Raw genomic sequence first — 288,358 nt, 5'->3', positions numbered from 1 at the left:
TTGGATTCATCCTTCTTTGAGGTTGTCTGATTGGTCTACTGTTTTCCTCAATGTAGATGTGATGAATGCAAGTGTTAGGATCAATACCTTTCATATCGGTATACTCCCATGCAAATGCAGTAGAATGTCTTTGCAAGACTTTGGTTAGCTCTTCCCGTTGTGATTTTTCCAAGTTTATATTGATGTTTAATGTTTTTCCTGGAAAGATCTCAATGGCAGAACTACCAAACTCTTCCATAGAGAAAAGAGACATTTGTCTAGATGATAGACACTCTATGTCAGAATCCAACTGAAATTGTGTGGAGTCATATTCTGAAGATGGTTCAAAATTTTCTAATGTATTCAGAATTTGACTATCTTCACTAATCTCAGAAATGGTAAAGACAGGTTGTATAGTATCTTCATCATCAACCCACTCATTATCTCCTATTTCTGTGATTGCTTTTGCTGGAGGATACAGATTGAACTTCTTTGTCGAATTACCATCAGAAATGTACATGTCCCCAGACCTACAACTTATGAAAGCATCAGCTGTGGCTAGCCAAGGTCTTCCTAAAATAAGAGGATGTCCTCCTAGATTACTCTTGGGAGTTAAAATCATGAAATCCACTGGATATTCCCAAGAATCTAAGGAGACTGGAATGTCTTCTAATACACCATCTGGTTTGATAATGGATCGATCTGCAAGTTGTAACAAGGTGGGTGTAAAAAGAAGATTAGGAAGTTTTAGCTGTTCCATAGTCTGTCTACTCATGATGTTGATAGCAGCCCCTAAATCAATCAAAGTATTTGGTATTTCTACCCCATTGATATGTGTTTTCACAATTGGACTACCGGGATCTACATATTTCTGCATAGTAATTTTTCCCATCATGATATCTGCAATTTTCCCTACCAGGTGGATCCTTCTGGTATCTCTTGGTTTCCTTCCTGGTCTTTTAAGACTCAACTCCTTTATTGTTTTTGCTAGAATAGGAATCTCTTTAATGGCTTGTAACAAGGGAATCTTGATACAGACATTCTTCAATTCATCTAGAAAATTATAGTCAGGCAACCAAATTTGTTTTTCCACTCCTTTGTCGATTTGTAATCTTTCAGGAAAAGGAGGTGTGGACAAAGATGTAGGTTGTTCAACTATGGGAGTTGTGGGGGTTGATTCTTTTTCTTTTTCTTTTTGAGTGTTTGGGTTTTGAAGAGATGCTTCAGAACCCTTATTGGCTTTAAGAGACTCTTCCTCAGAAATGCTTGGTTGTTGAACATTTATAGAAGGTTGATCTAGGATTCTACCTGATCTGAGTTGTACTTCATTGAGAGGAACAATCATATAGGTAGGGAATGGTTGACCTTCCATCATGTAAGCATTTTGAGGGTTTTTATTATTGGGGTTTGGCAATGGCTGAGAAGGAAGTTGATTTGACTTAAGCAAGAGTTGAGAACTTTGATTCTGTTGAGAAGGTTGTTGTTGTTGAGGAAATGGCAATGATAGTTGTGGACTTTGATTTGGAAGTTGTGGAACTTGCTGGTTTTGAAAAGATGGAGGATATTGATAGAATTGAGCAAATCTCCCATAAGGATTTTGCATACCTTGTATCCATGATTGAAAAGGATTTTGAGGTTGGGACCAAGGTTGTTGCCAAGGATTCCAATTTGGTTGGGGTTGAAAATTCATAGAGTTGTTAAACCCTTGATTTTGTTGCCCTTGCCAAGGTCTCCTTGCAACAAAACAGAGAGATTCGAGTGTATTTGGATCTTCTTGAAAAACAGCTTTGAGCCCAGGAATTGAAGGGCAATCCTTGGTCTCATGGTTCTCTGAGCAAATTACACATGTTTCTACAACTTTTGCATCCAAGGGACATTCCCTTAGAGCATGTTTCTTTCTGCACTTTGGGCAAAAGATGGCCAAAGCCTCAGCTTCTGCTTTCTGCTTATTATGAATCTTAAGAGTGTCTAATTGTTCACTAAGACTCCCTAAGATGTCAGTTTTGAATTCATCAAGCATATTGCCGATCTCAGCCCTACTTACTGATCCAGTTGCAGATTTATTCGCTCTGATGAGAGAAGGATCTCTAGGCCCTTTTTGAGTTTTTGATTTGCCCCTTGAGAGATGGACACATAGCTCTGCTATATCATTGAGTGAAAGTTGAGATATATCTCCTTTCCCCATCATATTCAGAATATCTATCCATTCATCTCTAATGGCTTTCAATAGGAGGGCTTTCAAGGTCTCCTCATCTAGGTTGTTCATTTTTTCTCTTTTCAAATTGTATTGAAATCTTTCAAGCAAATCCTCCAAATTTTCATCTTCTTTTTGTACCATTTTGAATACCTCATCCTTGTGATTGGTGGGCATACAATAGTCGAAGTACCTACCCAAAAATGTTTGTTTCATATCATTCCAAGACCTAATGGATTGAGTGAGTAATCCCATGAACCATTTCAAAGCTTGTCCTTTCAATGTTGAAGGAAACAATTTGAGTTTTTGAGAGTCATCCAGATAATCATAAGTTCGACATACGACTTCAAACTCAAATAGAAATGTTTCAGGGTCCTCATTCCTTAACCCATGGAAGTTTGGGAGGACAGATGGTGAGATGTTTTTCATGGTGGCTCGGGAGTCCTCATCGACTATAGGAAACCCGAATGAGTTATCTCCATCCCTATTTCCCCCAATGTTACCTCTACCTCCTCCATTGTTTCCTCCTCCTCCTCCTCTACCTCTACCTCTACCACCTCCTTCCTCTGTCATAGTAGTTTCGCTAGAGACTTCAGAGTCTTCTGGTTCTTCTACAAAGGGTGAATGAGAAGGAATTTCTCCCTCTTCTTCAGATGATTCTACTTCTTCAATTACAATTGGTCTTTCTGTAGAAGGAAGGAAAGGATCTCTTTCTGATTCAAATTCAATAGATGGTGTGGGAGAGTCAATTCTTGCCTCTTGAATTCCAGGAATCCTAGGGCTAGGAGTGTCAGTTGGAGATGAGGGAGGTGTCTCTTGTCTATTCCTTGAAGTAGATGGACTTGTAAAAATTGAACTCTTGGCTCTAGCTAAAAACCTTCCCCTAGAATCTCTAGCTCTATGCATGTCATTTTTTTTTATTTTTTCTTCAAGTCAGGCTAATAATTCTCTTTCTGATCTTCCAGGTCACTCTAGGTGCAAGAAGAGAGCATACTTAAGAAACTATTAAACCAATAACTTTCTCTTTTCTGATCCTCCAGATCACCCTAGGTGCAAGAGGAGAGCATACTTTGAGAGGTTATCAATTTCCCTTTCTTGAAATTTTCTTAATTTTTTTTTTTAGAAATTGGCTACCTAATTTCACTTCCCCGGCAACGGCGCCAAAATGTTTGGTCAATTTAGTGATGTCTAAATTGCAACTTTTAAATGTCAACCCGGGGCTCGTAAGCTGATGAAGTGATGGGTACTGTATGTACTTAGGCAACTATTTCTTAAGTTTTTGTCGTTTTTAACTTTTTAAGTTTGTTTTCAAGTCTATTTCTCCTACAGTGATGTGATGGAAATGAAATAAAGTGAGTGAGGTGTGAGTGATTGTGATGAGTTCTTAAAGCTTAAAAGTAATCTACAAGAAAGCTTTGAACAACAACTGAAATGAAATTAACTCTTAAAAGGAAAAAAATGAAAGCATCAAATAAAAGACTAATGACCTTCGCCCAGTGTCTATGTTGCTACAAGAAAATGAAGTTGAAAATGACATCTACATTAACTTAAAAACAAGAGCAGCTACTTTAATTCTTCAATGAAATTTCAAGCAATGTACAATCTAAGTGACAAATCACACTACTTAATTTTCCCTTAACCTCTCTGCCTTTAGATGGATTGATCATATAAGAAAGAGTTATGAGTGAGTTAGCAATGTGAGTCTTAAACAAAATAACCAAGCTGTGTTAGTGTTATTTTGGTCCTCGATAAAGATATTGAATTATAAAGAAGAGACCATCAACAAGTAAACAACTTGATTAGTAAACAATTATGCAACTTAAAGAAATGATAACAAAGAAATAAAGGCTGCAAACAAAGAAGGTCAGCACCATTAGACAAGATGATCACAAGTATCACTAGCTGTGAAAAAGAAAGAAAAGAAACTGTCCCGGGCACCTAAGCAATCTGCAAAAACACACTGATCAGTCATGGAAAAAATGCAGAAATATAAATGGACAAAATTTAAAGTTATATACAGCTATTGTACATGATCAAAACGTAGTAAGCAAAAGCATTCTGTACAACTATTATACAAAAGCTGATAAGAAGAAATGCATGAAATGAAAAGCACTGTACAGGCCTTAAGTAAACAGGGGCCCTCTGCCTACTCCAGCCAGCTCAAAAGATCACTTAAACGCTCAAATGGAGAACAGTCTTCTCATATATTACGTAGCAAAAGTAAAATTTTTAGTGGGGTTCAATATTACATAACAGCAGCTAGCTAATCAGCGTTCAAATACGCTTTATTTATAGCAGAAAAGCCAAACTAACTGAATCACAAACTACGCTATTCTAACAGCTGTGTGAAGAACACGTAATCTAGCACAGTCCACGGATTTAGGTAACGGTCGAGGTGGGTATTAAATCTCTGGTTGGATTCGTGTTCCCCATCATCTGCGTGGTTGAGGAAGAGGCCAGCTGTGCTTCACGTGCTCTAAACCGAACACACAGAGCCGTGCCACCGTCAATTACCTTCGTTTGACCGAAGTTGCCCCCTCGTTGACCATGGGTGTTTATGACTGTTATGGCTGAGCTGGAAGGACACACACCATGTCCTTAGTGAGACGCACTTGCCCATGTGGCCCTTCTGATCGAAGGACACCTGGATCATGCTGTTTAAGAAAACAGCTGCGGAAACTGCAGGTTTTGAACCAAAATTATAATCCAACAACACAGTCATTAGCATAATTAATAAACCATGTAAAAGTCCTATAATACAATGATTTAAGCAAATTGATGAAGGAAATGAGTGATAAAGGAAGGAAATGAATGGAAAAGGAGGTTGAGAGGATGTGAAAAGGAGTGCAGGTATGAGGCTCAACAGTCACATCCTCAAAGTCAACAAAAGCAATAGGCATTCCACCTTTAGTCTGCATCTTCAGCATTTTGAAACCCCGAAACCTTGAAAGCACCTGACGCAATTCATCTTCAGTGCAAGTTGGACCTAAGTTAGCAACAAACAGAGTTGGGCAAGGTGGATTGTCCCCTGGTCCACGAGGTTGTTCCTTAGCTACGCCAGATTTCCCACCTTCACCAGCCAGCGAAGCCCCCATTGCTCCACCACTCTGCATAATGTCGCTTGAACCTGGAATTTTCATAGTCTCACCCAACCCATCGTTATCAAATATCACCGGCACACCAACTGGTCCACTAATTCTTTGATCGTAAAGTCCATTGCCTCCATCATCTGTTCCCGATCTTGTTATTCGAGAATTTGCTCTTGCAAGCTCAATGTGAAGAGTTGCTCCTGTCTCGGGATCAAATCTCACTCCATTAAGAGCATCCTTTGCAGCTAATTCAAGTTGTTGGTGAGAAAATACGGCAAATGCAACGATCTGATGTTATTATCCACATGGACCACTGGTAGCCTTCTTTAGACCTCCACAATCACCCTCTCAGAGCCCGCAAGATCAACAAAGCTTAGCTTTCCCTTGATTTGGACTCGAGCTTGAAGGTTTGTGTGTGATATTCATCTGCGTTCCAGAAGTGTGTCGCCTTTCTATCCCTTTACATACAATAGCTTCCAGCAATCCATTGTCACAATGGCCAACCATAGAGTTCACTGCGGCATGGGTACTGCACGCACTCCTTGCTTGCAATACAGCATTACTGAGATACTGATATCTTTGCTCTAGTGTCAACATTTCACCACCTTCCACTTCTGACAGTCTTAAGAGTACATGTGCTGCAAGCATATGTTGCCTTTTGTATACATAGTAACGAGCAAGAAGTTCCAGGTGTTTGGCTTGCTCAAGATTCAAAGCTTGTCGTGTACGAGTAATGGATGAAGGAGCGGAAGGCATTGTTGATTTGATTATTAAATTGCCAGACTTGATTGCTCTTCTGTAAGAAAGGTACCAGATCTGGTCCCGCAAGCTCCAGCAGTTTATTCTCAAGCCCAAGTTCAATCATTGTTCGATACAAATATTCATGAAAAGCTTGATCAGGCCATCGAACACTAAGCTGAATAATTTGACGTATATATCGCTCTTGAAATGCTTGTTCAAGCAAAGGCCGGCTTGCAGTATGTCGGACATGAGATCCAAACTCTCTATGAAGTCTTTTCTGACCAGGTTCACCTTTGATCGAAGAGCATTCATCACAACCTCATAACACTGTTCTCTCAGGGCAAGTGCAGCCTGTCGACAATTCAGATCAATTTGTTCATTAACCGCATCCTCTGACACAGAAAAATATTCTGCAAACAAGGCAAAAACAGATTCCATGCATCGACTCCACATGTCATCATTACACACCTCACTGAATCTTTCAACCTCTTTCATGCTCTTCATCAGATTCTTATTGTTAGAAGACGCGGGTAAATTGACTATTTCTGCAAAGCCCTGCATTTGTCTATATATTACTGCTGAAAATCGTGTTGTTGCGTCCAAATGTTTGAAAGAAACAAGAGTTGGATCAACTGCAAGTTGTAGGATACGATGAAGGCTCTTAACCAGCATGGTTGCAATCTGAGGAAGACAAGCGCAGCGCTCTAAAGCATCCATTAAGGCTGAACGCTTAGGCAAGTTATCACCATCATAAACACCCGTCTTCAAAGACCAACTTGACAGTGAAACAGACTACTGAGTAGGCCCTGCAAATCATGAATTTCGCCCGGCCTAGTCACGCTTCAAATCCAGCATAACAAATAAATAAACATTAACTTGGACACAAACTCTGATTTCTCGTTTCCTCTGACTTTGGGTCTTGAAATGATGATTTTTTTTAATTTGATTTCCTGCAGGTGTTGGAGCTGATGAAACCGTGAAGACTTATTTTGATTCTCTCTGTTTCTGTTTGATTTCGCTTTGTCCCTGATTGCTGATGATGTTCTTTTTGTGCTTTTGCAGAGATAGGAGCTGGAAGTCGCCGCCATTTGAAGAGCTGGAGAATAAATTTCATATTCTAAAACACCACATTTAATGATTTCTTCTTCAAAACAGGGTTTTGAAGAAGAATCAATCTCACATTTGACATACAAGACGGAGTCTAACATCGGCTCCACTTGGGATGGCAGCTGCCGCTCCGTGGAGGTGCCAAGAACCGCGAAACTTTGGGAGAGCAGACAGTGCCTCCACCCATTGGGCAATGGAGTCATTATTTACACAACTCTTGACTTAATTTTCAAACTGAACTGAACTCAAACAATCTTCAAGCAAACTAAAACAAGATGCTGCCCTTATGGCTGCTTATTTATTTACAAAGCTACCCTACTTTGTTGTACAAACACTAGATCAGGTAATACTAAAATGCCAAATTAACCATTCAAGTAAACCTGAGAATGATGCCGGTTGAGAAAGCTTCCACCAGGTCACAAATGCAATTGCTGGCAGCCCTTCATGCACGTAATGAGCCTGGTCACGGAAAAGACAGCCTGATCTGTCAATCAAACTGAAAAACATGTCCATGTAAGCCGCAATAGGATCACGGAAGCCAGACTCTGTTGGCTGCCCCAACTCTGCAACACATACCTCGAGCTGCACATTGTCAATGTACACATCTATAGGCAAGTCTGTTATTTCTTGTTGCGAAGGAGGAAGGATTTCCAAGAACTTTTTAGGGTCTTGGAAATCATATGACTGAAGCTTCTCATCGAGATACTGAATCTCCTTTTCAATTCTTTCAACAACTAACTCACAGCCACTAGTTTTAAACCAAGGGAACTTTGGAGATTTCAACAAACGAAGGAAGATACTGAAAAATTCTTCATTAATTTCAATATCCACTAACCATTCTCTAAATTCGTTTAGAGCTTCACACAGGGCAGGGTTTGCCACATACCCCACCATTGCATGAGTGAATCAACAAGCACTAGAATGTCTGGATCGAATTGGAGTCGCCAGGTGAATGGTTCAGCCTGCATAAGTGTCTGACTGCTGTCCACCATCAACATCAGATCTGCACCTTGATTGCATGTACTGGGACAAGACAATCAACAAGTTGAATGTTCTCCCCAGTATGGTCGCCAGTATGTTAGCGCTTGAAATTTCACCTCAGGCTGAGAAAGGTAAACCTCAAGGCAACATCAAACCATTTAGCCTCGTAGCTAGCCCTACGGGGCAGGAGAAGGCTCTCTCCGGTCTATCTCGTAAAATCTTCAATAGATGAGATGACCAATAAGGTAACACTGATATTAGGCTAGTAAACTGATCAAAAGGGGTTTTTAATAAAATGACGGGGTTTTTCTGGGCTGCATGGGCAAAGTAACAGCTTGAACAGAGAAATATAATAAAAATCACAGATTATCGACTGAGGCAAGGTAGGCAAGAAATTTAACATCAAATTTAGATTAAATGGAATGGCAAGACTGGTGAGGAGCTGACAAGGGCATAGGAGATGAATCCTTGTCAAACAGAGGAAAACATTAAATATGAACAAACTTATAGGCAGAGCATATAATACTATGAATTCTACCTAAACACTTCATTTGTTCAATTAGAAATGATCATGAAGTGAAATGAAACATAACAGGTTACATATGAAACAAGAGAAAAACTTATGCTAAATTATCATACCACAGGAATCTCAGAAGTCAGAGCTGTATTTTCATTAAACTCTCTGCCAAAAACTGTACATGGAAAGCTCTCTATTCTCCAGCACTCAGAACTCTCTCTCCCCTCTTTCAAATTTTTTTTTTTTTCATTAAATAAAACTAAAAACAAAAAAAACAACAGATCGACCCCCAAAATAGGGGCGATGTTTCAACTAAAGGCATGAAGATAGCACAGAATCCTCCATTTGCTCTTAAAGATAGAAAGCCTTCCATTATTCCAGCGTGAAAACCGAAATAGGCAAACGATCCTTGAATGCCACTTTGCAACTGCTCTCAAATTTCTGGAGATACGCTCTGCTGCTTTACTAAAATACGGGTCAAACTGCCACATAATAAAATGCGCGCATATCGCAATGACTGCCACCTAAGAAATGACCTCTCTATCTGTTGGAGTCTGTTTGCCAACAATAATCCTTGAATAAATAAAATTGATTTATTGGAGACATCGAAGAATGAAAGGTTTCAGTTTACTAGCACCAAAAATGCTTGGGGCTAACAAGAATGGAACATGGGACAGACAGTAGCAATTTGAAAATCTTGCAAGTTGACTATGTACCATCTTCCGTGATTACATGCATATCAGTATTCTTTTGAGTCTCTCATATCTAGAAAATGGTGTTTTCTGCACTTTCCTCGTTGGCATTCATTCTCATGCCTTGTGATCAAATGGTTTGTGTTTTCAATGTTTGTTTTGATACGAGACTTGCACCTTTAACCATTTCATGCTTCATCACAGAAGGAAAAAGGAAAAACCTGTTTCATTTCATTCTCCAATACCTTATCTTATCTTGGATATCTCATCCTTGATTTTGCGTATTCCGAATGCAAGCCACCACGATCAGATGAGGGCAACCAAGTGCCTTGAAGTTGCTTCAAGGCTTCACCTGAAGATGTCACATCCTCAAAGTCAACAAAAGCAACAGGCATTCCACCTTTAGTCTGCATCTTCAGCATTTTGAAACCCCGAAACCTTGAAAGCACCTGACGCAATTCATCTTCAGTGCAAGTTGGACCTAAGTTAGCAACAAACAGAGTTGGGCAAGGTGGATTGTCCCCTGGTCCACGAGGTTGTTCCTTAACTGCGCCAGATTTCCCACCTTCACCAGCCAGCGAAGCCCCCATTGCTCCACCACTCTGCATAATGTCGCTTGAACCTAGCATTTTCATAGTCTCACCCAACCCATCGTTATCAAATATCGCCGGCACACCAACTGGTCCACTAATTCTTTGATCATAAAGTCCATTGCCTCCATCATCTGTTCCCGATCTTGTTATTCGAGAATTTGCTCTTGCAAGCTCAATGTGAAGAGTTGCTCCTGTCTCGGGATCAAATCTCACTCCATTAAGAGCATCCTTTGCAGCTAATGCAAGTTGTTGGTGAGAAAATATGGCAAATGCAACGATCTGATGTTATTATCCACATGGACCACTGGTAGCCTTCTTCAGACCTCCACAATCACCCTCTCAGAGCCCGCAAGATCAACAAAGCTTAGCTTTCCCTTGATTTGGACCCGAGCTTGAAGGTCTGTGTGTGATATTCATCTGCGTTCCAGAAGTGTGTCGCCTTTCTATCCCTTTACATACAATTGCTTCCAGCAATCCATTGTCAAAATGGCCAACCATAAAGTTCACTACGGCATGGGTATTGCATGCACTCCTTGCTTGCAATACAACATTACTGAGATACTGATATCTTTGCTCTAGTGTCAACATTTCACCACCTTCCACTTCTGACAGTCTTAAGAGTACATGTGCTCCAAGCACATGTTGCCTTTTGTATACATAGTAACGAGCAAGAAGTTCCAGGTGTTTGGCTTGCTCAAGATTCAAAGCTTGTCGTGTACGAGTAATGGGTGAAGGAGCGGAAGGCATTGTTGATTTGATTATTAAATTGCCAGACTTGATTGCTCTTCTGTAAGAAAGGTACCAGATCTGGTCCCGCAAGCTCCAGCAGTTTATTCTCAAGCCCAAGTTCAATCATTGTTCGATACAAATATTCATGAAAAGCTTGATCAGGCCATCGAACACTAAGCTGAATAATTTGACATATATATCGCTCTTGAAATGCTTGGTCAAGCAAAGGCCAGCTTGCAGTATGTCGGACAGGAGATCCAAACTCTCTATGAAGTCTTTTCTGACCAGGTTCACCTTTTAATGATCGAAGAGCATTCATCACAACCTCATAACACTGTTCTCTCAGGGCAAGTGCAGCCTGTCGACGATTCAGATCAATTTGTTCATTAACCGCATCCTCTGACACAGAAAAATATTCTGCAAACAAGGCAAAAACAGATTCCATGCATCGACTCCACATGTCATCATTACACACCTCACTGAATCTTTCAACCTCTTTCATGCTCTCCATCAGATTCTTATTGTTAGAAGACGCGGGTAAATTGACTATTTCTGCAAAGCCCTGCATTTGTCTATATGTTACTGCTGAAAATCGTGTTGTTGCGTCCAAATGTTTGAAAGAAACAAGAGTTGGATCAACTGCTAGTTGTAGGATATGATGAAGGCTCTTAACCAGCATGGTTGCAATCTGAGGAAGACAAGCGCAGCGCTCTAAAGCATCCATTAAGGCTGAATGCTTAGGCAAGTTATCACCATCATAAACACCCGTCTTCAAAGACCAACTTGACAGTGAAACAGACTACTAAGTAGGCCCTGCAAATCATGAATTTCGCCCGGCCTAGTCACGCTTCAAATCCAGCATAACAAATAAATAAACATTAACTTGGACACAAACTCTGATTTCTCGTTTCCTCTGACTTTGGGCCTTGAAATGATGATTTTTTTTAATTTGATTTCCTGCAGGTGTTGGAGCTGATGAAACCGTGAAGACTTATTTTGATTCTCTCTGTTTCTGTTTGATTTCGCTTTGTCCCTGATTGCTGATGATGTTCTTTTTGTGCTTTTGCAGAGATAGGAGCTGGAAGTCGCCGCCATTTGAAGAGCTGGAGAATAAATTTCATATTCTAAAACACCACATTTAATGATTTCTTCTTCAAAACAGGGTTTTGAAGAAGAATCAATCTCACATTTGACATACAAGACGGAGTCTAACACCGTCCTCGACGCAATCTGCTAACAGTTGAGATAATCTCTTATGTTACAGGAATGTCCAACCCACGGACTTTGGAATAGTTCCCTTCCAAATTCAATGCAAACTCGATTGTTATGCCTTAATTGAACCCCTGCAACCTCTCAAAGTAGATGTGCCATCTAGCATCCTGGAAAATCTGCTATACATCAAGTGACGCCAAACCTGAACTGTATCTTCTAGCTCATACCTAACAGCCTGACCACCCATTCTGCCAGTTACTCTGTAGCAACACACGGAGTAGCAGCAAACCGTTGAGGGGGTTTTGTTAGTCGATAAATTTTGCGTGACAGGGATAACAAGGAATGCGGTAAGGGAAATCCAGACAAGGATTATGGGAAAATCGATGGTAAATTCATGATAATTATGGTAATTAATCTGACGCATTGGAAAAGACCGCAAATTAATGTCATAGTACATGATTCAAGTTTCAATGTGTGTGGATAAGTGTGCAAGGTATGGTGGGGATTATGGATTGATACGAATTATGGTGGTAATAATTGTGGGATGTACGAGTTGACAAGAGGTTTAATAACAATGATGACATGGCATCATTGCTATTAAATATGATACCTTTTCTATTAAATGTGATACCTCCCCAAACTAAGGTATGACCGCCCTTGGTCATGGTTGGTCATGTCATAAGTGAAAGACCAATCAAATCCACGGAGTTGGTCGAGGACGTACCTGGCGAATTACCTTGGCGGAGTATCAACATGGATGGAGTAACAACACCGGCGGAGTAACAACATCGACGGAGTAACAACACCAGTGAAGTAACAACAACTGCTAGAAAAGGAGTACTGATAGAGTAGAAACAACATTATATATATATATATATATATATATATATATATATATATATATATACTTCGAAGGTGCAAAGGAAGAGTTCTCTACACAAAAAGTTTCAAAAACAAAATTATCAGAGAAATGCTTAATAAAGGAGTCCCTAGAAGCTGGATGGTGATACGATTTGAGGCAATGTCTGTTTACAAACAAAGGAGTATGTGTCTCATTGATTGTTACAAGTTTAACAGCCCCATTATCAAACACTGTGTCAACTTCATATGGTCCCATCCATCTAGAGCAGATATTTCCTTTAAAGTCCTTGAACCGAGAGTCATAGAGTAATGCCCAATCTCCTTTTTGAAACACCTTTTTCTTGATGAATTTGTTGTGCCACTTAGTTTGATGCTGCTGAATTGCAGTAGTATTATGTACAACTATCAAACGAATTTCATCTAACTCATTTAGCTATTCTAGTTGGTGTTTCTGGGCTGCAGAAAGATCTAAGCCTACTTCAAGAGCTATCATGAGCATCTCAATTTCGAATTCCACCGGAAACAAAGGATATTTCCCATACACAAGCTCATATGGTGAAAATCTTGTTGTATTTTTCCATGTCGTTCTATATGCCCAAAGTGCTTCAGGAAGTTTTTCGGCCCAGTTTCAGCGATGGTTCGCTACAGTCTTTGTGAGGATATTCTCTAGTACCTTATTTGTTCTCTTGACTTGACCATTCGCCTGGGGATGATATGGAGAAGTCACCCTATTCTTGATTCCATACTTTTTCATGAGTGCTGCTATTAGATGTGATGTGAATTATGCCCCTCCATCTGAAACTATCTCTCTAGGAGCTCCATACCATGCGAGGATTTATTCAAATAAAAAGTTTGATACAACCTATTCAGTAGCCTTCGCAATAACTTTTGCTTCTACCCATTTTGTCACGTAGTCTGTGCAAACAAGAATATGAACTTTCTGATGTGAAGGAAGATTGAACGGGCCAACGAAATCGATAACCCATTTCTCAAAGGGCTCAAGAATTAATTGAGGTTGTAGCAACATATCATCGAACAGACCAGCCTGACCCATCTGTTGGAAACTATCGCACCCTCGAACATATTTCCTAGTATCACGAAAAATAGAGGGCTAATAGTATCCCATTTGCAACACCTTATGACTTGTCTGCTTGCCCGTGAAATGCCATCCACAAGGGCCATCGTGGGCAGCTTTCAGAATGTCATGTATGTCATCCTCACCTACACATCGCCGAATTTGCTGATTAGGTCTTCTATAGAAGAGGTATCCCTCTATCCATGAGTAACGTGCACGATGATGGATGATTTTTCGTTGTTCCTGGTATGACAAATGATGAGGTACTTTTCTTGTAACAAGATGGTTAGAAATATATGCATACCACAAGTTTTTGAGTAGAAATTGCATAGAGATGTTCATCCAGAAAACTATCCTCTATAGGTGTACCTTCATCATTAGTATTCGGCATGGACAGGAAATTTGCTACCACATTATCTTTTCCTCGTTTATCTACAATGGTAATATCAAATTCTTGCATCAACAATAACCATCTTAAGCAAAGTCTTTAGGTAGAAGTCACATAAGAGAAATTTTTGGCCAAAAAATTCTCTTATGTGATTTCTACTGAAAGACTTTGCTTAAATCATTATGGATCGCATAAGCTTGAATACAAAAAAAAAACCATCTTGTAACTCATCCAGGAGTTATGGGTTTGTTCATCATATACATGATGGTTGAATGATCAGTGTGCACGAAAGTGGGATACCCTGTAATATAATGTCGAAATTTATTAATAGCATAAATAACAGCCAAAAACTCTTTTTCAGTTACCATATAATTAAGTTCAGCAAGAGTTAAGTTCTTGCTGACATAGTAAATCACATACAGTTTATTGTCCTTCTGTTGTCCCAAGACTGCCCCTACTATTGTATGAGAAGCATCTTTAGAATATGAAATGGAGTTTCCAATCAAGACCACTTAATCTCAGAGCTTTAAAAACTAGTTCTTTGATTTTCGAGAAAGTTGTTTCACATGAATTTGTCCACACAAATTCTGCATCTTTAGACAATAATTGAAACATTGGAAATGCTATTTTAGAAAAATTCTCTATAAAACGTCTATAATAGCCAGCATAACCAATAAAACTACATATCGTCATTGGTGTCTTTGGTGTAAGAAAATTTAAGATTACCTCAACTTTGGCAGGATAAACATGTATTCCTGCAGCTGAAAGCCGGTGCACCAAAACTATTCCTTCTTCCATCACCATATGACATTTTATTGTACTAAGAGAACCATGTCTCTATTTGCATCATTTAAGTACTTTCTCCAAGTTTTCCAGACCTTCTTCGAAAGAATCCCTATATGGGGTAAAGTCATCCATGTAGATTTCAATGATATCATTAACTAGATCATAAAAAATATTCCCAATATTGCCCGTTGATGTTGGGAATAATACTGAGAGGGCAAGTGGGGGATGAACCAATATTTACAAATCAATAGCTTTTTCCATTTCATAATCAGATTTATATACGGTACTTCAGAGAAGGGAACTCGCATGTGCACGCAACTATTCTTAAGGCAACCAACGTATATCCAATGAACTTATGATTCAGTTAATTCATCATATGTTGATATTTAATCAGTGCATCAGTACTTTATTAAACATTAAACAATAACCATGTGTAGTAATAACAGAATAAACCATCACACATAAGCAACACACATGAACACCAAGATTTAAGGTGGAAACCCAATGCGGGAGAAAAACCACCTGCTACTGTTGTCTCTGTCTTCTTTTAATATAAAGAATATTTTGTTTACAATCTTGTACTGGTGTAGACTCATACTAGTATGCAGGCACCCACCTGCAGAAGGCTACAACCTTCTCTCGTTCTCCATCTTCTACTGGAAGGGAGCTACAACCCCCTAGCTTTTGTACTGGCTGATATGTTTACTAGTATGTAGGCGCCGACCTACAGAAGGCTACTACCTTTACTCGTTCTCCAGCTGCTACTGGAAGGGAGCTCCAACCCCCTGATCTAATCACCAGCCACTACTGGTAGGAAGCTTCGACTTCCTCACTGAAGGCTCCAACCCTCAACATCCTCCAGGGACCACGTTTCATAAATTTTCAGACTAGATACTCCTAGTACACAACAACACACTATGAAGGCCACGTTTCATCAAATTTTCACACTGGACCCACCGGAAACTTTGAAGCTAAAACTCTATAATAATAACTGCATCAACCAACAACCAGTCAATTTGAACAGTCAGATCACTGTCACCAAAACATTGTATTGAACCCATAAACCTGCATCCTCATTCATAACCAACTACAACCTCAAGAATCATACATCAGAATGCATATGCTACTTTAATGAAGCCAACCTGTGTGTATACACTACTTCCTTTATGCAAACTTGCGTATACCTCCAAAATTACTGAAACATAAAGCTTCTAAATCAAATTTGTACCAACCAGTAATATTATGAACATCTACTATCAAATTACAGAGATCCAGATAGTCAACAATAAAGATCACCCTTCTCACTTAATCAATCAATGACTCAATCTCCTTATGCATTCAATTCTACTTTCAAATCTAAGAAGACATCATGGACAGACAACAGTAAACCAGCATCACTGATTAGATAGATTAGTCATTTCTGAATAACAAGCTTTTCTTTAGTATACACTACTTGGAAGCGCTAAACCACCTTGTATACACACCTTCACCAAGGCTAACTAGTGTAAATATCTGCAGATAAAAACTTATAACTTCGTAGCTATTCCAGTCTTCAGATATACCCATATCATAGCATTTAAAGCACAAAACATTTGTTAGCACTTAGATCTAGCCTATCCATTATCAGATCTCATAATGATAAGTCATTATGATCCTGATCCATCATTAGATCTCATCCATCATCAAACACTCAGGTGCATACTTAGTCCAGATCAAGCAAAGCATCAGAAACCCATAACATGCATAATTGATTTTGATCTAACACTTCATAAGATATTCATTACTTGTGCACTTAGCCCTTTGATCTTCTCCTCCTTATATAGTTTTAGCCTTTCTCAATACCTCGAACCAAAACAACACTTAGAACCTGTGGTATTCTTGGATGGGATCAAATAACTGTTACTCCGCTCAATATTGTGGGCTAATACCATGGTATTGACCCTTGGTATTCTTTCACCTTAATTTCCTTAATTTTTCATCCCATATGTGTTTTTCCTCTTGTGAAAGTGCGTGCATACGTATACGCTCTTTTTGTACAGTGAACCCGCGTGTATATGCTCTTTTTGTACAATGAACCCGCGTATACAACTTAACATACCTGAAAACATCCTTTTTCTTCAACTTCTTGATTCTGATCTGTAGTCCTTTGTTCCATCATCCTATTCTTCTATACCATTAATTTGTTCCCTCTGAATAGACTTGTTATAATGTGAGTTGCCATTGTACATTACTTCTGAACTGATTCCTTTGAACTCCCCTGCATTTTGTCACATTTGTAAACACAACTGCCATGCATTCTGTCACATATGATATCTCTCCTGTGGATTCATATAGTTACCGTATATTGTGACATCTGATATCTCTCCCGTAGATCCATCTAGCTATGTAGATTCATCTAGTTACCATATACAAGTGAGTTGTTCAGATATAAGTGGGTTGCCATCAAGTACAACACATGCATCATAATGGCAACAGTTGAAAGGTATCGAGCGCATTACAGAGGACAAATGGAAGGACTCGGTATGCGAAAGTTCCCCAAGGGCAAGGAAAAGTAGTTTTATCCTGATCCTTAGGAGCTACCTGGATTTGGTTATATCCACTAAATCCATCCAAAAAGGAGAAGAACTTCTTCCTGACTAATGTGTCGAGGACCTGATCAATAAAAGGTAAGGGAAAGTGGTATTTTTTAGTTTCCTTATTCAATTCCCTATAATCAACACAAATCTGCCACTTGCCCTTTTTCTTTGGAATAATGACTAGTGGGGATACCCATTGACTTTCCGAGATCGGATAAACAAACCCAACATCTAGTAGCTTTTTCAGTTCTTCGTTGACAATGTTCTTCAAGGCAGGATTCATCCTTCTTTGTGGTTGTCTAACAGGTCGACATTCATCTTTTATGTATATATGATGGGTACATAGATCAGTAGGGATCCCTTTCATATCAGTATATTCCCAAGCGAAGGCTCCCTTCTGATCCCGAAGGACTTTCAACAATTGTTCAGCTTGGGAAGGTGAGAGATTAGGATTAACATTCAATGTTTTCCCTTGATCGATTTCTACAGGAATACTCTTATGGGGTACGATGACAAGAATGTTTCAACTTCGGTTTCTGGATCAACAGTTTCCTCAGTGGTGCAGCTCATAACAAATTCTAATATCTAGTGGGTTGGATAAGAAACGGAGTTGGGACTACTGATAAATGTGCTAACTGCATCATCTTCTATTTCATCCTTAAAATAGAGAGCTTCACCAATAGTAAGAATTGGTCTAATATCTTCATTTCCAAGTTTAGGCTCATCTGAGTGTGGAAGTTTTTGTGCTAAGGTATACCCTGGTTTTATTGACAGGCTTGGTTCTGCCGATGGGTAAAGAACGAGAATCTTTGTGTTTTCCCCATTAGATATCACCATATTTCCCGATTGACGCTCAATGTAAGCATCTGTGGTAGCAAGCCAAGGCCTACCCACAATCAAAGGATGCCCCCTGGCTGGAGATTGAGTATGCAACATTAGAAGATCAACATGGTATTGCCATGAGTCTACAGAGATAATCACATCTTCCAACTTCCATACTAGTCTTACAATGGATCAGTCTGCCAGTTCTGGGACTGTAGGAGTTGGTTTAAGATTAAGTAGGCCCAAGGTGAGTACAGTTGCGGAAGTTATAACGTTAATTGCAGCTCCTAGGTCTACCAACACATTTGGGATGTCAACTCCATTAATCTGCACTGTATGAATCAGGTTTCCTGGATCACCATATTTGAAGGGTGTAGTTTTTCCCAACATTATATCTGATAATTTTCCCATGACATGGACAATCGGTGGATCTTTCAGTTTTCTTCCACGCTTTTTGGAGCAAAATTCCTTAATCGTTTTAGAATAGATCGATACATCTTTCATTGCTTGTAATAATGGGATTTTAACAAAAATGTTTTGCAATTCCCTCAAAAGATCAAATTCAGATTGGGGAATTTTTTTGCTCAAGGATAACCTCTCAGGGTACAGTGGGCCAGTTTGGCATCCTCGAGTGACGATTGTTTGAGCAGGGGGTTGTTGTTCCATGGGAACTTGGGTTGAATCACCCCTGGTCCTTCTAGAGGAGTTCCTAGGTTCATGTTCAGAGGCTTCATTGTTAGTATGTTAAAAAATTATCAGTGAAGTCTTAGTATTTACTACCCGACTGGACCAAAGGTTCAATCCATTGCATTTAGCGGTGGCAATATTGTATGCAGGAAGGTTGAGTGTCTCAACCTATTGGGCTCCCCTATTATTCGGGTTCGGGTTGGATTGAACAGGAAGTTGTGGACGAAGAGGAGGATTACTGGTGGAGGCGTTAGAGGGAAGTTGTAACTATTGTTGCGGCATAGGCTGGGAGAATTGACCTATAGGAAGAGGAGGTCCAAGCCATCTCTCAGACCATGAAGGGGTTGGACCAGGTTGGTGGGGCCATGATTACTAGGGCATTGGATAATGATAGTATTGCGGCCATGAAGGTGAAAATGGTATAGACTGAGGCCCAAAATTGAAATTATTAAAATACTGAGAAAGGTATTGAGGCATACCTTGATTCATATTATGTGGTCGTGGTTGCCATGGTTTCTTTGATCCCATGAAGTAAAGTTGGTCTACCTCTTCATTTGCTCCCTAAAAAAATGCCTTCAACAGAGGAAGAGTTGGACACGTGCCAATAGAATGAATCTGCTCACATATTGCACAAGTTTCAATAATATTAAGTGGACATTCCTTTAGCAGGTTCTTCTTCTTGCATTGAGGGTAGAAAATGGCCATTGCCTTCTAGGCTTCCATCTGTTTCTGTTTTGCTTGTAGAACATCTAGCTGTGAGGACAATGTGCTTAGAATATCAGTCCTCAAATTATCCAACAAGTTTCCAATTTTTGCTTTTGTAACCCCATTGTTGGATGTCTTGAGAGTTCGTCCTCCTTGCTTACGCCTCGCAGCTCCGCATGAACATTTGATGCACAACTCAAAGATGGTGTTGAATTCTTCCTTTGAGATATTTGCCTTTCGTACCATGTTCACGAGTTCCAAAGATTCCTCCCTTAGCACCCAGAGAAAGGTTATCATTAGGATACCCTTATCCACATCACTATGGCCCGACCTTTGCAGACTGTATTTAAAGCATTCCACAAAATCTTCCATATTCTCATCCTCTTTCTGCACAATCTTAAAGAACTCCTATTTAATATCTTGAGATTTGCAGTAGTCCTGATATTTTTCAAGGAAAATTGTCTTCATGTCATCCCATGTTGTAATAGATTTCCCCCCTAAACCCATAAACCATCTCAGAGATGTTCCTTTCAAAGTAGCAGGGAATATCTTCAATTTCTTAGCATCAGAAATATAATCATATCCCCGACAAACAACGTTGAATTCAAAGAGGAATGTGTCCGAATCTTCATAATATAGACCATGGAAATTAGGTAATGTTTTCAAAGGAATAGGCTTCATAGGCGCATCACCTCTAATATCTCCAATTGGGAATTCGATCGTGGAAGTTGGATGAGCCATGAATATCTTCCAATATTCACTTGGAATCTCAACGGGTTCTGGCTGTTCTGCAATCCAAGGTTGAGCTTGTCTAACAACACTTCCTTGATCAAATGGTGGAGTGAATTCCCTCAAGTCTTCCTCTTCTTATTCTAAACTTGCAATGCTCAATTCCTTTGATCCTATGCTTCCTATTTCTTCTTCCCTGAATTCTTCTTCTATTATTGGGGAAGGTTCTTGCTGTGAAATTGATTGACCTCCGGATCTCGTATCACATCTCGTATGAGATCTGAACCTAACAACAACTTGCAATGATGCCCTTGACTCAGCTCTTGAAATGATTTCTTAGATATAGGTAACTTTGCCTACATATTTCCTCCTTCTCCATGGGGGTCTTCCTCTTTCGCTTTTATTTAGATCTCTATTCATGTAATCAGGGAGTAAAAGAAAAACATTCAAACAAATCTAAAGCTCAGGACCTGGAATAGGGTGGAGACTTCCCTTCCTAGGACGAGAGAGTGGCCCCTAAAATAAAAAAGACAAAAGAAAGAGAAACAAACCAACCACAAAATCTAAGCTAAGGACTTGAAATAGGGTAAAAACTTCCCTTCCTAGGATGAGAGAGCGGTTCCTATAATCAATCAAAAAACAAGAAATTGAAACAACCAAAGAAATCTAATGCTCAGGACCTGGAATAGGGTAAAAAAAACTTCCATTCCCAGGATGAGAGAGTGGTCCTATGGTCAATATTGGTCGTACTTTCTCGCTTGATAGCCTCTCCAGCAATGATGCCAAAATGTTGGTGTTCATATGTGAATTATAGAATTCACCCTTTTCCACATTAATTGTCAACTCGAGGCTCGTCTGATTGTTTCAAGGATACTATGCAAAATCTATGTAGGCCACAGTTTCCCTACCCAACATCGAGCATTCAATCAAAAATATAACAATGTGTAACAACAAGCAATACAGTAACAACAAACAGAGTAACAACAAATTAAGATTCACAACAACACAAACTTAATGAACCATTACAATGATAAAGAAATAATCATGACAGAAATAAATCTACACACACCACTAATCCAATAACACCTGATCAAGAGAGTGGGCCCAAATCTCTGATTAGGGTTGTGGCAAAGATAGAAGACTAGTTAATACTTCAGAAGATCAAGATTACATTAATCAAAAAGGAAAATACAAAAGTCTATTGTTACATTCAGAACTCTCGTGTCTCCCTCTCTCTAGCTCTCTAGCCCTCTTTTCTGCCTTTGTAACCTTACTTATACATTTCAATATTATGATAATAGTGTCAACGATTGCAAAGATTACCACAGTTGTCTGCCTACAAATACACAAAGATCGTTGAGGCCGAAACAAAATACAAAGATAGCAAATGCATTGGTCCAACAGGCTCTCATCAGTTGAACATCGTTACAGCCAACATCCTGAGATTAGCGCTGCTAACTCATCAATAACCATACATTGAATTGTAGCTTGTTGATCATCATCCTTTCGAATCTACAAAGAAACCTGAGTTAGCAAGTCGCATAAGCAATGCTCCCCTAGGACTACGCTTCATCGATTAATATTTAAAAAACACATGATGAATAGATATACCTCCGTTCCTTAAGATACAAATTAACCTCGTAAACACATGAAATATGTGAAGGAAAGGGATAAAAAGGCAGGTAAAAAGTAGGCAAATTTATCAACCAATAGAAGGCTCAACTTATTCCAAGGATAGGTAGGCTTGTGATATACTAGATGGCACACATGGGGATGATAGGTTCAGAGTGATGGATGGTGTGATATATTATAAGGACATGATATACTTGGTGCCCGACTTTGAGCTTAGGGAGAAGATTATGCAAACATCACATGACTCCCATCTAGCAAGACACCCGTGGTTCCTCAGAACATACCGTGCCATCAGGGAGCGTTTATCATGGAGGGGACTCAAGGGAGATGTATTAAGACACGTACAGGAGTGTGTAGTTTGTCAGAAGAACAAGGGGGATCTATCACACCTAGCAGAGTTACTTCAATTGCTCCCTATTCCAGAGAGGAAATGGGAGAGCGTGTCCATGGACATCATTACAGGGATTCGAGTTGTACAGTGATGAGATTGTATATATATTGTGGTGGACAAACTGAACAACTTTTCTCATTACTTCACCATCCCTTCAAGGTCTTCTACTTCCCAGGTAGCACAATTGTTCTTTATAGAGATGTTCCGGCTACATGGTCTTCCAAAGACCATAGTCAGTGACCGAGATAGAAAATTTACGAGGGCTTTCTGGCAGGAGTTGTTTAGACTAGTGGGGACAGAGCTCACACCCAACACTTGTTATCACCCCCAGACTGACGGGCATACTGATATTGTGAACAAGTGTTTAGAGGGATACCTGTGTAATTATGTGATGGGGTAGTAGAGAGCATGGGTGAAGTGGCTTCACCTGGTGAATTTCTACTACAACACCACCTACCATATTTCAATTGGCAATGTCTCCTTTCCGAGCTCTTTATGGGTATGATGCAATTTATTTTTCTAACATGGTTTTTGGAGATAGCAGGGTCCCTGGGGCAAAGAACTGGTTCCAAGTGAGCCAAGATATTCTCAGGGCTCTCAATGGAAAATTACAGGTAGCACAAAACTAGCAAAAGTTGTACGTTAATAGGCAGAGGGTGGAGAGGTAGTTTGAGGTAGGTGATATGGTATACCTACGTCTTTAGCCCTACCGACAATCATCACTAAAGCATAAGGGGGTCAGGTAGCTCAAGCCCCACTTCTATGTGCCTTACAGGATTGCGAGGAGAGTTGGGGAGGATGAATTGGAGTTGTTGCCCGAGAGTTGGATTCATAGTGTGTTTCATGTCTCTTGCCTGAAAAAGGCCTTGGGACAAAAATTATGATAGTCACTGAACTGCCTCCTTTGGATGATGAGGGACACTTGGTGCTGACACCAGAAGCTATTTTGTAGACACCCAAAAGGAAGCCGAGGAGCAGGGTCATCTGGGAGTACTTGGTTCGTTGGAAGGATTTGCTGGTGGAGGATGCCACTTGGGAGAGTGAACAGATTTTGTAGCATCCAACTTTGTAGTCGCTTTAGGACAAGCAACATTTGGGATGAGAGGACTATAATACCCCTTCTCAATAAATTTTGCCTAATAAGGAAATTACTGATTTTTGTAATCTTGGAGGCTAATACAATTTTTGGACAACAACTAAGGAAAGTGGGTCGAATTATTTTGATAGTGGAATGTTGGGGCCACACCCACATGGAATACACACCACATTAAGAGAAAATCAAATGGCGAAGGGGAAAATCGAATTTTGATGGAGGGACCCACATGGGGAAAGAGGAAGCTAGTATAAATACGAGGAAGGGAGAAACTATTGGAACCTTTTGACATTTTATCATTTACCTATGTTGCTCAAGTTATTTAGTTAGGTTACAAGTGTTGATGAGCACACGAGTTTTTCGGGGAGAAGACTCACCCTTTCATTCGTTGGACCTTGAATGTCGCCCTAAGGAGGTCTCACGAGAATGTCATGGAGGTTGGAGAAGGCAGTAAACAGGTGGTACAAATTGTTTGCATCAGTTCAGACATAGATCAAAGAGCCACGCAGTTGTGCAGGAGAATTTCTGAGGACAGGAGTGTTGGGATCTTGTTGCTCATTTCCTTGGACAATTTGCTGGTGATTTCGGGGTCAACTACAACCTTGAAGAGTGCCCTTCAATAAGGTTAGAGTTTCCTTGCATTGGCTCTGCATAGTAGTGTTCCTGGGCAATGCAGTTTTTTGTGGAGTCATTTGTGTGGGTGGCTTGGTTGAAGGAATTTGCAGTTGGAGTGATTTGTGAAGGCAAGGAGAGTGCTTAAGGGAGATTTTCCAGCATTTTGGATGGTTGCAGAGACAAAATTTCCAACAAGCCTTAATTTTATGGTAATGGAGAAGTGCTAGGAATTTAGGCTTGATTTTGGAGCGTCAAAACTAGAGGAAACCCTTTCTAGGTTTTTGGTGGGGAGCTCAAAATTAATTTGTCAGAATTTTCTGGGAAGATTTTGGGGCTCAAACAGGGGTCCCACTCAGCGAGCAGTGTAGAAATTCCAAGGCCAGCGCAGTACCTTCTGGAGGAAGCCTTTCGTTTGTGTCCGGGAAACAAAGTTTCACCTGGGATTGTCTAGCTTGCTTTGGAAAGCCCGAGTGCACACGTTCTTGCATTGTACTCCTACAAATTTAATAAAATGGTTGATTTTGGAGCAATTTTGGTGTAATTGTTGGGTGTTTCATGGTTTTTTGAAAATTTTTGTTTGATTATGTGATTTTACTCAATATCACTGTAAAATTTTCCTAATAGGAATATTACAATTGTATCAAAGCATGTTCTTGGCCAACATTGGGCTTAAGAGAAGCTGATGATAGGTTCGTTTGGTGGAGGAGTGTATCAACATAGAGGCAAAAGAAGTCGTCGAGGTAGAGAGGGAGAACCAGACCCATCTTCTGATATGGAGGTGGAAAACATCAGGGGCCACAGGACAATGAGGAGGACAACGAGAAGCCCATACAAGGGGGCCAAAACCATATTTTAGAGGAGCTTTTGAGGACAAACCAACAAATGTTGAGGCAAGGGAAGCTCATGATGGACATGATGCAACATGTGATAGGATTGCAAGTGAATGGGGGAATAAAGGGAGAGCACTAGGGTGATGGGGTTTTTGTAGCCGATGGAAGCAGCCATACCTATCAACCCCCACACACCCCACTTCGTGGGCATTCAGGTCATCCCACCATGCCTCATTTCATGGATGATTCAGAGCCCGAGAGGGAGTGAGACGCAATTACGGACTTAGTCCACTGAGTTGCATTGGGCATTGATGAGTATGACGGGTTGGATGCCATGAATAAGAGGGTGATGTCCTTTAGGGAGTACATACAACTCAAGGAGAGGCATACCACTGGGGTTGAAACACATCATAGAGTGGGGCAGTCTAGCCAAGAGGTACAAAATATAGTGGGGAAAGTTCCACTCCCCAAGTTTGCTGGGCCAACTAAGAGTTCAGCTAAGGCATGAGTTTAGAAGCTGGACACATACTTTCACTTGAATCCCATGCGTGAGACAAATGTTATCCAGTTTGCTACTTTACATTTGGAGGGTGATAAATGTACCATGGACTGGTTACATTGGGGCATATCCACATCACCTCTTACACTAAGTTCACTCGGAGGTTAATTGAGAGGTTCGAGAGGAAGGACCCCTATTTACACTGTATGGAGTTGGCCCATCAGAGGTAGACTAAAAGTGCAAAGGCTTATATTTCAAAGTTTTAGATACTAGCCGTGATGGTGACCGACATTTCAGAGGCCCGGTTGACCATGTTGTTTGTGGAGGTCCTTGTTGAGCCACTGTGTGGTTGGGTGAGGGCTGACAAGCCCATATCATTGATGGACGTTATCTCCAGGACCTGAGATATGATTGATGCAATGCCCAAGACAAGGTCCTAGTTCCCACCAAACCTACTGCCCCACAGGGGAACTGGGACACTCAACAACCCCAAAGGGATGTAGGACGTGGACAGTTGGTTGAGGAGACCAGGAGGGACCTCAGGAGGAGGAAGTTATGCTTCACGTTCTAGGAGCCTTAGGCACATGGACACAAATGCACCAAGGGTAAGACCAACTACATTGAGGTTTATTGATATAGTGAGTCAAATGAGGAGGTTGAGCTGGGTGCAGATCAAGGAAATGAGGGCGAAACATCATCATGGGGAGCCCCACCCCATAGAGGAGGGTGAACCATCATCAAGGGGAGCACCACCCCATAGAGGAAGACTGTTTGATCCATCAGGGGTAGTCCTTGCTTTAGTTCGGGGAGTTCTGAAGTACTTGAAAATCAAGATCAAAGGGATTGTGTAGGTGCAACGAGTATCAGTTCTAGTAGACAGTGGGGCCACCCACAATTTTATCGATGCCCAGATGGTGTAGCGAAGGGGCATTCACACAAAGAAATTTTAGGGGTTCTCGGTGCTAGTGCCAGGTGACCAAACGATGTAGTGTACGAAGTATGTTCCCAGTTTGACTGTGACGATGGGGAACTACTCCGACAGTGATCATTTCTTTGGAGTGATTTGTGAAGATAAGGAGAGTGCTTAAGGGAGATTTTCCAACATTTTGGATGGTTGTAGAGAATTTTATTCCAACAATTCGTAATTTTCTGGTAGTGGAAAAGTGCTAGGATTTTGGGGGTGATTTTGGAGCGTCAAAACTAGAGGAAACCCTTTATGGGTTTTCTTGGGTTTTTGGTGGGGAGTTGAAAATTAATTTGGCAGAATTTTCTGGGTAGATTTTGGGGCTCAAACATGGGTCCCACTCAACTAGCGGTGCAAAAATTCGAGGGCCAACACAGACAGTAGTACCTTCTGGAGGAAGCCTTTCCTTTATGTCCGGGCAACAAATTTTCACTTTGGATTGTCTATCTTGCTTTGGCAATCCCAAGTGCACACCTTCTTGCATTGTACTCCTCCTACAAATTTAATAAAATCACTGATTTTGGAGAAATCTCGGTGTAATTTATGGGTGTTTCATTGTTTGCTTAAAATTTATGTTTTCTTATGTGTTTTTTGTTTGATATCACTATAAATTTTTCCTAATAGGAATATTACATTTGTTGAGTGTTGCAGAGTTTACCAACTAGCCAAGTGTAGAATTCAAAATACAAAGTTGTATACTCCATTGTTGGAACTAGAAAAGCCTTAGGAAGATGTAATCATGGACTTTGTCTTAGAACTGCCAAGGACATAGAGGAAGCATGGTTCAATGATGGTTGTTGTAGATAGGTTTTTGAAGATGGCACATTTCATAGCATGCAAGAGGACAAGTGATGCTACTGAAGTGGTTGTTTTATTCTTCAAAGAAGTAGTGAAACTTCACGGGTTATGAAGAACCATTACTTCAGAAAGAGATAGAAGATTTTTGGGTCACTTCTAGAGGACAATGTGGAAGAATATGGGATCTAAGTTGTTATATAGTTCAACCTATCATCCATTGACAGATGGACAAATAGAGGTAGTGAACAAGAGTGTTAGGAACTTGCTAAGAAGCTTGAGTGGTGAAAATCCCAACCAGTGGGATGTTGTTTAGGCATAGGCATAGTTTGCATACAATGAATTGGTGAATAGATCCACTAGTAAGAGTCCATTTTAGAATGTTTATGGCCAGTTGCCAAAAGGTGTTGTGGACGTGATACAATTGCCAGATTTATAGGAAAGGAAGATTGTTGATGCAAGCGTTTTTGAAGACAACATGCAACTGATACATGGACAAGTGAAGAAGCGATTGCAACAGAGTAATAATAGGTACAAGGAGAAGGTTGATTTGAAAAGAAGAGAAAAGATTTTCCCCGAAGGAGAACTGGTAATGGCCATTTGCGGAAAGAGATATTTCCAAAGGGCACCTACAACAAGTTAAAATATAAGAAAATATACCCATGCAAAATTCTTCAATTTTTTCTCTAAATCACTAGAAGTTAGAGTTGCTGAGAGACTTGGAAATCTCTCTGAAATTCATTGTATTTGATCTATCTAAGTTCCGTGAAGGAGAAAGCAGTGAAGAGATAAGTACACCCACTGAGTGGAAGGAACAATTACGAGTCAAACCTGTCGAAGAAGTGGAAGAAATTTTAGCCACCAAGGTTAGAAAGAAGAATCGTCACAGGGAGTATCTTGAGTATTTGGTCAAATGGAAGAACATGGGATCCGAAGATGCGTTTTGGGTGACTGAGAAAGATCTATCACACCTATAAGGGTCTTCGATATTTGAAGGAGATACCATATGAGTTGGTAGCTAATATTTTTCTTACCAAGGGTGTTTGATGTAGGAGCATCCTTGGCCTTGGGTGATCCAAAAATGGATCCTAGATAAACCTCTAAGTCTAAAAGACTTCATATAAGAGGTAAAAGGTGCCAAATGGCACAAATACTTTGTAAATTATAGGAAAGTGAAAATCGCAGGCTGCTATCGGAAATAGTCTCATTGTAGAGGTCTCCTCATTCTGAATCCAACGCAACTTGAATGGGCGAAAACGGACTTTAGATGAAGGAGTTATCATAAAAAGAAGTTCCCCTTTTGTTCTTTGGAAAAGAGACAAAAATATGAAGAAATGGCGGAAATGAGGCCTATCGGAGGCTTGAACCATGAGTGAATAGGAGCCATCGAATCTGGCCGATCAACGGTCCAGATCTGATCGGCGAATCACAATCGGACGCAACCAAAGGCAGATATGCGATGGGATTGGGCTGAGCGATATGCCGATCGCCGATATCGGTGAATCGCAATCGGCGATGCCATGAGGCAAAGACGGGGCCCCGCGACGCGCGATGTGCCAACCACCGACATTGGAGGATCACAATCGGCGTTGGCATCGGTCACACCATATGGCTATATTGAGGGATTTCAAGCGCCGATGACCCATTCCGTTACAGAATAGGTGGCATTCATCCCTGAGGGCGTTTAGCAATGATTGCTAATGCTCAGAGAAGGGATTTGAGCGGACTGTGGCTGGAAGATAAAGAGCCCAAGAGGGGAAATGAATCAATAGCGCCAATTTGGCTTAAAAGCCATGAATGTCAAAGACAGAGGGGCGGAGTTGTTGTTGGTTGATGTTGTTGATTATTGGGGTATTGTTACTGAAAGTGAAGCCAGGGCGAAAGAGGCGGCGCAGAAGCAAAAACACAGCCAAGGGAGTCACTTGGAAGCCAAGTGAAAAGCCAAGAGAGCTATAATTGATAGAGAGCCAAAGAATCCAGAGCTAGAGCCAGAGCCGAAGAGCCAGAGTCAAAGCCAAAGAGCCAGAACCAAGAGCCAAGAGCTAGAGCTTCAAGAGCTAGGGAATAACATGGTGTTTGAATCCATTGTTTCTGTGTAAAACAGCGGGAGTTAAGCCAAGAGCTTGTAAAAAAAATACTTATACCATAATCCTAGAGAGACTAGTTGAGTTGACTAGAGCTCATGAAGATGTAGCCCAAGAGTCGTGGGTGAACTCCTAATTAAATTGTTGTTTGTGTGTGATTGTTTATTGCTGCTTTATTTTCTGTTACATGTATTTATACATTAGTTTCAGCACATTAACTTACAACACAACAACAAAATTTAAAAGCATATAATCAATTAAAAACAAATACTAGCATACACCATTGTTTTCAAGCATTTCTTAATTTTGCATTGGTTAATCAATAAGACTTGGGAAAATTTAAAGCTTTGGAAGTGGGAGAGGTTCTTGTAAGTTACACAAGAAGCCTAAGTGCCCCATTTTTAGATCATTGGGCAATCCTTATCAACCAAAAACAAGTTTATGTTGAGTTCGTAATATAATTGTTACTCCCATGTATTTTACGTTGTTGATACACCTATTATGTTAGCTGTGGATACACCCATCTGGTAATTGTTGCTACTATTGTAGCTGCATTTGATCAAAACAATGATTGCTCTCGAGTTGTTGACATTCGTAGGAGCAAGTGTTGATACTCATGTTGCTTGGAGTTGCTAACACATCCAAAATTAACATTTTTTCGGTTGTAATGCTTTAGGACAACCATTATTGGATGTGCTATGAAGATAAGATGGAGGTTACAAATTTGGTTTGTTCGCACATTGAGAAGAAGCGAATCGATTCAGTTTTGGAAGGCGAAGAAGTTAGTGACATGGGAAGCGATTTGTTTCAATGGAATACGAAGAGGTCAACAACGTGAGGATAAATTGCAGGAACACAAAAGAAAAAGGGCTTTTGACCTATTATTTTTTTGCGGGTTCGCTTAGGGCTCTTGGACTTCTGGTGTTGGTTTAGTTACAACACGATTTTGAGAGAGCGTAATTGGTTGTTGTACGAGTTAGCGAGGGTGTTTGGTTGTTGTGCATGGTATTGTTGTGTAACAATGTGGGAATTTCAAGTACTCTAAGGACTCCACTCTCAAAATTGTATTTTTATTTGTAACAACATATTTTGAATGAATAAAAAGTTATTTGAATCCCTTTTTATGTTCCTCGAATTACTCTTTGTTTATGCTCTGATTTAGTCCTTGAATTAATTATAATAGCCAAATTCCAATGGGCTAGGCTATGCGCTCTGTAAAAATGATCTAGATTATGTAGGTGTTGTAATTTAGAATAAATTAAAAGTAATTATTAAAATATAAATAGCGAGGTTTTGACCATATTTAAAATAGATTAAATTATCTCTCTCTCTCTCTCTCTCTCTCTCTCTCTCTCTCTCTATATATATATATATAAGGTTTTGATCACAATTCAAATCGCACTAGCACAACCTGTTGAGGATGGGCCTCGTTAGCAAGGCGACCAAGGATCAAACCTCATGGACGGTGTTGCACCCATGCAATGGGGAGGAGACATGCTAAAATCCAATCAACTTAGGGTTTTTGTGGCCCATGCCGGGTGTGGTCCCCGAGTGACTTTGACTGCTTAGATGTCCCTGGGTCATGGTTTTTGAAGCCACAAGTCAAGCGTAGAGGAACACACACAACTTGAGAAACAAAAAAAAAAAGAGGTTTTTATCAGAAAATAAAATAAAATAAAGAAAAATGAATTACTATATTAATTAAGAAAAAATATTTTTATTAAAAGGTTTTGAATATAATTTTCAGAAACTAATAAAATGGGAAAGAAGTTGAGAATGTGAAAAAACTAATTTGACTAGGAACTTCATATTCACTTAATATACACTCCAACCAATCTAGAAAAGAAAAAGGCTTCATTCTAAAGCTGGACTTAGCCAATGCCTTCGACAGAGTTAGACACTCATTCCTCCTTGCTGTTCTAAAGAAAATGGGATTTGTTGTGCCCTTCCTTGACCTCGTCAAAGCTTGCATTTCAGGTCCTTGGATCTCTCCTCTCATTAATGGTAGACTAGGGCCTTCCTTTCAATCCTCTCGAGGGCTAAGACAAGGCTGTCCCCTTTCTCCTTACCTGTTCATCTTGATGGCTGAGTCCTTCAGTAAGGCCTTGGACTATAATCGACGAGTCAGTCTTATCACAGGTATTAAATTTGGGAATGGAGTCAAAAACATAAATCACTCCCAATTTGCTGACGATACACTGTTAATGGGAGGAGCCTCCAATATAATAGCTCGTCGTTTCAAAGCTCTCTTAGACAAATACATGAGCTACTCAGGAGGTATGGTCAACCATCTCAAGAGTTGCATCTATGGTTGGAACACTTCTGCTCAAGTCCTTCATAACATCGCCAGCACATTTGGGGTCCCTTGCAAGTTAGACTGGGGGCATTTCACTTATCTGGGCATGCCAGTGAGTGCTGGTCCTCTGAAAGCTGAAGTATGGGATACTATCATAGATAAAATGAAAAGGAAAGTGCAACAATGGGGCTCCTCTTGGCTCAATCCAGCAGGCCGCCTAGTTCTCCTAAAAACAGGTCTTTCTTCTTTGCCCTTATACCAATTCACGCTTCTGCAAGCTCCTGCCAATTTTCATCACAAAATGGAAGCCATCCTCCGTCATTTTCTTTGGCAAGGGGGGAAATGAAAAGAAGAAGTACAATCTTATAAATTGGAAGCAGGTCATTCAAACCCAAGAACGTGGAGGTTTAGGAATCAAATCACCCAAGCTCTTAAATCTGGCATTTGGTGGCAAGATTGTTTGGAGACTCATTAGTGGCCAATCTGCTTGGTGGAAAAATGTGTTGGAAGCCAAATATCTAAAATCTCCAAGGCAACACCTCTTGGACTATGATATCCCTAACAGAGCTTGCTCCAAAATCTGGAGGTTGTGCAAGAAAGCAATCCCCTTTCTTGCCCAAAACATTTCCAAAGTCCCCAAGGGTGGCACCAATATCAGAATCGGAGCAGACAGAATAATGGGACAGCAGCCTATCAGCAGCAAACCTGGAACTGAGCAGATTTTATCCTTCTTTGACAACATAGGGCTTCATTACTTGGACCAGATATCTCAGTGGGACACTCAATCTCAGACTTGGACTGGATGGATCTTTCCAGCCATACCCATTGATCTCGAAGCAAGTTTTTCTCATCTCCAAACCCATCTCCATAGCATTGCTCCTATTAAAAAAAACGGTAACGATGGCTTCCGTTGGGATCCTTTAGGCTCCAATTACACAATCAAAGCTGCCCACCAGCATATCTGTAACAATGAATATCCCATGCCCATTTGGGCGCATTGGAAAATTGCTTGGAAATCAGAGACCATTCCAAAAATAAAATTCTTCATTTGGGTCCTCCTAAAAGGGAAAGTTCTCACATCTGATAATTTGCAAAAACGAGGCATAATTGGTCCTTCCCACTGCCCAAACTGCCAAGCAGCTGAAGAAACCATCCAACATCTTTTCATTGCTTGCCCCTTTGCTACTGCCTGTTGGAAAGAAATCTTTCTAAACACCCATCTCCCCTGGAGCCCCCATAACTCCATTGTTGAAGTTTTGCATCTTTGGAAGAGGAACTATCCGTGGCAACAAAAGAAGAGCAATATTGCTAGAAGAGTTTGGGATGCTCTTCCCTACTCTCTTCTGTGGAACATATGGTTGGCAAGAAACCGCATGGTCTTCAAAGACCAAGAAACCAACATCAGGAAATTATGTAGCAAGGCAAGGAGCCTTACATTGGAAACCATCTCAGTCAAAAGTCAAAAGAAAATTGACATCGCTGATCTCTGTGTTGAAGAAAGGAATTTCATAGGGTACTTGTTGGATAAAAGTAGTAGTGGCCAAAGTGGGAGTGACATTTGCAGCCAACGGAACAATTCTAATCACAGTTGGAAAATAAGATTGAAAGATGAGGAGTTTTCCATCTGGCTCAAAAACTGTAACACTCACTATCTCTTCTTCGATGGGGCCTCCAAATCTAATCCAGGAATGGCAGGGGCTGGTGGAATCATCTGCAATGCCAATGGAGATATCAAAATGGCTTATGAATGGGGATTAGGCCCCCTCTCCAATAACAGGGCTGAAGCTCTCGCACTATACCAAGGGCTCATTCAGCTTCAAAAACTTGGCATAAGCACTGCAATGGTCCTTGGAGACTCGGCCACCATCATAAGTCTAATGGTTTACAACCGGAGCGCCTCCAATGTGCTCCTGCAACAAACTATCAATCGGTGTCAAGTTCTAACCCAGAAAATGATAGATGTCCGTTTCTACCATGTTCTTCGCTCCCTCAACAAGGAGGCCGATACTTGTGCAAATAGAGCCTGCACCAGATCCATAGGCAGTCTCCTATGCAACTCCATCGAATCTCAAAACTATCTTCCATGATCAGAAGCAAATCAATACTCAGACCGGTTGCTAAATTTATTAATAGCATTGGGTACCTTTTCGCTGTCACTCGCAGCGTCCTCAAGCGGAATCAGATCCTGGTCGCTGCAAAAATCTTCATTGAAATCCATCATGATGATGACTCTACCACCATATCTCTGAATTCGATCCGCCAATCTCTCTTCTGTCCCATCACCCAAGGTACTCTGTTTCTCTCATTCTTTTCCCATGATCCTTCTCTCAATTTTCTCGTGACTCCCTCCCCGTTCTTCCTTATCCCCTTGTCGGAGCCTGCCTATTTATTCGTGCTCTTCTTCACTCAGAATCACAACTCTCCCTTTCCTTGGCTGCATCCGCTCCATCCCTCGTTTGCTCTCGGCCGATCTTATATTGCACTGAGCCTTCGTTCCCATTCCCTCATTTTCATTTATGTTAAACCTCCTCCAAGTTTTTTCTTCCCAGGCTCTTTGGAACAACATTCTTGCAACACACTGCCTTTACTGCGCACAGAGAATTCAGTTTGGCCATACGCAATGGCGAGAAACGAGGACTGCTTACACTGTGCCGATCTGCAGGCAGAACTGGAGCAAATCCGAGCTCACCAGAAGATTTTGGACACCAAAATCGACACCCAAGCCCAGATCACTAAGGAGAAGCATGAGGCCGACCTCAATCTCTTTCTCCACAGAGTTTCTTCCCTTCAGGAGCAGTTCAATGACCTTTCAAATAGATGCAGTCATGTCCAAGAGTCCATTGACATCCTGAAGTTCATCATGGAAAAAAGTAACGCTCCCAGCACCAGCTCTTCAAATTTAAGGAATGCAGGTGTTGAAGGCAATCCTGAAGAATCTACAGCCCACCAAATCAGTCATATAAACATTGACTAAGCATGACTTGCAAATTCTGTTTCTTACTGTTTCAGTTTATTAGAATCTATACTAGTTCAGGTTTTCCTAAAGTCAAGAATGACAGAAGCAAAAGGGAATTTTGTCCTCCCTGTAATATTTCCTTACTTTGCTTCTCGGGCATAATGCCTTGTAACAATGGAGCTTAGCCTCTCCAATATTTTTTTGGAATACAAACAACAACCGATTATGTAAAAAAAAAAAAAAAAATGAGGAAAGAGAGATAAACAAAAAAAAAATAGAGGAAAAAATGAAAGGGAAGGAAGGGGAGGAAAAACCTAAAGAAAAAAAGTAACACGGGGGTGGTTAAGAAAATAGAAATATAAAATAAGGAGAGAGGAAAAGGGGAAGAGTGTTGGGGAGGGGGGGAGGGGGAGGAAGCATGCAGGAGGATGGGGAGGGGAGCCAAAAAGGGGTAATGTAGGGAAAGGAAGGTTAGGTTAGTGGTTGAGGTGGTAGATAAGAGCTTTCCATGAGTCACTGAGCTTGTACCCATCTTTCCTATTGAAATTACTTCTCTAAGACTTCACAAATGAGGTGCGTAGATTCAAAGGGGCATGGGCAAGGATTCTAGTTTGGTCAAAGTTGATGAGGTGCTTGGTCTTAAAGGAATGTTCAACTAGAGCTGACTTTAAAACACAGTTGTGGGTAGTATCTATGGTGTGCTCCTTTAATCGGGCTTTAAAGGACCTACTAGTTTGCCCAATGTAGGACATACCATAAGAACATGGAATCTGGTAGACTCCGGTGATAAGCATTGGATCAAGCATATCGTTGGGAGATCTGAACAATTGTTTTAAGGTTTTGTTGAGTTTAAATAAAATTTTAATGTTCCTTTTTGCTAAGAATTTAGAGATGATACTAGTGGTGCCTTTTATGTAAGGAAGATAAAGGAGAACCTTGGGAGGGGGAAGGGGTTATTTGGGTAGGTGATGAGAGCTGGCAAATTTAAAGGCTTTATTGATTAGGGAAGTAGAGTAACCATTCTTAATGAGGACTTTGGTTAGGTGACCTCTCTCTTTGGTTAGAAATTGAGGATCATTTTATTTGATAGCTCTACTGAATGGGGTTTTAAGGATGATTGTCTTCTGCGGCGGTGATAATGAGCATTATCATGGAGGTATCAGTTAGTTTGAGTTTTCTTGCAATACACTTGGAAGGAAAGGGATGCATTAGAGAGATGAGAAACAAGGACATCCAGAAAGGGAAGGGAGGAGCACTCTTCTATTTGCATTGTAAACTGGATGTGCGTGGAAAGGCTGTTGAGGTGATGGAGAAAATCTTGGAGGGAAAGAAGCCCATGAGGCCACACTACGAAAGTGTCATCAACAAACCTATACCAACATTTAGGTTTAATATGTAATGAATCAAGGGCCATAGACTCAAAATGTTCCATAAATATATTTTCAATGACCAGAGAAAAGGAGGATCGCATTGTCGTTCCCTCTGTCAGTTCATAGAAAATTCCATTGTAGGCAAAGAAGGTGGAAGATAGACATATTTTTATAAGGTTAAGGGTTTCGGTGTTGACGACCGACTTGGAGATTAATTATGAGGGTTCGAGGATAGGGATTTTGGTAAAGAGGGAGACGACATCAAAGCTGACCATGATGTCATTGGGGTCAAGATGAATGGTTTTGGGTGATCTGAAAATGACGCACTAAAGGCTTGTTGTCTAACTTATAAGAACCTCTCTAACTTCCAAAGCTTGAATATTCCCAAGTCTATTTGATTAACCAATGAAGAAATAAGAAACACTTAACAATATAGTGTATGCTTGTGTTTGTCTTAAACTGATTATATTCTTTAAAAATCTGTTGTTTGTGCTGATATGTAAATGTGCTTATATATATATATATATATATATATATATATAACACTGAATAATGCAGCAGTAAAAACAAACACATAAGACAACAAATTAATTAGGAGTTCACCCACAACTCTTGGGCTACATCTCCATGAGCTCTAGTCAACTCAACTAGGCTCTCTGGGATTATGGTATAAGTCTTTTTACAAGCTCTTTGGCTCAACTCCTGTTGTTCTACACATAAACAGTGGGTTCAGACACCATGTTATCCCCTGGCTCTGGCTCTTTGGCTCTTGGTTCTGGCTCTTGGCTCTGACTCTGGCTCTTTTGATCTGGTTCTGGCTCTTGTTTCTAACTCTGGCTCTTTGGCTCTGACTCTGGCTCTCTAGCTATTCGCTCTGGCTTCATTCTGCCTTCTGCAACTTTCAGCTCTCTGGCTTTTCACTTGAACTTCAAGTGACCCCAAAGGCTCCCTCAGCTGCTCTACGCAGTAGCTCTTCGGCTCTCTCTCTCTCTCTGCTCTCCCGACTCTCCGCTACTATTACTTTCAGCATCCAGCAACAAACAACAACTTGGCCACCGTCAACAACTCAACAGCCCTCTGTCTTTGACATTCATGGCTTAAAAGCCAAATCGACATTGGTTGTTGGTTTTCCCTTTCAGGCTCTCTGTCTTCCTGCCACAATTTGCTCGAATCCCTTCTTTGAGCATTAGCAATCATTGCTAAACGCCCTCGGGGATGAATGCCACCTATTCCACAACGGAAGGAACCACCGGCGCTTAAAATTCCCCAGAAATAGTCATTATGTGTTAACACAGGAAAACGTTGCAATACACGGAAAAATCCACAGGAAACACTGTTCTCGGACTTCAAATTTTCATAAATGTGCTTTATTTTCCTATCGGGTTTGCTTGTGAGTCGCTATCGCATGTCGCAATGCCTGCTCCATAGGTTTCCCCTTTGTATTTTTAAAATACGTTAAAACATGGAAAATAACACAAATATGGCTTTGGACGGATTTGAAATGTTATATATTTTCATTCCGGAACCCTTTCGGGTCCGGTTTACATCACATCGCGCTTCCCCTTTGTATTTCGCTTAATAAGCGAGATATACGAAAATGCATTAAAAATGCCTTTCGACGGATTTTAAAATATATAAAACCTGGTTCATATCGTCGTCGGGTCCGGCCATCGCATCACATATATACATATATATGTGGCCTCGCTCCATTGTAATGCGCCGATGCGATATTGCAACGCGACTTGTCGCAATCACAAATCGCTCATGCCCCGGGCCTGTGTAGCACTCTGTTATGGTCGTCGATTGCGATATCGCTCTGTTGCAATCGCCAATCACGCTCCGATATCCTCTAATAGCCACTGCCGATTGCGATTGCCAATCGGATCTGGATCGTTGATCGGCCAGATCCGATAGCCCCTATGTAACCAGTGTTCAAGCCTCCGATAGCCTTGTTTTCATGGTTTTCTTCATGTTTTTAAGGCCCAATAGTGTAATCCGATATCCTTAAGACTTCCCCTTTTTTGGTGGTTTTTCCCTTTTGGGAGATTTGGAAGACTTAGAGGGTTTTTAGACCCATTATTCAAGGGATTTTTGCCTCTTTTTCCTTTGAAAAAGGGCAACTTCATTTTATGATAGCTTTCCCCGTTTTCGCCCGTTTAAGTTGCGTTGCATTCAGAATGAAGGGATCTCTGCAATGAGACTATTTCTGAGAGCAGCCTGCGACTTTCATTTTCCTCTGATTTACAAAGGATTTGTGCCATTTGGCACTTTTTACCTCTTGCATGAAGTCTTTTAGACTTAGAGGTTTATCCAGGATCCATTTTTGGATCACGCCTTCCCACTAAAGAACTTTTGGTCTCCAAAAGACTGATATACTGATCTGAACAGTAAATGAGAGTGACTCACCCTCTTCTTTCAGCCTCCCTACACTTGCCTTTGCATAGTGCTTCTGAACCAAGGTTTCTGACCACTTCCCTTCTTGGATGGGTTGGTCTTCCTGAGAAGAACTGTCTTCCCCCTTGCCTTCCTGCAAAACTTCTGTTGAAATGGTCATAGAAGGTGGTTTGAGCTTCTTTGCCTTGATCATTGATCCAAGGTGACTCAAACAAATGTGAAATATATCTGCTCCACAAAAATTTCATTTGTACCTGTTTAACAAGCTGCCAACAACAACTGTTAACAACAATAGGGATACAGACAACAACTGGATGGACTAAACTCCTGCTTCAACAAAAGAAACAGATTTTCACATCTTGTGAACACCTCCATGTCTTACATCTGCATACAAATGATGGACTAGATACAAGCCCACAAAACATGCCTTTAAACAAATGACCCTTAATTCAAGCCTGTAGGAAAAGACCATTAGGACTCTTTTTGCAAAAGATGAACATTTCATCATTATCTCCATTTGGAGACCAAGTTAACTTCTTCCAAGTCAACATGGCATCACATGCATGTCAAAGTAATCAACCCTGTAAGTTAATTACACATGTTCAAAAACAAGGAAATCATTAACAACCCTGTGTTCATGCATCTCAGGCTCATGCATGCATTTCACCTTTCAACTTTCGCTTAAGCACACTGTATTTTCAAAGCTAAAATGAAATATAATGTAGATGCATCAATAGACATGCAATCTCAATCGGATAAGAACTCTAACCGTTTCTTACCAATCCCTTTCAAAGGTACTACCTTTGTCTGCACATCAGCATCATCATGTGAATCATTTTGAGACACATCATTCATGGAATCTTCACTTCCATTTCTGCCATCTTCTCTTTCCACTTTCTTCAGCTTTGGTGGAAGCATTGTTGGATTTAATGTCCAACATTTTGCACCAAGATATCCTTGCTTATGGCAGTAAGTGCACTGCATGTGCATCCTCTTAGCAGCATGATTTGCCTTGTCCAATGGACCTTTGGCTTCTTGCTTCTTTTCTTTCTTCTGCTTCCTGTATGTGGCCATTTTCTTCCAACATCTAGAAACATTATGGTTATCCAAACCACAAAAGGAAAATGCAACTCTTTACCCATACTTATGTAGAAATTTATCATGCTTTGCAAAATCAAATTGAATATGTTTAGAACCAGATTTATACCTGCCTCTTTCACCTTTATTGCCTTCATGAGGGGGTGAAGCAAATGAAGAAGTGGCTCCCGAACACCATCAAACTCTTCAAGGTTGTTAGAGTCTCCCCAACTCTCTGGTTCAAGTGTGTGTTTCTGAACACCTGCATCCCGCAATTAATGTTTCAAGCTATTGTATTCCTCTTGGATACAACCTTCACAGTTCTGAGGTAGAGGACATGAAATGAAACTCCTTCTTGGGACTGTTTCAATGGAATTCATGGCAGCTTTGGAATTCTCTCCATAAGACTGTCCATAGCCAAGACCCAAATACTTAGGCTTTTCCTCAACCATTATTGGTTCAACAATACCTTGTGCATGCTTACCCAAGCCTTTTCCTTCATAGCCCATCTTCGACATTAGCTTGGAACCTATGCCTCTAGTATGTTTTTCAAAAGAACCAATACAAGCATTCTGAGAAGAATTTGAAGACAAACTGGAATGGCTTACCTCTTCTTCAAGGTGGTACTTGACTAAGGCTTCTTGGGCAAAAAAGAGCTATGTTTCCAACTCATGCATCCTTTTCAGGTTCATATTTGCAATATGAAGTTGCCTCTCCATTTCCTGCAATTTGTCAACAAGCAACTGCTTCTCTTCCTTCATGGAATTCAACTGTTCTTTAAGCATGCTGCTCTTCCTTCCATCCTCATACATTTCTCTCACCATATCCATCATGGTGGACAATTCTTGCTTCATGTCTTCATCAAATAATCTTGTGAAGAACGCAAAATTTGAGGACCCACTTGTAGAAGTTGTCATTATGCCAATGAACAAAGAACTTCAATCAAGAACAACAAAGAGCTTTATTCAAGCAACCTTTTGCAACAAACCTCTTATGCTTCAAGGACTGCTTTGAGGTCCTTTGGGATAGAAGAATGCCTTCAGCCCTTCTCCTTCTTGTCCTTCTTGGACTGAGCTATTAATAGCTTTCCCTTCACCTCTGCAAACTCAGAAAATAGTCAGTCTGCAAAACAAGCATACAATCAATCCTTGACTGCCCAAACACCCTTTAGACAAGCAATCTTTGCCCTATCAACCAAGCATTTTGCTATAACCTTCTTAAAGGTGTGGTTAATCAATCTTAAGCTCCGATACCACCTGATCTGAAAATGGGGTACTAAAGGCTTCTTGTCTAACTTACAAGAACCTCTCCCATTTCCAAAGCTTGAATATTCCTAAGTTTATTTGATTAACCAATGCATAAATAAGAAATGCTTAACAATATAGTGTATGCTTGTGTTTGTCTTAAACTGATTATATGCTTTAAAAATCTATTGTTTGTGCGGATATGTAAATGTGCTTACTTATATATATATATCTATACCTATATATATATATATATATATATATATAACAGTGAATAATGCAGCAGTAAAAACAAACACATAAGACAACAAATTAATCAGGAGTTCACCCACAACTCTTGGGCTACATCTTCGTGAGCTCTAGTCAACTCAACTAGGCTCTCTGGGATTATGGTATAAGTCTTTTAACAAACTCTTTGGCTCAACTCCTGTTGTTCTACACATAAACAGTGGGTTCAGACACCATGTTATCCCCTGGCTCTTGGCTCTGGCTTTTGGCTCTGGCTCTTTGGCTCTTGGTTTTGGCTCTTGGCTCTGACTTTGGCTCTTTGGCTCTGGTTCTGGCTCTTGGCTCTGACTCTGGCTCTTTGGCTCTGGCTCTGGCTCTCTAGCTCTTCGCTTTGGCTTCTTTCTGCCTTCTGCAACCTTAAGCTCTCTGGCTTTTCACTTGAACTTCAAGTGACCCCAAAGGCTCCCTTAGCTGCTCTGCGTAGTAGCTCTTCGGCTCTCTCTCTCTCTGCTCTCTCGACTCTCTGCTACTACTACTTTCAGCATCCAGCAACAAACAACAACTCGGCCACCGTCAACAACTCAACAGCCCTCTGTCTTTGACATTCATGGCTTAAAAGCCAAATCGGCGTTGTCTGTTGGTTTTCCCTTTCGGGCTCTCTGTCTTCCTGCCACAGTTTGCTCGAATCCCTTCTTTGAGCATTAGCAATCATTGCTAAATGCCCTCGGGATGAATGCCACCTATTCCACAACGGAAGGAACCACCGGCGCTTAAAATTCCCTAGAAACAGTCGTTCTGTGTTAACACAGGAAAACGCTGCAATACACGGAAAAATCCGCAGGAAACACTATTCCCGGACTTCAAATTTTCATAAATGTGCTTTATTTTCCTATCGGGTCTGCCTGTGAGTCGCTATCGCATGTCGCAATGCCTACTCCATAGGTTTCCCCTTTGTATTTTTAAAATACGTTAAAACATGGAAAATAATGCAAATATGGCTTTGGACAGATTTGAAATGTTATATATTTTCATTTCGGAACCCTTCCGGGTCCGCTTTACATCGCATCGCGCTTCCCCTTTGTATTTCGCTTAATAATCGAGATATACGAAAATGCATTAAAAATGCCTTTCGGTGGATTTTAAAATATATAAAACCTGGTTCATATCACCATCGGGTCCGGCCATCGCATCGCATATATACATATATATGTGGCCCCGCTCCATTGTAATGCGCCGATGCGATATTACGATGCGACTTGTCGCAATCGCAAATCGCTCATGCCCCGGGCTTGTGTAGCGCTCCGTTATGGTCGCTGATTGCGATATCGCTCCGTTGCAATCACAATAACCATAGATTGTGCTCCGATATCCTCTGATAGCCACTGCTGATTGCGATTGCCAATCGGATCTGGACCGTTGATCGGCCAGATCCGACAGCCCCTGTGCAACCACTGTTCAAGCCTCCGATAACCTTGTTTTCATGGTTTTCTTCATGTTTTTAAGGCCCGATAGTGTAATCTGATATCCTTAAGACTTCCCCTTTTTCGGTGGTTTTGCCCTTTTGGGAGATTTGGAAGACTTAGAGGGTTTTTAGACCCATTATTCAAGGGATTTTTGCCTCTTTTTCCTTTGAAAAAGGGCAGCTTCATTTTATGATAGCTTTCCCATTTGAAGTCCGTTTTCACCCATTTAAGTTGCGTTGGATTCATAATGAAGGGATCTCTAAATTGAGACTATTTATGAGAGCAGCCTGCGACTTTAATTTTCCTCTGATTTACAAATGATTTGTGCCATTTGGCACCTTTTACCTCTTGCATGAAGTCTTTTAGACTTAGAGGTTTATCGAGGACCCATTTTTGGATCATTGGGTTTTTGGATGAAGTGGGAGAAGTCTTTAATAAAATAAACATATGTGCTAACGAAGGGTTTAAGCTTGGTGGTTAAGAAGTGAGAGAGTGGATGAGGGGGGGCTCCAATAACACTCACTATGGGTCTTAAGGGAATATCCTTTTTATGGATCTTTGGTTGCCCATAGATTATGGGGGTCACAGGATGCCGAGGGATGAGCCGCTTCTATGTAAGAGGATCAATGGACGAGGTTTCTATAAGTTGGGTGACTAGGTTAGTGACATAATTAATAGTATTTTTAGGGAGCGGTTTGTAAGCAGAGGTCGCCAAGAGCTCACGAAATTTAGCTTCATAATTATATAAATTCATTGTAACATAATGTTCCCTTTATCCACTTTTAGGATCAAGATGTCTGGGTTTTTATTAAGCTCTTTGATAGCAAGGAACTCCTTTTTATACAAGGTCGATTGGGGGGGGGTTTGTTTTCTTTAAATTTCTCCCACATTCTTGTCTAATTTAACCCACTTCATGAGATGACAATCCCTTAGTAATGGGTTCAATGGAACATAAGATGTCCTCAACCGAGATTTTGTGGGGGTCAATAACATAATTGAATCCTTTTCCAAGAAGATTAAGAGTGGAGCGATTAAGGTTAACCGAAGATAAATTAACCACAGTTTAAGAAAGAATAGGAGTAGGAGGGAGGGAATGGGTTTTGGGTTAGGATTAGGGGAAGAGATTGAATTAGCGGAATAAGAAAGATTATAACGAGAAAGGGAAGAAGGGGAAGGGTTTTGCGCATGGAGATCCAAACTTGAGGACGACAGGGAGAGCAAGCAAGGCGACGAAGGAGAGTGCGAGCTAGGCAAACTATAAGACGATTGAGGAAGAGACAAAGTTTGGGGGAAGGCGAAGGGATAGAGGAGGAGACAACCCCAAAGTCATGGGTGGGGGGGGGCTAGGCCATTGTGAGAGAGCGGGTCAACGATGCCATAGGAGAGTGGACCATCATGAGAGAGCAGGCAAGTGTAAGAGGTGATGGGAGTGGATCTGCTTGCAAGGCATAAGGAATTCACATAGTGGAATGGTGGAGGGCCATTTGACAAAGAAGATAGGGTGATATTCGAATGCATGCTAACAAGGGATGAGTGAGGGGGAGAGAAATGACAGGCCGAAGAATTCATTAACGGCGACAGGAAGGAGCTATCTCTAACATTGATTTTTTATTGCAGAGGGAGGGTATTGCTAGAGGATTTGGAGGTCCTATTAAAAGAGATTGACGAATTGCGAGAGGTGTTGCGGGAACTGTTAGATGAGTTTGAAAAAAACTCAATTGGGTTTGCTAGACTAGATGAAGATTCCAGTTATTAAGCAGAAAAAGAAAGAGAAAACAGAGATTCCAATGATTCAAATGAACTTAACATAGAATTTAGAGAGTGCGCAACAGATGAAGAATCCAAAGAAGTTGAAATAATGATAGGAGACAAAGGGGCTCTTAGACAATGAGAGAGATTATGTTGACTTAGGGAATTAAATTTTCGAATTTTCCTAGAAATAGAAGATTCAAAAACTGACAAAGCAAAAACGAAAGATTTATAATCTATTTGATTCCAAATATTAACATGAAAGACAGATGAAAGTTTTAAATAAACATTACAAACTTTGTTAGATAGATAAGAGAGATCAAACCTTATAAATTGGATTTCCACTCGGAAAAATGCAAGACTTGTTTTAGAATATATTCTTTTAATATCCGACCTAGATCGAGATTGACAAATTCAAGTAAAGGAAGAATTTGAGTGTCCCGACAACGCTTTTAAGAATGTAAGATCAACTACTGACCCATGGCATTGTAACAAATCGTATTTACAAGTTAATAATACCCATGGTAAAATGAAAGTAAATATCCATGGTTAAGAATCTTTTTATATTGTAAGTATTATTAAGTTTCGATTTAAAAGACATTATAAAATTAAATTAAAATAAAATATTTTGATTTTGAAACGAGTTATGATTTTTGGGCATGTGGTATTGATAAGCCATGGTATTGTAACAAAGCCTAAATTATCCTAACTATATAAACATTTTTAGATTTTTTTTATTTTTTAATATAATTTTTATGACAACTCACTTTAAAACCACATAAAAACAGTCATCAACCAACTAGAAAAAATAGTTTACATTTAAAAAGAAAAAAAAAATTCAAAATATACAATTTAATATTTTTTTTTTTGAAAACTTTAATAAACTTCTTAGAATTTGTTTAAAATCTTTCAAACTAATTGAAAGTCAAAGTTTTTTTGACTAAAATAAAAACAATAGGAGTCGTCTACGGAGGCGGAGGAATTCCGGGCAATTTTTTAAAAAAAAATCTTGTAGATGCAAAGTTTGAATCATGTTTTTGATGGTGTAAATGGATTCAACACCATCAAAAACATGTAAGACACATAAAATTATGAAGTCTGACAGATTTTACTTGGATTTACAAAAATCCCTGCTGGATTTTTTCAAAATACGGCCGAAATTTCCATAACTTTGAGGGCAAAAGCGTAATCGTTAGACTACGTCAAAACAATATTGCCTTTCAACTTATTTTTATTTTTATATTTGGCGGAGCCAAAATTTTTAATTATTATTACTTTTTTATTTATTAATTTGATTATTATGTAATTTGGCCAAGCAATTCTTTTTTTAATTAATAATTATAATTATAATTTTTTATTATTTATTTTTTATTTGTGAAAAATGTTTCATAATATAACAAGATAGGATAAGACATGACTTTACAACATCTCTTCCATATTAGACTAGAGAGCGCTCAAATTAAATGGTTGATAAATGCCTAATGAGTGATAAAATATTAGAGCACTTACTTCACCACATATCTCAATAGTTAAATTAAAAAAAAACCATTTAAATCATAATTTTATTTAAAACAATAATAACAATAATAGTAATTATTATTATTATCATTGGTAAAAATAATTAATACAAAATTAAAACATAGACCCGCTCCTCTGCTTTGGTGGAGCATGCAGATAAATCTAAGTATCACATCTGCATTGAGGAGGCCCAAGTCGTTGCTAAGGTTAGTCATTTCTATCATCGTAAATTGAAGGAGGCCCTAGAAATTGAAAAAAGACCCAATAATTTGAATAGAGATGATGGTTGGAATATTAGTAGAAGTTGGGTCCCTGTCTTGTCCTCCTAGTTTTTGTTTGTTTTGTTGTTGTTGTTTTGTTGTTGTTTTATTTGTTTGTTTGTTTGTTTTTGTTTTTTGTTTTGTTTTTTTTTTTTTTTTTTAATGTAGGTATTGGCATCATTTTTATAGTATTTGTTGTTGATTAAAGTTTATTTTCTTGATCCTTCGTGTTTTATCATCCTATTCGTTCTTAACTCGTTTTAGTATTTTTGCTATTTGTTTAATGGGCCTGAGCCCCATATTTTATTGTTGACCCCATTCTATTTATTGATTATTTTTCTTTGGATATATATATGTTTATGTTTTTATTTATTTATATATATATATATATATATATATATATTTATTTATTTATTTATTTTGACTTGTGTATATTTTTGTTTTATTTTATTTATTTTTCCATTAATTATTTTTAATTTATTTTATTTTATTTTCATTAGTTATTTTATTTATCAAATGACCTTGTCTCGATTAGGGCCTTCACTCGTTTTTATAATTTTTGACTCCCCTCCTTTAAAGTTTGACTTCGATTATTTATTTATTTTAAAAACTAGCTGTTTAATATAGTGGTTACTTACTAATATTTGTTTTTAATAAATTAATAAACTAATATAATAGTTTAAATATTATTTTTCAAAAACTAGTAATATTTGGTTTTAATAAATTAATTTTGTTAAACGCACACATGGCAGCAACAGAATATTAAAGATAAACATGAGAGTACATCTATTATTTGACAATGATATACATTTATAGTACATTCGTGTGATCGTTGGGTTCCACATCTCAAAGTCTCTTGGACTCTAATGGCTGTTCACATTCTACACCAACCCATAGAGGATTAGGTATCCAACATTCCCCCCCTTAATCCAAAGGGTTATGTATGAGTCCAACAAGAGAGCTGTAATATAAAATGTGCAAAAAACATGGCAGCACTAGGCTGAATATGCTCTCTGAAATGTTAATATAACGGGCAATGGTTTAAGGATGACCACCAACACTAGAACGCTTAGTGCAGTTCCCAGAACTCTTCCAAGTCTGGCATGAAGCTCAGGTCTTCTGCTAGAGGAAGTGCTCTTGATGTTTTGAAGAGGGAAACCTTCAACCATGAAAGGGAGGTCTCACCCCGCATAAAAGGGAGAACCTCAACCTAAAAAGGGAAGTCTCAACCTGTGATGGTTTAAGGATGACCAACAACTCTGGAATGCTTAATGCAATTCCTGGAACTCTTCCAAAACTGGCAAGAAGCTGAAGTCTTCTGCTAGAGGAAGTGTCCCCAATTCTTTGAAGAGGTGTCACAAACTGAAGGCATGCTCAGGGGCATCTTTGTCTCTGGCTACAACTCTGAATCTGGTGTGGCAGGTTGTGGCTCAGGCTTGCTTGATGTGGCTTTGAAGCTTGTAGATGACCATCATTTCCCCCCATGTTAGATACAAGGTGAGATGATGGAGAAAAATCAACTGCAAGACTGTTCAATACTCTAGAACAAGTTCAGACATATGACTGAAATATCTTCTTGGTTGTTGATGCCCATTGCCAAGAAGCGATCCATCCAAGATGAATCTTTGTTCTTGCAGGAGGTTTGTTTCTGAAGCATCTGTTTGAAGAATCACTGGTTTTATGATAGTGCTTACATGGATGAAGATCAAAACAGTGATCTTTCAGATGGCCAACTCGATCACAGTGTTGGCATTTCACAATTTGTTGCTGTGGAGGGGCAGAATTTGGAACAGCTGGAGGTGAGCTGTCATGAAGGAATCCAACATTCTCAAACTGGATGGGCTTTGAGTAATCTGGAATATGAAAGGACACATCCTTCTCATATCCAAGACCTGTTTTGTGCTTGTTATGGACAAGCTCTTCCCAAGGTCTGATGACGGGCTTGGGAAGTGCAAACTGAATTTCTGCATCTGCATGTACAACTGCTGCTTCATTGGGTACTAAATCTGAATGAATTGTAACATTATTGACTTGCTGCTGATGGGTTGCTGTCTCAATGTTCTGAACAGGTTCAAAATGACGACTCCATTGTTGTAATTCTACTTGCTGTAGCTAAGATTCAAGCTGCAAAAAGTCAATTTTCTCTTGTGCATTTTGTAGATAGACCTGAATGTATACGAGAGAAACTTTGCTGACTTTTAATGTATCATGAGTAGTAGACAAGATCAGAGTTTTGAGGAACTCTAATACTTCATTGATTCTGGCCATTTTCTCCAATGTCAAACTTACACTTTAAAATTTGTTCACAACTATGAACCAATGTCACTGCAAGGTATTCTCAAAATTTGTTCTCCCATAAAACTACAACAATCAAGTGGTAGTCTTCCTTGAGGAATGAACCAAAAGCAAGATTTTAACTCTACAATTATTCTCCAAATCCACACACAACGATGGTTGGTGGCATTCATAAAGGAAAAGTATATTGTGCATTCCCAAACGATGAGACTCAAAACAGGAAATAGGTCAATATCAAATGTGGTTACATAGACCTCGGTCTAGCATCATGGTGAGGATAAAAATCTTGTGCAAAAATCATTACAGCCCTACTTTCTCCTCCGGGCATATTGTGGCATTCAAGTAGTTGAATATTATAAAATAAACATTTTCTCGTACCTTTTCAACTTCTCATGGCTTTGACTTGCTCCATATGACTAATGGAATGGCAAGGGTGTAATGCATTCAGGAGTTGAACTCATTGCAGATGAAGTTAGATGCTTTGCCATCAAACATATGAATAGAGCGACCTTGCTGGAATCTTTCAAGCTCTGTTTAGGAATAATCAGTTGTGGCAGCAATCATTGTTAAGCTACAGGTGACCATTCTGTGCAAAAGAAGACTTGGGTTGGCCCGGAAATGAACAAGTGCAGCTATAGTCTGGTTAACCTCTAGTGTGGGCTAGCTCAATCTTGTATTGTGCTCCTTTCAACGAATGTCCAGGAGAGGCTCTCGGTTTTGCCTTACAAGCACAACAAGGAGGATACATATGTGTACGTTTAGCCGACAATTTCCATACAGAACTCGTGCCCAAATGATAAATCTGCCCACAGTTGATATATCTTTTTAGTAGTGAATCTTGGCTTCCTGAAGTGGCCTCTAACAGATGCAACAAGATTCGTCTTTTTCCATAACACTTTCGGCGTTCAACGCTCTCTGATCCAGCCCAACTGGCATTACGGTTAGGAGTTCTAATGGAAAAGCCCCTGGAGATACGGGAATTCTCTGTTTCTGATATCAGTGGAAAGGAAAGATTGATGCTAAGGTTCGATAATTCTAATCCATATTGCCTGGAAATTCAACAGGTTCAGAATTTTTTACTTTGGCACCCAGATGCTTCCTGTTCTGCTTGTCAAGCACAAAAGGTTGCGAGGAAAGAAGATAGTGAGCGAATGCACTGTTGTGTTTGCGGACAACTACCCAGCCATATTACTATGAATTTGAGACACGTTTCACTCAATATATATGCTGACGAGGAGTTCGATGAAAGGTGTTTGAGTGCTATCTCACTGCCCCAGTAGACTCATGGAGATAATAGATACGATTTATTTTTTTTGGAGCAAAGGCAAGTTTGTTCTAGTGATAACAATTCAAGAGGCACTGAGCAAATCAAGGGTAAGCATGTAGACTTACCAACTAATGCAAGTGAAGTTTTGAGTAATATGGGTATCCTACTGCAGAAATACTTGAATGACATTGATTATATGAGTGAATGTACCACCAAGGTTGTTGAAGTCTGCAGTGCAGATCCCCCATGGATGGGAAGGATGTTGGACATCATGGCACAACGTGTTGGTCATCATGGCCTAGAACTTGATCAACTCGAGACTTTGAAAGAGCTCTTGCACCAACGATTGGAGGAATGCATGATAGAGGCAACGTGACAGAGGCAGCGTGGAGTTGAAACGTAAGAGGAGCAGAGGTATGACTATCAAATATCCCCGGATGCGCACCAGCGTTCAGGAGAGGGCGTTGGTGAGCATGGATTTGCGTTGCAGCAATTTCAAAGCTCTTGAATGGAAAACGTGGTATGGCGACGTATTCAAACTAGGAGTCGAGTGTAATTTGCAACAGTAATCGAGTCATAAAGCTCTAGAGAACAGAAAAATTGAGGAGAAACCGAACAATCAACAAATCAACAAGTAACCGTTCATGCAAGATCACAAGTAACGGTTCTAAAAGATAGAGAGTAGATTTTCATTTCCAAACAACACCCTATACGCTGACAAAAACAGGCTCCACCAGTGCAGCGATATTACATAATTGACAATCTCTGGGCAAAGGGGCAACTCAAATTTGGTTGGTAGAGGGGAAACCCATCAAAGCGCATCCGTAAATATAATTGGAGTGTCAAGGCTATTCGGAGAAAGACTACTGGAACAGGACGAATGAGATACCTGCGTCACATGCCTAAGAGGGACTTCTTGCAGCGCATGCAAAGGAATAACATACTAAAAATACAGTTCTGAGGGGTGCCAAGGTTTCCAGGCAGATTTCAGAGCATTCGAGTAGGTGCACAGTGAGGAGGAGTGTTTGGCATGCCAGGCTGAGAATGGCAGCAAAATAGTAGATGGCAGAGCTGAAATGCACACAAATGCCACAAAACTAGTGGCTCACACAAGATTTGAACAGGTTAGGAAGGTACCTGCTCTGATACCATGTTAAACACACACATGGCAACAACAGAATATTAAAGATAAACAAGAGAGTACATCTATTATTTGACAATGATATACATTTATAGTACATTCGTGTGACCATTGGGTTCCATATCCCAAGGTCTCTTGGACTCTCATCGCTGTTCACATTCTACATCAACCCATAGAGGATTAGGTGTCCAACAAATTTAAATATTATTTTTCAAAAACTAGCCGTTTAATATAGCCATTACATATTAATATTTTAATAAATTAATATCATTATTTAAATATTAATTTTCAAGCACTAGTAATATTTGGTTTTAATAAATTAATTTAAATATTATTTTTCAAAAACTAGCCATTTAATATAGCCGTTACATATTAATTTTTAATAAACTAATGAAATAATATCATTATTTAAATGTTTTTTTTTTAAAAATTGGTTGTTTAATATATCCATTACATATTAATATTTTAATAAATTAATAAACTAATATCATTATTTAAATATTATTTTTCAAGAACTAGTAATATTTGGTTTTAATAAATTAATTTAAATATTTTTTTTCAAAAACTAGAAATTACCTATTAATATTTTTAATAAATTAATGAAATAATATCATTATTTAAATAATTTTTTTTCAAAAACTAGCCGTTTAATATAGCCGTTACTTAATAATATTTGTTTTTAATATATTAATAAATTAATATTATAATTTAAACATTATTGTTCAAATATAGCCATTACTTGAAATTATGTCTCTACATTGCTCTCTATTTACGTCTTTGTCATGGTCTGCGTCTTCATCTGGTTCTGACATGAACCACACTTGTTGATTCGAAAAACATTCTCTCATGTGATTTCTATCGAAAGACTTTGTTTATAATACTCTAATTATAATATCATGGGTTGATATTATAAGGTGTCAATTCTACATGCCAAATAATCTATAACTCATTTCATATCACATTTGCTTGTACTACATTGCTTTTAATTATTAAAAAAACCAATTTTACATAACATGGGTTTTAATTATTTAATTTAATTAAAAACACTAACTTAGAAATAATAATGGTTTATATAATTAATAATATAAAAAATAAATAATATAATTATAACTGCTAATTCTAATTTTATAATTAAATATTAATTTAATTTAATATTCAAAAGTAAAAGTAAAAATAAATAAATAAATCAATTTTTTTAGCAATTAAATTTTAACGGTTAATTTTTAACAACAAATTAATAACTGCTAAGATTTGGATGCATCTCTGCTCTATTTAAACATTTGGATAAATTGATTTTTTCACCTTCGTCTCAAAAATAAGCTACATTAGATAGTTAAAGTCCACCAAAATTTAATGATCTAATTAATTAGAAAAACAATCCCACTATTAATATGTATCACAAAAGTCTGAAATCTAACCAAATATAACTAATTTAAAATAATAATAATAAAAAAATATTATTATTAATAATATAAAAAGTATAACTAATTTAAAAATAAATATTAATATTTAATTGTTTATAAATTTTCAGTGATTAATTGTTTTATATTATTAAAAATATTATATATAAATTGAATACTCATAATTCACTTAGTAATAAATAATTATTATTTAATTAAATTAAAATTCTCAATTCGCACTGCCATTTCGAACATTCCATTCAAAACAGGGTGTGAAATCCACACCGGCAACAAATATGTCGAATAGATTTTCCGGGGTTGGTGGGGTTGGTAACACTGGTGGGGTTGGTAACACTGGTTCATATTTAACGAAATGACGAAGAAGAATTCTCGCTCCACGGATTCCAGTCTTTAACAATGGCGGGGCTAAGCGGGACGGCGTGCTGCAACCCTGTTCGATCACCGTTAACTCGGTCTTGCCCGTCAGCCGTGCTGATTTTACGTAATCCATTATGTTCCTTCAGTGCGGATCTCTGTTATCCTCCGCTGTCAGTGGGCGCCGGGAGGATCAATAATTTGGTCTGCTCCGCGATGAATAAGAGAGCCGGTGGTCACATAATACACGCCATGGGAGCTGAAGCCAGCCCGACAATGCCTCATGCTGCTAAAACTTCGGCTTCTGAAGGTAAATCATTTATTTATAGTACTTGTTTTTAATCTACGTTAATTTGCAGATATTTTGTACAGTAAATTTGGTGAATTGGGATGCATTTTATTTGAATTTCACACTGAGGAGGCGAATTCATAGAAAAAGAGTTTGATATTTTCAACATAGTTCCGTTTTTAAACGAGATCCGTGACACAGATCTATTAATCACATGTCAGAAAATCGAGGCAATAATATATATATATATATCCTACGGGGTTAAAATCTTTGAGGGTGCAAACTGACAAATGTCACATTGTCGAACTTGTCACTTGTAAATCTCAAAAGCTTAGGGATCACCCAATACGAAGTCATGGCATTATCCCTTGAAAGTGAGGTTCGCTCATCACTAGTGCATTTTATATTCATAATATATATTGGGATGGTGATGGGTTTATGTTTATTAGCGACTGAAACCCTCAAGCCTTGTTTCTCATTCGGGTCCATTTTTCTGTTTTGTTTCCCGTCTTTGGCAACAGAAACTAACACATTGTCCACAACCAGTTGGAAAGGGGCATACTTGTATTTGGCTAAGAAGCTATAATATGGCGCATATATTTTACCAAAGTAGTCTAAGACTTACTCGTGGCCCCAACTGCATTGCTGGGAGTGGGGCGATCTCCCTTAGATCGTTACTCTAGTGATGGCGTAATATGCCGCAATCCCCACCATTTAACTGATACCCATCGACATTGCACTTGTTTGCAAATTTATAGGTTCACGGGCTGCTGGAGACATGAGTAGTAAAAGAAGTCATCCACTTGTCGACATGGGTAAATGTCCCCTTGTCAACTTTAGAGGTTCACTCAGCAAAAGGGCCAATGTCCCCTTGTCAACTTTAGAGGTTCACTCAGCAAAAGAGCCATTATTTGGGTATGAAAAATGAAATGCAACTAATACAAAATGTATGCAACAGTGCAATATGATATGCAACTAACTAAATGCTCGTTTGGAGTAGTAACCAGAGCTAGCCATACAACTGATAGCAAGGGGAATATTCTACCAATACCATCATAAATGAATCTGAATCAAACCTCTTGATTCCCTGCCAAAGTGGAAAGGCCTAATTGTTGGAAAGGGCCATTATTTGGGTATGAAAAACGAAATGCAACTAATACAAAATGTATGCAACAGTGCAATATGATATGCAACTAACTAAATGCTCGTTTGGAGTAGTAACCAGAGCTCGCCATACAACTGATAGCAAGAGGAATATTCTACCAATACCATCATAAATGAATCTGAATCAAACCTCTTGATTCCCTGCCAAAGTGGAAAGACCTAATTGTTGGGAACACTTCCTTGTCATAAAAGCAACAATCTGAAATGAAACAAGAAAAGCTATATAACATGAGAGGTAATAGCCTACTACTAATGCATATGAATAATTAGAGATTCTAAGAAACCAAGAATAGTCTACAAATTGCCAAGTAGCTCTATTTTCATATCAAGTGTTAGCAAGCATAAGATAAGTAAGTGTTAAAATTGGCAACTAGGGCCAAATTCCACTTTGGACAACTCATTTGATGGAGATGATTATTGCATTGAATTCCTCTTTTCAAGATGACCAAAAGCGACCTAAAGATCATTAAATTTGGATAAGCAGAAATGTGTTTTTGAGTTTATGCCCACACATGTGCAATTGTCAAGGTCGGCCACATCATCATGTAGGCTCATAAAGCCCAAGACACATGTCTCCACCCTCAACGACTTGTATAAATATGAGAGACCTCAAACTTCATTTGGCATCCTCCCATCACACACATTCTTCTCTCTCCTCATCTGATTGGTTTGTACAACTTATTGGGCATCTCTTTTCCTCACACGTGTGGCGGCAAAATGATGAATTGCAGGATGAATTACAGGGCTAAAATTTTAGTCTGTTGTAGGTTTGACCAGCATTGACCAAGGGTGTTTTGACCACATTTGACTGCGATTTTTGGGTTAGAATTTTGTTTTTGGCAGGCCACATTTATTGGCATAGGAACCAAGGCATTTTGTTGACTATGACCGCAGACTGATCGTAGGGTTTGTTAAATTATGCAACTAGGGTGAAATTCCACTTTGGAAAGATCAATTGATGGAGATAATGGTTGCATTAAATTCCTCTTTTCGAGAGGACCAAAATCGACCTAAAGATCACTCAATTCAGATAAGGAAAAGTGGATTTTTGAGGACAAGCCCACAAATTCAAAATTGTCAAAGGTCGACCTTGGGTCAAAAGACACATCTCAAGGATAAGATGGCACCCCTCAAGTTGCATATAAATATAAGTGCCTTCATGCCTCATTTGGACATCACACAACACACATTCTTCTCTCTCTTCATTTGTTTGGTTCGTACAGGTTAAAGGGCAGCTCTCTTCTCTTCACATGTGCGAGGATCTTGGAGGCAATCTTGACTTTTCAATTGGACAGTGTGACTGTAGTTTGACCAAGTTTGACTTCACATCTTGATCTCCTTTGACTTGCAAAAGTTTGATTTCTTGAGGCTGAGTTGACTGGCACTAAAACCGAGGCAATTTGGGCAGTTTGACTGGAGTTGACTTTCTGGTTTGACTGCAAAAAATTGCAGACAGGGACAACAGACTATCTCTCTCCTTTGACCGAGTTTGACTGCATTTTGAAGACTGTTTTGGGCTGACTGTGATCAACATTTGAGGCCGAGTTTGACTAAAGTTGATCGAGCTCCTAAAAGGTTGTGTTGACCGTTGACTGCTGACTAGTTAGGGCTGACTGCACTGCTGTTGACTTGGGCAGATTACAGGAGGTTCAGATTTGACCATTGTTGACCACTTTGAATAATAGTTTGATATTGAATATTGACATTGGATGTTGGCTAAGTCAAAGTTTGACTTTGACTCTTGGATGATGTACTCTTTTTGCTGAACATTTGAAGACAATCTAATAAGAAGAAGATTTGCAAGGGTTTTCCCCACAGTGGGTTTTGCCCTGGTCTTTGACCAAATTTGTGTCTCTTGTCTCTTGGTTGTCTTTCTATGTGCATTTGTTTATTTGTTCTATCTACTATTGCTCTATTGTCATTGGAAAATTGAAGAAGTGAAATTGAGAAATTGAATGCTATTAAATATTGTTGAAGTAATAGTTGCAACATAGAACAAGTGATGAAAAATTAACATGGTATCAGAGCTGAGGTGAAGACAAGCCCAAGAGACATAGAGCAAGAGCATCCATCTCTCAAGAAGCTGATTGAAAAGGGAAAATCTTTTGGTAAAAATGTCTTCCTCTTTCTTCAAGGAGCATGAAAAGCTGGGTGATTCATCCAATTTTGCTGCATGGAAAGTCAGGTTGGAGATCATAGCTGACAACAATGATGTGTTGGACTTCATTCAAGGAAGAATACTTGAGCCTCCAGAAAATGCTTTCGCTACTATAAAAAACAAGCATAAGAAAGGGGAGTTAAAGGCAAATAAAATTATATCTGATGGTTTACAAGATAATCTACTTGCTTATGTTGGAAATTTGAGAAGGTCCAAGGACATGTATGACAAGATTGCTGGCATGTATGAAGTCAACAATTTGAATGAAATCATCTCTTTGAAAGATCAACTCAAAGACACGAAGATGAACAAAGGAGAATTCATGCAATCATACATAATGAGGATATCTCGTATTAGAGATCAATTGCTAAGAGTTGGGGAAATCACACCTAATAGAGAAATGGTGATTGTAACTCTTAGAGGCCTCCCTTTCATTTGGGAAACTTTCATTACTACTATAAGCAACAACAACAGGGCATTTGAAAGAAGCGATGATAGAAGGAATGAAAGAAGAAGAGGCTCCCTCGATGATCGTGATGATAACTTTCGTCCTCCAAAAAGGCCAAGAAACTCTAGGTAGGAAAGCAATGTTACTAAACAATTTGAATATATTCTTATTTCCACATTAGCTAGTTCATCTCCTCCACACTCCTGGGATAGTTGGCTGGTTGATACCGGGGCTTCTCATCACTTTTCTGGATACAAGGAGGTTCTCTCTAATTTGGTAGAGAGGGAGACAAATCTGAACATTATCCTTGGTGACAATACCACTCATCCCGTAAAGGGCTTTGGTTCTGTCAAATTTCAATTGAACTTTGGGGAATCTATTTTGCTTCATGATGTATTATATGTGTTGGGATTGAAGAAGAATTTGGTTTCGATATCTGCCTTGGAGGATAAAGGAATGAGGGTTGCATTTATTAAAGGAAAAGTACTTACTTGGCCTATTGAATCCTACATGAGAAATGCCTTCACATTGGGAACTAGGTTTGAAGGACTCTATAGAGTCACCGGAAGACCCCTTCTAGCCATGGTCCATAATACAAATCTTCAAAGCGAGTTGTGGCACCGAAGGCTAGCCCATCTACACTATGATGCACTTCCTAAGTTGAAGAAGTTGGTCTTTGGGATCCCCGATGTTCAAGCTCAACATGATGGAGTATGCCCTGGGTGTGCAAGTGGAAAGAAGACAAGGGGACCATTCCCCTCTAGCAAAAACAAGACGGAAGAAATCCTTCATCTCATTCATTCTGATATATGTGGTCCAATGCCTGTGCATTCACTTGGGGGTCATCTTTATTACATCACCTTCATTGACGATTTCTCAAGGAAGACATGGATCTACTATTTGAAGCACAAGGATGAGGCATTCAAAATATTCAAGGAATTCAAGGCTTTGGTGGAAAATCATACAGGGAAGAAAATAAAGATCTTTAGGTTTGACAACGATGGGGAATACATCTCAAATGAATTCATAGACTTTTGCAAGAAGGAAGGAATCAAGAAGGAGACCATTGTGCCTTACACTCCCGAACAAAATGGAGTGGCTGAGAGAAAGAACAAGTCCATTGTGGAAGTTGCCCGAGCTATGCTCCATGATCAAAAGCTGCCAAAGTTCCTCTGGGCTAAAGCAACAAACACAGTGGTATATGTTCAAAACAAGTTGCCTCATCAAGCTTTGGACAACAAGACTCCCGAGGAAGTATTCACAGGTGTCAAGCCCAATATTGGTCATCTCCGAATTTTTGGCTGCCCCATGTACTTCCATGTGCTGAAGGACAAAAGAAACAAGCTAGAAGCTACATGAAGGAAAGGTACATTTATTGGATATAGTGAAGATTCTAAAGCATTTAGAATATATATTTCTGGTCAAAGGAAGGTTGAAGTTAGTAGGGATGTGACATTCGATGAAGATGCTTCCCTTAGAAAAGCAAGGGACCTCCCTCCACCTACTCCTCCTGAAGACAATAGTGATGAGATGGATATCCTAGAAGGTCCTTCTGTGCCTGAATCTGAGAAGGAGATCGTTGATGATCCCATGGAGCCTATGGACCCTTTGGATCCTCCTCCATGCGATCCCCCTACAAGGAAAAGACCATTGTGGCTCAAGGACACATTACAAGATGCTGAGAAACATGTTGCTGCTCGGGGAACTTTCAAGGAAAGCAAGAAGCCATGCAGGTACCAAGCCTATGTTGTAGCCATGAGCAAGATAATTCAAGCTGAACCTAGTACCTTTGAAGAAGCTGTGAAGGAACAAGTCTGGAAGGATGCAATGGCCAAAGAATATGAGTCCATTATGAAAAATGATGTATGGGATATTGTGCCAAGACGAAAGGGAAAATTTGTGGTAACCTCCAAATGGCTCTACAAGATCAAGCATGGGGCTGATGGAAGCATTGAAAAATACAAGGCAAGATTTGCAGCGTGGAGTTTCACTCTAAAAGTGTGTAGCCCGCGATTTTGATTAGTTATTGGCTAGATGCACTCAAGAGGAGACAAGGATGATGGAGAGAGATAAGACCTCCAATGGAAACGAGCCTACTGCATTCTCCGCTCATGCAAAGGGGAAGAATAATGTTGGTCCAAGGAGACAGGGTCAAGGATTCAAGAAGGGATTCAAAGAAAGAAGAAAAGGAAGGTGCTACAATTTTAACGGGCTCGGCCACTGGCTAGAGAGTGTCCTCAGAAGAAGAATTCTCCAAGGGATGACGTCAACATCAACCACAACAATTTCAAAGGCAATGACAATCAAAGGCACAACAGGTTGAACAACAAAGGAAAGACGAATGCTCCCGTTTCTCGTGTTGACACCTAATCTTCATGATTGGGTGAATTTTATGTAAATAATTAAATTAGGAATGTGAACAGTCATCGGGAGATGAACTGAACATTCACTCCCTATTGTATATAACAATGACCTACCTATGGAATAATAGGAATCAATTTTACTGCCTATTGGAGTTACTACCTGGCCTGACATGGTATCAGAACCAGCTCCTTGTTTTAGCTATTATGCTCCTGTAACTCCTCTGTCTTGGCCTCTGCCTCTGCCTCTGCCTTATTCCAGCGCTGCTCTGCCTCTGCCTTATTCCCCTCAGTCCTGAAATAACCTAACTCTGCCATATTCCTTTCCAGCGCTGCCTCATAACGCATCTGTCCATTCTGTCCAGACAGAAGCGCTGTACGTTAAATCTTTTTGTGAATAGCGCTGTCATGACTGCTGATGTTATTATGAATAATACGTACTAGAATATGGCGAGAAGGCTTCCAATTATGTTCGAAGGTGAGGACAGGACGTTTAAGCATTTGTTGTTGCGTCAAGTTATCGCCATACCAAAGATATCTATCGCCCAGCTTTGCAGATTGAATGAATAAGAGGGGCTCACTCGTTAACGAACGCGAGAGTTCATTTTCCTCTCTACAGTCAGCCTTCCCATTATTGTTTAAAACGCTGATACGCTGTTTGATGATACGCTGTTCAGTGATACGCTGTTTATTTAAATCGTTGTCCCATTAGTGTTTAAATCGCTGTCCCATATTTTTTGTTTAAAACACTGTTGGTGCCGCCGCCATTCTGATGCTGCTGCTGCTGCTCATTCAAAGCCTTGTGTCTGTAGCCAAACAAATAATAGCACATAACATCTGTCTGTCTCTTACGCTGGTAAATGCCGAAATTCTTTCCAATTGCTATTTTCGACCACAATTGGCTTGGTTTCTTCTAAATCAATAGCTGTGCCCTAAAAAATGGTAGAGCATTGCGGCTGGAATGTCGAGTAGGAGCTAGAGGCACATTGGGCTCTCATTCGATCCTCGCTGCTATCTTATCTTGCGAAGCATGCAAACAGTTAATTGTGATTGAAGATCTCGGAGCTTCGGTGCTCTGTCTGAATTCGCTTGGCCGGTTCTCAATAGAATCCACAGCGGATTTGAATGCAAAAGGGGCTCACGTATGCATTGAAAGTAATTTGCGTTGAACAAACATTGTTTCAAGTATTGGATGCTCGGAGGCTAGTTCTCTGAAACATTTTTTAAAATCAATTGTGCATGAAAAGTTACACTGACATTCTACATGTGCTGAAGTTTTTAATGTTGTGCTGAAGTTTTTTTTTTAAACGCTGGATGCCACTGAAGTATTTTTATAGCTCTTGGATTTTACAATGCATTCAATCATATCTATGGTGGGAATAGTTCTCACAGGCAAGGAGAACTATCCTGAATGGTCCCGGATGATAAAACACACCCTCATCTTCAATGAGTTGTGGAAGGGAGTGTGTGTCGGAGAAGGAGACTATGACCCAGTACAACCTACCTCAGACAAAGAGCTCGTCATTTGGGAAAACAAGAACAACAGAGCTTATGCATTAATCGCAACATCTGTAAATGAAGAGGTGAGTCGCCATATTTCGTCATATTCAACTGCCTTTGAAGCCCTACAAAAGCTGAAAGAGCTCTATGACTCACATCCTGCACTTGAAGTTGTCCAACTCATGATTAAACTCTTCACTCTTGAACTGCAAAATAATGATCCTCTTGCTCTTGCATCTGAAGTAAAATCTATAATGCATGATATCAAATCCACTAAGGTTGAATTGGATATTCCTCTTATTGCTTTTCTCAAGGCACTTTATCCTACTTACTCCAATTATCTTGAGTCTTTGCAAGCAAATGGAAATCTCAAAGATATAAAACCTTTGACTCTCTTGTGAAAAAGTTTGCTAAAAGAGAGAAAGCTTTTGGAAAGAAGAGAAAGAGAGAAAGCTTTCTTCAATAAGCGGAGACTGTCACATGACTTATAGAAAAGATTTTTTTGAAGATTTCACTGACAATGTTGATGGAGCAGTATACTTTGCAGATCAGTCAAAAATCAAGCCATCAGGGCTTGGCACAATCAGTCTTCAAAAAAATCTTTTCTATAAGTCATGTGACAGTCTCCGCTTATTGAAGAAAAATGGTGTTGCTGGTTTGCCCACAATTCCTAGGAAACATAAGCAATGTGATGCTTGCATTCTAGGAAAGCATAGCAAACAGTCTTTTCATGATTCACATTCAAGAGCACATAGGAAGCTTGAACTCATTCATTCAGATTTATGTGGTCCAATGCCTGTTCCTTCTGCAAATGGAAATAAATATATCATGACATTTATTGATGATTACACCAGAATGTGTTGGGTTTATTTATTGAAGAACAAATCTGATGCTTTTCAAACATTCAAGAATTTTCATAAATGGATTGAAAATGATGCAGAATCTCATATTGGGTCTATTCGCACTGATAATGGAAAAGAATATACCTCAAATGAATTTGAAAACTATCTTCGCCAACATGGGATCAAACATCAAACAACTGTGCCTTATAATCCCCAACAGAATGGTGTAGCTGAAAGAATGAATAGAACAATCTTGAATATGGTACGATCTATGCTTTTCTTCAAAAATGTAAAGATAATGTTTTGGGCTGATGCTGTTCTATGTGCTGCATATATAAAGAATAGATGTCCATCTAATGCTATAAGAAACAAGACTCCTTATGAATTGTGGTATGGACATGTTCCTTCGGTAAAACATCTCAGGATCTTTGGTTCCACCTGTTATGCTTTGATACCAAAGGTACATAGAAACAAACTTGGTGCTAGAAGTCGTAAGTGTATCTTCCTGGGGTATTCAAACACCTCCAAAGCATACCGCCTCTATGATGAAGTAAATAAAAAGTTTGTTGTATCTAGAGATGTAATTTTTCTTGAATCATCCAAATCTGACAATGTTGTTGAGCGGCAACTTGATCGCTTGGATAGCTTCGCAAAAACGAAATCATTTCAAGAATTTGATAATCAGATTCCACATCTTGAAGGGGGGATTCCTATTCTAGATCAACATGTGGAATCTTCTTCTGAAGAACACTCTCCCCTGAATGAAACTCCAACAACGGATGATGCTTTAAGTGATGTAATTGATAGAATTGGGAGACTCAATCTTGATTCAGTCCCAACTCAATCAACAGAATAGTCTAGACCATCTCAGAAAGGTCCCCCAAAGTGGCTGACAAAGACACTTGAAAGTGTTCATCCTGATGAAATTGGAAAAACAGGGACCAGAAATTCAAACCGGCAAAATGGAGGTGATGTAGATGACTCTAATTCACCTGTTGATATGGATGTTTCTTATGATTGTGAATTGAACTTGTCTACAGATTTTGAACCAACTTCCTTCAAAGAAGCTGCTTCTCATGATGAATGGAAAGAAGCGATGCAAAAGGAGTATGATGCCCTCATAAAGAACGGCACTTGGACGCTGGTTGATCCTCCATTTGGAACCAAACCAATTGGCTGCAAGTGGGTCTACAAGAACAAGTACAAAGCTGATGGCTCACTTGACAAGCACAAAGCTAGGCTTGTTGAAAAAGGTTTTGCACAGAAGGAAGGGGTCGATTATGAGGAAACTTTTGCCCCACAGCAAAATGGGCCACCATCCGAACACTCTTTGCACTAGCAGCTTAGAACGGTTGGAAAGTCCATCAAATGGATGTAAAAACTGCCTTCTTGAATGGAGATCTAAAAGAGAATGTTTTTATGTCCCAGCCTGAAGGATTTGTTGTGAAAGGACATGAACATAAAGTATGCAAACTTGTGAAGTCCTTCTATGGCCTCAAACAAGCACCGTGAGCCTGGTATGAAAAACTAACTGAGCATTTTCTGAAACTCAACTTCAATCATTTTTGATCTTGATGATGCAACTTTATGTGTCAAGAAAGTTGGCAAAACAGTTGTATATCTTGTGGTATATGTAGATGATCTTTTAATGACAGGGAACAATGAAAGCTACATTGCATCCATAAAGAAGGAATTAGGGAAAAGTTTTGAAATGACTGATTTGGGCTATGTTCATTACTATCTTGTCATTGAAGTAACCCAACATCCAAAGTCCATATTTCTTTCTCAAAAGAAATACATTGGAGATTTGTTAAACAGATTTGGCATGACAGAGTGCAATCCTCTTACTACTCCAATGGAACAAAACTTAAAGCTCACATCTATTGAAGGAAAGGAATTTGAGGATGCAACAAAGTATAGACAGCTTGTAGGAAGTCTCATCTACCTCACTACTACCAGACCAGACATTTCATTTGCTGTTGGAATCCTCTCCAAGTTTATGCAAAAGCCTTGTGAGGGACATTGATCTGCTGCAAAAAGAGTTCTAAGGTACTTGAAGGGAACTCAAGACCTTGGGATCAAGTATACACAGGTGGACGACTTCAGCTTGATTGGATACTTTGATTCAGACTTTGATGGAGATAAAGAAACTGGGGTATCTACTTCAGGATATGCTATGAGTCTTGGATCAGGAGCTGTCTCCTGGAGAAGGATATGCTATGAGTCTTGGATCAGGAGCTGTCTCCTGGAGATCACGCAAACAATCAGTTCCAGCAGATTCCACAACAGAAGTAGAATACGTGGCAGCAGCTGAAGCAACGAAAGAAATTGTGTGGCTCAGGAAAATTCTTGAAGATTTGCAGGTAAAACAAGTACAATCAACCCCACTCATGATTGACAATACCTCTGCAATAAAGTTGGCCAAGAACCCAAAGTTCCATGATCGAACGAAGCACATCAATACTAAATATCATCTGATTCGACATCATGTTGAGGCCAAAACAATTCATCTCCGTCATTGTTCCACAAATGAGCAAATTGCAGACATCTTCACCAAAGCACTTGGAAAGGAAAAGCTTGAACGATTCAGAATGATGCTTGGACTCACCAACATACCTTCAGATTAAGGGGGGGAATGTTGACACCTAATCTTCATGACTGGGTGAATTTTATGTAAATAATTAAATTAGGAATGTGAACGGTCATCGGGGGATGAACTGAACAGTCACTCCCTATTGTATATAACAATGACCTACCTATGGAATAATAGGAAATAGTTTTACTGCCTATTGGAGTTACTACCTGGCCTGACATCTTGAAATGGAAATGGTCGACCTCCCAAGAGAATAAGAAATGCTAGGTATGATGAAAGTAATGTTGGAGAAAAACAAGATGAGTTTTATCTTATTTCCGCTCTATCTACTGCCTCTACTATGTATATGTTGGATCATTGGTTGATTGATGGTGGAGCCTCAAGGCACTTCATTTGGTGCAAGGAGGCCCTCTCAAATTTGGTTGAAAAGAAGACTAATTTGAAGGTCATACTTGGAGATAATGCTACCTACCTCATGAAAGGGATAGGTTTTGTCACCCTTCACTTGAATAACGGTCAAACAATTCATCTTCAAGAAGTATTGTATGTGCCCGATTTGAAGAAGAACTTGGTGTCTATTCCTACGATGGAAGATAAAGGCTTTAAGGTAGCATTCGTTGATGGAAAGGTACGTATTTGAAAAAGAAACCCTAAAGCATTTACTCTTGGATTTAGGGTTGACGGTCTCTATCAAGTTGGAGGAAGTCCTTTGGGAGCTTTGGCAAGTGATGCTTTTCTTCAATCTGACTATGGCACCGAAGATTTGCCCACTTACATTACAAAGCCTTACCTAGGGTAAGGAAGATGGTCACATGTATGCTTGAGTTCAACATGAATCAGGAAGGTGTTTGTCAGGGTTGTGTCGCTGGGAAACACACTAAGGGACCATTCCTTTCTAGTGAAAAAAAGACAACCGATATTTTTCAATTGGTTCATTTTGACCTGTCTGGTATGTTGCCCGTAACATCATTAGGAGGATACTCATATTATGCAATCTTTGTGGATGATTACTCTCGCAAAACATGGATCTATTTCTTGAAAAAGAATGATGGAGTGTTCAAATGGTTCTGTTATTTCAAAGCATTGGTGGAAAATTAAACAGGGAAGAAGATCAAGATGCTAAGGACCGACAATGGAACCTGTTATCCCCTAAGACGTACACCTAAGTGCGGGAAAAGTTTCTAACTCCGCAAGGTATAATCTTTAAGGCACAACCCTCAGAGTGGGGGCTGTCGCCTATTCCCTACTCACTCTGTTTAAGCTCTCTTCTAGATAAGCTAAGGGCGGTAGTCCCTAAGGATAGTTAGAAAGGGAAAACTTGTTGCAACAACAAGTCCAGGAGACTAAGGGCAATGCAACTCTTTATGTAAGCAACATGATTAAAATTATTTAGCAAGCTTGATTATTAAAAGAGCAATGTAAATATTTAACAGGATAATCCCAATAAGATAAATAAGACAATGACTAGATTAACAATGATAAACCAGTGCCTTATAACAATGCTTAGAAGAGATTCAACACTTGCAAGATATTTTAAGTCACAAGATAAATAATGCTGCAAGACAAGTCTTAGGAAATGGCACAATATTAAAAGATGAGCAGAAAATCTACCTTGCAATAATAAAAGAAACCTGTACTTTGTTTTTTAAAGAGATGCTCCAATAAATGTAACAATATCAATGGACAATGAGCAAGGAAATTAAATGACAATACAAGAGCAGTAATACAAAATTGCAAGTAAAGATAGAGTGCTCACAAAATAACAATATGCCAAATTAGACAAAACCAAATAGGTAGATGCAAACTAAGCTAGGTGAAATGCAAAATCTAACTCTAGAATGCAAAAATTGATGCAAGATTTTCAATGGACTATAATGATAACAATGCTGCTTCAAGGGAAGTAGATATCAATCCAAAGATTACGATAAACACTTAGAACACAAGATTAGCTTATACAATAACCAATGAAGTAACCATAGTTACTCAAAAGCAAAACTGATGATTAAAGTTAAAAGAGTTAGAGCAAAAATTCCACAATGCCTTTATACAATAGAGAATTTAAGGTCTTCTTTGCTTGTTTAGATGGTTGAACAAGTAAATATTATAATCAATTCTCAATCGTGGAAAAGGCAGATGAAATTGCTAACAGTTATTAGAAAAATTACTTTAGATCATAAACAACAATTGAAGCAAGGCTGGAAATACTTCAATGAAATCAGATCAGAAGCAACTAGGAAAGTGCAAGATAGAGAATGCAATTAGAAGATGCAATGCAGTGTGCAAGTTAGTGAGTTACAAAACCAAACACAAGATCTCCCTTTTAAATAAGGAGAAACAGGATGCCTTGGAAACAAATTCCAAGCTCCCTCAAAAAAGAAGAAATTGCTTTATTAGTGAACTTACAAATAGAAAAAAAAGAAAAAAGCCTCTAGGACAGAAAGAAAGGTTCTTCTTTTCAAGGAGCTTTACAACAGAGATATGAGAGTTACAAAGATAAGACAACTCCTTAAGATGAAAGACAGATCCAAAAAAATATCTAGAGATCAGACTTTGAATTCCTTTGTCTTTCCAATAAAATAGTGCACAAATATGATGGATCCTCTGCTTCAATATGAGGCTTAGCACTTTGATGATTGAACTTGCTGCAACAACAAAACCAGTCCTCCAACAAATTGATGCCAGTGAGAGGGGCTCACAGTCTTAGATGAAAACAAGAGGAAAATTCCCAAGCCAACAATTCTAAAGCAAATGATTTTCTGCAGTAAAGAAAGCTCAATATTTCGAAGGTAAACGTCACTTTAAGGAAGAACTAATGACTGTCCCTGCAAGACAAAATTTTAGACCTAAAACCAATGGTCGATTTGCAAAGGATACACCACTCCACAAAATACCACTGTTAATGAAAGATCAGATTACTGTAGTGAAAATATCAATCCTCCAATACCCAAATCAATCATCCGAATTTGCAAAAGATGTAAGTTAAATGCTTATGATTACTCTTGGAATTATCATGTGCGATTTTAGGCTTATTATTACTATTGTTCCAATTGATTTTCTTGTGAGGCCAGGCTGAAAGAAACTCCCTTGGAATTTTTCAGATTTGATGAAGGAAGGCTTTAAAATTTGTCACTTTAACTTTAAGCTCCAAGTAGATGAAAAGACCCCTAAAATGCAAAGACTTGAAACCTCAAAATATTTTGCATCAGGTGATATGAAAGTTCTACGCTCACAGCAAGATACAAAGCTTTTCCAGATATATATAAAAAAAAACAACAGGAGTTAGATCAGCCAATTATATGCCAAGTTTAAAACAAACTTTGTCAATTTTTATATGAATTTTCTGCAAAATAAATCACTGAATATTCAAACAGTGAATGTGCTCTAAATTCCTGTAGCTATATCCAACAAAAGAAAAATTAATCAAAATGAAAGAAAAACACAGTCCCAAAACAAACAACTTCTCTGCTGCAAAGTTTCCTTGATACCAGAGATATGTCTCTTAATGAACAAGTCATTGTTTATAATCCTGCCAATCAACTTTCCGTGAGCACCAGGTATTGGAGGAAATTTTAAGCTCACATCTAGTAGAAAGAGGTTAGTTTGGAGAAGTCTTGAACCTTGCAAAAGAACACAGTTAAGTCAACAAAATTTTAGTGGAGAAACCCTTTTAAAATTTTTGTGATTCCCTGTCAAGTTAGGCAGCAAATGAAATTCAAGCCCTTAATGCATGCAGCCTAGCCCAATTTAACCACAAAAAAATTGAATTAAATATTACTAAGGAAATTCTGGGTAATTTCTTATGGTTTCAAGATTCGACCTCCACAAATTTACTGCAGAAATTGCCCCAAAAAAATTGATTTAATGTCCCTGCAGCCCTGGGAAATTATCAACAGTTCATATCAGAAATTTTGTAGAAAACCCCTTTGCGGCCTGGCTTTAGAAGGCAAAATTTTCTTGAGGTCCTTAAAAGCCAACAACTTCACAAAATAATTTTAAAATCCATAGAAAAATTTCAAATAAATGCTTAGACCAAGCTTCAAATCCTGCAGCTTCCAAGAAAGATAAGTTCTGAAGTCTAACAACCCACAAAAAAGGTATAGCGTAAGGCCTCAAACCCTAGCCGTTTAGACTGGGGTGAGGGTTGAGCCCTTCCTACTCATTTTCTTTCAAACCCTTCAAAGAATATGATGAAATACACCTTCTCCAGAAAACAATAAATAAAACCCTTCTCAAGAATTATTCAGTGACTATAATGCAAGGATTAGATAGATGGCGAAGAAAACAGGCCGCTCAGGACTGTGGCCGTGAAAATAATGATGCTGAGGCTCAGATCTGGGCCTCCCAGGCTTTGCAGCCCCAGGAGAAAAGCTCAGAGACCCTTACACAGACCTACAAAAAAAAAATGTTTTCCAACTCTTCTCTCATTCTCGGACCTACAAGAGTGTTGAAATTTGGTACCGGAGGACAAGTGGTTCCCTTAGGCTTTGATCTTTGGCCTAGGGAAAAGTGTCCAAAAGAATTTAATTTTTCTCCTAAAGTGACTTTATAATTTTATAAAGTTAAATCTAATTTAAAAGTGACTTTAAGTGATAAAGTTACTAAGTCTAATTTTAAAGTGACTTTTATAAAATCAATGAAAAATTAGAAAGGAAAAGTGACTTTGGAAATAAATAACTAAGTGGGTCTTTATTAAGGTGGGGTGAATTAAAAAATAAAAAGTGAGATTTAAATGAGCATTTAATCTCAGCCTTAGATTTCAATCTATTTCAGCCATTGGATTTAGGGATCACCCAAAAGTCACTTGGGGTTAGATTAAAGGAGGAAAAGGAGGAAAAAGTCATTAATTCTTTCATGAGCAGATTGAGAGAAGGAGAGCAAGGGAGATTTCTGGACAGTGAGCTGCAGAGTTTCAGCAGCGGAGTTTTAGCAGAGCGGAGTTTCAGCAGAGCAGAGTTTCAGCAGGGCGGAGTTTCAGCAAGGCGGAGATAAGTTGTAAAAGTTTTCTTGTTGAATTTTGCTGAATATTTCTCTTACTGTAAAAAGGCATTTTCCAGAAATAAAGAAGAGCTCTCAAACTGGTTTTCCCCAAGAGTTGTAGGGGGTTTTTCCAGGGTCACATTGACAAAAAATCTCAGTGTTTAAATGTGTTTTAATGGCTGTTTATTACTGCTGATTTTTATTTCTGCAATTTCCAGCATTCTGTAAAATTTCCAGAATTTGTGTTTTCAACAAATTTATTTTTTCCAGCTTGTTAAATGTATGGTTATGGGAAAGGGCATTTAACTATATGGGAGAAATAAGGACAAACTGAAAACCGGGGTGGGAAATGAGAAATTTCTACATGGTATCGAAACTTGAGTGCTTAAGGACAGTTTGGGACAGCAAAAGGAAAAATTACAGCTGCTGATTTTTCACTTAGAAAATTCCAGCAAGCTGATTTTTTCATAAACAACAGTTTTATCTTTACTACAACAATGCTATTTTTCAGTTTTAGGACAGCAGGATGTCATTGGGATTGAGGGTGGAGGATAGGCTGGATGGGCATACAAATTACAACGTTTGGAAGGAGAGAATGCAGAAGTCTGAGATATCATAGTGCATACCACACAGAACCCTGTTGTTGTGCCGACTGATGCTACTCAGTTGACAGCTTATGATAAAAAGAACAACAAGGGTAAGAGGCTGATTCTAGACGGAATCAAAGACCATTGCATTCCTCATGTGAGAGGAAAGAGCAATGCCCTGAGATGTGGACAACATTGTCCAATCTCTACCAGAGTACCAATGAGAACCAGAAGATGGTCCTGAAGGAGAAGCTGAAGAACATTAAGATGGGTAATGATAGTGCAGCTGGATATCTCACAAAGATTACTTATGTGACAGATGAATTGGCAGCGATTGGAGAGGCCATTCCACCCACTGAGTTGGTGCGGATTGCAGTGAATGGCCTCCCCCGTTCATGGTTGAATTTTGCTGATGGGGTTTGTGCACGTGAGACCCTTCCCACATGGGAGAGGTTTTGGGATGATTGCATTCAGACAGAGATCAGGAAAGGTCAGCTTGGGGCAGCCAAGCCAGTTGAGCAGGATGAGGATGTAGCACTGGTGGCAGGAGGCAAGAAAGGCAGAGGGAAGAAGCAAGCTTCCACAAGCAGTGGTGGGGGCAAAGGCAAAGGCAAAGGTAAATAGGGGAACACACAGAAGGACTATTCCAAGGTGAAGTGTTGGAATTGTCAAAAGATGGGACACTATGCAGTTGTGTGTCCCGAGAAGAAGAAGAAGGGGAAGAACCAGGACGTGGCAGCTTCAGCAGAGATTGAGGACTTTGCAGGTCGTTTTGACCAGGAGTTTGCGTTCACTACGTGTGAGTCCTCTAGTGCAGGATCACCTGCCACACAGGTTCAGAGGGAGCATGCTTTTCCCTCGATTAGCGGAGCATCTTCAGGTATCTGGTATGTGGACAGTGGGGCTTCACGTCACGTGACAGGAGTCCGTGAGTACTTCTCAGAGCTTTCAGAGAGTGGCACTGATATAGAGGTAGTACTCGGTGATGACAGAGTTGTTAGAGCAGTCGGGGTGGGGACACTGACATTTCAGAGGGAGTCCAAACCTCCCTTGAAAGTGTCAGATGTTCTTTATGTGCCAGGGATGAGGAAGAACCTCATATCCGTCTCAGCTTTGGAGGATAGAGGATATGAGGTACTGTTCAGGGGAGGACAGGTGTTGATGTATCCCAGGGGCACTCCAACTGATTCAGCTAGAGTGATAGGTGTACGCCATGCAAAGGTGTACAAGTTTGCATTCCAACCCCTTTTGGCATTGAGCAGTAGTACCGACAGCAGAGCTAGCAGTTCTGAGCTGTGTGAGATTTGGCACCGCAGGATGGGACATATGTATCATGGAGCCTTGAGGACATTGCGGGAGATCACTACAGGTGTGCCAGATTTCAGTACTGATCACTTTGATATTTGCAGAGGTTGTGCGATGGGCAAGTTTGCCAAATCCCCTTTTCCCAGCAGTGACAGCAGAGCGACTGGGATACTTGATTTGATTCATTCCGATGTGAGCGGTCGGATGTCTCATGTTGCCTTGAGTGGATATGAGTACTATGTTTTATTCATTGATGATCACTCCAGGAAGACCTGGATTTATTTTTTGAAGACCAAAAGTGAGGTCTTCAAGCGGTTTCAGGAGTTCAGAGCTCTTGTGGAGACACAGACAGGTCGAAAGATCAAGTCCCTGAGGTCGGACAATGGAGGAGAGTACACCCTTGGAGAGTTTGTTGACTATTGTGCGGAGGCAGGCATTAGGAGGGAGTCCACTGTTCCTTACAACCCCCAGCAGAACGGGGTTGCAGAGAGGAAGAACAGATCCATCATATGGGCTGCCAAAGCCATGTTACATGATCAGGGGTTGCCATTGTTCTTGTGGGCAGAGGCCTGCAACATAGTTGTTTACTTGCAGAACGGGTGTCCGCATCGTGCCTTGGGGCACATGACTCCGGAGGAGGCTTTCTTTGGGAAGAAGCCTGATATTGGTCATCTTCATATCTTTGGATGCATTACATACTCCTATATACCCAAGGAGAAGAGGCCCAAACTAGAGCCCACCGCAGAGAAGGGTATCTTTGTGGGCTATAGTGAGACCTCAAAGGCCTTTCGGATTTACATTCCTGCACAGAGGAGAGTTGTTGTCAGACGGGATGTGAAGTTCGAGGAGGACAGGGCCTTTAGGAGGTCACGGGAGTTAGAGTATCTGGATCAGCCAGACCCTCAGCAGCAGTTGAGTCAGTCGTAGGGATCCAGTGGGCAGGGATCAGGAGGTACATCTATGAGGATGTCAGGTCCGTCAGTGAGCAGTGGCTCACCGAGCCAGAGGGGTGGTGCTCCGGGCAGCATGCAGAGCAGTTCACAGAGCAGTTCACTAGGGAGTCCACTGATGGACAGTTCACACGGTACCTCAGCTTCTACAGGTTCAGGTGTAGGCAGGAGGACAACAGACAGACAGTCAGGAGTTCAGGCTCCTGATGATGATGAGGAGGAGGAGTTTCATTCTCCGGTGGGAGAAGTGCGCTCAGGGAAGAGGAAGTCCAAGTGGCTTCAGGACACCTTGAGAGATGCCTCATCTGTTGCTGAGCCGAAGAGGCTGGTCAGAGAGAGTAGACCACCTGAGAGGTTTTGTAGCTATATGGCGATGGTTACCAGCATCCTTGACTTTGAGCCTTCCAGCTATGAGGAGGCAGCTAGCCAGCAGGTCTGGAGAGAGGCCATGCAGGAGGAGTATTCTTCTATCATGAAGAATGATGTTTGGGAGGTGGTGCCGAGGCTTGAGGGAAAATCCGTGGTTACTTCCAGATGGCTTTACAAGGTAAAGCATGCTGCAGATGGCAGCATTGAAAAATTCAAAGCAAGGTTTGTGGCTAGAGGGTTCTCCCAGGTAGATGGAGTTGATTATGAGGAGACCTTCGCTCTCGTGGCTCGATATACTTCGATCCGCTCCATTATATCATAGCAGCAGAGATGGGTTGGAAGATCCACCAGATGGATGTGAAGACTGCATTTCTCAATGGCTTCATACGGGAGGAGGTGTACATTGAGCAGCCACAGGGCTTTGAGGTGCATGGGAAGGAGTCCCATGTGTGCACTGAAGAAGGCCCTTTATGGCCTGAACCAAGCTCCCAGAGCTTGGTACTCCAGGATAGATACATATTTGCAGGGGATGGGTTTCACAAAGAGTGAGGCAGATCCGAACCTTTACTTTATTGTGATTGGTGAGGAGCCTCTCATTCTGATGCTGTATGTGGATGACTTGGTCATTACAGGTGCAGAGAGACTCATAGAGCACTGCAAGAGAGATCTTGCGACGGAGTTTGAGATGAAGGACATCGGCTTGATGCATTACTTTTTGGGCTTGGAGGTGTGGTAGGAGGAGGGGCATTTCTTCCTGGGGCAGGGGAAGTATATTGTGGACATCCTTAGCAGATTCCACATGGAGGATTGTAGACCCATGTCGACACCGATGATCACCAACTAGAAGAAGCTTCATGCTCCGGATTCCGAGTTGGTGGATCCCACATTGTACAGGCAGCTGATTGGTTCCTTGATGTATTTGGTCAACACTAGACCAGATATTTGTTTTGCAGTCAACACGATGAGTCAATTTATGTGTGAGCCTAGGAAGGTTCACTGGGTGGCTGCAAAACACATTTTGCGGTACTTGCAGGGGACAGTGGATTATGGTCTGGACTACAGGCAGGGAGATGGAGTGAGATTGGCAGGATACACTGATTCTGATTGGGCAGGTTGTGCTTCTGATAGGAAGAGCACTTCAGGGTGCTGTTTTGGGTTGGGTTCAGTAGTAGTGTCATGGTTCAGCCGGATGTAGCAGTCAGTAGCACTGATTTCAGCGGAAGCAGAGTATATGGCAGCCAGTCTAGCTAGTTGTGCGGCTATCTGGCTTCGCAAGATGTTGTTTGGCTTATTTGGTCAGCCGTTGAGACCTTCAGTGATTTACTGTGATAATCAGAGTTGCATTAAACTCACGGAGAATCCAGTATTTCATGACAGGTCAAAGCATATCGGGATCAAATATCATTTCATCAGAGACTATGTTCAGAAGGGAGCTGTGAAGCTTGAGTATATTTCCACTGATGAGCAGGTTGAATATATTCTTACCAAAGCCTTACCACGGGGCAAGCATGTCTACTTCAGAGACAAGATGGGTGTGGTGAGGAACACCTTCCTCGGTAAGAGGGAGTGTTGAAATTTGGTACCCGAGGACAGGTGGTTCCCTTAGGCTTTGATCTTTGGCCTAGGCAAAAGTGTCCAAAAGAATTTAATTTTTCTCGTAAAGTGACTTTATAATTTTATAAAGTTAAATCTAATTTAAAAGTGACTTTAAGTGATAAAGTTACTAAGTCTAATTTTAAAGTGACTTTTATAAGGTCAATGAAAAATTAGAAAGGAAAAGTGATTTTGGAAATAAATGATTAAGTGGGTCTTTATTAAAGTGGGGTGAATTAAAAAATAAAAAGTGAGATTTAAATGAGCATTTAATCTCAGCCTTAGATCTCAATCTATTTCAGCCATTAGATTTAGGGATCACCCAAAAGTCACTTGGATCACCCAAAAGTCATTTGGGGTTAGATTAAAGGAGGAAAATGAGGAAAAGGTCATTAATTCTTTCTTGAGCAGATTGAGAGAAGGAGAGCAAGGGAGATTTCTAGACAGTGAGCTGCGGAGTTTCAGCAGAGCGGAGTTTCAGCAGAGCAGAGTTTTAGCAGGGCGGAGTTTCTGCAGGGCGGAGTTTCAACAAGGCTGAGTTTCAGCAACGCTGAGATAAGTTGTAAAAGTTTGCTTGCTGATTTTTGCTGAATATTTCTCTTACTGTAAAAAGGCATTTTCCAGAAATAAAGAAGAGCTCTCAAACTGGTTTTCCCCAAGAGTTGTAGGGGGGTTTTTCCAGGGCCACATTGACAAAAAATCTTAGTGTTTAAATGTGTTTTAATGGCTGTTTATTACTGCTGATTTTTATTTCTGCAATTTCCAGCATTCTGTAAAATTTCCAGAATTTGTGTTTTCAGTAAATTTATTTTTTCCAGCTTGTTAAATGTATGGTTATGGGAAAGGGCATTTAACTATATGGGAGAAATAAGGAGAAGCTGAAAACCGGGGTGGGAAATGAGAAATTTCTACAAAGAGACAAAAAAACAACAACACAAAAAGACTATGGATGGCTGAGGTTATAAATAAATACATACAAAGTTTTCCATAGTGCTAACTTTTTAAATAATATGCTTTTCAATTAATGCTCAATAAAAATGAAATTTAATAATTTTCCTTTTTTTTCCTTTTTTGTTTTTTGTTTTTGTTTTTTTAGATAAGAAAAAGCCAAAAAAATAAAAATAATTATTTAATAAAGAGTAGAAATTTAAAATTTAAATTCATTTACAAAAGAAAAGTTTATTTACATATATATATAAATACAAGCTCTAAAGAAAAAAGCATATATTTTTCATTAATAGCTCTTTGATTCAAATAAGTAAATAAATGAATGATTTTCTCAAAGCCTAAGCCCAGAAACCCTACAATAAATTTGATAGATAAATCCTTCAAGTAAAATAGAATGAACTCTCCTACTTAATCACTCAAGAGTTGGTTAACTTAAGCAAAAGCATCCCCTTACGCTTGAGATTTGTTTCAACTGAATATTTTCTACACACCTCAAAAATATTTTGTTAGCTTCAGATGAGACATGAAAAATATAATGGAAGAAAATTCTAGCAACTTAAACAAAAGCACACTAGCCACTTCCAATCCTAAAATATTTTCCAGATCTAATTACCAGTGTAAGATAGCTATACACTAGTTAATTCTATGTAAGCAAATGAAGTAACAAATAAAATCACCAGTAGAAAATTAAGCTCAAGAATTCATTACCATATCCATAAGAGAAGAGCCACAATGTTTCACCCCAAAGACTTGTGTATTATTATTTCAAAACAGAGAGAGCTTCAAGACCAAAAAGCTAGAGCACAACATCCAGAGATGATACAATGAGGAGCATATGCTTCCTTATATAGAAAAAATGAGAGCTCTAGAGGCTTCCAAGTGAATAATGGCTAGTTCCATGAAGGTGCACCATTAAATGCTTGATCCATGTCAAAATGATCTCCACCGTTGATTGCTTGAGAAAAAATTCGAATTCCTTGATGCTGCCTTTTTTCTTGGTCCCAAATTTTTTATTTTATTTATTTTTTTTGACATTTTCTCCTCGAAAAACCCCCATTCTCTTAACCAACTTGGACCATAAATTCAATTTTCATTAAAAAATTGATTTTTCTAGGAATTAATTCCTTTTTTCTAGGCCAAAAATATTTTCTTGCTTGATTTGTGGAGATTCCCTTCTTGAAAAGTGCACATTCACTTTTTTAATATTTTTCACTTGGAGAGAATTTATTTTTCTCTCATTTTTATTTTCTGACCAAATTCTGGCTAATTATTTAACCACTTTTTTGCCGGAAAACCAAAAATAAAAATCAATTAATTTTCTGGCTTAGAATTTTAATTTATTTTGGCTAGAAAAATTAATTAATTGATACTAAAGGGTATTCGTAATTTATTCCACCCTTAAATATTTATGCCATGGTGTTTAAATATGAGGGACCATGCACCAAAATATTTTTACATCAATATATTATAATTAACTCAACCCTTGAAAGGGGAAAACACCTTTAGACATAGACCCTTAATAATTTACCCAATTCTGCGACCAATATGATCTAGTAGACCAAGTGACTTGTAACAAAATAATTTAGCCAATTAGCATAAATTATTCCCAAATCACTTTTACAAAAGACTTGACTAGAACACTAGGACTCACCTAAGACCTTGACGATAAATTCCACCCTAGCTTTGGGGTGAGGCTAGAGGGAAAAAATCTGCTGACCATCTGTGTTTAGAAACACAGATGAATCAATGAGACGAAAAACCTCCTAGGATGAAAATCATCGCCAAAATAATAGGCTTACCTAGGTTGTTACATACATATATGGTCTTACTAGAATCATTTACATTACAAACATTGCAGAATGGGTTTATAACTCTGATAGACTGATGACTGATGAATCCTGGATATTTGATTGCTCAAACATGAAGGAATTCCTTTGCAAAAATGTGCATTGCTATAGGGTAGTTGACACGGAGTGGTCAACAAAACTGAATATGAATAAATTGAATTCAATGACTTTTGTAGAGAGGCTGGAATTAAGAGGGAGACAACTGCCCCATACACTCCCGAGCAGAATGGCGTTGCTGAAAGGAAGAATCAAACAATCATGGAAGCCACCCGTGCCATGCTCCATGATCAAGGCCTACCAAAGTTCTTATGGGGAGAAGCTGCCAACACTGCTGTATATGTTCAAAATAGGAGCCCACATCAAGCCTTGGATTTCAAGATACCTGAGGAAGTCTTCGCTGGTAAGAAACTTGATGTTTCTCATTTTAGAATATTTGGGTGTCTTGTATATTTTCACGTGCCTATAGAGAAAAGGAATAAGTTGGAAGCTTCTGGGAAGAAAGGAATATTTGTCGGCTACAGTGAAAATTCAAAGGTATATAGAATCTATGTGTCTGGTCAAAGAGATGTGGAAGTAAGTCACGATGTCACCTTTAATGAAGACATTGTCCTTGGGAAAACCAAAGATCTCCCTATTCCAAGGAGGACGATGATGATGCTGCCGAAAAATAGGATGAACCTCCGACAGATGAGCCTATGCCCGACGTTGAAGGCCCGAGGGATCCTATCGATCCACCTCCTAATGATACCTCTACCTCAAGGAAATGTCCACTATGGCTCAAAGATACTCTCGAAGATGTTGAAAGACATTTTGCTCCTAGAGGGACAATTCGTGAAAGTAAGAAGCCGAACAGGTATCAAGGTTACTTGGCTGCTATGAGTACTATTGTTCAAGCTGAATTATGCATGTTTGAGGAAGCCGTAAAACACCAAGTTTGGAAAGATGTGATGAATGAGGAGTATGAGTCAATCATGAAGAATGATGTTTGGGATGTGGTGCCTAGACCCAAGGGTAAGCTTGTGGAGCTAATGGGAGTGCTGAAAAATATAAGGCCAGGTTCATTGCTCGAGGCTTCTCTCAAAAGGAAGGAGTAGACTATGACGAGATATTTGCACTAGTTGCCTGATATACCACTATCCGATCTATTATTGCTCTCGCTGCCAATCAAGGATGGAGCCTACATCAAATGGGCATTAAGGATGGAGCCTCAGGGGTTCGAAGTACAAGATCGAAGGACACATCTATGTAGGTTGAAGAAAGCTCTCTATGGGTTGAAGCAAGCTCCTAGGGCTTCGTATGGGAGGATTGACAATTATCTCGTGAACCTGGGATTTACAAGGAGCTATGCTGATCCTAACCTATACTTCAAGGTTGAAAAAGACATGCCTCTCATTTTGTTCCTTTATGTTGATGATCTGTTTATGAGTAGTGCAGACCCTCTCATTTATCAATGCAAGAGGGAGTTGACTTCTGAGTTTCGAGATGAAGGACCTCGGACTGATGCACTAATTCCTAGGCCTGAAGGTTTGGCAAAAGCTAAGCGAGATTTTCTTTTCTCAAGGAAAATACATTGTGAAGCTATTAGAGAGATATGGGATGGTAGATTGCAAGTCCGTGTCTACTGCGTTGGAACTCAACTTCAAGGAGCTATGTGGAAGTGTTGCTGGGCCCGTATTGGAAAACCCTTCCTAGTATCGACAACTTATGGGGGCCCTGATGTTTTTGGTAAGCTCCCATCCGGGCATATGCTTTCCTATGAATACTTTGAGTCAATTTATGGTTGATCCTCATCACATACATTGGTTTGTTGCTAAGAATCTCTTGAGGTATCTCAGTGGCACAATCAATTATGGGCCAAGGTACACTATCGGGAATTTGAGGCTTCGTGCATATTATGATGCTGACTGGGCAGGCAGTGTGGTGGATCAAAACAGCACGTCTGGATGCTTCTTCTCATTGGGGTTTCCTTCGATTTCTTGGATGAGAAGGAAGCAAAATTCGGTTGCTCTAAGCACTGCCAAGGCCGAATACATAGCAGCTAGTATGGTCTGTTATGAAGCTATATGGTTGAGGAAGCTCTTCAGTGAGCTATTTGAGCACGTGCTGGATACCACCGTGATCTATTGCGATAACCAGAGTGGGATTCACCTTTCAAAGAATCCCATGTTCCACGACTGCTCCAAGCATGATGATATTAGGTACCATTTTATTTGGGATATGGTACAATGGGGATCAATAAGGCTCCAAAACATCAAGACCGATGAACAAATTGCTGACATTCTCACGAAGCCCTTAGGGAAGGTCAAATTCTTAGCCTTCCGAGAGAGACTTGGAGTCGTGGAAGGACCCTCTCAAGAGGATCCTACTTAAGTTGGACACTGACCTCTGCGAGCTCCTGGGGGTTTGGGGTACTTCTTGGAGCTATGAGTGACCATAGGGTGAGTGGTTCAAACTTCACCTTCCCCTATAGGTGCGCTATGTACAGGGTGAGTGGTTCACCTTCCCCTGTGATACTCTATGATGGTTGACATGTGTGTAGGGTGAGGTGTTCACCTTCCCCTACGATTGATGACACGTGTGTTGAAATTTGGTACCAGAGGACAGGTGGTTCCCTTAGGCTTTGATCTTTGGCCTAGGGAAAAGTGTCCAAAAGAATTTAATTTTTCTCCTAAAGTGACTTTATAATTTATAAAGTTAAATCTAATTTAAAAGTGACTTTAAGTGATAAAGTTACTAAGTCTAATTTAAAGTGACTTTTATAAAGTCAATGAAAAATTAAAAAGGAAAAGTGACTTCGGAAATAAATGATTAAGTGGGTCTTTATTAAAGTGGGGTGAATTAAAAAATAAAAAGTGAGATTTAAATGAGCATTTAATCTCAACTTTAGATCCTAATCTATTTCAGCCATTGGATTTAGGGATCACCCAAATGTCACTTGGGGTTAGATTAAAGGAGGAAAAGGTCATTCATTCTTTCATGAGCAGATTGAGAGAAGGAGAGCAAGAGAGCAAGGGAGATTTCTGGACAGTGAGCTGCGGAGTTTCAACAGCGAAGTTTCAACAGAACGGAGTTTCAGTAGGGCGGAGTTTCAGCAAGTCTGTACAACGAAGTTTTAGCAGGGCGAAGTTTCAGCAAGGCTGAGTTTCAGCAAGTCTGTACAACCGAGTTTCAGCAGGGCGGAGTTTCAGCAAGGCTGAGTTTCAGCAAGGCTGAGATAAGTTGTAAAATATGCTTGTTGATTTTTGCTAAATATTTCTCTTACTGTAAAAAGGCATTTTCCAGAAATAAAGAAGAGCTCTCAAACTAGTTTTCCCCAAGAGTTGTAGGGGGTTTTTCTAGGGTCACATTGACCAAAAATCTCAGTGTTTAAATGTGTTTTAATGGCTGTTTATTACTGCTGATTTTTATTTCTGCAATTTCCAGCGTTCTGTAAAATTTCCAGAATTTGTGTTTTCAGCAAATTTATTTTTTTCAGCTTGTTAAATGTATGGTTATGGGAAAGGACATTTAACTATATGGGAAAAATAAGGAGAAATTGAAAACCGGGGTGAGAAATGAGAAATTTCTACATGGTATCGGAGCTTGAGTGCTGAAGGATAGTTTGGGACAGCAAAAGGAAAAATTACCGCTGCTGATTTTTCACTCAGAAAATTCCAGCACGCTGATTTTTTCATAAACAACAGTTTTATCTTTACTACAGCAGTGTTATTTTTCAGTTTTAGGACAGCAGGATGTCATTGGGATTGAGGGTGGAGGATAGGCTGGATGGGCATACAAATTATAGCGTTTGGAAGGAGAAAATGTAGAGTATCTTTGAGGAGGCAGAAGTCTGGGATATCATGGTGCATACCACACAGAACCCTGTTGTTGTGCCTACTGATGCTACTCAGTTGACAGCTTATAATAAAAAGAACAACAAGGGTAAAAGGCTGATTCTAGACGGAATCAAAGACCATTTCATTCCTCATTGAGAGGAAAGAGCAATGCCCATGAGATGTGGACAACATTGTCCAATCTCTACCAGAGTACCAATGAGAACTGGAAGATGGTCCTGAAGGAGAAGCTGAAGAACATTAAGATGGGTAATGATAGTGCAGCTGGATATCTCACAAAGATTACTAATGTGAGAGATGAGTTGGCAGCGATTGGAGAGGCCATTCCACCCACTGAGTTGGTGCGGATTGCAGTGAATGGCCTCCCCCGTTCATGGTTGAACTTTGCTGATGGGGTTTGTGCACGTGAGACCCTTCCCACATGGGAGAGGTTTTGGGATGATTGCATTCAGACAGAGATCAGGAAAGGTCGGCTTGGGGCAGCCAAGCCAGTTGAGCAGGATGAGGATGTAGCACTGGTGGCAGGAGGCAAGAAAGGCAAAGGGAAGAAGCAGGCTTCCACAAGCAGTGGTGGGGGCAAAGACAAAGGTAAAGGTAAACAGGGGAACACACAGAAGGACTATTCCAAGGTGAAGTGTTGGAATTGTCAAAAGATGGGACACTATGCAGTTGTGTGTCTGGAGAAGAAGAAGAAGAAGGGGAAGAACCAGGACGTGGCAGCTTCAGCAGAGATTGAGGACTTTGCAGGTCGTTTTGACTGGGAGTTTGCGTTCACTACGTGTGAGTCCTCTAGTGCAGGATCACCTGCCACACAGGTTTAGAGGGAGCATGCTTTTCCCTCGATTAGCGGAGCATCTTCAGGTATCTGGTATGTGGACAGTGGGGCTTCACGTCACATGACAGGAGTCCATGAGTACTTCTCAGAGCTTTCAGAGAGTGGCACTGATATAGAGGTAGTACTCGGTGATGACAGAGTTGTTAGAGCAGTCGGGGTGGGGACACTGACATTTCAGAGGGAGTCCAAACCTCCCTTGAAAGTGTCAGATGTTCTTTATGTGCCAGGGATGAGGAAGAACCTCATATCCGTCTCAGCTTTGGAGGACAGAGGATATGAGGTACTGTTCAGGGGAGGACAGGTGTTGATGTATCCCAGGGGCACTCCAGCTGATTCAGCTAGAGTGATAGGTGTACGCCATGCAAAGGTGTACAAGTTTGCATTCCAACCCCTTTTGGCATTGAGCAGTAGTACCGACAGCAGAGCTAGCAGTTCTGAGCTGTGTGAGATTTGGCACCGCAGGATGGGACATATGTATCATGGAGCCTTGAGGACATTGCGGGAGATCACTACAGGTGTGCCAGATTTCAGTACTGATCACTTTGATACTTGCAGAGGTTGTGCGATGGGCAAGTTTGCCAAATCCCCTTTTCCCAGCAGCGACAACAGAGTGACTGGGATACTTGATTTGATTCATTCCGATGTGAGCGGCCGGATGTCTCATGTTTCCTTGAGTGGATATGAGTACTATGTTTTATTCATTGATGATCACTCCAGGAAGACCTGGATTTATTTTTTGAAGACTAAGAGTGAGGTCTTCAAGCGGTTTCAGGAGTTCAGAGCTCTTGTGGAGACACAGACAGGTCGAAAGATCAAGTCCCTGAGGTCGGACAATGGAGGAGAGTACACCCTTGGAGAGTTTGTTGACTATTGTGCGGAGGCAGGCATTAGGAGGGAGTTCATTGTTCCTTACAACCCCCAGCAGAACGGGGTTGCAGAGAGGAAGAACAGATCCATCATAGGGGCTGCCAAAGCCATGTTACATGATCAGGGGTTGCCATTGTTCTTATGGGCAGAGGCTTGCAACACAGCTGTTTACTTGCAGAACAGGAGTCCGCATCGTGCCTTGGGGCACATGACTCCGGAGGAGGCTTTCTCTGGGAAGAAGCCTGATATTGGTCATCTTCATATCTTTGGATGCATTACATACTCCTATATACCCAAGGAGAAGAGGACCAAACTAGAGCCCACCGCAGAGAAGGGTATCTTTGTGGGCTATAGTGAGACCTCAACGGCCTTTCGGATTTACATTCCTGCACAGAGGAGAGTTGTTGTCAGACGGGATGTGAAGTTCGAGGAGGACAGGGCCTTTAGGAGGTCATGGGAGTTAGAGTATCTGGATCAGCCAGACCCTCAGCAGCAGTTGAGTCAGTCGTAGGGATCCAGTGGGCAGGGATCAGGAGGATGGCGATGGTTACCAACATCCTTGACTCTGAGCCTTCTAGCTATGAGGAGGCAGCTAGCCAGCAGGTCTAGGGAGAGGCCATGCAGGAGGAGTATTCTTCTATCATGAAGAATGATGTTTGGGAGGTGGTGCCGAGGCCCGAGGGCAAATCCGTGGTTACTTCCAGATGGCTTTACAAGGTAAAGCATGCTGCAGATGGCAGCATTGAGAAATTCAAAGCAAGGTTTGTGGCTAGAGGGTTCTCCCAGGTAGAGGGAGTTTATTATGAGGAGACCTTCGCTCCCGCGGCTCGATATACGTCGATCCGCTCCATTATATCGATAGCAGCAGAGATGGGTTGGAAGATCCACCAGATGGATGTGAAGACTGCATTTCTTAATGGCTTCATACAGGAGGAGGTGTACATTGAGCAGCCACAGGGCTTTGAGGTGCATGGGCAGGAGTCCCATGTGTGCAGACTGAAGAAGGCCCTTTATGGCCTGAAGCAAGCTCCCAGAGCTTGGTACTCCAGGATAGATACATATTTGCAGGGGATGGGTTTCACAAAGAGTGAGGCAGATCCAAACCTTTACTTTATTGTGATTGGTGAGGAGCCTTTCATTCTGGTGCTGTATGTGGATGACTTGGTCATTACAGGTGCAGAGAGACTCATAAAGCACTGCAAGAGAGATCTTGCGACGGAGTTTGAGATGAAGGACATCGGTTTGATGCATTACTTTTTGGGCTTGTAGGTGTGGCAGGAGGAGGGGCATTTCTTCCTGGGGCAGGGGAAGTATATTGTGGACATCCTTCGCAGATTCCACATGGAGGATTGTAGACGCATGTCGACACCGATGATCACCAACTGGAAGAATCTTCATGCTTCGGATTCCGAGTTGGTGGATCCCACATTGTACAGGCAGCTGATTGGTTCCTTGATGTATTTGGTCAACACTAGACCAGATATCTGTTTTGCAGTCAACACGATGAGTCAGTTTATGTGTGAGCTTAGGAAGGTTCACTGGGTGGCTGCAAAACACATTTTGCGGTACTTGCAGGGGACAGTGGATTATGGTCTGGACTACAGGCAGGGAGATGGAGTGGGATTGGTAGGATACACTGATTCTGATTGGGCAGGTTGTGCTTCTGATAGGAAGAGCACTTCAGGGTGCTGCTTTGGGTTGGGTTCAGCAGTAGTGTCATGGTTCAGTCGGAAGCAGCAGTCAGTAGCATTGAGTTCAGCGGAAGCAGAGTATATGGCAGCCAGTCTAGCTAGTTGTGAGGCTATTTGGCTTCGCAAGATGTTGTTTGGCTTATTTGGTCAACCGTTGAGACCTTCAGTGATTTACTGTGATAATCAGAGTTTCATTAAACTCACGGAGAATCCAGTATTTCATGACAGGTCAAAGCATATCGGGATCAGATACCATTTCATGAGAGACTATGTTCAGAAGGGAGCTGTGAAGCTTGAGTATATTTCCACTGATGAGTAGGTTGCAGATATTCTTACCAAAGCCTTATCACTGGGCAAGCATGTTTACTTCAGAGACAAGATGGGTGTGGTGAGGAACACCTTCCTTGGTAAGAGGGAGTGTTGAAATTTGGTACCAGAGGACAGGTGGTTCCTTTAGGCTTTGATCTTTGGCCTAGGGAAAAGTGTCCAAAAGAATTTAATTTTTCTCCTAAAGTGACTTTATAATTTTATAAAGTTAAATTTAATTTAAAAGTGACTTTAAGTGATAAAGTTACTAAGTCTAATTTTAAAGTGACTTTTATAAAGTCAATGAAAAATTAGAAAGGAAAAGTGACTTTGGAAATAAATGACTATGTGGGTCTTTATTAAAGTGGGGTGAATTAAAAAATAAAAAGTGAGATTTAAATGAGCATTTAATCTCAGCCTTAGATCTCAATCTATTTCAGCCATTGGATTTAGGGATCACCCAAAAGTCACTTGGATCACCCAAAAGTCACTTGGGGTTAGATTAAAGGAGGAAAATGAGGAAAAGGTCATTCATTCTTTCATGAGCAGATTGAGAGGAGAGTAAGAGAGCAAGGGAGATTTCTGGACAGTGAGCTGCGGAGTTTCAGCAGCGGAGTTTCAGCAGAGCGGAGTTTCAGCAGCGGAGTTTCAGCAGGGCGGAGTTTCAGCAGGGCGGAGTTTCAGCAAGTCTGTACAGCGGAGTTTCAGCAGGGCGGAGTTTCAGCAAGGCTGAGATAAGTTGTAAAAGTTTGCTTGCTGATTTTTGCTGAATATTTCTTACTGTAAAAGGCATTTTCCAGAAATAAAGAAGAGCTCTCAAATTGGTTTTTCCCAAGAGTTGTAGGGGGTTTTTCCAGGGTCACATTGACCAAAAATATCAGTGTTTAAATGTGTTTTAATGGCTGTTTATTACTGCTGATTTTTATTTCTGCAATTTCCAGCGTTCTGTAAAATTTCCAGAATTTGTGTTTTCAGCAAATTTATTTTTTCCAGCTTGTTAAATGTATGGTTATGGGAAAGGGCATTTAACTATATGGGAGAAATAAGGAGAAACTGAAAACCGGGGTGGGAAATGAGAAATTTCTACAGGATCCTGCTTGAGTTGGACACTGACGTCTGCGAGCTCCTGGGGGTTTGGGGTACTTCTTGGAGCTATGAGCGACCATAGGGTGAGTGGTTCAAACTTCACCTTCCCCTATAGGTGCGCTATGTACAAGGTGAGTGGTTCACCTTCCCCTGTGATACTCCATAATGGTTGACATGTGTGTAGGGTGAGGTGTTCACCTTCCCCTACGATTGATGACACGCGTGTGTAGGGTGAGTGGTTCACTTTCCTCTACGATTGATGATATTTGCATAGGATGAGTGGTTCACCTTCTCTTATGGCATATGAGCATCATAAGTTGTTCACCTTCTCCTACGGATGCCCCAACATACATCCTACCCATGTAGTTCGAGACTCATGAGAAGTACCTCTTATCTAGCCAATGAGTTGGGAAAAGTTGATAGGGACCATAACACTACAGATGGATGCATCGTGTACTGCTGTACTCCTTATGTCTAGGATGCATGGTGTTCAACAACTTGATTTGGGATCAAGTCTGATTGGGGTTTTACCTCTGCACTGACTTCGACCAGTGGAGAGTGACAAGTTGTTGTGACTCACTCCTTATTGATTCTTTTTCATTATTACATTAGTGTTCAGTAGAGTTGGGATGAGATGCAGAGTTGGTACATGATGACAGGATGGCATGATGATGGATGGATTGGCAGGTGGAATTCTCCCTAGTTGAGAGGGAGTGTTAAAATTGGCAACTAGGGCCAAATTCCACTTTGGACAACTCATTTGATGGAGATGATTATTGCATTGAATTCCTCTTTTTGAGAGGACCAAAATCGACCTAAAGATTATTAAATTTGGATAAGTAGAAATGTGTTTTTGAATTTATGCCCACACATGTGCAAATTGTCAAGGTCGACCACATCATCATGTAGGCTCATAAAGCCCAAGAGACATGTCTCTTCATCCTCAACGACTTGTATAAATATGAGAGACCTCAAACCTCATTTGGCATCATCTCATCACACACATTCTTCTCTCTCCTCATCTGATTGGTTTGTACAACTTATTGGGCATCTCTTTTCCTCACACGTGTGGCAGCAGAAGGACGAATTGTAGGGTCAAATTTTAGTATGTTGTAGGTTTGACCAACGTTGACCAGGGGTGTTTTGACCACATTTGATTGCGATTTTTGGGTCAAAATTTTGTTTTTTGGCAGGACGCATTTTTTGGCACAGGAACTGAGGCATTATGTTGACTTTGACCGCATACCAATCACAGGGTTGACTGCAAAAGTTGACCAAGTTTGAACGTTGTTTTCATGATTGTTTTGGGCCGACTTTGACCACCTTAGAAGGCCAAGTTTGACTGGGTATCCGTATGACCGAGCTGCATAGAGGATGATTTGCTGCTGCGTTGACCTATGTTGACTTTTTTGGTTAGGGTAGAATTTGATCGCTGTTCATTGTAGATTTGAGAGGGTTGTTTTGAATGTGATTTGGTAAGTCAATTTTGGCTGTTGTACTCTCTCTCTCTACTGAACATTTGATATAATAATAAGAAAAATTGATCAAAGGGCTTTCCCCATCTTGGGGTTTTTCCCCGGCATTCGCCAAATCTGGTGTTCTCTTGTCTTAGCTTGTCTTCTACATTTTATTATTCATGTTCTATCTACAGTTACTGTCATTGTGATTTATGGTTAATGTGATTGCTATTGGAAATTGTCATTGGGCTACTTAAAGGACATCGAAGTAATTGTGCTAAGTATAGAACATACCATTATTAACTAAAATTACTAGTAAGCAATAAACATAATAACAAGAGAATAGGTTACATAATAAAGTGTTCACACCCACCAGCACCATGAGAGTTGGGATAGGAAGGAATAGTGCATGATCAAGCCTAGATCTGTAAGAGTATAGTAGCACTGATTAACAAGTGTTTTGACACCTAATCCTCGGGGATTGGGAAAATATGGTGTAAATATGTAAATACAAAATAATAAAACGAAGAGACCTTGGGATGCAAATCCCAAGAGTCTCTCCTCTATGTGTATATATTAATGTTCTTAATAAAAAATCCATTTTTTTTGGATTTACTGTTATGAACAAGGTTCTTAACACTTAGAAGTTAAATACTCCAGAAGACTTGGAATATGTAGATCTCCATTGAAAATACAAGAATATATATTAAAATGTATAAAATGAGAATGATGTTACAAATGAGAGTGAGGGCTTGCTTATATACTCGAGACAGGTGCCTCTTCATGAATGGTCATGTCCTTATTGACATACCTCTTCATTAATTTAATTACTAATTAATCATTATTTAGGATGTGTTAGTATTATTTATTTCTATTTTATTCATAACATTGCCTTCCTCCTCAAAAAGCTTTGTCCTCAAAGCTTGCTGATAAAAACGCTTGATCTCTTTTTCTGTTTTGAATGTCTTCTTGTCTCGGAACTGTCATCTTCATTGATACAAGTTGATATGATCTTTTGAGTGATATATAAAATTGTCACACGGAGGAAGGATCTGACGATTCTAAATTAATTTTCTGTGGAATATTTCGATCACTAGAAACTCGTGATGAATAGTTATCACTGGACTTAGTTGTGCGCACTTTAGTATTCTTCGGAACATGAGTTTGTTGTTTATGTTCTGAGTGATACATATTCGTAGATTGATTGAGATGTCCGTTCTTGTGATTCGGGTGAAGATAAGTAGTTCTTTTGGTTTGTTTTTCCCTTATCATATGTGTGGCAAGATTTTGATTTACTTCAGGTTTTGAAGCTGTCAGGTTGGTTACAAAATCTTCACTTGGGTTTTCCATTGTTTGAACTACAACTTCTGAATTTGTTTTCCTTTTAACTAGGTTGTCATCTTCTTGAGTTTTGATATTGACTAGCTCGATATTTTTTCCTTTTTCTTCAACTTGGATGGTTACATCTGAAGACTTCGATACATCTTTTGTGTTGAGTTCTTCTAGTTTGTTTTTCAAGGATTTTTTGTGATTTTTAAGTTTTTTTAATTTGCATCAGTAATTTCTCGTTGTGGTCCTTGAGACGAGTAACTTCTTCATTTTTGTCACCAACAATTTTGTCAACTTCTCTTTGCATATTTTGTATCACCTTTTTACTTTCTTGAGAAATTATTTTTGAGATATCTTGTATGTCTTCTGGTGTTACTGAATTCCACTTCACTGTAACATCCTGTAGTGTTATTTTTTTCTTTTTGTGTGAAAATGTCAAAAACTTATTTTTCATATTTAGGATAAGGACCCTAGAGTTTCCATCGAGAGTGAGCCCAAAACAATGTCACTATCGTAAAAAAATAAGGTTTTCACAGTGAATTGCGATATAAAAGTATAATCCCCAATACTTAGTTGTAGATTGTTTATGTTGTATTGTTTGTCACTTGTGTGAACAAAATTTGTTTCAATTATATTCGATTCAAGAATCACTAATTGGTTAGCACATTTAGGACTAACATAGTTACTCTCTTTAGTAGGACTGATAGAGATTATAATATCTCTTCCTGCAAGGGATCCTTTGATTTTAAATAGTGTACCATTACATTTAGTAAAGGTTTTAGGAAATCTTTCATTATTGGCATCCATTTTACTAAATTGTTGGAATTTCTAAGCCTAACTGTTAGAAACCATTCATGTACTTTACTGATTTATTCCTGCCTACTTGTTCTGTTAATTAACAAGTTATTTACCATGCAAATACTGGAAATAAATACAAGTACATGCTCAACACATTACAGATCATCAACTGAAGGAAAAAACAAGCACACAAGTGACACCGTTATTTTTGGACCAATGTCCCCGGAAAAACCCAATGCGGGAAAACCGGTGTAGCTATCTGAGGGTTTTAATTATTAAGCAGTTTCATAATACAATCTTGCTGCCAAAATCGGCTCACCCAAAAGAGAATAATCTCGGCAGTAGTACCTCTCAGTTGAAGACAAATGTTCCAGCTAAAACCTCGGATAAACACTCCGACAACTCCCAGCTCCAATCTGCCCCACGAAAACCCTAGTGTTAGCCTCTAGGGAATGCGTCAGCCCTTTCTGGCCCAACATTTGCCCAACGTCACCCTAGCTCGCCCTGTGTCAGCTTCTGGAGGCACTGTGTCAACCCTTAGAGCCTTCGCGTCACCCACGCTGGCTCTCTGAGGCACTACGTAACTCCTGGTTGCCTCGGCGTGAGCCCTAGCTGGCTCTGCGTGAACCTCTGGCTGGCTCTGCGCCCTGTCCCCCGGCTTCTGTGCTGATCCTCTTGCTACTATCTCTGCCTCTCTGCTTTTGTATTCACTGCCCCTCAACTGCAACTCTGATCACTCTTTCGACTTCCTCAGCAAATCGTGCCCCAGAAAATCGAAATCTTGATCAACTCGGTGTGTTCTCCAAGTGACCCTCAAGCCTCCTTTTATACTTTTCTCGTTGAAAAATCAACGGCCGAGATTAAGTCCCTGATCAACGGCTAAGATTAACTCTGACTTGATCCATGACTTTTGGACCCTTCTAACACAGTTTTATATTAATTCACATTAATATTTTATTTTCCCTAAGATTAGACTTAGGGACTCCATTAAAAATATTAATTATTTTAATATATCCCAAACTATTTAGAATATGCCCAAACTATTTCTGGGTATTGGAGATCTCATGTGCTTTAGCCTCTCCACGAATTTTCGTAGCTAGAGCACATCCGATGCTACCCCAAATCAACACTCCCTCTTAGCAAGGACTGTGCTCTAGTAATACTCCTCATTGAGCATCACCGTGATCATTCGACATCGGTCCCTGTGCTGATGCTAGGCCTGCTGCCCAACATCCTCTGCACTGCTGCATCATGTACTGCTACCCATGGGCTTGCCACTGCCACTGCTGCATCTGTACGACAACTCCCTCTGCATTCGTGCTGCTGCCCATGGCCCTGCTACTGCCACTGTTGCATCTGCACTGCAACCCTCTCATCATGCTGCATCGTGTTGCCTATAGCACTGCCACTGCTAACTGCTGCACTGCAACTCAGCTACTGAGAAGTAAGTAAATGATCTCCCAACTTTGACATCTCTGTCAGTCTAGAAACACTCCCGATGCTGAAGCTCCCTCTGTCACTGACAAGTGCTCCCTCTTTGACCTCTGTGCTACTGCCACAACTCTGTGCATCTCGCACTACTACCTCACACTATCTTGGGACTCCTGCACTGTAGCTCCCTCTCTCGCTTTATTCGCATCCGTCTCTACCGACATCGCCAGTCCTGCTACTGCTCTTCGGGGCTCCCGTAGCAAGGTATAATCCAAGAGGTTGGGTACCTCGAGGATCTTGCCCCTCATCGCCTGTAGTTCATTTGAATATAGCTCGATGTCTCCCCACTTTCGCTCAAGTGGTGTGTGAGCACTCATGGCACAGTGATCATCTGTCTCCACTTCCTTCTCTGCCCTTGTTGGTGCAAGCTTGGTCTCAGAAGCCTCTCCTTTGCTCTTCTTCCTCGGAGACGGGCTCGCATAGTGACCCAGTTGCCCACAGTTGAAGCATTTGACCTTGGAGAGGTCCTTCTTCTTCCATTTCTCCTACTTTCCCTCAGATGCTAGGGCAACATCCTCCTTTTCCTCCTTGATTATGATTCCCTTGACGCTGCTTCCCGCCTTGCTTAGTCTTCTGATCTCTTCTTGGCGAAGGGCCACCCACATTTCCTCCCAATCTGGAAGGGTCGCCCTGCCCAGTATGCTCTGGACAAACACCTCCCAATCTTCTGAGACTGCATTCAGGGCTGTTCTCACCATCAATTCTTGATCCGACGTGGCTCCTATGGAAGTCAGCTGATCCCGGATCTCCCTCGATCGACCGAGGAAGGGGTCGATCTGTTCTTCCTTCTGCATTTGGTATGACTGCAACTGATTTTCTAGTAGCATATTCCTCTGCACAGAAGTATGCTGATACAACTTCTTTAGGGCCTCCCACATCTCATTTGCCGTATTCTTCTCGACAATGTGTGGTACTACAAGGTCCTTGACCCCGTCAAGGATGATGCTCTTGGTCCTCGCCATTGCATCCTCGTACTTATCGTTATTAGCCGGGTCAACTGGGACTGCTATTGTCCTCAAGGCGAATTGCTTGAGACGGTTCCTGTCTAGAACGGATAAGATTATGGCCTTCCAGACTACGAAGTTTGAGGCTTCGTCCAGTCTGTCCTGGTCTCTTACCCCGTTCACTGCCATCTCGCTACTCCTCTACTTCCTTTCTGGAAGTTCTTGGTGTGACTCCCTCTGAGCCTCGATTTCCCTCCTGGAAACCCCTTTGCCAATGTCGAGATGCCCCCACTTCGATCCTTAGTGCAACTGCACCACTGATCCAGATTTCTTGGCTAGAAATCCTCGGCAGCAACTCCCTCCTCCTTGGTCTTGCCCTGTTAGGTATTGTTCTGACTACAGTACCCCACCAACTTCACTCTGCAACTTACCCACAACCTCCTAAGCCCTAACAAACTGAAGGTTAGAGCTTCTAGGCTCTGCGCAATCCCGACACCAGCAAAATCTGCACCTCCTGGCCACGGGCGTCAATCCTTCCTGACTGAGAAAGATGACCGGGCACTGTGTAGGTCGAGTCTGCTCCCCTTTGCCACTGCGCTGATCCTCTTCCCGGCTCAAACTTGATGACGCAGGCACTGCATCACCCCTTCCTTGCTGCTTCTCTGTTAGGCACAGCTTCTGTCACTCGGGACAACTATTTTCTGCTGCTGCTGCTCTGCTCGGCCGATGTCCTCAGTTCTCCAGTGATCTGTAACCACACTCTGATACCATGTTGGAATTTCTAAGTCTAACTGTTAGAAACCCTTCATGTACTTTACTGATTTATTCCTGCCTACTTGTTCTGTTAATTAACAAGTTATTTACCATGTAAATACTGAAAATAAATACAAGTACATGCTCAACACATTACAGATCATCAACTGAAGAAAAAAACAAGCACACAAGTGACACCATTGTTTTTGGACCAATGTCCCCGGAAAAACCCAATGCGGGAAAACCGGTGCAACTATCTGAGGGTTTTAATTATTAAGCAGTTTCAGAATACAATCTGGGTGCCAAAACCGGCTCACCCAACAGAGAATAATCTCGGCAGTAGTACCTCTCAGTCGGAGATAGATGTTCTGGCTGAAACCCTGGATAAACACTCCGACAACTCCCAGCTCCAATCTGCCCCACGAAAACCCCAGTGTCAGCCTCTAGGGACTGCGTCAGCCCTTTCTGGCCCAGTGTCTGCCCAACATCACCCTAGCTCGCCCTGCGTCAGCCTCTGGAGGCACTGCGTCAACCCTTAGAGCCTCTGTGTCACCCACGCTGGCTCTTTGAGGCACTGCGCAACTCCTGGCTGCCTTTGCGTCTGCGTCTGCGTGAGCCCTAGCTAGCTTTGTGTCTTTCTCTCCCGGCTTCTGTGCTGATCCTCCTGGTACTATCTCTGCCTCTCTGCTTCTGTATTCACTCCCCCTCAGCTGCAACTCTGATCACTCTTTCGACTTCCTCAGGAAACCCTGCCTCAGAAAATCGAAATCTTGATCAACTCGGTGTGTTCTCCAAGTGACGCTCAAACCTTCTTTTATACTTTTCTCATTGAAAAATCAACGGCCGAGATTAAGTCCCTAGTCAACGGCTAAGATTAACTCTGGCTTGATCTATGACTTTTGGACCCTTCTAACACAGTTTTATATTAATTCACATTAATATGTTATTTTCCTTAAGTTGAGACTTAGGGACTCCATTAAAAATATTAATTATTTTAATATCTCCCAAACTGTTTAGAATATGCCCAAACCATTTCTAGGTATTGGAGATCTCATGTGCTCGACTCCATTAAAAATATTAATTATTTTAATATCTCCCACACTGTTTAGAATATGCCCAAACCATTTCTAGGTATTGGAGATCTCATGTGCTCTAGCCTCTACACCAATTTTCGTGGCTAGAGCACATCTGATGCTACCCCAAATCAACATATATGGCTCTTTTCCAAGGAGATTATAAAATCTTCACTATTAATACTTTGTATTTTTTCCCTTTTTATAATATATCTTCTTACGAATAAAAACCCTTTCTTGTTTTTTTATTACTCTGTAATTTCAAAAAAATGCCCTTTATGAATCTTCTCCCTTTCTTTTTTAATACCTTTATGACTCAGGTATTTTTTTTATAGACTTGGGTTTTTTTTTAAAATCAACTTATCTTGTTATACTTGTAAATACCTTGCATCCAATCTTTTTGTTTTGTTTTTTTTAAAACTTCCTCATACCTTTTAATAAAACTTTTTTCACTTTGTAACAATATCTTGAATAGCAATTAAAATTTTCCTTTTCAACTCTTAACGTTTAAAGGTGTTTGAGTCCTCCTTTGAATCTTAAACCACTTATTTTTTTGTGCTCCTCAAAAGTATTTTAATTTACTTTAATATTATCTATTGTCTCAATCAATAACTTTAATTATTAATTATTGTTGCATGTATATACCCTTTAATTTTTTTATGTGTTTTTGCTATTTGATCTCAATTTTTTGGTCTTAGCATAGAGTGGTAGCTTACATTATTTTACTTTCTTGCTTTATTTAGGAGTCACCTTTTGTATTCCTACTTTATATGGACACTATTATACTTGAGCATCCCATTGACCTACTTTTGTGGTTGTTTGTTTGACATCAATAAAATTACCTTATCTTACCTAATTTGGAATTTCTAAGGCATGAAAACCAATACATCAAATAGTGAAACAAAGAAACAAGGAAGTATTAGATAATGGTTTTTTCAAGGCAAGTTTCAATTAAGGATTTCAAACTTGCAAGGTAAACTGCTCAATTCAGTGCACAACTATGATGCTTTGCAAGATCACCATAATAGATTTCCATCGCATATTCTCCGGCACATCACAAAACATGCTTCTTTCTTTCTGGAATTATTTATAAGCAAATAATCATGGCAATTAGTTTGTTGAAGGTGCAAGGAGAGGGAATTGATCCTGTTCAGAAATTTCCATTCAATGAAAACAGATTCATGCATAAGTAATTTCCCATCAAGCTTTATTTTTTAGGAGTATGCGCTTATATTTAGCAAATGGACAAGCACATGGATCAACTTTCGAACAAAGGTTGAAAACGTCCATATGAATGCAGAAGAACTTAGATTCAATAACCACGCATATACATGAAAGCTTATAAATCCATTCATACTTGCACAACAATACGAGTTAAACAAAGCTTTGGTATATCATCAAAGAAATAATCAGGACTGGTGAATATCTTGTGAATGTAAAATTCTCCTTCCTTGACTTTTTCTCGCAAACTATCATAGAAACCCTCACACACCATCTAAATCGTTCTTGTCAGTCAAGATTTGAAATATCATTGGATGCACAAAGGATCTCAATTCGGCATGAGAAACAGTTACTCCATCCAAGAAATAAAGGTAGAGGTATCAAAAACCCAGAGGTGAATGGATTCAAGCCTTTTCCCCAATCAAAGACTTCAAACCTGCACGGTAAGCTAATCAATCTGGTGTAAGAGATTTGTTATCTCTGTTTCCTCATCATTTAACCTTTGGCAACCAAGCTTTCTTCACAACACTTTGTCAATTCAAGCAGGCAGGTCAAAATAATCAGTCTGCTTATAAGAATAATGGACAAGAAATCAGAGACAGAACTATAACAAGATGAGTAATATAAAGGAATAAACATTGGCCTCTCTGTCGGCATTATTTACAAATGAATAAATCTTTGATGTGTTTACAACTCCATTTCTCTGAAGGTTTGCAAGCTATCGGCATTTTCAACAATTAAAAAACAATTTGCTGTAATATGAGGCTTCCTTAGGCAGGAAGAGGCACTGCATCCTTGCTTCGGGAGTGAAATCCCTCTGTCAAATTGCCAATTCAATGTGCAGATCGATTCCATTTGTTTATAGCCATGAACGTGCTGCTGTGGCTTATCATAGATGTTCAAAACAGAGAGTTGCAAGTTGCAACACAAATTTATGAGAGAAAACACATTGTCAACATAGTAGAATCAGAGGGCATTAATCTGGGGTGATGTTTGGTGGTGCTTGCTGGTTGAAAAAGCTTTGAACAGTTATATATCTGCAAGAAAACAATAGAGAAACTTTGCCTTCAGTGCAACATTGAAGAGAGAGCTCTTCTGGGGTGAAAGTGTGAAAAGAATGAAGGAAGAGGCTTCCTTTTGCCTTTATGGGGTTGTAACTCAAATTTTTAAAGCAGTAATTGAGTGTTACAAAAGGGAAAAATAGCAGGCACACATGGCATTTCGAATGGCTGACTTTGGGAGCTAAGTGGGAAAATAGCTGGATTTGGAGGCTTGTAGGTCTTTGAACCTTAGCTATTTACTCTTTCATTGGTCAAATTGTAATATCCCTCTTGATTATGTGCCCAGTTTTGATTTTTGTTTTGGATATTTTCATAAACACCTTGTATGAAACCTCTTATTAAATATTTGAATATAAAACAGAGAGAGAATTCAGAGAGACATTCCTTCAAACCCTTCAACAATTGAACTGGATAAATTTCAATGAACAGCAAATGAATTCAGTTAGTCTTTATCAATCTGCCGCAGGACATTACGTGGCAATATTCTTACTTCAGAACATGGGAAATGCTTCAGAAAAATGACACTATTTACTGTAGAAAACTTCGGCCCGCCCAAGATGACTCAGCCCCAACAATGAATGCTAACCTAGCTCTGCAATCTGGCTGTAGGGTTTGCTGAGAAGTTGTATGTCTTTTGATTGTCCCAAAGAGACTTGCCCTTCTCAAAATAAAATGGCACAGCCTGTCAAATAACCAGCTTCACACCTGAGTTAGTCTGCCTCCCCAAAACAATTCTATCTGTTCAAGAATTTGGTCTCCAAGGTATATAAATAAGTCCTTCAAGAGCGCTCCCATCTGCACCTTGATTTCAACCTTCCAGAGGGTAAATCGGCCAAATCCTAGTGCTTTCAACTTTTGGCCTGCTACAATATGAGTAACTCGGCCCACAAGATCTGACAAAACTCGGCCTCTTACACAGATCAAATCAGACTTTCAAACTGCAATGGAATTCATCCTCCTCTATCGGTATAGTCAGCCTGCTAAAGGATGATGACTCCAGCCCTCGCTTGCCTTATAAGGATGATCAACTGTCCAAATAGGGTTATTTCCTTAAGATGGGCTGCTGCCTTAAGTGGAGTCATAAAAACCCTCTCTGCCACAAATTAAACCTCAGCAACCCTTCGCTGCCTCAGATTTGGCCTCAGGAACCCTTCGCTGCATGAGATCTAGCCTCAGACAATGTCACAGTGGTATTCTGCTGCCCAAATTGTGCCCTAGAATCCTTGCTGTCACAGTCTCGCTCATTGTTGCAGGATTGCCCCCCTTTCCCCTGCCTCCCCCCTCTCAAAAGATAAAAGGCTGGAACCGCGTCCCATACGGATCCACGGTTCCACCGTTTTGAGGTGATTCCTGGAAATCTGGAACAGTGCGGGCCTGATCTGTGGAGGTTCGGGCACAGATCCAGAGGGAGACGGGCGGTTCTGCAGGGGCTCGATTTCTAATTTTTAATTTTTTTTTCTTTGACTTAAGTTGGGTTGGGGCTTCTCTGACACTCCCAAGATGCTCCCTTGATGCTCCTTAGATGCTTCTTAGATGGCCACTCATGGTAATGTTAAATTCTTAAAGTAAAATGATGAAAATGAAAGACAAATAATCTTATTTTTCATTTTCATCCTTTTACTTAAATTTTTAACATTACCATGAAATGACTCGGGATGTTTGAGAGTGGTTCCAGCCTCATCAGACTTCATATGGAGAAAATAGAATTTCACATCTTATTCAAAATTCAGCAGACTTAACAGTTTTCAAGAATTGAGGATCAATGGGATTGTGACATTTCATTAGTGTAATATTGTTACTTAGGTAATACAATGATAAACAAAGCAAATAAGAACATGCACACACAAAAATTCAAACATATAAGTGAACACCCGGAATTCCACCAAAAATAACACCCAGCTGAGCCATTTTATTATATAGAACAATAGTACAATGGGGGATTGGGATGTGTGCACTTGGGCTTGCCAAAAAGGCAAGCTAGGCAAGCCTCAGGTGGAAAAGTGCAATGTCCAAATGCTGGAATGTGTAGCTTCAACTATGCTCTGTGCTGCCTTGGTGAAACTGCATTGTCTGTTGCAAAGGATCTGCTGTTTGACTCACTTCTGATGCTCAGGAAATTTCCGGGAAATTAACCTTGGACTCCTCTCAAATAACCCACCAAAACCCAGGAAGGGTTTGGCCTACTTCCGACCCCCGAAATTGACCCCAATTTCAGCGTGCTCCTCAACTCGCTGGGTATTTCGGCGCAACTGGAGAACTACTACTCCAGCCCTCTAGAAATGATGCCAAATGCTAGTGGTCCAATCCTCCAGATAACTCCCTAAATCCCCAACTCAAATCAGCTCCCAATGGCCACCTCCCTAGCTCCCACGTGCACCCAGAAACACCTCCTGCGCAGGCCCACGTAGTCTCAAAAAGGGGGTCACGCTGCTACAACAAAGCTCCTCGAAATTTGGCTGATCCTTCCCCCAAAATCTCCAGCAATGTCTGATGCAATGCTTCCCCTGGAATCCTCAACAAGATTGTTGCTCTTTGCTGGCCCCTTCAAGATACAATCCCTAAAACACCTTACAGAATGACAACTCCTAAACTTCAAGAGTTACAAATCTAACTGAAAGAAGTACTGGATATAGGACACATCTGACCTAGTACTTCGCGTTGGGGGTGCACCCATAATTTTTGTCAAGAAGAAGGATGGTTCATTGCGACTATGCATAGACTATCGAGATTTAAATTGAGCTATAATAAAGAATAAGTATCCAATGCCTTGAATTGATGACCCCTTTGACCAAATGAAAGGAGCTTCTGTCTTTTCAAAGATCGATCTACGGTTTGGTTATCATCAACTAAGAATTATGAGTTCATAGTGGTACCCTTTTGGTTGACCAATGCACCAACAGTATTCATGAACCTTATGAATAGTGCTTTCTACAAATATCTCGACCAATTTGTACAAGTCTTCTTAGATGATATTTTCATCTACTCCAAAAATGAGAAAGAACATGAAGAACGTTTGTGTATAGTATAATCTTGCCTTAGGGAACACCAGTTATAGGGAAAGTTATCCAATTGTTCATTCTTTCAGAAGAAGATTCATTACTTGGGTCATATTATATCTGGTGAAGGATCTCAGTAGATCCTGAGAAGGTAAAAGCAATCATGGAATGACTGATACCAAAAAATGCGCATGAAGTACGAAGATTTATGGGTTTAGTTAGCTACTATCGTAGAAGGATTCTCCAAAATTGCAAAACCTATCACAACCCTCCAACGTAAAGGAGTTAGATATGAATGGACTGAGTAATGTCATAGAACATTCTCTGAACTTAAAAGATTGTTGACCAATGCACCAATCTTGCGAGTCCCCGATATGGACAAAGATTTTATTGTATGTACTGATGCATCCAAGCAAGGATTAGGTGCAGTATTAATGCAAGATAGAGGAGTAATAGCGCTTGCCTCAAGAAAATTAAAGCCTCATGAAGAACTCTATGCCACTCATGATTTATAGTTAGCCACTGTTGTATTAGCATTAAAGATATGGATCCACTATCTTGTAGGGAGAAGCTTTATGCTCAAAAGCGACCACCAAAGTTTACAATATTTATTTACTCAAAGAGATTTGAATGTTAGACAAAAACGATGGAGTGAATTCCTAAGCAAGTATGACTTTGGAATTTCATACATTAAAGAAAAAGAAAATGTAGTGGCAGATGCTTTCAGTAGAAGACCTCAGATATTTTCCCTCATACCTATCAAGGTAGACTTGGGGAAGCAAGTACTAGAACATCTCTTGAGAGACAGTTGGTATATAAAAGTGAGATCTGGGCTTGATTGTAAAAATTCAAAAGAACCTAAGTTTGAGGGATATGAACTAGAAGATGATGGAATTTTGCGATTCCATGAAAGGATGTACATTCCTAATAGTGGGGATCTTCAAAACACCATTCTTAAGAAAGCCCATAGAGCATTGTATTGTGCATATCCCGGTGTAAAGAAAATGTATGCAAATACAAATAAACTTTTCTTTTGGGCAAGTATGAAACATGATATTGTCAAATTCGTTGCAAAATGTCTCAATTACTCTCAAATGTCAGCAAGTGAAGGTTGACCGTTGTTACCCAGCAGGTCTCCTACAACGTCACGACATTCCTATGACCATGTTGATCTCTACCGGTCAACTACCCATGCAGTACACCCCCTTTTTCTTTGCAAGAAAGGGGCAGCACCTGATCAGCGTGTCCGTGCCATCCAGCAGTCATCAGCAGCTTGATCAATCTAATTGTAAACCCAGTCTGCATGTATTAATTGTAAATAATCTTAACAGATATGAGTCGTGTATGTGAATTGCCTAGGTGGACCTAACTTTCTAGTGGTAATCTACGTCCCGGAAGGTTTTTCGTCTCACCGATCCATGGATCGGCAGAGTTTTCCTTCAAACCTGACCCCAAAGCCGGGATGGATTTTGTCATTGGAATTTTAGGAGAATCCTAGTGTGTTGATCTGCTAGATTATAGTTGTGTCGCAGAACTGGGTGTTTTGTGAGGGTCTATGTTAAAGGGGTTTTCTCCCTTAAGATGTAAATTGTAAAAGTCATGATGCAATGTGTCCTGAGGGTCGAAAAATGTTTTAAATCCCCTCATGAGTCCTAAGTCCTAGGTCCTAGGTGATGTTTCCGAATGCTTAGTTCGATGATCCATTTTAAAATGAATTAAGAAATTAAAAAATGAATAAAAATAATAAAATAATAAAATAAATAAAAATTAAAAAATGAAAAAAAAAGAAAAAAAAGAAAAAAAAGCAAAAAAGCAAAAACCCTAACTAATAAAATAATAATATTTTAAGTGAATAAATCGACGGATGAGATCAAGAGATGTCTTAATCCTCATCCACGGTCGAGATCATTTCTACATGGATCACTCGAACTAGCCGTTGGGACCATTTCCTTTAAGTAGGGTGCTAGGGGTCAGTTCAGATCAATGGGAATAAGATCTGTGAGTCTGGTACTGAGGAAGCTCTCTTGTAAATCTGTTTCTGGTTAATAAAAGAAGACTTTGGGGTCCATATCTTGCTGGTGTTACTCTCTTGAAATGCTGTGAGATTGTTTAATTTTCTGCATATTTTCTTTTCAGCCATTAATAATAGCTTTTTTGTAGAGTATTGTGGGCACAGGTATCTTGTCCACTTGCTAGGGTTTGAGTGCTGTTAGGGTTTCTGAAGTAATGGCAGGTATCTCCATTACTGTTTGAGATCTAGTAGCATTTTTGCCCTCTTTATTGACGGTTGTTTTGAGCTGTGCAGAAAACATTTTCTGAAGGAATTTTGTGGGTGTTCGGGGAAGTTCTCGGCTGAACCAGCCAACTCCCGCAAGCATTTTTTGCTGAGCCCAGTTGGAATTGATCCTGGGTCTATCATTCAGTTTTATTTTTCTGATCTGCATGAGAGATTTTCTGAAGTTTTTCACAGTGACAATCTGAAATTTCTTTTCTTTAAAATATTTCTGTGCTTACTGCTAAATCTGGCTGTTAAGGGGCTAAATCTGTACATTAAATCAGCGGTCTTAGGGTTTCGAATTTTTCTGATATAGGGTTTCAAATTCTTGCTTTATGCAGTTTTCATTAGGGTTTTGTCTTTTTTGCAATTGCAGGATCGCCATCGAGGTTGACACGCCGACACACTGTGCATAACCAGCAGATTTCAACGTGATGCATTCTTTGGTTGCTGGGTCTTGAGGTTATCCGCCAACTAAAGGAACGATTATTTTCTTTTTTACGCTGGCCTTTCTTTTCATTACGCAGACATTGGATATCAGACGCAAATGATTTCAATCCACCAACAGTGCCAGAGGAAGCGTGCTTTCAAAATTTCGTTCTACGTGTTTGAAAACTTCCCTCCGCCGTTAGAATTCTCGGGTTAGACAACGTGGGCATCAAATTCGTTGCTACGCAGATTTCATTTCACGCAAACAGTTTTTTTTTTTTCTGAGATCCATTTCAAAGAGCAATTTGCTCAAGCTAATCTTCACGCAGTAGATCCCAACATCAAAATGATTTCAAATAGTATTTGCTCATTGTGGTCAACTGTGCTTAAGCCTGGGTTATGAAAATCGCGAGGCAATCTGAAGCGGCGTGAGGCGTATTGTCTTCTGTTGTGGTTCTCTGCCATATTCACCGTTGGCCCAGCTTTGTCTGCTACGAGACCACGTCCTGCCACACCTGCAAACCCTGCAAAAACGATTTTGAACTCTTTCTGCCGCCGACAAACAAAGACAGGTAAATTCCCAAGCAGCGTAAGTCGAAATCGTTTTCCTTTTATGAATGCGTGAGTCGTTTTTTTTTTTTTTTTTTTTTTTTTTCTGAATACGTGAGTCAAATTTTCATTTGCGATTTCGTTTGGATAACCCGTCTGTTCAATACGTTAGCAGGTTTAATTTTGACATTATTTATTTTGCAGATTAGAAAAGGTTCTTTTTTTGGGAATTCGATGTAGGGTTAGTTTATTTTGATTTATATGTAATTTTCATTTTAGGTTATAGTTTTACACGTTTAGGTTTCTTTTAGATTTGTTATTAATCATAAAAGTTTTATATAAAAAATAAAATAAAAATAAAATAAAAATAAATAATGTAAGCTTTTCTTTTGATTTTAGATTTTGATTTAAATTAACGTAGATTTAATTTGATTTTAATTCATATTTAGTTTAGGTTTTGTTTTATTTAGATTTTAATTTAGTCTTTTAGATTTTGCTTTTAAATATGAAAAATAAAAAAGATATTTATTTTAACCTTAGTTTTATTTTTATAGTTAGATTTTAGATTTAGGTTTTAGGATTTATTTTATTTAGAGTTTAATTTTATAAAAAAAAAAGAAAAGAAAAAGATTTATTTGTAAGATTCTAGATTTAAAATAGTTTAGATTAACTTTTAGTTTTCATTCTTTTAGCTTTTGTTTTCAAAAAAAAAAAAAAAAATTTGAAATTTTTTTTTTTTTTTGTGGAATTTTTTTTTTGCCAGATTCAGTTGTTTTCATGTTATATCTTTCACGCTGAGATCTAAAATTTTCAAGTCGAGATACGAAATATGATATCTGGTTAATGGTTTATGACTCGTGGTGGTTTAAAGCATTCATTTTTTTAAAATTCTCAGTTGCCAGATATCGTTTTGGTCATGTGATTAAGCTGATAACAAATGATTGCTGTTCACGGTTTATGTTTCTATATCATTTAACAAGTAATCATTGTAATAACAATCTTTTAAGGCAGTGGTCTGCTAATTTAATCAAATCATTTTAGTGCTTATATCATCGTGTCTCCCAACCAACTGGTCGACAGTTGGCCTCATCATCTCACAGGGACTACCCCCCTTAGCCGCGGGAGACAGGCTTAAACGGAGGGATCGGGGATCAGAGTGACAGCCCCCGGTCTGAGCGTTGTCGTGTCAATTCGCGCGACAACATTTTTTGGCGCCGTTGCCGGGGAAATTGTTTTCTCGGCGTTTCAACGACAATCTTCCTTCTCATTTTTATCTTTTCATCTGGCCCGGCAACGCCAACATTTTTTGGCGCCGTTGCCGGGGACAGAGTTTTTCTGTTCCTGGAGTTTCATCGACATTCATCTTCTCATATTTCTCATCTCTCATTTTGAGCTGGCAAATTCAACCTTTTGGGTTATCATTTGGATCTTTTATTGCCTTATTTTTCGCCATATCAGTAGCATCTCTTCGGTTTGTTTCTTGTTTGGGTGGCGACTCCACTTTCTCATTTTTCCCAGACAAGAAGCTTTCCTCATATCTGCTTGTGGTTACTTTTTGGATCCTAGAATCAGATTCATTGTTCAAGTGGCGACTCCACTTCTTTCATCTCTTAATTTTCTTGAGCAGAAATCTCTTTCTATCATCCATTTGATCCCTTACTGTTCATCATGGATTATTCATGTAAACCATGTCATTTTACTGATAATCTCCATGATCTTCCGAAAGAGGCCATTTCTAAATTATTTAAGTTCTCGGGTGGTGATTCGGTCACTGTTAGACAGCATTTAAACATGTTTACTTGTGTAATGATCTTATATTGTAGATTTCCTCAATATAATCATGAAGATTTCAAGATGCGTCTATTTGTCCATTCTTTAGAGGGTGATGCTTTGAATTGGTTTAATAATTTTCCTAATGATTTTTTCACTTCTTTACAAGACATTCTCAATGCTTTTAAAGATAGATATGATAGTCCAAACAGCTCGCCTTCTCCCTCTAAAATTGTGCAAACGAAAGAAAGTAATCTTATAAAAAATCCAGCTGTTGAAGAAAGTTTTCAAGATCAGAATGTGTCATCAACCAGAAATATTGCAGATCATCATAGTGGAAAATCAGGGACAAATAATAGTGAAAGGGAAGAACAAAAGCAAATTATACAAGATCTAATGATGCTAGTAAGAAATATGGAAAGCAATCAAACTAGTCTTATCAATGATGTTAAAACTTTATGCACCCACCTGGAAAAACGTAATAGGGAGTTGGAGGTCACACAAAATCAGCATGCTGAGGAAATTAAGGCCATGAAAATTAAATATGAAACAGAAATTAGAAGCATGCAAAGCAAGATGTCAGTCTTAGAGGAAAATATGGTGACCATGAAAGCTGATCATGATAGGGAAATTGACTCTATGACATTCAATCATAACAATCAGTTGGCTGACATGCAAGCGAATCATAAAGAAGAAATAAATTTCATGCAGCATTGCTTGATGGACATAAAGGAAAAGAATGATAAAGTAATAAAACACATGCAAGAACACCATGCCATACAAATCAGTGCTATAAGGGATGAATGCTCTAGTCAGATGGATGCCATTAGAATACAAGTTCAAAAGATTCAACAATGGTCAGATGATAAGAGAAACCAGGAGCCTTCTCATTTGCTGCAACAAGTTCCATCTTATTATGAGGAGGTCATTAGGTGGTTAATTGAAGATGATCCAGATAAGCTTAAAAACGATAAAAATCAGATGCAAGACACAAAAAGACTTAGCATGCATATCTTACACACTTCATCTGATAGTTTTGAAACAGAAAGTACCAGATCATCAGTAATTCAACCTGCCAGAAAGAAAAAGCGCAAGAGAAAGAAAATAAGAAGAAGATTTGACGCATCAGACGGCCGTGAGCAGCTTGATTTTCGGATAGGAAAAAGTCCTACCATATGCAAAATTGGACATGGCACATCCAACAAGCAGCCGACAGATTTGCCTGAAAGCAGGCAAATGCTCAGTATGCACTATATTGAACACATCTGATGCCATGGGGCATCTTTTGTATCGTATTTCTAACCCTACCCCTTGTTTTTTCCGCATTTTTATTTCTGTTTTAGGATTAGATTTGCTTTTCTAGATTAGTTAATAAATGAAGAGCTTTTATCTTTCTTGTGCTTAATGTATATGATGATTTTTGGATGGACGCTACTTATTTTTGTGTTGTATGGATGCAGATTCTGGATTCTCACATTCCTGCAAGCAGCAACGTGTCCCCAAGTAGAGCCAGATGTTGACCTCTACCGGTCAACTACCCATGCAGTACACCCCCTTTTTCTTTGCAAGAAAGGGGCAGCACCTGATCATCGTGTCCGTGCCATCCAACAGTCATCAACAGCTTGATCAATCTAATTGTAAACCCAGTTTGCATGTATTAATTGTAAATAATCTTAGCAGATATGAGTCGTGTATGTGAATTGCCTAGGTGGACCTAACTTTCTAGTGGTAATCTACGTCCCGGAAGGTTTTTCGTCTCACCGATCCATGGATCGGCAGAGTTTTCCTTCAAACCTGACCCCAAAGCCGGGATGGATTTTGTCATTGGAATTTTAGGAGAATCCTAGTGTGTTGATCTGCTAGATTATAGTTGTGTCGCAGAACTGGGTGTTTTGTGAGGGTCTATGTTAAAGGGGTTTTCTCCCTTAAGATGTAAATTGTAAAAGTCATGATGCAATGTGTCCTGAGGGTCGAAAAATGTTTTAAATCCCCTCATGAGTCCTAAGTCCTAGGTGATGTTTCCGAAGGCTTAGTTCGATGATCCATTTTAAAATGAATTAAGAAATTAAAAAATGAATAAAAATAATAAAATAATAAGATAAATAAAAATTAAAAAATGAAAAAAAAAAAGCAAAAACCCTAACTAATAAAATAATAATATTTTAAGTGAATAAATCGACGGATGAGATCAAGAGATGTCTTGATCCTCATCAACGGTCGAGATCATTTCTACGTGGATCACTCGAACTAGCCGTTGGGACCATTTCCTTTAAGCAGGGTGCTAGGGGTCAGTTCAGATCAATGGGAATAAGATCTGTGAGTCTGGTACTGAGGAAGCTCTCTTGTAAATCTGTTTCTGGTTAATAAAAGAAGACTTTGGGGTCCATATCTTGCTGGTGTTACTCTCTTGAAATGCTGTGAGATTGTTTAATTTTCTGCATATTTTCTTTTCAGCCATTAATAATAGCTTTTTTGTAGAGTATTGTGGGCACATGTATCTTGTCCACTTGCTAGGGTTTGAGTGCTGTTAGGGTTTCTGAAGTAATGGCAGGTATCTCCATTACTGTTTGAGATCTAGCAGCATTTTTGCCCTCTTTATTGACGGTTGTTTTGAGCTGTGCAGAAAACATTTTCTGAAGGAATTTTGTGGGCGTTCGGGGAAGTTCTCGGCTGAACCAGCCAACTCCCGCAAGCATTTTTTGCTGAGCCCAGTTGGAATTGATCTTGGGTCTATCATTCAGTTTTATTTTTCTGATCTGCATGAGAGATTTTCTGAAGTTTTTCACAGTGACAATCTGAAATTTCTTTTCTTTAAAATATTTCTGTGCTTACTGCTAAATCTGGCTGTTAAGGGGCTAAATCTGTACATTAAATCAGCTGTCTTAGGGTTTCGAATTTTTCTGATCTAGGGTTTCAAATTCTTGCTTTATGCAGTTTTCATTAGGGTTTTGTCTTTTTTGCAATTGCAGGATCGCCATCGAGGTTGACACGCCGACACACTGTGCATAACCAGCAGATTTCAATGTGATGCATTCTTTGGTTGCTGGGTCTTGAGGTTATCCGCCAACTAAAGGAACGATTATTTTCTTTTTTACGCTGGCCTTTCTTTTCATTACGCAGACATTGGATATCAGACGCAAATGATTTCAAGCCACCGACAGTGCCAGAGGAAGCGTGCTTTCAAAATTTCGTTCTACGTGTTTGAAAACTTCCCTCCGCCGTTAGAATTCTCGGGTTAGACAGCGTGGGCATCAAATTCGTTGCTACGCAGATTTCATTTCACGCAAACAGTTTTTTCTAAGATCCATTTCAAGGAGCAATTGCTCAAGCTAATCTTCACGCAGTAGATACCAACATCAAAATGATTTCAAATCGTATTTGCTCATCGTGGTCAACTGTGCTTAAGCCTGGGCTATGAAAATCGTGAGGCAACCTGAAGCGGCGTGAGGCGTATTTTCTTTTGTTGCGGTTCTCTGCCATATTCACCGTTGGCCCAGCTTTGTCTGCTACGAGACCACGTCCTGCCACACCTGCAAACCCTGCAAAAATGATTTTGAACTCTTTCTGCCGCCGACAAACAAAGACAGGTAAATTCCCAAGCAGCGTAAGTCGAAATCGTTTTCCTTTTATGAATGCGTGAGTCGTTTTTTTTTTTTTTTTTTTTTTTTTCTGAATACGTGAGTCGAATTTTCATTTGCGATTTCGTTTTGATAACACGTTCAATACGTTAGCAGGTTTAATTTTGACATTATTTGTTTTGCAGATTAGAAAAGGTTCTTTTTTTGGGAATTCGATGTAGGGTTAGTTTATTTTGATTTATATGTAATTTTCATTTTAGGTTATAGTTTTACACGTTTAGGTTTCTTTTAGATTTGTTATTAATCATAAAAGTTTTATATAAAAAAAAAAAATTAAAAAATAAATAAATAAATAATGTAAGCTTTTCTTTTGATTTTAGATTTTGATTTAAATTAACGTAGATTTAATTTGATTTTAATTCATATTTAGTTTAGGTTTTGTTTTATTTAGATTTTAATTTAGTCTTTTAGATTTTGCTTTTAAATATGAAAAATAAAAAAGATATTTATTTTAACCTTAGTTTTATTTTTATAGTTAGATTTTAGATTTAGGTTTTAGGATTTATTTTATTTAGAGTTTAATTTTATAAAAAAAAAAGAAAAGAAAAAGATTTATTTGTAAGATTCTAGATTTAAAATAGTTTAGATTAACTTTTAGTTTTCAAAAAAAAAAAAAAAAATTTGAAATTTTTTTTTTTTTTTTGTGGAAATTTTTTTTTGCCAGATTCAGTGGTTTTCATGTTATATCTTTCACGCTGAGATCTAAAATTTTCAAGTCGAGATACGAAATATGATATCTGGTTAATGGTTTATGACTCGTGGTGGTTTAAAGCATTCATTTTTTTTAAATTCTCAGTTGCCAGATATCGTTTTGGTCATGTGATTAAGCTGATAACAAATGATTGCTGTTCACGGTTTATGTTTCTATATCATTTAACAAGTAATCATTGTAATAACAATCTTTTAAGGCACTGGTCTGCTAATTTAATCAAATCATTTTAGTGCTTATATCATCGTGTCTCGTGTCTCCCAACCAACTGGTCGACAGTTGGCCTCATCATCTCACAGGGACCCCCCCCCTTAGCCGTGGGAGACAGGCTTAAACGGAGGGCTCGGGGATCAGAGTGACAGCCCCCGGTCTGAGCGTTGTCGTGTCAATTCGCGCGACAACAGACCAAATGGGAAATAATTTCTATGGATTTTATTGTTGGGTTGCCTTTTACGCCACATAAGCATAATGCCATTCTGGTTGTGGTGGATAGATTAACAAAAAACACCCATTTCATTCTCGTAAGAGATTCTTACAGAGTTTTTGACATAGCTCAGGTATTTATAAATGAGATTATAAGATTTCATGGAGTAGCTAAGAAGATCATATCAAATAGAGATTTACGATTTACTTCAAGATTCTGGACTTGTATGCAATCAACCTTGGGAACTCAACTAAATTTAAGCACAACTTATCATCTTGAGCCTGACGGGCAAACAGAAAGGGTGAACCAAGTACTAGAAGATATGCTAAGAATGTACGTTATGGACCAACAATCACACTGGGAAAAGTACTTGCCTTTAGTTCAATTGGGATGCCTCCATTTGAAGCATTATATAGAAGACCTTGCAGAACACCATTGAGTTGGGACAGGTTAGAAGATCGGGTGATAGTGGGGCCAAAATTAATTCAAGAGATGGAGGAATAGGTAAAACAAATTAGACAACGACTGGAAGAGGCACATGATAGACAAAAAGGTTATGTTGATGCTCATAGGACAGATAGAAATTATGAAGTAGGAGATCAAGTATTCATCCGCATCAGGCCCAACAAAAGCACCATCCAGTTTGGAAAAGGAACAATGTTCTCACCCCGATCTATTGGGCCACTCAAAGTTCTGGAAAAAGTTGGACCCGTTGCCTATCGTTTTGCATTGCCACCCCACTTGCATAATGTTCATAATGTATTTCATGTATCTGTATTAAGACATTACATAGCTGACAAATATCCTAACCTTCAATGGAAGGAACTACAGGTATCAGACGAGGGAACCATTTCAGTCGAACCATTACATATACTAGGACGTAAGGTTCGACAACTGAGAAATCCCCTGGTAGACCAAGTTAAGGTTCAGTGGGACAAGTACAACCCTGGATCAACTACCTAGGAAGATATAGAGACCATATGTCGAAAATACCCCAATTTGTGCCAATTTTGAGGAATTTAAAACCTATCTTGTATATAGTTACTTTATTTCTGAATTGATACTTAAGACTATTATTTAGGATTATCACATGTAAAATTAATTTTATTTTGCTGGTACATGGATGCTAATAAGAAATATGTTATTTGCTGAACTTTGCTGGTACATGGATACCAATATGAAGTATGTTATTTAATAAACATTGTTAGAATATGGATACCAATATGCAGTTAGTATTTGATTAACCTTGCTATGAAATCTAAATCATTAATTATGTTATGGATGAAGAATGACTACATATTAATATGAAATTTAATTTATAGATATTTGGGCTGGACATGACCAATTCCATTATATGAACACAAAGATCAATATCTTAAATAGCAATATATGTGAAATAAACAAAAATTGTTGGAAACACTGAGAGGGGGGTGAATCAATATTCCTTTTCAATTGTTACTTTTACTAGCTAAATCAATTATATTTAGAACACAAAATGAACAATAGGAATAAATGCTTTTATTAATATAATCTTTACAATAAATCAGGTATAATATATATAGGGCTCCAACCCTTGATGAAGACACCGATCTTCAATCTCCTAGGCTCCAACCTGTTGCCAAGCACCAACTTGGTCTTTTGTGAGGCTCCAACCTCTAGGGCACCAACCCTATCTTCTCAAGGCACTGACCTTGTGTTTAGAGGCTCCAACCCCTAGGGCACCAACCCTTCTCTGGTACAGGCTCCGACCTGGTTTCTTGAGGACACTGATCCTCTAGGGCTCCAACCCTATCCTTCAAGGCACCTACCTTGTTTGTTCAAGGCTCCAACCTTCAGGGCACCAACCCTCTGGGCTCCAACCCACTGCTATACTTTGTCTAGATATGTTTTATAGTAATTCACGGCTCCCAAAATCTTCTTCACTAAGTTCTTGTCAATCTACAACTTCACTGTAGTCTCCATGCTACTTCATTAATGACAACCTGTCTTCATATGAAGGAGTCTTCACAATTCTTCATATTGCCCAACAAAGTCTGCAAAGTTTACCTCATGATGATTTCAACAATACATCATGACCTTCAAGATCCGTTGATGCTTATCGACAAGATATCTACGCTAGGCCTTAATGTCTTTTCAAAAACAACTCTCTGTTTCGACCCTCTATTCTCACTGTCGCGGTCACTGCTTTAGGAGTGACTGCTTCAGGAGTAGCTGCTTCAAGAGTGACTTCTTCAGAGGAGTGACTGTCGCGGTTTCATATTATGCATTCAATTAAAAAACAACCCTGTTCATACTCAGATAATCTTCTTAGATCCGCAGAGCGTCTTTTTGAACTATTATCTGAATCACTGTCAAACACAGGTCCAAGCCTTTCCATAAATAACCTAGTCAATGGAATGCTCGACCTTCGGCTTCCTTCTTCTTCTGTTGGACCTTTGGCTTGCTCGACCTTCGGCTTCCTCTTTCGCTCGCTCAACCTTCGACTTCCTTTGTTTTGTTCCTTCAAGTTCACGAGTTGTGAACTGTCCTTTTTTTGTGATTGATGATCGAGATCCATGTTTGAGGTGAACCGTTTAACTTGTATGTATAAGAGTCTCACTAATAACTAAAGGACACGTTTATTGGGAGGAGAGGCCGACTTATGAGGTTGCACATTAAAATTATATCGGAGGGGCCTGTATCCAATTAAACTTGTTTATTTACGAAAATCATAAAGGAGAGGCTATACCCACATTATAATAGATGTTTGGCGGTCCCCACATGCCACGTCACTGCTTAAATCCTGCAATTGCAACTTCATGAAAATCCCGCAATCGCAACATTCAATATCACCAATATAACATTGCTGATGCCCCTATTTCCGACGGAGCGGATGCAATATTATATCAAACAGTTTTTGATAACTCCGTCGGGTCCACAACTCTATCGCAATCGGCAGTCCATCGGGTCCACAACTCTATCGCAATCGGCGGTTTGACATCCCTTTGAAACTTTGTGATTCAACGGATGCGATATTATATTAAGTTATGTTATACTAGTGCAGTTGGGTCCGCAGTAATATCGTAATTGCAGTTTTTAATGTGACATCCATTTATGACTTGCGATATGAAAGTTCCGATAGGCGGATGCGATATTACATAAAGGTGTATTATAATGGAGTGATCGGGTCCGCATATTATATCGCAATCAACGGATTTGAATGTGACAAGGCTTTAAAGCTCGTGATACAGCGGATGCGATATTTCAATAGAGCTGTTACCATAAACTGTTTCGGGTCCGTATTACATATCACAATCGGGGGTTTTGAGCGGTGGCATATAATAAAACGATACTGCCGATATGTTAACTCCAATTTTTTTTTATTACATGCATTGTGAACTTTAAAAGGTTTCCATGGCTTATTACTCGGATTGGGTTCTTAGTTCCTTCGATGTGGCTCTTACTCTTGGGCATATGCGATAGGTCAATAAAAGTGAATTGTAACCGCAATGCTCCTCCGCCGCAATGCTCCTCCACTGTTTTCTTCGATTCTTATTCTTGGCTTGGCTTTCCTATGTCTTCCGATAACTCTTCTTTGATGGTTTCCGATGAAATGCTTCTCTCGCTCCTGTTCTGACTTCAATGGTTTCCAATGTCTTTCCGATGGATTTTGATGGCTTTCCTCGACTTTCGATAGCTTTCCTCCTTGGGATGCTCCTTGGGTCCACTACTTCTTCTCTGTCTATATATATATTCAATCCATATGATGTATTCAATTCTTGGGTCTTCCATCTCATTTAGTATCCCAGAATATTGCCATATTGACATCAATGACAATCTAGATCAACAATCTCCCCCTTTGTCATTGATGGCAATGTTCTCCTTCTCTCCTCCTTTGACATCAATGGCAAAGGAGTGCACAAGGACTCCCCCTGTTGAACTGCTCCCCCTGTCATGGTGCCTCAATAATGCTGCTCCAAGAATGTCCTAAACAACCCTTTAAAGTTTGGTTTTAACCATGCTCAAGTCTGGACAACGATGCCTTAAAGATGCTCCACTTCAGTGCTTCCAAACAGACTCCAAATAGCCACACACCAAATGTCCAAGTCCAAGTTTTTATGCTTCTGCAATCCGAATTCTGTTGTCTCCACAGTCAGATTTAAGAGATCTTTATACTCTGAATCAAGAGAAAATGCCACTGAAATTGTTTTTCTCGCTATCTGTCTTCAAATCTGAGTTGCTCTGTATCTCTATGCTTCTCCTTAAGTCATTACCATCCAATATTTCAACATCATTGCATTCGGATGAAATGGTGAGAGGTTGTGCCTTACTGTTGCTATTTTTATAAGTGACCAGCATCAACCTGAGCTATATTCGACTGCACAACATTCTTCTTTATATAGTCCTTTTGATGAGCCATCTTTTCCTTGTGTTCTTTGCAAGTTATCTCCATTTGCAGATTTTGATATCAATCTATGACTGTCTTGTAAATTCTTTCTACTGATTGACAACTTTTTGCAATGCTTCAATTATGTTAAATGCTGCCAACTGCTCTTGCTTGTGTAGTGAACAAAACATTCAAGCTCCATTTCCAGATGTATCTATTTGTTTGAAGGTTGCATCTATTTGTGTCCACAATTTACTTGTTCTCACATCATATCCCTGAGTTGAGACATTCAACTTCTGTAATAACAACAACATAGTTATTTGCCTTATCAGCATTAGATGGCCTTCTCTGCTACTCCAATTTTTGCTTATTTATTAAGTGAAAAAACATCTTCAACAACAATCCATTAGATAGTTAAGAGATCATGTTCTTTTAAAGGAGTGTTCCTGAGAAATGATCCGTCAAAGAATGATTGTCAATATAGCTCATCAAGGATTACATAAGGCCCATTCACAGATGGCTTTTGCAAGAATGTTTAATCATCATAAGCTCCCCCTAACTGTATGCATGATCTTCCTTTTGGCAGAGTCTCCCCATCAAATGCTTAGATTGTCGAAGATCAGGTCAACAACACGTGTTGTTGGTTGGAGAGTTCAGGAGGATCCAATTTGCTTCTTTCTCCATACCTCTGTAACTTTCTTCTCTGGCATGGTTCTAGTTTGTGTAGGAGCCTAAGTCAAGTTACAATCACGTGCCATATGACCAATGTTATGACACTTGAAGCATTCTATGTTGTTCATGAATAAGAATTCATGATTTCTTGCAAAATTGCTTCTCGGAGATTGTTGGGGACCATAATATTTATCTTTGTGATATGCCCTACAATCTTTTGCCATGTGTCCAAAGTTTGTACAAGCATAACAATAACCAAGAAATAAACTTTGGTACCTGGGAGATGGAGACTTCCTAGATGTACTTGGTACCTGGGAGATGGAGACTTCCTAGATGTACTTCTGAAGTCTTTTTGCCTTGGGATCCTTTGATGATAACCATTGCTTCTTACATCCTTGACACCATCTGCATTTCTTCTTGGAACGAGACTTCCTTCATTGTTGCCTTGAATCTTATCCTTGCCTTTGCTGGAACTGGGAGCATCAACATTTCTTTATGGCTTCCTCACATCCTTGTTGTTTGAAGCATTATCATTCTTGCTTGAGGATTCGCCTTCATAGCCAAGACCTGATTTATCAAATGGAGATCTTTGATGGCCGACCCTGTCATCCAAGGCTTGACAACTCTTCAAGATTTTGTCCATTCTTTCAACCTTTTTCTTGTGGGAGACAATTTCTTCTTCCAATCTTTCGCAATCATTATTCTTCTTAGCAAGTTGTTTCTCAATTTCTTCCTTGATACAAGTTGCTTCATTTGCTTCTATTTTAAGGGAGATGATATCTGATTTCATTCTGAAAATTTATTCATTTTACTTAGCTAGACCGCTCTCCATTTCTTCCATGATTCTTGTAGCTTTAAATGTTTCGGCCTTGAGAAGGTTGAGGTCAGATTTTAAATTTTTTCGTCTTTTGCTTTTAGTTGACATATCATGGTGTTTTTCTCCTTTTATGCTTCATCAACCTGTCCTTCTATGATTGCCAATGCTTCCATTGTCTTCTCAGCTCCTTGTACTAGCTTTCTTGCTTCTTCTAGTTGAGATTCAAGAGAGGAGACCTCTTCCTTGTATTGACCAATCTCTGTTTCAAGTTTGTTCAAACTTTTGTGCCTTTGTTCAAGGTGGCTTGACAAGGTATTTTCTCGTTTCTTTGCCTTATCCAATTGATTTGTCATCGATATGACTTCTTCATGATGCTTTCTTTTGTTTTGATGAAATTCTTCGTTAAGCTTGGCGAGCTCTTCATCCCTTTCTTTTTCTTGGAGCTTGACAAGGTCAACTTCCTTCCTTGTTTGGTCTTGGTCTCCAGCTAGTGCTTTCTTCTTAAGTTCCTCGTTTTCCTTTTTCAAATTGATAATCTCTTCCATGGCAGCCATAAGTTTAGTGAGGAGATCTTTTTCAAAATATTTTTCATTCTCTTTATTTGCTAGGTCTTCTTTGTCCTTGATGTCATCATTCTTATTTTCAGCTTCCTTGATGGTTTCTGGATTTCCTTCTTGCTTTCCATCATCTTCTTGACTAGTGGTCATGGTCAATGCTCCTTTTGAGTGAAGGTCATGAAGTTTGTCCCATATACCCTTTGTTGACGAACACTTTTCTAAATTGGCCTTTATAGAATTTGGTAGCCCATTCAAGATTGCCTTCATCGCTTTTCAATTGTACTCCTTGGATTCTCCATTCATCATGCTATCAACAATCACTGATTTCCAGACTTCAATGCCTTGAGTCTTTAAGAAATTCCTCATTCTTTCTTCCCATATATCAAAGTTTCCATTGAACAATGGAGCCTTCACAAATTGATTGATTTCAACTTCAGTGGTTGAGGGAGACACATCTTTAGGAGGATTGGAGACTTTCTTCCTTGGCTTCACCATTTGTGTTCTAATTGATCAACCTTCAAGCTGTTAGGCTTTGTGTGAAGGTATTGGCTCTGATACCAATTGTTTGAAATACTGAGAGGGGGGCGAATCAGTATTCCTTTTCAATTATTACTTTTACCAGTTAAATCAATTATATTTAGAACACAAAATGAACAATAGGAATACATGCTTTTATTAATATAATCTTTACAATAAATCAGGTACAATATATATAGGGCTCCAACCCTTGATGAAGACACCGATCTTCAATCTCCCAGGCTCCAACCTGTTGCCAAGCACCAACTTGGTCTTTTGTGAGGCTCCAACCTCTAGGGCACTGACCCTATCTTCTCAAGGCACCGACCTCGTGTTTAGAGGCTCCAACCCCTAGGGCACCAATCCTTCTCTGGTACAGGCTCTGACCTGGTTTCTTGAGGACACTGATCCTTGAGGGCTCCAACCCTATCATTCAAGGCACCTACCTTGTTTGTTCGAGGCTCCAACCTTTAGGGCACCAACCCTTTAGGCTCTAACCCACTGCTATACTTTGTCTAGATATGTTTTATAGTAATTCATGGCTCCCAAAATCTTCTTCACTAAGTTCTTGTCAATCTACAACTTCACTATAGTCTCCATGCTACTTCATCAATGACAACCTGTCTTCATATGAAGGAGTCTTCACAATTCTTCATATTGCCCAACAGAGTCTGCAAAGTTTACCTCATGATGATTTCAACAATACATCATGATCTTCAAGATCTGTTGATGCTTATCAACAAGATATCTGTGCTAGGCCTCAATGTCTTTTCAAAAACAACTCTCTGTTTCGACCCTCGATTCTCACTGTCGCGGTAACTGCTTCAGGAGTCACTGCTTTAGGAGTGACTTCTTCAGAGGAGTGACTGTCGCGGTTTCATATTGTGCGTTCAATTAAAAAACAACCCTGCTTATACTCAGATAATCTTCTTAGATCCATAGAGTGTCCTTTTTAACTGTTATCTGAATCACTGTCAAACACAGGTCCGAGCCTTTCATTAAATAACCCAGTCAACAAAATGCTCGACCTTCGACTTCCTCTTTCGCTCGCTCAACCTTCGACTTCCTTTCTTTTGTTCCTTCACGTTCACGAGTTGTGAACTGTCATTCTTTTTTTGTGATTGATGATCAAGATCCATGCTTGAGGTGAAGCGTTTAACTTGTATGTATACGAGTCTCACCAATAACCAAAGGACACGTTTATTGGGAGGAGAGGCCAACTTATGAGGTTGCACATTAAAATTATATCGGAGGGGCCTTTATCCAATTAAACTTGTTTATTTACGAAAATCATAAAGGAGAGGCTATACCCACATTATAATAGATGTCTGGCGGTCCCCACATGCCACATCACTGCTTAAATCTCGCAATCGCAACTTCATGAAAATCCCGCAATCGCAACATTCAATATCACCGATATAACATTGCTGATTCCCCTATTTCTGACGGAGCGGATGCGATATAATATTAAACTGTTTTTGATAACTTCGTCGGGTCCACAACTTTATCGCAATTGACGGTCCGTCGGGTCCACAACTCTATCGCAATCGGCATTTTGACATCCCTTTGAAACTTTACGATTCAACGGATGCGATATTATATTAAGTTATGTTATAGTGGTGTAGTTTGGTCCGCAATAATATCGCAATCACAGTTTTTAATGTGACATCCCTTTATGACTTGCGATATGAAAGTTCTGATAGGCGGATGCGATATTACATAAAGGTGTATTATAATGGAGTGATCGGGTCCTCATATTATATCACAATCGGTGGATTTGAACGTGACAAGGCTTTAAAGCTCGCGATGCAGCGGATGCGATATTTCAATAGAGTTGTTACCATAAACTGTTTCGGGTCCGTATTACATATCGCTATCGGGGGTTTTGAGCAGTGGCATATAATAAAACAATACTGCCGATATGTTAACTCCGATTTGTTTTTATTACATGCGTTGTGAACTTTAAAAGGTTTCCATGGCTTCTTACTCGGATTGGGTTCTTAGTTTGTCCGATGTGGCTCTTACTCTTGGGCAAATGTGATACGTCAATAAAAGTGAATTGTAACTGCAATGCTCCTTCGTCGCAATGCTCCTTCGTCGCAATGCTCCTTCGTCGCAATGCTCCTCCACTGTTTTCTTCGATTCTTATTCTTGGCTTGGCTTTCCTATGTCTTTCGATAACTCTTCTTTGATGGCTTCCAATGAAATGCTTCTCTCGCTCCTTTTCTGACTTCAATGGTTTCCAATGTCTTTCCGATGGATTTTGATGGCTTTCCTCGACTTCCGATAGCTTTCCTCCTTGGGACGCTCCTTGGGTCCACTGCTTCTACTCTGTCTGTATATATATTCAATCCATATGATGTATTCAATTTTTGGGTACTCCATCTCATTTAGTATCCCAAAATATTGCCATATTGACATCAATGACAATCTAGATCAACAAAATGTTATTTAAATACAATTTATTTTGAATATATTGATGCGTATGTTATAAAGTATGGACAAGTGTTTACATTGCAGATAACATCGTTACCAAAATGATCACGTGATGACAAAAGCTCCAAGAACAATTAAGGCTCAATGAGGTTACATGATAGCGTGTTGACCTTGGTCCCACTAGGAGGGGTGGAGGTATTATACTATTACCCACCGTTTATCCTCCAAACCCTGGAGTCATGGGAGGATTGTGCGAGTCATGTTCCCCTAAACGTGTGATGATGATTGTCAAATGCCTATTGGAAAATTAGGTCGATGTAGTCGACGCTATCACCCTTGAGGTTTATGAATGGCTAGTTCGGTATAGTTGATGCCATGGCATATTCCAATTTCCAGTAGAGGATGGATAGGATGGGAGCGGAAGAGATTAGGAAAGATAGGGTGATTTTATAATAACTTGGGAATCTGGCTGGGGCTAGGCTTAATTATTAAAATTATAAACCTATCAATGTTCAAAACATGAATTTTAAAATGTCCTCACATTAATAAGTATTTGATCACGGAACATAATCCTTATATAATTATACTAATTACTAAAATAATTACTGAGATACTATATAAACCTTAACTTCGGGATGAAGTTTTCTGATGGAGGGGTGTATGTAATGACCCATCTACTATTACAAATAGAATATGAATATTAGCATGCATGTACTAGTATATATATACTAGCTAATATAAGATAATGAATTGATTTTGAAGTAAATATTTGACGCATCAGAATATAATGATTATATCAAATAAGGTACTTGATAGGCGTACCATCATCATAAAAGATGATTCCATAAATAAAGTTAAGACAATGGGTATACCAAATAAAAGGGAATTTTAGCAACTAAATAAAATAGAACTTATATATATATTCATTAAAAGAAACTAAGTAAGAATAATCAGAAAAGACATAGAATATTACCTTTTTTTTTATTATTTCAAACACCCTCAAAAAAATTAAAAGTAAATTAAATTAATAAATAAATTGTAATAAAATATAAGATCAATAAACATTAAGAAATTAAAAGGCTAAAGAAAAAAAAGATATATATATATATATATATATATATATATATATATATATAACTATGATTCTCATAATCTATATAAGTTAAGTCCATCACTCAAATCGTGACCAAGCAAGGTGGAGGCTGAAATCTGCTCCACCTGTGACCGACAAAGAACCAACACGAATATAAATTATTTAATCAAGACCTTGAGTCGGTGAACAAGAGGGCGGTGGAAGGACTGGGGTATATGAAGAGAGGTGGGGGTTTGTTATAGGGGAGCTGTTAGTATTCTCGGAAGTTGAAGGAACGTTTTCCTTGGTTTTGAAGGACTCTTTTGTGCTTACATAGATAGAGAAGGAGAGAAGGAATTTACCAGAGAGAGACAGAGGAAGAGCCTCATTGTTCTTGAAGCTTTTGGGCACGGGGGCCAAATTACTTCAAATTTTGAAGTACTTTGGAGCTGAGTACCAATATTGTACCCAATTTGGCAGGGAGGTGTTGGTCTTTTGGTAACAGGAGCGAATTTGGAGCGACGACAACTTGGGACCGACTTTAACAGTGAAAGCCAGGTATGTACTGTGTATTAAATTGATAAATTGTGTTTAAAATGCCACTGTATGTGTAATAAATCTTCAATTTGTAAAAATTTTAAATTTCCAAAATTAGTGCCCTACATTATTCTTGTTGCCTCCCTTGGCTTGTGATCTAAATCGTCTTTGATTTTTGTAATGGCTGCCTTTGACCTCTGTACCAACTCCTACTCAAAAATGATTTCAATAGATGTCCAAAGTTTAGTTATGGTTGAATTTATATCAATCCATATTTTTTCTTTTGCTTTAGATAATGTCTGTGCAATCAATGATTCATTTTCATATTTTTCCAGTTGCTTGGTTAATTTGAAGTTTTTCTATACTTCGGCAAGATATGCATTATCTACTTTTATTATCTTGGGTCTTCTCCAATTGAACTTTGAGCTTTTCAATCTCCATATCTTTTAATGACAGGTCTCCCATAGCTTTTGATAGTTGCTCTGCTGGATTCTGACTAGTAGACTCTGTTTCTGTTGTTGACACTGCTGCTGTAGATGTCCCTGCTCTAGTGTTGATTTGAAGTTCTCTTTCTTTGATTAATTTTTCCATCTCTGCCTCCATCTTCTGAATCTGTACATTTTGTTCCACAATCATCCGAAGCATGTTTTCTTTTTCTTTCTCCAGTTGACCTACTTCTTGTGCTTGGGGATGTTCAATTGTTGGTAATCTCAGTTGTTTCCTTAGTGCTTGAATGTTTGCATTTATGCTTTTAATTATTTCCTCAGTTGCCTTTACATCTTTAGGATTCAATCCTAATTTTAAAACTAGATCTTCCAACCCCTTAATTTTGGTATCCTTAGCTAGAGAAGACATCTTTTCTAGCTTCAACTGAGAGTGAATATTGTTCAGAGATGCTTGTAGCTTGGATGCTGCCATGGCAGAACTTGTCAAGGATGTGTATATCATTTCTCCTGCTTGCTTGTGAAGATCAATTTGATCTATAGGATGTATTTGTTTAGTATCAAATGAAACACAGGGATTTTGTAATCTTCAACACTCTTAGACACAAGGACCTTTGGTTCCAAAAATGCTAATTGGAACAACCCTCTTTCACTGTCTAAGGCAGAAAGTAAACTAGTCTGAGTCGTGGAAGACTGTTTTCAGAACTCTGCATATGTAGAAGTTTTTATTGCCTCATTTTTCTTCTTCATCTCTAAGAATCTTGAAAAAATACTCTGCTGCCTTGAAGAAGAAGGAGAATCTATTGTGGTTTCTTCAATCTGCTGTAATGAAAATGCAGATTCTGCTGAAAGTATGACTGTAGTAGGTTCTTCAAAAGTTTTAACTTCTGAGGACTCTTCTTCAACATTTATGGTCTTTCTTCTCTTGAATACTTTGAATGCTGCCTTCTGTAACTTTGATCTTGCTGGAGATAGACTTTCTCTTGGCCTTTTCAATTCTTTTTCTGTCATCCTTAGAGTTTCCAATGCTGTTTGACTGGAAACTATTCCTAATGGATCATATGACCAACTGAAACTCAATCTAAATTTCATCTGACTTAAAAAATTATTGACTTCTTTTTCTGCAACTTTGATGTTGACAATGAATGGGCCAACTTGTGCCTTTAGTTTAAATTGAGCTTTTTGTTTCTTGGAAACAAAATGAACATCATGCATGTTCATCATCTGTCTAATATACTTTAGTGCAAAATCCTCATAGCGAGGAACACTGGTAATGTGTAAAGTGTAAGTTGACAACCATAGATCCTAATCTTTGTAAAATTCTGGTATAAATACCAGTCTCCAACTTTAAACTGCTCACTCAAATGCAAAATCCTTTTGATCTCTGTTGAAACTCTAGGAATTGCATCACTACTTAATACACAGATTGCTATATACAAAAATTGATTGACAAAGTCACTGGAATGAAAATTTTCAGAGGTTTTCCTCACTAATGAGGTCCAATGAATCATTGACTGTGGTTTTCCTTCAACATCCAATTTCTGTAGAGGAAACTTGAACCTTTCTGGCTAATGATATAAGAATAAATAAATCAAAACTAACTGGTACCTGGTATTTGATGTGAAAATTTCTGAATCTTTACAAACATAAATCCTACTATAGTCGCTGGTTTAGCATCTCCTACTTGTTATTTCATTCAACAAGTTATTTAATTTATAAACAGTGATGAAAAACACTACTGTAGACTACACTGACATACAGATCATAAATTGAAACAATAGATGAGACAAACACACAAGGGACACCGTTATTTTTGGACAACATGTCCCCGGAAAAACCCAATGCGGGAAAACCGGTGTAACAGATAGAGGGTTTGTATTATTAAGCAAGCAGAATCTGAGTACAACAGGTTGCCTCTCACATCGGCTAACCTTACAAAGAAATCACGACAACAAGAAATACATTTGAAGTTTTACCTCGTTCCCCAAGTCACAACTGATCCAATGAGTGATTTGACACCCTCCCGACAAACATTGCGAAGTCCTTGCGCAATCACTGCGTGGGCCAACGTCTTGCCTCTAGAAGACTGCATCACCCCTTCTGCTGGATCGATTTGCTGGAGGAAGACTGTTGTTTAGCCCTCCTGACTCAGAACCTCGCTTCTCCGGCAAAATCTCGAACTTCTGACGAATACTCTGCACTGCCATTGCAAGAGACCCTCCTGGGCTGCGTCCGCACCGTGTGAGCCCCTCCTGGGCTGCATAGGCCTCTGTGCTGCCTTTCTGATGCTACTGCTGCCTCTCTGATACTTACTCTTTGGTTCAAAACTTCCTCTCTGATCCAAATCTCTGCTTCTGCCCCTCACTGCAACTCAGATCACTTGTTCAATTTTCTCAGCAAACCTCTCCCCAAAAAAATCGAATTAACTGATCAACTTGGTGTGTCTCCAACTGACCCTCAAGCCTCCTATTATACTTTTCCTGTTGATGAATCAATGACTGAGATTAAGTCCCTAATCAACGACTAAGATTAAATTAGACTTGATCCTCGTCATTTAGAAGCTTCTCACCCATATTTTTATTAATGACCATTAATATTTTTATTTTCCTAAGTTTAGACTTAAGAACCCCATTAAAAATATTAATTATTTTAATAAAACACAAATCGGGTGAAATTTCACCAAACGATTCCTGGGTCTTGGAGATCTCATGTATTCTAGCCCCTCCAAAAAATTTCGGAGCTAGAGCACATCCGATGCTACCCAAAATCAACATTCCCTCTTAGCGAGGAATGTGCTCTATTAATACTCCCCAACAGAAGTACCACACTGATCCACGACATCGATCCTTTGTGCTCCCGATGCTTGGCCTGTTGCCCTTCATCCACTGCACTGCTGCAACCTGTGCTGCTACCCATGACACTGCCACTGTCACTGCTGCATCTGTACTGCAACTCCCTCTCAAAATGTTGCGTCATGTTGCCCATAGCAATGCCACTGCTAATTGTTGCATTGTAACTCAGTTGCTGAGAAGTAAGCAAATGAGAAGCCACCCAAAACTAACATGTTGGTCAGTCTGGATACCTCGTGATGCTGAAGCTACCTCTGCTGCTAATCTATTCTGACCCTTTGATGCTATTGCGTTGCTGCAATCTGCTTTGTGCCTCCCGTACTGCTGCAACCTCTACTACGCTGCTTCAGACTTTGGCACTCTAGCTATGCCACTATTGCTCCATCATTCCTCGCACCGACTAACACCCATCATTCTACTACGGTCATTAAGGGCTCCTGTAGCCGCATGTGATCCAAGAGTTTGGACACCTCAAGGATCGTGGCCCCGTGTGTAGTCCTCTCGACTACAACTCAATATCGCCCCACCTCTTCTCTAGATGTGCATGAGCACTCATGGCGCAATCGTCATCCTCGCCCTCTCTGTTAGCTTTCGCTGGAGCAGCCTTTGTGTCAGACTTCTCTTCTTGCCCTTCTTCCGAGGGCACTGAGTGGCAAAATGTCCCAATTCCCCACATTTGAAGCATCTGACCTTGGATATGTCTTTCTTTTTACTCTTCTGTTGCCCTTACTGTCCCACTGATCCGAGAGTTGCATCCTCCTCTTCTTCCTTGTTGGCTCTGACACCTTTGCCGCTACTTCCCGCCTTGGTTAACCATCTGATCTCTTCCTGTTGAAGAGCTGCCCACATCTCCTCCCAATTGGGGAGAGAAGCCCTGCCTAAGGTTCTCTGGACAAAGGTATCCCAGTCTTCCGTGACTGCATTCAGGGCAGTCCTGACCATGAATTCAGGATCTGGTGTAGACCCCACGGAAGTCAGCTGGTCTCGAATCCCTTGCAATCTGAGCAGGAAGGGATCTATTTCTTCTCCCTTCTGCATTTGGTACTGTCTTAGCTTATTCTCAAGCAACACCTTCTGTTGAATGGAAGTTCCCTCATACAAGGTGGTCGAGGCCTCCCACATTTCCATTGCTGTGTCCAATGTTGCACGAACCGCCCCCCCCCCCCCACGGTTCCAAGCCCCGAAGCGCGTCCCGTACGGAAGCGCCTAGGAAGCTTGGCCGGAAGTGCGCTTCCGAATTTTTTGCCGCTTCCTAGAAATTCGGAAGCATGGTACGGAAGCGTCGAAGCGTGCTTCGAGCGTTGGAAGCGTGGCGCTTCGGAGGAGGAATCGTACGCTTCTGGAAAAGCGTTTAGAAAATCGTTTTTTTTTTTTTTCAATATTTTTTTTTTAAATTTTAGGTGAGTTTGCTTGTTGGGGGTGGGTCCACCTTGGGTTAGGGTGACGAATGAAGGCAAAACAAAATATAAATATAGCAGATGCTCCCTCATGTTAATGTTAAATTCTTAAAGTAAAAGTGACATTCTCCTTTATTTTTCATTTTTATCCTTTTACTTAAATTTTTAACATTACCATGAAATGACTCAGGATGTTTGAGAGTGGTTCCAGCCTCATTGGACTTCATATGGAGAAAATAGAATTTCATATCCTATTCAAAATTCAGCAAACTTAACAGTTTTCAGGAATTTAGGATCAATGGGATTGTGGCATTTCATTAGATTATATCAAGTATGAAGGTATGCGATTAGCATTTAATCAAGAGCACCAAGCCCTATATGTACCCTAGTGTTGGTGGTGTTAATTGTTGAACTCCTTTGTCACATGGCAATGCGGCACACCCTTAGCAAAAAATTACCTTTCAATCAAGTCAAAATCATCGATCAAGCATGTTAAGCTTTTTCTACCATATTTTAAGTCTTGAATTAGGTAGTTTGATCAAAATTGGCAATGTTGACTAATATCTCTAGACAATCGAGGTAGAGGCAAAGGCTAGACAAGAGGAGAAGAATCTAGATTCTAGATGGTTGATGCTCGAATACTTAATCATTAATGTACAATGGATGTTATATCTATCTTGATTTATGCAAAAATATGCATGTTTTCATGTCTTCTACAATTAATTTGCTATTTGGGATGTTTGTTTTGAGTATAAATGCAAAAAAATATAAAAATATATATATATATATATAGCAGACGCTTCCGCGGACGCTTCGCTTCCTAGATTTTTGGAAAATGACGCTTCCGCGTCCCTGCTTCCAAAAAATGCTTCCGCTTCACCCCCGCTTCGTGCAACATTCGCTGTGTCCTTAACAGCAATATGTGGGACCACATGATCCTTGACCCTATTCAAGATCATTCACTTTGCTTTCACCTGAGCCTCCTCATACTTCTTGAGAGGATTAACATTGACTGGAACAATAATCGTTTTTAAGGCATAATCCTTGATGCGATTCTTGTCCAAGATTGCCAGGATCCTGGCCTTTGAGATGACAAAGTTGGATGTTCCATCCAATTTGTCCTGATCCCTCAGTCCATTAATTGCCATCTCTACTCAAATGAGTGTCTAACAGGTTCTCTTCTCCCTCTTTCGCTGCTGCCCCAGCAAGACTCGGATATGGATTTCTTTGGTGCTAGAAATCCTCTAAGGAACAAGTTCCTTCTAAACTCCCTCTGAGTCCTGATTTCCTTCACGGAAATCCTCCCGCCAAATAATGTCGAATCACTCTCTAATCCTCCTTTGCTGCTGCTCAGCAACCTGGACCTAGATTTCTTTGGCATGAAATCTGTTAAGGCAGTGACCCTCTCTACTTTGGTTTCGTCTCTTCAGACACTGTTTTGCAACAACAACAACAACATCCCACCAACACCACAGACCTAATTTGCACTGCTCCTACTACCCTGACAACTGATTGATCTGAGCCCCTCAGGCTCCGTGTTGGTACAAAGAGCTGATGTAGTCACTGCGTGGGCTCCTCTCGACTACTGTGTCACCTCCTCCTAGCTTAGAAAGCTGATGCAGGCACTGCGTGAGCTTCTGCGTCACTCCTCTTGCACTGCGTCACCCCTTTCGTTGCTTCTCTGGCTTTGAAACAATGCTGTCATTCGGGACAACTACCTTTCTGTAGCAGATTTGCTAGATCTTCTCGACTGATGGCTTCAGTGTCCTATGATCTGCAATCGCTCTGATACCATGTGAAAGTTTCTGAATCGTTACAAACATAAATCCTACTGTAGTCACTGGTTTAGTATCTCCTACTTGTTATTTCGTTCAACAAGTTATTTAATTTATAAACAGTGATGAAAAACACTATTGTAGACTACACTGACATACAGATCATAAATTGAAACAATAGATGAGACAAACACACAAGGGACATCGTTATTTTTGGACGACACGTCCCCGGAAAAACCCAATGCGGGAAAACCGATGCAACAGATAGAGGGTTTGTATTATTAAGCAAGCAAAATCTGAGTACAACAGGTTGCCTCTCACACCGGCTAACCTTACAGAGAAATCACGGCAACAAGAAATACATTCGAGGGTTTACCTCGTTCCCCAAGTCACAGCTAATCCAATGAGTGATCTGACACCCTCCCGACAAACACTACGAAGTCCCTGCGCAATCACTGCATGGGCCAGCGTCTTGCCTCTAGAAGACTGCGTCACCCCTTTTGCTGGATCGATTTGCTGGAGGAAGACTATTGTTCAGCCCTCTCGACTCAGAGTCTCGCTTCTCCAACAAAATCTCGGACTTTTGACGAATACTCTGCACTGCCACTGCAAGAGAGCCTCCTGGCCTGCGTCAGCACTGTGTGAGCCCCTCCTGGGTTGCGTAGGCCTTTGCGCTGCCTCTCTGATGCTATTGCTACCTCTTTGATACGTACTCTTTGGCTTAGAACTTCCTCTCCGATCCAAATCTCTGCTTCTGCCCGTCTCACTGCAACTCAGATCACTTGTTTGATTTTCTCAGCAAACCTCGCCCCAGAAAAATCAAACTGACTGTTCAATTCGGTGTGTTTCCAACTGACCCTCAAGCTTCCTCTTATACTTTTCCTGTTGATGAATCAACGACCGAGATTAAGTCCTTAATCAACGACTAAGATTAAATTAGACTTGATTCTCATCGCTTAGAAGCTTCTTACCCATATTTTTATTAATACCCATTAATATTTTTATTTTCCTAAGTTTGGACTTAGGAACCCCATTAAAAATATTAATTCTTTTAATAAAACACAAATTGGGTGGAATTTCACCAAAACATTTTTGGGTCTTGGAGATCTCATGTATTCTAGCCCTTTCAAAAAATTTCGGAGCTAGAGCACATCTGTTGCTACCCAAAGTCAACACTTGAATGATCCTTCAGAACTGAACTTTAAGAACTGATCATGAATTGCATTGGACAAAAATTGACTATAATTGAACATGATTGAAGGTTTTTTACTAGAAGAAAACACTGATAAAAACCTCAAAATAACTTCATCTACTGATCATTAGGATATCCTAATAGACAAGAAACTAAGGAAATAACCTGCCTAGACATCTTAGGGAACATTGCAAAGGGATAAGGTGGGCTTGTTCAGGGTAATTCTGAATTTTCTGGTAGAAAAGACTCAAAGATATGCGCTCTTTCTGAAAAAGAAAGTTTTTGATAAATTTCCATAGGAGCATCAATGGAAAAAGGGTGAAAGGAGTCCTAAGGGTTTAATTGGAGGGCTTGGAAAATTGACTCAGAGGTTATGTAGAAAAGAGTTTCATTATTCTGAGCAATTACCGCTCTCTGACGGGGAAGCTAAGTTGCACGAAATAGGGACGAGTTTCCGAAATGGGCACGGGTACGAAACGCAACCTCCCCAAATTTTGGAAATGGGAAAACGCGAATATATATATATATATATATATATATATATATATTAGAATTTAGGACATTTAAGAAATGTTATGTGCAATCATAAAGCATACATGATACATTATAATTTATTACATTTAAACATTATGATTAAATTTACATCACATTTACTCATGAATGATCACATAATGAAAATAAAAATATCGGAATATCCAAAAGCAACCTTTATTATATATCCAAATCTCAAAATCAACCTTTATTATATATATGAGGTTGCAAGTACAATAAAGACTATAACGCTGCAAGAACTATAGAGACAAAAGACTAATCCTCATAAAAAATAGAAGCAAAACCATGCTCAACAGTGGATGGTGGTGCTGAAGAAGATGATGGGCCAATTCCACTTCCAGGCTGGACCTCAATATTTAGGGCAGCAAGAGAGAGATCCAAATCAGGACTTTCTGCATTCACATCCCATTCTTTAGAAGGACCACTATTGTATTCTGGACCTCTACGAGATGCAAGGCGAAGGTTGGAGTGCACATAAACAAGATCCTCTACCTTCTGTGAGCCCAACCTATTGTGCTTCACATAATGAATAAAACCATAAGTGCTCCAATTCCTTTTTGCTGATGAAGAGCTTGCCACTTGTGAAAGAATACGAATGGCAAGGTTTTACAAATGTACACCATTTGCTCCATGACAAATCCACCACCTAACTGGATTCATGGTGCTTCTGTCCTCCAAAGCTGATATATTTGCATAATCATCTATTCTTGCATCAAAACTGACAAATTCTTTCTTTACCTCCCTATGTAGATGAGAAGGAAACATTCTCATAAGGGTTTTTTTCACCCCATTAGCCATCTCTCTATCCTTATGGGGTGCCTTCCTCTTCCCATTGCTCTGAGCAATAAGCTCCTCATCATAAAATTTGGGGTTCAAGGCATGTGCTAAAGTGTGCAATGGAGTGTTGAAATTGTTCCACCTATCAACAATGGTTTTCTTGACTAAATCAACAAAATGATCATCAACAAACAAAAGTTGTGGAGACTCTTGCGAAATTATTTCCATAGTTTTCTCAACCATGGAATCCATGCCATCATATACCTCTCCTAAGCAAGGTTGGTCAGTGTCAGCGCTCCGAAGAAGCTCAAATGCAGGGGTTGTGAACTTTAGCAAGAAATCTACCTTGCTCCACCAATCCTCATCAATGCACAATCTACGCACCATATATCCCCGCTTTGAATTTGCTTGTCTCCACTCAATCCAAAGTTGACTCACCACCATAGAAACTAATGCATGCTTAACCTCAACAAGGCGGCGCAACATCAGGAAGTTCGAGGCATATCTTGTCTCAGAAACTTTTAACAACTCCAATTTGGAGTACTCTCGAAATATGGCCTGAGATTGGTGGTGGTTGGTGATGAATGTACAATCTCTCTTGCTTCCCCTGTGATTTCCTTTATCCATGAAACTTTGTTGTCGATCTCCTCTAAGATCAGATTCAGATTATGGACAATGCATGGTGTCCAAAAGATGTGGTCATACCTCCCCTCAATAATTAAACCTGCAACTTTGCAAACTGGTGCATTATCCGTGATAACTTGCACCACCTTGTTAGGCCCTATCTGTTTGATAGCTTTTATAATAACATCATCAATGAACTGTGCATCTTTTACCTTTACTGAGCAGTCTTCCGCCTTGATAAACATTGCTCCTTTGGGGAAAGTGGCAATGATATTTATCAATGTTTTGCGCCTTATATCTATCCATCCATCTGAGACTATGGTAACCCCAGAGCCACTCCAGGAAGAACGAATTGGTGATAAAATATCCTCCACAAGCTCCTTCTCATTTTTGAGAAGCTGAGTTCTAATTTTCTCATAGTTGGGCCCCTTGTACCCTTGAGGAGATTTTTTAATTGCCCTTATCATATCTTGCCAGTAAGGAGAGCGAACAACATTGAATGGGATACCACATGCATAAATGCACCTAGCCACTCTGGAATCAGTTTCTTCTCTCGCTTGCACATTCACCAATTTAGAAATTCTGCTATCCTGAACTGAAGGGGATGCCCCTCTGGTATTTTTGGGTGCTGGTTGTTCATGTTGTTGAGTGGCACTGACTCTCCTCTTTCTTGCTTCAACTACATTTCTTGGCTCAATGTTAGATGGAGCTTGAGGAGTAGTTCAAGTAAGTTCATCATGCCTTCTCTTAATAACACCTGCCTCATCTTGCTCTCTTTGATATGCCCTCCTTGCCAATGGGTCTGCTATTTTTGTGCAACCCACAACCCCTTGTCCTCCTCCATGCAAAAGATGTGCCTTCACTCTTGGGTAGGAGCCCTTGTATGAATTATTGCAAATATTACATCGCCATTCCCATGAGCCACCACCTTCACATTTTTGAAGCTTCTGAACATGCCTCCAAAGAGGATAATATTCAACCCTTGGGTTGGCCCTAGCGCTTGAACTTGCAGTTGCACTTTGGTTGGAATCCATTGCTGCAAAAATAAATAAAAAAAACAAATCTGTAAATAAAAAACGTTTTTCATATTTTTGGCAGCATAAACCCTCGAAAAATTGAAGAAATAGTAGGAAAAAACTACGAAAATGAATGTTGCTTACCCAAAATATTTTTTCTATAGCTGAAGCTACCCCAGAATGTCTGAAAAGACGAGAAATATGGCTGTAGCTGAGCCAAAAGCCAAGAATTCCGTAGTCGGAAACTCTGCACTCCAAATCTGCTGCTGAAATCTCTTTCTCTTGCTGCTGAAATCTCCTTTGCTCACTGTTGAAAACGCTCTAGCTGAAACCACTGCTCTCTTCCTTTCTTCTCCTTTGCTAAAATCACCAATCTCTAAGGGAAACGACTTGCTCAATTGTGTGATGAGAGAATGAGGTGAAGGTCACTTTTATAACTTGAGAGAGGCATCTAGAAGCAACTAGAAGCCACTTTAGTCACCCAATAAAAAAATAGAAAACAAAATAATAAAAAAAAAACATAAGAAAAAGTCAATTTGCGTGGGGAAACTCCGCTATACGGCCCGGAAACTCGTTTCTGGCCGTACTGGCCATGTTTCCTCCTCGAGAAACAGGCCAGTATGGCCGGAAACGAGTTTTCGGGCCGTACCGTACGGGTTTCCCCATTTCCGTTTCGTTTCCGTACGGAAACGGACCCTAGACCCACGTTTCCTGCAACTTAGCTGGGAAGGTATTGGGCTTCACACCAGGTGACAAATTCTGGAAAATGGTATGTCTAAGGGAAACAAAACTGAGGAAGTAAGGATTCCCAAAAAGAAAACTCATCACTGGCATCTTCATATTTCTGAAACGCCCAATTGTGAAGTTCGTACAAGTTGAATTCACAATTGGTTTCAACAATTTTGAAATGGGTGTCAATAAGGGGCAGTCCATCTAAATTGATCACAGGGGGTAACAGAGGATTGTCTACAAACACTTTAGATTTTCCTTTATGGCTAGCCATTTGGGCAAAATAAATCACTGAGAACAATTGAATAATTACCCGGAAATAACGATGACTGAACGCTGCTATTCGTTGGAATTCGCTTGCGGTGTCCTGCTAGAAGTTCTTGTTGTAGGTAGAATTGAAAAAGAATTTGGTTTGGCAGGGATAACAACTTTTATTAGGGCATTCGTGACGACTTTTCGTTGGATTAACCGTTAATGGCACGAAAAATTTAATGCATTTGAACGTTGGCGGGAGAATTAAATGTCACAATGGTCACTTGTTAAATTTAGCGGGAGGAATAGTTGTGGCTAAATGTATCGGAATGTTGGCGGAAGGCAAAAATGGTGGGAGTAGTGGCAGAGGCAAAAGCATAGTTAAATGAAATTGCTTTATGGACTCCCCCACACCCCCCCCCCCCCCCCCCAAATTAATTTTCGGGAATGCGGGGGGTCCTACAATGTGTCAGAGGCCGTTGATCTCGGCATGCTCAATCATAACCATCAAAAGTCTTCGGCGGGTGGTCAATCAAATCAAATTTATTACAAATAAAAAAATTTATTTAAATTGTTAAATACAATATAAAAGAGCGGCATTTAAACGTGCTCACTTATTCTAGGGGCGATAATTTCGTTTTGTTTTGTTTTCTTCCCCTTTTATTTTTCATTTCTTTTTATTTTTATTTTTTATTTTTGATTTTATTTTTGATTTCTTTTTATTTTTATTTTTTGGGAATAAAGGAAATTTACAAATTATTATAAGATAAAAATAAGTTACAACACCTTAGACACATAATATCCAAGGAAGGAGTAAAAGTAGATCCTAATAAGATCAAAATGATAAAAGAATGGCCCCGACCAATTAACATCCCCAAATTAAGAGGATTCTTAGGGTTGACTAGATATTATTGAAGGTTTATTCAAAATTATGCTCATGTATCTGCACCCCTAACAAATTTGTTGAAAAAGAACTCCTTTCAATGGGATGATAAGGCAGAAAAATGTTTTGAAGACTTAAAGGAAATCATGTCCAAGGCACCTATATTAGCAACTCCAGATTTTTCAAAGCCCTTTGTAATTGAATGTGGCACTTTAGGTTTTGGCGTAGGAGCAGTATTGATGCAGGACAAATCATGCAATAGCATTTGAAAGCAGGAAGCTCAACAAGAGAGAATGTCTCAAGTCTACATACAATAAGGAAATGCTCACCATTATGCATGCATTAGCGAAGTGGAGGCAATATCTCTTGGGAAGTAAGTTCTTATTACAAACAAACCGTAATAGTCTTCAACACCTCCTCCAACAGGAAACTCCATCTACAAAACAACAAAAGTGGATTGATAAGATTGCCGCCTTAAACATGGATATATCACATAAGAAAGGGAAAGACGACGTAGTAGCATATGCTCTTGTTAAAATTTGGGTACCAGAGGACAAGTGGTTCCCTAAGGCTTTGATCTTTGGCCTAGGGAAAAGTGTCCAAAATTTATTTGTACTTTTCTCCTAAAGTGACTTTATAAATGGCAAAGTCAATTTAATTTAAGAGTGACTTTATAAGTGGTAAAGTCAATTTAATTTAAAAGTGACTTTATAAGTGATAGAGTTACATTCTAATTTAAAGGTGACTTTATTAAAGTCAATGAAGAATTAGAAAGCAAAAAAGTGACTATGGAAATAAAAGGCTAAGTGATTCTTTATTTAAAGTGGGTGAGTTAAAAAAATAGAAAGTGAGAATTAAAGGCACATTTATTTTCATCCCTAGATCTAAATGAATTTTAGCCATTAGATCTTAGGGTAACCCAAAAGGTCATTTAGAGAGTAAAAGGAGAAGAGAAGAGAGAAAGATCAATTCATTCTTTCATGAGAATTTGAGAGAAAGAGAAGAGAGAGCAAGGAGAAAATTTCTGAGAAGTGAAGAAGTGAAGGAGAGCAGCAAGAAGACATTTCAGCAAATCTAGGCAGGAACGTTTATTGGCACGCATCCAAAGGCAAAACCGTATAGCAGGATAAAGACACAAAAATCGAGGAAGAGGGACAACAGCAAGGGCACGATTTTCGAGGCAGTCGTACAGTTAAAATCCGTACAGTCTGTACAGTTCGTACAATAGGTTCCTGGCACATTTTTTGAGGCAGGGCATACAACATTTAACGCTGTTTTATTGCTGGAAAATTTCTGATTTGGCTGTTTGCTGATTGGCACGATTCTCAAGGTGGAGTTCAAGAATAGAAATCGAGATAAGTTGTAATTTGTGGTCGCTGGAATTTTTACTGTGTATTTCAGTTTCTCTGTATAAGCATTTTCAGAAATAAAGAAGAGCTCTCTAACTGGTTTTCCCCACGAGTTGTAGGGGGTTTTTCCAGGGTCACATTGACCAAAATTCATTGTGTTATTTTCTGTGTGTGGCTGTCATAATTTTGCTGTGTTTTATTTCTGCAATTTCAGCAGTTGTGAAATCTCTAAATTCGTGTTTTTCAGAAAATATTGCCATTTCCAGATTTTAGAATTTTTATCATGCTTGGATTTAAAACTAAATGCATGGAGTGATAAGGAAAACTGATAACCGAAGTGGGGGTTGAATTTCTTCATGGTATCAGAGCTTGGTTGGCTGAAAAGTGTAGTTTGGGACAGCAAAGTGAAATTACAGCAAGATGATTTTTACACAGAAAACAGAACCTTTACCATAGATTTGAAAATTTCAGTTTGGTAGGACAGTGAAACATGTCTTTGGGTTTGAGAGTTGAAGACAAGTTGGATGGGCAGAACAACTACATTGCATGGAATGAGAGAATCCAAAGCATCTTTGAGGAAGCAGAAGTCTGGGGCATTATGGTAAATACCACATAGAATCCAGTAGTAGTACCTGCTGACCCTGTACATTTGGCAGAGTTTAACAAAAAGAATGCTAAGGGAAAAAGATTGATTCTCGAAGGAATCAAAGATCATGTCATTCGTCATGTGAGAGGAAAGACTTATGCACATGAGACGTAGACAGCCTTGACTAGTCTTTACCAAAACTTCAAATGAAAACAAAAAAAATGGTCTTAAAGGAGAAACTGAAGGCCATTAAAATGGCTAAGACTGGTAGTGCTACAACATGTCTCACAAAGATCACTTTAGTGAGAGATGAGTTGGCAGTCGTAGGTGAGATCATTGCACCCAACTGGTGAGGATTGCTTTGGATGGTCTTCCCAAGACTTGGGAGAATTTTGTGGATGGCATTGTTGCATGGGAAAACCTTCCCGATTGGGAGAGGTTGTGGGATGATTACATTCAGAATGAGATAAAAAAGAACCAAACAGGTGGCAGGAGGATGACAATGTTGGGGCAGCCAAACAGGGGGAGGAGGATGACAATGTGGCATTGTTAGCAAGAGGCAAGAAGGGCAGAGCAAAGAAGCAAGCTTCCAACAGTGGAGGCAAAGGCAAAGGTAAAGGCAAGCAACAAAACAAGGAGAAAGACTATTCGAAAGTCAAATGTTGGAATTGTCAAAAGTTGGAACACTATGTTGTTGTGTGTCTGGAGAAGAAAAACAAGAAGGGGAAAGACAAACGCATGACAGCTTCTGCAGAGATAGAAAGCTTCTCAGAGAGCTTTGGTCGGGAGTTTGGGTTGATAGCTTGTGAGGCCACTAGTGCAGGATCACCTGCCATACAGGTTCAGAGGGAGTGTGCACTCCTTGCTACTAGCAGAGCATCTTCTAGCATTTGGTATGTTGACAGTGGCGCTTCCCGCCACATGACAGGAGTCAGAGAGTACTTCTCAGAGCTTTTAGAGGATGATACTGATATGGAGGTAGTACTCGGTGTGGGGACATTGACATTTGATAGGGGACCCAAACCTCCCTTGAAAGTGACAAATGTTCTATATGTGCCTGGAATGAAGAAGAACTTGATATCTATCTCAACACTTGAGGATAGAGGGAATGATGTGTTGTTCAGCAGAGGGCAGGTGCTTATATATCCTAGGGGAACTCCATTTTCTTCAGCTAGAGTGATTTGTGTGCGCTATGCCAAGGTGTACGAGTTCTCATTCCAGCCCCTGATGGCATCGAGTAGAAACACCCGAGACATGACCGACAACAGATCTAGCAGTTCAGAGTTGTGTGAGATTTGGCACTACAGGATGGGGCACATGTATCATGGGGCCTTGAGTACATTGCGGGAGATCACCACTAGTGTGCCAGATTTCAGTTTTGATCACCTTGATGTATGGAGAGGACGTGCTACGGGGAAGTTTGCCAGATCCCCTTTTCCCAGCAATGACAACAGAGCAACCGAGATCCTTGACTTGATTCATACTGATGTGAGTGGTTGGATGTCTCATGTATCATTGAGTGGTTGAGTACTATGTTTTATTCATTGATGACCACTCTAGGAAGACCTGGATTTATTTCTTGAAGACCAAGAGTGAGGTCTTCAAGCGGTTTCAAGAGTTCAAAGCTCTTGTGGAGACCCAAAAAGTTAGGAAGATCAAGGTCCTCAGGTTGGACAATGGAGGGGAGGTATACCCTTGGTGAGTTTGTTGATTTTTTTGTTGAGGCAGACATTAGGAGGGAGTTCACAGTTCCTTAGAACCCCCAGCAGAATGGGGTTGCGGAGAGGAAGAACAGATCCATTGTAGGGGTTGCCAAAGCCATGCTTCATGATTAGGGTTTACCTTTATTTTTGTGGGCAGAGCCCTGCAACACTGCTGTGTACTTGCAGAACAGGTGTCCACATCGTTCCTTGGGGAATGTGACTCCGGAGGAGGCTTTTTCTGGGAAGAAGCCTGATGTTGGGCACTTTCGTATCTTTGGGTGCCTTACATATTCCTATGTTCCCAAGGAGAACATGACCAAGCTAGAGCTCAGTACAGACGAGGGCATCTTTGTGGGTTATAGCAAGACCTTGAAAGCTTATTGGATTTATATTCCTGCGCAGAGGAAAGTGGTTGTCAGGCGGGATGTGAAGTTCGAGGAGGAGAGAGCTTTCAGGAGTTCACGAGAGTTAGAGTATCCAGAGTCACCAGACCCTTAGGAGCAACTGAGTCAGTCACAGGGATCCAGTGGTCAAGGATCAGGCGGTACATCAATTACAGTGTTAGGTCCATCAGTGAGTAGTGGCTCTCAGAATCAAGTGGGTGGTTCTTCGGGCAGCATGCAGGGTAGTCCGCAGAGCAATTCATAGGGTAGTCCACTCATGGACAGTTTGCACGGTACTTCAGCATCTACAACCACAGATTCAGGCATGAGGTTAGTTGGCAGGCCTTAAGGAGTTCAGGCTTCTAATGATGATGAGGATTCTTTCACTCCGGTGGGAGAAGTATGCTCAGGGAAGAGGAAGCCCAAGTGGCTTCAAGATACCTTGCGCGAGGCCATATCAGTTGTTGGGCCAAAGAGACAGGTTAGTGAGAGTAAACCACCTGAGCGGTTCTGTAGTTACATGGCATTGGTAACAAGCATTGTTGACTTCGAGCCTTCTAGTTATGAGGAGGTAGCCAGCCAGCAGGTCTGGAGAGAGGCCATGATGGAGGAATATTCTTCTATTATGGAGAACGATGTTTGGGAGGTAGTGCCGAGGCCTGAAGGTAATGCTACAGATGGTAGCGTTGAGAAGTTCAAGGCTCGATTTGTGGCGAGAGGGTTCTCACAGATAGAGGGAGTTGACTATGAGTAGACCTTCGCTCCTGTAGCTCGGTATACATCTATTTGCTCCATTATATCAATTGCAGCAGAGATGGGTTGGAAGATCCACCAGATGGATGTGAATACTGCATTTTTCAATGGCTTCATTCAGTAGGAGGTTTATATTGAGCAACCGCAGGGCTTTGAGGTGCATGGGAAGGAGTCCCATGTATGCAGATTGAAAAAGGCACTCTATGGCCTGAAGCAAGCTCTTAGAGCTTGGTACTCGAGGATTGATACATACTTATAGCAGTTGGGTTTCACAAAGAGTGAGGCTGATTGTTGTAAATCTAACCCGGAAATATTATAGATCAGATATGAAAATCAAAGATAATGCAAATAACCCAGAAATAATATGAAATGATTATTTATTGATATCAAACCCTTAAGGTAGGGCAACACCATACATTCACTCCTTAAGGAAGGAGAACACTCCACAAGCCATATGCCTGTTCATACAAGAATACTTCTCTTCATCTTCATATCTCTCATGTGGAGTCTCTAGCCTTTATATAGGCCTCATACATACAATACCATGCATCATTACGATGGTTCCCTCATACCATCAACTAATACCATGGGCCCATTACATTATTATTAACTACTTGTGGTCCCTTACATGACATGGGTTAACCACCTTATTTATTACTATGGCCCATCCCATTATTACATTATTACCTTGGGTACCACCCTTGGTACCCCATATTATCCCCTCTAGGTATATAACATTCCAGCCCCCTAAGCATGTTTCGTCCCCGAAACATGGGAAGAACACAAATAATAAGATCTACTCAAAAGAATAGTCCACTGATACCATGCACGTGCATCTAGCCATCCAAGAGAAAGGTGAACCCTCGATCTCGCTGGTGCCTCGCTCGCTTGAGATGGAAGTTGACCATGGCAGCTCTTCTGTGTTGATATGTAGTAGGTGGATCTAGGCTCCTTGCTATCCATCATACGGGGGTTGTTGTCCTTGTGGCTAGTTGGTTGCCATCTTGTTGGTTGTTTTCTTGCGGGGTGATGTGGGTGATGATATGTTGAAGTTTTAACCCACGGTGTCTTTTTCTTTAATTCACCCTGCTGTGGTGCCTGTTGTCGTGGCTTCTTTTTTAATATGACTTCAACCACTGAACCCTCATCAGATGTGTCAGCACCTGTAATCTGTTCTACTTCAGCCTCTGTTTGTGTTTGATTGTCGACCATAAACTGCTCATCATCTGATATGTCAGTCCCTTGAACATCTTCTGCTTCAGCCTCCATGTGCTCTACCTGTTTATGGATGGAAATATCCTGTAATGTAATTTTCTTCTTTTTATACCATAGCTTCAGGAATTTCTTCTGCACATTAATATTGATAGTACCCACGGATTCCATCCAAGGGTATCCCAAAACAACATCCATGTTATCCATATCTGAAGCGTAAAAATCACCATGAAACACATACTTATCCATAGAAAGCTTCAAATCCTTGTACACTTGAACATCCTCATGATCAACCTGTGTATGTTAAATTTGTTTCGCTAGGACTTGCAATTTCTTTGCCAAGTTGACATTTATAAGATTTTGTTTGCAACTCGGATTGATAGACACAATGATTTTCTCCTTCTGAATCAATCCATGAACCTGCAATACAGAGATACCAGCCAAAAATAACCCTTTTGGTTCCTTGGTTTCCTTCTTTCCTGTAAAAATAAAAGCTTTGCTAGGCTGTGTGTCTGTCTGTGTGTGCTTATCCACAAAATTTGATTTACGGTCAAAGCGCTCTATAAGAGCTTTTTTGAAGGCATCCCAATTCTGAAAAGGTCCATTGCAACGCTGATGCCATTCCGCCCATTTGCATCTTTCAAGGTCCAAATACATTTCTCCCCCACTCAACTGAGTATAATGATCATAGATGTATTCCGATTTGAAATATTTCTCCATTTGTTCTAGCCATTTAACTGGATGAGAGCCATCAAATTTATACAAGTCCCTCAAACTCCGATCTAGGCCCGCCATCACAAAAATATTGGTGAAAACTTGAAATGGTCACAGATCCGTCAATATTGCTCAGAATCTCTATTATAACCTGTTTTTAGAAACGGAACAACCACTCTGCATCTGCCCATGTGATAGAAATCTTGATCCAGACACTTGAAATTTCAGATCTGCGCTGCTACTCTCCCGCCGTCACCCAAAATTTCTGCAAAAAGAGCTGATTTTAATTCAGCGATATCTCCCTCATCCGGACTCCGATTCGACTGATTTTTTTTTTGAAATTATGTGTTTTTTCACAAAGATTCCAGATCTACAATTAGATCTGGCAGATCTTGCACCAGGACTTCTAGATCTGCGCCGCAAAATCGCTGCCCTGAAAATTGTCTGCAACCCCACTGATTTTTAAATCAGCGATATCTTCTTCATCCGGACTCCGATTTAACTGATTTTTTTTTTTGAATTTGGGTATTTTTTCACAAGGAATACAGATCTGTAATTAGATTCTGCAGATCTGGCACCAAAACGTACAGATCTGATCTGCAATTTCGCCACCCAAAAATCCCTGCAAAAAATAAAAAAAAATTCTCCACGGTTTGCCCAAGAAAGTGCTCTGATACCAATTGTTGTAGATCTAACCCGGAAATATTATAGATTAGATATGAAAATCAAAGATAATGCAAATAACCTAGAAATAATATGAAATGATTATTTATTGATATCAAACCCTTAAGGTAGGGCAACACCATACATTCACTCCTTAAGGAAGGAGAACACTCCACAAGCCATATGCCTGTTCATACAAGAATACTTCTCTTCATCTTCATATCTCTCATGTGGAGTCTCTAGCCTTTATATAGGCCTCATACATACAATACCATGCATCATTACCATGGTTCCCTCATACCATCAACTAATACCATGGGCCCATTACATTATTATTAACTACTTGTGGTCCCTTACATGACATGGGTTAACCACCTTATTTATTACTATGGCCCATCCCATTATTACATTATTACCTTGAGTACCACCCTTGGTACCCCATATTATCCCCCCTAGGTATATTATTGGCTTTGAGGTGCATGGGAAGGAGTCCCATGTATGCAGATTGAAAAAGGCACTCTATGGCCTGAAGCAAGCTCTTAGAGCTTGGTACTCGAGGATTGATACATACTTATAGCAGTTGGGTTTCACAAAGAGTGAGGCTGATCCAAACCTATACTTAATTGTGGTGGGTTTGGAGCCTATCATTCTGGTGTTGTATGTTGATGACTTGATCATCACTGGTGCAGAGAGACTCATTGAGGGCTGCAAGAGAGATCTTGCTTTAGAGTTTGAGATGAAGGATATCGGCTTGATGCATTATTTTCTGGGATTGGAGGTGTGGCAAGAGGAGGGGCATTTCTTCCTGGGACAAGGGAAGTATGTTGTGGATATTCTTAGCAGATTTCACATGGAGGACTGCAAACCCATGTCTACACCTATGATCACTAACTGGAAGAAGCTTAACGCTTCTGATTCCGAGTTGATGGATCCTACTCTATACAGACATCTGATTGGTTGTTTGATGTATTTGGTCAACACTCGACCAAATATATGTTTTGTAGTTAACACTATGAGTCACTTCATGTGAGCCCAGGAGAGTGCACTGGGTGGCTGCAAAACACATTCTTCGTTACTTGCAGGGGACTGTGGATTTTGGTCTGGATTATAGACAGGGTGATGGAGTGAGACTGGCAGGGTACACGGATTCAAATTGGGCAGGTTGTGCTTCAGATAGGAAGAGTACTTCTGGGTGCTGTTTTGGGTTGGGTTCGGCAGTTGTGTCGTGGATCAGCCAGAAACAACAGTCAGTTGCATTGAGCTCAGCTGAGGCAGAGTATATGGCTGCTAGTTTGGCTAGTTGTGAGGCCATATGTCTTCGCAAGATGTTGTTTGGTCTATTTGTTCAGGCATTGAGATCTTTAGTAATTTACTGTGATAATCAGAGTTGCATAAAACTCATGGAGAATCCAATTTTTCATGATAGGTCAAATCATATTGAGATCAAGTATCACTTCATTAGAGACTATGTCCAAAAGGGAGCTGTCAAGCTTGAGTACATTTCCACAAATGAACAGATAGCGGACATTTTCACCAAAGCCTTACCACGGGGCAAGCATGTTTACTTCAGAGACAAGATGGGAGTGGTGAGGAACACTTTCCTCAGTAAGAGGGAGTGTTAAAATTTGGGTACTAGAGGACAAGTGTCTCCTAAGGCTTTGATCTGGGGCCTAGGGAAAAGTGTCCAAAATTTATTTGTACTTTTCTCCTAAAGTGGCTTTATAAATGGCAATGTCAATTTAATTTAAAAGTGACTTTATAAGTGGTAAAGTCAATTTAATTTAAAAGTGAATTTATAAGTGGTAATGTTATATTCTAATCTAAAGGTGACTCTATTAAAGTTAATTAAGAATTAGAAAGTGAAAAAGTGACTATGGAAGTAAAAGGCTAAGTGGGTCTTTATAAAGTGAGTGAGTTAAAAAATAGAAAGTGAGAATTAAATGCACATTTATTCTCATCCCTAGATCTAAATGAATGTCAACCATTAGATCTTAGGGTAACCCAAAAGGTCATTTAAAGATTAAAAGGAGAAGAGAAGAGAGAAAGATCAATTCATTCTTTCATGAGCATTTGAGAGAAAGAGAAGAGAGAGCAAGGAGAAAATTTCTGAGCAATGAGGAAGTGAAAGAGAGCAGTAAGAAGACATTTCAACAAATTTGGGCAGCAACATTTATTGGCACGCATCCCAAGGCAAAACTGCACAACAGGAGAAAGGCACAAAAATCGACGAAGAGGGACAACAGCAAGGGCATGAATTTCGAGGCAACCGCACTACGGGAATCCATACGGTTCGTACAACAGGTTCCTGGCACATTTTTCGAGGCAATCCGTACATCATTTAATGTTGTTTTATTTCTGGAAAATTTCTGTTTTGGCTGTTCGCTGATTGGCGCCATTTTCGAGGTGTAGTTCAAGCACAAAAATCGAGATAAGTTGTAATTTGTGGTTGTTGGAATTTTTACTGTGTATTTCAGTTTCTCTGTAAAAGCATTTTCAACAATAAAGAAGAGCTCTCTAACTGGGTTTCCCCAAGAGTTGTAGGGGGTTTTTCCAGGGTCACGTTGACCAAAAATCACTGTTTTATTTTCTGTTTGTGGCTGTTATAATTTTGTTGTGTTTTATTTCTGCAATTTCAACAATTGTGAAATCTCTAAATTTGTGTTTTTCAGAAAATATTGTCATTTCCAGATTTTAGAATGTTTTATCATGCTTGGATTTAAAACTAAATGCATGGAGTGATAAGGAAAACTGATAACCAGAGTGGGGGTTGAATTTCTTCAGTTCTGTTTAGGAAAGATGAAGAATCATCATTACTTGCAATTTCAGTTGTTGTCCTAGAATGGCTTAATGAAATTCGAAGTGAGTATGCAAAAGATCTAGAAACAAGTGCTATAATCAATAACCTTCCTTAGAATTCAAAATTTGAATGGAAAAATGATATTCTGTGGTACAAGGGAAGAATTTACCTAAGTCCAAATTCCAAATTTAAAGCCAAAGTTCTCAAAGAGTCCCATGATTCACTGTCAACCAGACATGTAGGGTTCTTTAAAACCTACTATAATGCATGCCAATCATTCTTTTGGAAGGGAATGAATAATTATATTAAAAAATATGTGGCAAAATGCGATAAATGCTAGAGAAATAAAAATGAGAACATTATGACCCCCAGACTGCCCCATTCCTTAAATATTCTAAATCAGAAGTGGGAAGAAATATCAATGGTATTTATCGAAGGATTACTCATGTTTGATGACAAGGACAAAATTCTCGTAGTAGTTGACAAACACCAAGTATGCAAACTTCATAGGAATGAAGAAATCAGACTTAGCAAAACAAATTGTCGAGATATTTTGCAAGAATGTATACAAATTACAAGGGTTTCCCCAAGGTCATTGTTAATGATAGAGACGCCAAATTCAAAGGTAATTTTTGGAAGGAATTTTTCAAACATATAGGAACCTACTTCAACATGAGTTCAGCATACCATCCTCAAACAGATGGTCAAATAGAAGTTGTCAATAAATGTTTAGAAGCCTACCTACGATGTTATGCAACAGACAAATAGAATAAGTGGGCTCAATGGTTACATCTTGCCGAATGGTGGTACAATTCCACTTACCACCCTTCAACAAAAATGACTCCATTTCAAGCACTGTACGGTTACAAACCTCCTAAATGGAAGGATCTTGCCATTATCGAGACAATTTCTAGCAGTTAAAGATCAGTTAGAAGAAACACAAAAAGTCTTCCAAGCACTAAAAGAAAATCCAAATACCGCAAGAAATCGTATGAAGCAGTAGGCTGACCGCAACATAACCGAAAGAGAATTTGAGGTTGGAGAATGGGCATTTGTTAAACTCCAGCCTTACAAGCAGTTGTCCTTAAAACAAAAGTGAAGAAACAAATTGGCACCAAAGTTCTATGGACCGTACCAGATTAATAAAAGTATCAGCCAAGTAGCATATAGTTTGAGCCTTCTTGATAAAAGTCGTGTTCACAACAACTTCCATGTATCTTGCGTTAAAAAAGCACTTGGCAAACACCAAGTGGAACAAACAACACTTCCGACATTAGATGACGAAGGGAAGATCATTTTAGAACCATAAGGTATGATATCCACTAGGGAAAAGAAGTTGCGATCGTGAGTAATCAAAGAATACCTGATTAAGTGGAAAGACCTACTAGAAGAAGAAGCTTTCCAAGAGACAGAAGCATTTTGTCAACAATATCCGTCGTTACGTATGCTTTGAGGACAAAACATCTTTTTGAGAGGAAGGCAGTGTTATGTAAAAAATTAATAATGTTGTAATTATAGATTAATTAGGCAAAAGGGCATGATCAATAACTAAGAGGCACTCGAGGCGGTATATAAGCCAAGGGCCCTTCTATGTAACATCATCATTCAATCATTTATAAAATATATGTAAATATTTATGATCTATCAATTAATGAGCTTGTACGTGTGAACGTGTGGAAAGTAGTTCAAGATATTTTCAAAAATTAATTCTTTTTTGGAAAAATAATTCAATATTGTAATTTACTCAAGTTACAAAAGTGAAAGTCTTACATTTAGCAATTGAGTATAAAGTTGTATCTCATGAATGACTTAGACTAGGAGTAATCTCAAAAATAGATTCTCTACTAAGATTATAAAGACAGGGAAAGGTAGAGGCTTTGAACATGCTTGAGCAGCTGAGCAGGGTGAGCAACAAATGGAGGAAGAGAGAGCAGGTAGCCAAGAAAGAGATTTTTCCAACAACATGCAATCCGATACAGTAGTTCCATACAATTGTATGCCTGTACGATTTGCATGAACACGACATACATTTATGCAGTGCTGATATTTGGGCATCCAGTGGAGGTTTCCTTGTAAATTTTTTTGAAGGAATGAAAAACTGATTTTAAGGAGTAATTACCTGTGTGGGTGAAATTAACTTTTATGCTTCTGCCATTTAATTTCTAGCTATTGTGCGAATGATTGCATAGTCTAAAATTTAATTTCAGCGTTAATTAAATTCAACAATCGACTTGTTTAATTGAGATAACAAGGACATTAGTCACCTAGGTCTTGGAATTTTCACACCACGTGTCCCAGTTCATCACCAACCTCTATGAAGTATGCTCCTCAACTCAAGCCTCCTCAAGTCAACTTCCCAACCTGCGAGATCCCATGGTTCCAAGTTCTAATGGCTAAGTGTCCTCCTTTGAGTGACCAAAATTCCTCCATTGTGTGCATCCAATGGACTAGTCATCATGCAAATTGGGGTAACAGGTGCCATGTCAACACACTAACTAAGGTCAGGCATCCAGACAAATTGAGCCATCCAGAAGTTAATGAAGCATAGTCAAAGGCGCTAGGGGACATGGTGCTCTCCTAGCAAGGTGAGAACACTTTTGTAGTAACTCCAAAAACTAACACTAAAGAGGACCATCATAATGCTAACTTGGTGGTAAATTATGTGTTGCTAATTAACATGACAGTGTCAATGCCTCAAAACTATTCTATGAAGTTTATTGAAGCAGCTGAATTTTTGTACTGGATTTGGTTTCATTTTATACTGATGTTTTATTTTGATAAATGCACCTTTACTAGTGGATGTTGTTACTTTCATTTTTTTTCAGCTTTTATAGGAGCTTCTTTTGCACTTTCACATTGTACTCATACTGGACATATCTTTTTAGTCCTGTTGACCTAATATTGTGGTCACTTGTTGGACATTAATAAAATTATCTTATCTATTATCTTATTGAATGTTGTTAACAATTATTTTTGAAATCTTATTTGGTATACATTGTTTTTCTATTGCAGCGGTGTTAAAGATATGGCGCAACGCTGATGCAGTTTGTTTTGACGTGGATAGCACTGTCTGCAAAGATGAGGGAATTGATGAATTGGCAGAATTTTGTGGTGCAGGGGAGGCTGTTGCAGCTTGGACTTCAAGGTGAGTGCGATCCTTTAACTTTCTTGATTTCACATTTTAAGGGTTGCATTGCCCTCAAGATTTTGAATTTTGATGCAGAGCAATGGGTGGGTCTGTGCCCTTTGAGGAAGCTCTTACTGCTAGACTTTCCCTGTTTCGGCCTTCAATTTCTGATGTTGCTAATTATTTAGAAAGCAATCCTCCAAGGTATGTGAAATTTTTTTCTTCTGTTGACTTTTTGCGGAAATATTTTGTAAGGATCTGCTCAAATGAACCCATTTTTGGGTTTCCCCAATAGCAGAAAAATGATGTTATCTGTTTGAAAGCTAGGAGTTTTAAACTCTAAGTCATATTCTGGAGAAATAGTAGGAGCAGACTGAAATGGAAAATATTTGTTACAACACAATAGAAATAACCAAACATACTTCTACAACACAATAGAAGTAACTTTCCCAATATGAAAATAATGTTATAATAATGCTATTAAAATTGGTAGTACATGGTGATAACAATGAGAAAGATACTGGGCAACCTATACAGAAGTTTCTACAGAGAATGTACGCCCACAATCTCGGCAAGCTAGCTCTTTTGGATTTCCTGAACTCGAAAGTCATGAAGAAACAAGCTTGGCATATCTAGCGTCAAGACTTATCATGTCCAGTATTGTTAATGGACCTTTCGGCCATAGTAGCAAGATTCGGCTGTAATCGATTTTACTGTACAGAAATTCGGCAGTATAAAAGGTTCAGTGAATTCTCTGTACAGTATGTATATGGAATGCTCAACTTACTTTTGGTTATCTCTGAAAATATGCTTCGTGTATTTAATCCCCGTGGACTTGTAAACCCAAAAAACAAACAGCCCAAAAACCTCAAAAATCTAAAAAACATCTTGAATACATCGGCAATATTTTCAATAAGTGAGTTATTTTCCCTTATTTCTTGTGCATTCTTGCAGCTGAAATTCTTCTAAATTTGTAACAACATGTGTTTTTCATATCTATGAGATGGATATGTCTATATTGGAGCCATACTGTGTTATTTTTAATCATGTATTTTTTCCATATCGAATCGTATCTGAATTTGAAATTCATATACGAATGTTGTGTAGAAATTTAGATTGCAAATACTGTTGAATTTTTCTACAATGATGCATAGTAGAAACCAATTTCCTGATCTGATAGTTACTGCTTAATGATTTTTAACAATTTTATGCCACTGATATCATTGAGCAAGTATACATAGAAAATCTCAACAGTAATGCATCAAAAATAGTAAGATCATGAAGAGACAACCTTGCATAGTAGAGACTGTTGATTTTTTGGGTAGCATTGGATGTGCTATAGCTCCGAAATTTTGTGGAGGGGCTAGAACACATGAGATCTCCAAGACCCACAAATCGTTTGGTGATATTCTACCCGGATATTAAAATAATTAATATTTTTAATAGGGTTCCCAAGTCTAAACTTAGGAAAATTAAAATATTAATGGGTATTAATGAAAATATGGGTGAGAAGCTTCTAAGAGATGAGGATCAAGTCTAATTTAATCTTAGCCATTGATTAGAGATTAAATCACGACTATTGATTTCTCAACAGGAAAAGTATAAAGGAAGGCTTGGGGTTAGTTGGAGAACACACATAGGGAGAGCAGCACTTGAGCTAGATCAAAATTCTGGGGTGTGGTTTGCTGAGAATTTTGGAGTAAGCTTCTAATGCAGAGAGGGGCAGTTAGGCAGCGAGACTTTTGTCCAAGGCCGAGAATACGGAACAGAGAGGCATCACAACACTAGGGAGAGACAACGCAGCTCCAGGAGGGTGATGCAGAAGCTGGAGGGATGACGCAGTCACTTAGAGGCAACACTGGGGTTTTTGTGACGCAGATTGAGCATCAGTTCAGCAGGTCGATTTCTGGGCCGGGAAGGCTCTTTGGGAGGTTGACACAACTCCTAGAGGAGGTGACACAGTCTCAGCACAAAGCTAGGAGGGATGACGCAGTCACTTAGAGGCAACACTGGGGTTTTTGTGACGCAGATTGAGCATCAGTTCAGCAGGTCGATTTCTGGGCCGGGAAGGCTCTTTGGGAGGTTGACACAACTCCTAGAGGAGGTGACACAGTCTCAGCACAAAGCTAGGAGCAACCATCGCTGCACAACACTATGGGGACATCGCAGTCACTTGTGGGGTTTGTTCATCTAGTTGTTGGATCCGCCAAAATATCTGTCTCCGAATAGAGGTACGTTTGCCAGATTGATTCTCCGTTGGGTGAGCCGGATTTGGCACCCTAGTTGTATTTAGAAATCTGCTTAACAATAAAACCCTCATATCTGCTGCATTGGTTTTCCCGCATTGGGTTTTTCCAGGGACGTTTAGTCCAAAAATAAGTGTTTCCTTTATGTGGTAGTCTCATTTATTTTTTCAGTACTTGATCTATATTTTTGATGTAGGTTGAAGTGTATTTGCATTAATATTTTCTGAATAATTCTGAAAATAACTTGTTGAATGAAGAACGCAAGTATGTAATGCAAATCAGTTTACTGCAGTAGGATTTCTGATTTGTTAGATTCATAAATTTTCATAGAGATGGCAAATTTATTTTGGGAAACCCAAACTTGAGAGAAAACCCAACAACTTTTCTTTTAGGAGAAATTATTCTTCAGCAAGGTTTACAATTAAAAAATTGTCTAGAAATCTAGGCCAAAATGCAAGTCTAAATACTAGTCAAACCTGGTCAAAATTTTAGCCAGTCAATGCTGGTAAAAGTAAAACAACCCAAATAGTCAAATTTTCAGCCTGGTCAACTTATCTCTTGCAGTCAACTTCAGACCTGTGGTTGACTCTTGCGGTCAGCTCTGACTGTTGATTTGGGGTAGCATCAAATGTGCTCTAGCCATGAAAATTGGTGTAGAGACTAAAGCACATGAGATTTCCAAGACCCAGAAATAGTTTGGACAGATTGTACCCAGTTTGGGAGATATTAAAATAATTAATATTTTTAATGGAGTTCCTAAGTCTAAACTTAGGAATAATAAAATATTAATGGGTATTAACAATGTCACATGGTTTGGGTTCGAGTTCGGGTTCGACAATGATTGGGTTCGGTTTGAGTTCGAATTTTTTGATGAGGTTCGCTATTAGGTTTGTCTATATATATAAACATATATTAATTTAAAATGAATTATAGGATAAAATAGTAACAAATCAACGTCAATAAACATAAAATATGCTATCACAAACTTGGAAATTGCAAGGATAAAATACAATCTGGAGTTGTGACGTGAAGTTATGAGTTTTGATCTATGGACTTGGTCATTGGCTATGAGGTTCGATGAGGTTCGTCAAACCTCAAAACATTTTTGAGGTTCGCCAAAATTCGAACCTTAAGGTTAAAGTTCGACGAACCTTGTGACATAGGGTATTAATATAAAACTGTGTTAGAAGGTTTCAAAAGTTATGGATCAAGCCAAATCTAATCTTAGCCGTTGATTAGAGATTTAATCTCGACTGTTGAAGGACCAACAAGAAAAGTATAAGAGGAGGCTTGAGGGTTAGTTGGAGAACACACCAGAGTGATTAATCATTCATTTTGCTAGAGCAGGGTTGCTAAGAAAAGTTGAATCGGTGATCAACAACAAGGGGTAGTGAGTACGAGGCAGAGAGGCAGAGACAGTATTGAGAGACTAGTGTAGAAGCAGAGAGAGCGAGAGTCCAGGCTACGCAGAGCCCAACAGAGACAACGTAAAGGCTAGAGGGATTGCGTCATCCACGCAGACGTTGTTGGAGTGACGTAGAGGGTCCCAAAGGCTGCGCAATGCCTTAGAGAGCTGACGCCAAGGGTCCTGGGGCTGACGCAGGTCAGCAGGAGGCTGACTCAGAGGCTAGAAGGGCCAGCGCTGAGCTTCAGTTGTGCAGGAGAGGGTTTCATGGGACAAGTTTTCTGAATACCTGTTTCCGAATGTAGAGGTATTTCTGCCATGTATTTTTCTCTGTCGGGTGAGCTGGTTAGGCACCTAGTTGTACTCAGAAAGACTGCATAATAATTTACCCTTTGAATAGTTGCATCGGTTTTCCCGCATTTGGTTTTTCTGGGGACATTTGTCCAAAAATAACGGTGTCACTTGTGTGCTTGTTTTCTTTCAGTTGATGATCTGTAGATGTTGTGACTGTATTGTGTTTATTTCGGTATTTAAATGTTTTAAATAACTTGTTCGAATTTAAACAAGTAGAAGAAATAAACTAGCAGAATACAGATTAATTTTCTAACGGATAGACTTAGAAAATTCAACACTGACATGTGGTCAACCCCTATGGTCAAACCCACTGTCAAACCTGCAATCAACTCGTCCTCTTTTGTGGTCAAACTCGGCTAGAAATCTCGGTCAAATAGCAAGTCAAACTCAGTCAAAAAGTCAAGAACTAGCTCGGTCGGATTTCCAAGAATCTTCTCCTTTGACTTCGCATGTGTGGCTGGAATTGAGGAGAGAATATGTGATAATCCAAATTGGTCAAATGAAGATGTCACATTGTGTATTTATACTTGTCAAATGGGTGAATTTTGACCAAGGGTCACACCCTTTCATGGTGGGGCCGACTTGACAATTTGGAGCCTACATGAAGCCCAATTTTTTATTTATTTTTTATTTTTATTTCCATAATTCTTCTAGGTCGGCTTAGGAGGCCTCTTGGCATGCGGAAATACTCACTGATGCTACACAAAAATCAACAAATTCCTCCCTGGTTTCAAGTTTGGTTTTCACATCATGTTTAAAGCCGTTCCCATAATTGTTAACAATTGATATAAACTTGAATTTAAATATCAAAACAAGAAACACTTGAGATTAATACAACATAGACTTATCTTAAATCTGCCCCACGCTACCTTGAAAACAATGTTGTAGCTATCCTTGTCTCTGTGCTACCTCTGCCTCGAAATCTGTGCCTTCATATCCTCAATATGCGTGCCACTAATCTTAGAAATCAATGCTTTGTAACAACATTAAATGCTGTACAATATCCTCACTTTTTGTACCAAAGACAACCAAAACATCTTGCTCAGTCTGTCTTGATTTTCGTGATAGTTTTTGTAGCTCGGATAGGTGTTTTAGTCTTAGATGATGTCTATGAGACTAAGGAACACGAGATTAATTATCTCCAATCCCCAAAAAAACACTTACTAGTGAAATTGTCTTAATTAAATTAATTAGCCAGTTTTAATTATTTTCCTATGTCTAACTTAAGGAAATGGGTTAATTAATCAAAATTAATTGAGACAAATCGATTTTTCTTTAGAGACTTGTAGAAAAGTTATTTTTAGAAGTCGATATGATCTTAGCCATCATTTGGAGTTAGATTGTGGCTGTTGCTTTGTCAACACGAGATTATAAGAGGAGATCAATGGGGCTTTTGGAGAACAATTCGAGAGACAGATTTGTAGTCATAGCAAGTGCGTAGTGATAGCATGGGCGACTCTAGCAACGGGATTTTAGCAGGAGAAATTGAGGGGATAATTTCTAGAGAGAATTCTTCACAGTTTGTTTCCAGTTTCTGAGTTACAGGATGCCAAATTTCCAGAGCAAGTAGCCAGATTATCCAGTGCATATTGCTAGAGGCTCGTTTTAGTTTCTAGTTGCTGGATCTAATTCTTGGACGCAGTACGAGTTAGTTTAGTGAGTTGTTGGAGGAAATTTATCTTGCTGGAATAATTCTCGGAAGGAAGTCCGCATTTCCAGAAGGAGGTGTGAGTTGGTTTAGGTAGAGCGAGCAACCAGTTTGAGGCAGTGCGAGTTGCTAGAGTTGGGCGAGTTGTTTTCTAGTGGGTCGATTTGCTTCATGAGTTTCAATTTGACTAGCATAAGTAAAGAAATAAATTTGCTGGAGCTTTGGCAATAAACAACAAGTAGTTTATGTAAATCTCAATTTTTGAAGAATAATAAAATCCCTTATTTGCGGAATTGGTTTTCCTCTCGGGGTTTTTCCAGGGACAATTTGTTAAAAAATACCGGTGTCATATTTTTGTGTGTTTTCTCCCAAGAAAATAATTGTAATTCCATTATAGATTGTATATTGAAATTACATGTTGTAGCTTCGACATATGTAGCATATGCAAAAAGTGGTTGTTCACCATACAATAAACTAGAGTGTCGTAGAAGTCCCGAGAGTTCATAATAAGTTACAAAAACTGTGCATGATATATAGTCCTGTTTAGATCCTGCTATTCACAATATGTAACAAAATGCTGAAAAAAGAAAATGATAATCATGTTGTTTCAGCTGTTATCTGCTGTTGCTCTATGAAAGGCCTGTGATAAAACTGATATGCATTCTGCCCCTGTTGTTCCTGGATCATCCATTGCCCATATGGCTGTTGCGCGACTTCCCTGGATAGGTGGTCAGAAATCTGGTTTCTTTCCTTTTAAATATGATGATAAGTAATGAAATCAAATTGAGATTTTAAGGTTAAAATATCATCCAATAAGCCTCTGAGTGTGTGCACATGATAGAGAGACTGAGAATTGAACCAATTAGTAACAATTTTGGAGTCCCCAAAAATCTGTAGTCGATTGCAGTGTTTTTCAAGTGAAAATATAAGGAGAAGTCTGATACTGTTGAGTTTGGCATAATTATTGGTTCCCCTTCCAAGGCCCATCTTGAGCTTGTGGTCCTCTGATAAGTACAAAATAACACCACCACCACATCCAGTATTTTGAGTAGACCCATCGAAAAAAGCCTAGGGAAATGTTTTATCTATGATTTCAGGTGCTACCTGCCGAGTGCGAATAGTCTGATCTTCTTTAGGGATTAGGCTATGTAGTGCTTCAATATGTGAGCAGGTGAAGATCCAATTAGTGGACATATCCCGAAAAATTTGCTTATTTCTTCCTATCTAGATGCCCCAACAAACTAACAGTGGGAGGTTGCGTAGTTTGTGTGAGCGGGCATTTTGCCACCAGCGATTCCACATAGTTTGTATAGTCTCTCCTTGCCATCTTATATTAACCGCTAGAGACTGATATAATAGGTTCCAAACCTGCTATGCAATTGGGCATTGCAGAAATAGATGATCAATAGTTTCAATGTCGTTCTTGCATAAACAACAGTGTGAAGGCCCGAAAAGAGACCTTCGGTGAAGGTTGTCATTGGTGGGGACTTTATTGTTTAAAAGGCACCACAGAAATAGTTTTGATTTTGGTGGAGATTTTAGTTTCCAGATAAGGCTACACCACCAATCTTTAATTTCAGGTTCATGATCCAAAAAAATGAAGATATATCCATCCTTGGGAGTGTATCTGCCATGCACAAAAATGGCCCAGATCAGTTCGTCATCCCTGTCGGAGATCCTCACATGAGATTCAACAAGTGCGGTAGTATACCTATTCCAATCATGTCCCCACTGGTTGGGGATCCTGAGATCCTGTGCCGACTTCCATGATTGACTGAGCATCGATGAATTGTCCGGGTCCGCGACCTGTGATAAGTATTTGATGCCAGAAGAATCCAAAAATTGCAAGAGGCCAGGAGGTAGTAAGTGAGCATTTCCACTCCCCGACCAGGCGTCTTTTCCAATACGAACACTGTCTCCTGAACCAATTTTCCAAGCTAGTCCATGTTGAATGACGGATATGGAGTGAGAGACCGCCCTCCAGATGGTAGAGATGTTAGGGTTGATCCTTATGGGATTGCGAAACCAATCTAGCATTGAGAGAGGGAAAATATATTTGTACTATACCACTTCCCTCCACAGGTTGTTAATAGTGAGCAACCGCCATCCCATTTTGGCTGTAAGAGCCATTGAAAAACAATTGAGATCCTTCATTCCCCATCCTCCCCATTTCTTGGATCTAGCAATTCGATCCCATCTTACCCAAGCAAACCCTTTGTTACTTTCTCGCTGTAAAAATTTGCAACAGATCTATTGTATTTTGTTGATGATGCCTTGGGAATCCAAGCCAGTGCCATCCAGTAAACTAGTATCGCTTCTAGTACTAACTTGATAAGCACCAACCTTCTTGCCCTTGATAGCCATCACTGATGCCATATATTGATTTTGGCTTCGATCTTTGCTACCAAACATGTCCAATCAGCAATATGATATTTGTTGGGCTTGAGCTGGTAACCCAAATATTTAAGGCCGTCTTCAAACTCTAGCTGTCTTTCAGTCTCTAGGGAAAATGCTGATGAGCATATATTCTTTCATTTTGTGAGCAGAATGGAGTTGAAATGGTTGATTTTGTGTGATTGGTTTCCATTCCTGTTGCCTTGCATAAAATGGATAGGAGTTGCAGAAAACATGACGATTCCCTAATGGAGCCATCAAGGAAAATGAACATGTCATCTACAAAGAAAAGGTGAGTGAGTGTGTTAGCGTCAGTCAATTTAACCCCATGGATATCCCCAGAAGCTCTGGCACCCAATATAAGTCTACTCAAACCTTCCATGATTAGAAGAAATAGTAAAGGTGACAGAGGGCATCCCTATCTGATGCCTCTCTTAGAGTGAAAGAAATTGGCTGCTCCACCATTGATAAGGATACTGTAAGAGACTGAAGATATACAACACATAACCCAATTGATAAAGTTGTGAGGGAAACCAATTTGGGTAAGAATAAGGCAGAGAGAGGTCCAATTGACTCTATCAAAAGCTTTGGAAAGGTTTATCTTGAGGATGATACTTTTCCGGTTCTTAAGTTTAATAGAGTGCAATCCTTCCTGGGCTCTGCCAATGGCTTCATGAATTTGTCGATGATTCAGAAACGCAAATTGTTCCATCGAGATTTGTTAGGACAGGATGGGCTTAATGCAGTTGGCAATGATTTTGGAGATGAACTTGTATATACAGTTGCGCAGAGAGATGGGCCTATAATCATCAAAGGTAGATGGATTATCAGATTTGGGTATCAGAGCAATGAAAGTTGCATTGAAGGCTTCAAACATTCTGCCATTCACCTTGCAATCTTCAATAGCAAGAAGGAGGTCCTGTCCAATAAGATAAAAAAAGGACAAATAAAATTCAACATGCCATCCATCCGGGTCCGGACTATTGTCCTTCTTAAACCACTTCAGTATTGCTTCTATTTCTCCTAAGGTGACAGGACTTTTTAGATTCTCAATCTCCTCTTCATCCACAAACCGAGGGAATTTTTCGGCCTCTCTAAAAATCTCGGCTATAGATGCTTCACGAGGGGCTCTAAAGAGTCGACTAAAATGTCTGATTCCCATGCTTGCCAGATGGATGAAAGATCGAGCCTCTCTGCCCTCATCATCTTTTAAGGACAAGATGCTGTTTGTGGTTTTCCTCCCTCTGGCACATTGCTGGAAGAATTTGGTGTTGTCATCTCGTGCTTGGAGTCATATGGCTCTGTCCTTGAGTCTCGAGTCCTCTTCTTTCTGACGTAATAGTCTGAGTCTTTCACCCTCAAGTCGTGTTAGTTGCATTTTGGTTTCCGGGGAAATGAAACCATTGTTGTCAGAGTCCACCAAATTGGCCAGATCAACCTCAATTTTCCGGAGATTTGCTTCATCCCTATTCTTCTTCTCCTTGGCCCATTCAATTGTTCTATGCTTGAGTCTGGTCAGGTTGTTGACTATAACTTTTGCAGGGATTCTGTCACTATCTTGAGAGCAGGTGATCCAAGTATCTTTAACGATTTGGTGAAATTCCTCATATTTTAACCAAGATGAATTAAATTTGAAGGTTGTCTTTGGTTTGGGTGCGGTCCCCACAATTTCTAGGAGAATGGGAGAATGATTGGAAATGCCTCTTGAGCCAATCCGTTGCCTGATCTTGTCGAACATGTCCACAAATGGTGCCTTTATGAGAAAACGATCCAACCTTCTAGCAAGCATAGCCTCACCAATCCTACTATTCTGCCAGGTAGGCTAAATTCGTGCCACTTCAACGTTGAGATAGCCGTAATGGTCCAAGAGATGCTAAAAAAAATCAGAGAGGGGGTTGATTTGGGCATGTCTTCCCCATGATTCTGCATGTCCTAATGAGAAGTTTAGATCTCCACTGATGATGATATTATCATTGGCCATGAAAGGCGCCCGCATTAATCTTTCGCAATAATCTACTCGATTATGACGAGGACCGTAAATATTAACCAGTCTCAGGGTGTGTCCGAGGTCTTCCGAGAACACATCTGCTGCCAATACCCCATACCTTCCCCAGACGTTTTCAAACTTAATGGATTTGTTATTTATGCCCATGGCACATGGCACAACCACCATACCTTCCTCGTGCATCTAGGGCGTTAAAGGTCCATCTAGGGAGGAGGGCTTTCAACATATTAATAATGGTCTCACCATCACCAAGGGTCTCTTGTAAGAAAATAACATCCATCTTTTCCAATTCAAACAACCTCCTAAGGGCCAATTTTTTGTCGGGGCTGACTAATCCCATGCAATTGAAGGAGATGCACTTCATCTGGGAACCACTTTAGGGCTGCCTTTTGCTCTAAGAACCCGATTAATAGAAATTTGTTTGTCGAATGCCACCTCCATCCTAGCTTTGTGAATGGCTTCAGATATATTGGAATGTCTTCCTCTTGATGGCTTGGGTCCTTTAATGGGAGAGGCGACACCAATGCCACATCCATCTTGTTGGGTGGCTTGTCATTTGCATGGGATCGAAGATTATTCCTATGGCAGGCAGTGTTCCACGGGGACTCGCAACCCCCCCTGGGGGTCTAGTTTCCTAGCTCCCCCGCGCTCCAGGGACTTGGGGACGAGAAGGGGTCATTTCCCCACGCTCCCAAAAAACAGGGTACGCAAGGGGATGTGCCAGGGAGTCGTTTCCTTGTGTTGAGGGGTCATTTCCGAAAATGGGCTCGTGAGGGGTCGAGGGGGGACGAGGGGGGTCGAGGGGCCCAATTTTTTTAAATAAACTTTTGTTTATAATTAAAATTTAACATTAGTTTTAATGCTTTAGGGTTTCAATTCGTTTTTTTTAATTTAATTCATTATTCGCCCTGGCCCCTCACTCCATTCGCAAGACGTTCCTAGTTCCTCTGCAACAGAGAGGAATTGGTCCACATATAGCTTCATCCACTCTATCAAGAGGAACAAGCTTACCTCTAAAAGAGTGGAGAAGTTTGTTGCTATGCATAGTGCCCTACGTCTTGAGCATAGGAAGACACTTGAGTATTTGAAGGGACCAACAACACGATGGGATGTTGATCTAGAGGATGATGCACAGATAGATATGGAGGAGAGATTTGATGAGAGACAGATGGGGTTGGTTGGTGTGCCACTTAGCATGTTTGAGAATGCTAGTGATTCAGATTCAGATGGTGATATGGTTGATCCTGATTTATTCATGCAGTAGCTGGATGCAGAGACTAGCGGGGCATTACCTTGAGGCTTGAGCAAAATTATGCTCATTTATCTTTTGATATGTTGATGTTCTTATGTTATTCTGACTCTATAAAATTTTGACTCTTGATGTATCAGACTTGACTTTAGTCTTTTATAATTCTATAAAATTTTGACTCTTGATGTATGATGTATCAGACTTGACTTTTATAATTTTATGTCAATATTCACTGTTCAGTATTCAATGTTCATAGTAGGAAGTGGAACATCAATATGGTTTAAACTTTAATCATAATGTATGATGTATGATTATAAATTAGAATTTTAAATTTATATGATATTAGATAATGATATTCATATCAATGATCATGCTTTGCAGCTTTTCAATTCAAACCCAATTGTCATAGTGGACTCAATTTATAAATTATATTTTATATTTATAAGTTTTTAAGACCCTGACGTCCCCCCACGTTTCCTAAAAATTGGTGGGGAGCTTTTGCATAGGCCGCTCTCGCGTATCCTCACTCGCTCGCCCCCTCTTCCTGGAACCTTGGTGGAACATTGATGGCAGGTGCTATTCTCTAAAGAGGTATCTCCACCGACAGGGGTCGGGACAGGTGGGTATTCAGGGATGGACGGGGAAGGGGTCGGGCAATGGGCATGGGCCGATGTCATAGGGCAAGAGATAGGATTCATGTTGCAAAAGGAAATAGCAGCCCCAAAGATAGGAATAGATGCAGAAAATAGTTCAGAAAAGAATGACAAGATTTATCTAGGGAGGAGGGAGAGAGAAGAGAATCTGCAAGCAGACCAGATCTAGAAGAGTGTGAATGAGTGAACCTTGCTAAAGATGGCCGAGCTGCTGGATGCTGAGTGCCTTTGACAGTGTCCTTCTGGGACGTCTGTGACTTGGTTTGTTCCTTTTGTGGGGATTCCTTTGATCCACCATTCTTTGTCTGTGCCCCAGCCTTCTCTAGTATAGGTCTCATGGGTATACTTTCTTTAGATATCAGTGGGGAATCCTTGTAGAGATGGCCAACTTCATGGCGTCTTCTGCATCTAAAAGGAACCCGTTCATAGTCCAAATTTTGCATCCTGACGATTCCATCCCTGGTGTCCAAATGCACAAGAATGCGGGCAGCAAACATCTTTCCTGTCTCTATAAATGATTTGTCATGGTCCAAATAGATGCCCAGATCATTCCCAATGCACCGAAATACATCCTCAAACCAGAAATGAAGACGTAGACCCAGAACTCGCACCCAAATAGGACCTGCACCCAAATTCTCCTTATCCTGATCAAAAAGCGGCGTCCACCGTTTTAGAAGAATTGGTGCCATCTCAATGTGCCAGAATTTCAACATTACCCAATTAGCATGATCAGGATGAGTGATGTTTAGGGCAAACCATCCCGTTGTCATGGTCATAACATAAGGCAACTGATCAAGAGTTTGGCCCCAAATCTCAACTACCCATCGCTTAATTCTTGACGTGGAATAGTTTTGTCCTCGAACTCTTCCAACAAGCACTGTGCTTGCGGTGTCCAAGACCTGCACCATTTTAATTCCTTCCCCGAAGGCCAACATACGCACTCGCTCCCTAACTTTGGTGCTTTTTGATTTTTGCCAGATTTCCTCTGCGTTCCTTCTTTTGAGAGTCCTATTTTATGGTTCAAACAATCTTATGCTCTTGAAACGCTAGTGTCGAATTGCTCTAGATCCAGAGAGATGTGAGGCTCAATATGGAAACATCTTGATGTCTTCACCGATTGAGAAACTGATTTCCTTGGGTTGTAGTGTTCGGCTCATAGGTTCCTCTCTACCCTAACTCTTCGGAACATATATCATATGCCTTTTCCCTATAGACCTCGTTCGGTGCTGCAGAGGCTTCCCTGAGGCTTGTCCCTAGAGAGGAGAATTGTTCTTGCTCCCATAACAAAATCTCTTATGGTGATGAGATTGAGAAAACAGGTTGCAACTGATGCCAAATACGACGCTAAAGGGTCAATTGGTACAGATGCTGTAGAGGCTTCCCCGAGGCCTGTCCCTAGAGAGGAGAATTGTTCTTGCTCCCATGACAAAATCTCTGATGGTGATGAGATTGAGAAAACAGGTTGCGTCTGAGAAGATGCCAAATATGGTGCTAAAGGGTCAATTGGTGTAGATATTCTCGGAATTGTCTTAGAGGGTTCAAACCCTAATGTAGATAACGAGATCTCCCCCTCGCCCACGACAGGGGTATAGGCATCAACTTGTTCAACCGGTTCCCCTACAACTACCGGTGAATCCAAAACGACATGCTGAGGTGGATCCTCAGTCTAGATCGGCATAGATTCCATGGGCTCAGTTGAATAATCCACTAAATCTTCTTCCATTGTAGCAAAAGACGAGGATAAGGATCAGACTTTGAAAAAACCCTCACCAGATAGGATCCTTGGGTATACTAAATCCTTGTCTGCCTGTAATTGCAACAGTCACCGAAATTTCAGCCCTCCGGCTAGAATAGCGCAAACCCTCTGGGGTTTTGAACTGCTGCCTCCTGCAGCTTTTTCTATCTCCCTCTTCTGCTGAACGCTGGGTTCTTTGGCACTATTCTTCTTGCTTCACCTGCACTAGCTCTGATACCATGTGAAAATTCGAGAATCCCACCCGAATCACCTACTACAGCAATTGATTAAACTTCTCATTTTTGTTAAATACTGAAACAAATTATTTACTGTTTCCTACAACAATTATCGAAGCTAACTCACTGCAACCGTCACTTAATTAATTAATTTGCCCAAAACAAGAACATAACAAATAGAGAAAGATGCACAAGTGATAGTATTTTTTGGACAAATGTCCTCGGAAAAACCCAATGCAGGAAAACCGGTCCAACAGATCTGAGGGTTTTATTATTGTGCAGGAGAAAATCTGAGTACAATTCTTGGATGCTCAACTAGCAATACGATACAGAGAGAAACTGGACAAAATGAATGGTGAAATAATCTCACACTGTCACTGGGAGAATCTAAGTCTGATCACGTTGAACTGGAGCCTTTGTGCAGAACTGTGTCACTCCTACGCAGTTCCTGTGTCACCCTTGCTGGGTATCACACTGCTCCTTCTCTGGACCCTTTGCTGGCTGGAAAATCCGAATCTCTGCCTCCTGATCTCACACCCTAGCTCTCGGCTACTGAAACTTGATTTCCTTAGCAGGAATTCAATCTCCCTCTAAGGCCTGCGCTGCCACTGCGTCAACTCTGCGTGGGCCAGCATCTGCCTTTCTCTAGACTTCATTCTGCCCTCTATCTGCCTCGTACTCTACGGCCCAAGAAAACTTCCTTCTTCCGGATACTCATTGCCCCTTTTTGCAAGAAATCTACTCCCTCAAAATTTCCTCCTGAGAACTTCTCACTTCAGAAATTCGATCTCTGGATCTCTCGTTGTGTTTTCCAAATGACCCTCAAGCTTTCTTGAATAATCTTCTCGTTGGCATTCAACGGCCCAGATTAAAAGTTAATCAATGGCCAAGATCATTTTAGCTTGATCTTTGTCTTCTTCTAGAAGTTATACCCACAATTAGATTAATACTCATTAATATTTTTTAATTTCCTAAGTTTAGACTTAGGATCCCATTAGAAAATCTATTTATTATTTTGATAAAATTGTCTCTAGGTGGAATTTCCCAAAACACTTTCTGGGTTCTTTGGAATACATGTGCCCAAGCTTCCCTGCAAAATTTGAGGCCTAGAGCACATCCGATGCTACCCCAAATCAACATAAAACTGCTCACTTATTTCTTTAATGTGTTGTTGATGAGACTCCAAGGCACTAGTAACAACCGTGCGTTGCCCCTCCAGTTTTTTCTTTATATTTTCACAGTTTCCTGTAGCACCTCTATATCTTCAAAATCAAGGCTGCAAGTAGGAATCAATATGCTAATACGATGCTCTTGGTGCTTGCTTCGGCCCATACAAGGCCTTCTTTAGCCTGCATACATGAGAATCTCTCCCTTGCACCTCAAAGCCCTTTGGTTGATATATACCTCCTCCTATATGATCCCATTGAGAAAAATGATCTTGACATCCATCTGGTGGATCTTCCAACCCTTCTCTGCTGCAATGGAGAATCGAGATCACTGCTCTAATCAAAGTGTACCAAGCCATTAGTGCGAAGGTCTCGTCATAGTCATCTTCGTCATAGATTTGATAAGCCTCTGAGGTCTCACTGTACCTAACAAAAATGCCTTTCTCTGTTGTGGGCTCTAACTTTGTCCTTTTCTTTGAAGGGACATGTGAATATGTAAGGCACCAAAAAATCCTAAAGTGCCCCACCTCTAGCTTCCTCTCAGTGAAAGCCTCCTTAGGAGCCTTGCTCCCCAACACTCTGTGTGGACTCCTGTTTTGCAGATATACTGCAGTGTTGATGTCTCTGCCCATAAGAAGAATGGTAGCCCCTGATCATGTAACATGGTTGTGGCAACCCCAACTATGGCCCGATTCTTTCTCTTAGCAACCCCATTATGCTATGGGGTGTAAGGAACTGTCCACTCTCTCCTAATTCCTGCACTAGCACAAAAATATTTGAACTCATGGAAGGTGTACTCACCCCCATTATTAGACCTCAAGACCTTGATCTTCCTTGTCTAGTTCTCCACGGGAGCTTTGAAGTCTCGAAACTTCTTGAAGGCATCATCCTTGGTCTGCAAGAAAAAAATCTAGGTCTTGCTAGAGTAGTCATCAATGAAAGTGAATACAAATATCCACTCAAAGAAGATGAAGACATAGGACCACATATATCTAAATGAATCAAGTCTAGGATACCACTCACCCTACTGTCACTACTCAGAAAGGTTGTCTTGGTGTACTTTCCCAAAGCACACCCCCTGCACACATCATGATGCTCCATGCCAAATACCGGTACACTTGCAACTATCTCCATTAGCATGCACAAAGCCCCATGATGCAAGTGTGCCATCCTCCTGTGCCATAGCTCACATAAATCACTACTGTTGGTAGTGGATACCATTGCCCCCCTTGGCTGAAACATAAGTCTATACAACTTCCCAAAGTGGATGCCAATCACTCTCGCTGAAGTGATGCTGGATTCCTTGGGATACATGAGGACCTGTCCATCACGGAACACCACTACATATCCCTTGTCCTCAATAGCAGATATAGAAATGAGGTTCTTCTTCAGCCCAAAACATACAAGACATCTGTCAGTTTCAAGGGAGCCTGTGACTCCCTTTGAAAGGATACGATCCCCACACCAACTACTCTAAATGTAGAGTTATCACCCAAAATTACCTCCTGATCTATGTCTCTCATAACCGAATTTGTGAAGTGCTATCTGACACCTGCCATGTCGTGTGAAGCTCCACTGTCTAAGTATCACACACTGGAGGATAAGTCTGTGACAAGGCGACCACCAAAGAAAACTCTTTGTCAAACTATGTGGCGAACTCATATATCTCTGCATAAGCTACAACGTTCTTCTTCTTTCCCTTCTTGTTGGGACAATGAAAGGCATGGTGCCTCGCTTTTTGGCAAACAAAGGATCTCACTTTGCTCATGCCCTTATCTTGTGTCTTCTATTTCCCCTTCTGCTTGACCCCACTTGTGGACCCCTTCTTGGACTTCTTTGCCTTTGCTACAATGGCAACATTTTCCTCATCCATCCCACCATGCCGACAGCCACTCTTGGCATTCCTCTTGGTCTCCTCCTGAATGAAATAATCCCACATCCTCCCCCAATCTGGAAGAATGCCATCCATGAATCCATCCCACTTCTTGGGGAAGCCACTCAATTGTGTCCTGACCAATTGGTCATCAGGAATAATGTCTCCCACTACAACCAACTCATCTCTCACCTGCGTGATGTTGGTAAGGTATGAGGTCACTGTGTCAGTTTTGGTCATCTATGTGTTTCTCAGTTTCTCACATAACAACATCTTCCTATTTTCATTAGTGCTTTGGTAAAGTTTTATCAATGAATCCCACATCTCGTAGGAAAGTTTCTTCCCTGACACATGAGGTATAAGGTGGTCTTTAATCACCTTAAGAAGGATTCTCTTAGCCTTCACATTGCACTTGTTGAACTCTGACAATTGAATAGGATCAATAGGTGGTTGTACTACCCTCTCGACAATATTCCACATCTCAAACTCCTCTAGCAACAACACTATCCTCTCTTTCCATGGGCCAAAGTTTTCAGCCCCACTTAACTGGGCCTCCACCCTCAAACTAGAAGCCATTTGACCCTCTCAACCAACTCAACTATCCAACAGTGAAAATGGATAAATAATCTCCCTCTCAACCACCAAATCTCTAGGTATGTAGGCTGGTTATACTTGCTATTCAACACTGTTCAGCTGGTAGGTTCATTGTTGCCCTGATACCATGTAGAAATTTTGACTGTAAATCCCTCCCCGGTTTCAAGTTTGGTTTTCACATCAAGTTTAATGCCCTTCCCATAATTATTAGAAATTGATATAAACTTGAATTTAAATCTCAAAACAAGAAACACTTGAGATCTACTCTACTTTTCACTTTTGCTGAGAAATCACACAAGCATGCATGAAATTTGAACACAAGAAATTTTTGGTCAAACTGACCCTGGAAAAACCTCAAAGGGAAAACCAGTGAAGAAGGGAGATTTATTTTTCCTTAAGAGAATTTGGTACAGCAGTACAATCAACAATTAATACAACACTGACTTATCTAAAATTTGCCCCATGATGCCTTGGAAACAATGTTGTAGTTGTCCTTGATTTCTGTGCTACGTCTGCCTTGATAGCCTCGATTTGTGTGCCACTCCTCTCCTTCTCCTTCTCTTCGCCTATCTCACACATGAAGAATGAAAATACGCAAAGTGCCTTTTACCCCTTTTTATCCTCTTAATGAAGAGAAAGACTTATTGCTAAGATCAAGTGTTGAGATTAGATCTTAGCCCTTCTTGATCAAGCGTGGAGATCTAATCTCACATTGACCCCCTATAGTCCCCCTTTTTATTAATTAACCCTCCTAGTCACTTTTGTTGGAAAACTAAAGTAGATATATTAGGGTTTGATTCTCCTTTATTGATAATTACGTGTGAGTGTGTTGGCTTTTTTTACTTCTTTATTATCTTATCTTTCATCAAGCAATTACTATATTATGTGTGTACGAAGATCACAAAACAAGAGACACAAGATATAGGCACTATGCCAGGGAAAAACCCCCCTCAAGGGGAAAACCCAATCAAGATAATTCTTCCTTTCAATAGTATTCTTTGAGACTCTTCACCTTAGACAAAGACAAGGCCTTCCTTCCACACCAAGTCAGCCTCCTAGATCTTTGACCCCTTCTAGCAACTTCGACTATGCAGTGGCTTCCGGCAATAGGCAGCTTCGGCAACAACGAAACTTGGAAGACTTCGATCTCCCAATCTAGGGCACGAAACAGAGAGAGAGGCACCAAAAGTTCGATTTTCTTCTTCTCCTTAGACTTCCCCAAACTTGCACTTCCTTTGGCTTCCCGGCAACAGACTTCGCACTTCTCCAGCTACTCTTGAGATATCGAACTAGCTTGAGATGTGATACTCCAAATGACTTCGACTAGCTTGTATTTATAGGCTTCTTGTGGGTCGAATTAGGGTCCTTAGGCCGACTTGATCTCTTCTAGGCCGACTTGGTGTGGAGGATACATAAATCATATTTGACTCAATACTAAACCTTTTTACATGATTCAAAAGCCCAAGAAGGGTCTCTTTGAATGTACAATGACTCTATAAACTCAATATTAATCCTAGGAGTCCACAATGGGGACTTTGACTAATATAATGATGACCCAAGCATGAAACCCATGCTTTAATAAGTCATTGTTACAATTTCTTTTCTTTATTCTTTTGACAAGTACATTTCACGATGACTCAAGTACATTAATGAAGACTGAATATAGTTACATTTTCCAACACTCCCTCTTAACTAGGGAGGTATTCATAATGTACAAATACAATGGAAGATCTCATACTATATGAAACAATGAAGAACTTTAGGCACCACAATGCGATGGACTAGATTCCTGACTAGGGCAATCTATCCATTGGTCTCTCAACAATTTAGATACCACAATGCCATGGACTAGATTCCTGACCAAGGGAATCTATCCAAGTGGGAATAAGGTGGATTCAAGCTTTCAACCTCACAAGGTACCATCAGGCTTACTTGCTAACCACCAACCAAGGGACCTAGGTGCGTATCCATGGATAGAGCTCAATGACCCATGCCACCCTTCCATACTTTGGGACCTAGACATCAACACAAAGTGTCGGCCAGATGTCCTCCCAGGCAATGCTTCACTCGCAAAGCGTCAACAAATCTCTTCCATTTCCTTATCATCAAATCAATCAGCAATGTCTATCGAACCCAACAAGTTTCTCAGATATTCAAACTTCTTATTCGAAAGAGCCTTTGATAGTATGTCTGTTACCTGTTCATCTGTCAAGACATACTCCAACTTCACGATCCCATCTTGCACCAAGTTCCTAATAAACTGGAACTTATTATTGATATGTTTTGTCCTCGAATGAAACATAGGATCTCCAGACATCTTGATACAACTTTGATTGTCACAATTAATCACAGTAGGACCTAGAGACTTCTCGAACAAATCTGTTAGAAGCTTCCTTAACCAAACAACTTCCTATCCTACTTCACATGCAACCACATATTCTGCATCAACGTTACTCAACGCAACGAGATCTTGCTTCCCACTCATCCATGAGATCATAGCATCTCCCAAACTAAAACATCCTTCGGCAGTGCTCCTTTCATCGATCCCACTGCCACCCTAATCAGAGTTTGTGAAGCCATTTAGCTTGACTTCCTTACTATCATACTTTAGGCAGTGATATATAGTGCCACGAAGATACCTCAGTATATGTTTAGCTGCTATCCAGTGATCCTTGTTAGTTTTTGGTAGCATCAGATGGGCTCTAGCCATGAAAATTGGTGGAGAGGCTAAGACGCATGAGTTCTAAAGAACCTAGAAATCGTTTGGTTAAATTCCACCCGGATTGTATTTTATTAAAATAATTAATTTTTTAATGGGGTTCCTAAGTCTAAACTTAGGAAAGTTAAAGTATTAATGGGTATTAATCAAAATATGGGTGAGAATGTTCTAGAAAGCAGATCAAGTCAAGTTTTTAATCTTAGCTGTTGATTAGAGACTTAATCTCGGCCGTTGAAGTCTCAACGAGAAAAGTATAAGAAGGGGGCTTGGGGTTCATTTAAAAAGATACACCAAGAGAACGAATTGATCTAGAGTTCGAAATTTTTGGGGTTTGGAAGCTGAGAAATTCGAACTAAGTGGTCATTTTGTAGCAAAGGGGCAGGGATAGTTTGCGAATACTGGGCAGAAAGGCGGAGAGCCTCTAGTGGAGGCAATGCAACACCTAGAGGGACTGACATTGGGCCAGTCTAGGCCCACGCAGGCTTGACGCTGAACTAGGGAGAGCCAACACAGAGGAGAAGCTGCCCTCACGCAGAAATCCAGAATTTTGTTGGGGAGCTACTGAAACAGCCGGGGAAGGTTGACGCAGAAGCTCCAGGAGGCAGAAGGGATAGCATAGACCCTGACGCAGAGTCTATAAGGCTGATGCGGGGCCTACGCAGGGCCAACACAGAGATAGCCGGGGGTTTGCCAGTTCTGTTGCCGGATCAGTCGGAAACTGCCGGGTGAAGTGAGGTAATCTCACTCAGTTTTCCGCCATTATATTTTTCTCTGTAACTGGATTGTCGGGAGGGCATCCAACATTGTATTCAAAACTACTGCTTAATAATATAAAACCCTCAGAGCTGCTGCACTGGTTTTCCCGCATTGGGTTTTTCCGGGGACTATTTTGTCCAAAAATAACGGTGTCCTATGTATCTTGTTCTTTGCTTAGTTTCTTGTTTCATGTAATCAAATTAAATTGGTGTAGGTTGCAGAAGTAATTTACTTTAGTGTTTTTCATAAAATAACTTGATAATGTATATTAAAATCAAGTAGGAGAAGTAAATTTAGTTTTGTTGCAGTAGGGGTTTTTTGACTGTAGGAATTTTACATGGTATCAGAGCATTGATTTTGAAATAGGAAGAGCAGATGCAACGCTAAGCAGAGAGGCCAATAGCTGCATTTGGTAGCAATTTGAATCCCCTTGAAGGGATTGCGTAGTCCTTGCTGGGAAAGCAGAGATTTTGAGGAAATCTCTCTCTGAGCGAGTCGACAGAGAGGTACGATTTCCGGTTAGTGAGCTTGTAGAGGTAGAGGGAGTGACGCAGAGCCTCAGCGTAGTGCTTGAAGGGCGTAGTTTTTGCCGGGGCAGAAATCTGTCGGAAAATTGCGAAGACACATAGAAGGGGAATTTTCTCCTCAGAGGATTTTTCTTGCCAAAAGTTCGAATTTTTCACTTGCCGGGCAGCAAACCAGTGCTGTGCAGTGACTAGAGGAGTCAATTCGACAGTTTGGGTGAGATGGCATCACATGGGCTCAGAGATCAGGACAGGTTGGAAGGAGCTTCCAACTATGTCATATGGAAGATCAAAATCTTAGCTGTTCTGGAGGAGTACGACCTTGAAGCTTACGTCAAAAGTGTTGTGGTTGTTCCCGCAGACAGTGATAAGAAGAAGAAGTACAAGGCCGAGCAGGGAAAGGCAAAGAGGTTCATACTCCATGGAGTTCGAGATCATGTGGTCTCACACTTGCAGGGCAAAGATACACCTAGAGGGACTGACGTTAGGCCAATTTGGGTCCACACAGGCTTGACGCTGAACCAGGGAGAGCCAACGTGGAGGAAAAGGCGCCCTCACGCAGAAATCCAGAATTTTGTCGGGGAGCTGCCGAAACAGCTGGGGAAGCTTAAGCTCTAGGAGGCAGAAGAGACAACGCAGAGGCGACGCAGAGCCTGTAAGGCTGACGCAGGGCCTACGCAAGGCTAGCGCAGAGATAGCTAGGGGTTTTCCAGTTTTGCTGCCCGAAATTGCCGGAAACTGCCGGGTGAAGTGAGGTAATCTCACTCAATTTTCTGCCATTATATTTTTCTGTGTAACTGGATTGCTGAGAGGAAATCCAACATTGTATTCAAAACTACTTCTTAATAATATAAAACCCTCAGAGCTGCTGCACCGGTTTTCCCGCATTGGGTTTTTTCGGGGACTATTTTGTCCAAAAATAACGATGTCCTATGTATCTTGTTCTTTGCTCAGTTTCTTGTTTCATGTAATCAAATTAAATTGGTGTAGGCTGCAAAAGTAATTTACTTCAATACTTTTAAGAAAATAACTTGATAATGTATATTAAAATCAAGTAGGAGAAGTTAAATCAGTTTTGTTGCTGTAGGGGTTCCTTGAGTATAGGAATTTTCACAATCATAACCGGGCTTCAACTGAAACTGACTAAGAATGTGTACTGCAAAACATATATTTGGCCTAGTATTTACTCGATACATTAGGGAACCCACCAACTGATGATAGGAGGTAGGATCCATGAGGCTAGAGTCAGAGTCCCTCAACTTCTTGAGATTGGTGATCATAGGAGTAGTCATTGGCTTGGAATCCATCATCCCAAATTTCTACAATAACTTGATGATGTACCTTCCTTGCCCCAAATATATCTCCCTAGGTCTCTGCCATACTTCTAGACCTAGGTAATAGTGCATCAGTCCTAGATCCTTCATTTCAAATTCAGCTGCCAACATCTTCCTGCATTCTTGGATTCTTCGCTCCACACCTGTGATGAATAGATCATCCACATATAGCAGAATAATGACGGGCTCATCATTCACAACCTTGATGTAGAGATTCAGATCAACATAACTCTTCACGAACCCAATTCTTACTAGATATGCATCCCATCCTTGCATACCGTGCCCTAGGTGCTTGCTTCAAACCATACAGGGCCTTCTGAAGTTTGCAAACATGAGAGTCCTTGTTATCAACTTCAAAGCCTCCGGGTTTTTCGTGTAAAATTCCTCATCAATGGTCCCATTTGGAAATGCGGTCTTCACATCCATTTGATGGATGTTCCACCCCATTGTTGCAGCCAATGAAACCAACGATCTAATAATAGTGTACCTTGCTGTAGGTGCGATGGTTTCTTCATAATCAATGCCCTTTCCTTTTGAGAGAAACCCCTTGCAACGAATCTTTCTTGATACTTGTCTTTACTTGCATCAACTGCATGTTTGATCTTATAGATCCATTTAGATGTGACAACCGATTTGTCACTAGGTCTAGGAACGATTTCCCAAACCCCATTCTTCATGATGGATTGATATTCTTCCTGCATTGCTTTCTTCCAAACCTCTTGATGCACACATTCCTTGAAAGTAGATGGTTCGACTTCAATCAATTTTGTCATATATTCAGCATAACCAGAATATCTCTTCGGTTTCTTTCTTTCATTGAAGGTTCCTTTCGTAGCTTCATGTCCTTCAGCATCTTCCAATGTAGCTTTCAACCAATTTGGCCTCTTCCTTGTGGTTGGGATGACCACTGATTGAATAGGCTCACTTGGTCATTCTTCTTTGAGATTTGTAGTAGAGTTTTCATGATGAATTTCTTCTTCTTCAAATATGGGAACTTCCTCATCATTAGAATCAATAGGAATATCCTTTGATTTCTTGTATGCTTGATTCTCATCAAATATGACATCCTTGCTTACTTCAATATATCTTCCTTCCTTAATGTAAATTCTATATGCTTTTGGAGAGAGACTATATCCAACAAATATTCCCTTGATACTTGTAGAGTCCAACTTCTTTTGCTTGTCTTTCAGAACATGGATATATGCTAGACTTCCAAAGATTCGAAGGTGATCCACACTCGGCTTCTTTCTTGTGAATACTTCTTCAGGTGTTGTATTATCAAGACTATTATGAGGACTTCTATTTTGAATGTATACGACTGTCATCACTGCTTTTCCCCATAAGAATTTTGGTAGATCTTGATCAAGGAGCATAGTTCGAATGCCTTCTTCAATTGACCTGTTCTTTCTTTCGGCCAATACATATTGTTCGGGATAATAGGGAACAATGAGCTCCCTCTTAATACCTGCTTCCTTACAATATGCAATCAATTCCTTAGAAGTGTATTCCCCACCATTATCAGACCTCAAAGTTTTTATCTTTCTTTCGGTTAGGGTTTCCACTTCAGCCCTAAACTCCTTGAACTTATCAAATACTTCATCTTTTGTTTTGAGAAGGTAGAGCCATGTCTTTCTAGAATGGTCATCAATAAATGTCACATAGTAGAGATGACCTCCAAGTGATTTGTCAAACATGGGCCCACACACATCAGAATGGATGAGGTCTAATATCTCTTTAGACCTAGTTTCACTATTGTGAAATGGCTTTCTTGTATGTTTTCCCAAAGAGCATCCCTTGCACACACCTTCATGATCCAACTTCATATTAGGAATACCATGAACTAGTTGACTAAGAGTAGGGATGACCTTATAATGTAGATGACCATACCTCCTATGCCATAGCTCAATGGGACTTATTTCCATATGAACTAGAGCTTGAGGAGGTGGTGTAATGACTCTATAAAGACTTCCTTCACGAACTCCAATAACCCTAGCTTTATCAATGCTAGAGTCTTTTCCCCAAAGTAATACTTTTCCATCAGCAAAAGAAATTCTTTCCCCTTTATCTTCTAAACAAGAAATAGAAAGCAAATTCTTTTTCAATCCTGGAACATATAGAATGTTGTTGAGATGCAACTTCGATCCATTATCTAGTTTCAACATGTTGATCCCATGCCTCTAACATCATAGCTTTTGTTGTCACCCAATTCCATTGCATAAGAAGATGGCTCCTTTGATAGTGTATGAAATTGTTTACTTTCTCCTGTCATGTGTCTCGATGCTCCACTATTAATGATCCATGCATTGTCATTAGTAAGAAAACCTGTAAGAGCAGCTAAGAATCCTTGACTTTTGACCTTGTTGAACAAGTAGTAGATGACCTTCTTGATCTAGCTTCCAACAGTGTTGATACCTAGTCTTATGTTGGTCATCATAGAGGGAGAATCCATGCCAACAAAGTGATCTTCGACTCTTCCTGACCTTAGCTGTGATACAATGTTGGAAAATCAAAGTAGTTATATTAGAGTTTGATTCTCCTTACTTGATAAGTACTTGTGAGTGTGTTGGCTTCTTTTACTTCTTTATTATCTTATCTTTCATCAAGCAATTACCATATTATGTGTGTATGAAGATCAGAAAACAAGAGACACAAGATATAGGCACTATGCCATGGCAAAACTCCCCTCGAGGGGAAAACCTAGTTAAGATAATTCTTCCTTTCAATAATATTCTTTGAGACTCTTCACCCTAAACAAAGACTAGACCTTCCCTCGACTTCAAGTTAGCCTCCCAGATCTTCGACCCCTTCCAGTAACATCGATTAGGTAGCAGCTTCTAGCAACAGGCAGCTTCCGACAACATTGAAACTGGGAAGATTTTGATCTCCTAATCTAGGGCACGAAACAGAGAGAGAGGCACCAAAAGTTCGATTTTCTTCTTCTCCTTAGACTTCCCCAAACTTGCACTTCCTCTGGCTTCCCGACAACAAACATCGCACTTCTCCAACTATTCTTGAGATATCGAACTGTTAGAAAATCAGAAAGGTAGTAAAGATTTTTTTGTTCTTGATAATTATTTGTGATGTTTCTTATTATTACGATTCTTTATATCTTCTTTCTTTAGTTAATCAAGCCATTACCAAAAGCAACAATACATAAAACAAAGACACCAGATGTAGGCACATGCGAGGGAAAAACCCTCCTTGAGGGGAAACCCAGTCAAGATAATTCTTCCTTTCAATAGTATTCTTTGAGGCTCTTCACCCTAGACCAACACCAAACCTTCCCTCCACACCAAGCCAGCCTCCCAGAATTACGACCTCTTTCCAGCAACTTCGACTATGCAGCAACTTACGACAATAGGAAACTTCCGACAACAGTGAAACTTGGAAGACTTCGATCTCCCAATCCAAGACACGAAACAAAGAGAGAGAGACACCAAAATTTCGATTTTCCTTGTCTCCTTAGACTTCCCCAAACTCACATTCACTTTGGGTTCTCGGCAACAGACTTCGCACCTTTTCCTAGCTGCAAGAGAACTTTGCACTTCTGCCCAGCAACAAGAGAGTTTTGCACTTCTTCCTAGCTACAAGAGAATTCAAATTTTTGAGAGAATGATGCTCCAAATGAATTTGATGAGCTTCCTTTTATAGGGTTCTTATGGGGTCGAATAGGGTCTTTAGGCTGACTTGATCTTTTTCTAGGCCGACATGGTGTGGAGGTTACATAATTCGTATTTGACTCAATACTTAACCTTTTTACATGATTCAAAAGCCCAAGAAGGATCTCTTTAAATGTACAATAACTTTATAGAAATCCTAGAAGTCCGCAATGGGGACTTTGACCTAAAACATGGTGACCCATGCATGAAACACATGCTTTAATAAGTCACAATAATAATAGTAAAAATTCTTTTCCTTATTCTTTTGACAAGTACATTTCATAATGACTCAAGTACATTATTGAAGGCCGAACATAGTTACATTTTCTAACACTCCCTCTTAACTAGGGAGGTATTCATAATGTACAAATACAATGGAAGATCTCAAACTATATGAACCACGAAGAACTTTAGGCACCACAATGCCATGGACTAGATTCCTGACCAGGACAATCTATCCAAACAGTCACTCAATAGTTTTGGCACTGCAATGCCATGGACTAGATTCCTGACTAGGGCAATCTATCCAAACAGTCACTCAATAGTTTTGGCACTGCAATGCCATGGACTAGATTCCTGACTAGGGCAATCTATCCAGGTTGGACTAAAATGGACTCAAGCTTTCATTCCCTTTAGGTACCCTCAGGCTTACTTGCTAACCATCAACCCAAACACCTAGGTGTGTGTCCAAAACAGACCTCAATAACCAACACCATCTTTCCATCTTTGGGACTCAGACATAAACACGAAGTGTCAGCCAGATGTCTTCCCAGGCGATGCTTCACTCACAAAACTTCAACACCCCTTGATCCATCAGATCAAGAATGACCAATCTCTCCCAATCAACCTGATTGGTTACGAGCATGCTATCAAATTCTTCGAGAGATTCACCTGTACAAACACAACCCTAATCAATAATATACTTTCACATGTACATAATCAAATACAAACCTCCAGGGTCTTTCAGACAACTAGATGTTGCTACTCAATTTTTCACAGTAGGACTCTCAACTGAATCTTTGATAGAATATTCTTTAATCATACATTTTTCCTGCCTACTTCCTATGCAACAACATATCCTCTGAAATTCATTCTTCAAATAATACCAAGCTATGCCCTCCCCCTCAACCAGGTAGTGCATCTTCATCTGGACTCCCTCTTAATCTTAGGGAGATCTCATCTATGCAGGCTTGCTCTGGGAGATCAACTTCTTCTTTTCGACATCGGAGAATCTTTCGTGGCTTCCAATCATATCAGAGTTATGAGCATCCCCATCATGAAAAACTAGCTATTGCAGCTCAGAGAATCTTGAATACTATTGAAATCAATGGAGAAAGGTTGGAGAAAGCCCAGTTGTGAGTTGTGTGCACTGTGAACATGGGCTGCGCAATTTTAAAAAATCTGCAGTAATGCTTTTGGGTCAAATATTTGATGGAAGACTGCAGTTTAAAAAATTGCAAATGTTCTTTCAGCGTTGTGCTTCCTACTGCTGAATGTCAACACATCTCCAAGAGAGAACTGTGGCAATTCTGGAAAGGCAAAAAACTAGCTGTTGCAGCTCAGAGAATCTTGAATACTTTGGAAATCAATGGAAAAAGTTTGGAGAATGCTCAGTAACCCAGTTGTTAGTTGTGTGAACATGGGCTGCACAATTTCAAAAAGTCTGCTGTAATGTTTTTGGTCCAATCATTGCTGGAAGACTGCAGAATAAAAAAATTGCATTTGCTCTTTCGACATTCTGCTTCCTACTGCTGAATTTCAATACATCTCCAAGAAGGAATTTTGGAAATTCTGGACAGGAATGGTTTTGTTTCAAGTTTCAACATCGATAATTTGGAATATCGATGCTTAGTTTCTTCATCTCTTGATTGAAAAATTAACTGTTTTTATTATGGTTCAAAATCTGCACATTCAGTAATGGTAGGTTCAAATTTTATTTAACAATTTGATTTGAAACTGTTTTATTTCAGTAGTTAAGCTTTTATAGACATTTGCAAGCACCATTTTTATGCAGGCTTAATACAGGAATACAAGATTTGGTGAAGAATCTCAAGGCCAAGGGTGTTGATGTTTTTCTAGTATCTGGAGGATTTCGTCAGATGATAGAAGTATGTTATTTTCTGTTGTTTTGAGGCAATCTTGTGGAAAATTCATGGAGTAAAGATAAACATATTCAAGGATTTCTTTTGTGCAATAGTATGTCTGAAGTAAATGCATTCTTGTGAGGGCTTGTTAACTAAAGATTGGAAGATAGATGAAAAAACGTGAACTTTAATGTTTATGCACTAGGTTGTGGTGATTATTTCCCTCATTGTTTCATGATAAGTTGGATAAATTCATTTTAATTGCTTTGTTCATAACTACTAAAATTCTAAAGTGATAATCTCTATGGTAAAAAATCTGTTGATTCAAACTAGGAATGTGCTGAATTTTCAGTTTTAATAAAAGACTGATGATGTTTTGTAGCTTTCTATACACTCGTTGTATGCCTATCATTACAAGTCCCATCATACTATTTTTGTCATTTCTAAGTATTAATGTTGGAATGGCAGTGTAATCTTCACATGTGGTCGTGGCTGACTTCACTATATAATCATCATTATCGTGTATTAGACTATTAGTGTGTTTCTATTGTTGGGCTTAAGCCTTAAAGCTTACCTAGTCAACGCTAATTTATTATATATCTAGGTGGTTAAGATCAACTTAGTTGTTATGGGGGCCCATAACCTCTCTTGGGAAGGGTGCTCTACCTCTTGACTTGCGTATTAATACATTTGAATCTCATTTGTAAGATTCATCAGGTGATCTTCTTGATCTTTGTAATACATGTGACAACTTAGACATCATAAATTCTTTGTTCACTCTCTTTTTCTTGGGCTGTATTTTGAATTTTCTCTCTAGCACACACCTATGAATTAGCTCTAGGACACACCTGTTAGGCTTTTATCTAAGAAACATGACACCTTCTTAGTCCTACATGTTGGTGTCATATGTTAAATCTCCTAATTCCAACGCAAATTTATTTTCTCACAACAATTTTTATTCGTAGCAATTTATTTATTTTCTATGTTGCACGGGTTCGCGAACCTGGGGGTGGGGTTCTTGAACCCGTCCCGGATTCTTGTCCCCAAGTACTAGATTCGGGTACGGGTGCTTTTGAGAAGAACCCATAAGAACCAGGTTCTCCATTAAAAATTTTCGAGTTCTTTTGTCTTGACGAGTACGGAGAACCCTAATGATAGGTACTTGGAACCCCAAAATTGGGTTCTTTGGGGGTTCATTTTAGTTTTTATTTTTAAAATTTTAATTAATTTAATGGGCTTCCCTTAATATTCTAAGTAGCTAGTTCTTCATCTTGCGAGAGGAATTGGATTACTAATGCCTTTCTCCATTCAGTAAAGAGAAATAGGTTGGGCTCAAAGAAGACAAAGAACTTAGTGTACATTCACAGCACACTTCGTCTCATATCTCGAAAAGACCCTGGGTACAAGGAGGGTCCTTTCAAGCGATGGGACCAATACATAGATGATATTATGTGTGTGGATGAGGAGATACAACCGGATGACCTTATTGAGCTACCTCCAGTTTCTATGGATGAGAAGGAGCCTCAAGATGAGAGTGATTCCTACCTGGAGAGCATGCTAACTGAAGATCTGAGTGATGCTGATGACATGGCTTAAGGAAGCCATTGTTCACTATTAGCTATTTTTATTTTAGTATTTTAAAATTTCCTAGTTCTTGTTTGGAGATGCGTTAAGGCAAATTTTGAATGTAGTATGACAATGGACATATATTATGATTCTTATTAATATGTAAACTCCAATTTGCACTTGATATCAAACTAGAAATTTTGAAGTTTGATTGTGAATGTTGAATGGTCAATGATGTGCATGTTTAAATATTTAAAGTTTAAATCATAAATATTTTAGTTTTCTTGTTTAAAGTTGAAAAATATACAAATTCATATTTATTAAATTTATAAAATATATTTATATATTATATATATAAATTATAATATACCCCCGACGAACCTACGCACCCTATTTCAAAAAATGACATACGTCCCCATCCCAAAACCCACGTTTCCTAGTAACATAGTTTTTTTTACCAAGTAAAGTTTGAATTGTTGAAAAATAGCTCCATGGAAAACCTCCCGAAAAAATCCCGATAACATTTCGAAATCACGAGTTTTTCAACTCACCGATGTTATCGGCCGAATTTTTCGGGAGTTTTTCAAACTTAAAAAACTAGCAATTGAATCAACAAACTCTCGATAAAATCACAATTCGAATGAAAAAATCGTGACTTAGGACCGGGGCACGTATAAGTTGGGGAAAGTCTGTTTTTTTACTCATTTTGCACTCAAACCTTTAGGATTTGAGCCTGTGGAGAGAGAAGTTTGTCAATGCCCAAGAGAAGGAGATTTGACTAGTTTTGTGGTGTGGATTTGGAGTTTTGTCCACTGCTCAACGTGGGAGGAAAAGGAAAAAACATTCCATATTCCTGTAAAAGAGGCAGAGGAACTCAGTGCCTTACTAGTTTATGACATGTAGATGACTCATGATGATAATATACATTTATTGTATTTTTTATTGATATTTTGACTCTTGAGACTAAGTCAGGGGTCAGGATTTAGGACTTGATTCACTGTTGATATGTGATGTAGCACTAGACTTCTTATACATCTTATATATTAGCTTTCTTTTCATATTTATGTGGCAATGCATTTATCTGATGTTGTGGATACTTTAGATGCTAAAAAAAAATTAAAAATGAATATTTTGTACTTTTTAAAAATTTTTGCTGAGTTTTGCCAATTTTTTCAATTTTCTCCCGATTTTAACGACTTTTTCAATTTTCGGACCCTTGCCAATTTATTCTCGAGTTTGACTTTTTCCACATTTAAAAATAGATCACTAGTATTTTAACATCTAGAAATTTATATGCAATGGAAATAGAATCAAACAGATATCAATCACACATTACAACAAATAAACACCCACAATAATTCTCCTTCATTAATTAATTTGGAAAAATCAGGGTTTTGACCTACAAAGAATTTACAAAGAAAAATACAATGACTGGAACTTGCAATGTTAGCCTCTTTCTCATATACAATCACAAAGTCCTAATATACCACTGTTGTTGCCCAAATTGTACACCAAGAGCGACAATGACTCAGGGCAGAGGTTGTCACTCTGGTCCATGCACACTCCGTTCTAGCTATCTTCTAGGCAAGCTAAGGGGGGTAGTCCCAAAAGGTGAAAGGTTAAGGATGAGGGGAAACTTGTTGGGAACCAACAAGTTCTAGGAGATACACTTAGCTATCTTATGAATTTGATTATAATTAGTTCGCAAGTGTGATTAATGAGCAATGTATTAGAGATCTTGATTAGATTATATTCTTAAGACACTTCAAGATTAATAGTTAAGGGACCAGTGCCTTCAATAACAATGCTCAAGACAAAATATACTTGCACAATGGAGTAAGTTACAAGATACAAGTGTTGCTTAAGGAAATTGGCTTGACAATCAAAATTACGAGCAAGAAGTGAAATTGCAACAACATCACCACAAATGAGATACGATCAACACATGATAATCTGCAATTAATGAGATTAGGCTCGCAGCTCTGATTACCAATGAATGCAATGCAAGGGAAGTACAAGAAGCAAGATTGATATATGAGCGAGAGGTAACCGACAATGTGAATAAAACAAGTACATTCACTTTAAAATTCAAGATTTTGGGGATTCTAAGAATAACCATTGAATTACTCCAGAACTTTTCAATAAGACTAGTGTTGCGGAAATCACGATAATATCGGAAAATTGTGATTTTTTGAGTTTGGCGATATTATCGCCCGATTTTTACGTAAATTTTATTTTATTTATTTATTTTTTTTTTCGCGAAAGATCGCGATAACTTGAAAAAATCTTGAATTTATTTATTTTTCTCCAATTTTTTGACGAGGAGGAGGAGCAACAGGAGGAGGAGGTGACACAATCTACCCAGGCTATCCCTATCACCAGTAGAGGACGTGGTCTACCTCCTGTAGCTCCTAGTTCTTTAGCTTCTAGAGCATAGCAGAGTCCACAGCCAACTCCACCGACATCTACATCTAGAGGAAAAGGGAAAGCTATTGCATTTTCTCGCAAGAGGGGCAGAGGAAATCAGTAGTATTAGACTTTAGTTATTTGGTTCATTTCATTGTATATGACATTATGACATTATGATATTTTGAGGCTGAGTTGGGACTCAGGAGTCAGGACTTACTATTCAGGATATGATTCACTGTTATGTGTGATGTAGCACTAGAAATGGTATTACATATCTTATATATTAGTTCTTTTATCATATTTATGTGTCAATGTATTTATTTTATGTTGTAGATGCTTTAGATATTAAAAAAATTGGAAAAAAAAATGAATATTTTTGTATTTTACGATTTTTTCCCAATTGTTTCCCGATTTTTACGATTTTTTCTGTTTTTTCCCGATTTTTTCCCTTGCCGATAATATCCTGATAACGATAACTGCAACATTGAATAAGACAATGGCAATAGAGGCGGCGATATCAAATGCTTCTTACTCATGTGATATATCATTCAGAGACAAGTGAAAAATAAACAACAAGCACAAATAACTGATGATAGCTGAGATTTGCTAATAGTGATTGATGAAAGATGCAGACTAACCAATGGAATGAAATTCTGATCCAAACGAGTGAGAACAAAGAGAAATGGTTAGTATCCAATGCTTTGAAGAGACCTTGATGACGATAAACACTTCAATGAACAACACTATTCCTCAAATTATCAAGATGCTAAAGACACAAGAACATGAACAGATAATCTTCAGAACAGGCACCTGATCTTAAGATCAGCTCATGGGTTAGCTAGATCATTCACAATATAGCTCATAGTTATGCAAGAGAGAGATATTAAATTGTTGCGTGTTGAATGCAATCACAAGTGCAGGAATGCAATGCAATTATGAAATGCAATAAAGAACACAAGGGAAGATAGTTAGTAACCAACCAAGGGCATAAGGTTATTCTCAAGACGACAAAATGCTGTAGCTACAATATAATGACTTCAAGGATGCTCCAGGCCTTAAAATATACTAATCAAATTGCTGTAAGAATGAGATCAGATTACTGCTGTTATGATATCAGTCCAAAATTCACTTGCAAATCATTCAAGACAGCATTGATTAAGTCCTTAAATTAATATATGACATTCATTAAATATCTTAGGACCTCTTTTAAGTGACTATGAGATTGATTACATTTCAACCCTCAATGGGGGAACAACCGTTCGTTATAGACCCTCAATTTATTACCCAATTCTACGATTCAATATGATCTAGTAGACCAAATGATTTGTAATAAAATAATTTAGCGAATTAGCTTAAATTATTCCCAAATCATTTTTACAAAAGACTCAACTAAAACACTAGGATTCACCTATGACCTTGACGATAAATTCCATTGGTACGAACAAAGTTCGTTCTTCACATTAAATACTCCAGAAGACTTGGAATATGTAGATCTCCATCGAGATACAATAATATATATTAAATGTATCAATAAGAATGACGATACAATTGAGAGTGAGGGTTCTGTATATTTAACCAGGTAAATACCCTTTCATGAATGGTCATGTCTATAGAGACATGCGTCTTTGTTTAACTAACTATTAACTACATATTATTGTGATTATTATTTATATGTATTACTTTTACATAATTATATTCATAACATTGACTTCCTCTTCAAAAAACTTTGTTCTCAAAGCTTCCTAATGAAAGGGCTTGATCTCTTTTTCTGTTTCGAATGTCTTCTCGTCTCAAAATTGTCATCTTTGTTGCTACAAGTTGATATGGTCCTTGGAGTGATAAATAAAACTGTCGAACTGAGAATGGATCTGACCATTCTAAATTAATCTTATGTAGAATCTTGTGGATACTAGACAGTTCGTGTGAATTGTTATCACAAGACTGAATTATACTGAGATTAGTATTCTTCGGAACGTCAGTTTGTTGTTTTTGTTCTAAATACATAGCTTGATTGAGTTGTCTACTCTCGTGATTCGGATGTTGATAAGGAATTCTAGTGATTTGATTTTCCCTTATTTTGTTTGGAACTGCCACTTCTGAGTGCATCTTTACTTCAACTAGTTTGTCCTCTTCTTGAGTTGTGATATTGATTGGATCGGTATTTGTTGTTTTTCGTCAACTTGAATTTCTACATTTGATGCTTCTTTCTTGATAAATTGTTGTACCTTGTTTTCTAATGACTTTTCATCGTTCTTAAGTTTCTTAATTGGCGTCAGTAATTTTTCACTATGGTCTTTAAGCCGAGAAAATTCTTCGTTTTTGTCAATGGTGATCTTGTCAATTTCTCTTTGCATATTTTGTAGTAATTTTTTACCTTGAAAAATTATTTTTGAAATATCTTGTATGTCTTCGTGTTGCTGAATTTGGCTTAAGTGTAACATCCTTGAGTGTTATTTTCTTTTTCCTGTAGGAAAATGTTAAAAACTTTTTTTTTTTCGTATTTAAGATGAAGGATCCTAGAGTTTCCATCTAAGGTAAACCCAAAATAATGTCACCTTGATTGCTCCATAGGGTTTGAACTGAGAATTACGATATAAATGTATAATCCTCAATGTTTAATTGTAAATTGGTTGTCATATTTTTTGTTGCCAAAACAGTGTAATTTTTCGATTATATTTGACTCTGGAATCACTAATTGGTTTGCGATTTTAAGCGTTATATAATTATTATCTTTGGTAGGTGAGATAGCAATAGTGACTTCTTTTCTCACAATAGACCCTTTAATTCTAAATAGCACTAAAGCATAATTACGTGAATTTTTCTGAAATCTTCCTTCCTTCAATTCCAAATTAGATTCCATTTGCCTTTATTGAGGTGAACTTAGGGTTTTTTAAAAGTAACCCCTTTAAAAGTCTTTGGATTTTTTTCTTTTTTAAAAGTCCCTCAAGTACTTTTTCACCTTTTTATATAAAGGGTTTTATAATGGTCTCTTTTAACTGAAAATGTTTTCCTTCTTTTTGGAATGGACCTTTAATACCTAAATCTATAGGTATTTTATTATTATTATACTTTAATTGAGATATTTTCTGTTTCCCTTTTTAACTAATTCCTTTTTAATACCTTTTAATTCTCTTTTTCTATTTTTTTTTTTTAAAGATGAGCTTAAGGTTTAAGAATAAACCTTCTAATCCTTGTAATATATATATATATATATATATATATATATATATATATATATATATAAAATTTATTTTTAATACCCTTTTGAATATCTGTATTTTCTGAGGCCTTAAATCATTTACCTTAAGGTCAAACCTTCACTTTGATATGATCTGTGATTCTTTAAATAAAAGACCTCCTTAATGCTCACTTTAATATTGTATATTCCTTTTATTCAACATCAAACCCTTTTTAATATCTTTGCTCACTTTAATATTTTTTGACTTGAACTGTTGAAATCGTACCCTCTTTCCAATTGTGTGAAATTATTTTTTGTTATGCTAATTGATTTCCTCAATTTGTAATAATTAGATGCAGGCTTCAAATGACACCTTCCAAGTGCAGTGATGGTTCCTTCCAAAAAAGATTTAACAATGATTGGCAGCGCGACGTTTCAGTTGGCAGGAGCGAAAAATAACGATGAGTGGACTTATAACCGGTAGCAGATGGATCTGTGGATCTGGACGTGTGGCTATGTGCTGAGACTATGGTTCAATAGCAGTGTGGACTAGATTTAGTGAAGTGGCTCGAATCTGTAGGCGGCAATGAGCGAGCGGTTGCAACGGCTGGTCGTCAGGTAGACCTGACTGTGCAGATGGCGGAGCCTGTTTGTGCGAATATGCAGTGTTGCAGGCGACAGGGGGACAGACTCCAACGGTGAAGGTAGCAACATGCGATGGGTTGTTTGGTGATGACAATTTGCAGCGGTTGGAGCTTTGCAGGGATCGATTGTTCGACAACTTTGTCGTTGGCCGGTTTTGCTGGCAGTTGTGGCTACAACAACCCAGTGGTGATGGTAGGGACTGTTGGCAGAGTAAGGTGGATGACGATGGATTATAGTAGAAAAGCGACGACGCAATGGCTATGCTCATCGTGGCTGCGTGGTATGCAGAAATGCTAGTGCAGGAATGGGATGTTTCAGCCTTTTTTTAAATAGGGACTGCTGCTAGTCGAAGCAGTTACCAGTACGCAGCAGCGCTAGTGGCGATGACGGTGGGGATAGATGATGGTGTTGTTTGCTTTGATGGCAACAAGAGTCGAGGAAATCGACAGTTGTGGTCACCGTAATCAGGACACTGGCCACTATGTGGGGACGTCGTCGGTAGTTGGAGATCGTCCAATTGTATTTCGATTTTGTTTGTCCGATTGTATTTCAATTATATATATATATATATATATATATATATAATTTTTTTGACAATGGTTTTTTTTAATATCTCTGTTGCACAAGGACCCATCCCCACCAAAATTCATGGCATTTCCTACGTCTTGATGATTTGGGTACTTTGGAACTTGTCAGAAACTTCCCCAATTGGTCGGGGACTCCATCGGGGACTTGGGGACTTCCTAGCCATCCCTGAGCCATCCCTCGAAAAATTGGGGACTTTTCAGGGTACTTTAGGATGTCCCTTGATATCAAGCACATTAAACTTTAAAAAAAAAATTAAAATTAAATTTTAAAACCTAAGTTCTAAACTTTAAAGTCAAAAAATTAAAAAACAAATTTTGAAACCTAAACCCTATTGCAACCTAAACCTATCAACTAAACTAAACCTATCACATACTACACATTTCACTACACGACGACGATGAAGGTAAACACTGTTATAGAGACACAACAGTGAAGGTAAACACAGGTTGCAAGTAAACACTGAGCTCGAGTGAAGGTTGCAGGGAAACACAAGTTGTGAGGGTTGCAGGTAAGAGTCGAGCGAAATCTGAGACGACGGGCGAAGGTAAACATTGAACAAAGAACTCCATTCACAACGGAAACTCTATTCACAATGGCAAAGGTAATCAGAACTGAGAGAAGTCGAACGAAGGTTGTAGGTGAGGTAAGAGTTGAGCGATGGAGCAAAGTCCGAGTCTTTTAATTTGGGATTTATAATTAAATTTTAATGACTTATTCATGTTTACAGTTTATAGTCACTATACTCCATGAATTAATTTGCCTTCAATTTGAACTTGTCTCTTTCTCCATGTCTGTGACAAACCTTTTCTTAGCATGAATCTTTGAAATTTCCCCATGCCACAATCACCATGACTTTAATACCATGTTAAATATATGCAAGAGACAAGCAGGAGAAACTAGATGATATATCAATGTGCTACTAAATTACTAGTGGTAAAGTCTATACACATAGCAAGTTCCATTGTTCATTTTTAGGAACCAATCAACTAATTGCCTAGATACATTAACATAAACATCATTTATTATATATAATTTATTTCACTTTATGACATTATTACTTTTGTACATAACATTTGTTACTCCTGAAATAAACATTACAATGGCTAACTCATCTTTAACGCTTAATGTTATAAGGTAAATAGACAGGATGGTAATACTCTTTGTGCTCTGTAAATAATAATGATTCTGAATGATTATGATATACATTATACTGATGACAGGTCCCACAAGGTTCTTAATTTCTAGACTCTTAATTTGGGATTTATAATTAAATTTTAATGACTTGTTCATGTTTATAGTTTTATTAAATTTTACTTTAGACTTTAAAGTTTAGTTGCTACTTAAATTTTGAAATGATTCATCATGCATCATAGAATGATTATGTAGATAGTAGTAGATTGTAGGTTGTAGTAGATTAATAGTACTTATAAAGTTCTTGACAATGTAATATCCCTCCCCTTAATAATAAATAATAAATAATACAAAAATAATAATAGAAATAATAAATTAATAAATAATAAAAATAATAAATCATAAATGTTAAATAATAAATGATATTAAAACAACATATATTTAAACAATTGTTAAAAATGACTAACGATTTAATGAAAACAAATCAAAATTGCGGAAATCTAGAAACCCCAATTCCAAAGTTTACTTACTGTAGAAATTAACTTGTAGGAAAATAAGCATCCTGTAACTTCAAAAACAAGTCAAGTTAAATATTCCGACAAAATAAATTCTTGTACGAAAATAAGCATCTTGTAACTTCAAAAACAAGTCAAGTTAAATATTCCGACAATTTTTTTTTTTTTTTTTTAGATGCCCATAGGCCCTAAGGGTTGAGCCCTGCTCTGATACCATATGTAACAGTCCAAAAATAAATATCTAATTAACTTTTCTAATTAACATTAAATTTAAATCAGAGTTCAATTACCTAGCCAAAACATGTAATTAAATTCAACTATGAATAGTGCTTACCTGTGGTAGAAGTAGGCTTACCACAACAAGGTTTTGGGGACGACTCTCCACCCAACCATAGGCTCAATTGCGCAAGGATTTGCTACAACTGGCCACCCCCAAGCCCTCAATCAACGTACTACTGCCAGTGACTCCTAAGTCTTAGAACACCATTCTCCCAAACAAAATTTCAATTTATCTTTATCCTTAAAAATCATGAATCTTGGTGTGACATATAATAATGAATAAATATTCTTTCGAAATTCAAGTACCTTTTAACACAATAATGCCACAAATATTCTTAAGCTTTAGTCATTTGAATATGGGTTGAGACAATTCTCTAAGTTTTATTCTGACATCATTATTACCTTCTAACTCATGTTTTCAATGGTTTTATACTACAAAATTTGTGATTGTTGATAATTTATGGTTTAAGTATTGTGATTGTTGATAAATTATGATAAAATATATCTTATTAAAACTCATAAACTCTGATAATAAGGATAACTTATTAACCTTATTATTATTAGATTCTGATAATAATTATTATTGAGTATATTGGTTCTTATTTTATGCTTCTTCAAGTGATGAATCTTGATATTGAGTTACAGTAGTGTTTTATTTCTCATACAAGGTCTCTATATCAACCTTCTTTTCTTGTTACAATTCACAAAGCGAAATTCTAAATGAGTCACATAATTAAGATATAGTTTTATTATGACTCAATGATTCATTGGAAAAGTATATAATCTTATAATCTTGATGGTGATAATCTACCCATAATTGACGATATATAATTCTTTGAAAGATCGCACTATTGATATGGTATACTGGCATGCTGGTGTAACTACTCACCACCGGTTCATTTTACAACACAGTTTACATAGCATTTGAAGTAATTGGATAACTGAAGTTGAAATTGTCACCAATTAAAGTGCTCTAAAATAGTGAAATCTGTTCCAATTCACAAGGGATAAACTTTGATATCTTATTACCTTTAGCTGATCGTTGTTCACTTGCATCTGTTCATTATTTTATGGTTCAATCTGATCTAAAAACACAGAAATAACATTCTGTGAATGTTGATCATATTATTCACTAATTATTTGTTGGATTACTGTCCTTTAGCGATAGCAATTGCTTGGCATTTCTCTGGTCCATTATTGCAAGAACACAACTCTCTCAATATGATCTTCTAATTTTGCATTGCAATTGCCATTCAGATTACATGTATCTGCTCATTTACTACTCATATCATTTGTATATTAAACATCATCAAGCTACAGGATGGTATATTTTAGTCTCAGTGGCAAATCGTACAGATTTGGATTAAAGTTCAGATGTTGAGTATAATGTTACATGAGGTTCGTGATTCAAGGTTAATTGCATATGGAAAGAAGAAACTTGCAATTTTTTTTAAGGATGATAACTAAGCATAGTTCATGTGATTATGCCGAACTTGGATCAGATAATTTACGTGGTAGAGAAGAAGTATCACAACAAAGATAATAAATTAGTAAGAAGAGACAACCTATTTTGGAACATAAAAGAAGAGTATTGTGGTATTTTGGAACATAATGGAAGAATTTGGTATAAACATAACTTGGTACTCTAAAGGTATCACTATAAGGTCTATCTAAGGATGATGCACATAAAGAAGAAAATATTGGCACTCAACCAATGGAGTTGAATAATTATGGTAATAATTTTACGAAACTTGGACGGTTTGTTAGAATGATTGGAAAAGATAAGTTGTGTGCAAGACAACATCTATAACAATTTTCCCTCTAATGGGAGAGCCACATTGTAAAGTTTTCCATAGGTGACTAACTATATGAAGGAATTATGGATAACAAGACGTATGATCAGGTAATTTTATTATGTTGATAAGCGGATTACATTTGGTAGCTATCTTAATGAATTTATTTTTCAGGTATTACCCAAGTTGGGAAAGAGTAATGTATGAAGTTGCATGATGACCAAGTGATGATAAACTTGGAAGATATAGGAAGAAATGTTGCTAGAAATTTTATAAGGATACCATGAGAAGGATTGTGTACATAGTGACAAAGAAGTAAAAGAGGTTGTATTGACTAGGACTTTCCATAACATTAAAAGAGATGAACTCGACGAGATAAGAAAATATTTCTTTGGATGAAGTGCTAATTGTTAAATAAGTCAACATCGATCAACAAATTCTCATGCAAGAAAATTAAGCATGATATAAAGTTAAATCATGATGAAAATAGTATTTATATGCAATTGCATAGAGTGGTATTGGAATCAGTAAGCCAAAGGGTACATGGATGTAAAATCAAGGGATTTTAATTTTGAGATAGATGATTTAAATAATGATGGTATCACTAGTAATGAATTTCACCAAAATTTCCTTTGGGAAGGAAGACTCAAGATGATGAGGCTCATATGAAATTTAACGATGTACTTAGATGATTATACCATTTGTGTAAATGATCAACTACCTAGTAGAAAGAAGTCGAAATGATTATTGAAAAGTGATTGACAACTTGATGAAAACATATTGACGATGTTTCATGATATCATGGTAGGAAGATAATGATGTACATATGGTTCTTATAGTGATAATGTATCCATATGACAATAGCGATATGCATAGGTATTATGACATTATGTCAAGGTATATTGACATTTTCTGTCAGGCCAGGGTAACTCCAGACTTGGCAGAAAAAACTGATTGATTTATTTCATTAGGTAACTATTGTTTATATATAGGAATGTGACTGATCAGTTCATCTACTTGATGACTGTTCACATTCTGGGTACACCCAACCGCTGAGGATTAGGTGTCAACAATTCCCCCCCTTAATCTGAAGGGATGTTGGTGAGTCCAAGCATCGTTCTGAATCTTTCAAGCTTTTCTCTTCCAAGCGCTTTGGTGAAGATGTCTGCAATTTGCTCATTTGTGGAACAATGACGGAGATGGATTGTTTTGGCCTCAACATGATGTCGGATCAGATGATATTTAGTATTGATGTGCTTAGTACGATCATGGAACTTTGGGTTCTTGGCCAACTTTATTGCAGAGGTGTTGTCAATCATGAGTGGAGTTGATTGTACTTGTTTTACCTGCAAATCTTCAAGAATTTTCGCGAGCCACACAATTTCTTTCGTTGCTTCAGCTGCTGCCACGTATTCTGCTTCTGTTGTGGAATCTGCTGGAACTGATTGTTTGCGTGATCTCCAAGAGACAGCTCCTGATCCAAGACTCATAGCATATCCTGAAGTAGATACTCCAGTTTCTTTGTCTCCATCGAAGTCTGAATCAGAGTATCCAATCAAGCTGAAGTTGTCCACCTGTGTATACTTGATTCCAAGGTCTTGAGTTCCCTTCAAGTACCTTAGAACTCTTTTTGCAGCAGACCAATGTCCCTCACAAGGCTTTTGCATAAACCTGGAGAGGATTCCAACAGCAAATGAAATGTCTGGTCTGGTAGTAGTGAGGTAGATGAGACTTCTTATAAGCTGTCTATACTTTGTTGCATCCTCAAATTCCTTTCCTTCAATAGATGTGAGCTTTAAGTTTTGTTCCATTGCAGTAGAAAGAGGATTGCACTCTGTCATGCCAAATCTGTTTAACAAATCTCCAAAGTATTTCTTTTGAGAAAGAAATATGGATTTTGGATGTTGGGTTACTTCAATGCCAAGATAATAATGAACATAGCCCAAATGAGTCATTTCAAAACTTTTTCCTAATTCTTTCTTTATGGATGCAATATAGCTTTCATTGTTCCCTGTCATTAAAAGATCATCTACATATACCACAAGATATACAACTGTTTTGCCAACTTTCTTGACAAATAAAGTTGCATCATCAAGATCAAAATGATTGAAGTTGAGTTTCAGAAGATGCTCTGTTAGTTTTTCATACCAGGCTCGTGGTGCTTGTTTGAGGCCATACAAGGACTTCACAAGTTTGCATACTTTATGTTCATGTCCTTTCACAACAAATCCTTCAGGCTGGGACATAAAAACATTCTCTTTTAGATCTCCATTCAAGAATGCAGTTTTTACATCCATTTGATGGACTTTCCAACCGTTCTGAGCAGCTAGTGCAAAGAGTGTCCGGATGGTGGCCCATTTTGCTGTGGGGGCAAAAGTTTCTTCATAATCGACCCCTTCCTTCTGTGCAAAACCTTTTGCCACAAGCCTAGCTTTGTGCTTGTCAAGTGAGCCATCAGCTTTGTATTTGTTCTTGTAGACCCACTTGCAGCCAATTGGTTTGGTTCCAAATGGAGGATCAACCAGCTTCCAAGTGCCATTCTTTATGAGGGCATCATACTCCTTTTGCATCGCTTCTTTCCATTCATCATGAGAAGCAGCTTCTTTGAAGGAAGTTGGTTCAAAATCTGTAGACAAGTTCAATTCACAATCATAAGTAACATCCATATCAATAGGTGAATTAGAGTCATCTACATCACCTCCATTTTGTCGGTTTGAATTTCTGGTTCCTGTTTTTCCAATTTCATCAGGATGAACACTTTCAAGTGTCTTTGTCAACCACTTTGGGGGACCTTTCTGAGATGGTCCAAGCTGCTCTGTTGATTGAGTTGGGACTGAATCAAGATTGAGTCTCCCAATTCTATCAATTACATCACTTAAAGCATCATCCGTTGTTGGAGTTTCATGCAGGGGAGATTGTTCTTCAGAAGAAGATTCCACATGTTGTTCTAGTATAGGAATCCCCCCTTCAAGATGTAGAATCTGATTATCAAATTCTTGAAATGATTTTGTTTTTGCGAATCTATCCAAGCGATCAAGTTGCCGCTCAACAACATTGTCAGATTTGGATGATTCAAGAAAAATGACATCTCTAGATACAACAAACTTTTTATTTACTTCATCATAGAGGCGGTATGCTTTAGATGTGTTTGAATACCCCAGGAAGATACACTTACGACTTGTAGCACCAAGTTTGTTTCTATGTACCTTTGGTATTAAAGCATAACAGGTGGAACCAAAGATCCTGAGATGTTTTACCGAAGGAACATGTCCATACCACAATTCATAAGGAGTCTTGTTTCTTATAGCACTAGATGGACATCTATTCTTTATATATGCAGCACATAGAACAGCATCAACCCAAAACATTATCTTTACATTTTTGAAGAAAAGCATGGATCGTACCATATTCAAGATTGTTCTATTCATTCTTTCTGCTACACCATTCTGTTGGGGATTATAAGGTACAGTTGTTTGATGTTTGATTCTATGTTGGCGAAGATAGTTGTCAAATTCATTTGATGTATATTCTTTTCCATTATCAGTGCGAATAGACCCAATATGAGATTGTGCATCATTTTCAATCCATTTATGAAAATTCTTGAATGTTTGAAAAGCATCAGATTTGTTCTTCAATAAATAAACCCAACACATTCTGGTGTAATCATCAATAAAAATGTCATGATATATTTATTTCCATTTGCAGAAGGAACAGGCATTGGACCACATAAATCTGAATGAATGAGTTCAAGCTTCCTATGTGCTCTTGAATGTGAATCATGAAAAGACTGTTTGCTATGCTTTCCTAGAATGCAAGCATCACATTGCTTATGTTTTCTAGGAATTGTAGGCAAACCAGCAACACCATTTTTCTTCAATAAGCGGAGACTGTCATAGTTTAAATGTCCAAATCTAGCATGCCATAATAAACTTGATGGAAGTGTACCTTCTTCATGATGAGAAATATATGAGAAATGTTGTGCATGAGCAGAGGTTCCTTGCAGTTTGAGAAGTCTTTCTTCTTCTATTCCCCTCATGACAAGTGAGTGGTCAGATGCTTTTCTTACCTCAAGCTTGCCATCAAACATATGAATGGAGTGACCTTGCTGACGGATGTGGACCAAGGACAGCAAGTTTCTCTTGAGTTGTGGGAGATATAGAACATGATCCAGAAGAAAGTCTGGAAGACCAGGCAGTTTAAGCCTGATTGTGCCAAGCCCTGATGGCTTGATTTTTGACTGATCTGCAAAGTATATTGCTCCATCAACATTGTCAGTGAAATCTTCAAAAAAATCTTTCCTATGAGTCATATGACAGGTTGCTCCTGAATCAAGCAAACAATCATTTTTCGAAGAAGCAAGTGAAGCATTAAACAAATCTTCATTTACTCCAATGTTGCATTGTGCCTCAATATAGTGAGCGGATTCAGGTGCTTTATCTTTGTCTGTATCATCAGTTTTACCTTTCTGCTGGTTTCTTTTCTGCTCAATTTTGTCCCATGGTAGCTTGCATGTAGAAGCATCATGTGATCCATTTCGTTTGCAGCGAATGCAATGCAGATCTGCCTTTTCTCCTTGAGAATGTCTGCCCCCCCTGCCTCTGAAATATCTTCCTCTTCCTCTTCGTCCACCTCTTCCTCTTGTAGAATCTTGAGCAGGATGCTTTTCTTTATGAGCAAGGCAAACAGTCTCTTCAGAAGATTCAGGGACTGTCTTCTTTCCAAAGGCTTTCTCTCTTTCAACAAACTTTTTCACAAGAGAATCAAAGGTTATATCTTTAAGATTTCCATTTGCTTGTAAAGACTCAAGATAATTGGAGTAAGTAGGATAGAGTGCCTTGAGAAAAGCAATAAGAGGGATATCCAGCTCAACCTTAGTGGATTTGATATCATGCATTATGGATTTTACTTCAGATGCAAGAGCAAGAGGATCATTATTTTTCAGTTCAAGAGTGAAGAGTTTAATCATGAGCTGAACAACTTCAAGTGCAGAATGTGAGTCATAAAGTTCTTTCAGCTTTTGTAAAGCTTCAAAGGCAGTTGAATATGATGAAATATGGCGACTTACTTCTTCATTTACAGATGCTGCGATTAATGCATAGGCTTTGCTGTTCTTGTTTTCCCAAATGACGAGCTCTTTGTCTGATGTAGGCTGCACTGGGTCATTGTCTCCTTCTCCGACACACACTCCTTTCCACAACTCATTGAAGATGAGAGTGTGTTTTATCATCCTGGACCATTCAGGATAGTTCTCCTTGCCAGTGAGAACTATCCCTACCATAGAGATGATTGAATGCATTCTGTAAAAAATACTTCTGCTGATAAAAAAAAACTTCCTCACTTCAATATCACTTTAATGCTTTAACTTTTCAAAGCAGCATTACCATTCAAATGATAAAAAAAAACTGTGCAATATCATAGGCATTCAAATCAAAGGCTGATGATTTTAAATCCTTTCATCAGCACTTCTCAGAAACTTGTGCAGACTCAACCAGAATGAGAACTAACATTCGATGGCCAAAGAAAAACAGGCCCATAATCATAAATCCATGGCGGAAGAGATCCTGGGACTTGTGGCGAATCACACAGTTAATTCACTCCGGGATCAATGCTTCTTCTTGCATTCGGCGGCCGGCATTCTCTTGTGACAATGCACACAAAGTTGGGAGGGAGAAGCGTAGCTGACACGCAGGTTAAACAGTCACGCAAATAATAGGCCAGAAATGATAAATCGTGTTGTCATAAACTAGCATTACAAGAGACTGTAAATTGCTTTATCAATTCCTTCCTGACCCTAACTTCGAACGCTGATCGCATTTTGCAATATTTAAACTTCACATGGAGATTCTACCACCTTACTGTAATCACTTTGCCCACGGTTTCTAGAGCCTTTCACGCAGACAAAGAAGTAAGCAATGACGCAGGGTATGAGAGCATAAGCCACATCTCCGCTCTCTATTCTTGAACCAGCCATCCTACATAAGCTCTATGTCATACATTAATGCTACAGTCAATCCCAATATAAATTTTTCGTCATACCCATTGCTTCAGGCAACTGCAAGTTTGCTACAGTCAATCCCAGCGTTCAATGGTATTCACAATCACAACGGGGAGAGCCCTGATAATACAAGGTAGAAATCTATAACCTGCTCCGCCTCCACTGGGCTTGGAAAAAACAACGGGAAAACAAATAGAAGCACTAGTATGATGTATAATAGAGTATTGTCAGCCACGAGACCAATTTCTGTACAAAAAATGTAAACAGGCGAGCCACAGAATAATGAATGAAATAACAAAACCCGTTTAACGTCTCGTCCTTGACATTTCCAGCTCCGGACGGTGATACCATGTCAGGCCAGAGTAACTCCAGACTTGGCAGAAAAAACTGATTAATTTATTTCATTAGGTAACTATTGTTTATATACAGGAATGTGACTGATCAATTCATCTACTTGATGACTGTTCACATTCTGGGTACACCCAACCGCTGAGGATTAGGTGTCAACATTTTCATTTACTACATGATGATAGGTATTTAATGTTCAATACTCATGATGGATATAATATGCATAATGTCGCATAGGAATTATGATGTTATAATATGAGGATTATTGACATGTGGTTCATTTATGAGAAGTCATGATATGTCTTTAATATAATTATGTTGATAGTACAACTGAAGCATGCGATAGTCCGTACAAATCTATGACATGCATGAGCATATTTTTTCCTTATTATTCATAATGTTGCGATTAACAAAGATGAACGTTCTTATGATGACATGCAAGAGTTGGCATGTGGATTATTTCCTATGATACTATGATGGTATGGTTGATGCATTGGATGCATGTTGAGATGTGATGTTTCACAGGACTCGACAAATGGGCCGAGAGGGCCGGTTTATTTGATGATCTCGTGCGAGCCCATACGCACGAGGGAGAATAAGTAACACCATATGGGTTGGGGAAAAAACTCAATCAACACTACATATGCCAGTGGTTCGTTTGTCTTGTGTATAGCTCTTGATGGATAGCTCTTGAAGAGCTATGGGACCATCTTGAGGAGGCCAAGTGCCTGATGTTCTAGGCTAGGTGCTTGTTATTGGATTGGGATGCCGAAGTCTGGAAGGGATGTAAAGGACTTCGATGCCTGGGGCCGTGCGCCTTAGTAGTTGTGGAGGGAGTGGGCCAGCCTTGCGAGATGCCCGGGGTCATTGAGCACCGGACCGGATGCCTGCCTTGGGGCAGATGAGGTCTGAGTCAGGCGCGAGCCTTGGGGCCAGCCTTGGACTAAGATACAGACCGGGTCAGGCTTAGCCTGGTGCTGAAAGTGGGAAAAAGGACAAAGATTCCTTGAGATTTCCCGGGGTGTTGGGGACTTTCGATGCCTGCTGGTTATACTAGTTCAGCAGAGGGTGTTGGCAACATGAAGTAAATAAAATAATAAATAATAAATAATAAATAATACAAAATAACTTCGGGACGAAGTTCCTTAAAGTGGGAGAGTATGTAATATCCCTCCCCTTAATAATAAATAATAAATAATAAATAATAAATAATAAATAATACAAAAATAATAATAGAAATAATAAATTAATAAATAATAAAAATAATAAATCATAAATATTAAATAATAAATGATATTAAAAATATATACAAGAAAATAAATAAAAATAATAAAAATAAAAAATAGTAATAACCATACTAAAGCTCTAAATAATAATAAATAGAAATAAAACAAGAAAACTATCAAAAAGAAGAAAATAAAACAAGAAAGCTAAAAAATCAAAAGAAAAGTAAAGAAATAAAACAAGAAAGCTAAAAATCAAAAGAAAGTTGCATGTAGACACATGGAGTGTGTGCATGTGGTTCCCCTTCCAATGTTTGTTCTATTTAATAGATGGTGAGGAAGATGAGAGACATGCTTGCATTCCATCATTCCGAGATTCTATCTTTCATTCTCTTGGGAGAATGGTGTTCTAAGACTTAGGAGTCACTGGCAGTAGTACGTTGATTGAGGGCTTGGGGGTGGCCAGTTGTAGCAAATCCTTGCGCAATTGAGCCTATGGTTGGGTGGAGAGTCGTCCCCAAAACCTTGTTGCGGTAAGCCTACTTCTACCACAGGTAAGCACTATTCATAGTTGAATTTAATTACATGTTTTGGCTAGGTAATTGAACTCTGATTTAAATTTAATGTTAATTAGAAAAGTTAATTAGATATTTATTTTTGGACTGTTACAGACAATGGACAATGATGACGAGATTTGTTTTTGTGATGCACAGTGATGATTAGATAGTATTAGACTTTAGTATTTTATTTTGTAATTTGAATTTCAAAATTAATAATAGTTCTAATTTTTATATTTTAATTTATCATTCATGTTTATGCTAAATTACTAAATTTTATTTTATTTTTTATTTTTTATTTTTTAATAAATATAAAAATTTGTTGCCGCACTTGCCGTCCTCAACCCGCCATCCTCTGAAAATTTGGGGGTGTGTAGAGATAGCCGGGGATAGTTGGTTCAGCTATTGGAATGACCGGGTAGAATGAGGTAATCTCACTAAGTTTTTCTGCGAGTTTATTTTCTCTGTAATTGGATTGTCGGGAGGGCATCTAGAGTTGTATTTAGAATACTTTTGCATAATAATAAAAACCCTCAGAGTTGCTGCACCGGTTTTCCCGCATTGGGTTTTTTCGGGGACATTTGTCCAAAAAATACTGTGTCATTTGTGTGTATCTTTCGCTATTGTTCTGTTCTTGTTTTGGGTAAATTAATTAATTAAGTGAAGGCTGCAGTTGTATTAGCTTCGATATTTGCTGTAGGAAGCAGTAAATAATTTGTTTCTGTAATTAACAAATAGGATAAGTTTAATAAATTGCTGTAGTAGTTGATTCTGGTGGGATTCTCAAATTTTCACTTGGTATCGAAGCTAGTGCAGATGAAGCAAGAAGAACAGTGCCAGAGAACCCAACGCTGAACAGAAGAGGGAGATCGAAAAAAGCTGCAAGAGGCAGTAGTTTGAAACCCCATAGGGTTTGCACAGTCCTAGTCGGAGCGCTGATTTTCGAGGTAGTCTCTCTTTGAGTGAGTCGACATAGAGGAAGGACTCCCAGTTTGAAAGTTTGTTGGGGCAGAGTGAGCAATGTTGAAGCCTCAACGTGAGGAGAAGCTGGTGGGACGTAGTCGTTTCTGCAGGTCGTTTTGCTAGGCAGAAAGACGTTAGAAGAGAAGGAAGAAGCACAGTTGAGGGAATTTCTTCCTCAGAGGACTTCTAGCCAACGAGTTTGAATTCTCACTTGCTAAGCAGTGGCGGAGAGAGGCAGATTTGCAAGCTCCAAAAGGGAGTGTGTAGGCCAGTCTAGTGCTGCGCAGACGAGAGAGGAAGTCATTCGGCAGTTCTTATGGCAGAAATGGCGATCAGTGGCTTGAGGGATCAGGAAGGTTGGACGGAGCATCCAATTATGTCATCTGGAAGGCTAGAATGTCACTCCTTCTAGATGGGCATGCCCTCAAGACATATGTCGACAACGTGGTGGCTGTTCCTATAGATGCAGATCCGTTGAAGAAGTACCGAGCTGAAATGGAAAAGGAAAAAAGAATGATCCTCGACGGAGTGAAGGATCATGTTGTCTGTCACATCGCTAGCAGAGGGACTGCTAAGGAGATGTGGGATGTGTTGTCTACGCTATATTAGGGATCTTCCGAGCAGCGGAAGATGTACTTGGAGCAGAAGCTCAGATCTGCTTAGATGTAGAAGGGGGAGCGTGTGGATCCATTCCTCACGAAGCTTCAGGAGACTCGTGATGAGTTATTTGCTGTGGGGTCTACACCTCAAGACTCAGAGTTGGTTAGACTGGCCCTCAATTATGTCTCAAATGAGTGGCAAGTCTTTGTCCAGAGTATCCTAGGTAGGGTGACTTTGCCGAATTGGGATGAGATGTGGGCAACTCTCAAGCAAGAGGAGTTGAGGAGAGACTTGGTCAAGTGTAAGCTTGATAGAATTAGCAATAGTGGGTTGAAGCCCAAGGACGAGGAGGATAATGCAACCCCCGCATCGAAGGTGCAACAGAGCAGTGAAGATGTAAGAAGGATGTCTCGAAGATAAAGTGCTTCAGGTGTGGTGAGATGGGTCACTACGCTACACAGTGTCCTCTCAGGAAGAAGGACAAAGATGAGAAGCACGATCCGAAGGCTGCACTCGCGAAGATCGAGGAGTAGTTCGCCATGATAGCCGAGATACCTCTAGGAGGGAGTTGGGCTGATTTGGAGCTTTAGTTTGAAAGAGCTACAGATGGGCAGGATCCTTGAGGAGCCCACCTCTTGGATCAATTCCTTGCTACGGGAGCCCAAATCAGAAGTAGTAGGATGGACCAGTGTCAGATGGTGCTGAGGAGTGTCAGAGAGACAGTTATATCGGCTAGTAGCGCCAGAGACTGAACAATGTAGATCAGAGTTGGCAGCAATGCAGATGGCACAGAGTAAAGGTCAACGCAGAGACTAGCAGCAATCAGGTTTGAGCATTCACATGGTATCATACTGAACACTGTTAGTTCGGTAATTTGGGATGTTTTTCCATTGCTGATGGAATAGCAGTAACAGTTTGCAGTGCAGAGGCAGTGGCAGTGCCAACAATAGCACAGATGCAAAAATTCAGAGAGAGTTGTAGTACAGATGCAGTGTTGACAGTGGTAGGGTCAGCGATAGTACAGTTGCAGCAGAAGTGCAGTAGTTGATGGACATCATGTCAGACATCAGCAACACAGAGGACGATGTTATGAAGTCGGGGTGATGCTTTAGTGGGAGGCATTGCTAGAGCACATTCCTTGCTAAGAGGGAATGATGATTTTTGGTAGCATCGGATGTGCTCTAAGTCTCAAATTTTGCAGGGCGGCTTGGGCACATGTACTCCAAAGAACCCATAAAGTGTTTTGGGAAATTCCACCTAGAAACAATTTTATTAAAATAATTAATTATTTTTAAAGGGACCGTAAGTCTAAACTTAGGAAAATAAAATAATTAAAGGGTATTAATATAAACTGTGGGTGTAACGTCTAGAAGAAGAAGAGGGTCAAGCAGAAATGATCTTAGCCATTGATTAGCTTCTACTCTAGGTCGTTGAATGTCAACGAGGAGATTATTTAAGGAGGCTTGAGGGTCACTTAGAGAGACACACAGAGAGTTCAGAAGTTCGATTTTCTGAAGCAGAGCAGAGGAGCTGCTGGGAGAATTTCGATAGTGAGTTTTTGCAGTGAGGGGTAGGGATAGTTGGGTTGAAGTATCTTCTCCAGAGCCCAAGATACGCAGCAAAGAGGTAGTGAGACACTAGGAGGAGGCAGCACAGGCCTAGGAGGGGTTGACGCTGGGCGAGAAGGGCCCACGCAGAGCTTGACGCTGAGCAAGAAGGGCCCACGCAGAGCTTGACGCTGAGCGAGGAGGGCTCATGCAAAAGCTGTGTACTCTTTAATGCAGAGGTCCGAGTTTGCTGAGGGAGCTGACATTTATGAGTCGGGAGGGTTGGAAACTACTCCAGAGGACAAACGTTTCCCAGTTGAGCTGACGCAGAGCCTTTTGAGGCTGATGCAAGGCCTACGAAGGGCCAGCGCAGAGATAGTTGGGGATAGTTGGGTCAGCTGCCGGAACAACCCGAAATTGCCGGGTAGAGTGAGGTAATCTCACTAAGTTTTTTCGCCAGTTTATTTTCTCTGTAATTGGATTATCGAGAGGGCATCTAGAGTTGTATTTAGAATACTTATGCATAATAATAAAAACCCTCAGAGCTGCTGCACTGATTTTCCCGCATTGGGTTTTTTTTGGGGACATTTGTCCAAAAAATACCGTCTCACTTGAATGTATCTTTTTTTATTGTTCCGTTCTTGTTTTGGGCAAATTAATTAATTAAGTGAAGGCTGTAGTTGTATTAGCTTCGATATTTGATGTAGGAATCAGTAAATAATTTGTTTCAGTAATTAACAAATAGGAAAAGTTTAATTAGTTGTTGCAGTAGTTGATTCAGGTGGGATTCTCGAATTTTCACAATACACTGTCGGGAATTTGAGGCTACATGGATATACTGATGTTGACTGGGCTGGCAGTGTGGTGGATCGAAAGAGCACATCAAGATGTTGTTTCACATTAGGGTCTGCTTCGATTTCATGGATGAGCAGGAAGCAGAAATCGGTTGCTTTAAGCATCGCCAAGGCTGAATACATTGCAGTTAGTATGGCCTGTTGTGAAGTTGTTTTGTTTAGGAAGCTCTTTAGTGAGCTATTTGAGCACGTGTTGGATACCACCATGATATATTGCGACAACTCGAATGGGATTTGCTTTTTAGAGAATCTTGTGTTCCACGAGCGCTCCAAGCACATTGATATCATGTACCACTTTATCCGGGATATGGTACAATGGGGTGCAATAAGGATCCAACACATCAAGATTGACGAGAAGGTCGCAAACATCCTCGCGAAGCCCTTAGGGAAGGTCAAATTCTAGCCTTCCGAGAGAGACTTGGAGTCGTGGAAAGACCCTCTTATTATGGTGCCGCTTGAGTTGGACATTGAGCTTTGGGAGCTCTTGGGGGCTTGGGGTACTTCTTGGAGCTATGAGCGACCATAACCTTACCCTATTGGTGCACTATGTGCAGGGTGAGTGGTTCACCTTCCCCTATGATACCCCATGATGACATGTGTGTAGGGTGAGTGGTTCACTTTCCCCTATGATTGACATATGCATAGGATGAGTGGTTCACCTTCCCCTATGATTGACATATGCATAGGATGAGTGGTTCACCTTCGCCTTTGGCATATGAGCAAGATGAGTAGTTCACTTTCTCCTGCTGATTCCCTAACATACATCCTACCTATGTAGTCCAGGACTCATGGGAAGTAGCTCTCATCTAGCTAATGAGTTGTGAAAAGTGGATAGGAACCATAGCACTACCGATGGACGCATCGTGTACTATCGTACTCCCTATGTCTAGGATGCATGGTGTCCCACAACAACTTGATCTGGGATCGAGACTAACTTTTGTTAGTGGAGAGTGGTAAGGTCTTGTGACTCACTCTCGATCGATTATTCTTCATTATTCATATCAGTATTCAGCACAGTAGAGATGATGAGATACAAAGATGGTTCATGACGACAACATGGCATGATGATCGATGATGATGGATGGATTGGCAAGTGGAATTCTCCCTAGTTGAGAGGGAGTGTTAAAATTGGAAACTAGGGCCAAATTCCACCTTGGGACAACTCATTTGATGAAGATGATGATTGCATTAAAGTCCTCTTTTCGAGAGGACCAAAATTGATATAAAGATCGTCCAATTTGGTCAAGCAGGGTCGAGCAGAAGTGTGTTTTTGAATTTATGCCCACACATGGGCAAATTGTTCAGGTCAACCACATCATCATGTAGGCTCATGAAGCCCAATGGACATGACTCGTCACCCTCAACGACTTGTATATTACAAGTGACTTCTCACCTCACCTGGCATCATCATCACTCACATTCTTCTCTCTCCTTCCCTCATTGGTTTGTACAACTATTGGACAACTTCTCTCTCTCTCTCTCATACGTGGCAAGAAAAACAAGTTTCTACACTGAATTGCAGGGCCGAAAATTTTAGGAGCAAGCCGAGTTTGTAATATCCCGTTTCAGGGATATCCTTCAAACCCAATCAATCTCTAACCAGATAATCAAACTCTAACCAGATAACACACATGTGATACAGTAGCCGGGAAGATAAAAATAATAGTGATGCATCTGAAAATAATGTATACACAGAATATAAGTAGATACTTAAGAAATGCAGAGAGAAATGCTAAGCCATTTTATTATACTGAGTAATGGAGAGAGTATAGGAGGTGAGTAGGAAGATAGCACCTTGACTTGCACAAGGCAAGTGAAGAAATACACTCAGAATAGTAAGGAAATGGCCCCTCTCTGAATTGCGTCCAAGCTGCCGGAGAATTGCTATGCTGCTGCTACTGCTGGAATCAAGAGAGGATTTGGGACTGTTCCCCTCCTCAGAAAATGCTGAAACTTTGGAATCAGCCTCTGCTCAATAAACCCAAAAAAGCCCAGAAAGCTTTTCTAAAATAGCTGACCCCCGAAAATCACCCCCTTGAGGATCCACGCAATCCTTCAAGGCTTTGCGCTACCACTGAATAGAACCCTCCAAAACTCTGCCAAAATCCTCCAATATGCAAGGGCTGATCCTTTGCTCAATCTCCCAGCGCAAATCCTCCACAAACCCCAATCCGGAACTCCCACCAAAAGTGACTGCGTCCCCCTCTCTCAAGACTGCGCAGTCATCAAATGCTTAGCTCCTCCACAACTCGAAAGATTGATCCTCCTGCAAAGGACTGCTGGAAACTACCTTGCCCGAGCAGGCACTCGAAGTCCCGCGGGGCTAAGGGTGAGATCTTCGAACAGAGACACTCGTTGCACTAAACAGTGCTGCAGATAGGCTAAACAACCAGCGTGCTCTAAGTCGAAGTGACTAGCTCAAATGCACATAATCGAATGCTAAAATGAGGAGGCTCCTCTCTTCTTTATAACGTTGGCCCCTCTCAAACCCTAAGGCCCACCTCCTCCAACGTAGCCTCTCTCTCTTGCCACGTGCTTCCCTCCATCTGTGCAATCCCTCCAAGTGTCTACGTGGGCCCCCTTCTACGTGGTCCTTTGACCCCATCGGCTCCCTTTTAAGTTACAACGTTGTGCTACTAGGGAGTGACTTTATTCTAAAAGTGAGTTATGTCCCCCTTTCCTCACCTTTTTATTTATAAATAACTATAGAAGGCACAATTGAGCAAGATTGAATATTCCAATTAGCCATGGCTAATTAGGAATATTACAGTCTCCCCCGGCAAAATGTTGCTTGTCCTCAAGCAACTGAAGTGATGGATGCTGCAAAATTTCCTCACTCTCCCAAGTGGCATCCTCATTTGGTAAATTATTCCACCTCACCAAGAATTCCCGAACCGTCCTGCTCCGCAACTGCCTCTCCTTGGTATCAATAATAGCCTTTGGTTGCAACACCAAATGCCCCTCATCATCCGTGGGTGGTAGCTCATCTGTCACTGTCACCTGCTGCCCCAATGCCTTCTTCAGGCATGATACATGAAAAACGTTATGAATCTTGCTGCCTTGGGGCAGCTCCAACTCATACGCAACCTGTCCGATCTTGCGTATCACCCTGTATGGCCCATAAAAGCGGGGCTTGAGCTTATCAGCCCCCTTCTGCTTCAGTGACGATTGTCGGTATGGTTGTAATCGTAGGTAGACCAAGTCCCCTACCTCAAACTGTCTCTCCACCCGACCCCTGTCAGCATACAGCTTTTGCTGGTTTTGTGCTGTAGCCATATTATCCTTGAGAGCTCGAAGAATATCCTGACTCTCTTGGATCCAAATCTTGGCTCTCGGAGCCTTGCTAGCACCAAACACCACGTCAGCAAAAGATAAAGGATGATATCCATACAAAGCATAGAATGGAGACATACCAATGGACATGTGATGTGTAATGTTGTAGCAGTACTCCCCCAGATGCAGCCACTTCAGCCATGCTCGTTGCTGCCCACTGACATAGTTACGCAAGTAGCCCTCCAGCCACTTGTTAACTATCTTTGTCTGCCCGTCCGTCTGTGGGTGATAACTGGTACTCGGCGTCAACTCCATCCCCACTAATCGGAAAAGCTCCTGCCAAAACCCGCCCATGAAACAACTGTCCCTGTCACTGGTGATGGTCTTAGGAAGACTATGTAGCCTGAAGACCTCTCTGAAGAATAGCTCGGCCACTTGCGCTGCTGTGTAGTGTGCAGATATGGCGAAAAAATGTGCATACTTTGTCAGTCGATCAACGACGACAAAGATGTAATCCTTGCCTTGTACCATGGGTAACCCTGTGATGAAGTCCATCGAAATACACTCCCATTTCCCCTCCAGAATGGGAAGAGGCTGCAATAATCTTGCGGGATGGCTCATCTCCCCCTTGTTCCTCTGGCAAACATCGCACTCTTGGACATGCTGGAGTACGTCCTCCTTGAGGCCCTTCCATGAGAACCTCTCTCTAATGGTCCTGTAGGCTTTGGTAAACCCCTGATGGCCGGCCAATGGTGAGTCATGTGATGCCTGAAGTATCTTCTTCTTGAGCTGAGATCCCTCAGTCAAGAAGATTCGGTCCCTGTAGTAGATGATCTCATTGACCACCCTGTACCTGTCATCCGCCCCCTGCCCATCCAGAACCTCACATGCAAATTTGTCCTTGGAGTACTTTATTAAGAGTCGAGCCCTCCAGTTTGTATCCAAGCTCATAAGAGACAACGTGGCTGGTCTACGTGAAAGAGCATCTGCTACCACGTTGTTCTTACCCTTGACATACTCAATGTCAAAGTCATACGCTTGGATCTTACTGATCCACTTATGCTGCCTCTCCTGTAGCTGTTTCTTCTCCAAAAACAACCTGAGGCTGTTGTGATCAGTCCTCACCCTGAACTTGTTACCCACTAAATACTGCCGGAACTTGGCCAATGCATGCATGATGGCCAGCATCTCCTTGTCGTATATAGGATACAACCTCTCGTGCGGAAGGAGCTTCTGGCTCTCAAAGGCTATAGGGTGACCTCCCTGCATCAATACTGCGTCGATCCCCTCTCCCAACGCATCACATTCCAAAACAAATGGCTGCGTAAAATCCGGCAATGCAAGCACTGGGCAGCTGCTCATAACCTCCTTGACCCTGTCAAAGGCTTGCTGCGCTGTATCAAACCAACTGAATGCCCCCTTCCTCGTCAAATCTGTCAGGGTTGCAGCAAGCTGTGAGAAACTCTTGACGAACTTCTAGTAGTAAGTACAAGTGCCAATGAATCCTCGAAGTTCTGTCACGTTCCTCGGCTCCGGCCAATCTCTGATGGCCCTAATCTTCTCCTCGTGGACCCTCACTCCGTCCACCCCTATGATGTGTCCTAAGTACAACATCTCTGTCAACCCAAACTCACACTTGGAGAGCTTGGCATAGAACTGTTGCTCCTCCAAGATGCGTAACACTGTCTCAATGTGCTGGAGATGCTCCTCCCAAGTCCGGCTATAAATGAGGATATCATCAAAGAACACCAACACAAACTTCCTTAAGTGACTGCGGAAGATGTGATTCATGCAGGACTGGAATGTAGCTGGGGCGTTGGTTAGCCCAAAGGGCATCACCAAAAACTCAAAGTGCCCATAGTGACACCTGAAGGCGGTCTTGGGAATGTCCTGTTCCCTCACGCGAATTTGATGGTACTGAGATCCCAAATCAATCTTTGAGAAGAACTGTGCTCCTCTCAACTCGTCCATCAACTCATCGATCCTGGGTATGGGGTACCTGTTCTTCAGTGTCTTCTTGTTCAGGGCCCTGCAGTCAATGCACATCCTCAATGTGTCGTCCTTCTTCTTCACCAACACTATAGAAGAAGCAAAAGGACTCGTGCTCGGCCGAATGTGCCCAAGAGCCAGCAACTCCTGAATGGCCCACTCAATCTCATCCCGATAGGCCTTGGGATGCCTATACGGGGTAGTAATCATTGCCTGTATGCCCTGCTCAAGCTCAATGGTGTGCTCAAACCCCCGATTCGGTGGCTGTCCTAGCGGAATATGCCCAAACACTGTGGCATACTGGTCAAGGATGGACTGTATCTCTGGATGCGCTGTCTGTCTTGTAGTCCCTGCCTCTGATGCACACAACTCCACTGCCCACTTTATGTCTCCCTTTCGAAAGACTGCCTCCATCCGATGAGCCGAAACAGTGTGAGGCGGATATGTGTGTTGTCCCCGTATCTTCTCATGCCTCCCTGTCTTCTCATCATCCCACTCCATCTCTAGGGCCTTCCAATCTGTCGTGACCTTCCCTAGAGTGATAAGCCACTGAACACCCAGTACCATGTTGGTGTCTGGAATATTGACCACGAAAAAGTGGTCAGTCAGTGTGTAGGTGCCCATTATCACTGATAACTCTGGAACATAACGAGCACACACCATGGTCTGATCTCCTGGGACCAAAACTGAAAATCCATCGAAGCTCTCTGTCTGTATACCTCTCCGCTCAACCATCTGTGCATCGATGAAGTTGTGGGTTGCCCCACTGTCAACCAAAACTGATACTCGTTGGCCACGTACTGTCCCTCGTACGCGTAGCGTCAAATACTTGGGAACTCCTCGCAATGCTGCAAGGGCCCCTTCGGTAGATGCAAAAGTTGTACCACCTGCTGCTGGTGGAGGTGGCAAAGGATCCCGCGCGGCATGACTATCTCCTGCCTCCACATCATCCTCCTCATCCTCTTCCCCGCTGCTCTCGGAGAAGACCTCAATAAAATGTGCTTTGCCAGCAGCACATCTATGTCCCGGTGCTCACGGCTCCTGACATGTAAAACACAACTGCTTCTTCTTCAGCTCCCTCTTGGCATCATCATTAATCTATGCTCGTCCTGGATTCCCCTTTGGAGACGGAATCCTTACATCCTTCCCCTTAGGCTGGAAAGCCTGTCTCTGGGGGTAAGGTGTCGAGGTCCTGGGTAAGACATCCTGTAAGTCCCGGGTCCTACTAATAGCATCCTGAAGTGTGGTTGGTCTAGCGGATTTGACTAGACCCCGAAGTGGCTTTGCTAACCCCTCAACAAACATGTAGACCGTCTGTGCCGCGGATAGATCTGGCACCATCACTGAAACCCGCAAGAAGTCTCCAATGTAGGTTTCTGGGCTCCCAGTTTGTTTGAGCCTTGTCAGCTCAACAAAGTGTTGTTCTGGATCCCTCCGGTCAAACCTCTCCATCAATCTCCTGGTGAACTTGGCGTATGTCGTCACTGTGGAGTGTCCGAGTGTAACCAACCCATGGAACCACCAGTCTTGGGCCTCACCATCCAAATGTAATGTCGCCACCTTGATGGCCTCTGTCTCTGACATCTGGTTAAGCTGGAAATAGATGTCCAACTTCTCCACCCAAGACCTTGCCGAACTGTTTGATGAGCCATCAAACATAGGCAAGTGGAATCTACTAGCTGTGCGGTGGGTGTCTCCCTCTTGATTATGCCGGTATCCTCTGTGATGGTCGCGGGGTCTACTATCCCGCTGGAGTTGAACAAAGTTTTTGAATGAGAGGGCATCCCTGAACTCCTGCCCATAGGCCTGATACTCTGCAAAATAATTGCCCATATGACCGGGTTCTGCCTCCTGCTGGGCTTCGGCCCTCGTGTCTGCTCCTAGGAAAGTGGGCATGGTAGAACGTGTAGGGGCATGTGAGACCATCTGCTAAGTAGTATCACGCTGAGTGGCACCATGTTCTGGAAAATGGTGGGATGTACCCGATCCTTCACCACACTGGAAAACTCGTGGGTTCTCACGCTGTCTAGCCTCTACCGCCGTGAATCTCTGCCCCATCACCTCGATCTGCCTCGACAGATCTTCCACTGATTTGAGGAGCATGTCTGCAAATCTCTTCCCATCCTCATTTGCCATCGGATCCTCCTTCTCTGCGTCCACCACAGGCTCCTCCTGTTCTGCGTCCACCACAGGCTCCTCCTGTTCTGTGTCCACCACCCGAACACAGTCTCCCTCTCCGTAGGTGTTCTCCAACCTACGCTCAATATCTCTGTATTTCCTACCTCTGTAACAGATGTAGGGCTTCTCCCTTAGTGTCATAGACTGCTAGCTCCACAGGCTGAGCCAGATCTATGCTCTGATACCACTGTAATATCCCGTTTCAGGGATATCCCTCAAACCCAATCAATCTCTAACCAGATAATCAAACTCTAACCAGATAACACACATGTGATATAGTAGCCGGGAAGATAAAAATAATAGTGATGCATCTTACAATAATGTATACACGAAATATAAGTAGATACTCAGGAAATGCAGAGAGAAATGCTAAGCCATTTTATTATACTGAGTAATGGAGAGAGTACAGGAGGTGATAAGGAAGATAGCACCTCAACTTGCACAAGGCAAGTGAAGAAATACACTCAGAATAGCAAGGAAATGGCCTCTCTCTGAACTGTGTCCAAGCTGCCTGAGAACTGCTATGCTGCTGCTACTACTGGAATCAAGTTAGGATTTGGGGCTGTTCCCATCCTCAGAAAATGTTGAAACTCTGGAATTAGCCTCTGCTCAATAAACCCAGAAAAGCCCAGAAAGCTTTTCTAAAATAGCTGACCCCCGAAAATCACCCCCTTGAGGATCAACGCAATCCCTCAAGGCTCTGTGCTGCGACTGAATAAAACCCTCCAAAACTCTACCCGAAACTCTGCCAAAATCCTCCAATATGCAAGCGCTAATCCCTTGCTCAATCTCCCAACTCAAATCCTCCACAAAGCCCAATCCGGAACTCCCACCAAAAGTGACTGCGTTCCCCTCTCTTAAGACTGCGCAGTCATCAAATGCTTAGCTCCTCCACAACTCCAAAGATCAATCCTCCTGCAAAGGACTGCTGGAAACTACCTTGCCCGAGCAGGCACTCAAAGTTCCCCGGGGCTAAGGGTGAGATCTTCGAACGGAGACACTCGTTGCACTGAATAGTGCTGCAGACAGGCTAAACAACGAGTGTGCTCTAAGTCAAAGTGACTAGCTCAAATGCACATAATCGAATGCCAAAATGAGGAGGCTCCTCTCTCCTTTATAGCGTTGGCCTCTCTCAAACCCTAAGGCCCACCTCCTCCAACGTAGCCTCTCTCTCTTGCCACGTGCTTCCCTCCATCTGCGCAGTCCCTCCAAGTGTCTACGTGGGCCCCCTTCTACGTGGTCCTTTGGCCCCCTTGGCTCCCCTTTAAGTTACAACGTTGTGCTACTAGGGAGTGACTTTATTCTAAAAGTGAGTTATGTCCCCCTTTCCTCACCTTTTTATTTATAAATAACTATAGAAGGCAAAATTGAGCAAAATCGAATATTCCAATTAGCCATGGCTAATTAGGAATATTACAGAGTTTGAGCAACGTTGACCATGGACCCTTTAGACTGTAATTTTTGGAGGGTTATTTCTATTTCTTTAGGCCGCATTTATGGGCACAAAAATCAAGAAGATCAGGGTAGTTTGACCAGCGTTGTCTTCAAGGTTGACTGCAACTTTGACCCCATATTTTAGGACAAAAGTTTGACCAAGTTTGACCATTGACCTTGTGACTGGTTTGGGCTGATTTTGACCTCCCATTCAGGCTAATTTTGATTGAGTTTGATTGGGCTTCAAAGGAGACATTTTGCTGTTGATTTGAACACCTTTGACTTTCTAGTTAGGACCGAATTTGATTGCAGTTGACTGCAAATTTGACAGGGTTGTTTTGACTGTGATCAATTTTTATTTTTTTGTACTCTCTCTCTCTCTGCTAAACATTTGATATAATAATAAGAAGATTTGATCAAAGGGTTTTCCCCACATTGGGGTTCTTCCAAATTTGGTGTCCTTTTGTCTTGGCTTGTCTTTTGCATCTTGTTTCATGTTCTATCTGTTGATTTGGGGTAGCATCGGATGTGCTCTAGCCATGAAAATTGGTGGAGGCTAAAGCACATGAGATCTCCAAGACCCAAAAATGGATTGGACAGATTGTACACGTTTGAGAGATATTAAAATAATTAATTTTTTTAATGGAGGTCCTATGTCTAAACTTGGGAAAAATAAAATATTAATGGGTATTAATATAAAACTGGGTTAGAAGGTTCCAAAAGTCATGGATCAAGCCAAATCTAATCTTAGCCGTTGATTAGAGATTTAATCTTGGCTGTTGAAGGACCAACAGGAAAAGTATAAGAGGAGACTTGAGGGTCAGTTGGAGGACACACCAGAGTGATCAATCATTCGATTTGCTAGAGTGGGGTTGCTAAGCAAAGTTGAATCAGTGATCAGCAACGAGGGGCAGTGAGTACTGGACAGAGAGGCATAGACAGTGCCTAGAGACCAGCGCAAAGGCAAAGAGCGAGAAGCAGCAGCCAAAGCAGGCCACACAAAGCCCAACAGAGACAACGCAGAGGCTAGAGGGACTGCGTCATCCACGCAGAGAGCATCTGGAGTGATGTAGAGGGTCCCAGAGGCTGCACGGTGCCTCAGAGGGCTGACGTAGAGGGGTTTGGGGTTGACGCAGAGGCCAAAAGGGCCAGCGCGAAGCTTCAAAGTCGCTGGAGAGGGTTTTGTGGGACAGGTTTTCTGAATACATGTTTCTGAATAGAGAGGTATTGCTGCTAGTTATTTTTCTCAGTCAGGTGAGCCAGTTTGGCACCCAGTTGTACTCAAGGAAACACTGCATAATAATAAACCCTCAGAATAGTTGCACCGGTTTTCCTGCATTGGGTTTTTCCGGGGACATTTGTCCAAAAATAACGGTGTCACTTGTGTGTTTGTTTTCTTTCAGCTGATGATGTGTAGATGTTGAGACTGTATTGTGTTTATGTCGTTATTTATATGTTTTAAATAACTTGTTCGAATTTAACAAGTAGAAGAAATAAACCAGAAGAATACAGATTAAATTTCTAACGGATAGACTTAGAAATTTCAACATGGTATCAAAGCGTGGTTGCAGATCACAGGAGAGCTGAAGGCATCAGCTAAGCAGAGCATTTGCAGCAGAATCAACTCTCCCGAGTGACAGAAGCTAATCCTTGCAGAAGCGATAGAAGAAGGGTTGACGCAGAGGGACTGCGTAATCAGTCTGGGCCAGAGAGAGGCCAGCGCAGAGGCTGAGGAGGGCAGAAAAAGGCTCACGCAGAAACCAGGAGGGTTGACGTAGTTGGACGAGGGAGTAGTTTTGCCAGTGCTGGGATTGTGTAGAGCCTAGAGGCTCATTCCTTCAGTTGCTGGGGCATAGGAAGCTGTGGGCAATTTGCGGGAGCGAAGTTGGCGGGGTACTGTGAGCAAAACAATACATAACAGGGCAAAACCAAGGTAGAGGGAGTTGCTACCGAGGCAGATTTCTAGCCAAGGAATCCGGATCAGTGTTGCAGGTGCACAGAAGATCGAAGAGGTGCAACTTGATAATTGGCAGGAGGATTTCCAGAAGGGAAATCGAGACTCAAGAGGGAGTCTAGTAGAGAACTTCCAGGCGGGAAGTAGAGAGACTTAGCAGGAGTCGAAAGGAGAACTTCCAGAGGGAAGTAGAGAGACTCGGAGGAGTCGACAGAAGAGCAGAGAGATGGCCATGAATGGACTGAGGGATCAAGACAGGCTGGACGGGGTGTCCAACTTTGTGGTCTGGAAGGCCAGGATCTTGTCCATTCTAGATAGACATTGCATCAAGGGCTTCGCCTTGAGAACAATGGCTATCCCAATTGACCCGACAGCTAATGAGAAGTACAAGGAGGCAATGGCCAAGGCAAAATGCATCATCCTTGATGGGGTCAAGGATCATGTGGTCCAACATATTGTCGAGAAGGAGACGGCAAAGGAAATGTGGGACACCTTGAAGACGTTGTACCAGCATACTTTCGTGCAGAGGAAGATGTTACTTGAGAATCAGCTGCGGTCATACCAGATGCAGAAGGGGGAGCAGATAGATCACTTCCTCAGTCAGTTGAAGGAGATCCAGGACCAACTGACTTCCATAAGAGCCACGCCAAATGAAGAGATGATGGTGAGGACTGCACTTAACGCAGTCTCCGAGGAGTGGGAGACATTTGTCCAGAGCATACTAGGTAGGGCGGATCTTCTAGATTGGGAAGAATTGTGGGTGGCTCTTCGCCAAGAGGAGATCAGGCGGTTGAGCAAGACGGGAAGTAGCAGCAAAGGAGTCAGGATCAAGAAGGAAGAGGAAGAGGATGCAACTCTGGCATCTACGAGAAAGCAGGAGAAGAGGAAGAAGAAGGACCACTCCAAGGTCAAGTGCTTCCACTATGGGGAACTAGGTCATTATGTGAACCAGTGTCCGAGTAAGAAGAACAAGGGTGAGGCATCTGACTCTAAGGTAGCGCCAACGAAGGCGAAAAAGGAGGTAGAAGAGGATGACGATTGTGCCATGAGTGCTCATGTACCTCTGGAGAAGAGGTGGGGAGACATTGAGCTGTAGTCAGGAGGACTACAAGCGATGAGGGGTAGGATCCTTGAGGTACCCAACTTCTTGATTTATACCTTGCTACGGTAGCCCCGAAGAGAGAGTAGCAGAACTGACAGATGTCGGTAAAAACGGATACGGATGAAGCGACAGAGTGTGCTATAGTGTAGGAGTCCCCATGCAGCGCGAGGCTAGCAGGTTGCAGCAGTGCGAGAGGCACGGAGAGTGTTGCAACAATGTAGGATGGCACATAGAGGTTTGCAGCGGTGCGAGATGCAGGGAGTTGTTGTATTGCGCGGAGGCCGTTGAGGGGGCACTTGATAGCAACAGAGGGTGCTTCAACATCGGGAGTGTTTCTAGCCTGACAGGGATGTCAGTAGTTGGGTGGATCAGTTACTTAATTCTCAGTAACTAAGTTGTAGTGTAGTAGCAGTTAGCGGTAGCACGATGCAACATGATGAGAGGGGGTTGCAGTGTAGATGTAGTGTTGGGAGAAAGGACTAGTAGTAGCACGGATGCAGAGGGAGCTATGGTATGGATGCAGTAGTGGCAGTGGCAAAGCCATAGGCATCAGTACAGGATGCAGCAGTGCAGAGGATGTTGGGTAGGGAGGCCTAGCATCAACATAGGAACCGGTGTCGTATAATCAAGGTGATGCTCAGTGTGGAGCATCACTAGAGCACAGTCCTCGCCAAGAGGGAGTGTTGATTTGGGGTAGCATCGGATGTGTTCTAGCCATGAAAATTGGTGGAGAGGCTAAAGCACATAGATCTCCAAGACCTAGAAATGGTTTGGACAGAGTGTACACAGTTTGGGAGATATTAAAATATTTAATATTTTTAATGGAATTCCTATGTCTAAACTTAGGAAAAATAAAATATTAATGGGTATTAATATAAAACTGGGTTAGAAGGTTCCAAAAGTTATGGGTCAAGCCAAATCTAATCTTATCCGTTGATTAGAGATTTAATCTCGACCGTTGAAGGACCAACAAGAAAAGTATAAGAGGAGGCTTGAGGGTCAGTTGGAGGATACACCAGAGTGATCAGTCATTCGATTTGCTAGAGTGGGGTTGCTAAGCAAAGTCGAATCAGTGATCAGTAACGACGGGCAGTGAGTACTGGACAGAGAGGCAGAGACTGTGCCTAGAGACCATCGCAAAGGCAAAGAGCGAGAAGCAGCAGCCAGAGCAGGTCACACAGAGCCCAACAGAGACAACACAGAGGCCAGAGGGACTGCGTCATCGATGTAGAGAGCAACTGGAGTGACGTAGAGGGTCCCAAAGGCTGCGCAGTGCCTTAGAGGCTGACGCAGAGGCCAGAAGGGCCAGCGCAGAGCTTCAGAGTCGCTGGAGAGGGTTTTGTGGGACAGGTTTTCTGAATACCTGTTTCTGAATAGAGAGGTATTGCTGCCAGTTATTTTTCTCAGTCGGGTGAGCCAGTTTGGCACCTAGTTGTACTCAAGGAAATACTGCGTAATAATAAACCCTCAATAGCTGCACTGGTTTTCCCGCATTGGGTTTTTTCGGGGACATTTGTCCAAAAATAACGGTGTCACTTGTATGTTTGTTTTGTTTCAGCTGATGATGTGTAGATATTGAGACTGTATTGTGTTTATTTCGTTATTTATATGTTTTAAATAAGTTGTTTGAATTTAACAAGTAGAAGAAATAAACCAGAAGAATACAGATTAAATTTCTAACGCATAGACTCAGAAATTTCAACACTATCTACTTTTATTGTCAATGTGATTAATGGTTAATGTGATTTCTATTGGAAATCTAAATTGAAATTGTCATTGGGCTGCTAAAGGATCATTGAAGTAATTGTGCTAAGCATAGAACATATCATTGTTATCTAAAATTAACAACCTCCCTCGCTAAGAGGGAGTGTTGAAGTTTGTAGCCTGGGTAGGTACTTGTACGCATGCCTTGTGTCTAAGTATGCGGAAGTCATTCACATCTCCTCAGAGTACTTGCTCTAGGTTAATCATGTTGGAAATGTAACTTAGCCTAAGTTTAACTTAGGAAAAAACACATCTTAATATGTTGGCTTATTGAGCTAATAAAACTTAAGAAAAGTAAAGTAATTTACATTAGTGAATAAGTTTTAATCTTAGCCATCAATCTCAAGTGAGGTGAGATCTATCTCGATCGTCAATCACTTTGAGACTAGGGTTAGGGTTAGGGTTTTGGCAAAATGTAAAGTTATAAAAGCAAGCTTGAGAAGAGGAGAAGAAACACAACAACAATACAAGATTGAGGCCATTATCTCAGTAAGCTTGCGCTGGGTCCGAAGAAGTTCAGAGGTTGGAGATCTAGATCTATTAGAGAGAGTAGATTTGTTGCATTAGATCTAAAATATTGTAAATTGTATTTTCCCAATTGGGTCATTATCCTGGGACTGGAGCCCAAATAAATTTTGAGTTTTATTAATGAACTAATTTGTTGGGAAGAAATTTGTTTGTGATTCAAATAGTTATTTGCTTTTGCTTAATATTTTTGTTAGGAACTTAGTTGTGTATTTGTTCAGTAATTTATTGCTTGGAATTAAATACTGGGCATTGGATTTTGGAAAATCTAACATTTGTGTCTTCACCTCTCCCTTAGGCTTTCATTTATAATCTTCATTAAGCCCAAATCCCTAACTCTACTCTCCCTTCTAGAAGATCTATGAGATCAATGGTTGAGATTATTCCAAATTACTTAAATAATTTTATTAGTTATCCTTAGAAAATGACTTAATAGTCCAGAATAATTAATTGACTTTAATTATTGTATTTTTCCTAAGTTAGACTTAGGAAAGAAGACATAAATACTTGTAGAGGCAATAAATCATCTCCTACATGCCAAGACACCAATTCTATGCAGAAGGCCTTTCGAAGCTACCACTAGCTTCAACATCCTGCACGTTGAGCATGGGACATGCTTGGACATGTTGGACACACATTTGACATGTGCCCTAAAATAGGATGTGTCAAATGTGAGCTGAACATGTGTCCCAGTGTTGCACGACTCGTACTAGTATAAGAAAAAACCATGACTTTTATATTAAGGTGAAAAAGTTACATTTAGTATATGCATCTATGTGCATTCCAGCTCTGTCCCAAGGACCCGAAACAAAAAACCAGGCTCGATCAACTAGCCTTGTGATCATGATATAATATCAAAAATTGAAAACATGTCCATAACATATTATATAAAACCCTGTGCTATGAAGTCTCAAAACTGAAATCATATATATGAGTTGTTGCTATCATAAAACATGTTCATCAAAGACCCACCGATAAGTAAAAAGATAATAAGTGATCACAGTAAAACTACAAAAATAAGAGTTGTTATCCTTTTGTGAAACACTGATGCTGGTATTCCTAGATTGCCCCATCTATATACTCCGAGATCTGCCAATTGCCGAGACGTTGTCTAGTGCCCTCAAAAAATCCGCTTCATTGTTTCTTTCCTTGTAAATGTGGCAACACGATATATAATCAAATGCTTGTTTTAGCTGTAAGATTTCTTCCAGAATTGGTAGTAGTGTGTGATTGTGACATCTTTCAGAAGCATTAAACAAGTTTATAATGTTCAAGGAGTCCCCAAAAACTTGTAGAGAACGACAATTTTTTTCATGTGCCCAGCAAAGGAGGAGTTTGAGAGAGAGAAGCTTTGCATAGTTGTTGGATCCCCTGCCCAAGCCAATCTTTGATTTTAAGAAATGTTGTGCATTAAAGAAAAAGAGTAGACCACTCGCACATATACCATCTTTAGTGGTTGCTTCATCAAAATAGGACCAGGGAATTTGTTGGTCGATCACCTTTTAAGTAATAGTGCAAGGGACATGGCGAGAGTCCTTAGAAGGCAAGAGCACAAAAATTGCACTGATTTGGGCAGGTATGAGATCAGGTGCAGATGAAGTATCCTTGAAAGTGGCCTTGTTCCTAGACAACCACACCCCCTCTCCTTTATACAATTGTGTGACCTAACAACCTAATTTAACTATGTTACATTGATAACCTTATTAAAGTTTATTTCTAATAACTATTATGAGAGATACCTATAACATGTGATAAAATATAGCTCACAAGAAGGACAAGAAGAAGATACAAGAAATTCGTTGGAAAAGGCCTCAAGCCATAATCTCTCCAAATTATGCTGAACACAGTTAGTTCATAAATTTTGGATGCTTTTCGTTGTTGAGCAGCAGCAATTGGAAAATGACGCAGTTCAGAGCTAGCAGTGGCTGTGTTAGCAGCATATGTAGAGGGAGTTGTAGTACAGATGCAGTAGTGGCAGTGGCAGTGTCATGGGCAATAGTTCAGTAGCAACAACAACACAGTGTTGGTGACAACTACAGTGCGAAAAGGAGATGCGTCAGAGACAGAGCAACATGCAATGGACATTGTTGCTAGAGCACATTCGTCGCTAAGAGGGAGTGTTAGTTTTTGATAGCATCAAATATGATCTAGCCATGAAAATTAGTGGACATGTTAAGGCACATGAGTTCTAAAGAACCCAGAAACTGTTTGGTGAAATTCCACTCGGATTGTATTTTATTAAAATAATTAATATTTTTAATGGGGTTCCTAAGTCTAAACTTAGGAAAATTAAAGTATTAATGGGTATTAATCAAAATGTGGGTGAGAATGTTCTAGAAAGCAAATCAAGTCAAGTTCTAATCGTAGCTATTGATTAAAGACTTAATCTCGACTGTTGAAGTTGTTAGTGTCGGTCTTGAGCCCTCCATCAGTGATCAATAGCTCTTTGCATATGCATAAGTAGGTGTCTCATCAGTGTCAGTTTTGCATCCCGCTAGGCATGCCATAAAACTGAATGGAGGGCTAGTCTTTGTTCCCTTCTTGGCTTTGCTGGATCAGGTCATACTTCAATGTAATTGAGTCATACTTGTTTTTATTTTTGCCTTGAGGTCCCAGGTCTTAGGTCTAGGGTTTTGAGTCAAAATCACTACAAGGTCATGAGTTCAAGGTCAGTGAGTGTCCAGCAAGCCAGAAGGAGGTATGTACATATGTTTCATTATTATTTTCATCAGCTACAGCTCATTTTATGCCTTGGATTTAAAAACCCTGTTTTTAAGTCCAAGGTCATGTCAAATTTGTAAAAATAAAGAAATTTTCAAAAGTTTGCAAAAGTGCCGGCAACAGCCCTGGTTCCTTCGCCACAGTCCATCAGATGGTCAACCTGCAAAAAGAACGGAGTCAAACGCATCAAAAGGCTCATTTCAGGACAAAAAGACTCTAAAACAGTGTTAAAGAGAAATGCAAAAGTCAAGACATTATAAAGTGGGTTTTTGAGTTAAATTTGTTTAAATATGAGCTTATAAAGGTAAATTCCCTCCTTGGAGGTCATCATAATGCATTTAAAGGCAAGAGAATACGAGTAAGAGAGATTGAAAGGCGATTTTAGCAAATTTGCAGCAGTTTCAGTCTTTTGGAGGGTGCGCGACCACTCCACAAGGGTGCGCGACCACCTGGGAGGGGCGCGACCACTCCAGCGCCAAAATCCTGTGTTAAATTGCTCGCGCGCGACCATTCCAAGGGTGCGCGACCACTCGAAGGAGGGGCGCGACCACTCGTCCAGAAAGCCTCCAAAACGCATCAAACTTCAATTGTTTCGTGTTGGCTCGTGTTTTGGATTGAGACATACAGGCTCATATCAAAATCCGTGGAATGATAGATCTTTCCAAGAAGCATGCGGCACATGGCTATGACAGTTGAATTCGGGTTTGAGAAAGCGGTAGAGCCCTCGTATCTTTGTGATGCCATCTCCTTCAGGGGCTGGGTTGTCCTGCAATACAATTTCAGTCATCAAGTTCACCTAGTGCTTCTCAAGGCTTGATTACTGATGCCTTCACTTCTCGGCAATGGAGAACAGGTAGTCAAATGGGTGGTGATGGAGCAGTTCTATTAAAGCAGTCTTTAAAAGTGCAAATTCTTTATGCACTGCACTCGGGAGATAAGAAAATGGCAGTCAATCTCCTGAAATATCTTGGGTCTCTGGAGGATTGTCTGGCAATTGGTGATTTGATGTCCTTACTTGAGTACTGCTCGAAAGCTCCAGACCCACAGTTTGCTATGGAGCTGTTGAGATTTATGGAGGAAAAGAAGCTAAACATTGGCCAAAGTGGTTATCTATATATTCTGTGTGCCCTTTGTAAAGGTGGCTATCTTGATGAGGCTTTAAATTTGCTAACGCGGCTTGGAGAAAATACTTTTACAAAACCGGGGCTGTCGATGTATAATATTTTCCTAAATGGACGCTAGTTTTCTTGTTCCTGGTGATGTAGTCAGTATTAAATTGGGAGATATCGTTCCTGCGGATGCTCGCCTGCTTGAAGGAGATCCTTTAAAGATCGATCAGTCAGCTCTAACCGGAGAGTCTCTCCCAGTGACTAAGAATCCCGGAGATGAAGTTTACTCAGATTCTACTTGTAAACAAGGAGAAATTGAAGCCGTGGTTATTGCTACTGAAGTTCACACCTTCTTCGGAAAGGCAGCTCATTTGGTGGATAGCACAAACCAAGTGGGTCATTTCCAAAAGGTTCTTACTGCAATTGGTAACTACTGTATATGTTCGATTGCAATTGGAATTGCCATAGAAATCGTTGTCATGTACCCTATTCAACATCGACAGTACAGAGATGGAATTAACAACCTCTTGGTGCTTTTGATTAGTGGAATTCCTATTGCGATGCCCACTGTATTGTCTGTAACTATGGTCATTGGCTCTCACAAGCTCTCTTTGCAAGGGGCTATTACAAAGAGAATGACTGCTATAGAGGAAATGGCTGCCCTGAAAATTCTTTGCAGTGATAAAATCGGGACACTCACTCTCAACAAATTGAGCGTTGATAGGAATCAAAAAGATCTTTCACGCCACAAAGACATCAAACGCAACAGAAAAATAGAAACGAATTTCCTATTTCAAGACCACCGAAATCAAAAAGATATGCGCTCCAGTTTTGCCTCATAATTAGCCAAATCATCAACAGAATGTTAGTTTAAAGTTTGTTTTATTAAAATAGCCAACGCATTTCCAGATTTGGGGAGCAGTTGCAAACTGGCATTCAGGATTCGATTGCCTGTAGCTTCAGCAAATGGGATTGACACCTGCCCTTCACTTCAGTCACCAGAAGACACCTGTTACCAGATGCATAAAATTCGTTTTCTTATCTATAACCTCAGTTAAGCAGCGCTCCAAAGATTTCAAAATAAACAAATTCGCCTATTTTCATCCTCAATTATGATTTCATGAGATTTTGCTCCGGATTTATCTCTCAACTGGCCAATTATCATAAGATTTACAGAACGTTGTTCTATGTTTAGGAAACGCCCTTTCCTACTTTTTGTAATGATAGTTAAAACAACGCCCCTGTTTTGGGCAGCATATGTATTTATTGTATTAAAAAATTCATTTGAGAAAGGAGGGGAGAGATTTTTTCTGAGTGCTGAGTGCTGGAACAGAGCTTTCATTGTACAGTTTTTGGCAGAGAATTTAATGGAATTTCACAGCTCTGTTTGCTGAGATTCATGTGGTATGTTGATTTAGCATAAGTTTTCCCTTTGTCTCATATGTAAACTGTTATGTTTCATTCACCTCATGATCATATCTAATTGAGCAAATGAAGTGTTTAGGTAGGAATTCATAGTATTGTATGCTCCTCCTATAAATTTTCTCATATTCAATGTTTTCTCCTGTTTAAGGAGGATTCAAAGTATTATTTGCCCTCCTTAGCTCCTCACCAGTCTTGCCATCCCATTTAAAATCTAGATTTGGTGTTAAATTGCTTGCCTACCTTGCCTTAGTTGATAATCTGTGTAGTCATTATATTTCTCTGTTCAAGCTGTGATTTTTCCCATGCAGCCCAGAAAAGCCCCGTCATATAATTAAAAACCCCAAGCAAACCTTCCTATATCAATTTACTAGCCTAAGATCTTTATTCCTAATTGGGTCAGCTCATCCTATTGAAAGATCTACCGAATCTGACCCGAGAGAGCCTTCTCATACCTCGTAGGGCTAGCTACGAGGTGAAATGGTTTGATGTAGCCTTGAAGGTTTACCTTCCTCAGCCTAGGGTGAAATCTCAAGCGCTAACAGAAGTCTCAACTAGAAAAATATAAGAAGGAGGCTTGGGGTTCATTTAGAAACACACACGGAGAGAATGAATTGATCTGGAGTTTGATTTCTGGGGCTAGGAAGTTGAGAATTCGAACTGAGTGATCATTCTGCAGCAGAGAGGCAGGGATAGTTCGGGAATATTGGGCAGAGAGGCGGAGAGAAATTAGTGGAGGCAGCGCAACATCTAGAGGGACTAACGCTGACCCAGTTTGGGCCCACGCAAGCCTGACGCAGAGCCAGAAGGGCCAACGCAGAGCAAAAGCTACCCTCACGTAGAAATCTGAAATTGTTGGGGAGCTATCAGAACAACGGGAGAGGTTGACGTAGGAGTTCCATAGGCAGAAGCTGACATAGAGCCTGTACGGAAGGCCAGCTCAGAGATAGTTGGGGTTAGTCAATTCTGCTGCCGGATCAGTGAGAATCTGTCGGGTGACTATTTTCTCCAAAAATCACTGTGTCCTATGTATCTTGTTCTTTGCTCAGTTTTTTGTTTCATGTAATCAAACTTAAAGAAGTGTAGGCTGCAGAAATAATTTACTTCAGTATTCAGAAAATAACTTGATAATGTATATTAAAGGCAATTAGATGAAGTAAATTCAGTCTTGCTGCAGTAGGGGTTCCTTGAGTGTAGGAATTTTCACAGTTCGGTGGTCTCAACAATGGACCCAGAGCCTTAAAATTTTCTGCAAATCTTGACTAGTGCTAGTGGTGTTTATGGCATTGTCACAATCCAAGTGTGCGGGCGTGATCTAATGTACAGAGTGTGATTACCAAATGTTGGTCCCATTTTTATCCTTTCAAATACAAATCAATGTTGAGAAAAAAAATCTCATATCATCACAGAATTAAATCTGTTAGAGCTTTGACTAAACCGAGCTTTGTTCTTTCCAGGTTGGGATATAACTCTTCATATCTGTTGCATTCAGATCCAGGGCTTCAAATCAGTCCTTACAAAAAGATGGTGCTACCAAAAAATGCATCTCTTTGTGTCAGGCCAGGAGTAACTCCATTAGGCAGAAAACTGATTCGTCTATTCATGCAATCAGGTAGGTCTATTATATACATGAGGGAGAGACTGTTCAGTTCATGTCCCGATGACTGTTCATATTTCTCATTTATTTATTTACAGATATTTACCTAATCACAAGGATTAGGTGTCAACATTCCCCCCCTTAATCTGAAGGGATGTTGGTAAGTCCAAGCATCGTTCTGAATCGTTCAAGCTTTTCTCTTCCAAGCGCTTTGGTGAAGATGTCTGCAATTTGCTCATTTGTGGAACAATGACGGAGATGGATTGCTTTGGCCTCAACATGATGTCGAATCAGATGATATTTAGTATTGATGTGCTTTGTTTGATCATGGAACTTTGGGTTCTTGGCCAACTTTATTGCAGAGGTGTTGTCAATCATGAGTGGAGTTGATTTTACTTGTTTTACCTACAAATCTTCAAGAATTTTCCTGAGCCACACAATTTCTTTTGTTGCTTCCGCTGCTGCCACGTATTCTGCTTCTGTTGTGGAATCTGTTGGAACTGATTGTTTGCGTGATCTCCAGGAGACAGCTCCTGATCCAAGACTCATAGCATATCCTGAAGTAGATACCCCAGTTTCTTTGTCTCCATCGAAGTCTGAATCAGAGTATCCGATCAAGCTGAAGTCATCCACCTGTGTGTACTTGATTCCAAAGTCTTGAGTTCCCTTCAAGTACTTTAGAACTCTTTTTGTAGCAGACCAATGTCCCTCACAAGGCTTTTGCATAAACCTGGAGAGGATTCCAACAGCAAATGAAATGTCTGGTCTGGTAGTAGTTAGGTAGTTGAGACTTCCTACAAGCTGTCTATACTTTGTTGCATCCTCAAATTCCTTTCCTTCAATAGATGTGAGCTTTAAGTTTTGTTCCATTGGAGTAGTAAGAGGATTGCACTCTGTCATGCCAAACCTGTTCAACAAATCTCCAATGTATTTCTTTTGAGAAAGAAATATGGACTTTGGATGTTGGGTTACTTCAATGCCAAGATAGTAATGAACATAGCCCAAATCAGTCATTTCAAAACTTTTCCCCAATTCTTTCTTTATGGATGCAATGTAGCTTTCATTGTTCCCTGTCATCAAAAGATCATCTACATATACCACAAGATATACAACGGTTTTGCCAACTTTCTTGACAAATAAAGTTGCATCATCAAGATCAAAATGATTGAAATTGAGTTTCATAAGATGCTCAGTTAGTTTTTCATACCAGGCTCGCGGTGCTTGTTTGAGGCCATACAAGGACTTCACAAGTTTGCATACTTTATGTTCATGTCCTTTCACAACAAATCCTTCAGGCTGGGACATAAAAACATTCTCTTTTAGATCTCCATTCAAGAAAGTAGTTTTTACATCCATTTGATGGACTTTCCAACCGTTCTGAGCTGCTAGTGCAAAGAGTGTCCGGATGGTAGCCCATTTTGCTGTGGGGGCAAAAGTCTTCTCATAATCGACCCCTTCCTTCTGTGCAAAACCATTTGCCACAAGCTTAGCTTTGTGCTTGTCATGTGAGCCATCAACTTTATTCTTGTTCTTGTAGACCCACTTGCAGCCAATTGGTTTGGTTCCAAATGGAGGATCAACCAGCTTCCAAGTGCCGTTCTTTATGAGGGCATCATACTCCTTTTGCATCGCTTCTTTCCATTCATCATAAGAAGCAGCTTCTTTGAAGGAAGTTGGTTCAAAATCTGTAGACAAGTTCAATTCACAATCATAAGAAACATCCATATCAACAGGTGAATTAGAGTCATCTACATCACCTCCATTTTGTCGGTTTGAATTTCTGGTTCCTGTTTTTCCAATTTCATCAGGATGAACACTTTCAAGTATCTTCGTCAGCCACTTTGGGGGACCTTTCTGAGATGGCCCAGGCTGCTCTGTTGATTGAGTTGGGACTGAATCAAGATTGAGTCTCCCAATTCTATCAATTACATCACTTAAAGCATCATCCGTTGTTGGAGTTTCATGCGGAGGAGAGTGTTCTTCAGAAGAAGATTCCACATGTTGATCTAGTATAGGAATCCCCCCTTCAAGATGTGGAATCTGATTATCAAATTCTTGAAATGATTTTGTTTTTGCGAATCTATCCAAGCGATCAAGTTGCCGCTCAACAACATTGTCAGTTTTGGATGATTCAAGAAAAATTACATCTCTAGATACAACAAACTTTTATTTACTTCATCATAGAGGCGGTATGCTTTGGAGGTGTTTGAATACCCCAGGAAGATACACTTACAACTTCTAGCACCAAGTTTGTTTCTATGTACCTTTGGTATCAAAGCATAACAAGTGGAACCAAAGACCTTGAGATGTTTTACCGAAGGAACATGTCCATACCACAATTCATAAGGAGTCTTGTTTCTTATAGCATTAGATGGACATCTATTCTTTATATATGCAGCACATAGAACAACATCAACCCAAAACATTATCTTTACATTTTTGAAGAAAAGCATGTATCGTACCATATTCAAGATTGTTCTATTCATTCTCTCAGCTACACCATTCTGTTGGGGATTATAAGGCACAGTTGTTTGATGTTTGATCCCATGTTGGCGAAGATAGTTTTCAAATTCATTTGATGTGTATTCTTTTCCATTATCAGTGCGAATAGACCCAATATGAGATTGTGCATCATTTTCAATTCATTTATGAAAATTCTTGAATATTTGAAAAGCATCAGATTTGTTCTTCAATAAATAAACCCAACACATTCTGGTGTAGTCATCAATAAATGTCATGATATATTTATTTCCATTTGAAGAAGGAACAGGCATTGGACCACATAAATCTGAATGAATGAGTTCAAGCTTCCTATGTGCTCTTGAATGTGAATCATGAAAAGACTGTTTGCTATACTTTCCTAGAATGCAAGCATCACATTGCTTAAGTTTCCTAGGAATTGTAGGCAAACCAGCAACACCATTTTTCTTCAATAAGCAGAGACTGTCATAGTTCAAATGTCCAAATCTAGCATGCCATAATAAACTTGATGGAAGTATACCTTCTTCATGATGACAATTGTATGAGAAATGTTGTGCATGAGCAGATGTTCCTTGCAGTTTGAGAAGCCTTTCTTCTTCTATTCCCCTCATGACAAGTGAGTGGTCAGATGCTTTTCTTACCTCAAGCTTGCCATCAAACATATGAATGGAGTGACCTTGCTGGCGGATGTGGACCAAGGACAGCAAGTTTCTCTTGAGCTGTGGGAGATATAGAACATGATCCAGAAGAAAGTTTGGAAGACCAGGCAGTTTAAGCCTGATTGTGCCAAGCCCTGATGGCTTGATTGTTGATTGATCTGCAAAGTATACTGCTCCATCAACATTGTCAGTGAAATCTTCAAAAAAATCTTTTTTATGAGTCATGTGGCAAGTTGCTCCTGAATCAAGCAACCAATCATTTTTCCAGGAAGCAAGTGAAGCATTAAACAAATCTTCATTTACTCCAATGTTACATTGTGCCTCAACATAGTGAGCGGATTCAGGTGCTTTACCTTTGTTTGTATCATCAGTTTTACCTTTCTGTTGATTTATTTTCTGCTCAATTTTGTCCCATGGTAGCTTGCATGTAGAGGCATCATGTGATCCATTTCTTTTGCAGCGAATGTAGTGCAGATCTGCGTTTTCTCCTTGAGAATGTCTGCCCCCCTGCCTTTGAAATATCTTCCTCTTCCTCTTCGTCCACGTCTTCCTCTTGTAGAATCTTGAGCAGGATGATTTTCTTTATGAGCAAGGCACATAGTCTCTTCGGAAGATTCAGGGGCTGTCTTCTTTCCAAAAGCTTTCTCTCTTTCAGTAAACTTTTTCACAAGAGAGTCAAAGGTTATATGTTTGAGATTTCCATTTGCTTGCAATGACTCAAGATAATTGGAGTAAGTAGGATAAAGTGCCTTGAGAAAAGCAATAAGAGGAATATCCAGCTCAACCTTAGTGGAATTGATATCATGCATTATAGACTTTACTTCAGATGCAAGAGCAAGAGGATCATTATTTTGCAGTTCAAGAGTGAAGAGTTTAATCATGAGTTGAACAACTTCAAGTGCAGAATGTGAGTCATAGAGTTCTTTCAGCTTTTGTAAATCTTCAAAGGCAGTTGAATACGACGAAATATGGCGACTCACTTCTTCATTTGCAGATGCTGCGATTAATGCATAAGCTTTGTTGTTCTTGTTTTCCCAAATGACGAGCTCTTTGTCTGAGGTAGGCTGTACTGGATCATTGTCTCCTTCTCCGACACACACTCCTTTCCAGAACTCATTGAAGATGAGGGTGTGTTTTATCATCCGGGACCATTCAAGATAGTTCTCCTTGCCAGTGAGAACTATTCCTACCATGGATATGATTGAATGCATTTTGTAAAAAAAAATTATTTCTGCTGATAGAAAAATTCTTCTGCTAGCAAAGAGCAAAACTATATTTTATCCATATAGAATATAACCATTTGTAATTTCAACCTTATTTCATGCAATATATCAAGCATCCATGCCCTTGACAAGAAGGAACTGCTCATTGCATCATTATCAATATATTGTATTCCTTAAATCCAGAATGACTAATAAAATAAGGAAAATCTTGAGCAAAATTGTTTCTGCTCAACGCCCCTTCTTTTTTCTTAGTGATACCAAAGCTAGTCAAACACCTTCACAGTCTTAACATTTACCACACAAAAATTAAATTATTACTCTTTTAACCCTCTGTGCTGATATAATCATAAGACTGTGGTGAAAATTACGGAAGTATGGCCATTTTTCAAACCAATAATAATACAAAGCAACCGAGGATCGTCTTACAGAGCGGTGAATCAATTACATGAAAACTGAACCTCACACTAGTACGAAAACATGTTGGCTGGATATCAATAGAGGCGATCCCTGAATAGCTTTTGCGAAGGCTGGCTGGTTGGATATCAACAGAGGCGATCCCTGAATAGCTTTTGCAACGAAATCTGTTGATTCAAATTCGATAAACGCAGAAGCACATACCAGCGCCAAATGACCAGCGTTCATACCATGTCAGTCACGCATATCAGATCCATTAAAAGGAATATGACCAGCGTTTAGACCAGCGTTTTGAAAGGAATATGACCAGCGTTCAGACCAGCGTTTTTGAAAGGAATATGACCAGTGTTTAACTATTTTTGAAAAGAACCCGTCCAAGGATTCGAACCGCAGGCAGACAGGGCGTACCGCTTTGGAACACCGCACAGCGGACAAGGGGTTTTGGTATGATCTGGCTGTTGCAATTTTGTATGCTCCGGAGGGTGATTTCTGTCAAGAGGACGACTTAAACGATAAACACAGACATCCTGCAGCTTCTAATGCGGAGATGGGTGGCAGAGTCATAATACCATGGCGGTATGGCAGCAGTGGGCGTTATACCATGACAGAGTCGTAATACCATGCAGCAGTGGTATTTTAACGGACCTGTGTCAAAATTCAGCGCAGGTAATATGGCAGAGGCAGCGCTGGAAAGGAATATGGACAGAACAGAGAGCGTAGGTAACTCAGGACTGTACCATGTCAGGACAGAGGGGATATGGCAGACAGAGGAGTTACAGGAGCATAAGAGCTAAAAAAAGGAGCTGGCTCTGATACCATGTCAGGCCAGGAGTAACTCCATTAGGCAGAAAACTGATTCGTCTATTCATTCAATCAGGTAGGTCTATTATATACATGAGGGAGAGACTGTTCAGTTCATCTCCCGATGACTGTTCATATTTCTCATTTATTTATTTACAGATATTTACCCAATCACAAGGATTAGGTGTCAACACTTTGTTACTATTCATACTTCATCTCCCGTAGATGACTACCGTGAGGAGCTATCAAGCCCTAAGAACTATAGAAGCTCTGAGATCTGATACCAATTGATAAAATATAGCTCACAAGAAAGACATGAGGAAAACACAAGAAATTTAGCGGAAAATGCCTCAAGCCATAATTTCTCCACACACTCTATATTCATCTTTCAATGATACAAATATATAACACAATTATAAAACCACCTCAGTTGCTCTCACCTTGACACCTCATGAAGAGATTAAGTAGGATGAGACAAAATAGGATCTAGAAACACACTTAAGATAAAAAAAACCTATATCCCAAGATGTGAAATACATAAAGGTGGTATATTAGGACTTCAGGATTGTATATGAGAAAGAGGTTAACAACATGACTTTACTACATTGCATTATTGAAGCCTTATAGTCTATCATATTAAACAAAGTCACATTTCTTTTTGCCATATACGAAATAAAACTTTCAATTCTAATAAATTTCATTCCACATGAAATGCAAAAGTTTAAGGAAATTAAACAAACATTTTGTAAATAAGTAGGAACACTAAATCTAAATAACTATATCATCGTGCAACCATTGCTTTACTTCTTTTCACGAACTTTTTTTTTTGGATTGGAAGTGAAACTAGAGGATATTGTACTAGTAAAATCTGTGTCAAGATGACACAACACAAGTACAAAAATTGGAAGTTACGGCCAAAGGGAACCATTCCAAAATTTATGGTTCAAAAATGCCTCTAATCGTGACTAATGCAGGTGGATACATATACTCAAAATTGACATTCATTGAGTAATCTCTATGGTATATGCCTAAGATCAATATAGTAAAATTCTTCATTTAGGGAGACATGGGATAGAAGGGAAACACTAGTCCTCACTGCAATCTTGTACTTCACTTGGGGTCGACATATTCAGGTATAGAAACAATTGAATTCTTTGGGGAGATGATGTTGAGGACGAATGGTCCGTAAAGGATCTAACATGTTGTTCTCCTAGTCTCACAGTCTGAAGGTCTTCAATTATGGAGTGGATAATGTTGATTTCATTTGACACCTTGCATGGTGTCCTTGTGATGGATGAGCTTCTCAAGAGGAACTTCCACTTGTGATTCCAATTGCCTAAGACGTCGCTGGAGTTGATCAATCTGTAGAGTGAGTTATTTGGGATCGTCCCTTGGGAGGATGGGGATGATCCATGAAGAGAAATGGCATGGAGCACTATGGGGGAAATAACAATGAAGCACGACCCTTATAAGACCCTTCAAGACTCGTGGGTCTTGACGAGTCATGTTGAAATGGGTCTGAAGCATAGAACTCGCTATTAGTTTTTTGGTAGCCTCAGAAGTGCTCTAGCCTTGAAAATTGGTGGAGAGGCTAAGGCACATGAGTTCTAAAGAACCCAGAAATCGTTTGGTGAAATTCCACCCGAATTGTATTTTATTAAAATAATTAATATTTTTAAGGGGGTTCCAAAGTCTAAACTTAGGAAAATTAAAATATTAATGGGCATTAATCAAAATATGGGTGAGAATGATCTAGAAGGTAGATCAAGTCATGTTTTAATCTTAGTCGTTGATTAGAGACTTAATCTCGGCCGTTGAAGTCTCAACCGTAAAAGTATAAGATGGAGGCTTTGGGTTCACTTGGAGATACACAGAGAGTTGATCAATGAGTTCGATTTTCGTAGGGCAGGGTTTGCTAAGGAATTCGAACTAGTGATCATGTAGTGAGGATCAGAGGTAGCACTGGAAGGAATTGATTTACAGTTCCAGTGAATACACAGAGAAGGATAGTAGAGCCAACGCTAGTCCAAGAAGGGACAACGTAGCAGATGAAGGAGATTGACGTAGAGGGTTAGCACAGAACTTGGAGGAGGTTGACGCAGAAGTGTTGGGGATGAGCAGAGTTCAGTGCCGGGAATCACAGTAGTTGATTGGTAGGAGAAATCTCAATTTCTCAGCAGCAAAAGCCGCAGCAGTCCAGGTTGATGCAGTCAGAGGGAGCCTCCACATAGAAATCATGCAGAGCATGCGTAAGCTCACATAGGGACTGCGCAATGGGTTGAGGAAAAAGCAAAATCTCCCTAATCAATGTGAGAGAATTCTCAGTTATCTTCTCTGAGTGGATTGTCATTTTTCTCTAGGGCATCCAAATTGTATTCAGATATTTATTGCCAATAATAAGAATACTCAGATTTGCTGCATCGGTTTTCCCACATTGGGTTTTTCCGGGGATGATTGTCCAAAAACAAGTGTGTCAATGTGATTGTTCCGATGGTTTCTCTTGCCTTTTAATTTTCAGTTCCTAAATTGTGAAGTCTGCAACTATATTTCTTTTGATATTTACTGAAGTATTGTTGAATAGCCTATTATAAATAAGTAGGAGAAATAAATCAGTTATTGTGACAATTTTTCACACCCGCGCATAAGACCCTTACCTGCGCTGACTCGCATAAGACCCACGCTGACCCCTGGACTCGCATAAGACTCGTATCGGATTCGCAAGGACCCGTATAAGACCTGTTCCTGGACCCAACGTGGGCTTCCTTTAGCAAATTTCGATATTTTTATTTTTCCTTTTTCTCGATTCTTATACGAGTTGCCAAGTCAATAGCCAAACGAGTCTTATACAAGTACTAGTCGTGCAACATTGGGAAATAGCACTAGAGCATGAGAAAGCTAGAATTCTGGAGAACACAATGACAAAGATAGAAAGAAGATAAACAACTAGGAGGATTCATGGGCTTGTAAAATTTGAGAAGGGGGGTAATAACAGAGTGATGACCAACAATTAATGGGCTTCCCATCAGAATTGAGATTGGCATACTACAATGATTTGGCTTGCAGGTGATTTGGATCTTTGTTTTGATAAGTTTTAAAGGTTCCTTTTAGAGAGTGTAAATTCTAGACTTAAAGAAATAAACTAGAGAATTTAAGACCAAAAGTTAACAATAAATTTTCTCCAGTAACGAACTGCTCCTAAGAAGCTTCTAACTTCCATTGCTGATGTAAGATTGGGCCAATTTACGATTTCTTCAACTTTCGAAGGGTCTATGTTCAATTCACCAACCTTCACTCTATAACCCAAGCACACTAATGAAGTTTTGCCAAATTCACACTTTGACAATTTTACATACAATTTCTCCTTTTTCAAAGTATCCAATACTTGTTTAACATGTTCGACATGTGTTGATTTGGGGTAGCATCGGATGTGCTCTAGCCACGAAAATTGGTGGAGAGGCTAAAGCACATGAGATCTCCAAGACCGAGAAATGGTTTGGGCAGAATCAAACCAGTTTGGGAGATATTAAAATAATTAATATTTTTAATGGAGTTCCTAAGCCTAAACTTAGGAAAAATAAAATATTAATGTGAATTAATATAAAACTGAGTTAGAATGGTCCAAAAGTCATGGATCAAGATAGATCTAATCTTAGCCATTGATTAGGGACTTAATCTCGGCCGTTGAATCGTCAACGAGAAAAGTATAAGAAGAGGCTTGAGGGTCAGTTGGAGGACACACCGAGTTGATCAAGAATTCGATTTTCTGGGGCAGGGTTTGTTGAGGAAATCGAAGGAGTGATTAGAGTTGCAGCTGAGGTGCAGTGAATACAGTAGCAGAGAGGCAGAGATAGTACCGGGAGGATTAGCGCAAACGCTAGGAGAGGGTTGACGCAGAGCCAGCTAGAGGCCACACAGAGGTAGCCAGAGGCGACACAGAGGCAGCCAAGAGTTGCGCAGAGCCTGAGGAGGGCTAGCGTGGGAGACACAGAGGTTCCAGAGGCTGATGTAGAGCCCCGAGAGGCTGACGCTGGGCCAGAGAGGCTGACGCAGACCCTAGAGGTTGACGCTGGGAGATTTCGTGAGACAGATTGGAGCTGGAGAGCTGGATAGGGTGACACTGTCCCTATCAAGGTGACAGAGAGTAGCAGAAGTGCTGCAGTGTTGCTGTGGGATCGTTCCTCCGGTGATTTAGTCGGAATACCTGTCTCCGACTGAGAGGTACTACTGCCGAGGGCATTCTCTGTTGGGTGAGCCATTTCTGGCACCCTGATTGTATTCTGAAACTGCTTAATAATAAAACCCTCTGATAACTACACCGGTTTTCCCGCATTGGGTTTTCCTGGGGACATTAGTCCAAAAATAACTCACTTGTGTGCTTGTTTCCTTCAGTTGATGATCTGTATGAGTTGATACTGTACTTGTATTTATTTTCAGTATTTACATGATAAATAACTTGTTAAGTAACTGAATAAGTAGGAAGAAATAAATTAGATAGTACAGGAAGAATTTATAACGGATATACTTAGAAATTCCAACATGGTATCAGAGTGTGGTTGCAGATCACACGATAACTGAAGGCATCAGCCGAGCCGAGCAACAGCAGCAGGAACAACTGTCCCGAGTGATAAAAGTTGTTCCTAGCAGAAAGCAACAAGGAAGGGGTGACGCAGAGAACTTGCGTCATCAGTTCGTGCCAGGAGGAGGATCAGTGTTGACACAGAGAGGAGCAGACCTGACCTACACAGTGCCCGGTCATCTTTCTCAGCCAAGAAGGATTGACGTTGTGGCCAGGAGGTGCAGATTGTGCCGGTGCCGAGATTGCACAGAGCCTAGAGGCTCTAACCTTCAGACTGCTGGGACATAGGAGGTTGTGGGTAAGTTGCGGAGTGAAGCTGGTGGGGTACTATGGTCAGAACAATACCTAATAGGGCAAGACCAAGGAGGAGGGAGTTGCTGCGGAGAATTGGTAGAGGGATTTCCAGAAGGGAAATCGAGGTTCAGAGGGAGTCAAATCGAGAACTTCTAGACGAGAAGTAGAGAGACTTGAAAGAGTCGAAAGAGAAGCAGCGAAATGGCAGTGAATGGGCTAAGAGATCAAGATAGACTGGATGGAGCTTCAAACTTCGTAGTCTAGAAGACCGGGATCTTGTCCATTCTAGACAGGTATCACATCAAACACTTCGCCTTGAAAACAATAATGATCCCAGTTGACCTAGCTAAAATGACAAGTACGAGGAGGCAATGGCCAGGGCAAAGTGCATCATCCTTGATGGTGTCAAGGATCATGTGGTGCCACACATTGGTGAGAAGGAGACGGCAAATGAGATGTGGGAGGCCCTAAAGAAATTGTACCAGCATACTTCTGTGTAAAGGCTCTCATAGAGGCGAAGTTTACTAAACTTCGATTTATGGTTGGAGTTCAGGAAGTTGTCACTAAGGGGGGATAGGCTCTAATGCCTCCTTCCTTCTCCTACTGTGTCATATTTGTACATCCTTCAATCCTATCCCAAGTTGTTCTTAAGGGGTGATGTTAGGATATTTCGACACATAGGAAATAGTTAAGTATAACTTGGTCTAGTGTAGAGTTAGGTAAAGTGTGTTTCTTTACTATGTAGTTTTGTAACTTACAATCCGACGGTCACGATATGTTCTAGACATGAAGTGATTCAACGATTCATTCTCTCCTCTGTATTACCGACACTTGATCCGTGGCTTAACACCCGATTGGTCCATGATCTCTATTTAAAGAGCATGGAGGGTTATTTGTAGGGTAACCGTTCATGAAATAAGCATATGTAAATTTTCATTATTTTATTAATAAATTCCCTGAAGTGGCCGCGTTGGCTCAGGCCATGGACTGTTTCCCTCTTTGAGGGTTTTAACCACGTCAAGAACACTGGTGTATTAATCTGTGATCTGTTTATGAGCGGTGTCCTTTGGTGTCCTGTCTGAGGAACTTACCCTGTAAATTCCTACAATAAGTTAGTTTTAATATGGTGTGCTTTGATGATATATTCAACTCCATCTTTGGTGAGGTGATATTTATTCACTTCCCTAAAGAATATGACTTTTCTATCGTATAAGTAAAGACTACCTAACACAATGCCACAAATATCAAGAGGAACCACATCTAACTCAACTTCATCAACAAATTTAGGAGTGATGGCAAATCTAATTTTGCGTTGCTTGGTTGCTTGTAGCTTTGCATCATCACATACGCAACCAAGTGGATAAGGTTTCTTGTGAGGTGTGGTTTCCAATCCTAGTTTCCTGACAATTTCTTTAGAGATCAAATTCACTTGAGAACCAGTGTCAAAACGAGTATCAACTTTTGTATTTTTGATTATTACCCTTATATGTAAAAGCTCGCTTGTCTTTTTATAAGAATTAGAAGATGGAGTAGAAGAACTGGAATTAGCAGGAAAAAATGTTTTACCATCCGTTCCTGTTGCTATAGTCTAGGTTTCTTCCCTCGAATCGGATCCCAAATCATGTTGCATTGTGGAAATGGTCTTTTGCCTCCCTTTGCCACTAAACCTTTTAGGCCTTAATTAAGGGTGTAGCTTCCAACAATGAACATCGTCATGCCCTTTCTTTTTGCAACGAGAGCATGTAGTTTTTGTCCGTTCTTTCGTCGTTGTTGCAACCTTCTTGACTTTCCCTTTTCCTTTGAATATGCCTCCTGTGGGCTTGAATGATTGCTTCTTTCCAAAGTCACCTTGCACAAAAAATCGGTTCCTACAACAGTTCCATTTGGCTATCAAATATAATAAAGGAACAAGTAACAAGGTGGACGATATGCTATTGATCAAAATTGATTTTTCTTTCAATGGTAACTGCTTGTGATATTTTTACTTCACTTATTTAGCTTCTTCTTTCTCTTGTTTATTATTAGTGTTCTATATCATCAAACAACTATCAAATCATAAATAACAATGGGACAATGGACATAGGACATAAGCTATTAGCCAGGGGAAAAACCTCTCCAAGCTTGAGAGAAAAACCCACATAATTCTTCTTCTTATAGAAACTTCAATTGATGAATTCCAAGACCAAGACCCTTGACCAAGAACCTCTCCAAGACCAAGTCATAAAGCTTACTTGAACAATTCTTCTTCCTCTTCAAGTCAACGTTAGTCAAACTTTCTTCTACATCACTGTTCTCGGCTTCTCTTGAATTTCAGCCTCTTATCACAGACCTGTAATTTTTGGCCTACCTGTAACTACCAAGATGCCACACGTGAGTGCTCGATGGGGAAAATCTATGAGGCTCTTCTCCTTGTGACTTTGGCCAGTAATGCAACTTCCTTCTTGACCCTGATCTCAGCTCCTTTAAAGTCTGATATAACCCTACTGCAAAAACCCTAGCTGCAGTCACATGTGTGAGTAGAGGGGCCCAAAACAATACTAGAAACCTTTGATCTTCTTCTCCTTCTCTTTACTCCTTAAGAGGCTTTCTTCCTTCCTTTCTCGCACTTCTTTCTTCTCCGTGGATGCTTGATGTATATGCCTTCAAGTGAGGCCGAGTCCTCTTTATATAATCTTCTTACCCATGCAATTAAGCCGACTTGTCATCATGTCTAGGTCGACATTTCCTTCTAGATAGGTCTATAAATTCTTTTAAAGGATGACTGGTTGAGCACTTGTGACAAGGTCTTGGAGGGTCTTTTGACTCTTACAATGACTCAAATAAATTTCTTTACAATATGTAACATCCCCCAAATGGGTATTTCATACATGACAATTACCTAGAAGCTCTCAATGGGAGCTTGACCTATAAAAATAAATTTCCTTGAGCATGAAACCCATGCCTCAAGATCAACAAAAATAAATTTATTTTTCTCATTACATCAAATACATAAAATCATGATTGCATATGTCATTATGAATACCGAACCTAGTTACATATTTCAACACTCCCTCTTAACTAGGGAGGTATTCATAATCCATACAAGGTACTCGGACATTCTCAATCTGAAGAATTTTCATAAGAAGAGTTAGATTGGTAACTCATTTGTTTAGCATCATATCATCCAACGTTGTCACATAGCAAAGCCTTGACTAACAACTTATCTCTCCACAAGATCAAAGCATAATGTTGGCAAGACAAATGACTTATAGACACCTTCATCATTGCCTCTCAAGGAACATACCCCACTCGGATGTTCACAGGGTATGTCCTTCTAGGACTATTCTTATCTTGGATTTCCAGTCCACAAAGAATATCGGTGCTCTACAATGACTCTTATCTTGGATGCCCTACCACGTCCTCAAAGAGTATCGAATGTTAGATGTTTACCCAATCCTCCATTCTTTCTTCCCAAATGAAGACAAGAATCATGTGTCTATTTCTCCCTCTCAACTAGGGAGGATATACCCATTCTAATGAAAGAATGTACCCATTCCTATAAAAGGAATGTACCCAAGCTTCCTTTTAACCAGAGACTTGTCCAAGCTCCCTCTTAGCTTAGGGACTTGCCTCCAAGTTTCTTCTTAATTAGAAACTTACTTCCAGGCTCCCTCTTAACTAGGGACCTGTTTCCATCAACGACTCTTTCCTCATTGGTGGAGATCATGGGATCTTTAGTTGCTTGTAGTGCTCCTCCATTCAATGTCATGAATTTTATTTTTAATATATGGAGCCTTCATCTTCTTCGGCCATCCATCACGTTACTTGAATCAGGTCTGTCATGGCATACTTCCTTTCATCAGAGAGTGATCTATTGGACCATATCTAGCTTTTCCTCATACAACTACCTTTTCCACATCTTCCATCCTTCCACATGAGTATCAGTTGTAGATGACATCCACACTTCTCTTTAGGTAGCCTTGTATTAGCCCATCCAGATATTATTCAAAAATTAGAAATGAACATCAAATCAAAAATTACCTTTTGTGATGGCCCTTCATCATGACATTTGCTTGTTGCAACATCAACATCTTGCATTCATATTGAAACATCTCCAAGATATTCAATGTCAAGGGTTTCCATTCTTTCCATTAAAGGCTTCATATCTTTCCCATGGAGATATCATAGTCAATTATTCTAGTCATTGGATGTTGATTGCCTTCTCCATAGTTGCATCTTTCACGATCTCTTCTTTTCTCTTTATTCACATATTACTTCCCAGGAACTCCTAATCATAGTTCCTTCATTTTTGTCAACCACCTCATATTCCATATGAGGACATATTATGTTGATTTCATCTAGTTAATATGTGAACCATGCCTTCATGCATCCTTTTAATGAAAGAGATCCTTTTCCCTCGATCATGCTCATGAGGTAGAGCATGCATCCTTACTATCTGCAATATATTGACATGAATTGATTCATTGAACACATACATACATACCTCTTTTTCTTCTTTGGTCATCTAGACTTCCTTCAGCAACTTCCTGTCCTTGGTTGAGAGTGCTTCAATCATCTTTGACATGTTGCATTCTTTGTTATCATACCATCATTTTTCTAAACAATGAATCCCATCCAAAGTGGAATTCTTAGCGAGACATCTTTCAAGAGATGAACCTTCTAATGAAGATTCCAGTAGAGGATCCTGATTATCCTCATCTTGCAGATGCTCCTTTTCAATGATATATGACGAGCTCCATACTAGATGATTCTCATTAGTGCTACTTATGCTTCTAGTGAGGTTTTGAAGAGATACTTCCTTCTAATTGTGAGTGTCATAGACTTCTACTTCAGCTATCTTTCAAGCTTCTTATGTTGATGCCATGAGCTCTTGCTTCAATGGTATGTAATAATGATGCCATCTCTCAAACGATGCATCACGTTATAATGCTTTTCATTTTTGACTGCCAAGGTAAAACCCATTTTCATCCTTCCATCTTGTTGGGATCCAAACATCCATAGTTATACAAGTTCCTTCTTCCATCATGCTTTCAAAGTTTTAGCTTATCGATCTTTACTTCTTGTACCTGCAATATTTATTGACAAGCACCCAAGCAAAGTATATGATACCTAACACATGATGCCAAGACTTTTAGGGTTTTCATGCAATCAAGAGGTCAACCTATGGCTTCTAAAGTTCAAAGTGTTGATTTCTGGTAGCATCGGATGTGCTCTAAGTCTCAAATTTTGTAGGGAGGCTTGGGCACATGTATTCCAAAGAACCCAGAAAGCGTTTTAGAAAATTCCACCCGTAGATAGTTTTATTAAAATAATTAATTATTTTTAATGGGACCCTAAGTCTAAACTTAGGAAATTAAAATAATTAATGGGTATTAATCTAACTGTGGGTGTAACGCTTAGAAGAAGACGAGGATCAAGCAAAAATGCTCTTAGCCATTGATTAGCTTCTAATCTGGGCTGTTGAATGTCAACGAGAAGATTATGTAAGGAGGCTTGAGGGTCATTTGGAAAAACACATAGAGAGTTGATAGTCAGATCAAATTGTTGAAGCTAGAGGCAATGCAGTGATTTCATAGTGATCATGTAGAGAGAGGCAGAGAGACACATAGAGGAGGCCACGCAGTGCCCATAGAGGGTGATGTAGAGCCAGGAAGGGCCCACGCAGAGCAACGCAGAAGCCTTCCACGCAGAGGTCTGAATGACGTTTTGAGTCGGGAGGGTTGGAGTCAGCTCTTAAGAGCAAATCGATCCAGCAAAGAGGTGACGTAGTGCCTTAGAGGCTGACGCACGCCCATGCAGTGACTGCACAGGGGCAGTGCAGAAGTTGTAGGGAACTCGTTGGTTCAGCTGTTGGATCAGCCGAGAGTTGCAGTGTAGAGTGAGGTAATCTCACTAATTTCTTCTACCGAGTGATATTCTTTGTACTGGATTGCCAACAAGGCATCTAGAGATTGTATTCAAAAATAACTTCTGCTTAATAATAAAAACCCTCAGATCTGCTGCACTGGTTTCCCGCATTGGGTTTTTCCGGATACGTTTGTCCAAAATTAACTATGTCATTTGTGTTGTATCTTTCTCTTGTTTAGTTTCTTGTTTCGGCATATTATTTAAATAGTGAATGTTGTAGTTATATTTACTTCGATATTTACCGTAGAACACAGTAAATAACTTGTATGGATTAAGAAGTAGGAGAAGTAACATCTGTTTGTTGGTAGGGATTTCGGGTTTAGGGATTTTCACATGGTATTAGAGGTGCAGGTGAAACAAGAAGAGCAGAGCCAGAGAAACTAGCGCTGAGCAGAGAAGGAGGTCGAATAGCTGCAGGAGGCAGCAGTTCGAATCCTCAGAGGGATTGCGCAGTCCAAGCCAGGAGGGCTAAATTTTTTAGGAAAGTCTCTCTTTGAGTGAGTCGACAGAGAGGAAGGGCTTCCAGATCGAAATTTTGTCGTGCCAGAGGGAGCAACGCAATGTCTCAACGTGAGGAAAGAGCTGGTGGGATGCAGTTTTTCTGCACGCAGTTTGCTAGGCAGAAAATCGTTAGAAGAGAGAGGAGAAGCACAGTGAGGGAATTTTTCCTCTGTAGACTTCTCGCCAAGAAGTTTGTTCTCTTATTGCTTGAGCAGAAACAATAAGAAACAAAGAGCAGCAGTTCAACCTTTTCGTGGCAGAGATGGCAGCCAATGGATTGAGAGATCAGGACAAGTTGGATGGGGCATCCAAGTATGTGATCTGGAAAGCACAGATGTCGTGCCTTCTAGATGAGCATTTGCTCAAGGTCTATGTCGACAACGTGGTGGTTGAGCTTGCAGATCCAGATCCTCTGAAGAAGTACCAGGCAGAAATGGTGAAGGCCAAGAGGATGATCCTTGATGGAGTAAAGGATCACGTGGTATGTCACATCGCTAGCAGAGGGACTGCTAAGGAGATATGGGATGCCTTAGCGACGCTATATCAGGGATCTTTGGAGCAACGAAAGATGTACTTAGAGCAGAAACTGAGATTTGCGTAGATACAGAAGGGGGAGCTCATTGATCTGTTCCTCACGAAGCTTCAAGAGACCCGGGATGAGTTAGTAGTTGTGGGGTCTACACCGCAAGGTTCCAAGATGGTGAGACTGGCCCTAAACTTAGTCTCAGAAGAGTGGAAAGTCATTGTCAAGAGCATCTTAGGCAGGGCAACGTTTCCAAACTGGGATAGTATGTGGGCGGCTCTCAAGCAGGAAGAGTTGAGGAGAGATCTAGTCAAGTATAAGAAAGACGGAAGCAACAATAGTGAGTCGAAGCCCAAGGAGGAGGACGAAAAAGTGTTGAATTTTCTAAGTCTATCTGTTAGAAAATTAATTTGTATTCTGTTGTTTTATTTTTTCTACTTTTTATAAAATCAAACAAGCTATTTAATACATTAAATACTGAAATAAACATAAAACAATCACAACATCTACAAATCATCAACTTAAAGAAAAAACAAGCACACAAGTGACACCGTTATTTTTGGACCAATGTCTCCGAAAAAACCCATTGCAGAAAAACCGGTGCAACTATTCAAAGGGTTATATTATTATGCAGTCTATCTGAGTACAACTGGGTGCCTAACCGACTCACCCGACAGAGAAAAATACACGGCAGCGATACCTCTATATCCGGAAACAGGTATTCAAAAAACCTGTCACACGAAACCCTCTCTGGCACAACTGAAGCTCAGCGTTGGCCCTTTTGGCCTTTGCGTCAGCCACTCCCTCTACCCTTTGCGTGGATGACACAGTCTCTGGGCTCTGTGCTACCTTTGCTGGGCTCTGCGTAGCCTGGATTGACTGTTGCTCTCGCTCTCTCTGCTTTTGTGCTGGTCTCCTAGTATTGTCCCTGCCTCTCTGCCTCGTACTCACTACCCCTCACTGTTGATCACTGATTCAACTTTGCTTAGCAACCTCGCTCTAGCAAAATGAATGATTGATCACTCTGGTGTGTCTTCCAACTGACCCTCAAGCCTTTTCTTATACTTTCCTTGTTGGTCCATCAACGACCGAGATTAAATCTTTAATCAATAGCTAAGATTAGATTTGGCTTGATCCATGACTTTTGGAACCTTCTAACTTAGTTTTATATTAATACCCATTAATATTTTATTTTTCCTAAGTTTAGACTTAGGAACTCCATTAAAAATACTAATTATTTTAATATCTCCCAAATCGGGTACAATTTGTTCAAACCATTTATGGGTATTGGAGATCTCATGTGCTTTATCCTCTCCACCAATTTTCATGGCTAGAGCACATCCGATGTTACCCCAAATCAACACTCCCTCTTAGCGAGGACTATGCTCTAGTAATACTCCTCACTGAGCATTACTCTGATTATCTGGCATCAGTACCTGTGCTGATGCTAGGCCTCCCTGCCCAACATCCTCTGCACTGCTGCATCCTATACTGTTGCCCATGGCTTTGTCACTGCCACTACTGCATTTGTACGTCAGCTCCCTCTGCATCCGTGCTGTTACTGGTCCTTTCTCCCAACACTGCATCTGCATTGCAACCCCCTCTCATCATGTTGCATCGTGCTACTGCACTGCAACTCAGTTACTGAGAAGTAAGTAACTAATCCACCCAACTTCTGACATCCCTGTCAGGCTAGAAACACTCTCGATGCTTAAGCTCTCTCTGCCACTATCACGTGCTACCTCTACTGGGCTCTATGCTGCTGCAACAACTCCCTGCATCTCGCACCATTGCACACCTCTCTGTGCCATCCTGCACTGGTGCAACACTCCCGTGCCTCTCACACTGTTGCAACCTGCTAGCCTCGCGCTGCCTAGGGACTCCTGCACTGTAGCACTCTCTGCCACTTCATCCGCATCTATCTCTACTGACATCCGCCAGTCCTGCTACTCCTCTTTGGGGCTCCCGTAGCAAGGTATAATCCAAGAGGTTGGGTACCTCAAGGATCCTGCCTCTCATCGCCTGTAGTCCTCCTAACTACAGCTCGATGTCTCCCCACTTCTTCTCAAGTGGCACATGAGCACTCATGGCACACAAAACAGACAAGATCCTGGCCTTCCAGATGACAAAGTTGGACACTCCGTCCAACCTGTCCTGATCTCTCAGCCCATTCACGACCATCTCTTTGCTCTTCTCTATTGACTCCGAGGAGTCTCTCTACTCCCTGCCTGGAAGTCCTTTGTTCGATTCCTGCTGAGTCTCTCTACTTCCCGCCTGGAAGTTCTCTTCTGGATTCCCTATGAGTCCTGATTTCCCTCCTACTCCTTTTGCCAACGTCAAGTTGCCCCCCTCTGATCGTCTGTGCAACTGCAACACTGATCCAGATTCCTTGACTAGAAATCTGCCTCGGCAGCAACTCCCTCCACCTTGGTCTTGCCCTGTTAGGTATTGTTTTGACCAAAGTACCCCAACAGGTTCGCTCCGCAAACTACCCACAGCCTCCTATGCCCCAACAACTGAAGGATTAAGCCTCTTGGCTCTACGCAACTGCGGCACCAGCAAAACAGCTCCCTTAGCCAACTGCGTGAGCCCACTTGGCCTCTGCGTGGCTCTGTGTCAGCCTGTTTCTGCCCTCCTCGGTCTCTGCACTGCCTCTCTTTGGCCCAGACTGATGACGCAATCCCTCTGCGTCACTCCTTCCTCTATCGCTTTCTGCAAGGATCGGTGCTGTCACTTGGGACAACTGAATCCGCTGCTTTGCTAAGCTGATACTTTCAGTTATCCTGTGATTTGCAACCATGCTCTGATACCATGTTGAGTTTTCTAAGTCTATCCGTTAGAAAATTAATCTGTATTTTGCTAGTTTATTTCTTCTACTTGTTCTAAAATTGAACAAGTTATTTAATACATTAAATACCAAAATAAGCACAATACAGCCACAACATCTACAGATCATCAACTGAAAGAAAAAACAAGCACACAAGTGACACTGTTATTTTTGGACCAATGTCATTGGAAAAATCCATTGCAGGAAAACCGGTGCAGCTATTCAGAGGGTTATATTATTATGCAGTCTATCTGAGTACAACTAGGTGCCTAATCAGCTCACCTGACAAAGAAAAATACACGGCATCAATACCTCTATATCCGGAAACAGGTATTCAGAAAACCTGTCCCACGAAACCCTCTTCGACACAACTGAAGCTTAGCGCTGGCCCTTCTAGCCTCTGCGTCAGCCCTTTGAGGCATTGCGCGGCCTCTGGGAGCCTTTGTGTCACTCCCTCTACCCTCTGCGTGGATGACGTAGTTTCTCTGGGCTCTGCACTGCCTCTGCTGGGCCCTGTGTAACCTGGACTGACCGCTGCTTTCACTCTCTCTGCTTTTGTGCTGGTCCCAGTATTGTCTGTGCCTCTCTGCTTCGTACTCACTGCCCCTCGCTACTGATCATTGATTCAACTTTGCTTAGCAACCCCGCTCTAGCAAAATGAATGATTGATCACTCTGGTGTGTTTTCCAACTGACCCTCAAGCCTCTTCTTATACTTTTCTCGTTGGTCCATCAACGGTCGAGATTAAATCTCTAATCAACAACTAAAATTAGATTTAGCTTGATCCATGACTTTTGGAACCTTCTAACTCAGTTTTATATTAATACCCATTAATATTTTATTTTTCCTAAGTTTAGACTTAGGAACTCCATTAAAAATATTAATTATTTTAATATCTCCCAAATCGGGTACAATATGTCCAAACCATTTCTGGGTCTTGGAGACTCATGTGCTTTAGCCTCTCCAACAATTTTCATGGCTAGAGAACATCTGATGCTACCCCAAATCAACAGAAAGCAGCACTTGGATCCAAGGGGCAGCAGGAGCAGTGAAGGTAGAAGATGGACGTCTCGAAGATCAAATGCGTATGGTTTGGTGAAATTGGTCACTACGCAACAGTGTCCTCTTAGGAAGAAGGACAAAGATGAGAAGCATGATTCGAAAGCTGCACCCGCGAAGATCGAGGAGGAGTTTGGCATGACAGTCGAGATACCTCCAGGAGGGAGGTGGGCTGATTTAGAGCTGTAGTTTGAAAGAGCTACAGATGGGTAGGATCCTTGAGGAGCCCACCTCTCGGATCAATTCCTTGCTACGGGAGCCCGATTAGAAGTAGCAGGATGGACCAGTGTCAGTTGGTGCAGAGGAGTGTTGGAGCGACAGATGTAGTGGTTAGAACGCCAAGTTTGAGTAGCGTAGTGCAAAGTTGCAACAGTGTAGGGAGGCACAGTTCAGTAGTAGCAACAACGCAGTGGCTTTAGAGGGATAGCGTGGGACTAGCAGTAGTCAGATCTTTAGCATCGAGATGCATCATGCTGAATACTAGTTCATAATTTGGGATGCTTTTCCATTGTTGATGTAGTAGCAACAACAGTTTGTAGTGCAGGGGCAATGCCCGCAACCAATGTTTTAAAACTCCGACTCCGACTCCGACTCGGCCGAGGATCGACTCCGACTCCGACTCCGAAACGGTAATGACTCGGCCGGCTCGATTTCAATGACTCGGTCGTTGTAAAAAATACATTAAATATTTATTTTTTTTATTAAAAAACATAATTTTAAATATTTTAAACATAATTTTAAAGATTTTCATTCATGTTTCCAAACACACAGCATTATAATATAGATGGAAGACAACATATGATCAAAGTAGGCTCATGAACCAATCCACTATATCAAAATGGTACCCAATGGCAATACATAGTCAACTGTCATACATGATCAAAGACTCAAAACAAAATACAAATAACCAAGGAGGCTAGAAATGGCCTCTACAACAAAAGTAAACTATGATGGTGACCAGACTGCAATACTAGTACTACTGGCTAGTAGCTACTGCCAGAGGAGCCAAGATCATCTCGACCAATCTCTGGATCATCATCATCAGAGTCAGACAAGGGGCCCCATGGCTCCTCCTCATCATCATCGTCTCCAACTGCAACTGTAGAAGTGGTACCAGTACCACTAGCAGGCTGTGCAGCAGATGCAAGCTGAGATAGAGTAGATATGCGGCTGCGCTTCTGTCGTGGCTGAGCAGAGGAAGCACCTACAACTGGAGTCCTTGCTGGCTGTGAGACTGAGGCTGGTGGATTGGGATCTGCATTCAACTGAACAGGCTGAAGTTGAACAACATGTTCAAGTTCAACTGATGTCTCCATATCTATATCTACATCAAGATCCTCATCAGGATCAAACTCTGGTGGACGACTCTCCACTACCCAATCTGATGTTGGATCAATGTCTTCCAACACAATGGGATCTGAATCAGGTCTTTTGTTCAGCAATTGGTTTCGTCTGAGCCGAAGGTTGTATTGGACATAAACTAGATCATTCAACCGTTTTTGATCCAAACGGTTTCTCTTCTTTGTGTGAATCCTCTCAAAGACAGACCAATTGCGCTCACACCCAGATGCACTGCAAGTTTGACTCAAAATACGAATTGCAAACCTTTGCAATTCAGGGCACTGGCCACCAAAAGCCTCCCACCATTGTGCTGCAAAAAACATAGGAGTGTAATGAATTATGAGTTAGATGAAGGCTGAAGCTCAACAAAATTACAAATTATATCTAACTTTCAAATAATAAATGATTTAACAAACTTTAATAAAAAAAGTAAAACCATTAAGAAATTGAAAATTGAAATTTTTGTTTACCTGGCTCATCTGCTTCTCTTGCAATCTTTGCTAGGTTCTTCCCAAAGGTACCTGATGCATTGCTGAAGGATGTGACCTGTCGATGTATCTTCAGCTGATCAGACTCCGATGGGATCATGCGTTCAATGCAATCAACCAGTCCATCTCTGACCTCCCCCCTCAAAGCTCCTGACTCCTTAGCTTTATAATGATACCGTGGGTTCAAAAAATACCCAACTGCATGTATAGGGCGATGGAGTTGATTGTTCCATCTTTCATCAATGATTGCCCAAATGGGCCCATACTTTGCCACTCTATCCTTGTATGCTGTCTTTATTTGCTCCTTTGCTTGATCCATAGCCTCATAAATGAAGCCCATAGCCAACCTTTCCCCATCCACCAACCGCAACACCTTAACTAGTGGCTCAGCAAGCTTCACAATCTCTGCTGCCTTTCTCCAAAAAGTTTCTTCATGGACTTTCCTTTTCAATTCTTTGCCTTCTGGTTTGTTAGACCAATTGCTTTGATTCCATTCATCACTGGAAAACATCTTTTGCAAGTTTCTATGTTGGGAAAGCATAGATTGCAATGTCAAAAAATGTGTAGCAAATCTAGTGATGGCAGGCCTAATAATATCCTTGCCTCCAGTGTGTTTCCTCATGAGACTCAAAACCAGTGTATGATTGTAGATAAATTTTGTTATGCTTTTGGCATGATCTACAGTGTTTTTGACCCAATCTAATTTTCCAATATCCTCAAGCATGAGGTCTATGCAATGTGCAGCGCATGGGGTCCAAAAGATGGTCTTGTGTTTTTCCTCTAACAGTTTACCAGCAAGAACATAGTTAGAGGCATTATCTGTGATGATTTGAACAACATTAGCCACCCCCACCTCCTGAACAACCTGATCCAATAGCTGAAACAACAAGTGGCCATCTTTTACCTTATCAGATGCATCAACTGATTTTAAAAACATGGTTCCCTGTGGGCAGAAGACAAGAAAGTTTATGATGGTACGGTTTCTTTGATCAGTCCATCCATCTGACATGATGGTACACCCTGTTCTTGCCCATGAGTCCCTGAACTCTTGCAAATACTCATTAATGGATTGAATTTCTTTCTGCAAACGAAACCCCCTTAGCTCATGCATAGTAGGGCCTTTGAAGCCTTTTCCAGCAGCATGTATGGCATCAAACATAGGCTCATAATATGGTGAACGAGCAGCATTAAGGGGGATATCAGCATCATACCACCATCTAGCTATGTACTCACAAGCAGTCTCCCTCAATTCTTTCTTCCAATGGTCATCTAAAGTGGGCTGAATTTGACCTTTACTAACTTCAGGACCATGTGCATCTGATGGAGAGGAGGGAGTGAAATAACTTTTGATAGTCACATCACCCTTTTTCAAATTCATTCTACCCTTTCCCTTATCTTGAACAGAACCAAAAGAGGGAGGAACATAACGGAAAGGGTTGGATGCCTCAGTTTGAGGGATAGAGGAAGAACCCTCAAAATCATAGTGGGTGTTGGTAGCCATCATTTTTTGTATCTCCCTCTTCCTCCCAATTTCAGCCTGTATCTCTTTTTGCCTAGCCTTATCTTCTTTAAATTTCTCAAAGCTGGCCAACAAATTCTTTCTAATCTCCCCAATTTCTGGTGAGGTACATGGGGTAATTTGGCCTCTAATCCCTGCCAAGTGTTGTTTCAGCCTATTAATGCCCCCAGGACCTTCCTTAATTTTCCTATGGCAAAATTTGCAATGCATTTGACTATCAACCATTTCAACATATGCCCAAGCAGGATCTCTTGCTCTAGGTGCCATTTTTTGACTAGGAAAACAATCTGAAAATGAAAAAAAAAAAAAAAAACATTGATTCAATGTTCATTTATTTGACAAAAAACACTCTCTAAGCTTTCTTGATATGCACCTAAAATTTACTAAGCAAAAACAGATTTATAGAGGTGGAAAAAAATACCTCTAGGCACAAACTGCCTCCTCAAGCTTGCCCCAAGAATCAGCTCCTCAATGCTGCTCCAAATGGCTGCCCAAGAAGCTCCTCACTCCAGCTACAATGCTCCTCCAAGACTCCTCACTGCTGCTCCAAAACAAGCTCAAGAACTGCTCACTAATTCTCAAAGAAGACTCTCACTCAAATGCATAAGACTGTTGTGAGTGAATGAGAGCATTTGGGTGTCTTAAATAGGGTTTGGGAGGGGGAAATGGACCCCAAAAACATTTAGCATATTATTATAACAGTTTGGGATCCATAAACTTCATTAAACAATTCAAAAATACCAAAAAAATGATTATTTTTATGTGGTTTACGCGTGCCTGGCCGTTCCTTTGTGACTCGGCCGAGTCATATCGGAACCGGCCGGGTTGACCGAGTCACACATGACTCGGTCAACCGGACCGTTTCCTTGGCCGGGTCACTCCTCCAGGCATCAACTCGGTTCAACTCGGTCGTTTTGGTTTCGAAACGGCCGGTTTTTAAAACATTGCCCGCAACAACACGGATGCAGAAATTCAGAGGGAGCCGTAGTACGGATGTAGTGTTGACAGTGGCAGTGTCAGCAACAGTATAGTTGCAGCAATAGCGCAGTAGTTAGTGGACAACATGTCAGACATCAACAGCGCAAAGGACGATGTTATGAAATCAAGGTGATGCTTCAGTGGGAGGCATTGCTAGAGCACATTCATCACTAAAAGGGAGTGTTGATTTCTGGTAGCATCAGATGTGATCTAAGTCTCAAATTTTGCAGGGAGGCTTGGGCACATGTATTCCAAAGAACCTAGAAAACGTTTTGGGAAATTCCACCAGGAGACAGTTTTATTAAAATAATTAATTATTTTTAATGGGACCCTAACTCTAAACTTAGGAAATTAAAATAATTAATGGGTATTCTAACTGTCGGTGTAACTTCTAGAAGAAGACGAGGATCAAGCAGAAATGATCTTAGCCATTGATTAGCTTCTAATTTAGGTCACGGATGTCAACGAGAAGATTATTTAAGGAGGCTTGAGGGTCATTTGGAAAACACACTGTGAGAGATCAAGTGATCGAATTTCTCAAAGAGGGCCACACAACAATTGCTAAAGAAGTGATCGAAGTGATCTTTTGCAGTGAGGGGCAGAGATAGTATCCGAAAGACGAAAGTTTTCTTGGGCCAAAGAGTACAAGGCAAAGACGGTAGAACATAATCCAGAGAGAGGTAAATGCTGGCCCACGCAAAGCTGACGCAGTGGTAATGCAGGCCTTAGAGGGAGATCGAATTCCTGCTGAGGAAATCGAGTTTCAGAAGCCGGGAGCTGGGGTGTGAGACCGAGAGGCAGAAATTCGAAATTTCCAGCCAGCAGAGGGTCCGAAGGAGGAGCAGCGTGATTCCTAGTATGGATGACGCAGAGACTGCGTGATGCTTACAGAGTTTTGCGCAGAGGCCACACAAAGGGGGCGCAAAAGCTCCAATCCAACTTGATCAAACTAAGATTCTTCCAGTGACAAGGTGAGAGCATCTCACTATTTGTTTTGTCTAGTTTCTCTCTGTATCAGATTACTAGTTGAGCATTCAACGAATTGTACTCAGAATTACTACTGCATAATAATAAAATTCTCAGATCTGCTGCACCAGTTTTCCCACATTGTGTTTTTCCGGGGACATTTGTCCAAAAATAATAGTGTTATTGTGTTGTATTTTCTTTCTTGCTCAGTTTCTTGTTTCTGCATTATATTTAATTAAGTGAAGGTTGCAGTGTATGTATTTCGATATTTGTCATAGTTAACTGCAACTAATTTGTTTAAAGGAAATTAACAAATAGGAGAAATATCATCAGTTGTTGTAGTAGGGATTCCAGTCTAGGAATTTTCACATACACACTAGATCAAAATCTATTCCCTCTTTATGTCATGTTGGGGTTTATCCCTTGTATTTTTAACAAACCGTAGAATCATATTTTCAACCCTAAAACATAAAATATACCATTGTACCATACATACCTTATGGTTTCTTGCCTTTTGTTGAGATGACTTGCATTTTTGGATACCATCTTCATTGATGTGAGATATTCTTCACTGTACTCGTGTTCCTTCATTCAGGTATATGATTGCCACAAAGCCCTTGATTACTAACCTTGGATCAATATTTTTACAGCTTCATAGGTCTTCACGCAAAACTGATAGCTACAAGTGTAACAATGGTACAGTTCCAACATTTGCTTAATGACTTGGAATGCTTCAAGCCAACTTTCTTAGTCCTTCAAATTTCAGAGAATATATATGAGGTTGGTGACTGCATCTTTTGTGCCACATGAACTCGGTCACCACTACATAGAGTAATGGTGTCCCAAGGACACGTCTTGAAGATGAGATCTATGTTATCACAGAGATAGAGAGATCTCAAAATCTCAGATCTACAGTTGATACTGTAGGTTTGACTTCATGGAGCGGTGCAAGTAATCTAGACATTTGCTTTTCTTTGCTATGAAATCTGCTTTCAAAGGATCTTGATGGTAGACTACAAGATTTCTATCTACAATTTTGACCCTCCCTCCTGCAATTTGACTAGGATTTTCAGCCCTTTCTGTTGTTGTATATCTGACAAGAATATGGTAAGGAATGACTATTTTTCTTTGCTTGGACAACAACACTCCCTTCAAGATCTTCCCTTGATTATCAATGCTTCTCTTATCCTTCTTGTAGCTCCTTGTTCTGACTGTAACTCGATCTTGTTGTAGGTGAAATGATGCCCTATATGTATGCATGCCTTTATGGAATATAGCCCAGTCTTTTTGTTCCACCTTGTAGTTAATTCGTCCTTTTGAAGGTTGCACTTCTTCGCTGCCTCTATAATGGATCTAGTAAAGGAATTGAGCCTAGAATTTGATCAAGTCTGCTTGGAGATGTTCTTGAACTCGACCCTTGAGTCTTGAGGAGTCAATGTTTCATTTCTTTTCCTTTCTTTGATACTTCTTTCAGTGCTTCAATCCTTGAGTGTCCTTTATTAAGCTTCCTTTCCTTTCCTTATCTTGTTACCTTAGCTCTGATACCATGTTGAGAAATCTAGGGGCAAGAAGTGTAGGTGATTTCCCTTTCAATGATAATTGATTGTGATATATTTTTACTTCACTTATTTAGCTTCTTCTTTCTCTTGTTTGTTATTAGTGTTCTGTATCATCAAGCACATGTCAAATCATAAATAACAATGAGACAATGGAGATAGGATATAGGCTATCATCCAGGGCAAAAACCTCTCCAAGCTTGAGATGTGAAAATTTATGAATCTAATAAACTAGAAATCCTACGGCAGTAATCTAATTTACATTACCTACTTGTTTTCTTTATTTAACAAGTTATTTTCAGAAAATATAAATGTAAATACACTGCAGCCTACACCAATATACAGATCAAGAACTGAAAGATAAATGAGACATCATGCAAAGGACACTTATTTTTGGACTAAACGTCCATGGAAAAAACCCAATGCAGGAAAACCAATGCAACAACTTTGAGGGTTTTCTATTATTAAGCAGATGTTCTGAATACAAACGCTGGTTGCCCTCCCAGCAAACCAGTGACAAATAAATACAATAGCGGAGAACTTGAGTGAGTTTTACCTCACTTTACCCGATAGAATCCGCTAATTCGACAAAAAAATTGGCTGGCCTCGGCTACAACTTCGCTGCCCCTTCGTAGCAACTGCGTGGGCCTGCGTGGAGCTCTCTGAGGCTCTGTGTCAGCTCTACGTTAGCCCTTCTGCCCACTACGTCAGCTATCCCGACTCTTCGGCAACTCCTTGGCTTTTTGCATGGAAGGCAGTTCTTCCTCTACACTGGCCCTCCTGGCTCTATGTCAAGGCTACGTGGGCCCAGACTGGCCTAGCTACTGTGCTGCCTCCACAAATCTCTCTCCGCCTCTCTGTTTGCATTCCCAAACTATCACTGCCCCTCAGTTGCAAGATCTCCCCAATCAATTTCTCTCGTGGGAATTTCTCTCCTCAGAAAATCAATTTCCTCAATCTCTATGTGTGTTCTCTCCAACTGATCCCAAGGCTCCATTTATACTTTTCCTGTTGATGAATCAACGACCGAGATTAAGTCTCTAATCAATGGCTAAGATTAGATTAGACTTGATCCTCGTCTCTTAGAAGCTTCTCACCCATATTTTCATCAATACTCATTAATATTTTTATTTTCCTAAGTTTATACTTAGGAACCCCATTAAAAATATTAATTATTTTAATAAAATACAATCCGAGTGGAATTTCACCAAATGATTTTTGGGTCTTGGAGATCTCATGTGTTTTAGCCCCTCCACAAAATTTCAGAGCTAGAGCACATCCAATGCTACCCAAAATCCACAAAAAACCCTTAGAATTCTTCTTCGTATAGAATCTTCAACTGATGAATTCCAGGACCAAGACCCTTGACCAAGAACCTCTCCAAGACCAAGTCACAAAGCTTCCTTGAACAATTCTTCTTCCTCTTCAAGTCAATGTTAGTCAAACTGTCTTCTACACTACTATTCTCGACTTCTCTTGAATTTCAGCCTCTTATCACAGACCTGTAATTTTCGGCCTACTTGTAACTACCAAGATACCACATGTGACTGCTTGATGGGGCAAATATGTGAGGCTCTTCTCCTTTGCTAGAATTTCACCCTTCTCCTTGTGATTTCGGCTAGTAATGAAGCTTCCTTCTTGACCCTGATCTCGGCTCCTTTAAAGTTTGATATAACCCTATTGCAAAAACCCTGGTTGCAGTGGCACGTGTGAGTGGGGGGACCCAAAGCAATATTGGAAACCTTCGATCTTCTTCTCCTTCTCTTTGCTGCTTAAGATCCTTTCTTCCTTCCTTTCTCACACTTCTTTCTTCTTCGTGGATGCTTGATGTATATGCCTTCAAGTGAGGTTGAGTCCTCTTTATATAGTCTTCTTACCCATGTAATTAAGTTGACTTGTCATCATGTCTAGGCCGACATCTCCTTCTAGATAGGTTTATAGCTTCTTTAAAAGGCTAACTTGTTGAGCACTTGTGACAAGGTCTTGGAGGGTCTTTTGACTCTTACAATGACTCAAATAAATTTCTTTACAATATGTAACATCCCCCAAATGGGTCTTTCATGCATGACAATTACCTAGAAGCTCTCAATGGGAGCTTGACCTATAAAAATAATGTTTTCTTTAGCATGAAACCCATGCCTCAAGATCGACAAAAATATTTTTTTTTCTCATTACATCAAATACATAAAATCATGATTACATATGTCGATTACATATGTCATTATGAAGACCAAACCTAGTTACATATTTCAACAAAGGAGACCATAAAGGCAATGCAAACAATGTTTGATAATGAAGCTCGTCCAATGTGGACTATGTCTTTGGGCCTTGCTTCAATAGTGGGGAAACTTCTTAATTCATCTCAGTAAAAATGAAAATAAGTACTTGGAAAAATACATCATTATACCTCCAATCCTGGGAGTGACCTGAAAATGGGCTGTTCAGATCCTAAAACAGACTCCATCAGTGAAATCCTCTCGAAATTTTGAGTAATTTGAGTATAAACTTGACTGTATTATGTCCCCAACAACTCTGGCCCCTCAAAGAATCTTTAGATTCCACAATAGATTCTATGGGAATATTCCCCTGGAATATTTCTTCGTCGTATGGCGCGCCTAGGCACAGTTTTGCTCCTGGTTCCTTGCATCATAGTTTTGTCGAGTCACGGATCCGCAAACCTCTGCCTGCTCACGACTCCCCCCGCCATCGGCATTTGATATGGGTTAAGTAGATTTTGGTCGGCTAATTAAACAATGTATGGGCCATTAGCCAGACGATCATTTGACTATGTTTAAAGTATTTGGTTTGGGTGGTCGGGGGTTCAAACCATGCGTCCGGCCCCACTTGTTTTGTTGTATATAATAGCACTGTCGGGTTTGTTGGGTCTGCCAAGTTGGTGGCCCGCCAATCGTCAATATATATAGATTTGTCCATATGCCAAACTTGCCTATGACCAGTGGGGGGCCAATTTGGCCACCCCTTGGGTGCCACATGGCACCATTTGATTGGGCCACGTGGCCCCATGCCATTGGGCCACCAATATGCTCAGTCACCGCTAAGAGTCGTCTCCACAATCCGCCACATCATTCCCAGACACCGACAACTAGGCTAATGACAGGACCGCCACGTGGCACCTTGTGGGTGACCTGCAATTTTTTTAGTTATTTGACAAAAACTTTAGATGGGCATAGCTTTCATATACAAAGTCGGATTGAGGTGTTGTTCACATCGTTGGAAAGCTCTTGCCAAGCTCTACGACTTGGTGTTGGTTTCATTGAGATTTGAAGATTTGATTTTTAGCCATTATGGATCCTCCTGGATCATTCCTCCCCACTGAAGGACTTTTGGTCCTACAAAAGTATAAACAGTATTGAAACCTTGATCTGCATAACAAATGTCTCTGTTGGGCCACCTTTCCTTCCCTTCACCTTTGTACTTCAGAACGAATAATGATGAAGTCAACAACTATATCCATATGCAAATCTGTAGCTGCCAATACATGTCCAACTTGCAAAATTCCAAATAATGCCTTACTTGCCAAGAGTTTATAGAACACTCATGGTCAAGTTTTACAACAAAACCCATACCCTTTGTTATTCAACTAAAGGCCAAAATATCACTATGTTGCATATTCAAGTGATGTTATACACTTCATCACTTTTACAAGTTTTTGCCCATCTATGGGGTCTTTAAAAAGCAACATGTGATTTACAATGGTGGTCATACTCAACTACTTAAAAAGGCTACCCATCTCTTACCTAACTAGGCTAATGGGCTTTCTTCCTGTAGTTGGCTTCCTTGTTGAACTGCTTCATCAATCGGTTCCTTCACAGGTTCTTTCATATGCTTCTGGTCCTTCTTTGGGTGTAGCTTTGGATGGAGATTCCAACATGTGGATTTTTGATTTCCATTCTACAATAGTTTTTTTTTTCTCCAGACTTCCTTAACCTTCTTTTGTGTCCCCTTCCTGGGTTACATAACCTTACTTGAACGATTGTTTTTTGTGCGAGTCTGGCAAAGAGAGTTTTCCTTAGCTCTTCCTTTGAAATGCTCGCTATCACTGGAATGGTGTGATGTGCTCTTAGCATCTTGTACTAACTCAGGCTTGTTGCTTGAAGACTCTCTTATCTTTGTGGGTTTGGAGTCTCTTTCTTCAAATTCCTCTCTAACATAGCCTAATCATGCATATTGAGGTAGTTCCACTACGTGGATGGGATTCACAATGCCCTGTCCATTAACTCCTAGGCCATTTCTTTTAGATCCCATCTTCTTCATTAACTTTGAACTAATCCCTGTAGTGTTCTTTTCAAATGCACCAAAATCGTCATCATTATGAGAACATGAAACTAAGGAATCGTTTACATTGTTTACCTCATATGTTCATTCCGAAGCGGGTGATGATGGCTTCTCTAAGTCTTCATTGCACTTCAACTTTTCCAAGGCCTCTTCTGTGACTTGTAACTGAAGTTGCAATCCCTGCTTTTCCTCTTTTGCTTCTTGTAGTACTCTTCTCAATTCAACATTCTTTGCTTGAATGCTCTGGTTGATCTTCTCAAGTTCTTGGAGCCATGCATTCTTTGATGTCCTATCCATCATTGGTCCAACACCTACAATCCCAAAAGCTAAGATCTTCATCCCATCGAATGAATCAGAACCTTGGTCAATTGGTCCAGCACCTGCAATCCCAACAAATGCGATCTTCATCTCATCAGCTGAATCAGAACCCAGGCCATGTTGCATTGTAGCAACAATTTTCTGCTTCCCTTTTCCACCATATTTAGGCTTCAATTCTGGATGTAGTTTCCAGCAATGCTCCTCATCATGGCCTTCTTTCTTGCAATGAGCGCAAGAGGGATTTTCTTCCTTTTTCTTTGTTGTCACTGTCTTTTTTGCATGGTCGTCTTGTTCAAGCTTTCCCCTGCTTTCAATGTGAACAACTTTCACACTAGCCTCATCAAGAGTATTAGGTTCAAATAACAACAATGAATGTTGAAGATAACTACGTAAAGCGCCAATATATTTCATCAAAGTATTAGGTGAATCTAAAGGAATACCTAATGCCAATGCTTAAATTCCTCTGTGAAACTTTGAACATTTTGACCTTTGCCTTGTTAAAGATTGTACCATTCCATCATGGATTTCTTCCAATATCCCAATGGATAGAAATGCCCTCTTAATGCAGAGACAAATTCAGACCAAGAAGAAAGGAGCTACCCATATGCTTGCTACTTTTTTGAGGTTTTCTCTCCCTCCATACAAGAGGTGTGCCTCCCAGTGAAAGAGATGCCAACTGGATCTTTGCCTCATCCTCTTTGATCTATTGTATTCAGAAATATACTTCAATCTGTCTAATCCAATTGTTTATCTTTTTTGCATTAGATTCTCCAATAAACACGCGCAAATCAAATTTTACATCCAACTTAAAAAAAGGCCTTTTAGCAATATTTGTCTGATGATTGTTAGAATTATGAGAACGTGATGAAGTAGAACATTCAATGGAAGATGGAGATGGAGGTTCTCCATTTCCCTGATTTATCGAAGCATGGTCTTCTGGTTTCTCTTTCTTCGTCTTTTCCTTCTTTGCTACTCTCTTCTTATAACCTGCAAACAATTTATCTACCTTATGTGCCATGTAGTAGAAAACTTTTTCAAAGCCATTCTTGGCGCGAACATCATCATTCTCCATTTTCCTTCTTCGTGTTTCACGCCCAATCTTTAGGTCAAAAGACTTGAGTTTTCCTTCACCCTCTTTGAGTTTGGCCATGGTTATCATCCACACTCACAATTCACATCAACAAGAAGACCTCTCTGATACCAACATGATCCAGGATCTTTTCTTCATTGATGTTTTTAGAATTGCATGAAAGAGCATGTAAAAACCATATAAGCAAACACTTAAAGAAGAAGTAGCATAAAGAAGACCATAAAGACAATGCACACAATGTTTGATAACGAAGTTCGTCCTGTTGAGAAATCTAGGGCAATAGATAGGTGATTTCTCTACTATGATAATTGCTTGTGAGTGTCTTTTTACTTCTTGATTATGATCTTCTTATTGTGTTCTTTCCATCAAGACAATTACCAATTCATGAGCAATAAAGAAACAAGCTACACAGTATATAGGCTATCAGCGAGGGCCAAAACCTCTCACTCTTTGAGAGGAAAAACCAAACAATTTCTTCTTATCAAACCTTTAATTGATGAATACCAAGATCATGACAAAGACCCTTAACACTAGAGCCCTTCCAAGACCAAGTCACAAGTCTTCTCTTCACCCTTAGATCAACACTGCTCTTTCTCTTCCTCTTCTCAACTTCCTTCAGAATTTGGACCTCTTCTTGTAGGTCTGCAACTCTTTGCTTCTCTACAGAAACCCTAGATTGACTTTTGATCCTTGAATAGTCTCCTTTTTGGAGAGAGACTCTTTCTCTTCTACTCGACTTCCTTTAGCAACGTCTTTACCCAAACTAGATCACCCTTGTATCACTGCAACCTTTGGCCATTTTCAGATTTGTAATCTTCACACGTGTGAGGGTAGACTAGCCCAAAATAGTCCCACAATGATGTCACTTCCTTCACTATCCTTTCTTCTTCCTTCGTTGATGTTAAGGCTCCTTCTAGGATGATTCTCGCACTTGGTTATCTCAGACTTGCTTCACCGAATTGATGTCCTCCAAATGAGGCCGAGCACTACTATATATAGTGGTTTGTCCATGACTATTAGGCTAACATGATCACTGGAGTAGGCCGACTTCATCTTTCTAGAATAATCCCTTTCATTGTAGGCCGACTTGAGAGAGGACTAGTGACAAGGTCTTGGAGGGTGAATTACAAAAACAAATTTGACTTTTACAATGTGTAACATGTCTTCAATACATGACAATGACTCTTTAGACTTTTATGACTAGATGACAAAATCCCCAAAGGCTCACAATGGGAGCCTTAACTAAAAATAAAATCTCTTTCCCATGAAACCCATGAGTCAAGCATAAAAATAATTTTATTTTTCTTCTTTACATCTTTTAAATAAAATCATAATTACATGTCATTATGAATACCAAACCTAGTTACACTTTTCAACAAGTCCAATGTTGACTATGTCTCCGGGCCTTGCTTCAATAGTGGGGAGGTCTCTTCATTCATCTCAACAAAAATGAAAATGAGTACATGGAAAAATACATCATTATACCTCCAATCCTAGGAGTGACCTAAAAATGGGCTGCTTAGATCCCAAAATAGACTGCACCAGTGAAACCCTCTCGAAATTCTGTGTAATTTGAGTATAAACTTGACTATATTTTGTCACCTGCAACTCTCGCCCCTCAAAGAATCTTTAGATTCCACAATAGATTTTGTGGGAATATTTTGGGAATATTCCTTTCTCGTATGATGCGGCCTCGCAGAGTTCCACTCTTAGTTCCCTGTGCACGGTTTCGCAGAGTCACGGACCCACAGAGCTTCACCTGCTCATGGCTTCCCCCGCCGTCAGCATTTGATATGGGTTGAGTAGATTTTGGTCAGCGAATTAAACAATGTATGGGTCGTCAACCCCATGGTCATCCAACTATGTTTAAAGTGTTTGGTTTGGGTGGTCGGGGGTTCAAACCCCACGGCCCGCCCCACTTGTTATTTTGTTGTATATAATAGCACCACCGAGTTTGGCGGGTCCGCTAAGTTGGTGGCCCACCAACCCACGAGCTATGACTATTGATATATGTGAAAGTTCCTACACTCAGGGAACCAATATTGCGGCAAAACTGAATTTACTTCTTCTACTTGCTTTTAATATACATTATCAAGTTATTTTTTGAATACAAAAGTAAATTACTTTTGCAACCTACACTTCTTTAAATTTGATTACATGAAACAGAAAATTGAGCAAAGAAAAAGATACATAGGACAGTTTATTTTGAACAAAATAGTCCCCGAAAAACCCAATGTGGGAAAACCGGTGCAGCAGCTCTTAAGCAGTAATTCTGAATACAATTTTGGATGCCCTCCCAACAATCTAGTGACAGAGAAAATATAATGGCGGAAAACTGAGTGAATTTACCTCACTTCACAAGTTCACCCGACAATTTCCTGCTGATCCGACGACAAAACTGGCTAACCCCGACTATCTCTGCGTTGGCCTTGTGTAGGCTCTGAGTCAGCCGTACAGGCTCTCTGTCAGCTTTTGCGTTGTCTCTTCTGCCTCTGGAACTTCTGCGTCAACCTCTCTTGGTTGTTCCGGCAGTTTCAACTTTCTGCGTGAAGGCAACCTCACTTTTGCGTGGCCCTTCTGGCTCTGTGTCAGGCCTGTGTGGGCCCAGATTGGCCCAGCGTCAGTCCTTCTAGCTGCTGCGCTGCCTCCACTAGTGGCTCTCTGCCTCTTTGTCCAATATTCCCGAACTATCCCTGCCCCTCTGCTACAGAATGATCACTTAGTTTGAATTCTCAGTTTCCTAGCCCCAGAAATCGAACTCCAGCTCAATTCGTTCTCTCCATGTGTGTTTCTAAATGATCTCCAAGCCTCCTTCTTATACTTTTCTTGTTGGGACTTCAACAACCGAGATTAAGTCTCTAATCAACGACTAAGATTAAAACTTGACTTGATCCGCTTTCTAGAACATTCTCGCCCATATTTTGATTAATACCGATTAATACTTTAATTTTCCCAAGTTTAGACTTAGGAACCCCATTAAAAATATTAAGTATTTTAATAAAATACAATCTGGGTGGAATTTCACCAAATGATTTCTGGGTTCTTTAGAGCTCATGTGCCTTAGGCTCTCCACCAATTTTCATGGCTAGAGCACCTCTAATCCTACCAAAAACTAATGCTACCTCTTAGCGAGGAATGTTGTCTAGCAACAATGCCCAGCTGCATGCTTCTTTGTCTCTGGAGCATCTCTTTTCTGCACTGTTGTTGCCACCAACACTGTGTCGCTGCTGCTATTGTGTTGCTGCCCATGACATTGCCACTGCCACTGCTGCATCTATACTATAGAGCCCTCTGCATCTGCTGCTAACACTGCCACTGCTAGCTCTGCACTGTGTCATTTTCCAATTACTACTGCTCAGCAATGAAAAAGCATCCAAAACTTTTGAACTAACTATGTTCAACATAATACCATGTGAATGTTGGAATTTGACTGCTACTAGTCTCTAACCCTCTAAATCTTCTGCACTAGTGCCAACCTTGCTCTACGCTGATCAGTCTCTGGTCTCAGGTACTGCATCTGTCTCTCCAATCAACTCACTGCATCATTTGACACTAGGTCCATCTCGTTACTGCTGAATCTCAGGCTCCTGTAGCAAGGAATTGATCCAAGAAGTGGATTCCTCAAGGATCCTCTTGCCCACATGTAGTCCTCCCGACTACAATTCAATATCGCCCCATTTCCCTCCTAGTGATTCATGGGCACTCTTGGAAAACTCATCTTCGTCAATTTTTGCTGGAGCAAATTTAGGATCATGTTTCTCATCCTTATCCTTTTGCTTCAAAGGACACTAGGATGCAAAGTGGCCCATCTCGCCACATCTGAAACATTTCACCTTCAAAATGTCCTTCTTCCGCTTCTACTTCTGTTGTCCCTTTGATGCTAGAGCTACGTTCTCCTCCTCCTCCTTGATCTTCTTGCCACTCCCACTACTGCCATTGAGGTTGACCTTAACCAGATCCCTCCTTAATTCTTCCTGTTGAAGGGCTGCCCACATCTCCTCCCATGAAGGTAGTCTTTCCCTGCCCAATATACTTTGGACGAAGACTTGCCATTCATTTGAGACTCCATTCAAGGCCGTCCTTACCATCGCGGTAGACTAAGGAGTAGACCCCACTGCAGCAAGCTGGTCTCTGGTGTCCTGAAGACGTTGAAGATACGAGTTAACCCCTTCCCTCTACCCCAGCGACTGAAGAATCTGAGCTCCTCAGGCTCTGCGCAGTCACTACGTGAGCTAGATCAACTCCTCCTGGCCACTGTGTCACTCCTTCCCGGTCCAGAAACATGACATGGCTCTACGTGAGCCTGATTTGCCCCTCTGCTTCTGTGTTGGCCCAGAGAGCTGACGTAGTTACTGTGTGGGCTCCTCCCGGCTACTATCTCACCCTCTCTTGGCTCAAAATGTTGACGTAGGCATAGCCTCAGTGTCACCTCTTCTGCACTGCGTCACCCTTCCTTTGCGTTTCAGGGCTTGGAACAGCATTGTCACTTGAGACAGCTGCCTCTCTGTAGCAGATCTGCTAGATCTCCCCGCTAATGGCTTCAGTGTCCTATGATCTGCAATCGCTCTGATACCATGTGAAAATTTATGAATCTAGAGACAAAAATCCTACTGCCGTCACTGGTTTAACATCTCCTACTTGCTATTTCATTCAACAAGTTACTTAAGTACATAAACAATGATGTAAACACTACTGCAGACTACACTGACATACAGATCATAAACAAAAACAATAAATGTGACAAACACACGAGGGACACCGTTATTTTTGGACAACACGTCCCCGGAAAAACCCAATGCAAGAAAACCGTTGTAGCAGATAGAGGGTTTTGTATTATTACGCAAGCAAAATCTAAGTACAACAGGTTGCCTCTCACACCGGCAAACCTTACAGAGAAATCACGGCAGCAAGAAATACACGAGGGTTTACCTCGCTCCCCAAGTCACAGCTGATTAGATGAGCGATCTAGCACCCTCCCGGCAAACACTGCGCAATCCCTATGCAATCACTGTGTGGGCTTGCGTCCTACCTCTAGAGGATTGCATCACCTCTCCTGCTGGATTGATCTGCCAGTGAAGCCTGTCGTTCAGCCCTCCCGGCTCAAAACTTCGCTTCCCCAGCAAGATCTCTAACTATAGACGACACTCTGCACTGCCACTGCGTGAGCCCCTCCTGGACTGCGTGAGCCCTTCCTGGGCTACATAGGCCTCTGCATTGTCTCCCTGCTCAAGATGCCTCTCTGCCACGTACTCTTTGGCTCGGAACTTACTCTCTAATCCAAATCTCTGCTTCTGCCCCTCTCACTACAACAGATCACTGGTTCGATTCTCTCAGCAAACCTTGCCCCAGAAAATCGAATTGACTGATCAACTCAATGTATCGCCAACTGCCCCTCAAGTCTCCTCTTATAGGTTTCATGTTGATGAATCAATAGCCGGGATTAAGTCTCTAATCAACGGCTAAGATTAAATTAGACTTGATCCTCATCTCTTAGAAGCTTCTCACCCATATTTTCATTAATACCCATTAATATTTTTATTTTCCTAAGTTTAGACTTAGGAACTTCATTAAAAATATTAATCATTTTAATAAAATACAATCCAGTGAAATTTCACCAAACGATTTTTGGGTCTTCGAGATCTCATGTGTTCTAGCCCCTCCACAAAATTTCGGAGCTAGAGCACATTCGATGCTACCCAAAATCAACGATCCTTCTTAGCAAGGAATGTGCTCTAGCAATACTCCCAAATAGAAGTATCACACTGATCCATGACATCGGTCCTTTGTGCTGCTGATGCTCGGCTTGTTGCCCCTCATCCACTGCACTGTTGCATTATGTACTTGCGGCCCATGACACTGCCACTGCCACTGCTGCATATGTAATACAACTCCCTCTCAATATGCTGCATCATGTTTTCCATAGCACTGCCACTGCTAACTGCTGCACTGCAACTCAGTTGCTGAGAAGTAAGCAACTGAAAAGCCACCCAAAAACCGACAAGCTAATCAATTTGGATGCCTAGAGATGTTGAAGCTACCTCTGCTGCTAACCTGTGTTGGCCCTCTGATGCTATTGCGCTGTTGTTGTATCTGCTCTGTGCCTCCCACAATGCTGCAACACTCCATTGCATTGCTTCAAATTTTGGCACTCTATCTCTGTCACTGTTGCTCCATAATCCCTCAAACCAACTGACTCTCGTCATTCTGCTACTGTTATTATGGGCTCCCGTATCCGTATGTGATCCAAGAGTTCGGGCACCTCAAGGATCCTGCCCCTTTCCTGTAGTCCTCCTGACTACACCTCAATGTCACCCCACCTCTTCTCTAGAGGTGCATGAGCACTCATGGTGCAATCATCATCATTGCCCTCTTTGTTAGCTTGCGCTAGAGCAGCCTTTGAGTCAGACTTCTCTTCCTTGCCCTTCTTCCGAGGGCAATGAGTGGCGAAATGTCCCAATTCTCCACATCTGAAGCATCTGACTTTGGATATATCTTTGTTTTTCCTCTTCTGCTGCCCTCGTTGTCTCGTTGATGTGAGAGTCGCATCCTCCTCTTCCAACTTCTTGGCTCTGATTCCTTTGCCGCTACTTCCCACCTTGGTTAGCTGTCTGATCTCTTCCTGTCGAAGAGCTGCCCACATCTCTTCCCAACTGGGGAGAGAAGCCCTACCCAGGATGCTTTGGAGAAAGGTTTCCCAGTCTTCAGTGACTGCATTCAGGGCAGTCTTGACCATGAATTCAGGATCTGGTGTAGACCCTACAAAAGTCAGCTGGTCTCGAATCCCTTGCAACCTGAGAAGGAAGGGATCAATTTCTTCTCCCTTCTGCATCTGATACTGTTAAAATTGGACAACTAGGTCCAAACTCCATGTTCTGATGCTCAGATTAAGAGGCTAATATTTTTGTTGGATTCCTCTTTCTGAGAGGTGTAAAATCCATATAAAAATAGTCTTAATCCGATGAGCAGAACTTATATTTTGAATTTATTATTCTTAATAAATTATATGTGCAAGGTCAGCCAGTTTTGTAATGTAGGCTCACATGCCCAACAGATGTGTCACACACCCTCATTGATGTATATATATACAGGAAAAGTTGGAGAGAATTTGATCACACAACACAACTCACATCTTCCTCTCTCATCCAAAAGTAAGAGCTACCTGGAGGGTTGTCGTGACACATGCTGGGCTGGCTGACCAAAGGAGACTTTGCTGGTTGAAACATCCTGTTGACCGCCGAAACGAACACATACATTTTTCTTGTTTCTGATTTGTCTTCTGTAAGATCTGCTTATATGTTCTATCTGCATTTTGCTTATCTACTTGTATGATTACTGTGAGAAAAGTGAAATTGCTCTTAGCATAGAACATCCTCAAAACTTAACATGGTATCAGAGCTGAGGTGAAGACAAACTCACTTCAAGTGATCTCCTCCCCACGTCTTGGGTTTTGGAGAAGGAGATTCACACTAGATTACGCCGGCCTAGCATGATGCCCTAGCTCTAAATCTCAGCAACATGAAACCCTATACGCTGGTCATGAAGACTCATACGTAGTCTTGGGTGCCACAGTGATCAAGCTGCAATTATGAAAACTACAGTGATACGTTCATTATATTGAACGCATTATGGGACGGTAGCAACGTAAGCCAATGCAGTCACATTGAACGCAGGGACGCAGTCATATTATATACGCTAAAGTAATGTAAATGTTGGATATATACGCTGGGCACTAGAAATATATACGCTGGAGTTATGTATATGCTGTGCAAGGTGTTATGGATCCGCAGGCAATGAAGATGTATTCATTTATGAATTAAGAAGCAGGTATATGAAGCCGCAGGGATAAAAGTAGCCACAGCAAAGTATATGGAACCACAGTCAATCAATACGCTGTTCATGAAGAAATATAATACGCTGTTCATGGAGACCTAGCCGCAGTCATAACCACAGTCTACTATGGAAGAAACCGTGGTTATCTAAAGTCCTAGCCACAGTCTTAATGATACTCTAGACGCAGTCAATGGATGCCCTAATTTGCTGTCAAAGTGAGGCCTCAATTTGCTGTCAAAGTGAGGCCTCAATATGCTGTCCAGGAAACCTTATATGCTGATGATTGATGCACAGGTCCTGGAGATACTTACATGCAGATAATGGAGACACATTTATATGGTGTTCATGGTTACGTTCATGTTCTGGGTATACATGACATTTATACGGTCAACGTGATGACCTAACACAGGGCAGAGTTCTACACGCAGTTAGACTATACATGAACGCAGCATAATCTATGTATTGGGTCAACATATGAAGCTGCAGTCAAACGCAACATTATCATATGTTCTGGGCTCTCGGCATACTTGAAGGGATGTATCTGCAGTGGAAGAGACGTATTATACGCATTCATGGATGTACGCAGTCATGGAAAGGTCCCAGGATCTAGCTGCTGTCATAATAGTGTCTAGCCACAGTCGAAGAGTTCTGGCCGCAAAGGAAACCTGTAGCTGCCAAGAGCAATACCAATACACACACCATTCAAGGGATATATATGCGGCTATATGTATAATGCAGATTATGAAGACATCTACACGTTGGTCAGATTATGAAATACGTTGGTCATGAAGACCTACACGCAGGCAATGACTATTTATACGCAGGCAAATGGAGATACGTATATGCAGAAAATGGCAATATATATATATAGACACAGTAATGGAGATATATACACGTTGTAATAGGACATGGCAGTCATGGGAGATATGTGTCACGGTTCACGCTATCATCGGAGGTCTATGTTCACGCTGTCATCGGAGGTCAATGTTCACGTTGTACATGTTGACGTTATGAACTATATGCACAGCGTGGATAGTGTTGTCACCTTATACGCAGCCTTATATGCATATGCAGTTATGCATGCACAGTCCCTATACGCTGAAGATATCCACGCAGTTCATCGTTCATGAAAACACTTCTTACGCTGACCATATATATATACGCATAGCATGGAAATGCCGCTGTCATGAAGTCACAGTCAAGACATAGACAACCGCAGTCAAGGTGACGGTAGCCGCAGTGATAAGGAAGAGCTGTTGGGAGCTGCTGGTGGCCGCAGTAAGTTAATGAGGCCGCTGGAACAAACTGCTGTAGCCACAATCTATGCGTATAAATCTCGATGGTATCCCTGTGACAGTTTATATGCAATAAACAACATAACTCAGATTGCACAATGAAAATTACGTTGGGTATCATCTCAGTCTCACAGATGTATATGTTACTGCCTCGGCATAACTTCAATGATGTTTCAGTATTGATCAAGAGCTTCTCGGCATACCTGTAAAAGAAGACATACAGTGTCAATAGTCATCACAGTATTCAGATCTAGTATTCTTGATATGAATAAGTATCTCAAAGGCAGTCAAGATGATAAGGATCATAAGTAGTATGATCATTACAGTCTCAACATGATGAAAAAAAGCAATAATCATCAAGTCAAGGAGAGTCAGCTTTGGCTTGGAGCAGTGTATAGGATCATGATTTCACAATGATCTCATCCTACAATAATGTACAGTCGTGATCTTCATAGGTGCAGAGATCATCTCAGTAATAATCTCAAGGAGAAGTCATGGTGCAGCAATGATGCTCTCAAGAACCTTGCGTAATGAAGTTCTTGATGCAGTAGTGATGATCTTTGAGGTGCTGCAAGGATGATGATCCCAACAGCATGATGATGAATGAGACAACATGATGATAAACGATGTTAATTGCACTAATAGATGGAGTTCTCCCTAGTTGAGAGGGAGTGTTAAAATTGGACAACTAGGTCCAAACTCCATGTTCTGATGCTCAGATTAAGAGGCTAATATTTTTGTTGGATTCCTCTTTCTGAGAGGTGTAAAATCCATATAAAAATAGTCTTAATCCGATGAGCAGAACTTATATTTTGAATTTATTATTCTTAATAAATTATATGTGCAAGGTCAGCGAGTTTTGTAATGTAGGCTCACATGCCCAACAGATGTGTCACACACCCTCATTGATGTATATATATACAGGAAAAGTTGGAGAGAATTTGATCACACAACACAACTCACATCTTCCTCTCTCATCCAAAAGTAAGAGCTACCTGGAGGGTTGTCGTGACACATGCTGGGCTGGCTGACCAAAGGAGACTTTGCTGGTTGAAGCATCCTGTTGACCGCCGAAACGAACACATACATTTTTCTTGTTTCTGATTTGTCTTCTGTAAGATCTGCTTATATGTTCTATCTGCATTTTGCTTATCTACTTGTATGATTACTGTGAGAAAAGTGAAATTGCTCTTAGCATAGAACATCCTCAAAACTTAACAGATACTGTCTTAGCTGATTCTCAAGCAACATCTTTTGTTGAACGGAAGTTCCCTCGTCCAAAGTGGTCAAGGCCTCCCACATTTCCCTTGCTGTGTCTTTTTCAGCGATATGTGGGACCACATGATCCTTGACCCCGTCCAATATCATGCACTTCGCCTTTGCTTGAGCCTTCTCGTACTTCTTGAGAGGATCAGTATCAACCCAAACAACAACAGTCTTCAAGGCATAATCCTTGATGCATTTTTTGTCCATGATTGCAAGGATCCTGACCTTCCACATGACAAAGTTGGATGCTCCATCCAACCTGTCTTAATCCCTCAGTCCATTAACTTCCATCTCTGCTCAAATGAGTGTCGAACAGGTTCTCTTCTCCCTCTTTCGTTGTTGCCCAACAAAACTCGGATCTAGATTTCTTTGGCGCTAGAAATCCTCTAAGGAACAAGTTCCCTCTAGACTCCCTCTGAGTCTTGATTTCCTTCATGGAAATCCTTCCACCAAACAATGTCGAATCACCCCTCTGATCCTCCTTTGCTACTGCTTAGCGACCCGGATCTAGATTTCTTTGGCAAGAAATTTGTTAAGGTAGTGACTCCCTCTACCTTGGTTCAGTCTCCTCAGACACTGTTTTGCACCAGCAACAACAACATCCCACCAACACCTCAGATCTGATCTACACTGCTCCCTCTGCCCCAGCAACTGAAGAATCTGAGCTCCTTAGGCTTTGTGCAGTCACTGTGTGAGCTAGATCAGCTCCTCCCGACCACTGCGTCACTCCTTCCCGATCCAAAAAGATGACATGGCTCTACGTGAGCTTGATTTGCCCCTCTCTACTTCTGCGTTGGCCCAGAGAGCTGACGCAGTTACTGCATGGGCTCCTCTTAGCTACTCTGTCACCCTCTCTTGGCTCAGAATGCTGACGCAGGCACTACGCAAGGCTCTGCGTCACCTCTTCTACACTGCGTCACCCTTCCTTTGCTTTCCAGGCCCTAGAACAACGTTGTCACTCGAGACAGTTGCATCTCTATAGCAGATCTGCTGGATCTCCCGGTTGATGGCTTCAGTGTCCTATGATCTGCAATCGCTCTAATACCATGTGAAAATTTCTGAATCTAGAGGCAGAAATCCTACTGTCGTCACTGGTTTAACATCTCCTACTTGTTATTTCATTCAACAAGTTATTTAATTACATAAACAATGATGTAAATACTACTGCAGACTACATTGACATACAGATCATAAACTGAAACAATAAATGAGACAAATACACAAGGGACACCGTTATTTTTGGACAACACATCCCCGGAAAAACCCAATGCGGGAAAACTGGTGCAACAAATAGAGGGTTTTGTATTATTAAGCAAGCAGAATCTAAGTACAACAGGTTGCCTCTCACACTTGCAAACCTTACAGAGAAATCATAGCAGCAAGAAATACACGAGGGTTTACCTCGCTCCCCAAGTCACAGCTGATCAGATGAACGATCTAGCACCCTCCCAGCAAAAACTGTGCAGTCCCTACGCAATCACTGTGTGGGTCTGCTTCCTGCCTCTAGAGGACTGCGTCACCTCTCCTGCTGGATTGATTTGTCGAGTGAAGCTTGTCGTTCAGCCATGCCGGCTTAGAACTTCGCTTCCCCAGCAAGATCTCGAACTATAGACCAGTGTTGCGAAAATCACAATTTTTTCATTTTTCCAATCATATCGCGCGATTAATTCAATGATTTTTTCATTTTGAAAAAATCACAATTTTTTGGGAAAAATTCTTGATATTTGTTTTCTTTTGCCGATTTTTTCCCCTCGCCGATTTACTCCCAATAACAATTTTCACAACACTGCTATAGACGACACTCTGCACTGCCACTGCGTGATCCCCTCCTGGACTGCATGAGCCCTTCCTGGGTTGTGTAGGCCTCTGTGTTGTCTTCCTACTCAAGCTACCTATCTGCCACGTACTCTTTGGCTCGGAACTTACTCTCCGATCCAAATCTTTGCTTCTGCCCCTCTCACTGCAACTGATCACTGATTCGATTCTCTCTGCAAACCTCGCCCCAAAAAATCGAACTGACTGATCAACTCGGTGTATCTCCAACTAACCCTCAAGCCTCTTCTTATCCTTTTTGTTGATGAATCAACAACCGAGATTAAGTCTCTAATCTATGGCTAAGATTAAATTAGACAATCCTCGTCTCTTAGAAGCTTCTCACCCATATTTTCATTAAAACCATTAATATTTTTATTGTACTAAGTTTAGACATAGGAACCTCATTAAAAATATTAATTATTTTATTAAAATACAATCCGGGTGGAATTTCACCAAATGATTTCTGGGTCTTGGAGATCTCATGTGTTTTAGCCCCTCCACAAAATTTTGAAGCTAGAGCACATCCAATGCTACCCAAAATCAACAGTTAAGAGGGAGTGTTGAAGAATGTAACTAGGTTCAGTGTTCATAAATGTATTTAAGTCACAACATAATTTAGTTGCCAAAAGAAAGAAAATGAAATTTTATTTTACTAAAATTAACTTATTAAAGCACAAGTTTCATGCTTGGGTCAATTGTATTTAGGTCAAAGCCTCCATTGTAGGCTTTTAGGGTTTATGTCAAGTGTCCTTGTTTATGTCATAATGTAAAAGACCCTTCTTTGGAAATATTTGTCAAGAAAGAAATTTATTTTCTATTAAAATAAGTCTTCTAGGCCTCCTCCACCAAGTCGGCCTCAAACTGAACAAGTTGGCCTAAATTTGGATAGCAGAATCAGTATATAAAGGCAGCAACTCAACCTCATTTGTCACTCACTCACACAAGTTCGATCTTCAACTTTTGGGGCCAGAAAAAGTGCAAAATTCAAGGAAGAAGAGGAAGAAGGATAGCAAAGGAGGACTCTTTCAAGCATAAAAGTCGAAATTTTCTCTCTTTCCCACACGTGTGAAACTATGTAGCTGTTGGAAGGGTGCCAAAATTATGCAGTTACTGGGAGGTCAAAATTCTACTGTTGGCAGTTGAAATTCTGCCTCTGGGAAGTCGAAGTGCTTGATTGTTGCTGGGTTGAAGTTGTTGGATAAGAAGAGAGTATTACATCATCTTGGAAGGTTGGCTTGGTGGAGGAAGAAGGTCTCTTGGTCTAGGGTCTTGGTCCATCTCAATTTGAATTATTAAAGGAAGAGTTTTGACTAGGTTTTCCCCTATATAAGGGTTTTAGCCCTAGCTGTCGACCTACATCCGGTGTCGCTGATCTTCATATTTTGCTTTTGATAATTGCTTGATGAAACAAAGATAAAGAAGAACATAAGAAAGTTAATAAGAACATAAAAATATCACAAGTAATTATCAACATAAGAAAATCTTTCTGCGTCTCTGATTTTCTAACAACCAGGTCGTCACGTAAATGTGATGTGGAGTATCTCCAGGTAGGGCTTAAAGGAATGAATCCAAGCAAAGCATGATGGATTGAACTTGGAAAAGTGAGGGAGTTGTACCTTCACCCGTCTGTTGATTAGTCATATTTTGGTGGCCCAAAAGTTTCGAGCAAAGAGGAATGATCCAAGAGGATCCGAGATGCCGCAAATTTTAAAGGTCTAAAAACTTGATGCAAGTGATGCCATGTCAAAGAGCTCGGCAAGAGGTTTCCAACACAACTTGAACGGGCGAAAAATCACTTCATATGTGACAGTTATGTTGTTCTAAAGTTTTTACAAAACAACTTAAAAAAGCACAGGACATGTGACACACGGTGCCCCCACACAAGGTGACACATGGTAGTCCATATGGAGACCATGTGGCAGGAAGCCTACGTGGCATGACGATGTGGCACACAGTTGGCATCTTGTTGGCAGTGAGTTGGACCAATCATACGCTGCCATGTGGCAGCATCTAATTGGCCAATAATGGTTTCCAAACGCAGGGCAAGTCGACGAAGGGACTTGAACCCCCAACCTTAACAGAAGTCGCCAAGCGACTTGGCCGTGGGGCAACGATGGCACGATGGTAGGACTTAAGTGTAAACTATTAAAGAATATATTTAATGTGATTGTATTTACTATTGGGTTAAAATGGTTTAGTTAGGGTCGAACTTTCGACTCCAACCAACCAATTCAATCCATGTAAACAAATTGAATTTGAAAGTCTGCCCACCAATCTTGTTAAATGTTGGTCGTTGCAACAATATGTACAAGTGGAGGCCCACAGGTTGGACCCCAAGACCTGCCAAAGGAGGCACACCTTGTGAAAATTCCTTGAATGCAATAGATGGATATTTATCTTCTAACTATTAGTAGTGTCTTTGTCTTCTGAATTATTATTCGGCAAATAACAATAAATTTACTATTGCATCCTTCATAGTAAAAAATGTTGTGGAAATATAAAAATTGGAATTGAGAAATAGATGCACACACAAAATATAACACCGTTGTTTTTGGACAAATGTCCCTGGGAAAACCCCAAAGGGAAAACCAGTGCAGCAAATGAGGGTTTTATTATTATGCAACAGTAGAAATATTACAACCAGTTGCCTAACTGGCAAACCTCCAACAATCTATTGGCAAAGTATCTGAAAGACAACCTGTCTTCCTTTGCAATTGATCTGGGCCTCTCCTAGCTAGTCACATTCTTGTCTGAAATTCACACTTCATAAATGCGCAGATATGGCTGTAGGAAAATCGTACAGCCCTGGAATCACCTCCAAGTGAGTCGTCCTGCCTCCCTCTGCCTATGAAGCCAAATAGCTCTGCCTCCAGGACACTAATCCAGCCACTGGCCATTGAAACATGGCTTCCTCTGGTAACTCACACTACAGTATTCGACCTCCTCTTTCCTGTCACCCGGACACTAGAAATACTAAGGAAATCTTCCTCCGGAATCTTTGTTGCAACCTTTGCTTTGATGCTTCCCCTAGCTTCAACGGCGCCCTTGTTGAATACCTGCAACTAGGTAGTCGAACTGCTCAACTTTGTAACTGTAAAACTGTGTCTTCTCCAATCCCTTCAATCTGCTCTTAATCTCTTGTTGAAGTCACAACGGCCACAATCAGCGTGTTGAAGAAAGTGTAACTAGGTTTGGTCTTCATAATGACATGATCTTTGTATTTGATGCAATAAAAGGAATCAATTTATTTTTTGTAATCTTGCTACATGGGTTTCAACTTTCATGAGCAAGAAGTGTCTCTAGGTGAAAGACTTCTTTTCGATGTCTTTAGAATTTATTTAAATGTCAAAGAGCTGTGTCATGTGTATAGAAACTCTTCATGAGTTTGTGTCATTGTTTTAAGATCCAGCCGGCTCGGAACCGACTCAGTCGAGTTGGTTCGAGCCGGGAAAAAAATTTCAAACCGGCAGAAAATTCGGTTCGGTCGGCCGAGTCAGTCATAACTCGGCCGGATCTGTAACTACTCGGCCGGGTAGCTGACAGTGGCCAGTGAACCATAAAAACACACTTTTTTTATTTTATTTTTTTTAATTTTCCTAAGTGTGGGGGACTCCAAAGGGGTTTATGAATTAGTTTGCTAGTCTTTGGGGTCCATTCCCCTTTCCCAAACCCTAGTATTTGATCACATTGCCCTACTAAGGATATGCTATTCATGGTAATGTTAAATTCTTAAAGTAAAAGTGACATTCTCCTTAATCTTCATTTTCATCCTTTTACTTAAATTTTTAACATTACCATGAAATGACTCAGGGTGTTTGAGAGTGGTTCCGGCCTCATTGGATTTCATATGGAGAAAGTAGAATTTTAGATTTCATTCAAAATCCAGCAGACTTATTGGTTTTTCAAGATTTCAGGATTGGGGGATTACAATGTTTCCATTGAATTTTGTCATGTATTAGGTTATGGAACTCGTATTTAATCAAGAGCACCAATCCCTCTATGTACCTTGATGTTAGTGACATTGGTTGTCGAACTCCTCTGGGATTCGCTCCCAAACCGGGAGCTTTTGAAAATGTCGCTCTCGCTCCTGTTTTCGCTCCCGCTCCCAAGTAACACTGAGCCAGATGATGTTGGCAACTCTAGCAGTAGCCAGTAGTACTAGTCACAGACTTTTGTTGTAGAGGCCATTTCTAGCCTCCTTGGTTATGTGTTTTTGTTTTGATCTCTATATCATCATCGTGTATGTATTGGACAATGCATTGGGTGCCATTTTAATATAATGGATATATTCATGCGCCTACTTTGATCATATGTTGTCTTCTATCTATATTCTAATGCTGTATGTTTGGAAACATGAATGAAAATCTTTAAAATTATGTGTTTTTATAAAAAATAAATATTTAATGTATTTTTTACAACGACCGAGTCACTGAAATCGAGCCGGCCGAGTCGATACCGAGTCGGAGTCGGAGTCGGAGTCGACCCTCGGCCGAGTCGGAGTTTTAAAACATTGGTCTGTGTAAATATGTACAAGTCTTCAAAGTTGTCTAACAGCCCTCCACGACCAAGATCAATGCCTCAAAACAAGCCTTCCGAAGTCTGCAAGCAAAGCAATAAGGAAAGGATCATGTCAGCTCCAAATAAATGAATTAAATAAATAAATATGTCATGTCGGCTTGAAGAAAGGGACACGTCGGTTCAGAAGTTCATGTTGGCTTGCATATGGGATGACCACTATAAATACCCATAAAGGGTCAGCGCAATTACATAAGAAACTTCGGATCTCTCTGAATTCTCGCAAGGGAAGAAAGGAGCCGCAGTGAGCCACAGTCATGAAGAAGAGAAGCCGCAGTCATGAAGAGGGAAGCCGCAGGAGCCGCAGTCATGAAGAGAGGAGTCACAGTAGGGTTTGACTACACCTAGTTTGGGTTTTAGGTGCAGTCACAACCTCAATGCATGGAGCAGTGGATGATGTCACCACAGTGAGTTGGAGTCTCGGCATACCTAAGATCTGAAGGTGGTATCCTCGCATGGAGAAAGGCAACAAAGAATGTTTATAGTCTGGGCATGTCCCTATCTCTGTCTTGGCATTCTCTCCAAGCATAACTACAGTCTTGGCATACCAGTCATGAAGAGGATCTAGATGGTATCCTTGTATCAGTCTTGGATCCATAACAACGAAGGAACATGACAATTTTGGCATGATCACAGTCTCGGCCTATTGCAGTGCAGTCAAGGTATAAGTATACGTTGAGAAGGATCTCAGAACCCCTTACTGTTTCAACTTATTAGATATCGCTATGATCCTAGATCTCTGTCTCGGCATACTTATTCTCGGTAGGGATCATTGTAGTCAGATCTGTCTATGTGTGTATCTCAGTGATCTCTTGCATACACACAGTCTTGGCACATGTCTAGATCTCAGTTATGATGAGTATAATATCACACTCTGACTTTGATTGAACAAGGTTTATATTAAGTATAACAGTCACTCAGTAAAGTGATGATCTTATGAAGATGCAGTCAAGCAGTGTGATGACATTGGCATGGTAGCAGAGGAGAGGATGATCTCAGTAAGGACCTGAGATCTCAAGATGCAATCTCAGTGATGCAGCAGTGGTGCAGATGATGATGTCAGCAGTGTTCGAGAAAGAGGATTGATGTCTTGGTCTTGGAGAGGCGGATTGTGTCAAGAGTCATGGTCTTGGTATTCGTCATTGGAATCTCTATAAGAAGAATTTACACATGGGTTTTCCTCTTCAAGTGGGAGAGATTTTGGCCCTGGCAGAAAGCCAAACATTTGTGTTTTTGTCTCTTTTGTTCTTTTGGTAGCAGTTTGATGAAGTAAACACATACACTAATAATGAATGAAATATCAAGCTAAGATAAATTGTTTAAATACTTCACAAATTGTTATCATGTTTCGAAGAATCAACCTAATCTTGCATGCCCTAGATTCTTCAACACAGTGCTCAACCGATAGCTAAGATCAATTTGAATTCATCAATAGAAGCTTCTAGAGCAAAATCGATCTACCTTAATTAATTCGATCTAATTTACCACTTTCCCTAAGTTAGACTTAGGAAATATTTTAATTATGGCAAATTAATTTAATTAACATGTTTCTGAGTCTTATCTCGTGAAACTTTTTTCGGGTTTTGGAGATATCGTGTTCCTTAACCTCTTAGACACAAGCCGAGACTAGAACACCTGTCTGCTGCTACACAAGCTAACACACCTTTTGCAATTTTGTTTGGACCAACAGTGATTTAGAATGTTAAAACAAGACTGCAGCCAGTGAGAGAGATAGCCGACAGCCCACAGGCTTGCCCCAGGTCTGTCAGGCCTGAAACATAATAAAAATTGTTTGAACCCTGCCAAGGCATGAGGAGAGAAGGGAATTAAAGCTGACAGGGCCGAATACAAACTTTTTTCTGCAGAGCTTGTGTAGTGTTTTTATGCGGAGAGCCTGGAGGCAATAGGGGGTTTGGCAGACCTGTTACATTTGCTCAGAACCTTGTCACCTATCCATTTATGGGTAGCGAAGGCGCTGAGAGCCGAATACAACTATCAACAATGGATCTGTCGAGCCCAATTAGCATTGGGACTGTCGAGCCCTGTGACAGCATACTGGTCTGTATGCATTGTTGTGACAGTATATTGGCAGAAAGAGGAGGTCAAGCAGCTGGTCTGTAGACTTCACTGTGGTTTCTCTTTTGCAATTTCTAGCCTGTTTATCCCTTTGGAGAGTAGCAGAGGAGAGGTTCGATCAGTTTTGCAGGTCACTGCGAGTTTGTATCAGTGGAGAACCAGCAGTAGCAGACTGATCAAAATTTTCCCTTTGCATCACTAATAAAGAGGCCTTCCCATTGGGAAATGGACCCAGAGACATAGCCCACATCTTGTGTGAACTCTGTTAACAAATTGCCTGGGTTTCTTGTGTCTCTGCTGTCAACTTCTGCTCTTAAATTCTCTATTTTATTTCTTTAAGTCTGGTATTTGTACTCTTTAAGGGAACCTTTAAAAGTTATCAAACAAAGATCCAGATCACCAGGCAAGCTGATATGCCATTGCAAGGGGAATCCACCAATAGATAGACTGAAAGCATGGGAGTAGTACTAATTTATGGCTGCAAGCGGGAGGGAAGGCTTGCTGTGATGGATGGGAGAAGCAGACACATGGAAGACAGAGGGCAGTCATGTGTGAGCCCGTGATTCCATCAACGAGACATGGATTATCATTAGGGGATCTGCCATGAGGAGGGAGCATCATTGATCATTAATACCCCTTCTGCTACATGAAATGCACGATTAGAAAGGAGGTCAACAATTTGGTTGTTAATACAGAGGATGTGGAAGAATTGCACTGTGGAAGGAGTGGAGAGCCATTCTAATCTAGTGAAGAATCGAGCTCAGGCATTTGAGGAAGAAGAACCAAATTGGAAATAGTGAATGGTGTTTTTGTTGTGCCCAACAATAAAATGATGATGGATAGATGCAGAGGAAGAGACGAGAATCCCTTGAAGCAGAGTGTATGCTTCAGCCAGATTGTTTGAAGCTACTCCCAGGCTCCATGAGAATGAGAATACCACGTGTCCTCCTAGGTTGAAAAGCACCTGCCTCGCACCTGCCACCCCGATAATACCCACTTCTTTCAACAAACTTTGATATGCAAAAATCCCATGAATTCCCAACTTGTGGAATCACCAACGCAATAATGGAGATAATATGTATTTCAAATATAGTTTATGCTTTTGTGAATTTCTAATATGCTATAGGTCTTACTATATTCCTTTTTGCAAAGACTATCGCTTTTCTAGTGATCTTCGAATGTTTCCTCGATGATTGATGTATTTTCTTATGCTTTCTTTGATTTTGTACAAAACCAATACTTATCCCAAAGAAACAACAAACTGACCCTATTGAAGACATGAAGTTGAAGCAAGCAAGAATGCCACCCTATCTGAAAAACATCATGTTTGACCAAGACTGAGAAAATATGTCCATCAGAGAAGGCAAGCTTGGCAGAATTTTCTATCTGCTTGTATGATTGACAAAGCCTTAGGAAAAGACCGTTTGCTATGGTGGATAACATACAAAGGGAACTTTCAATTCAAACACACTGACTTTTGAATGTGAAAGGCCAGTGTTTGACTCAAGTACACATTTTTCTGTTTGTTAGTTTGAATTAATGGGTTTCATTTTTGTTGGAAATACTTTTCTTCCTAGGTACATCAATACACTGTTTATTTCTTGGTTCTGCACTATGGGGACAATTTTAAATAAACTAGTTACATTTCTATTACAACTCTGCATTGTGAAACTATGCTGTTAATGATGGTCAAATTCTCTTGAAGCCCGTGGCAGATCTTTTGGGGATACCATACAAAAACATATTTGCAAATCGATTGCTATTTGATAGTGTAGGAGAATTTCAAGGCTTTGACCCTGAAGAACCTACTTCTCGAAGTGGAGGAAAGGCTACTGCTGTTGCACAAATAAAGAAGGTATGAAAATGGCATTCATGTCTTTCCTTTCTTAGTGAACATGAAAACTGATTAGTTCCCTTTATTGAATGGTTTGAGCTGCAAATGTTTTATAAGATTGGCTTATAGTAGAAGGTAACTTTATAGGAAAATGGATATAAAACGTTGGTGATGGTGGGAGATGGAGCCACAGACCTTGAGGTATGGTGCTTATTATTGGTGATTTATAGTTTAAATGATGCGTATCTTTATAAAATTGGATTGTCAAACACATTTTTTCTTTAACAATAAGACATTTTCTTGTTTATTAGGAGTTGCTTAAAGTAAACATAGCTGTGAAAAGAGGAATGAAGTTATATTTATTATAGACACCAACCTGTATTTGTACAAATAACTCTCAACAAGCACTCAGCATATTAGATTAGGTTAAGATTAAGACAAGGTGGAAGTCTGCTAAAAGAAGGATCCATGATATCAGTTGGATGTACATTAAGGACCCGCATTGGTTTTCCATATCGTATATGGTTATTTAGGTCATTGGTTATGTCGTATATCAAGGCCTATTTCTTAAAATGATTTGAAGTTGCTCTGATGGCTTTGAATCTTTTATTTTCTAACTTATCACTTTGTTTCTTAATGATTTACCTTCTAGTGTGAACTAAAACAATTTTATGGCAATTTTACAAAAAAAAAATATTTTAAAATTTAAGCCCATATTTAATGACTTGACTAAAATGTCCGTACCTGTGTTGATGACACCTTCCTCACCGAAGAAAAGATCAATGCCGAGGGGAATCCTTTGGGGAATCAGGGAGTGCCCTCCTCTATTTTTATAATAATGGTATTCCTATTTCTTAAATAATAATTTATTTTGTATGCTTACTGAATGGAATGAGAGAGTGCCGTGAATCGAACCCTACATGATATTTGACTTCAAGAAATAAAAAAGGGTTCTCGGGATAACCAGATATTATTTGAAAATAGTCGTGCCTAAGAAAGGCCCAGGCCGATTCACTCATTGGCAGAATGTTACAGTAAAAAGGAATAGATTTGTAATAAATTGCATTGCTCAAAAGACAACTATTTTGCCTCCTTCACATGATGTAATCAACTGAAAACAACCATGGCTTTGCAGGAGGAAAGTAAACTGAGAATATGAGAGAGGTCTTTCAGAGCACTTTGAAGTGCTTTGCATTATCATTCAAATGGGTTTGAAAAGAGTCATTTGCTCAAAATTCCACTAGTTAACAGTCAAGAAAAAACAAAATGAGACTTGAATAGATCTCTGTAGATTTGATCAAACAATAAGTGCCAGCTATGAATCTTTCAAAGTATCAGAGGCCTCAACAAAATTCCTATGACTAATATCTAAATGGAAATTGAAAAGCCTTCACTCTTGTGTGTTGGGATGGGCTCCTGCAGACTTGGAATATTAGGGAAATCCTAGGTGCAGAGGAAAAGAAGAGATAGTTAGCGCCTAGTTTTCGTACTGAACACATATAATCAAATGGTAAAGAACATAGCCGGAAGAACAAAAGGGAAAGCAAAGTCATGTATGGCTCTAGCTTACAAAATTAGGAAGGGTAAAAGATGCTATGAAATGAGCCCTCTCTTAGTTGAAGAAGGCTCCTTATGTAGCCTCTCCAAGCTTGCCAATGGTGCTCAAGACAACCTAACTGCCTTAACTATCTTATATTTATGTGGCTTTGGGAATTGCAGTGATAACTTGATCTAACCATTCCTTGGCTTAATCACGATGTAGGCCCATAGTAATTTCTTCTGTTACCCCCAGTGAAAATATTTTGTCTTCAATGCTATCTAGGCCACGACGCTATTCCTTGGCTATAGAGTTATAATATACATTGTCCATGACAAAATATGTTTTCTTATTTCCATCTCTAGGAACCTAGTGATGCTATTCAATTCTTTGCCGAAAGCAATCTTGGCCATGTCTAATTTTGCCTCAAATTCTTTTTAGGTTACGATTTTATCATCTTGCATGAGGGAAGGGCCCTCTAAACTTTTCATGCAGTCGACTGCTTTGGAAAATACTCAGCTTCTCCTTTGCTCCAGTGCTTCACATGTTTCAATCAGTTGTTGTAATATATCAATTTAGTTATCCCATCCATGCTCTTATCTACTTTAAATTTATCAGAGTACTCACCACCATCTTCATTTATCTCCTTCCTTCCTTCTCCAAATGAAGTAAAAGTACCCTTCCTGGTTGAGACTAAGGCATTTCTAGCAAAATGTATAATAGATCCTTTTTTCCCACTAACTCTAGATTTGCCCATCTATTTTCTTTCAAGGCCTTGCTCTCAAACAGCTTTATGCTTCTCTTTCTCCTGGAGGATTTTGTTCTTTGATCATGTTATGAACCTAACCAAGGTGTGGACATCATTTGGAGGGCAAAATTTCTTAACTTATCAACAGGGCTAAGGTTAGGAATGAGTTTTTTGCTAGCTCCTTTATCTTCAGTACTAATGTCTTCATTATCCCAACTGTCTCTACCTGTTTTCTATATTCAGGGAAATCAGTGCTATAATGGATTGCTACTAGCTACCATTTGGTTTGTGAATACACACTTGGGGTCTATTACCTCCCCAGCATGCACTTAATAGTAAAATCCCTAATCCACAAGGCTCTACTGAGAGGGAAAAACTAGGACAATCACCATTATTAGCTAAGAAACCCATCCTCTCACTTTAGATCAGCTATTCTCCAACCCAGCGAGGTATCCTTAGTTATTATTATTACTAAAGTTATAACAATGGAGCTTCAAGATTATGTGAAGAGATAGCTCTAGCGAAACAAAGTTTTGGTAGTTTAATGATAAAAGGATGATGGAAGGATCAAGAGATTAGTGCCAATCTAAACAAGGGCAAATTGGGTCAAGATGCTGATCCAAGATGGCAAGCTCAAAAAGGGTTAAGACTACAAGGGCCACATATGCATGCAACAAGAACTTGACATTGCTGAAAATGGAAGTAAAGGAATACTAGAAGGGTCTTAGAAGTGCCACGTTAAAACTATGCATTAGGGTATGCCCTACACAATGAAGTATTAGTCTAGCACCCACTGAAAATGATGTTAGATGCAAAGAAATATCACAATGTACAAGACAATAAAGGATTCAAGAGGAAGAAACACCTCTCATAATACCCTTCTAATGGGGTAGATATGCATGTCTCTCTTGGCCGTACAAAGTAGGTTCTAGCAACTCTACAACCATGAGCAAAAATTGGAAGCACTACAATAATAAGCCACACATTAATAGGAGAATGCCCTGGAACATGAGAGCATGTGGGAGCGAATCCTCTGTCAGTAATAGATGATAGTATAGGAGATAGAGATTCTGCTATTTTTGTTTTTGTATGCAAGATTTTGGGTATGTGAATTGAAGTGTAAATATGCTACATGCGAATATGTGGATTATACAATTATGAAGCCGCTGGCAAGCCCACGAGTGTTGGTCTGTTATGTGTTGAGTTCATAAATATGAGATCTGTGAAGTGTGATATTTCGATGCAACTGCAATGAGATCTGTGGGGATTGACTTGAACAATGTTAAAGTATGCTTAGTATTGCAGTGAACCTGGTGTTATTTAAGTGCAAATAGTCCTAATTTGGTGGAGAACCTGGTATAATTGCAATATTAGTGGAAAGGTTCTATAGAGAACAAATTAAGTTGTATTCAGGGTTCCTAAAAGAGAACTAAATTTGTTGCTGATATTTAATATTTAAAATGCTTAAGTTCTCAAGGGCCAGATTTGAATGTCGGCCACTAAGATTTGTAGAACACTTGGTATTTCAAGAAGATGGAAGCAGAAAATTTTATTGCACATTCAGCCATCCCATGAATAAAAAGTAGTTAATCAACCTCTTTATTTGTGCTATTAATTCAGTTTCTCTGGGTTTGAAATAAAGCTTCTCTAGGTGCAAAGTGCAAACTGCTGCCAGGCTTCCATTTTCTTATAGATTTTGATTTCAAAGTTATTATTCAACTCTGTGTCTGAGCCTTCTCTCATTATTCCTACTCGAATCTCTCTTTCAGTTGTTATTGCTACATATACTTTAAAATGTATATATGTCTTTCATATTTGAAACCTTAATGAGTAAGATTTTCCATAATCTTGTAGAATATGGTTATTTGTTATTCTCTAACTTTTTGCACTTAATATGAACTGTGATGTTTACAAGGCAAGGCGGCCAGGTGGGGCAGATGCATACATTTGCTATGGAGGAATACAATTGCGGGACAAAGTTGCTGAAGCAGCCGATTGGCTTGTTCTGAGCTTCGATGATCTAATAAAGGAATTAGATTGAGCATCCTGATTTACTTTCCAGTTTAAATTTGCTTGCAACTAGTTTAGAGCATATACTTCGCAATAAATAAGTTCCCAACACAAGGTTTGTTAGGTACTTTTATTCTAAAGTGGTTATTTGTTGATTTTTTGGGCCCTACTTGTCGTTTTGAGCAGTCTCTCTGTCATACATACTACTTCACTCGGACAGGAGCCACATAAGACAATTGTGGAATCTTATCTCTGGAAAGCATTGTGAGCATTAAATATAGAACTAGCCTCCATGTATTACCAGGCTGGAAAAAGAAAATTTATTTCTAAGATATTCTTTTCAGGACTTGTAATATGATAATTAGCAGGATAATTGATGAAGCTTTGCTCAGCAATCCTAATCCTTTTGGCGAGCATGATACTTCATACACTCCATCAGTTGTCTCTGCCAATTCACATCTAATAGGGATAGATTACTGAAGTCTAAGCTGGTAAGTTCTATATTGGAATTTAAGCATTCCTCAGTTTGGCGTTTACGATACCCATGCAATGAACTGAAAACTCTTAACTGGTCTTGTAAAAGCTTTGTTGTAGTTCACCAAGTCTTATTGATATTCTTGGATCACATGAGAAATCTCATCCAGATTTATAGATCTTTGATCATTTATTAGTAACTTTTAAACATCTTCGGACTTGCTTCTCAAATTTGCCTTAAGTTTCTTGATTGAAATAATTTATGAATTAATTCTTTAATCTATCAAATGTTTATGAATGTATTTTTTATTCAACCAAGGGAAGATGATATCATTTACATGTACTCTTCAGAATGGGTAATATTTGTGCTTATGGAATTAGTTCGATCCAGAAGTTCATATAATTTGGAATTCTCAGTGTTACATGTACTCTTCATAAAGTGTAATACTTGTGCTAATGCAATTCCTTTTGATATTGGACTTGTTTTTTTTTTTTTTGTAAGTTAAGTTTGTGCTGCCTCAGAAATCAGATTACATCATTTCCATCACCATAGTTCAAAATCTTATCGGTCTCAATCTGCCACAAGGAAAACCAGATTTGTTGACTAGTAATCTATAAATAAGTATACCAATATAATATCTCTAGTTCGAAGAACAACAAAAATTGACTGATGCTGAACTACATAGCAAAACAAGATAACTGCAGAAAGATCTAACATAAATTCAAGAATCAGAAGTCGTCATAGGAGCAAGATCTTGTGTGTTGGTACCAACGGCTGGAGCAAAGTGCTCAAACTCCATTGGAGGTGGCTTTTCATATGAGCCAAATGAGCATTCAAGATAGCCAAGCATGTACGCTGATATTGCTACACCTGGTTAATCTCTTTCAAGGAGGAGATGATGTCGCTACAGCATAGCGCCCCCCCCCCCCTCGAACCTGCTCCCGAATCGCGCTCCGGGCGGGAGCGCACTCCCGAAAATCGCTCCCGGACGGGAGCGATTTTCGGGAGCGTGCTCCGGGCGGGAGCGGCTCTGGAGCGCGCTCCCAAAATCGCTCCCGGACGGGAGCGTTGCAGGGAGCGATCGCTCCATCGCTCCCGGAGCGATTTTTAACACCCGGGAGCGATCAAGAACCTCCTGATCGCTCCCCAGCATTAAAAAATCGCTCCGGGAGCGTTTCGATGGGTGCCTGGAGCGATCCAGCGGAAAAAATTTCCGCGGACGCCAAAAAAAAATCGAATTTTAAATTTATTTTTTTTGTTTTAAAAGCCCAATGGCCTAAAAAAATTTCATTATCACTTCATTGAGCAAGAGCAAGAGCAAAGGAGCGAGGAGCGAGGAGCAAGTGCCGAGGAGCGAGGAGCAAGCCTGCAGAGGTAAGTAAGTTTAGTTAGTTTAATTTAGTTAGGTAGTAATTTAGTTAATTTAATTTATTTTATTGAGTTTTAAAATCATGAATTTAAATTAAATTAATTAATCCCAATAAATTGAATTAATTTGCAGATTCAAGAATCAAAACCCTACAAACATCAAACACCATGGACCTGGCTATATTTCTTGGCATTTTCCTCTTCCTGGTCCCTTTTATGGTTATTATGGTGCTGGAGAGTAGGAAACGGAGGGGCCAAACTGAAGAGGGGGATGAAGAAGCTGGAGAAAGTCAAATTGGTGAAAACCCCGGTGAGGAGGCGCTGGAGGAGGGTGAACATGACCCTCAAAAAACTAAACAAGACCAAACTCCATTGTGGAAATATGTTAACAGGGCTGAAACAAGGAGAGGGGGTGGAACCACTAAATTTCATTGCCCCCATTGCAACACTGATTACACAGGTTCATACACCCGTGCTAGAAGACACCTCTGCGGGAAAAGGCCATGGGATGGAGACAAACAAATAGGAATCAAAACTTGTACAGCGGTGTCAGCAGCGGATAGAGCCAAATACATAAGGGAAGAGGAGGAAGCCCAATACAGATCAAAAAAATCAAGGGGTTTCTTTGAACCAAGCTCACAATCACAAAGAACTCCTTTAGCATCCTCCCAAGGCAGTGGATATGGAGGCACAGGGTCATCATCTTTAAGGCGTAGAACCATATCAAATTTCCTTGATGAGGGGTGTAGGAATGATGTGGATTCAAAGGTTTACAGGTTTCTCTATGCATGTGGGATACCATTCAATGTTCTTCGCTCACCTTATTGGCACGAAATGGTTTCTGCCATAAATGATGCCCCTAAAGGATACAAGAGCCCTGGGTATGACAAGGCAAGAACCGTTGGCCTTGATCATGAAAAAGCAAAAATATTACATTCTTTGAATAGCATGACAAGTTCTTGGACTGACCATGGGGTGTCCATTGTATCTGATGGATGGACGAATGTAAAAGGCAAGCCATTGATAAGTGTTCTTGCTGTGTCTGTTAGTAATCCCATCTTTCTAACTGCACATGATTACTTAGACAAGTTCAAGACCGCCATCAACATTGCAGAAGCATTACTTGAAATAATTGAGCGTATTGGCCCATACAATGTCATCCAAGTCATCACTGATAATGCTCCTAATTGTAAGGTAGCGGGAGCAATTATTGAGGATAAATACCCCAACATATTTTGGTCTGGATGTTTGGTTCACACATTGAACCTTCTATTGCATGATATTGTCAAGAACAAAAATGAACAATACCAATTGATTGGTGATTTGTACAAGAAAGGCAAACAAATGATAAAATTTAGTACAAATCATAGCAATACCCATGGCCTTTTCCGCAATCACTCGAGATTGGAGTTGTTGAAGATTGCGAAGACCAGATTTGGTAGCTATTACCTCACCTTCAGGCGCCTTTTGAAGGTAAGAGAGGCATTAGCTAGCATGGTATCAAGTCCACATTGGCAGGTATTAAAGGAAAGGGCTACAAATGTAGCTGACATGGGAGGTTTTGAAATGGTGTAGGAGGCCGCTCTTGATGGGCAGTTTTGGACAAGTGTGAGGTAGGTATTGGATTTCACCAAGCCAATTTATCACATGATTCGGTTTGCAGATACAGACAAACCAGTGATTGGCGAGGTGTATGAGCAAATGGATACCATGTTGGGGGAAATAAAAAGATATTGTTCATAATAGAGATCCCAACTTGTACAAACTGATTCATGATTGTGTGTGTGAACAGTGGAATAGGCTTAATCTTCCACTACATTGCTTGGCGTATATCCTTACGCCAAAATACTACTCTACATCTTGGTTGGGCCAACCTGCAGCAGGGGGTGGGGTTAGGACCAAACCCCATTTAGATCCAGAGGTAACTAAAGGATATTTGGAAGCATTAGAAAAGTTGGTACCTGACAGGGAGGAATGTGCTGTTGTGCGCTTTGAAATAGGCAAATACTTTAGTGGCACTGGTTTGTATGGTAACTTCCATGCAATGGACGACAGAGATAGATTTGATACTCTCACATGGTGGGAAACATATGGCGGGCATGGACTTTTGCCAAAATTGGCAAAAAAAGTTCTTTCACAGGTTGTAAATACTTCTTCTGCAGAGAGGTGTTGGAGCACCTACAGCTACATACATAATGTGAAAAGAAATAGACTCAATGAAAACTGAGCAGAAAGCTTGGTTTATGTGCACTACAACTTGAGGTTGTTGAGTCATTACTGTGATCGGGCTTATGAGGATCCCACATATAAAATTTGGGACAATCACCCAGAGGATGACAATTTGGAGGATGGCATTGTACATATTGAAGAACTGGAAGAGGAACTTGTAAGGGATGAAGATGAAGCAGCTGCAGCAGCCATGCCACCTCCACCTCCAACTCCACCATCCAGTAGCAGTGCTCGAGGTCCGAGTCTTGTTCCTTTGTTGTCGCCACCTCCATCTACACCCTCACGTGGAGGTTCTAGTTCGGGTCGTCGGTCTGTGCGAGAGACTCCTAGAAGACCACCACGACCTGCTTATACTCCTGGAGACTCTCGTGGCAAGGGCCACATGTAGATTTACAATTTACTTGTCTTTTTTAGTTTCTATTAGACTTTAGTTTTCATAACTATTGAGTTTTGAGTCCTTGACTCTTGACTCTTGACTCTTTCATATCATAATGATATTTTTTGTAAACAATATATCACTGTGACAATGAAAATTTGAAGTTTGAAGTTGGGCCTTGGCAATTATAACTCATTGGTAATGATTGTGAATTATGAATATGATGCTTCGTGAAAGACTAAAGTTGTTTCATTTCATTTCATTATTCATGTTTCATTTTATAAATTTATAACATTTCATATCATGTTAACAGTTAGAAGTTAGGACTTAGAAATATCTTAGATATTACTTCTTGTAATGGTTAAACTTAGCTTACAAGTACAACTTTGGTGATCAATGATGATAAATGTTATTGAATTTTCAATTTTGAAAGCTTGAAGTTGAAACTTTAAGATTGAATTTGATGAATCATGATTCATGAGACTCAATATGTTGCAGTTGTAATATGTATTTTACTAACTTGTGGACATGGTTGATGACGATTATAATTTCTAGATGATTGATGTGATATGGTTCAATGATCAATCTATGTTTTTTTATGTTTTTTATGTCTAATTCATCATTCTACATGTTTTTGTTGAAATATCTGTATCAAAAATTAAAAAATATAAAATATATATATATATATATATATATATTTTAAAAATCGCTCCCGGATTCGCTCCCAAACCGGGAGCTTCTGAAAATGGTCGCTCCCGCTCCCAAGCAACATGGCGCTACAGTTTCCATGCCTCTATTTCAGGAGACGTCCTAAAAGAGTTTTCATCTGCGAATGGAGGGTGATGGAATTTGGGTATTGATTCCATCTTCCCTTGGTATGACCAGGGTCTCGAATCCGGGAGCTTCTGAAAATGGTCGCTCCCACTCCCAAGCAACATGGCGCTACAGTTTCCACGCCTCTCTTTCAGGAGATGTCCTAAAAGAGTTTTCATCTGCGAATGGAGGGTGATGGAATTTGGGTATTGATTCCATCTTCCCTTGGTATGACCAGGGTCAGGAACCTAGTTGGACATCTCTTCCAAAATCTCAAATTCAGAGTAAGCTTAGCAGTCATTTGTGGTCCAGGTTTCATGCTGGGAAATTTCATCTCAAATGTCTTGAGGAGTGGTAAAGTGGAATATCACAGCGACCACCTAGGCTTGGGCCTGGGTAGGCAACCAACCTTGTGGACCCCAACCACCACCACCCTTGCCACCTCCACCCCTGTGGCTGTGCATGTGTTGCCTGGGCATTATAAACCAAGAGAGACAATGACAGATGAGGTTAAGGGTACCCACCAAGTTCAGATATGAGAGAGGGCGAAATAAAACAAGACAAAGGTGAAGCCAACCTGTCAGCTAAGGACAAAACACCACAGTTCTAGAAGAAACCCACTAGAAAAGTTCACCCACACACCAGAAAATCCCAAGGCACATGACACAGAAAACCCTCGGGGGGATTAAAACACCAACTAAGAACCACACATAAACAAAGAGGAGAAAAAATATAAAAGGGATCAATAAGAAAGCCAGTGCTTAGAGAACGTTGTTCCAGGATGCTAGAGCAAATGAGAAAGCGGACATTGCGTGCAGGGAGACATCACCAACTACCTTCCCCTTTCGAGCTAACTAGGTTTGTCAAATTGCGCAACCTGAGTGCTCTGGAGAAATAGCATCAGAATTAATACCACGATACAAAACCTTGAGCAAGCCTCTATAACTACAAACTACTGAAATTGTCATGGCAAGTATGCAGTCCCAATACACTGCCCCTACTTCCCTGGAAACAAGCAGTTTGTTTTCAGATAAAGGCCAAAAATGTCACAGAAGATCTACAGGCATTCCACCGAGTAATGGCATGACACCTTCAGATTGGCAAGTGAATACTCCCACTAGCGGTGGGTGAGGAGGTATGGCGTTGCATAAAATTTGAGCAGTGGCTATTCTCTTAATTGGCCAGAAGAACCACAGAAAGATTAATAGTATGGTGTATAGATAATAAACTTGCACACGTAGTGCATGGGGAGGGCTAGCCACACCATGCACCCTCTTCAATGCACTGTGTGGTGGCAAGGTGGTCGACGCCCTCCCTAACCTCTAATGCCTCTATTTTTGTCACCATGATCAAGGGTTTTTGTTTTTTTCGCAGAAAGAAAAAACCAACAGGCTTTTATATTAATAATAGGTTGTTTACATATAGCATATACTTCTATAAAATGCCATTCTCTAGAGAGATGACTTCATACACAAGATTGTTTTCATATACCCCATTTTTGTATCTGTCACAAAGACATTCCAAATGAAAAAAAAAAAAAAAAAAAACATAAATGTTCACTACATCTCAATGAGGTTATGACAATTCTAATTATGGAAAAACAAAAGGATCCTCATCCTGCAAAAGTACTTATGTAAAGTGGGTTTTCTTGGATCCATGATATATGTCATTGATGTAGGTAGAGTAGATGATCTACCAAGGTTGATGTATATGACCTACTTGATAAAGCATCAACAATTCCATTATGCTCCTAGTATATATGAGAAAATGACACCCCACAAAAAAGTTTGATCATCATCCTAAATCTATTCATCCAGATTGAAAGCAAAGGAGGATCAAAGGAAGTCTTCTCCAAATCCCATTCAATAATCACTTTGGAGTTACCAAATACTTCCATCTTCTTAATGGATAACCATTTAGCGCGATATAAGACTCCCTAGAGTGCAATGATCTTTACCCGAATGTTGGAGCCCACCCCAATGTTCCAACAGAAATGGAAGTAATGACCATGCTTTAATACAATGTATGCCTCACTACCATATATGCTTTTATTTGCAACCCTGTCAAAAAACCTCACAGGGTATTTACTCCAGATATCCACAAGATGGATGCATCTCAAAGGTCCCTTATTGGCCACAGGTTTGATGTCATTGAAGTATGAACAGATATTTATGCATATGTGATTTATGTCTAGTGGAATATTTTAAAAAATGCTAGCATTTATACACCTCCACATGCCCCACATTATGTAGAAAGGTAGAGTTTGATATTCCTTGAAACCAATCATCCAATCCTGAAACCAAGCATCAACAAGTGTTGAATTTCCGCCAACAGATAATTTTAAGGTGTTCAACACTCCAATCCAGGTGGAGACCAGAAATGGACATTTTAGGAAAATATGAGCCATGTCCTCAAGTGCCCTCATACACAATACACATTTGCCATGTCCTATGAAATCCCTTCGGCATAAATTATCCCATGTTAATATCTTATTCCGCCAGACCAACCACCCAAAACATTTTAGTTTTAAGGGAAGGTTCAAATCCCAAAAAATTTTGAACCACCCACTATCCACAGAACGCAATTGAGCAAGTGTAATATACGTGTAGGCCTCCTTTTCAGAGATTAGCTCCTGATCAGTCTTAACATCCCACATGAAATTATCCTCCTTTTCCCTCAATGTGATACGAGCCATACATAAATTTTGTACGTACCCGCCCCACATCTCAGCCAATTCCCCATATAAAACCATATCCCGTGAGCATACCAAGTAAGGATATTGAAAAATAGGATCATATGCCACTTGGATTTGATTTAAATAATAAATGCTCAAATTATGCATATATTTGATAAGAGTAATAGGCAGAGTATGATTTCCAGAGAATCCCCTAATAGATCCAACCCAATCTCCATCAGTGAGCCTGATCCAATCTCCCATCTTAAGTTCCCAATCAACCAATGTTTAATTTTCATCAAACCATTCCATATGTATGAAACCGAGCAAGGAGCTTGTGCCCCAGCCTTTATCCACTCTATCATCGACATACTCCTTAGGAAATTCTCCTTTATAATACTTTGACAGATGCCATTTCCATATAATGCATGCCACAAGCTCTTCACCCCCAAAACCCAACCAAACTTCTCAATATTCTTTATACCCCATCCTCCATCCTCTTTACTCATGGAGATGTCTTCCAACCAAACCATGAATCTTATTGGCATAGTTGGAACCTACCCAAATAAATATAAAAATAATGGAATTAACTCGTTTGATGATATTGTGTGGCAATAAATACAGATGTACCCAATATACAACGATACTTTGCAAGATCGACTGAACTAGAAGCAAGTTGCCTCGAAGTGTCAACCACTTTAGAGACCAATTTGACAATCTGCAGTCGATTTTTTCAATCAACCAACCCCAGACTATAATGCCATAATTATTTGGTTTCAAGTGGAAACCAAGGTATATGAATCCCAAATCCATTGGGACCGCCTCGACAACGAATATATCAGCAATCTCCGCAACAATATTTGGATCCAATGATGCTTCGATCGAGGGTTGGATGTCAACATCTAAAGTAATTTGCAAGGATCCCTTCTAACTAGGCATCTCCCCTCTAGACCAAGATTCAGTGATGCATGTGTTTCTATCTTGACAACCCAAGTTTGCCAAAAAAATCAGTTTCTTTACTGCCTTCTCGTCTCAAGTGAGAAGCAATGACATAATGGATGGATTGAAGTTATTTCTAGATATAGGAGACAATATGTTTGAGTCTCTAGTTCTTAGATAGTTTATCGATTGGCACTCCATTAATGCTTTCCTAATTGCCTCAATAACCAAGTGGGAATCCACATCAACGTGAAAATTAGAGTATCCCTCGTTGATTCTCAAGATCAAACCTCATTCAAGAGCCATGGATTCAGCTACATTATTGCTTGTAACCCCACAATTCACCGCCTAGACATTTAATGGGTGAATTTCCCAATTACGGAAGATCCCTATGAATCATGCTCAACTAGGATTGCCTTTGGAGGCACCATCAAAATTTAACTTCATGAAGCTCAACGAAGGGGGAGAAAAGGACGAGGGAGAGGACACTTTGGGGGAGGGAAGAGAGGGGAGCATAGAGGGAGCGAGCCCCAATTTATTAAAGATCCCAAATTCCTGAGGGTTCATTTTCCAATCATCATGAGACTAGGGTTTCGAGAGAATGGTCTCCCATATGTTTTGCAAAATGACATCCTAAACCGAGTCTTCACTCCTTTTTTCTTGTTGAATATTTGCATGTTCCTTTCTTTCCAAATGCCCCCATGACAAAACCAAGAGTGAGGATCCATGTTCTATTTACCATTGGACTACCGAATGCATTAGATCTCCATTGTGTTGATTTCTAGTAGCATTGGATGTGCTCTTAGCCTCAAAATTTGCAGGGAGGCTTGGACACATGTATTCCACATACCCATAAATCATTTTGGGAAATTCCACCCCGAGATAGTTTTATTAAAATAATTAATTATTTTTAATGGGTGCCTAAGTCTGAACTTAGGAAATTAAAATAATTAAAGGGTATTAATCTAACTGTGGGTGAAACTTCTAGAAGAAGACGAGGATCAAACCAAAATGATTTGAGCCATTGATTAGGATATAATCTGGGTTGTTGGTTCTCAACAGAAGGATTATAAGAGGAGACTTGAGGGGCATTTGGAAAATACATCAAATAAGAGATCAAGAGATTGATTTCTAAACAGAGCGTTGTTGGAGAAGTGATCGAGGGGATTTCTTGCAGTGAGGGGCAAAGATAGTTTCTAGTTGGAGAATTTTTTGATCCGGGGATACATCGTAGAGAAGGCAGAGAGAGATCTAGAGGAGGCAATGCAGAGCCACGTTAGGCAGCATAAGGCCACATAGAGGCAGCGCAGAGCCTGAGAGGAGATTTGAAATTTTCTAGAGAATCAAGTTCTAGATCCAGAAGTCGGGATGTGAGACCGAAAAGGTAGAAAGTCGAAGTTCCAAAGGAAAATCGATCAGCCAAAGGAGTGACGCAGTCCCCAGAAGCTGTGACGCAGAGCAACGTAGTGATTGCGCAGAAACTGTGCAAAGGCAGCTAGGGGCTAGCCATTCAGTGGCTAGATTAGTGTTGGATCGCTAGTGATAGTGTGAGGTATATCTCACTCATCTCTCTCTCAGTCAAATTCTTTGTATTCGATAGCCAACAAGGCATCCAAATATTGTATTCAGAAATTACTGCTTAATAATACAAACCCTTAGTTGTTGCACTGGTTTTCCCACATTGGATTTTTCCGAGGACATTGGTCCAAAAATAACGGTGTCACTTGTGTGTTATTTCTCTCTTGCTCAGATTCTTGTTTCCGCATGTTAATTTAATTAGTGGAGGCTACAATGTATTGGTTTTCATATTTACCGTAGAACACAATAAATAATTTGTTTAGTTATTTGACAAATAGAAGAAACTTAATTAGTTGCTGCAGTAGAAATTTGGGTCTCCCAAAATTTCACATGGTATCAACGCTGCAGGTGAAACTAGAGAACAGAGTCGGAAGAGCCCAACGCTGAAGGAAGAAGGGAAGTCGAAGTGCTGCATAGGCATCAAATCAAATCCCTAGAGGGATTGCGCAGTCCAGGCCAGGAGGGCAAGATTTTCGTGGAAAATCTCTCTCTGAGTGAGTTGATAGAGAGGTAGGATTTCCAGATCGAAATATGCCAATGACAGAGAGAGTAGCGCAGCAGTAGCTTCAACAAAGAGGCAGTTTTTTGGTGTGACGC

General features: G+C 40.1%; 2 protein-coding genes across 2 annotated transcripts in view; one reads left to right on the top strand and one right to left on the bottom strand.

Moving 5' to 3' along the window:
- LOC149138141 (uncharacterized) overlaps positions 1 to 6,018 on the bottom strand; it is a 15,101-nt gene extending 9,083 nt beyond the window's left edge. The window contains exons 1-2 of the mRNA XM_089450263.1: positions 5,731 to 6,018; positions 5,022 to 5,550 (exon numbers count right to left, since the gene is read on the bottom strand). Coding sequence (XP_089306389.1) covers positions 5,022 to 5,550; positions 5,731 to 6,018 — 817 coding nt within the window. The remainder of the gene's footprint in view (positions 1 to 5,021; positions 5,551 to 5,730) is intronic.
- Positions 6,019 to 52,316: 46,298 nt separating this feature from the next.
- LOC149138140 (phosphoserine phosphatase, chloroplastic-like) lies at positions 52,317 to 277,991 on the top strand. The gene is made up of 7 exons (XM_089449156.1): positions 52,317 to 52,709; positions 144,499 to 144,631; positions 144,710 to 144,817; positions 173,178 to 173,271; positions 272,886 to 273,035; positions 273,162 to 273,215; positions 277,215 to 277,991. The coding sequence occupies exons 1-7, from the start codon at positions 52,442 to 52,444 to the stop codon at positions 277,338 to 277,340; spliced, it is 933 nt and encodes a 310-aa protein (XP_089305282.1). The 5' UTR covers positions 52,317 to 52,441; the 3' UTR covers positions 277,341 to 277,991.
- Positions 277,992 to 288,358: the final 10,367 nt, after the last annotated feature.

Source organism: Pinus tabuliformis, chromosome X (genome assembly GCF_031772625.1).
Source record: "Pinus tabuliformis cultivar Carrire ecotype Pingquan chromosome X, CPIR1, whole genome shotgun sequence".
Taxonomy (NCBI): Eukaryota; Viridiplantae; Streptophyta; class Pinopsida; order Pinales; family Pinaceae; genus Pinus; species Pinus tabuliformis.
Note: the sequence above shows the minus strand (reverse complement) of the source record. Positions and strands in the feature narration are given on the sequence as shown.

Excerpts from the sequence above, each read along its gene's own strand:
- LOC149138140 (XM_089449156.1), top strand. The coding sequence starts at position 52,442 with ATGGCGGGGCTAAGCGGGACGGCGTGCTGCAACCCTGTTCGATCACCG. Across the intron at positions 52,710-144,498 it reads TAAAACTTCGGCTTCTGAAG|CGGTGTTAAAGATATGGCGC; the intron begins GTAAATCATTTA and ends TTTCTATTGCAG. Across the intron at positions 144,632-144,709 it reads GTTGCAGCTTGGACTTCAAG|AGCAATGGGTGGGTCTGTGC; the intron begins GTGAGTGCGATC and ends ATTTTGATGCAG.